This window comes from Ustilago hordei, assembly GCF_900519145.1.
Source record: "Ustilago hordei strain Uho2 genome assembly, contig: UHO2_contig_11, whole genome shotgun sequence".
Classification (NCBI taxonomy): Eukaryota; Fungi; Basidiomycota; class Ustilaginomycetes; order Ustilaginales; family Ustilaginaceae; genus Ustilago; species Ustilago hordei.
This window is the reverse complement of record NW_024545272.1, coordinates 460,243-730,890: the sequence shown is the minus strand read 5'-3', so window position 1 is coordinate 730,890 and position 270,648 is coordinate 460,243. Positions and strand designations below refer to the sequence as shown.

Sequence of the window (270,648 nt, the reverse complement as noted above, 5' to 3'; positions counted from 1 at the left end):
GGAGAAAGTACATGTGGGACGATGACGTGGATGATATCCGTGGCGTGTTCACGGCGGACGGACTGGACGACGTAGATAGCAGCGGGATCTCGTCGGAAGAAGAAGAGAAGATGATGTACTACTCAAGAACAGACTCGCTGTCTGACGAAGAGGATGGGATGCGAAGTCGTCTAGGTCAGAACTCGAACGACATGCAAAACGCTCCATCATCTTGTGCAACGACCGGAGTCAATGGCGATGCGAACATCCACGGCAATAATACGGCCGGTGGTGGATCCGGGAGTGCAGCACTTTCAACCAGCTTCGGAGCAGCCTCAGCCTCGAGTCCTGGTCCGGGCTCGCTCCCCAAGCGAAAGAACAACTCGCTCTGGATGGGCTTCCGAGACAAAGGCCATGCACACAAGTGGTCTCCTGGTGGCTCGGGCTCTGCTAGCGCTGCAGGGGCAGGTAGTGGAGTGTTCAGCGGTGAGCGAGTTGCGTGGCGACGAGTTGGAGGAACATCGGCAGGGATCGGAATGGACGTCGACACCTCCCCTCGTGTCCTTGGTGCTGCGGGAGCAGGCGTGCGTCTGTCGAAGCGAAAGACCATGGGAGACGACCGGTACGAACCATATAAACGTCGCGCGGTATCACCCATGAATCTTGGCTCATCACTGGGCACCACTCCCACGAATGCAAGCTTAGCTGCAGCTGCAGCCGCCGCTGTTGCAAATACACCCACCTTCAACGCAGCACACGCCTCATCAGCAGCCGTGGGCTCCAACTCACCGCTGATGATGCCCATTTCTTCTCCATCTGGTGGCATCCTCTACCGTGGTATCCATCATCATCATCACTACCATGCTGCCTATGCTTCTAGATACTCGACTAGTCCGACCATCTCTCGGCCTTGTACACCGGTCAATTCGACTTCAAACGCTGGTGTCGGTGCGGCCTTCTCTCCTGCAGGGACGGGAAGCGGACCAGGCTACGGTTCGGGGGCGCTGGGCTTGTCGATTTCAGCGAACAACCCGCAGAGTCTGGAGAGTAGGGTGCAGATGGAGCAGCAACAGGAGAATGAGGCGCTCATGGATCAACGCGTTGGGATGCTGGGTTTGTCGTAATGCTTTCGGAATGCAGACATTGTTATCGTTGTATTTGTATCCTTCAGTCTCATCATCGCACTTTTCTATCCTCATCACAATGTGGCTCAGGACGGCCATGCACATGCTGAGGCAAGGCAAGGAGGTGTGCCAGATGTTATCAAACTTGTTATGCGTAGTATGATTTGCTGTGGAAATGATGTTTGCGAAGACGCGCGAATCACTGCTTCGAGATAGCACCAGCTCCAGCAGCCACATCCTCTCTCCTGACCTTGAAGCCCTTCTCCAACAATGTTGCCTTGACCTCGTCGATGGAACATTCTTTCCTGTGGAAGATTCCTGCAGCCAGCGCAGCCTCCACTGTTCCTTCGCCACTCTTACCACCAGCTTCGAGATTCGTAAAGACATCGACAAAGTGCTGCGCAGTACCAGCGCCTGAGCTCGCGATTACAGGGATATCAACGCTTCCGCGAACGAGCTCGATGAGTTGCCTATCAAAGCCTTTGTTGGAACCATCACGATCGATTGAGTTCAAGAGCACTTCACCTGCGCCTAATCGCTGCACACCGCGAGCGAGTTGGATCACGTCGACGTCACGGTCCTCACGACCACCTTTGACGGTGCATCTGTACCACCATTTCTTGCCCTCGTCTTCAGAGCCAGCGGGTCCGGAGACAACGCAGGGTGCGTGAGCTGGGTCGACTTCTTCGATTGGAGAAAGGTAGACCCGACGCGGGTCGATGGAGACTACGACTGCCTGAGCACCGTAGCCTTTGCTGATTGTTTCGATACCTGTCTTACCTGTAAGGCAGGCATCACTGAACTTGAGGGGGTTGGTCTCGTTCGCCTGGCCGTTCTGTGCAGCCCGTGCATAGAGCTCTTCCACGGCAAAGACTGCTTCAGAGCCGATAGAGACTTTGTCTGCACCAGCGCGGAAGTATGCATTTGCGACCTCCTTGGCTGGTCTCGGAGTACCGTCTGGGTCAACAGAGTCCTTGATACCGCCACCAATGGTGAGTGGAACGAAAATCTTGGCTGCTGCGGCCTCAAGAAGGCTCAACATGGGTTGATCTTGCAACGCGCATGAGCGGAAAGAGGTGATGTTGAGGAAGGTGACCTCGTCAGCTCCTTCGAGATAGTATCGGAGGGCAAGGTCGACTGGTTTGCCAAGATTGCGGACTTTGCGTTTGGGTGAGTTTGTTGATGATGATGCTTTAGCGGTATCAGTGGTGGAAGAAGAAGGCTCGTCTGCCTTCTCGCGCACGTCGTAGGATTCGCCCTTGGTGACTACGAGATCACCGTCGTCGTTGCTTCGGACATCGAGGCAGGCTACGATACGCTTGGTGAGACCGTCTTGTGGGCTAGGAAGAGCAACTTGTTGGGGGTCAAGCAGAAGGCGCTCTTTGCTCGGGTCGATGGTGCCGGGCTGGTTGAGCCATGCACGGAGGAGCTCAAGACCTGCACGACCACTCTTCTCTGGATGGAACTGAGTAGCAAAGACGTTTCCCTTCTGGATGGAGGAAAGGAAGACTTCGGAGCCGTACTGAGTGGTGGTAAGGACCCAGTCAGCGTGCTTGTCGGGTTGGTATGCTGCGCGGTAGGAGTGGACGAAGTAGTAGTGACTCTTGTCACCTGAGGAAGGGTCAGGGAAACCATATTTGACTGCATCCTGATCACCGCCGTCGTTGCGCGCCTTGACGACCTGTGCCGTATTCCAGCCCATCTGAGGCACTGACTTTTTGACCTTGCCATCCTTCTCGTATGGTGAGAAGCACCCTACAATACCGGGTACGACACCTAGACCTGGCACACCAGGAGCCTCGTCGGACCCTTCAAACAAAGTCTGAAGACCGATGCAGATGCCCATGTAAGGCTTGCCCGATGCAATGTACTCCTTCAGTGGCTCAGCATATCCCTTGTCACGAATGGACTGCATGGCAGGACCGAAAGCTCCGACACCAGGAAAGAGAAGCTTGTCGGCCTTCTTGAGGTCTTGAGGTGATTGGACCCATTTGAATTCGAAGCCAAGTTTAGTGATCGAGTTTGCGAGACTGCGCACATTGCCTGCGCCGTAGTCGAGCAAGTACAGCATATTGGGTGGCGGTGGACGGATGTAGGGCGTGGTGAGGGAGGAGAGGGGAGCCATCCAAGATGAAGAAAGCGGGGGGTTGTCAAAAGCCTTCGAGATCTTCTTGAAATCATACAAAAAAAAGTTGGTCTGAGCTGGTTTGACTCGAGAGTGAGTCTTCTTGTAAGTTAGCCTTTTTCATCTCAAATTGATAGCCGCGATGCCGATGTGTTGCGGATCGGGCTCAAATCGGGCGATGTTCTCCAATTGAAGATAACAATTAATATACGGCGATATCGGGGTCACGATCAGACTCCCTTTGCCACAGCCGTATGTTCTATGTAATGCTTAGTTTTCGTTGTGTGAGACTAAATGACAAACACACATATATATACTCCATTCACCGCTCTGATCCCATCCGAGGCAGGGTGTGTTCCTTCATTTGTACCCCTGTGTTGCTATGATACCGGGTGCCACTGTGCTGTCACAATGACAACAATTGCGTACCTCATTGTGCTCCTCGCTTATGTGAGCCTCCCGTATCTCGATGTCTCGGCCGTAACACGTGCACATTGCTTGAGATGCCGACGCATCTTCAACTCCCCCCTTCGGCGGGATCTCCAGTCCTATCATCCTAGCCAATCATGAGGTGTTAAGGCCCTGTAAGGGTTTTGTCAAGACATCTGCAACGTTGTTTGCCGTTCCGACATATTTGATCTCCACATCGCCCTCTTGTACGTGATCGCGTACGAAATGATACCGTGTGTCGATGTGCTTTAACTTCCAATGTTTGGCTGGGTCTTTACTCACCTGTATGCACCCCTGGCTGTCTGTGTATAGTACGGGCCGAACGCCCGTGGCCTCCAAATCCCGGAGCAAATATGAGAAGAATAAGGTTTCTCGTACCGCTTCGGAAGCGGCGACAAACTCTGCTTCGACTGCCGACAGTGCTACACACTTCTGAACGTGTGATTTCCAACTCACCGGGCATCCATACACATACGTTATCGACCCCGAGGTACTTCTTCGTCCATTTGTGGGGTCGGATGCCCAGTTTGCGTCGGTATACGTCGTTACCGGTGTGCCCGAGTGCTCGTTTGTCTCTCCTCCTAGGTGCAACTGATATTCGTTCGTTTGGTTCAGGTACTTTACCACGTGGACAGCTGCCTTCCATGCACTGTCGATCGGGATCGACATGTATCGCGCCAATACGCCGACGGCAAAGGCAATATCTGGTCGGGCTGTGTTGGAGACCCATAATAGTTGGCCGACCAATTCTTGATACCTCTTTGCTCGCTTAGGTTCACATCGCTCGCCTCCGGCGGTGTTCGCTACACTTAGCATGGGTATCCAGGATTTCTCGTTTGCTCCTCCTAACCATTTGTTCACCATTTCCTTGATGTATGCCGTTAGACCCAGGGATATCCTCCTCCGTCTTCTATCACGTGTGATCTTGATACCCAGAAACTCTTTGACCCTTCCATTGTCTTGCGTCTCCCATTTGTCCATGATCTCTCGCTTCGCGCGATCTACTTCATCACGACTGGGTGATGTTATCAGCATGTCGTCCACGTATGCTGTGATGATCGTGATCTTGTCGCCTGTCCCTCTTGAGTATAGGCATGGTGCGCTCGGCATGCAATGGAATCCGATCGTCCGGAGATGTGAGTCTAACTCAATGTTCCATTCTCGGCCCGATTGTTTCAGACCGTACAGTCCTTTCACTACCTTCAACACTTTTCCGGGTGGCATTTCGATTCCTACTGGGGGCTTGAGGTATACATCATGGTGTATAGTGGAGTTCAGGTACGCTTGCTTTACGTCAATAGAATCCATTTCCCAATCTCGTACTGCTGCGACCGCGATCACCCCTCGAATGGATTGGATAGGTGCTACTGGTGCAAAGACCTCTGTATAGTCGATGCCCTCGCGTTGAGTGAAACCTCGTGCCACGAGCCGGGCTTTGAACTTTGTTGGCACGAGGTTTGCATCGGTTTTGATCTTGAGTACCCAACGTGTGTCGATGGTGTTTGCGCCCTTTGGAAGGTCAACTATCTCCCATGTGCCCATCGCCTCTAATCCATCCAGCTCCTTTCGCATGGCCTCCTCCCAGTGCTTTCTGTCCTCTCCATTCATTGCTTCATGTATGGTTGGGTCCAGGTTCTTTCTCCGTTCCGGTCGCGTCGCTACGAGTCCATAGAATTCGCTGTCAATTTGAGTTTCGGCGATTGGTCCTTGTTCCATCACCTCTGCTATTCCTTCGCGTAATCTTTCTTCCGAGTCTGACTCCATATCCATGTATTCTCGTAGTGGCTCTTCATCTGTTTCGTCGAATATATTTTCTTTGTTATATCCTAGATCTTCGAGATTTTCTTCTGTCATCGTCATTGGGGGTGCCTTTGTATCAACCGGTCGCCACTCTGTTCTGTCTGACCAGCACTTTGATTCCATGAATTTTGCTGAATTGCTCCAGAAGATGTTCGGATTGTAGTCCGGGCTGTAGAAAAGCCAGCCCTTCCTCTCTAGACTGTACCCTAAGAAAATGGATGCGACGGCTCGCTGATCCAGTTTCTTGTTGTCCCATTTAACTTTGGGTATGTTTACCCATGCCAGACAACCAAACACTCGTAGGAGCTTTAAAGCTCGTTCCGGCGACTTGCCAAACATCGCTTGGTAAGGGAATTCGTTATCAACGCTCGGAGTGAGGTTTATTTTGAACGCTGCAGCTCTGATCGCGTATGGCCAGAACTTCTTCGGTAGTCTCCTCTGCATTAGCAACGTTCTCATCTTCTCTCCAAGGGTCCTGTTCATTCTCTCTACCCGTCCATTTTGTTTGCTGTTGTACCCTACGGTGGTTTGCCACTCTATGCCTTTTTCTAGCGACCATTCTAATGCATCATTGCTTTTCCATTCTGTTCCTTGATCGGATCGGATCGCCTTTAGCTTCCGATCCGTCTGTGTCTCCAGGAACGAAACAATTCTTTTAAGTTGCATAAAGGCATGACTCTTTCGTGTCAATGGCTGTGCATACACATACTTGCTATGATCGTCGACCAGCACCAACGTGCATGTGTACTCCGTCACGTGGGACGAGTCTATTATTAGATCGACGTGGATAAGATCCAGGGGCCCTACGGCTCTCTCGCCGCTACCTTTCCCCATCCGAGCGCTTGTGCTCTTGGATCGTACGCATTGCTCACATGTCAGAGCGGTGTTTGGATCCAATTTCATGGTATGCTTATCCTTTAACTTGTTTGTGATCGCCTTTGCTTTATCTCTTCCTGGGTGCCCGAGACGCTCATGCCATAGTTGTTGCTTTGAAACTTTCGGCTCATTCTTAATATGCTCGAACTCCTCATCAACACCTTCAAACAATGGTGCTGATGTGGCCATCGCGCTTTCTTGCCATGTGTCGCCTCGGAACTCCAGAAGTCCTCGCTCGCGATTCTTTGCAATCTTAAGTGTCATGCCGTTTGTTAAGAAAATTTGGCCGCCGGTTGTGTCCAGTATCACTCGTGCTCCTTCATCCGTTAATGAATTTGTTGACAGAAGGTTAACATTAAGGTGCTTTACATACAATACATTTTGCAGAGAGATTTCCCCGTAATCTGTTGATATGCTCGCATCTCCTATAGCTGCCGCTTCCAAGACCTCGCTTCCGGCGGTAATTATCCGCTTTCGGCAAGTTCTCGGGTGAATGAGCATGCTGTAGTCTTTCACCATATGATAACTCGCCCCCGAGTCCAAGATCCAATGAGCTGTTTCTTTTGGGTTCGAGGGGTCCTGCCATTTCATTGGGAGGGTGAGGGAGCACCACGCTTCCTATTTGGGTTCAGCGAGAGGAGAGTCCTTGGGAATGGTAACCAAGGCGTCGCATTGGCTGATACCATGTCCCGGTCGCTTGCAGATCCAGCATCGGATTCGGCGTGGTTTGCTTGCGTTCCTCGGGCTCGCGTGGCTGTTGTCGGCTTCGGCTTCGGTCTCTCCGGCCCGTTCATTTTGATCGTCGTTTCCGGCGGTTCTAGCGCTGGCTTGTCGGGGGTCGATCCTTTGCGCGGGGACACTCTCGACAGCAGTCTGCCGGATGCTTAATGCGGTGGCAAGGGCGTTGAAGTCGATTTGATGGACGGTGGCAACCGTCTCCTTGTACACCGGATGCCGGATCGTGCATTTCTGCAGGGCCGAGAACAATGTATCATCGGCGAATGGTTTCCCGAGGAGACTGCTTTCAGTTTGTATGGACCGGATCTCTTGGATTAGCTTTCTGGCATCCGAGTGAAACATCTTTGCATCGTTGAGTTGCGAGATAAGCGCAAGTCTGTGGGACGTCTTGGTGGCTTCATTCGTGAGACCGTTTTCGATCTTTCTCCATACTTGGTTGAAAATAAGGTACTCCTTGATTACATCTAGGACGAGATAGTTTATATTGTGTTCTCCGGTAGTATCGATTGTTCCACGCAGGGCGTTAATTAAAGCATCGTCAAGGGAGCGGCTCCATTTCGGGTGTTTCTTGTCGTACGTTCCCTCGAGATGTTTCATCGCATGAGGCACGGATCGGAGGAAAGATTTCACGTGAGCGCTCCAGCTATGGTAGTTTCGTGACGTGAGCTTTGGCACGGGTTCAAGGAGCTTTGCTAGGGTGCGAAAGTTATATCGCTTGTCGCCATCATCAAAGTCGGAGTCCGAATCGGTGTCTCCGTCGGCTTCATCGTTGATGGCCTCCGGCTCGTTCTCGCTCGTGGCATTGTTGTCGACCCGAACCTGGGTGTTCTTGCCTTTTCTGCTTCCTTTAGTCCTCGTTTCGGTGTCTTCTACCATGGTTGTCGGCGAGTTTTCGGTTAGCTCGGTGATAGCTTCTTCAGACTCTTAATCAATTGAAGATAACAATTAATATACGGCGATATCGGGGTCACGATCAGACTCCCTTTGCCACAGCCGTATGTTCTATGTAATGCTTAGTTTTCGTTGTGTGAGACTAAATGACAAACACACATATATATACTCCATTCACCGCTCTGATCCCATCCGAGGCAGGGTGTGTTCCTTCATTTGTACCCCTGTGTTGCTATGATACCGGGTGCCACTGTGCTGTCACAATGACAACAATTGCGTACCTCATTGTGCTCCTCGCTTATGTGAGCCTCCCGTATCTCGATGTCTCGGCCGTAACACGTGCACATTGCTTGAGATGCCGACGCATCTTCAACTTCTCCGCGGCTCCCAATGCTTTGATTCGTCAGGTGCACATGTCCGCAACGTGACCCGTTCACACACACTTCAGCAACGTCGTTTGCGAACAGAGGAGAGAGGTTCCGCTCTGAATTTGGTCGGAAGGCTGTGTCAATGACTGAACTGTCTGCAGTGTCAATCACACACGAGATGAGAGAGCTTCATCGTGGCCTCAGAAACGCGAGATGAGAGCAGAGCCGGTACTACTGTATTCGTGAATAAGCATCTCAGCCGATTGGAGGAGAGCAGAGAGGAGCGGAGAGGAGCGGAGAGGAGCGGAGCTGTGGCTGTCACAGAGCGCGATGAAAGAAGAGAGAGAAGAACGTCAATCCATGACTTTTGCCGAGAACAGCTCTCCCTTGTGCACCCTCCTCCTCCACACGCCCTCAGTTCAAGTTGTGAGTTAACTTACACTACCCTGAGCAGCATTCCATCCATCTATCAATCACATCATCTCTTCCGCACCCGCATCATCTTTATCCTTCTTGGCCTACAGCTCGTGTAAGGCCAGCCCTTTAGCTACTTGAAACCATGCCGCACAAGCGAGAGCCTGGCGTGATGCCAGACGCCAATCCTCCACTCAAGGGTCGTCACAGCGATGACAGCCATGACCATTCCACCATTCTGCCGCTCACCTTTCGCAAGCCATCCGGTGGTCTATTGAGCATCGTACAAGCTCTTTCGTCCATCCTCTTCAAAGCAACCGTCTATATCTTCCTACGTTGGATCCCTACCTCGCTCGCGTACCCCGTTATTCCCACCTTGTACGCCGTGTATGTCGTCCTCTCTATCTATCGCGACCTTGTCATCCGTAACGCTATCGCCGATCATCTCTCCAAGCAGCAGGCAGCCGCTGCTCGAGATCTTCAACAGCTCGCCAACAATGTACAAGTCACCGACACCAAGATCCAGACAAAAGCCACGGCCAAAGCGGTCGAGAACAAGCCTTCTGGTCAAAATGGAGGCTCTCCTGCAAAAGCTCATTCCTCCTCCGCATCTTATGCCGACGTCGCTAAGGGCGTCAAGTCCGCTCCTGATAAACTTTCCTCTTCAACGTCCACTTCCACCTCCAGCAAGGAGACTGTACACTCAAAGTTGCCTCGCACTGGGCCTTTCGAGCTCCTCAAAGCCATCCTCCTCGGAACTTCGACTCGGTCCTCGCGTCTCAATTTAAATGTCATCTTGGCCCACACGCTCGTCTTCATTCTCTTCCTCGACAGCTTCTTATCTCCCTACCTATTCCCCTCACACTGGGATTACAACCTTGCCTTTGCCCGTACTGGCGCTGTTGGCCCGACCTATGCCAAGATCCACGTTCGTTACCCGCCACCTGAGCTTGCAGGGGGTCCCAACGCTTCGACTGTGCTGGCTTCACCCCTCGGTAACTCGCTCGACAGCCTTTCCATCGAGACTCCATTTGCCTCCTCCCCATCAGTTCAGCAACCGGCTCAACCTATCGAGCTGCTCGTCAAGTACCGACGCGCTCTCAACCTGACACAAGAGGACGACGCCTTCCGCAAGACCAGCCGGGCGTATGGCAAGCCGTACCTAGCCAATCACGAAAGCCTCTGGCTCAATGGTCCCCTCATCACTTTGCGTTCCGAAAATGACTGGACTACCACTGCTCTCATCGAAGATCTCTGGCCATCCACGACGTACGAGTGGGGTCTATCTCAGTTCCAACCTGAGCACCTTGACCAAACGTCTGACGAGGTCCGCGTCATTGAGAAGTTTGTTGCCAACGATGAGATCAGCCGTCGCAACTTCTTCACTACATGGCCTGACCCGAGGTTGAGCGCTTACATGCAATCCAAGAGCCTTGGCTCTCGACGCATCGACCTCTCCGAAGCTGCTCAGGAGCTAGTTGAAGAGACAAACCCGCTCGAGGACCCCAACCACTTCACATTCGCATCGACTTCGTGCGTCAAGCCAGACTTTCCTTACCATCCCGCACAGTTCTGGGGCTGGAACTGGCTCCTCAGGCTCGCTGGAATCGGTACTGAAGCTGGTGGCATCACGGAGCGCAATCGAATTCCTGGCTTCGACCTGCTCTACAAGAGGACTGTGGCTGGTCGAGAGTCTCACCCCTCAATCCGCTTCTTGCTGCAGCTCGGCGACCTCATCTATGCCGATGTGCCGCACTACGGTGGTGCCGACACGGGCGCTTACCGCAAACTCTACCGCAACCTGTTTGCGTCCAATAGCTTCCGTCGCTTCTTCAAGCACGTGCCTGTCGTTGGCATCTATGACGATCACGAGGTAGTCAACAACTGGTCTGGTAGGGATGAGAACGATGAAGAGATTGCTGCTTACTCTTCTGCTAGCACAGCATGGAAGGAGTACATTGGCGATGTCAACCCGGAGCCGCTTGAGCAGGGAGAGAACTACTATACCTTCCAGTATGGAGAGTCGGCCGCATTCTTTGTCATGGACACGCGCCGCCACCGTACACACCACACTGCCGATGACGATGAGGACAAGACGATGCTGGGCTACCGACAGAAGGAGGATCTGTACAAGTGGCTTGCGGCGGTCAACGAGACAGTCGCATTCAAGTTTGTTGTCAGCTCCGTCCCTTTTAACACTTTGTGGGGTGGCGAGCTCGACGTGGATGGACAAAAGGATAGCTGGGCAGCCTACAATGCCGAACGTCTCGAGATAGCCGAAATGCTTCGCTACGTGCCAAACGTCATCGTCCTCAGCGGTGACCGACACGAGTTTGCGGCCGTCAGCGTTCACGACACCATTACCGAATTCAGCACAAGTCCACTCAGCATGTTCTACCTTCCTGTCCGCACACTTTCTCAGGATCATGGCGACGGCAAGACAGGGGTCGACAAGCTGCTCAAGTATCTTCCTGATGGCAACTACAAATGGACCGAGTTCGAGGTGGATGCTCGCGACCCATACAAGCCTGTTGTTCGTGTCTCGGTGCAAATCGACGGAAAGGAAGCGTGGAAAACGACGTATGTCGGCAAGTCGTTGCGAAAGACACAGGGTGGTGTCGGTGGATTGGTCCGCAATTTGCTCGAGTCGCTTGGTTTCAGGTTCGACTTCTTCTACAAGGTGTGAGGAGAGAGCCACACTTTGTTTTCCTCCCTGTAGCCTCTGATCTGTGTACAGTACTGTACTGTACTTTACTGTGCTTGTATGCCCGCTTACCTGCCTAATGCTTTGAGAATGCTTCCTGGTCCGATCTGGAATGTGGTGCCGCTCATGTAGAGACGTGATGTTGAGGTCAGTGAAGGCGAAAGATGTGCAGAGTTGGAGGGGAGAACGTATTTTCCGGTTTTTGTTGGCGAGCTACGCCCTCACACTAAATCATCTGCGCGACAAATCAGCTCGAGGCGTGCGAAATTTGGATGTTAATAAAAGAACTTGGAATCTCTGGCTGAGCGGGCAAGCATTTCGGATCGGTAAGGGCGGATCGGGAGGAGGGGATCGGGAGACCGAATCGGGGAAAGCCAAAGCGAGAAAAGAGAGAGAGAGACGCCAGACAGAAGAGAGACAGACTGAGAAGCGAGCGAGAGGTGAAAGAAGAAGCGCCGCGTTCCCTTCTCCCTAGAATGACACGCCAAAAGCAACTCTCTCACTCAACTCGACGTGCACTCTGAGAGCCTCAACGCTCTGTGGGAAATTCCCCAACCTTCCATCCATCGACATCCTCATCAACATCCTCATCAACTGACTCTCCGCATTACCGTCCCTCATTTATCGTTCATCCGACGCAGCAACACAAAACCTTTCATCACCTATTGCGGCTCGACTTCAACGCCTCCCTGTGCATCCGACGCGTCGCCTGTTTGCAAAGGTGGTCTGGACCGCGTTGGCGCTTTAGCACATCCGGCTCTGCACAGCTCGAAAGAGACAATTGTTACAGGCTTGACGCCGTTTGGCTCCGCATATACACAGTATTGGTCATCCTGCACAGCCATGTCGACGCTCAATCTCACGGGTCACCCTGACCCCAAGCTGCGCTCTGATCCGGTTCTCCTTCAGGCACTCGAGTCGTATGTCGAACCCATCAAGAGCGCGCTTGCTCAGCAGAACATCGATGCCAGCGCCATTCCTTGCAAGACTGGCTCATTCTCGGCTTCCGACCTTGCAGCATTAGTGTACGACTTGCAAAACTTCCAAGAAGAATTGCTCGGCGTCAACGCTCCTCGTCCTGCCAACCCTTCCGCATCTACCCCACAGTCACGACACCCCGTCCGCATTCCTGCAGAGCTCTTCCTCTCCACATCTTCACAACAGAGCACATCCGTTGTCGCACCAGAATCCAGCCATCTCCGACTGCTCCTGCAAGAGGCGCTAGCTTATCTCGCTTTCAAGGGCAAGTCCACATGGAACTTCTCCGACCCTACCCAAAAGCCCGATAACGTTCAACTCATCGCACATGTCCGTCAACAACTCACAAAAGCTGGCGCGCTAGAGCACCCTACTATTGCCGTATCCCCTTCCATCACCGAAGCAGAGGCTGCCTCGCTCAAGCAGATGGCCGAGCAGCTCGAATGCAAGTGGTCCGACGATGCTACTAGCGCAACACACGTTCTATACCCATCCGATGTCACGCCGCCATCTTCGCCTAAGCTCGGCGAGTCATCTGCCTCGACCGAAACCAGCAACTCAGAAGAATACTTCAGAACCATCGCTTCCAGGTCCGGGCGCGCTCTCATCCACGTTTGGTACCGACCGGACTCCTACGACACCTGGTTGCCTGCTGCCGACTTTGCCGATCCGGATCCGGCTCCTGAGAAGCGTCTGCCATGGAAGGTCGGAGCTAAATGGCTCCGCGACAGTGTTCGATTCAACGAGCTCATGAACACAGAAGATTATGAACAGGAGGAGGCCCTCGAGTCTACTACTGACGCAGCTGACGCAACCGATGTTAGTGCCACTGCTGGCGATATCAAGAAGGGAAAAAAGCGTGGCCTCCCCGAAGAGATTACCGATGCTTCCTCCGCCTCGGCCGCCGCAGAGTCCAATGGCAAGCGTATCAAGCTGCTTGTCGCTGCTCGGCCTGTCGGCGCCATTCCTATTGACCTTTCTGGTTCGCAGCCCATTCCAGGCAAAAAGTATGAAAACGAGGCAGTCCCAAGCGGCGTCCTTGGCAACTTGCCATCCGAGTCAGCCGGTCCTACTAAGCTCGAAGGTGAACAGCCAGCTGTGCGAGCAGCTAATGATGCTGACGCGACCATGTCTGACGGCACTGCTGATAAGCCCAAGTCTGCAGATGTTGCGGTTGAAGAGCCCACCGAGGCTACTGCAGATGCCAACGCACCCGTCATCCAGCCTGATGCTGCCGCTGTTGAACAGCAACGCATCCGTGCTGAGGAGATCGCCAAGAAGTACCTCGCTTCGCAGACTCAGGAGGTCATCATCCCTTCCTACTCGACCTGGTTCGACATGTCGACCATCAACGCCATCGAAAAGCGATCTCTTCCTGAATTCTTCAACAACAAGAACCGTAGCAAGACACCCAGCATCTACAAGGACTATCGCGACTTCATGGTCAACACCTACCGCCTCAACCCGAGCGAGTATCTCACCTTCACTGCTTGCCGAAGAAACCTTGCTGGTGACGTCTGCGCCATCATGAGGGTTCATGCTTTCCTCGAGCAGTGGGGTCTCATCAACTATCAGATTGATCCCGAGACTCGACCTGCCACCCTCGGCCCTCCCTTCACCGGTCACTTCCGTGTTCTTGTCGACACGCCAAGAGGTTTGCAGCCCTTGCACCCCGGAACTAGGGTCAACTTGCCGACTTCGGCTTCTGCCTCGGCTGGTCCTGAAGGCGCTGCTGCCGCAGGCGGAGACAAGCCCAACATGAACCTCGAGCTGAGAAAGACCATCTTCCAGTCGACAATGAAGGGATCCAAGCCTGTCGACCTTGCGGAGGCCAACTCGCTTGCTGCTCAAGCCGATGCCACCATCGCCAGCGACGCTGGCGGAGCTCCTCGCTACACCTGCGACACCTGCGGTACCGACTGCACTCGTGTCCGATACCACAGCATCAAGGCCAAGAACTATTCGCTCTGCCCGTCATGCTACCTCGAAGGTCGATTCCCCAGCTCCATGTATTCGGGTGACTTTGTTCGCATGGAAGACATTGTTCTCAAGCAGACCGGTGGTGTCACTGGTGGAGCTTCTGGTGCACAAGATGACTGGACCGACGCTGAGACACTGCGTCTGCTTGAAGGTCTTGAGATGTTCGATGATGACTGGTCGGCTGTCAGCAACCACGTCGGCACAAGGAGCCGTGAGCAGTGTATCACCAAATTCATTCAGCTGCCTATCGAGGATGGATTCTTAGATGGTGCTTCGCAGGCTGATCTCGGACCTCTGCAGTACGCACGTCGCGATCAGGTCGACAAGCTGGGTAAGCCCATCGTGCCGTTCGCTCAGGTTGACAACCCTGTCATGAGCGTGATTGCCTTCTTAGCCAGTGCTGTCAACCCTGCTGTTGCCGCCGCTGCTGCGCAGAGTGCACTTGGTGAGTTGACGGACAACCTCCGCAAGCGAGCAAACCAGGAGAAGGCCGCATCGGGTGACAAGGATGCATCCACTACAGCCGACGCCGCCGATGCGGAGAAGACCAAGGAGAACGGCGCTAAGGGCGATGCTATGGACGTTGACGGTGATGCTGCTTCCGCTGCCGAGCCCAAGACTACCACTGCTGTTGGCGAGATCACTGACGATTCCGGCGCAGTTGCGAAGAAGGGCGCAGTGCCACGAAACGCAGTCGAGCGTGCCGCCGCCATTGCACTCGGTGCTGCTGCTGCCAAAGCTCACGTCCTCTCCTCGTTCGAAGAACGTGAATGCCAGCGTCTCGTCGGTCAAGTCATTGAGGCTCAACTTCGTAAACTCGAACTCAAGATGACCCAGTTCGAAGAACTCGAATCTCTTCTTGAAGCTGAAAGACGCTCTGTTGAGGCCGGCAGGAGACAGTTGTATGCCGACAGGTTAGCTGTGCAGAAGCAGTCGGCGTTGGTGAATGAACTGTTGGCAAAGGCGGCTAGAGAGCCTGAGAAGGTCTCGCGGGAAGAGCTGGTAAAGGCTTCAAGTGCGGCTAATGGATTGCCTCAGCAGGGACCTGTTGTGCGAGAGGCACAGGTTGGCGGAGAGGCGCCGACGGGTGGAAACGTTGGGCAGATCGGTTGAAGATCTCAGGTAAAGGTGTAGCTAGGATTCCCTTTTGGTTCGATCATGTACTCTCAATATGTGTTTTGGTTCTATGAATGAAACGTTTTATTTATTTTTTCTCAAATGTCGAAGCGAATTGGAAGTGAGTTGAGGCAAGGATGTAGCTTGAGGTGTGTGACAATGTCCATTGCTATCTCGCTCAAGAACTCACGCTCGAGGGGCGAAGTCACTGAGTGCCCTCCGAATGGTTTCGGCGCAATCGTGACATTTGCAAGCAAGCAATGACACCGATCTTGTTTCTAACCCTTCAACATAGATCCACGCGCATCCCTAAAACGTCTTCTACACCTCGAAGGTATTGACAATTCCGCTCCAGACAAGAGTTCTGTAGACTCAACTTCGGGTCCCATTGTGTATAGAAAGCAATTCTTCGTATTCTGATAGGATTGTAGTACAGATGGAACGGTTTAGTGGTGGCCCTCATCGTGGCCATCACCGTGGTGGTCGTGGTGTCCGTGACCGTCCCAAGGGTGTTTCAAGCCCTGTAGTGAGTCGGAAGAAAGTGCAATTGGCGGAATGGAAGTCAGGAAGTGCGATAGAGTCCAAGTAGCGGGAGTGTAGGAGGGGAAAGAAGAGGGTTGAGAGATAGTCAGTACATAGCTCTTCCAGATGCAGGTATACTTGAGCGAGGCAGCGGCCGATGGTGAGGCTATCCCTCCTGTTCAGCTTTCAGCTTTCCGCCGAAGCTCCTGTTGCATCCTCCGGCGAGGTTGATGTCTGCTTGATCGTCGCTTGTTTGTTGCAAAGTTGGTTGGAAAACTGTAGTTCAACATATTCTCGCGTCATCCTCTTTTCCTCGGTTGCCTATCTGCTTTTTCCGCCGAATCTGACCTGCCACTTGACCGGGCTGGATGAAGTGTTTATCGGCCATGATTCCACCCTATCAGTTGTCCAGCCTTCCGTTCGCATCTAGCTGTCTGAGTCGCGTGTTTAGGTACTTACAAGAAGAACAGCACCATCCTGCTTAGCTCTGTAGAAGATCCAGAACCACATGGTGGCACCTAGCAGCTTGGCGCCCCATCGGTGCTTAAATGCGGGTTGATGTGGGTGGAAGCCTGGCATTGGCTTATACCATCTTGAAGAGGTTGCTCCTGATGCTGAAGGGCCCGCCATTGTGTATGTGTGCTTTTTTGCCTGTTTTGCCTGTTTTGCGTCGAGTGCGAATGCTGTGTCAGCAGCTGTGCATGGGACTGGCGTGTCTTTATGGTCGATCTGAACTCACAGGGAGGTTGTGCGAAGAATGCGCGGTGGTGGAGACTATCAAGAAGATGCCAGGATTGAGGTGTGGTGGTGTAGTGATCCCCACGATGTGAGAAGTGCGAATTGGCTGCCAAACTGTCGGTTCCGATTTTGGACTCCACTCGGAGACGAATTTCAGGGATGTTGTAGCTTTCGATCAAACAAGCCAGCCAAATTAGAGCCACACGAGCACATCACATTGCTCTGTCGGACGTTGCTGGATCGTCAAATGCGAGTGTCTAAGCGGAGAGCGACAGCATGGATGTCGCATACACATGAGCACACAAGATTGAGAGAGCATGTAAACAAATTCGATTGCAAAAAACGAGCAGAAATCTCAAATAGAAGCACAGGCACATCTCACAGCTCCCAATCTCCCCCCACTCGTTGCAAGACGCATAGAGCAAGGTGCAGCGATAGCAATCGAGGAGTAGATCAAGCCGCCAAACAGCGCTCTCGAACGATCATAGACCTTTCGTCTACTCTCGTCTCGAGTCTATCGAGCAACTTGTCGAATGTTGAAATCTGACGGCAACGGAGCTGCTTGCTGATGCCACTTTGAGCTTGGCCTCTTGTTTGCATTTAGATCCTTTCCCAAGTGCTTGAATACGTTTGTAGGTGTCAGAGAGAAACAAAATAGGTTATCGCCAGATGATCGCTTCCACGTTGGGACCACGACCGGACCGTGCTTGACTCTATGTATTTGGTATTCATCATGTATAAACGCAGCAGCACTTGGAGAGAGAAGATCCGATGCAAGGAAGAAGTGGTTGCTCGTAAGGACTGCAACAGGGACAGTTTTGGTTGGAGTGCGATCGAACATTGATGTTGAAACTGTTATGGCTGCTTAGCTGTTGAGGAGGAGGTGGGGAGCAAGGCGGGTCAGTAGCACAGGCACAAGCCAGACGGGAAAGTGTTGCCAGAGTCGATCGTCTCGCTATTGCGTAGGTGTGGACATGGTCGACGACGAAAGATGTTGATGATGCTGGTTGAGAAAAAGGAAGCTGGGGCAGCCTGAGGAAGCTTCTTAACGTTTTGAGACCAAATTTTCTCCTTGGTAGCTCCAGCAATTTTGCTCCACCAGCACGAAAAAAGAAAAAAAAAAAAGAAAAAAAAAAAAAGAAGAAAAAAAGAAGAAAAAAAGAAGAAAAAAAAGGTGTGAGGCTGTTAGGTTGGCAAAAGTGATCGAAAGTGAGGACTCTAACAAACAGCTAAAATTGTGCTGTGCCGGGTCGAGTTGGGGCTCTCGCTCTGGATGTCGTGTTACACCTACTCCACTGACATCGACAACCAAGAGGCTCTCACCTGGCCACTTGACCACCATCAGCTCGCCATGAGCGCATTGCAGCATGACACAAGGTTACACACCTCGATCTGACCATGCAGAAGTGAGATTGTAGAATGTTGCCTGTGATGGATAGTGATCCGATATTAAGGCATTGAAGTGTGACCAATATCGATTGATTGCCAAGGAAGCGGATTGCCAAGGAAGCGGATTGACGCACAGACTGAGGGCTATCGACCAAGGAAGGACCTTTCCGCTTTCGAATTGCATACCACGGAAAAGGCGCAAACGGACAACGAACGACACTTTGCAAGCAAGGGCACGGATCGATACGATGATTAGAACTGGTAAGCACGCTCTCCAAGCCCGAATTTCCATCGGTCAAATGTCGGGCAGAAATCAGGGAAAAGACAGGGTCATAGAGGAAAAAGAAAAGAAAAGAAAAAAAAAAAAACAAAAAAAAACAAAAAAGGAAAGAAAAACAAAACAAAAGTTGGGAAACTCTTTCGAGACACGCGCGCTTCGACCACGCTGAGAAGAAAAGTTGAGACAACGGTCAAACTCAGAAGGCAGCACAGCCTGTCTCGTGGCCTTTTTGGTGGATTTTTTTCTGGCCTTAGAGATCTTCGGTGGAACTTATCCGACCGTCGATTGGACCTGTTGACGTTGCTGTTGCTCATCGCGGATTCTTCTTGACACCACCACCTCACACCTCCCTCATCTTCATCGGCGTCGTCATACTGGTGCGTACCGCTGTTTCCGACAAGAGACCCGTACGCTGATCTGCACAAGGTCATTGCGGTCGAAGAGTAACAGACCAGCCCCATACACCTGGATTGAGCAACCATACTGACGGATCACTTCTTTGTGTCGCCTTCCGCTACATTAACCCTCCGATCACCGCAACGCAACGGCCACTCGCATCGATACATTGCTCGCTCTCGCTTCGTCTCGTTCATTCACTAGGTCGCGATGTCTTCCTTCTCCCGCAACCTCCTCCGCACTGCCGGCAAGGCCAAGAGTCTTGTAGGTATCTTCCACAGCATTCTCGTTTCATTCCTCGCATCTGCTAAGGCCGCACGACGGTACGCAACCAACTACCCGACTGTCTCACTGACATCCCTATCACCCTCTCTATCTTGTTTCTCGTTGACAGCCCGCCTACTCGCGCAACGCCCTCCCCTCGTCCTCGCGTTTCGTTCAGCTCACCGCCGAGGCTTCCAGCCCTCAGCAGGAGCTTCCCGCTTCCAAGTCTGAGAAGTTCAAGGTCGACCTCAATCGAGACGCTTTCAAGGGCTACAACTTCGACGTCCCCAAGCTCGAGTGGGAGACTTCCAAGGATGAGCTCGTTGACCTCTACTCCGAGATGGTCAAGATGCGAAGGATGGAGATGGCTGCCGACCAGCTTTACAAGCAGAAGCTCATCCGTGGTTTCTGTCACTTGGCTATCGGTCAGGAGGCTGTCGCCGTCGGTATGGAGGCCGGTATGAAGCCCTCCGACAAGCTCATCACTGCTTACCGATGCCACCCCTTCACCGTCCAGAAGGGTGGTACCATCAAGTCGGTCATTGCCGAGCTTTTCGGTCGTGAGGCCGGTATCTCCAAGGGTAAGGGTGGTTCCATGCACATGTTCACCCCCACCTTCTTCGGTGGTAACGGTATTGTCGGTGCTCAGGTTCCCGTCGGTGCTGGTATCGCTTTCGCTCAGCAGTACATGAACACCAACGATGCCACTTTCGCCATGTACGGTGACGGTGCTTCCAACCAGGGTCAGGTCTTTGAGGCTTACAACATGGCCAAGCTCTGGAACTTGCCTTGCGTTTTCGTCTGCGAAAACAACAAGTACGGTATGGGTACCTCGGCAGAGCGATCTTCCATGAACACTCAGTACTACACCCGTGGTGACGTGATTCCCGGTCTCCAGGTCAATGCCATGGACGTTCTCGCCGTCGCTGCTGCCACCAAGCACGCTTCTAACTTCACTCTCGGCGGCAATGGTCCCTTGCTCATGGAGCTCGTCACTTATCGATACGGTGGTCACTCGCTCTCTGACCCTGGTACCACCTACCGAACTCGTGACGAGATCCAGACCATGCGTTCGTCCTCCGACCCCATCCAGGGTCTCAAGGCCCGCATGCTCCACTGGGGTGTCGTCGAGGAGGCCGAGCTCAAGAGGATCGACAAGGCTGCCAAGGAAGAGGTCGACCAGGCCGTTGAGGAGGCTAAGCAGTCCCCACAGCCCAAGGAGGAGACTCTCTGGACCGACATCTACTACCCTGGTACCGAGCCTGATTGGATGCGTGGTCGTGACCGCACCGAGATTCACCGATACCGCTAGATTCTTTTCACCTAGTTATGTAAGCTAGCCTCGCTTGACTTTGCATCTCTCACTTCACCTCTTGTAATATTTCTCCGCGTCCTTGTCGCTGTTGCAACTCACCTTTTCTCCTGCACTTGTTGTCGGTCTCGTGTGATCAGTCTGCTCTGCTCTCGCGTGCTCATATATGCAGTCGACAAACATGGAGTCATTTCAATGCGATCACACCAAATGGGCGTTGCATGAATTGCCATGGATCAGTTGTTTAATAGTAGAGTTTGAGAAGATCTACCGCCTTCCTTGCCACATCAGCGACCTGGGCCAAAGACGACGATTGCGAAGTCTTCAGTATCAGCGAGTTGAACAGCCCAAACAGCCTCTGCACCTGCGTTGGAGTGAGTGATCCAATATCACCTGCAAAGCCTGATACACCTAGTATACCTTTCCCGCCTGCAGCTACGATCGTACCGCTGCCACCACCGGAAGTAGTGGAGATCTCAACCCAAGTACGAGCGAACTCAACCAGCTCAGCTTGCAAGTACGCTTGCCCTGCCGGCGTATTCCACGGCTGAGGACTGGTAGCGAGAGCAGACTCCAGAATATCGAGAATAAGCTCGGCAGCTCCCGTAGCGCGAAGCATTGTTTGACTCGCCCATCCGTCTGGAATGTTGACTGGCTTGGCAAATCCATGTTCTTCGTCCGATCTTCGGGCGAAGCCAGCTGGGATGCTGTCTTCCCGCCCAGCACTGTTGGGTCGAGTCTGCTCGAAGCCGTACCTCAACAAGAGGTCAAAGACATTGTCGATCGGACAAGCAACTTCGCTCCTGTTCAATCTGGTGAACAGGTCTACAGTCAACGCCGAGATCGCCTTGTACGCCTCCTCCGCTCTCCCTTTTGCGTGCTGCTGGGAGATGAGTGCGATCCAGATCTCTGATACCAACCCAACATCGTTCAGCTCAGCCGAAGCAATCATGGCGAGCTGCTCCTCCAACAATTCGAATGGCTCAGCTAAGTTCTTGTATAGTGTCGACAAATCCAGCAGCTCCTCGTTGAGCCATTCCATCGAGTCAGCTAGCAATGCCGATCGTTCGTTGTCAAGCTCGTCCGGGTTGATCTGCTGCAGAGACTGCAAGACGCGTGCTTGGATCTGTGCTACTTCAAGCGAGTCTTCAGCTTGTGAGAGGAACGTCACCACGTCGTTTGCTTCAACGTGCGATGGTGAGATCGATTTGGCATTGCCCACCGCTAGCGCAAGGTACTCGATCCTTTCCCTCAAGTCGAGAGCGAACTCCTTCGAATGAGCAAGGGCGTCCAGCACTTGCGCCGCTGCAAAGTATTCGCCATGGCGAACATAGAACTGCCACAGCAGGTTGCGAAGAGTGTGTAAGAAGACCGCGTCGCTTCCTTTGGCACCAGCGGGTCGCTTGACAAGATACTGTTCGAGATAAGGTGTGCGCATAGAGAGGAGCTGATCGGTCATCTTGCGCTCGATCAGCCACTCGTACATGCTCTCGTGGAAAAGAACATCTTGAGAGGCCTCAGCACGGGCGTAGGCTTCGCTGCGGGCCTTGTCGCGCGTGCTGATGGCAAGTCGCACTTGCGCTTCGTCGGCTTCGATGTTGTAGGCGGCGTCGAGACGCTCGTCGAGCTGCTGCAAAGTTTCCAAAACGAGCTGATAGGCTTGCTTAAGTCGTTCAGCGACCTCACGTCGTGCTCGGTGCTCGGGGCCATCAGGACTGCCTTCAGCCAAGTACAATGCAGCAATTCCTGCTGGGTCCCATTCGGCAGCACATTGAAGAGCGAGCCCGATAGCTCCAGTAGCGTATCCGAGCGCATGGTAGTCCTCGCAGATACCGCGCAGCTTCTCCACTGTCAGCTGGCTGGCACCTTTCGCAAGTAGCTTTTGACTCATACGCAAATTGTCCATCTTGTCTTGCTCTGAGCCGGTCTCTTTTGCCCGTCGAATGCACTCGGTCGCCTTGTAGTGTCGTACATCGTCTGCAGAGCAGAAGCTACCGCATCGAGCCTGGAGAGCATCAGCTACGGCATCAATGCTGACCTGAGCACCAATACGTGCTTCGATCAGAGCGGTGACGAGCTCTCTGGATGCACGCTTGCCTTCTTCCGAAGAGATCAGCTGGCCAAAACGCAAGTTCGCAATGACGCCCTTGGCTTCAGCCGAGCATGCGTCGATCAGTGGCTTCAGACTATGGTCAATCAAGAAAAGCATGAAGTTGGTAGCCTCCATCGCTCGCGACACAAGGGCTTGAAGGCGGCCGAAACTCTCCTGATCGAGCTTGGCTGCACGCTCCTGGTCGTAGCCGACACCGTTGACGAAGCTCCGGCTCGCAGAAGAACCTCCGAGGCCGAAAAGCTTGCCGCTCTGCTGCATGAAGTTGTGAAGTGGGATGAGGTCTTGGAGAGTGTCTTCAAGGTCCTCTTTTCGGAGAGGTAGCTTGGCGCCTGTTGAGGCGGGAGCGGCAAGACCTCCCGGTCGGTACGTGGTGAGAGCACTGCTGGGCGCTGCGGCGGGCTTGGCGCCTGGCTTGGTAGGCTCAGGTGGCATGATGACGCGATCCCACACACGCTTGAGGATGCAGGCAATGTAGAGAGCAAGACCATCGTGACGCGATGTTCGAGGTGTTGAGAGTGCAGCTGAAACCGTTGTGTCTGCCGGCCAGGAGCCGTATTGGCTGAAGAAGACGCGAGATGCGAGAGCAATGACTTCTTCCGAGACGGTCTGAGCAAGTCCGGCGGGAACACCACCGGATGAGCCGATAGTAACCCGGGGAGCAGCAACCTGCGAGTTGTGAGCCGCGATAGCAAGTGCGGTCTCGCAAGCCTCGATAGACCCGAAGAGACCGAAAAACTGCATCATGGCGGCACTGTTAACCGCTGCTCCTGACTCGAGCAGGCCACGAAGAATGTCGACGGGACGACGCTCGACAAGCTCAGTCAAGCCATTGTTGTCTAGAACGAGAAAGCTTCGTGGTGGTCTGAGGTTCTGAGCATATGTCGCACGTACCAGCTCGCCATTGTCGGTGATGGGAGAGAGTGGCCGTGCTGGTGGCGCTTCGGCAAACACTGGGGTGCTTAATGCCAGGTCAAGATCGATGAAGGTTGCCTTCTCAACAGGACCGGTAGTGGTGGCATTGGCATTGAGTGCGGGAGTGACGCAGCAAATCTGGCAGGGGAGACTGTTGTAGTTGAAGCCCATCATGAAGACGTCGCCCGCATAGAAGACGGACGAGACGGCGCGAGTGATGGCCTGTTGCTGTATTACTACTTGCTGCTGTTGCTGCGGGTAGCCGGGTGTAGAGGGGGCGGCGACGCCGGGTGGTTGTTGAAGAGCGGGAGGAGCTCGGACAGTGATGGCAGGCTCAGAGCGGCCCTGGAAGTTGTCGAGGAAGATACGGTAGCCACGATCTGTAACGGCAAGCAAGACCACGTTGTAACGAGCCTCGCGCTCGACGGGTCCAATCCAAACGATAGTACCCACGTCGTGCCGCGCGTGCGGTGTACCCTGCTGTCCTGACGTGCCAATCGTCTGACCACGTCTTTCTGGCGCTGATGAGGGATCCTTGCTAGGAAGACTAAAAACCTCGATCAAGTCGCCTTGTCGAAGTGTATAGACAAGTTGACGAGCGTTGTCCACGGTGATGTAGAGCAGTTTCTTCTCTGCCTTGACAAAGTTTGGTATGAGGTTTATGAGGCGTGGGTTGGTGATGTTGCGCAGGTAGCACTTGCTGGAGAACCAGCCTTCGCCCCTCTGATACACGAGTTCGTACCAGCAGTTGTCGGAGCCGGTTGCAAAGACGCGACCTCCATCGGTACCAGTGATGTTGTCGAGAACGACGCCGTTGGTGTTAGCCTCCATTCCCGCCTCGAGGACTTCCACTTTGGAGTGGTCGCCATTCTGAGTATAGGAGAGACCGAGAATCTTGATGTACTTGCCTTCTCGAACGGACGCACCGACGCTGAGGACAAGAACATGGGTTACAATGTCGGCAAATACGCCAGGACGTACTGGCACGACACTGGCGGCAATGACGATCTGGTCCTCGGGGACACAGTAGAACTCGAAAGCGGCCTGGCCCTCTAGGTAGGACCAAAGGTAGACCTTGTTGTCGACAGTGATACACGCTCTGCGAATGGATGGAAAGAGGGATTGCGTCGCTGTGGGACTTGCGCTCTTGATGCCGGTGAAGACATCTGGTGGAATCGGGAGAGTGCGGGACTTGTCAAAGTCTACCCAGGGGTCGAGCCTGTGCTGTTGGTACGGAGCATCGCGTGTTGGTGTCCTTTGCTTGACTTCTGGCAGAGCAATACGACCCTGCTCGCATCGTCTGAAAGTCGACTCGGCCTCGCGCAGAGACTCTAGCGAGTATGGCTCAGTTGACATGATGTGATGGTTGGCCTTTGACCTTGTTTTCTGAGCTCGTGCGAGGCCCTGCTGTCGGATCGCAACGCACGGATCGACGCGCAGACGGAGCGCCGGGCTCGAACCAGGAAGCCTTGATGGAGCCTCTGTGTGGTGTCAATCAACCCCGAGCGACGTCGATGCCGTTGACGGGAGATAGATAGAGTAGGTAAGTGAAGATGGGTGTGGTGATGCAGTGTTGTGGAGCGAGACAGAGAAAAAAGAGGATGCGGATGATCAACAGCATCTATTGAAAATGTTCCTTTCCGTCTTCCGCTTCGCTTTTGCCTGGCACATGCGCTGGATCGGGCCGATCTTTTAACTGTGCTTACTTTGGATCTTCGATCTTCTCCCAACACGCTGCTTGTGGCGCTAATTGGGCGCGACGCGTTGCGTTGAGCTGCGCTGCAGAATTGGGAATTTTGGCAAGACCAACACCACACAAACTAAGGCCTCTCTCGCCTCTCCACACACAGAGCTGAGAGCAAGAGGCCGGCCTTGACAGAAGCTGTTCCTCTTCTCCTCGAGACATCAGTCCTTTTCCTTCACCATCATTCGCTCGAGCAACAACATCAGCTGGACAGCATGTTCCGAACAGCAGCACCGCCCTCGGTGCCATCAAGCTTCGGCAATGTCAGCGCCTCTGCTCATGCAAGTTCTTCGGCATCGGGCTCTGTAGCTCGACACCACACCGACAGGGCACTAGCAAGATACCCGCACCGTCTTAACTTCTACACTTTACCTCCCATTCACGAAGTCACCATAGAGCAATTCGAATCATGGGCGATTGACCGTCTCAAGGTGCTCGCAGAGATCGAGTCCTCCCAGGCACGCAACCGCACATATGCTGAGACCAAGGACGCCGTCAACGCGCTAGCCAAACGATTGCTGCCTCTCAATGCCAACACGGCAAACAAGACCACCGACTTGCTGGCCGAACGTGTCAAGGATCACGCTAGTCACTTTGTGCTCCGGTTGGCATTCTGTCGCAGCGAAGATCTGCGTAGACGCTTTGTCAAGGCCGAGTCGATCCTCTTCCGCTTGCGATTCGAGACAGACGATGCTACCGAGCGCGAAAGCTTTATGCGCTCACTCAATCTCGACTGGAAGCCCGTTTCGAACGAGGAGAAGCGAACGTACCGCGAACAGCTCGTGGCCACTCACCCCAAGATGGCATCGACCTTCGAGAGCGAGACCTTCTTCAAGGTAGACTGGACGCGAGTCACTGATCTTGTCGAGAAGCGCAGGGTCTTCATGCGTGCAGGTCAAGCGTGGGTTCCGATCAAGGAGCAGGCAAGCCTTGTCCTCGCCGAGTTCCAGTCAAGGTTGCTTCGCGATCTCGAAGTGACCGCCCGAGCGTTGCCGCGACTCGATGAGGACGACCGCCTTTTACCAGTGCTTTCGCATCTGAGCATGGGCTTCCTGGCTGGTATCTCTACCGACTACTCCGGTTCCAGCATCACAGCTGATGGCAGCACTATCGTCACCGCCGGTCTGGTGGACGCACTCGTCAAGACACATGCTCCTATGTGCATGAAGAACCTCCACACTACACTGACAGCAACCGGTCACCTCAAGCACTACGGCCGTTTGCAGTACAACCTCTTCCTCAAGGAACTCGGCTTGCCTGTCGAGGAAGCACTTGTCTTCTGGCGACGAAGCTTCAAGAACATGACCGACGACAAGTTCAACAAAGAGTACCGCTACAACATCCGTCACGGCTACGGTTTGGAAGGTCGACGAATGAACTATCCTGCCAAGAGCTGTGCCCGAATCCTCACGCAAGATCAGCCTGGTCCACAAGACTCGCACGGCTGTCCCTTCCGTCATTTCTCTACCACCAATCTGTCGGCGGCTATGGTGCAGCACTACGGTCTGAACCAGTCCGAGCAATCCGAGATTCTATCTTCTGTCAAGCAGGGCCACTACCACGTTGCTTGTACGCGTATCTTCGAAATCACGCATCAAAGACAGGGCGTCAAGAAGGGTCAGGGTCTTGATGGTCGAGGCGAGACGGTCACACATCCAAACAGGTACTTTGAGAGCAGTTGGAAGCTCTCCCAGACTGGGGGCAGCGGAGAAGGATCAGACGGTAGCCAGAGGGACTCGCCTGAGCAACCCGTCGACCTCGACTCGACCGACGCCATAGAGGAAAGATCAGCCGCACAACAACAGCCTTCAAGGACAGCGGCAACAGAAGCAGACGGAATGGACGAGTCTTGACCGAGCCCACGTTCCAGCTCAGCCTCTGTCCTCGGATCTTGTTCGCCTATACCAATGCATGTATGCATCCATGTTTCTCATCATTCCCACTGTCTTATTCCACTTGCAATCTATCTCATGTTTCAGCGTCTCAGTTCCTTGAAGGTGCACGTGAGACGAATAGAAAAGACGAATGGCAAAAAAAAAAAAAAAAAGAAAGGTTTGAGGTGATCCCAGATGCGCAGCTTTCAAGCAACTCCAAATGAAGTAGATGCTCCCTATCCGCCTTGGACCCCATCGGATACGTGCAGCTGAGGGTCAGTGTGTGAAGTGCTCGGGTAACCGACTCCTTCGAGCCCGGAGGCTATTGAATCCCAAATCAATGGGTCGCCACACTGGCTTACTTGCTGAGCAGACATCCACTGCTGGACGTGTGCTGGATCAGCAGCCCCTCAACCATCCGATGGAAAGGCTAACACTTTTGGGGCGCGCTTCGGCATAGACCTCATTCCAAGGTTACACCCATCACAGGTGAGAACCAGATCGGGCAGAGGTGGCAGTCGGAAGGAATGTTATGGTACACGGTCTACGCAGGTATGCAGTATTTTCATAGAACAATGACTCGGGTCCGTTCACCTCCAAACGTCGGTGTGGTGAATTTTGAGAAGAAATTTCATAATACAGAGAGACTCTGGCTCGCTCGCCCGCTTCTGTTGTGGGAGATGAGAACGACTTAATTTGGCAGGCAAAGAAGACTCGAAATCGGGTTAGACGGAGGAAAGACAGAGAGTAGGGTAGAGTGGGGACTGATGCAGCAGCAAGGTGGTCATTGTGTGCGCCTGCCTGTCTGTTGTGTGACTGTGCGTCCAAGAAGAAGGCACAGGGGACAGGGACAGGGTCAAGCGAACCGCAGATCGCTCAAAGTGTTGAACATCGTCGCGCATCTTCCTTTCCTTCCTGGGTTCATCTCTCGGCATCGATTGATCACCAAACGCTGTTTCCTTTCGGAAACGACCGTTTCCCAACCCTACTCCTCTACAACACAACACCATGGCTGCAATGCCAAAACCCTCCGACTCCAAGACGGGCGGCAAGGCCACCGTCTTGCTAGGGTCCCAATGGGGTGACGAGGGCAAGGGCAAGCTTGCCGATGTTCTCTCTGGTCAGATGGACGTTTGCGCACGATGCGCTGGTGGTAACAACGCCGGACACACCATTGTCGCCGACGTCAACGGCGTCAAGACCAAGTTCGACTTCCACCTCCTCCCCTCTGGTCTCGTCAACCCTCGCTGCGCTGGCTTCATCGGCTCCGGTGTCGTCGTTCACGTTCCTTCCTTCTTTGCCGAGCTGGACAACATCGAGAAGAAGGGTCTCAACTGCGATGGCCGTCTCTTCATTTCCGATCGTGCTCACCTTGTTTTCGACTTCCATCAGGTCGTTGATGGTCTCAAGGAGGTTGAGCTGGGCGGTAGCAGCATCGGCACCACCAAGAAGGGTATCGGACCGGCTTACTCCTCCAAGGCTTCGCGTTCGGGTCTTCGTGTACACCACCTCTACGACCCCGAGCTGTTTGCCTCCAAGTTCCGCAAACTTGTTGAGGGCCGTTTCAAGCGTTACGGTCACTTTGAGTACGACACCGAGGGTGAGATTGCCCGTTACCGTGCTTTTGCCGAACGTCTGCGACCGCACATTGTCGACGGTGTCACTTTCATCCACACCGCGCTCGCTCAGAACCGCAAGGTGTTGGTGGAGGGGGCCAACGCTCTCTTCCTCGACATCGATTTCGGAACGTATCCCTTCGTCACCAGTTCGTCCACTTCGATTGGTGGTGTGCTCACCGGTCTCGGCATCCCGCCCACTGCCATCGGCGATGTCATCGGTGTCATGAAGGCCTACACTACTCGTGTCGGTATGGGACCTTTCCCTACCGAGCTGCACGAGGAGATCGGTCACCACTTGCAAGAGGTTGGCGCCGAGTACGGTGTCACCACTGGCCGAAGACGTCGTTGCGGTTGGCTCGACTTGGTCATGATGCGATACTCGTGTCTGATCAACGGCTACACCAGCCTCAACTTGACCAAGCTCGACGTGTTGGACGAGCTCAAGGAGCTCAAGATTGCTATTGGCTATGTCGTTGATGGCAAGGAGCTGCCGAGCTTCCCCGCTGACCTTGAGGTGCTCGCCAAGGTCGAAGTACAGTACAAGACATTGCCAGGATGGCAGCAAGATATCTCGAAAGCTCAGACCTGGGAAGAGCTTCCCAAGAATTGCCGCAAGTATGTAGAATTCATCGAGCAGTTCCTCGGCGTCAAAATCGAATGGATCGGCGTCGGACCTGCTCGTGAGTCGATGATTCACCGAGCATGAGCACTTGACATTGCTTTGTTGTCATTCAGCCTTTCATGCCAGCTGAGTAGCTTGTGTACGCTAGAACTCAGCAACCTTCACCATACGCACTACTTTGCGTTGTTTCAATAGAATTAAACATGTCCCCATGACCCTGACCATGTGTTTGTGATGCTGATTTGAGAAGCGCTGTCTCGCGTTGGAGAGGAGACGCATCATCACATGAGCAGCAGCTTAGCTGATCAGCTCGATCAAGCCAAGACAAAAGATGGAATTAGGCTGTGTCCAGCAGGGTCTCATTATGTCTGCAGGAAAGAGTTACTCGGCTATGAAGGTGATGCCAGCATGTTGGGGATGCTCAGAAGGTCATGTCCCAAGTTTCTTTTCAGAAACAAAGCAAAAGAAGCAACACAAAATTGAGGCTTCGAAAATCGGAGAAATGTAAAAACACGCGAATTAACATTTCTGTCTCGCGCGATAGAAGAGCACGGGAAAGTCAGGCTTGATGGGGGAAAAAAAAATGAAAAAAAAAAAAAAAAAAAAAAAAAAAAAGGAAAAGGTTATCGATCGGTCAGAACCGGAATTGATGTCTTGGCCAGGCTGCCTGTGATGAAGACCGAGAATCTCACCGACGAGCCTGCAAGTCGTGGTTCTCCCCTTTTGTTTTGGACAGCAGCTCCGCAAATCCAAGTACAACGGCTTGTCATTGTGACCAAGCGGGAAGTCAAGTGATGCAGCGCAGATCTGTCTCGTAAATTTGTTTAATGGATAAAACCAATGCCTTTCGTTACAGACTGGTCTGCGATCGTGACATCTGCTGTCGATCAGAAGGAGAGAGCTGGGTCCGTCGTGAAGGCGGCAAGAGCGGCGGAACAGGACGGACGTCGGCGTGCAACACGGCGTATTGGAAGAGATGGGAAGCGGAATGACTCGATGACTTTCACACCTATGTGGACAGAGTGTCACCACTGGTCAGCTTTTCGTTTCCGTTTGCAAGCAGCTGCCGGTGAACTCGGTTCCCCTTGCTTCACTCACACACACACGGTGAACGCGCATTCTTATTTCTAAGAAGAAAGGAAGAATCTTGATGATCGGTCCTCTGATACAAAGCCGAGGCCCGAGGCTTCGGCCGAGTGCTGTCCAACTCTGCGAGCCTTGCAGAAGATTGATTGGACCTTGACGAGTTTTGACGAAAGGAGAGTTCTGATTGGTGCGATTAGAGATGTCCATGAACTTTTGATGAGCGAGCCAAAAAAAAAACAAAAAAACAAAAAAAGGAAAGAAAAAAAAAGGTCATCGCGTCGACTTTAAACTTTTCTTAAGTTTTCGCTGCTCACATGCTGCAGACGAGCAACGCGTTGAAAGCGGCTACTCTTTTTCTTGTTTTATATATATATATATATATATATATATATTATTTTAATTTTTTTCCCCTTTCATTAAGCCGTCTCCGCTTGATCTATCGGATGGAAATGGATTGGATCTGATTGGAGCCCTTACGTGAGTGGGGGAAGGCCTTTCTTATTATCTCCACGTCTTCCTTTTCTTCAGTTGTGACGGTGCTAAGCGTCATCCGCGACGTTCCGCAAGTCGTGCTGGCCAATCGTATCCGTGCTTGATCCTCTCTGAAGCTAGTGAGCGCTCTTCTGTTTGACTGCAGCTTTTGCTTGATCGCTTTGCGGAGTCACATTTCAGCAGCAGATGTGTTCAGTTGTTTGAGCTCAACTGGCTCTCTGCTGCCCAACTTGAGTTGCAAATACAGAGCAGTGGAAGAGAACAAGCGTCCCGAGAGCTGAGTCTAAGCGTGTCCCCGGTAACTCAGCCTGAGACTAACTTTTTTTTTTTCTTTTTTCTTTTTTTTTTTTTTTTTTCAGCCTCCCGGCCCCAGAAGATCTTCTCTTGGTCACTGTAGTCACCACGACACTTCTCCTTCCACCGTACTACACCACATACACCTCTTGCACTTTGTCACCGTCGCGACGACGACACACGCATCGGACACCTTCTTTACTCGCACTTTGACAAGCCATTGAAGTCAGGTCCTAAGCCAACCTGTCTTCTCTGAGACCTTCATCCTAGCGACCCTCAACCAACGAAAATTGCCTCAGTAGCAGGCATCTTGCGTCTTCCTACAGCCTGCTTCCTAACCACACGACTCAGGATCGCATCAAGCATGTAAGTTGTTTCTCTTCCGACTGCTCATTGACTTGGGTTCCCTTCCATCAGGCATGAGCGGCAGGCAAAGATCCAGGGTTTCTGGCACCGGGTTGCTCGCACTTGGGGCGTCGCACGACCTCCAGCTGGGATGGCGATGGCTCAAGCCCGATAGAGGCTGATGCTAGATGCAGCAGATTTTCGTGTTCGTTCACAAGCATCGAGACACAGGCCGGCAAGCTGAGGCAAGAGCTCCTGTTCAGATCAGATGCTTTCTGACCAGCATGCTATGTTGCTCGAAATGCTTCATTGCAAGCTGGCGAGCTGGTTGTGCTTGACCTGGAAGATTTGCTCCATCGTGGCATGGAGGAGCTGATTTCATTCAGGCAAGGGCAGGGCCAGTAGCTCAGCTCGAGTATGACGGCAATATGGGGCAAGTGCGGACCGGTCATGGTCCCAGCCAGGGGCTTCTTGATTGATTGATAGATTGATAGCGTGCCTCGCATGCGTCAACTTTAGATCCGACCCTGGCACCTCGTCTTTCGGCCGCGTCGATCCAACTTTCGAAGAGAGAGTTGCCGCATTGTTTCTGAAGGCAGCAGGAGGCGACGGCGGCGACCTTTGTCATTCTTCACGGCTGGAATTTTTTTTTCTTTTTTTTTTTTTCTTTTTTTTTTTCTTTTTTTTTTTCTTTTTCTTTTTCTTTTTTTTTTCTTTTTCTTTTTTTTTTTTTTTTTTTTCTTTTTTTTTCTTTTTCTTTTTCTTTTTCTTTTTCTTTTCTCTTCTTTTCTTTTCCCCTCGAATGGCTCGCATGCTTTGATAATAATCAGAAGTCTAATCTAGACTTGGACGCCAGACTGCCGAGCTACTGTAGCAGCTGCACCGGCAATTTCTTTGTCCATGCTCTCGTTTTGGTTGGTGGGGCTGTCCCACATTGTCTTGCAAGCTGGCGAGATCATAGCCTCGCGGGGAGCGCTGCTGAACCTTTTCTCTGCACTCGAAAGCGGGATTAGGCATGAGCGAGCTCTGTTTACCGCCAGATCTCGGCGAGCAGTTGCCGCTTTGCTTAGCCTCAGCAGCGCAGTGCGCCCATGCACCTCGCACAATGCAAACCGGCCAACCAGAATAGAAGCATCCTCTCCAACTGGCTACTGCAACTTTCTCTAATCGTGGCCAGATCCGAGATGCTGTCTCTGCGACCACGCAGGACGGCTTCTCCATCTCCACTCGACCCGGTTGAAAGCGGATTTAGCAAAAGAGAAGAAAATGGCGCGGATGGGATTGGCTCGTTAAGGGGGGTTTTTTTTTCTTTTCTTTTTTCTTTCTTTTTTTTTCTTGGCAGCGAAAATTGCCCGAGTCAGAACTGTCTCCCTTTTGTGCCTTGGATTTTGCCTCGTTCTAATTGGCTCTTCGCCGCACCCGCCTGTCGCCCTTTTCTTGCCGTTGCACACGCCTTTCTTCTCGCCATCTGTCTCTTCACCGCCAATCTACCTCGCCACACACCGCTGGAATACCCAACTGACACACATCTCATATGCTTCTGGACCTACCTCCTGGCCTTCCTCTTTGCACTACACACAAATCAAACACTATACCTTCCCTCGTAACCCTTCCATCTCTCCTCTGCTTCCCATATCAGATCCGCACTTCGAGTTTCGTTCAACGTCAAGCCTTAATTAGGATTCTGTACTCTCCTGACACTCTGTAGCAAGAGTCATCCTTGAATACCCCTTTCTTTCGTCTTTCATTCAGCATACCACTTCGGTCTAAAGCCAACATCGAAACAGCATCAGCAAAACGCACTAAGAAGGTGCCACCTAAGCCGCCGCAGTCTTCATCGCATTTCATAGACACACCTTCGTTCAATCGGAGCTTCAAGATCATCCCCAACTACTTCCACCCGACCAACGCAGTGCCTGTTATGGCTCCCGTCGCCACCAACACTGAAAACACCCGTCAGGTTCGCTTCGTTGACAAGCTCAATGCCGACACCGCTCCCGTCCACGAGGAATCCATCTCTTCCGACAACCTCGAGGCCAGCGGTTACGATGAGGTAGAGCGTTCCACCTCGCTCTGGGCCGGCTCCATGCCCGCTGCCCAGGGTCTCTACGACCCAGACAACGAGAAGGATGCCTGTGGTGTCGGTTTTATGTGCCAAATCAAGGGCAAGCCCGCTCACAAGATCGTCTCCGATGCTCGCTTCCTCCTCTGCAACATGACCCACCGTGGTGCCGTCGGTGCAGACGCTCGTGACGGCGACGGTGCTGGTGTCATGACTGGTATCCCGGACACCTTTTTCCGCCGTGAATCTGAGCGCGACCTTGGTGTCAAACTTCCTGCTCAGGGTCAGTACGCTGTCGGTAACCTGTTCTTCAACCCCAAGGACGACAAGGCCCGCGCCGAACACGTCAAGATCTTCACTGACATTGCAGACAAGCTCCACCTTCGTGTTCTCGGCTGGCGTGACGTCCCCGTCGACAACTCAATCCTCGGTCCTGCCTCCAAGAGCAAGGAGCCAAAGATCATGCAGCCCTTTGTCGTTCTCAAGGACCACTACGGTTCTGGCAGTGCCCCTGCTGAGACTAGCAAGCCCTTCGACCAGCAGTATTTCGGCCGTCAGCTCTACGTTCTCCGCAAGCACGCCACCCATACTATTGGCCTCCAGAACTGGTTCTACATCTGCTCGCTCAGCCCTACCAACATCATCTACAAGGGTCAGCTCAGCCCCGTCCAGGTCTACAACTACTACTACGATCTCAACAACGTCCACTACGCTTCCCACTTTGCTCTCGTCCACTCGCGTTTCTCCACCAACACTTTCCCCTCGTGGGACCGTGCTCAGCCCATGCGATGGGCTGCACACAACGGTGAGATTAACACCATCCGTGGTAACAAGAACTGGATGCGCGCTCGTGAGGGTCTCCTCAAATCCGAGACTTTCGGCGATGAGCTTGACATGCTCTACCCCATCATTGAGGGTGGTGGATCCGACTCGGCTGCTTTCGACAACGTGCTCGAACTCCTTGTCATCAATAACGTTCTCACCCTTCCTCAGGCTGTCATGATGATGATTCCAGAGGCATGGCAGGGCGCTTCCAGCCACATGGAGCCTGAAAAGGTCGCCTTCTACCGATGGGCTGCCTGTCTCATGGAGCCATGGGATGGTCCCGCTCTCTTCACCTTCGCCGACGGTCGATATTGCGGTGCTAACTTGGACCGAAACGGTCTTCGTCCTTGCCGATACTACATCACCGACGCCGACATCATGATCTGCGCTTCCGAGGTCGGCACTGTCACCATCGACCCTAAGACCGTCATTGCCAAGGGCCGTCTCCAGCCCGGCAAGATGCTTCTTGTCGACACCGTCGAAGGTCGTGTCGTGGAGGACCGTGAGCTCAAGATGTCGACTGCTCAGCGTGCTGACTTCGCCGCTTGGCTCGAGAACCAGATGCTTCGCTTGCCCGAGATTGTCGACACCGTTCGACGCAACACTGGCAACGCCATTGCTCCCGTTCTTGACGACGAGCGCCTCAGCACCGACCCTAAGCTCCTTGCTTTCGGTTACACTGCTGAACAGATCAACTTGCTCATGCTTCCCATGGTTGCTGACGGTAAGGAGGCTCTTGGTTCGATGGGTAACGATGCCCCTCTTGCCTGCATCTCCACCGCACCTCGTGTCATCTACGACTACTTCCGTCAGCTTTTCGCTCAGGTCACCAACCCTCCCATCGACCCTATCCGTGAGTCGGTTGTCATGTCACTCGAACAGTACGTTGGTCCTGAAGGCAATCTTCTCGAGATGAAGCCCGAGCAGTGCCACCGCTTGCTCCTCCCTTCGCCCATCCTCAGCATCGACGAGCTCAACGCTATCAAGCAGATTGACTCTGTCCACTCCGATTGGGCTGCCAAGACCATCGACATCACCTACGACAAGGGTGAGGGCATCATCGGCTACGAGCGCACTCTCGACCGCATCTGCACCGAGACTTCGCAGGCTATCCGCGACGGCTACCGTGTCGTCATCCTCTCCGACCGAGCTGTTGGTACTGACCGTGTCGCCATCTCGTCCCTCGTTGCTTGCGGTGGTGTCCACCACCACCTGATCCGCAACAAGGAGCGTAGCCGCATCGCCCTCATGATCGAGTCTGCCGAGGCTCGTGAGGTCCACCACATGTGTGTTCTTCTCGGTTACGGTGCCGACGCCATCTGCCCCTGGCTCGCTATGGAGGCCATCCTCAAGGTTTCGCGCGAGGGCCTCGTCAAGGCTGACCTCTCGGCTAACCAGCTCATCGACAACTGGAAGCACGCTGTCGACAATGGTATCCTCAAGGTCATGTCCAAGATGGGCATCTCAACACTTGCCTCGTACAAGGGTGCCCAGATTTTCGAGGCCCTCGGTCTTGCCAGCAGTGTGATTGACCGCTGCTTTGTCGGAACTGCCTCGCGTGTCTCGGGCTCCGACTTCACCCTTCTTGCCATGGATGCTCTCGAATTCCACGACCGTGGTTACCCTTCGCGTGACACCATCTCAGTCCCCGGTCTTCCCGAGTCGGGCGAGTACCACTACCGCGACGGTGGTGAGGCCCACATCAACGACCCCATGGCCATCGCCCACCTCCAGGACGCCGCTCGTGAGAGGAACCAGGCTGCCTACGATGCCTACTCCAAGGCCTCGCACAACGCCGTCAAGGCTACCTCGCTCCGTGGTATGCTCGACTTTGACTACACCAAGTCGCGTGCCATCCCAATCGACCAGGTTGAGCCCTGGACCGAGATCGTCCAGCGCTTCTGCACTGGTGCCATGTCGTACGGTTCCATCTCGATGGAGGCCCATTCGGCTCTCGCCATCGCCATGAACCGTCTCGGTGGTAAGTCCAACACTGGTGAGGGTGGTGAGGATGCCGAGCGTTCCATCCCTCTCCCCAATGGCGACTCGCTTCGATCTAAGATCAAGCAGATCGCCTCTGGTCGGTTTGGTGTCACCAGCAACTACCTTGCCGACTCGGACGAGCTCCAGATCAAGATGGCTCAGGGTGCCAAGCCTGGCGAGGGTGGTGAGTTGCCCGGTCACAAGGTCTCGCCTTCGATCGCCCGCACACGTCACTCGACTGCCGGTGTCGGTCTCATCTCACCTCCCCCTCACCACGACATTTACTCGATCGAGGACTTGAAGCAGCTCATCTATGATCTCAAGTGCGCCAACCCTCGCGCTCGTGTCTCTGTCAAGCTTGTTTCGGAAGTCGGAGTCGGTATTGTTGCTTCCGGTGTCGCCAAGGCCAAGGCCGACCACATCCTGATCTCTGGTCACGATGGTGGTACTGGTGCTTCTCGATGGACTGGTATCAAGTATGCTGGTCTTCCTTGGGAGCTTGGTCTCGCCGAGACCCACCAGACTTTGGTCCTCAACGACCTCCGTGGTCGTGTCACTGTCCAAACCGACGGTCAACTTCGTACCGGTCGCGATGTCGCCATCGCCTGTCTCCTCGGTGCTGAAGAGTGGGGTTTCGCCACTACCCCTTTGATCGCTCTAGGCTGCATCATGATGGTATGGACAAATTTCTTATACAATGTTCTCAAGATGTTCGATGCTAACACTCACAACTCTCTTGTCTCGTCTTCTTTTCAATTTTGTTTCGCACTCTCCAGAGGAAATGCCGTATGTGTCTCAACGTATCCTTTGTTTGCTCGTCGCCGCCAACATCCTTACTGACATCACCATTTTCTCCTCCTTCTTCTTTCGATCATCTCCGACTTTTCTCCCTTCTGAAACAATAGATCTCAATACGTGTCCTATTGGCGTATGTCTCAGAATCCGCTTCCTTTGACGCTTTTTGTCTTGATCTACATCATGCTGACATCATTTTGCCTCTGTTCTTATGGTTTTCCTTTAGATTGCTACTCAAGACCCCGAACTCCGTGAGAAATTCGCCGGTCAGCCTGAGGCTGTGATCAACTTCTTCTACTACCTTGCCGAGGAGCTTCGTTCTATCATGGCCAAGCTCGGTATCCGCACCATCAATGAGATGGTCGGTCGCTCCGACTTGCTCAAGGTCGACGACAGCCTTCGCACTCCCAAGACGGCCAACCTTGACCTTAGCGCTCTGCTCAAGCCTGCTCATGAGATGCGTCCTGGTGCTGCAACCTACAAGGTGCGCCAGCAGGATCACAAGCTCTATGTTCGTCTTGACAACAAGTTCATCGACGAGGCCGAGCCTGCTCTTACCCAGGGCTTGCCCGTCCAGATCGAGTGCGACGTTGTCAACACTGACCGAGCTCTTGGCACCACGCTCTCGTACAGAGTCTCGAAGTTGTACGGTGAGGAAGGTCTCCCGCGTGACACCATCCACATCAAAGCTAAGGGCTCGGCTGGTCAGTCTCTGGGAGCCTTCCTGGCTCCTGGTATCACCATTGAGCTCGAAGGAGATGCGAACGACTACTGCTCGAAAGGAATGAGTGGAGGACGTTTGATCGTCTATCCACCCAAGATATCGCCCTTCAAGGCCGAGGAGAACATCATCGTGGGCAACACATGTCTTTATGGATCATGCTCAGGTCATGCTTATTTCAGAGGCATTGCAGCCGAGCGTTTCGCTGTTCGTAACTCCGGAGCCCATGCCGTCGTCGAGGGTGTTGGCGACCACGCCTGCGAGTACATGACGGGAGGCCGCGTAGTGATTCTCGGTCCTACCGGTCGCAACTTTGCTGCCGGTATGTCCGGTGGTATCGCTTATGTTCTCGATATGAACCGAGACTTTGCCAGCAAGTGCAACACCGAGATGGTAGAACTCGGACCTGTTAAGGACCCCCAGGAGATCGCCGAGCTCCGCAACCTCATCGAGAACCACCGCCACTACACCGGATCAACCGTTGCCGACCATGTCCTCCATGACTTCCACCATCTCCTGCCTCGTTTTGTCCGAGTCATGCCATTCGACTACAAGCGTGTGCTCGAGGAGGAGGCTGCCAAGGCCGCCGTCGAGAAGAAGCGTTCGAGCCATGTCGACTTGCTCGGCACTCTTTCTCGCCACGGAAGCCAGGTTGATGTCTCTGTCTCCGAGGACAACCCCAAGGACAACACTGCCGACCGTGTTCGCGAGGTCCCAGCTGCCAAGCCTGCTGAGCCCGCTGTCGTCGATGTCGAGGACTCCATGGTTGACGACGAGACCGCCAAGGCTCGTCTCAACAAGCTCGACAAGACTCGTGGCTTCATGAAGTACAAGCGCCTCGGCGAGCACTACCGAACTCCAGCCAAGCGAGTCAAGGACTACAAGGAGCTTTCGACCCGTCTCAGTGAGGCCGAGCTCAAGTACCAGACCGCTCGTTGCATGGACTGCGGTGTTCCCTTCTGCCAGGCTGACACTGGTTGCCCCATCTCGAACATCATTCCCAAGTGGAACGACCTTGTCTTCAAGGGACAGTGGGAGGACGCTCTTAACCGTCTGCTCATGACCAACAACTTCCCCGAGTTCACTGGTCGTGTCTGCCCTGCTCCTTGCGAGGGTGCTTGTGTTCTTGGTATTACCGAGCAGCCTGTTGGTATTAAGTCCATCGAATGCGCTATCATCGACAAGGGTTTCGAGGAGGGCTGGATGGTCCCCCGACCTCCCAAGGTCCGCACCGGCAAGACCATTGCTGTTATCGGCTCCGGTCCGGCTGGTCTCGCCACTGCTGATCAGCTCAACAAGGCTGGTCACTCCGTCACCGTCTACGAGCGTGCCGACCGTATCGGTGGTCTGCTCATGTACGGTATCCCCAACATGAAGCTCGACAAGGGCGTCGTCCAGCGCCGTGTCGACCTCATGGCTGCTGAGGGTGTCAACTTCATCACCAGCACCTATGTTGGCCCTGACGTCGACCCAAAGCAGCTCCAGGCTCAGAACGATGCCATCGTCTACGCTGTCGGTGCCACTTGGCCTCGTGACCTCAAGGTTCCTGGCCGTGAGGCTGATGGTGTCCATTTCGCCATGGACTTCCTTGCCCCCAACACCAAGTCGCTCCTCGACTCTGGCCTCCAGGATGGTCACTACTTGAGTGCCAAGGGCAAGGACGTCATCGTCATCGGTGGTGGCGACACTGGTTGTGATGCTCAGGCTACCGCTCTTCGTCACGGAGCCAAGAGCATTGTCAACTTCGAGTTGCTTCCTCAGCCGCCCAACGAGCGAGCCAAGGGTAACCCATGGCCTCAGTTCCCTCGTGTCTTCAAGGTCGACTACGGTCACGCCGAAGTTGCGGCACAGTGGGGTTCTGACCCTCGTGAGTACTGCATCTCGACCACCTCGTTCGAGAAGAACGCTGAGGGCAAGCTCGTTGCTCTCAACACCATCAAGGTCAACTGGGAGCTTGACGCTTCCGGCAAGTGGCAGATGAACAAGATCCCTGGCTCCGAGAAGCGATGGCCATGTGATCTCTGCTTGCTTTCGCTCGGTTTCCTTGGTCCCGAGAACGACGCTATCTCTGCGCTCGGTCTCGAGCAAGACGGCCGCAGCAACATCAAGGCTGACGACCAAAAGGGCAAGTCGCCTTACAAGACCAACGTCGAAGGTGTCTACACCGCAGGTGACTGCCGACGTGGTCAGTCGCTCATCGTTTGGGGTATTCAGGAGGGTCGTGCCTGCGCTGCTCAGGTTGACCGAGACCTTATGGGTAACACTCGTCTCCCATGGGCCGGCTCGATCAAGAAGCGTGAGTTCTTGCCCATCACTGGCGCTGTCCTTGAGAAGGCTAAGGTCGCTGCTACCGCCTAAGTACCTTCTTATTGTACATATATAGTCTCTATCATCGGGTCGCCTATGCCGACAATTGACTCTATGGCTTTATGAGTCAGCTGTCAGTTAGCGCTTCCCTTGTTCTGCGTTCGGTTCAGTTCTGTTACGAAGTGTATTTCTTTCAATTTAAGGCTTGACTCCACTATACCACCTGTGATTCCGAGAAGCAATGTCTATACATACAATACATTGAATCTCACATGCCGTACTTGCCGGGAAGCAAGACAGCAAAGAAAGGCAGCACAGCACCAGCGTTGACCACACCAGCGATCCAGAACTTGGTTCCGAGCGTCTTCTGCCTTCTCACGCCTGGAACAGCCAAGAAGATAGCCAAGTAGAGCAGACCTCCTACGTTACCTGCAGCTCCGACAAGCCCAGAAACAGTACCAATGGCCGAGGGGCAAATGATAGCTGGGATACCGTAGTTCGCACCGTTGGCAAGGAAACCAGTGGTACCGATGAAGAAGATGAACGCGAGCACACCGCCAAGCGTTGGGTTGTCGTTGCAGTAGAAGCCGAGACCGATCATAGCAACACCCTGCGAGAAAGAAGTGGCAAGAAGCCAGATCACCCGTCCACGCAAACCGTACTTGGAGTAGAGGATGTCAGAGACAACACCGCCAAGTGGACGAGCGTACAAGTTGAGCAAGCCGTACATCGAAGCTGCGTAGGCTGCGTCAACAGCATTGAAGGTATTGGACGAGAAGAGAGTTGTGATGAGACCGGGAAGAGCTGCGTCCATGGCCGTTTCGAGACCAAAGGTGAGGAGGTAACACATGATACACATCCATACACGAGGGTCCTTGAGGATGATAAGGAGTCTTGCGAGAGTAAGGGGCTCCGACTGGGCAGTGTCGACAGTGGCGACACGCTTGTCAGCGTCGAGAGGGTTGGCTTCTCGGAAGTGAGCTGCCTTAGCTGGAGCCTTTTCGTTGGCAGTGGATTGGGTGCCTTCGTACTCGGCTCGCTCGGAGGAGTCAAGCTCGACCTTCTCTCCTTGAGCGATGGCGATGGCGGTACCGCTGAACTGATGACGCCGGCTCCACTTGCCTGCCGGATGGTCCTTACCGAAGAGAAGGATCATACCAGCAACCAGCAAAAGACAAGGCACGGGAAGTGTAGGGAAACATACACGCCAAGCGAGGTGTGATGACAAACCGGCGGCCCTGTACCTCTCGAACAATCCAATCATAGCAGCTGTGGTGACACCACCACCCATGTTACCCCAACCTCCCGAAAAGGCGTTGGCAGTACCAACAATAGACTTGTCGTAGAACGTCGACACCCATGCTTGACAGGTAACGAAGGTTGCACCCAAGATGCTGATGAAGAATCTCACAGCATACAGACCGCTCGCATTGCCAACAACAGCTGCCAACCCAGATGGAATAGCACCGAGGATGAGCAGTGTAGCCATGACCTTCCTAGGTCCGAACCTATCAGAAGCTGGACCAGCAATCAACCTAACAATAGCCGTACCACCCAACGAAGCCATGTTCGAATGTGTCACCTGAACACTTGAAAGATGCAAATCTTCCTTCACTGCCTCCGGAACCAAAGGACTGAAAGCAAACCAACTCAAGAAGGCCACAAAGAAGCCGAGCGTTGCGAGCCAGAACGATATCGAATAGGTATCCAAGATCCTGAAGATAGGGAAGGTGAAAGACTTGCCATTGAGCGAGTTGATTTCAGCAGGACGCCAGAGGGAGGACCAACGGAACTTGTGATAGCCAAAGTCTTTGAGCTCTTGCTTTTTTTTCTCGTCTTCGGTGAAGTACTCTTCAGAGGTGACGACACCACCTGTGCTGGTGCCCATACGGAGCATGGAAGCCATTCCAGGATGTTGGTCGAGAGGACTAGATATGCCTTCGGTGATCTCAAGGTCGACTTTGGAGCCATTGGAGGCGGTGAGACTAGGAGATTGCTTGCGCGAGGGCTGAGCGCCCAAGATTTTGGTTTCGGTCATGATGAAGGTATGGTGAAGTGAAGCGTTGATGCGGACGAGAGAGCTTCCAGGACGAGACGGTCGTAAGGGAGACGAATAGGGAGGAGCAAAGCTCAGGTAGCAACACCGGGCCTGGAAGGAAGTTTTGTTGGAACGAAGAAGAGTCGGAGACAATGAAGTTACGGCCGGATCGAGGGACTTCTTTATACTTCAAGTCTTTCTAAGAACGAAGTGATACAGAAAGATGTGAGGAAGCAAAAGTTAAGACGGATAGAGCGAAGTACGCGTGAGAAACGGAGTAACCCCCTGTTTGGCCTCGTGTGAGACAATGGACATGCCTTAGACCAAGGAGATAATCTACAGGGAGCCTCCTACAAGATCTTCTATCTTAGTATCCAGTACTGCCAAGACGAGATAAGATCGTTGAAAGGCGATCATCTTTCGGCCTTCCAATCGGAACTTGCAACTCAAACCGGCTGGATATGGCAAACTGAACCGAAACGGTCCAGACCGGATCGACAAGAGAGATAATCAGGCATGAGGTCTCCAGCAGGAAGACTGAAAACAAGTATGCAGACAGATAAGGAGGATACGGTCCGGGGCTGTCATCTTTGAAAACTGGGTCCAGTTGTGACAGCCACAGGGGTTTGGCAGAAGCTGTACGCTAAAGCCCTTCCCGTGCCTTTCGCTCGAGCCTTCCGAGGATGATCTCTATCCAGCTCATTGTCCTTCAGATGGTGTGAACGCCTCGATACGGCGATAAAGGGGATGGGAAGTTATTTGTATGAGTCTGGATTTGGTTGCTCACAGGTATAGGAAAAGCTGATAGCACACAGCACCACCAGAGCGAAACGCCGTTTGGCTGGCCAATCAGATGATGCAGGTTGCACCGCCTCTTCTGATCTTCGGAAGGCAACGAGAGCATCTGATCAGAGGTCTCGTCTAACGGGTAACAGCCATGGAGAACAACGTTAACTTGTTGACTCGTGCAGCGCAGGCAGCAATGCACTCCAGACGCCATGTAATATTCCTAAAGTATCGGTGTGCGCATAGAGGAGGCATTTGCTGAAACAGGAAGGCTCAGGAGCGGTCATCGAAGCATGTACAAATCCCGCCGAGGAAAGAGGGTTTAGGGTCGATTGACTGTCTCTCGTTGCATTGCAGAGCTTGTCATTGTCTGCAGAGGAAGCGGAGATGGCATCGCAATCGCACATGAAAGGAGCTTCGGGACCTCCAGTGCTAGTTCTGCATGACCAAGACAGATACAGCACGACGTTGAAATGGACGGCAAACTCCAGGTCACAGACTCGCCGCACGTGGCATTGTGGTGACCGGGGAAAGCGGAAGCTTATCTCCTGGGTGTCAACCATGGCAAAGCACGAAAGCACGGCGAACAGAGCGGGAACATGGAAGGCCAGGGCTGAATTGAACGAATCACAGGAGCCCTGTTGATTGATTCCTTATCACAAGAAGATCAAAGCCGTAGGCAGCGTTGAAAGGTGCTCTGCCTTATCTTGGTCGGGGTTGAAGGCACGCGTTCCTCATCTCTGTTGTCGGCTAGCGCTTCTTGACTTCTGGTCAACTGCCTAGTTACATCAAACTCGCCGCGGAAGCATGATATGGACTCCTCGCTTCGCTTCGTGCCTCTCTGCGTAAGGCTTCGAATGCAGACCCTGTCAAACCTGATAGCGCCGCTGCCAAGCTGTGCAATATGCCATACTGAGCGTTGCACCTCAGCAAAGCCTCAGCTTTCTCGAATAGAATCATCTTATCAGTTGCATCTTTCCGTCTATAGGATTTGCCCCGCCTTGCTGACCGGGCTGATTAGATCGAATTGAAGGTTATTCGTCCGCACTGTGGCCGAGAGGGTAGCAAGGAGCTTCTGCTGCTGGTGTCTGTCCTCCAGCTTTTAGTGTGGTCGCTGCTCGAGACCTTCGATTGTCTTTCACCACGACTTCCTCATATCCACTACCCTCTTCCCATTCTTCTTTGTTCTCACTTTTTCTCCTCCAACTAGTTCCAACGATCACGCCCATCCGGTCCTTCAGCTCCTAGCAAATAGACAGACATGGCACCAGTACCAGCAGAAACGGCGCATTGGGAGCCTTCCGAGGTCACCAGCTCAGTGTCTGGCTCCACCAGAGCCACAACGCCAGAGCTCGCTCTCACATCAAAGACAAGAAAGAAGGCCTGCATTGTTGGCCTCGGCATGGTCGGCATTGCTTTTATCGAAAAGCTTCTGAAGTATGACCTACAGGGAGGCCGAGACGAGTGGGAGATCACCGTCATCGGCGAAGAGCCTCACATCGCATATAACCGAGTCGGTCTCACGCAATACTTCTCGAACCGCTCTATCGAGTCGCTCTACCTCAACGAGCTTGAGTGGTACAGTTCGCATGCCAAGGGCAAGCTCACGTACCATACCTCAGATCTAGTCGTATCCATAGATTCGGACGGCAAGACTGTACGAACACAGAATGGTATTGAGTTCAAGTACGACGAACTCGTCCTCGCAACGGGCTCAGATGCTTCGCTGCCTCCTTACATCAGCCGAGATAAGTTTTTCTCGACAAAAGGCACCTTTGTGTACCGCACCATCAAGGACTTAGACGACATCATCGCATATGCTGCTGAAGCTCCAAAAACGATCGGCCGACGCATTCGCAAAGCAGGTGTGATTGGCGGCGGTCTCCTCGGTCTCGAAGCAGCGAAAGCACTGTTGGATCTTGAAGAGGTAGACCACGTCGTGCTTGTCGAGCGCAATCGCTGGGTCTTGTCACGACAGCTCGACCAAGAAGGCGGTACGCTCGTGCTACAGAAGGTCCGCGACCTTGGTGTCGAGGTGTTGCTTCAAGCTCGTGTTCGTGACCTCATCTGGAACGATGAGGGTCGCCTCACAGCCATGCTGATGCAGGGCACCGATGAAAAGCCAGATGAGCCCTTCGACATCGACATACTCGTCTTCGCAGTAGGTATCAAGCCAAGAGATGAACTATCGGAGGTCGTCCCCGGGCTGGCCACCCACAAGCGGAGCGGAGGCTTCACCGTCGACGATAAACTCCGCACAAGCATCCCCAATATCTATGCCATCGGCGAGTGTGCATCCTTCGAAGACCAAACGTACGGTCTCATTGCTCCAGGTATCGAAATGGCTGAAGTCCTTGCTTTCAATCTCACCGAGGGTCCTTACCACGCAATGCGAAAGATGAAGTCGCCTGACGTGTCCACCAAGTTGAAGCTCATGGGTGTCGATGTGGCTTCCTTTGGAGACTTCTTCGCAGATCAAGGCAAGATCAGCAAGCCCCTTCCCGGCAATAGAGCAGCTTCAAGACGAGGCAAGAAGGCAGACGAGTCCGCCGAGATGACGGTCGATGAAATCAAGAAGTCGGTCAAAGCTTTGACGTACCGTGATCCCTTCTCGGATGTCTACAAGAAGTACATCTTCACTGCTGACGGCAAGTACTTGCTTGGTGGTATGATGGTCGGCGACGTCAAGGACTACGTCAAGCTTGTGGCGCTGTGCAACAAAGGCGCTGCAATCGAAAAGCCCCCTGCTGAACTGATCATCGGTGCCAAGAAGGAAGGCGAGGAAGAAGGTGACGATCTTCCCGACGAAGCCCAAGTCTGCAGCTGTCACAATGTCACCAAGGGCGACCTGCTCCGCTGTGTCAAGGATGGCGGTGTACGTTCGATCGGCGAGATGAAGGCATCCACCAAATGCGGTACCGGCTGCGGAGGCTGTCTGCCTCTCAGCCAGAGCATCCTCAACAAAGCACTCAAGGAAGCCGGCGTCGAGATCTCTAATCATCTCTGTGGCCACTTTGCCTACACCCGACAGGAGCTGTACCAGATCATCAAGTTCAAGAAGCTCCGAGACTTCACCACCGTAATGAAAACTGTAGGCAAGAAGTCTGACAGTCTCGGATGCGAGGTCTGCCGTCCAGCTGTCGGCTCTATCTTGTCATCCCTCTACAATGACTGGATCATGAACCCGCAACTTCGACAGACACAAGATACCAACGATCGATACCTTGCCAACATGCAGCGCGATGGTACATACTCAGTCGTGCCACGTATGGCTGCTGGTGAGGTGACCCCTGCAGGGCTCAAGGTCATCGGCGGGGTCGCTGAGGAGTTCGGTCTCTACACCAAGATCACGGGTGGTCAGCGAATTGATATGTTCGGTGCCAAGAAGCAGGACTTGCCTGCCATTTGGGAGAAGCTTGTCGATGCTGGCTTTGAATCAGGACACGCTTACGGCAAAGCGCTTCGAACAATCAAGTCTTGTGTCGGCAGCACATGGTGTAGATACGGTGTCGGCGACTCGGTCGGTCTTGCTCATGAGCTCGAGACAAGATACAAGGGTCTTCGCGCTCCACACAAGTTCAAGGGAGGTGTTTCGGGATGTGTCCGAGAGTGTGCCGAGGCTCAAGGCAAGGACTTTGGTCTCATCGCCACCACCAAGGGCTGGAACGTCTATGTCGGTGGTAACGGAGGAGCCAAGCCTCGTCACGCCGAGCTCATCGCTGAAGACGTAACACGGCGCCAAGCCATCAAGATTCTCGACCGCTTCATCCTCTTTTACATTCGATCCGCTGACAAGCTCGAACGTACAGCCCGATGGATCGAAAAGTTCCCTGGCGGCCTCAAAGGTCTCAAGGAGGTCATTGTCGATGACAAGCTTGGTATCTGCGAAGACCTGGAGAAGGAGATGGAGGTACTCGTCGGTACTTACCATTGCGAATGGACCAAGGTGGTCCGGGACCCTGCCCGCAAGAAGGCCTTCAGACAGTTCGTCAACACCGACGAGACGCAGGTCGTGTCTGAAAAGCTATCAGAACGTGATCAGCAGCGACCTGCTGACTGGCCTGCCGAGTCTGGTCCGCTTCACTTTAGCATCCTCGACGTCGCCAAAGAGGCAGTCTGGGAATGGCGACCGGTCTGCAAGTACACCGATCTCGATCCACAAACAGACGCACCATCCTCAGCAACCATCAAGTACGGCGACACTCAGATCGCTGTCTGGAACATTCCTGGGCGTGGTATTCGAGCAGCCCAGAACATGTGCCCTCATCGACGCGCTTTTGTTCTCGCTGACGGTCTGGTTGGAGAAGACGACAAGGGTCGTGAATACGTTTCGTGTCCACTTCATAAGCGAAACTACATTCTCTCTGCCAACGCTGGCGAGGAAGGAGGCAAGTGTAACGATGGCGACTACTCAATCATGACCTTTGAGGCCAGAATGAATGAAGCCCAGGATCTTGTGTACCTCAAGCTTCCTCCCACTGAAGCACTCGATGCTGTCTTGTCGACATCAAAGTGGATGCTCCGACGAGCGACGGAGGAGTCGCATGCTCTGGCAGGTGGACAGTCTCATTCGGTCGAGATCACTGGACCATTGGACATGGATCAGCTCGAGCAAAAGGCTCATCCGTCGCCTAACAAGGCGGGCGCAGCACCAGCTCAGACTACTACAGCCTCCTGCGGTCATTCGTCTCTCGACTGGTGATCATTCTGTACATAACCCTCGTATATCATACATTTTGTTCAATGCCACGGCATACGTGTTGCTTTGCTACAATCTTGAGTGCCTGTGTTACGTTATTACGTGCGCAAGCTGTATGCGCGGTGTAATGGTGTAACTAGATGGATTGCAGGAAGGAAGGAGGAGATCTAAGGAGAAGCTAGTTTAAGTACTAGCTTCCGTACAAGCAAAGATTTGCACGATGATATCTTTCGTGCGGCTAGTATTCGCACGAGAGAATACCCAGGCGTGACAGCCTGTACCATGAGAGGAAGGCCCAAAATCATCTGAATCGGCTGAGAGCGGACATGGTTTTGACTTTGGTGGCGACTGAAGCGGTCGCTGGAGGAGGTCAATGCATAACAGGCTTGCCGCTAACAAGCAGCCATGCCTTTTTCAAGACACTATGAATGCAGGAGACAGGCAACTCGGCCGCTCCAGAGGCGTTGCAGTGACCAATGAGGATCGAGATATTGCAGCGGCCTCAAGATTTGATAGCGGAGAACAGGGGCTGCAGTAGGATGCAGCGGCAGCAACGATAAGAGGGTTGATTTTTCTGTCATGCCAAGGCATAGAGCAAGAGACGAGGTGTCGCTTGAAGAGCTTATCAGAAGGCCGCGAGCTCCGCTCAAATAATTTCTGGGTCTCTTCTCTCTTATCTTTGAACACGGGCCGACTGGCGCGCAGATCTGGACAGCGCCAACAAACAGGGCGTGGTTAAGCCTCACTCTGGAAGCCGAAGAGCCTGACAGCAGCTCTTCACACAGACCGGCTTCGTAGACTCAAGGCTTCACTTCTCTCAGCTTTCTATCCGTGTGCTCACTTTCCCGAGCAGCCAGGGAGTATCAACGGGAATGATAGCTGATCGTTGTCATCTTATCGCCTGAGGTCTCGCCCGCATGAGAGGAGATTCAGCCATGCCGATAAGGATTGCTCTTGGTCATGCGAAGAAGTCAACGCGCTTTGAGCCACTCTAAGATAAGGCTTCGGTGTGATTAGATCTGACGATGACAAGCCAGCCTTGAAGCCGCTCATTGGCCGTCCCAGCATGACACTATTCAGCGTCGATGGCTTGGGAAGCTTCCACTGAGATTTGGCATTCCTGAACACCAAGGTTTGCTCCTGTCCATACACACCACCTGTCTTCCTCCATCACCTCTTCCCATAGAGACTCACAAGTTCGATCCATAGACACGGTCAAGGCGATGGTCTCAACATCCTCAAGCTCTTCGTCTTCGAAGGCTCCTTCTGAGCGAGGCTTCGACGTTCATGGCTTCTCTTCAACTTCGCCCTCCTCATCAGGCAGCTCAAACGCAACCACACCGGAGCCTTCAAGCCCGGAATTCTTGGCAACCAAGAAAGCAACCGGATCAGACGCGGGTCCTGTCCAGCCGTTTGTCCCACAACAATGCTATGACGAATCGGTACTGCCTCCCATCCCAGCTTCGGAATCTGTGCAGCCGCTGGCCACCGACTCCAATACCCCAGACCACTGGATCGCTCGAGATGAGCGCTTGATTCGCCTCACAGGCAAGCATCCATGCAATGTCGAAGCACCCCTCTCTGAGCTCTTCGCTAAGGGCTTCCTCACTCCTCAGAACCTCTTCTACGTTCGATCACACGGTGACACTCCTAGAGTCACACGAGAGCAAGCCGAGTCATGGAAGCTGAAGGTGCACGGCCTCGTCGAGCGCGAGTTCGAGTTCAGCATCAAGGAGCTCAAAGAAAAGTTCCCCACCGTCACATTGCCCATCACAATGGTCTGCGCTGGCAACAGGCGTAAAGAGCAGAACATGGTAGCAAAAGGTCTCGGCTTTAATTGGGGCGCTGCTGGTGTCTCTACAGGTCTCTTCACTGGTGTCTACCTTGCAGACATCCTTGACTACTGCAAGCCGAAGAATCCCGTCTTGTCCTCCTTCCCTTCGTACGATGTTGCCATTCCTGGACGCGCGAGGCACGTCATTTTTGAAGGTGCGGATGAGCTGCTGAAAGGCAAGTACGGTACTTCGCAGCGTCTGAACTGGGCACTCGACCGCAACAAGGGCATGATCATCGTTTGGGGTCTGAACGGCGAAGACCTCTCTCCGGATCATGGCTATCCCTTGCGTCTCGTCGTGCCCGGTCAGATCGGAGGGAGGATGGTCAAGTGGCTCGAGCGTATCGAGGTATCTGACCGTGAGAGCCAACACCATCTTCACTTCCACGATAACAAGGTCCTCCCGACCGAAGTCACAGCTGACCAGGCTCGAAGCGAGATGCACTGGTGGTACGATCCCAAATATATCATTAACGATCTCAATGTCAATGCTGCCATCTGCTCTCCCGATCACGACGCCGTCATCGACGTCGCAGAGCCCAGCGCCTCAAGTTCACAGCTTCTCCCTATCGAGGGCTATGCATACACAGGAGGTGGAAGACGCATCCACCGAGTCGAAATCTCTCTCGACGATGGTCATAGCTGGAAGTGTGCTCAGATCCACTACCCCGAAGACCTCTACCGTAAGTACCCAATACAAGGCCACCCCTACTTTGGCACGCTCGACCTCAGCTCGACTGAGATGAGCTTCGCTTGGTGCTTCTGGCGTCTCGACGTAGATGTTCAGGCCGATATCATCGCCAAAGACGTCAAAGTCATCTCTGTGCGAGCTCTTGACGAAGGTTTGGCGACCATGCCTCGCGATATGTACTGGAATGCCACCTCAATGATGAATTCGTGGTGGTTCCGTGTTGCTATTCATCGTGAGGGTCCTGACGGCAGCAAGCTTCGATTCGAGCACCCAACGTTGGCAGGTAATATCCCCGGTGGATGGATGCAGAGAATGAACGAGGCTGGTCTCAACCCACGCTACCCGAAGTTCGGCGATGCTGGTCAGGCGATCGCTGAGGTCTCAAAGCAAAGTTTCGATAGTCAGAGCTCAGCGAACACCGTGGCTGAGGGCACGATGGCTGTCATGCTCGATCCATCGAAAGTAGGCCATGTCGTCACCGCCTCAGAGCTCGCTACTCATGCGGACGGCGAGGGTCCTGAGCCTTGGTTCATTGTCCATGGTCACGTCTATGATGGCACTGGCTTCCTCAAAGACCATCCTGGCGGTGACCAATCTATCCGCCTCGTTGCCGGAGAAGACGCCACAGAGGACTTCATGGCCATCCATTCGATGGTTGCCAAGAAGATGCTTCGTGACTACCATCTTGGCAAGCTCGACACCTCAGATGCTACATCGGTGCCACCTACATCGATGGCTGAGCCTGAAGCAATCGACCTCAGCAAGCCCTTCTTGGACCCGAAGAAGTGGCGGGCAACACGTCTAGTCAGCAAGAAGGTGATCTCACCTGACGCCAGGATCTTCCGTTTCGCTCTCACTGGTCCTGATCAGGAGCTGGGCTTGCCGGTCGGCCAGCATGTCTTCGTCCGTATCCGCCGCAAGGACCCAAAGAGTGGCATGGCTGAGACCGTTCAGAGAGCTTATACGCCATACAGTGGCAACACACAGCGTGGATTCCTTGACATTCTCATCAAGGTCTACTTCCCATCCCAAACTTCTTCACAGCCAGCTTTCGAGGGCGGAAAGATGACGATGCTGCTCGAAAACATCGATCCCTCACAGCCACTAGATGACAGCCTGAGTATAGAGCTCAAGGGTCCCCTTGGCTCCTTCACTTACCTCGGCGACAAGCAGATCCGTTGGAAACCAGCAAATGCTATCCGCCGGGTTCGCAAGCTTGCTATGATCGCAGGAGGTAGCGGCGTCACGCCGATTTGGTCGACGCTCAAGGCGATCGCTGACGAGGCTCTTTCCAATGATTCCGAGGATCAGGACCCGGTTCAGATCTGGGTCGTCTACGGCAACAGAACTGAACAAGACATCTTGGTTCGCGAAGAGCTCGAGCGGCTGTGTGTAGCACTGAAGGGTAACCTCCACGTTTGGCATGTACTCAGCAACATCGGCTCAGAAGCTTCGCAATGGACCATGGGACGCGGTCACATCAACACTGACATCCTGCAGAAGCACTTGCCACCACCACCAGCGGCACCTGCATCACCGGAGGACCTCGAGGATACGCTGGCCCTTGTATGTGGCCCGCCAGCCCTAGAGAAAGCTGTCTCTGCGGGGCTCAAGCAGCTCGGCTGGGTTCTAGAACGCACTGTAGTCTTTTTCTGATATCTTGCTTGCAATCTCAGCACCTTGAACAGGACGAACGTTCTTGTGTAACTTATGTGTAAGCTGCCGCTACATCTGAGAGGCAGGGTCGAGGGCAACATAGAGGCCCACATGTCCAGGATTGCAAAAACATTCTTTGTTACGTCCACAACTCTCACAGAGACCACAAGAAAAAAAGAAAAAAAAAAACCCCCTCGGGAAAAAGAAGTAACTGTAAAAATTCCCACGATCGATTGATATTTGGCGCGTGAACCTACCGAAAACTCAGGGCCAAAACTTCTGTCCAGCCGCCTTGCAAAACTGTACCTTGGAGCAGTGCTTGCAAAGAGGATGGCAAAATTTCGCCGTCTCATGTTGAGGGTGAGGATCAGGCTATGGGCCCTCTCCGTTGAGCGAGAGAGAGCTGCCGAGGCCAGAGGACCAAGTCAATTGTTTGTGCGAGAGCAGAGCGCTGTTAGTCGCGAATTCGAGGTCTTGAGAGTGTGAAGGTTTGCAGTTGGCAGTAAGGCTAGTGTTGAGCAAAGCGCGACTTCTTCTCTGTCTTATCCCCACGACATCCCCAAGGCACATAGTAAGTAGCAGCTATTAATGTGCTACAGGCATCACCCACGCAGAGCAGAGGTCAAAGAAAGAACAGCAGATCTGACCTGTATGCCTCTCCTTCTCTTCTCCCATTACTCGTTCATCATCATCAGGTCAAAATGTCTCACTGTAAGGTAAATATATCACCAACTTGAAGCCGCCCTTTGAGGGCTCAGCCCGGCTATGGCTCAGCATTGCAGCAACCCGACAACATACAGATGGAGGCATGGTCAGCAAGGAAGTTCAGTTTATCGCTGCACAAAGGTGGCAAGCACCGTCAGATCGACCAGAAAGAAGTACATCCGACACGACTAGAAGAAAGCATTGAAAGGAGGAAGGACCAGCGTATGCAATCGTAGCCGGGCACATACACAGCACTCACTCTTCCGACTGTCTCTTCGACATCCAGCAGCTTCTTTTAGTCTCGACATGTGAACGATCGTTTCTCTGCATCGACATATTACGCATTTTCGGTGGCTGGAGGATTTTGCACGGGTGGTCGCCCATGTGATGGGACGTGGATGATACAGGAGGCAGAAGCAGGATCATGGCCGAACTCATAGTAGGATTTGTTGTCACAGGAAGCGGTCCACACCGTCAAGTGCGGTCTGGCCACCAACTTCTCTGCATAGCAAGCAGCATCATCTTCCGCCTTCATAGCACAGATACCGTGGACATGCTTCTCGCCTTTCCATTCACATGCTCGCATGACATCCATCGCCCATTATCCCTCCAGCTATTACCACCGATACTGCAGTCTTGACGCAGCTTGCATCAAACGTTTACACAGTCAGGATTGAGGGTCAGCCGCCTGGATTGACTTGACGGAAACGAAGAGAAAAGAGGCTTCGGAATGCTTTTAGGTCGATGTACAGCTTTGCTGATGCAGCCTGGCGTTCGCCTGCTTTTCGCTTCTTTCCCGCTTTCTGTTTTCCTCTACAGTTCGAGCACCCACGACACGGTTCGTTGGGTTTCCTTCCCCGTAAGCGTGCCGCCCGTCACCGTGGAAAGGTCAAGGCGTAAGTATCACCTTCTCACCTACGATAGCCAAAGCCACCATTATTCAAATTGCTTACCATCCTCTTACTTCTCTTCACCCCGCGCAGCTTCCCCAAAGATGACCCCAAGAAGCCCGTCCACCTTACCGCCATGATCGGCTACAAGGCTGGTATGACCCACATTGTCCGTGACCTCGACCGTCCCGGTTCCAAGATGCACAAGAAGGAAATCGTCGAGGCCGTCACTGTCGTCGAGACTCCCCCCATGGTCGCTGTCGGTGTTGTCGGTTACGTCGAGACTCCCCGTGGTCTCCGCTCTCTCACCACCGTCTGGGCCGAGCACCTTTCGGACGAGGTCAAGCGTCGCTTCTACAAGAACTGGTACCGATCCAAGAAGAAGGCTTTCACCAAGTATGCCAAGAAGCACAGCGAGAACAACGGTGCCTCGATCTCTCGCGAGCTCGAGCGCATCAAGAAGTACTGCACTGTTGTCCGTCTCCTTGCCCACACCCAGGTTCGCAAGACCGGCCTCAAGCAGAAGAAGGCACATCTTATGGAGGTTCAGATCAACGGTGGTTCCGTCGCCGATAAGGTCGACTTCGCCAAGGAGCACTTCGAGAAGACCTTCGACGTCAAGTCAGTCTTTGAGCAGAACGAGATCGTCGATGTCATCGCTGTCACCAAGGGTCACGGTTACGAGGGTGTTACCGCTCGTTGGGGTACGAAGAAGCTTCCCCGTAAGACCCACCGTGGTCTCCGTAAGATCGCCTGTATCGGTGCCTGGCACCCGGCCAACGTCATGTTCACCGTGGCTCGTTCCGGTCAGGACGGTTACCACCACCGTACCGAGATCGGGAAGAAGATCTACCGCATCGCCAACGGCGATGACAAGACTTCGGGCTCCACCGACTTCGACACCACCGAGAAGAACATTACTCCCCTCGGTGGCTTCCCTCACTACGGTCAGGTCAAGAACGACTTTGTCATGATCAAGGGCTCGTGCCCCGGTGTCAAGAAGCGTGTTCTTACCCTCCGCAAGTCGCTCCAGGTGCACACATCGCGTCGTGCTCTTGAGACCGTTTCGCTCAAGTGGATCTCGACCTCGTCGACCATGGGTAAGGGTGTCTTCCAGACCCCTGCCGAGAAGGATGCCTTCCTCGGTCAGCGCAAGATCAAGGCCCCCGTTGCCTAAGCGTTTGCATCACCATTCGCTTCTGCATTCTAGGGTCTCGTTTCTTCGCTTCATTATACTCTTCTTTCACCTTGTATTTTCATCATCGCATACTTCCCCCCTTCCCGCCCACACATTACCACTGCATCTGTCATGAGTGCAAACCCCAAAAAATCTACATGATTACCTGGCTATTTTACCCTTCGTGCGCCGCTTGTCTGTTGTGCTCGTGTGCATAGTCGTGCTCATGTGAGGAACTTGAAGAGGAAAGAACTCACCTATGCCGATTCGAAGGCCTTCGAAGACAGCGAGGAGGTCAATCGAAAGTCCTCAATCCTCAACCCGTTTCATCACACATTCACTACACGAGGCGATCGGTTCTTAGACGTCAGCCTGTCATGAGTATCACTGGCGCACAAGCTAATCAAGAGAGATGAGATGCCAACAGCATGGGAGGAGCACTTCTTGAGGAGCGCAAGGTTCGGAAACGTGGGCTTTAAAATTGAAACTTGTTAGACCGCGTCAGTAGTTGGGCCCGAAAATTATGACGGAATTGGCCGGGCAAAAACGCTAGACCCGGCTCGCGCGCGCGTCCGCTTCTCTGTTGGTTGACTGGCTTGCCGATCGGATGAATCCAAGTTGGATCAAGCAGCAGCCCGCGACTTGAGTGGATTGATTACAAATGGCAGGGCTACGAGCTTGGCTCAAGCACAGAGCGAATTCAACTTTGTGTCCTGTTTGACTTGCCCCGCACGCACTCGTCGTCTCAATCATCGCAATTTCACGACCTTCTCCTACCATCACCTCTCCTAACCTCCTGATATCGACAAAGATGATGCGATCAATGCTCCCTACACTTCAACAGCCCTTGCGGCTCTCAATGGCTGCTCGCAACCCTCAGCTTCGCATGATCGCCGGCGGTACGCGTGCTTTCCAGACAACTCCCACTGGCAAGGCTGTTGCTGCTTCTAGGCAAGGACGTAAGTATCAACTAGCATACATCCGAAATGGACAAAGGCCATTTAGGCAGCGCATTCAGGATCGAATACGGCCGCGCACAACATCCATCAGCAACAAGTTCCCGCAAGGATGAAAAGACAAAGTCAGGATTTGTCAAACGCCAGAACACAGGACATGACAAGCAAACAGTGAAAGGCGAGCTTGGATCCAAGGACCGAGATTGAAGCTATCGCCAGCGGCTGCGCGACAAGCACAGCAAGGATGGAAAAAGAGCATTGTCGGACTGCTGAGACTCGGTCTCCAAAGGCAGGGCTTAGAGGATCGGGTGCTGCTGTGGAGTTGGACCCCGTTGGACGTGAAGGTGTACGCACTTGCAGAAGCAATTTTCCTAACATTCCTACATCATACCAACTCTTTTTGGTCGATCATACAGCCTACATCAAGGGTACCGTCAACGACCCAACCACCTATCCCGAGCCCAACCCCGCACATGGATCTAACCATTGGGCTTTCGAGCGTGCTCTCTCTGTCGCACTCGTACCCCTCGTCGCTGTTGGTTTCGCCAAGCACGGCTCCTCTGCCATTCTTGACGGCGCTCTCGCACTCACCCTCGTCGTTCACTCTCACATCGGCTTCGACTGCATTCTGGCCGACTACCTCCACAAGCGCAAGTTCCCCATTGCCGGTCCCCTTGGGGCTTGGAGTGTTCGTGCTCTCACCCTTACAACTCTGTACGGTTTGTACGAGTTTAACACCAGTAAGTATCCAAACACTAAATGAGTGACCGAGGAGTGGCAACAAGTGCTAACGATTATGTTGCTATGTTGGTGTTTGCTATGAACAGACGACGTCGGACTCTCTGAGTTGATTGCTAAGGTTTGGACTGCTTAAGCGGATCGAGCGTCTTGTAGTTCACTAGGTCTTGAGCAAGCGATTCAATCGATGATACAAACTGAATTGATGTCGAAGTCTGTTGCTGCGAGTGAATGAAGCTGTCAGATCAGCTGTCATGTTCTATTGTCAGCATTGACGGCGGAACGCTTTCATTCCGTTATCGGCAAGGATACAACAACGAAGGATGTGCTGTTGTTCGTGAGTGTAGGGACCGGGAAAGATGTGAGACCGAGTCTTCTCACAACAATATCACTCACGGACCCTGAACTCCACACGGAAGCTTGAAAAATTTCAGGAAGCGTTGAGTTTTCTTCTTGAGATTTTTGAGCGTTCAGTCCCTAGACCACCACCTCGACCACACCATCTCTAGCGGCTTCAAAGCAAGCAGGATTCAGAGCTTTGACAGTTTGGCGGCCAACGGAGCGAGCTTGATCCAATCCAGACACCGATACCCAACTTCCTCGCTTTCCACCAATCTTGCTCATCCTCACACCGGCAGCTTTCGAGCTCCCTGGTTTCTCGCCAACATGGTCAAGCGACGTAGGAAGACGCGCACCCATCTCAAAGGGCCCAACAACAGCGCTGCCACATCCACTAGCGCTCCCAAATCCTTCATCATCCGGACAGGCAAAGTCCCTCGCAGCGTCTCTACCTTAGTCCAGGACACACGTAAGGTCATGGAGCCGAACACAGCAACTCGTCTTCGCGAAAGGAACTCGAACAAGCTAAAAGATTTCATCTCTATGGCTGGTCCCATCGGCGTCACTCATCTTCTCATCTTTAGTCAGACCGACGCTGGCACCAATCTGCGAATCCTCCGTGCGCCAAGAGGACCAACATTAACGTTCAGAGTCAACAAGTATGCTTTGTCCAAAGATGTTCAGGCGTCAAGCAGACGACCAACCCCACCAGGAAGCGAATTTGCCACACCACCTCTTCTCGTCCTGAACAACTTTGGAGGCGAAGAGCGCCAAATCAAGCTCCTGGTCGCAACCTTCCAAAATCTCTTCCCACCAATCCAAGTACAAAGCATGAAACTCTCTCAAGCCCGGCGAATCGTCTTGCTGAATTACAACTCAGCAACCGGCACTATCGACTGGCGACACTACCTCATCTCCGTTCGTCCCGTTGGTGTCTCCAAGTCCGTCCGAAGAGTCATTGAAGGTACTCGATCTGGCACCTCTTCCCGCGGCACCCGCAGCAAACTTCCAGACCTCTCCTCCACCCAAGACATTTCCGACTACGTCCTGGGCCGCACGGCTGCCTCCACCAATGGCGAATTCGAAACAGACGCCTCCGAGGCAGAGTCAGAAGCAGAAGACGTAGCCGATCCACGCAACAAAGTCCACCTTCACGATCGTTACGTAGGTCGTGGTAACTCTGCCAACACTCAAAAAGCCATTCGTTTGCGAGAGATTGGTCCTCGAATGGAACTCAAACTCGTCAAAATTGAAGAAGGTTGCAATGAAGGAGCGGTACTGTTCCACGAGTATATCAAGAAGTCGGCACAGGAAGTCACACAACAGCATCGAGAGCTTGTGGTGAAGAAGAAGTTGCAAGAACAGAGAAGATTGGAACAGGAGGAGAATGTGCAGAGGAAGAAGGAGGAGAAGGGACAATTGAGGAAGGCAAGTAGGAGGAATGCTGGGCTGGCGTCGGAGAGTGAAGATGAGGCAGCGGCGGATAATGAAGGTGATGAAGAGGAGAAGGGAGAGGACGAGGACGAGGAGGACGAGTTTGCGTATGAGGATCAGTTTGGTGCAGGAGAGGGAGAGGAGGGGTTGGATAAGGATGAGGAGCTGTTCGATGATCATGAGGATCAAAGTGAGGATGGAGGCGGGGGCGAGGGAGAGGAAGAGGAAGAGGAAGAGGAAGAGGAAGAGGAAGAGGAAGAGGAAGAGGAAGAGGAAGAGGAAGAGGAAGAGGAAGAGGAGGAAGAGAGTGATGAGGAGGAGGATGGCGGAGCACCATGGAATCCCAAGCGTGGTGCTTCGGATGGATACGATAACCCTCCTGGCGTGGATCCTCATTCGGACGGGTCTGATTTGGAACCTATTCCGCTCGGTGATCTGCAGCATGAATATGGATCCGGTGATGAGTGGCCGGAGTATTCGGATGAGGAGGATGAGGAGCCAACACCGAAGAGGAAGGCTGCTCCTGCGAAGGGCAAGCCTGCAGCCAAGGGTAAGGGCGCCAAGAAAGGCGGTCGTCGTTGATCTCCCTTTGTCTCACTTGCATTGTTGTTCTTGATGTCACTATACAATCTAACCTTTTCACTGCACTGACTGCATCGAAGACTGAGTTGCGGCTATTATTGTGCTTATTGACAGCTGAAGTGGATGTCGACCGTGAAAGGATGGTCACGCTGCATCCTCCAAACCTTCAAGTGTCTTCAACAGCTCCCCAAGCTGTTTATACAGCTTGAAGATCACCAACTGATCGATCGGGTTCATGCCCTGTTGCCCTTGACCTTGTCCCTGTCCTTTCTCCGTCTCCCGCTTGTGTCCAGTCTTCGTGTCCTCTATCTCACTTCCACTCGCAACCTCCTTCTCATCCTTCTCCTCCCTTCCCATATCACAAGAACTGCTGCTAGTGGAGCCAAAATTCTGTGCCATCCTCGAAATCTTCCCTAGCGCCCTCCTGAGATCCTTCAACTCCAATTTGATCGCATACAGTGCAATCTTCTTCGCATTCGCAGCACTCGGCTTGTACGTACCAATCGTGACATCCAGTCCGCCAAAGAAACTCCCTGCTGCTCCACCCACTGTTTCCTTCCCGCTCGCGGCAGTTGCTGCGAAACCCTCCCTCAAGATCCTAACCGCGCGAGCATAGATTTGCAACGCAGTAGAGACCAGGAGTGAAGCAGAGATCTCGGTGGAAGGGTCAGATTGACAAGTAGGGCAATCGGCGGAGCAAGCGCATTGAGCTGTGATGGCTTGAGATGCGGTCAGAGTGAGTTGAATTGTGTCTGTTGCAAAGCTGTTCTTCTTTCCTTCTGGAGCTGAGGTAGAAGAGGAAGATTGCTTATGCGGATCTGTTTCGCGAAGAACTTGTTTCACGGAGAGAAGGGCAACGCTCATATCGCATAGACAGGTGCAACCTTTGCCAGAGGGGTTGGGGACACAGTGAACCTTGCCGGGATGATGAGAATGTAGCGCTGCGTGGCGTCTGCGTTCGCAGTCGAGTGTATAATTGGTGGACCCAGTGACTGCGGCTGAAGTGGAAAGTGGATCCATTTCGATCTGATTCTCAGTTGTCATGTCTGGCTTTGGTGCTGTGCCATCGCTGTGACCTGAGCAGCAGCTCTTGACCTCTGATTTGGGCGCAGAAGGTGCTATCTTGCGCGCGCAGCAAGATGCTGGTTCCGCTTTTTCCTCCGACGATGCCTTTGGGTTAGGCTTGGACGAGCAGCAAGGTGCCTTTGCAGGTGGCGAAAGAGGCTCGGGCTTGGTTGCCTTTGATGAGCAGCAATTCTTCTGTTCCTCGCTTTGCTGGGAATGAGACTCGACTGGACTCGACAGCGTATCAGAGAATTGACTTGGGCCGGGAAGCGTCGACCAGCCCAATCCAGTCTCGCTGGCTGCAACGGTGTGCTGGATCTGACCCTGTCCCATTCCGGCATCTGCGCCTCGGGGCCACATCTGATCAGCACTGAATTTTGGTCGTCTCGGTTGACCTTTTCCTGCTGGGGACGAAGAGTGCGATGCCATGTGAGATCCCAGGTTAGTCGAATGCGATAGAGATTGTGACATCTGCTGCTGCGCCGGTCGCATGGTCGAGAATGCCATCGAAGTCAACTCTGTCGACGGCGTAGCAGATACGCTTGGTGCACCGGATCCAAAGTCTGCCCCATTGATACCTAGGTCCCACCAGCTAAAGTCTGCTGGCACAGCAAAGCTCAAGCCAGGTTGCAGGATTGCACTGCTCGTTGCCCATTCTTCGACGGAGGACGCCGTGAACCCGATGCCGTTCGAAGCCATGCCTGACGACTGAAACGGAGCCCCAAGTCCGCCGAAGTTGGCATTCGCTGGTGTGTTCGAGCTGGAAGATCCACTCGAGAATAGGAGCTGCTGTTGCTGCTGTTGCTGCTGTTGGAAGAGTTCGGCGGGAGAGATCTCAAGCGTGTCCAGTGACTGTAAGAACGCGGCAACTGAAAGGTCATCAAGAGATGGTAATTTTGCTGCGGAAGAGTTGGTTGGCTGCTCTATTGATCGCAATGTTTGTCCATCCGTGTTCGAGGTCGATGCTGAGGAAGGCGGAATGACAGAATGCGGCGTCACTGTGTCCGAAGGTGTCATCACGAAAGGCATATGATTCTGCGTCCAGACTGTCGACGTGGCAGCTAGCTTGGTGCTTGGGACACTCGGGGTATTCAGCGTGCCTTCGAGGTAGCCGCAACTGTGCGGAATATTAAATGGAGTGTGATATCCATCTTGCGGAGTGTGACGTGGAGCATCGCTTCGTACTGGAGAGGCGGGAACATGCGCTTGCCCTGGGTAATAGGAAGATTGGACGGCAGAGGATGAGGAGCTTCGTGAAGAGTCGACAAAGGCCCCGCCTTCTGTCTTGACACGGACTGACGAATTGCTACGAGCATGGCCTGAGCCATCCTTACACTTCGACTTAGTCTTGCTCATACCTTTGGCCTTGGGCGAGCTCGAAGCGGGAGCTGGAGTTGCAGTGGTGTCCTCTTCTTTTTCTGCTTTTCGCTTCTTGGGTCGTCCTATGGGTGCTCGTGCTGAGTAGATGCACTGAATGCCATCGCTATTGCACCTGGCGCAGCCGCCATTCTCTGAAAGCGTACCACTGCATTTGAGCTTACGATTACGGCACGCCTCGCAGGCGGTTCTGATAGTGAAGCCTAGACGAGCAGCCTCACCATGGGTGTAGATTTGTCCATCGGGACCAAGGATACGGTTCGACTTGCTTCCACTGGCTGCGTTTGCACTAACGCTATCTGGGAGCAAAGCAAAGTCGTCAGGATCCATCTTTGTCTTTGCTTTCGTGGCAGCTGAAGGGCGCCCACGAGACCCTACAGGTGTTACTTTGTCATTCGAGTTCGCCTGCGTAGGTTTCTGGTCAGGACTGCTGCCCGTTGATGGCACACTTGACGTCAGAGGCGTGCTGATATTGTCGCAACTCGAGGAGCCTGACGATATGCGGCTCGACTTGTCGGAAGAAGAGGAGCTGGAGGATGATGCTGAGAGGGAAGGGCGGCTCACTTGAACCGAGTCATGACCCTTAACTTCGGGGCCTAGTCTAGAGGTCGGGAAGGTGCTTGACGAAGGGCAAGGAACCTGCGAGTGCTGAGCAGGATGTGAAGGTTTGGCAAAAAGAAACGGAGCCGGAGGAGCAGACGACACAGCAGGTTTGTCGTAAGATCGGGAGCCTTCCGAAGCCGGCATCGGATGCGATCTGACAGAGTTCGGCATTGTTCTTCTGTTATGATGTCGACACTTGCACACTGTTTCCTGCAGTCGGGACCTACGAACTCGTAGCAATGCTGCAGAGGATTCAGGTACGGACGGAAAGACGTTCCTGAGATAGCCGGCTTGTCTCTGAATTGACCGCCGCGGACGACTGGTGATGCTCTTGGCGCCAGATGCTCGGCAGTCAACGGTGAGATTGAAGGCAAAAGAGCGGCTTCATGTGTTGCCCGCCTGCTCGCAAGAGAAAGAAAGTGGACGTCGCTGGAGTGATAACAATAGGATCTCGGAGCCTTTTGCAGAGCAAAGCGCGTGCTCCGTGCTTCCTTCTTCCACTCCCTCCTCGACTGCTGGTAAGGCTTCTTTGAGAGCGCCAGATCTGCCCTGAGCTTTGCCTTTCGTGTGTCCTGTTCAGCAGCTTGAGGCGGTGTCTTATCTGATGATAGTATCGGACGATAGTATCGGATGATCAACCTTGAGAGTGAGAGGTGGTGTCGTGGGTGGAGTTGCGTGGCAGACTTCCCACACTCGGAGCCTTTTTGGTTGGTCACTCTTCAGGGTCTTGCGTTGATTGGACCGCCCGATTTCAGGCAGATCTCAAGATGCGATCGCGATAGGGGTTTTTTTTTTTTTTTTTTTTTTTTTTTTTTTTTTTTTTTTTTTTTTTTTTTTTTTTTTTTTGGGAGCTCTATCACGTGACGCGAGAGCCTCGAGACAAGAAGTTCGCGAATCGGAAGTGCATGATGATGGTTCATGTTGGCGGCAGCACATCAATCGAGCTGTTTCCCACACCAATCATAGGACTCTTAGGCCAGGGCTGCACCGACGTTGTCTTCACGCAGGTAAAATCTAGCCAGTGTCGAAGCAGAGGTCATCAGGAACGGGCCAGCCCAACTCCGCAATGTCTCCGAAGAGGCGGTCAGCAAGATCGTCCGCAGCATCCCACAATGTCGCGGATTCAGTTCAGGCTCCACCGGTGTCCCCTGTCAATGAGACTGTGACTGCATTGACAGCCCTCTTCCCCATCACCTCGCCATTTCCGGATCCAACGGCCGATGATACACTAATCCCGCCTTCCGACGTGATGCTGGAGCAAGAGCTGCTTCGAAACCCGGACAACTTTCGCTCTTGGACCTCGTATATCGACCACATCATCGACACCAACGTCGTCAAGCGTCCGCCGCCAGATGTCTCCTTCACCAAATATAAAGCTTCCTTGCTTGGACCACTTGCTAGTAGCTCCCAGCGCATAGCATTACGGCGAATCACCAGCATCTACGAACGTGCACTAGCTCAGTTCCCAACACGCTACTCGCTCTGGCGTGACTACCTGCAAAACCGGTCTCGTTTTGTCCTGGGTGAGCCAAAAGGCGGATTCGAAGCCAAACGTAAGCGCGACCTGCAAGCTGCTCGCGAGAAGATCGACTTCGGCTCCACCCTGGTGGACTCGCAGGAGGAAGATGACGACTTTGGTCCCGCCTACCGTGGAGGTCTCGACGGTGTGGTCGGGTGGCAGGAATGGAAGAGCTTGGCTGCGCTGTACGAGAGAGCGCTAATGTGGCTTCCAACAATGCCTCGTATTTGGCTCAACTACCTTGCTATGTTCTTGCATCCGCAATGCCCTCCCACGCTATCATATTCGCACGCCCGCCGCACCTTTGACCGAGCATTACGGACATTACCAGGATCGCTGCATCTTCGCATTTGGAAGCTCTACCTGCGATGGGCAGAACGTCGAGGCGGGGAGACATGCCTACGAGTCTGGCGACGATACTTGCGTGTCGACCCTTCGTTGACGGAAAGATACGTTTCGATACTGCTCGCACAGACGGAGGATGAACAACACACCGAAGAGGCGGAAGATGAAGAGGAGGCGGAAGAAGAAGGCCAAGGCCAAGGCAGGCGTACAGGTTCAAAGGCTCTCGAAGCGTCCAAGCTGCTTTTGGGACTCGCTCGAAGTGCCATGGATGGGTCGTACATCAGCCCAGAAGGCAAAAGCCCGTATCAACTCTTTATCGAATGGTTAGAGCTGACAGAGAGATACCCTGAAGAAATCGGTCTCGATCCAGCAGAAGAGAAGGAGTCTCTACATGACAAGATCAAATCAGCGGTAGCGACCACATCAGCAAATGGCAAGACCACCCAGCCGCAGAATCGCCGCGGCAAAGGCAAAGCGACAGCAGCAGAATCATCAAAGAAGCAGCCTACGTCCAACGAGACCGAGACAGATCCTCGCGATCACACCCGCCTTAACGTGACAGCCATCATTCAGAGTGACGGCTTGGACCGATTTGCGGACCAATCGGGTCGGCTGTGGACAGGCTTGGCGACCTACTGGATCAAGCGAGGAGAGTTTCAGGTCGCACGCGACACATTCGAAGCCGGTATGAAGGCAGTCAAGACTGTCCGCGACTTCACACAGATCTTCGACGCCTATGCAGAGACAAGCGAGAACGTGATCGCATTCATGATGGACGAGCTTGCCGATGAAGGGGGAGACGAGGATGCTGATGAGGATGACGATGAACAAACGAGGGAAGAGAAAGAAGCGGAATTGGATCGTCGCATGCAAGAGTTTGAGGAGCTGATGGAACGCAGGCCTTTCTTGGTCAATGATGTCTTGCTGCGTCGCAACCCAGATGATGTGCAAGAGTGGGAAAAGCGTGTCATGTTGTATGGTGACAACGATGAGAAGATCATCGAGACTTACCAAGAAGCGATACAGAAGATCAACCCACGCAAAGCCACGGCCAACTTCCATCAACTCTTCCTCAACTTTGCTCAATTTTACGAGTACGGGGGATCCGCTGGTCTCGCGAAGTTGTCAGCAAACGGAGAGGAAGAGGATGCAGCAGCAGCAGAGGAAGAGGTCGAAGGCGATCTCGAATCGGCACGCAAAATCTTCGAGAAAGCAGTCACCATTCCCTTCCGCCGCGTGGACGACCTCGCCGAAATCTGGTGCGAATGGGCCGAGATGGAGCTGAGAGACTCTAATTACGACGATGCGATCCGCATCATGGCACGCAGCGTGGCACCACCTCGCAACACGAAAGGCGTTCAGTATCACGATGAGACGCTTCCACCACAGACTCGGTTGTTCAAGTCGCTCAAGCTGTGGAGCTTCTACGTCGACCTGGAAGAGTCGCTGGGGGATGTCGAGAGTACCAAACGCGTCTATGAAAAGATGCTGGAACTCAAGATTGCCAATGCGCAAATCATCATCAACTACGCAGCGTTTCTGGAGGACAACAAATACTTTGAAGAGAGCTTCAAGGTGTACGAGCGCGGTGTCGAGCTGTTCATGTATCCTGTCGCTTTCGAGATCTGGAACGTCTACCTCAGCAAGTTTGTCAAGCGATATGGCGGTGCCAAGCTGGAACGCGCACGAGACCTGTTCGAGCAAGCCTTGGACAAGTGCCCCGCACGCTTCTGCAAGCCACTCATGCTTATGTACGGCAAGCTGGAAGAGGAGCACGGTTTGGCGAAGCGCGCGATGAAGATCTACGATCGAGCAACACAAGCCGTCTCTACCGACGACCGTTTCGAAATGTTTGTCTTCTACATCGCCAAAGCAGCGGCCAACTTTGGCCTGGCCGCGACGAGACCGATCTACGAACGCGCCATCGAATCACTGCCGGATCGACAGACAGCCGACATCTGTTTGCGTTTCGCAGATCTGGAGCGGAAGCTGGGCGAGATCGACCGGGCGCGTGCCATCTATGCACATGCATCACAGTTCTGCGATCCACGCACTCACACCGAGTTCTGGAAGCAGTGGAACCAGTTCGAGATCGAGACAGGATCAGAGGATACATTCCGCGAGATGCTGCGGATCAAGCGATCGGTGCAGGCGCAGTTCAACACGGACGTGTCGTACATTGCTGCTTCAGCTGTCACCTCTGCTCAACACAATCAGGCACAGCAGCAACAACAAGCACAGAGCAACGGCGCGTCAGATGATGTCGATATCAACGATCCCATGGCAAAGGTGGAAGCAGCCTCGAGATCAGCAACACGCCAAGCTGCGTTCGTTGCTGCTAGCAGTACTGCGAGCGGTGCTCGAACAGCCAATGCGGACAACGGCGATGGAAGCGAGAACAAGAACGAGGAGGTGGTTGGTGGCGATGACCAAGACGACGATGATCTGCTGTAGTGGCGAGACTATCACTTGTACGCATGCTTGCCTCTTTGTGGGCCGTTATGGCAATGTGACAATATGGGGCCTCTTCTGCCTCAGTCTGCCGCTTCTTTGATGATGCTGTGTTATTCTGAATGCTGTGATATTCATTGAGCTCTCAGCGTGAAAGATGATGGTCCACGGAAGTGTGATATCTGTCTGACGTGTCCTCTATGCGCTTCTTTCTGCTTCTTCTCTCCACAGCCTCTCTTGACACTTGGAGCTTGCCGCCCTGTGGCCGTGTGAAGGAAGGTTGCTCGGGACAGCCAAAGTGCGACTCGGGAAGGCCGAGTCAAATTTCCAGCCAAAAAAGGGTCTACATCGAGCATTCTTACCGCTTCAGGCTTTTTGGAGGCTTGGATGGCTCGAACGCAAGGCGCTCTCTGCAGCCACATCGCTGCCTCCAAAGCCACTTGACCAACTCGCAACACGTCCAATCCGAAGGTTTGGTTGGCTATCACAAGAGCACCTCACTACCATCACATCAACGCCGCTCTCTAACAATCATTTCTTCCCACGCTTGTACCGGCACATCCGAATCGTCTCGTCTCACCTGGGCTGCTTTCCCCACGATCTCTTGATACAAGGCCCACCGCTCCTTGGCTGCAGCAGGCGAAACACGGACCTTGATTTTGGTACACTTCATTTGACTGCGGTCCTTCCATTTGGATTGCTCCCTCTTTTCTGCATTGCTCCCTCTTTTCTGCATTGCTCCCTCTTTTCTGCATTGCTCCCTCTTCTCTGCATTGCGGTGATTCGCTCGATCAACTCTCAGTATCTTTCGGATCATCCGAATCATCATTGGGATACACTCTGACACGCCCTTAACAGCACGACTCATCACCGCTACTGTATCAGTACATTTCAGAACTCGCACAACGCCTGGGACCATCGGAGACGCCGCAACGGCCTCGATTTCGCATCTCTGGCAACCTCTGTATCCTTTCGGCTGAACAGACGGCAAGCTCGGACTTGATGCACATGGTGACAGTCCACTCAACTTGTCACCTCTAAGCAGTCACATCGCCGCAACTGCCCGACCCAAATTTACCGCTGCTGAGCGCCTCTTAATTGAACGGCCTTGGCGCCGACAGCCACCATGAAGCTTCCGGACTTACCAAGGTCGCGACAGCGTCCTCGGAAGCATCACTTATCACGACTTTCTTCGACTTCACCACGACCCACTGCTATCACAGATCGCAATGTCTTCTTCTTCCAAGTCGTTATTTGCACCCTCGTTGCCATCATCTTTGACGCATTCTCAGGCGCATCAGCTGCCACTTCGCCATCGCCGCTCACTACAGCAGAAGGCCGCGTCGATGACCCAAATATCAGCACCGCCACCTCACTCCACCCTCGAGATCTCATTCGACCCAGTCGAAACCACCAGCTTACATCTCCCGGATCCAGATTCCGTAGCATCCCATCGACACGGCCAACCTCTGTGTCTGATCTTGTTCTTGCCAGTACCGTCGTCCTCACAACAGTTGAAGGTGGTCTTTACGCATTAGACAGAGAGTCAGGCACGCAGCTCTGGTCACTCTCACCACATGCCAGCCACGAATCGGACTCGCTTCTCAGACCTCTGGTCACCGCACTCTACGGCAAAGAGCAGAAGTCCTTTGCCGAGATTGCGCAGGGTGGTCGCGCTTTCAGCTCTCCACTCACTGGCTCCTCGCCCTGGCTGGAGACCGGCGGCATCTATATTGTTGAACCATCATCAGCAGGCGACATCTACTTGCTCTCCACAGCGAATGGCAAAGGTGGTTCTCCCTCTCCAGCCAACGGCGAGCCAGGCAGCGTGCAGCTTGACAAGTTGCCATTGACGCTACCGCAACTTGTCGAGCTGAGTCCATTCTCGTTTGCCGGAGACGACACTCGCGTATTTGTCGGGCAAAAGCAGACCACTCTAGTTGAACTCAACATTCAGACTGGCGAGCTCGGTGCTGTCTTTGGTGGACGCCAGGCTGGTGTCTGGTGTGGTGCTCAAGCACACGACATGAACCCTCTGCCCGCATCTGACAAGACCGGCAGCTTTGCTGATCCAGAGTCGTGCATCGATGATGAGCCGACTTTGTCAGGCTCTTCCTCCAAATCCACCTCGCAGCTTGCTTACATCGGCAGAACCGACTATACCCTCAACATCCATTCGCGCAGCTCACCAGAAGCTCTGCAGACGCTCCATTTCAGCACCTTTACACCCAACGCAGGCGACCGCGACGTACAGATCTTGTGGACACAAACCGACCATCCCGACCATCGCGCCATTCTCGGCATGCCCGAGGAAGGCAGTGTTGTCTGCTTCAATCTGACCGAAGCTGATCGTCAATCCCGCCATGGCGCATCAGGTGAACGAGACACGCGAGCGCTATGGTCGACCGAGCTTCATGCCAGTGTCGCTGGTGTCTTTGACGTCGTCTACCCAGCACCGCATCTGCAGAACACCAAGTCGCTAAGTCGACCCATCTTGGTGCCACATCCTCCCATCCTCCTGCACCGTATCTTCCCGCAGATCAGCGATCATCAAGAGTCGGCGTTTGACAACGACTACGATACATCTGCATATGGCTCCGCACCAGCGCCTCGGCGTCGATCAGCATATCTTGGCATTGCCGGTGACAGCCTTTACGCAATGAGCTCGCATCGATTCCCACTGGTCGCATTCACATCAAAGGCTACTGCCGGGCTCAGTGACGGTTCGAGCTCTCATTCCGCAGATGCTTGGTCATCCAGTCTGCCATCCTCGCAACGAGACTGGGCACACGAGGGTCAGCGCAAGTGCGCTTCCTTTGGCTGCTGGCTCGGCAGCTACACGTTACAGGTAGACCCAACAGCCGAAGGAAGGCTGCGCGATTCGCTTCTCGGCTCCCATCCGACACTCGAGATTGATGGCAGCGGTCCACGTCTCAGCATCGGTGATCGACCCGCTTTCCTATCGAGCAACGACTCCAAAGGTGTACCAGGAGACGGTTCCTCCTCCGCCTCGTCGCAACCCTCGCGCGCTTCACCAAGCTCAAAAAAGGATTCTCCGCGATCCCGGAGGCCAGGCAGTCGAGACACTCCCAGTGATTCGTCGGATGACCCTGACGACACCTTCAGTGGATCAGCGCGGAAGCCAAAGCAGCAAGCAGCCACGCCTCCTCAAAGCTGGAAAGCACGTCTCTCACTTATCCTACTCCAGGTCGTCGGCGTTCTCGTCATTTCTGTGCTGGCGGGTGCCACCTACCTTGGCTTGCAGGAGCAAAGGGAAAGAGCAGAGAAACAAGCATCAGAGATCGCCAAGGGCGTGGTGTGGATCCCAGTTCTCAAAGAAGATGAGGCTGGATTCGGAGGCGAAGCGCACGCAGAGAAAGTACGCGTCGAAGAGGAACGCCAGCTGCAACAAGTTATCAACCTCTCCAAGAAAGACGCTGCTGCCGCTACAAGCACTTCTGCCTCCGCATCAACTTCAGCCGCCCGGCCTCGCACCGCTAGCGCAGATGCCAATGAAGATGATGACGATGATGCCGAAGATGGTGCGGACGGATCTAACTCCAACGCCAAGAAGAAGAACAATAACAAGCGAAGACGTCGTGGCAAGCGCGGAGGCGCTGCTGTTGCTGCAAAGGCAGCCAAAGCCAACGGCAAAGAGGCAAGTCCCGAAGCAGCGGAGAACGGTAAAGACAAGGACGATGACGACGACGAAGCCGAGGATGAAGCAAAGGCCAAGATTGAGAAGACATTGTCTCAGAACGGCGAAGCTGACGTCCTCGCTACACCGTCCCGACTTGCGAATGGCGTCAACGGCCACAAGTCAACCAACGGATCAGCAGAACCAAATGGATCCGATAGTGGATCGTCAAACGAGAACGAGCCTGTCACACCACGCAAACGCAGTCAGCACGTTGAAAGCAAGCCGAGCAAAGTAAACGGCCTTCGTACCTCTGTTTCAGCTCTTGGCGCCAGCGACAGCCTGCAGCGTGCGCAACAGCTCATGTCTCCTCAGCTCCAATCGCCTTTCCTCAACACGGGCTGGGGCGGCTTCGAGGAAGAAGATGCTGCCTCAGTGGGCAGGGCGGCCGCACAGATTGCTGCTACTGGATTTAGCCACTTTGCAGGCAACACATCCAGCAATGGCGTCAGCACGTCCTCGCTCACTATTTCAGACGAAGTGCTTGGCTACGGCTCTTCTGGTACCGTCGTCTTCCGTGGCACGTTCCAAGGTCGTGCTGTGGCGGTCAAGCGTCTACTGCGCGACTTTGTCCATGTGGCATCCAAAGAAGTTTCGCTGCTCGAATCGGCGGACAGTCACCCGAACGTCATCCGCTACTTCTACAAGGAGCTCACACCGAGCTTCTTGTTCATCGCGCTCGAGCTGTGTCCAGCCAGTCTGGCAGAGGTGGTGGAAAGGCCAGCGGATTACAGAGACTTGAGCAACTTGCTCGACCCCAAACGTGCACTGCATCAGATCACGTCAGGTCTGCGACATCTTCATTCGCTCTCTATCGTGCATCGTGACATCAAGCCTCAAAACATCCTAGTGGCCACCTCGGCGAACGGCAAGCATCTCAAGATGCTCCTTTCGGACTTTGGTCTCTCCAAGCGACTCGACGGTATGGCGCAGACGAGCTTCTCCCAGACAGTCAACAATCCTGGAGGCACTGTCGGCTGGCGTGCACCCGAAATCTTGCGCGGTGATATCAATCTCGATGCTGGTTCCGAGTCGGAATCGTCGATGGGCAACAACCCGAGGCCGGGCGCTAGTCGCGAAGAGAAGTCTCGTCTCACACGAGCCGTCGACATCTTCGCTCTGGGTTGTCTTGCTTACTATGTGCTGTCGAATGGTGATCATCCCTTCGGATCACGATTTGAACGAGAGATGAACATCATCCGCAAGCGTGTCGATCTTTCTCGACTCGATGGTCTTGGTGAAGAAGGTCACGAAGCGCAAGACTTGGTGCTCAAGATGGTCTCGCACGATCCACGTCAACGACCCTCTGCCGCTGAGGTTCTCACCCACCCTTACTTCTGGGATCCGAATAAGCGCCTTAACTTCCTTCAAGACGCTTCGGATCGGTTCGAGATTATGGAGAAAGATCCCCCCATGCCAGCACTCGTCTTGCTCGAGTCGAGAGCTCGCAATGTGTTGGGAACGGATTGGCACCGAAGATGCGACAAAATATTCTTGGAGAACTTGGGCAAGTTCCGAAAGTACGATCCTTCCTCGGTGCAGGATCTGCTGCGTGCTATGCGCAACAAGAAGCATCATTATCAGGATCTGCCACCGACGCTGAAGAAGATTTTGGGACCGCTGCCGGATGGGTATCTGATTTACTTTACAAGGAGGTTCCCGGAACTGTTCTTGCACGTTTATAACACGATCGTGGAGCAGCCTCTGATCAGGACCGAGCCGGTGTTTAGGGAGTACTTCCACTGCGCGGAGCCTGATCACTAGCGCCGCTCCAACTCTTCACAAGCTTTTGTCTTTGATTCGACTTCTCGGTACAAGACTCGTCTGCAAAGGTCTTCACTCCCGCTTCACGCCTCGATCATTATCACCATACAACCCAAACCCTCACGGCCCGCTCAAGGCTCGTCAAACTGTATTTGTATCTTTTATTGTTGCTGTCACCTGCATCTATGTATTCTCGTCATCAGGCCATCGATCCGTGCTCCATACGATGATGATCAGTTTTTCTACAGGGCCTCTAGCAAGTAGTCATACCGCTTCAAACTAGCCATCAGCTCGAGACGCTACGGATTGGTCTTTTTCTACCGCAACGACATTGTTTGCCCTTTCCATTTGCGTCATGGGACGTATCGCTCTACCTACCGTCTGATACGCTGGGACAGTAGCCAGCAACACTTCACTACGACGCGTCGCCGGTCCGTCTCATGTCCGACGTTCATGTAGCGGGAGCATACTGGTTTGCCGCGGACTGTCTGGTCCAGATCAGCGCTTTCGCTCTCCTTGCGATTCAAAGCAAGCTTAGGACACCGCATGCGCACACCGTATTGGAAGTGGTTAAAGTGAGGCGGAACTGCAGCGCATTGGCTGTACAGTACATGTTCTTATGCCTAGCAAACAACTTGATTGCGACCATTCAACATTACCAGAGAACAGCAAAGATACCGGGCGCCCTCGGCGTCGACGAGACTTTGTCTCTCCCCGGCCACGACGCAGGGTCGTTCCCTCTCGGCTCATCTGTGAGGATACACCCGCCATTGTCATTCGGCCACCTGCGGATTTCGTCCGTAGGTTATCCTACTAAAGTGTGGGGATTAAAGAATCTAACAAGAGTAAGCCTTATCGAGCATTGTCGAGACCTGACCAGTGAATGGGGCGGAAGTGGAAAGCATGTCGCCCAGGAAAAGAAAAATCGGAACTCGGCATCCGACTTCCGTCCGGTCGTTGAGATTTTTTGAAGAAACGCGAAGTTTTTTGGAAAACGTGAACGCAAGTCCAATTCGGTTGAACCCTCACACTCGTTAGCATCATCCTCTTGCTACTCGACCATCACCGCCACACTTCTTTCGTCTGGCCTTCGAACTTCTCGCATCGACGACACCTAAGTCGAAGCTCGAAGGAAAGTTCACACGACTTTTTCGATCTCGCTGGACAAAGAGAACCAACACACTGATCTGCCAGACCCCGACTGAAGGCCGGGACTCAACTTGAACCAGCTGCTGTCACAATGGCACCCTCAGCATCATCATCATCAATAACGCCCAACGCAGCGGAGCAAAAGTCTCGTCTGCTACGCTTCACAGGACATCGCAACTTCCGTCAACGACTCATTCTCGCCCTCGTCTCGCAGCGCCCCGTCCGCATCGACTCGATCCGACCTGATTCTTCTAGCCCCGGTATTCGTGATTTCGAAGCCAACTTCCTCCGTCTCATCGAAAAGGTCACCAATGGAACCCATGTTGAAATTTCATACACTGGTACTTCGGTCCTACTCAAGCCAGGCGTTATTGCTGGCGGGAAAGTTGTCCATGACTGCTCCCTGACAAGAGGTATTGGATACTGGCTTGAATGGATGGTCGTCCTTGCACCTTTTGCAAAGAAAGAGTTCAACCTCACACTGCGAGGAGTGACCAACATAGACGGCGATCTCGGTGTAGACACTATCCGAACTGTCACCCTCCCTCACCTCTCCCTCTTCCTTCCACTCGATTCGCTGTCGACACTGGCAAGCTCGCTCGAGCTCCGCATCGCAAAACGTGGCTCAGCCCCTTTGGGTGGAGGAGAAGTCCAATTCCGATGTCCTATCATCAAACATCTCACCACACTCAATTTTACCGCCCCTGGTCGAATTAAAAAGATTAGAGGCATTGCAATTTCCACTCGTGTCAGCCCGCAGATGGCCAACCGTCTGATTGATGCTGCAAGAGGTGTTCTCGGACGCTACATCCCCGATCTCTACCTCTTTGCCGATGTGTATCGCGGTGAAGATTCCGGCAAGTCTCCCGGTTTCGCCATCACTCTCCTCGCAACTTCAACGACGGGTGCAATCTACTCTGCTGAAGCAGCGTCTAAAACCCAAGACCCCGGTTTGCCAGAAGACCTTGCCCAATCAGCCGCAAGACTGTTGCTTACGGAAATCGCACAGAGGGGTTGTGTGGATAGAAGCCATCAACCGCTAGTGTTGTTGCTGATGGCTTTGAGTCCACAAGATGTAGCAAAGTGTACGATGGCCGCTCCTACGGCGAATGCGGTGCAGATGATGAGGGACATTAAAGAAGCGTTAGGGGTGAGCTTTAAGATTTCCCCCGCGGACAATGGCGCAGTTGGTACGGCAAGCAATATTGTTGATGCAGAGGAAAGCGAAGACGATGATGAGGATGAAGAGGAGCATGAGGAGGTAAAGAGGAAGAAAGAGGTGTTGCAGAAGATCACCAATCCTGATCAATTCGCTGTAAGCTGTGTCGGCATCAACTTTGGCGGATTCAAGAAGGTCGGTTAAGTGGAGACCAGTAGGTGCGACCACTGACAGCACTGTCAGAACGTCAACTTGTTCGTGTTGTCGTTCTTATACCCTCGCTTTCACAGATCGCGATCCAATGCAGTGCCTTTCCACATTCTAAGCTTGTGCGAGCGTGTCTGTTGATCTAGCCTATGAGCACCGTAATGAGGTCCAACATCACGTTGTCCACGACCGCAAAAGCGTTTTCCCGGTCGCTTTTTCTCTGCTACTCTCGCAAGATTGTCTGTTGGTAACCCAGTAATCAAGCGTCCCCAGAGGAAAGAGATGCAAAAAGCGAGCCAAGAACAACACGACAAGCAGCAATGACGGAAAAAGGCAAAAAAAAATTCTCCCAACGTGGGGCTCGAACCCACGACATTCAGATTAACTCCGAGACATACTCGGAAACCCTTGATTAAGAGTCTGACGCTCTACCGACTGAGCTAGCCGGGATGGAGTTGTTCACTAGGTTTAGAGGTGCATATAATTACCCATATATTGAGCTTAGTCCGATGTTATCGGTTGGATCGAAGATTCGGTTAAACCGGCTGTCAAACTCAAAACTGGCCTTGCAGCAAGAAGAAACAACACTTTTGCCGAGTTGCTTCTCCAACCTTTCTTCAACATCACCACAACAACGACACCAAGCAACAGAGCAAGCATACCCAACACGCTCTGAAACATTTGAACTTCATAGGGTCTCCTGGCCAAAACGACGTTGCATCTCTTCCACTCAACTTCGGTCGCGACGTTTGCGGTGCGTCGAGGGTTCACAGTCCGCAGCGAATACTACAGCAGCAGCTTTAAGCTGACAAAGCACTCAGCATCGTACTTCACTACTAGCCACTCGCTCCATCGTTGTGCCTTCACAAACATGTCTGACGTACTCGTATACTCCGGACCAGGGGTCTCCACCTCGGCCCTCCACCACACGCTCAGAACCCTCCGCACCCTTCTCTCCACCTACGACGTCAAAACAGTCGATGCCCGAACCCTCGCCCTCGACCCGTGGCAGAACGGCACAGCCCTCGTAGTCCTCCCTGGCGGCCGAGACCTCCCTTATGTCTCTGAATTAGCTCGACCGTACACTCGCTCCACTGAAGGCGCATCGTCTTCGTCCTCCATAGGCTCGGAACGCACAGCCTGCCGCGAGATCAGATCGTTCGTCGAGTCGGGTGGAAACTTCCTGGGCATCTGTGCAGGCGCATACTATGCTTCGAGCCACTGTGCGTTCGAAAAGGGCACAGGAATGGAGGTGGATGGCGAAAGACCGTTTCTGAAGTTCTTCCCGGGTACGTGCCAGGGTACGGTCTATCCTGGATTTGTGTATGAATCGGACAAGGGCGCAAGGATTGTTGATATCGAACGCACGATCGGGTCTGGCGGGGAAAAGGATCAGTGGAGATGTCACTACAATGGAGGTGGAGCATTCATAGATGCTGACAGATATCAGGGCCAAGGAGTGGAGGTGCTTGCTCGATATGTTGCTATTCAACCAGACGAACTGCATCTGGATATCGACCTCAACGCTTCGAGCAGGGCTCAGCGTCGAACAGACTATTCGGGACAGGCGGCTGTAGTGATGTTAAGTGTTGGATTGGGCAAGGCACTGTTGTTCGGAACACATCCCGAGTTTCCTCTTGTGCTAACGTCCACTCCAGTATTGCAGGCGGAGAACAGCCAAGAACAGAATAACAAGGAGGAGCGAGACCAACAGCTGCGGGTCCACGAACAGCGAAGGCTGCAGTGGATGCACGAGCTCTTCACTCATCGACTTGGACTGCGGTCGGAGCTTCCGCTGTGGGCGCTGCCTTCCGCCAGCGCTGCTGCTGCAACAGCAATCAATTTAAGTGCGATAGGTACGGCTATCGAAACTGAAGAGCCTAAGCTGCTGCCCATCTACCTCGCCTCCTTCGGCGATGATAACGATTCGAACAAGATCGTCGACGAGATCCTGCAAAAGCTTGCGGCAGACAAGTCGTCTGGATCTGTCTCGCATCTGCAAGGCTTTGAGAACTGCGATGCTCTCCAGACTGCAAACATCGCCAGCATCAAAGATTCAAACGACGCGATGCATTTCTCCATCGCCGACGCGAAAAGCACCCGCGAAGCACAAGCGCTTTGCACTTCAGCAGACTACGACGCATTCTCAAAACCCATCATTCCGACTACCACCGATGCAGCACCAGAAGAATCAACCCCTGACAAAGAGGTAGACCTAGACTCAGTCCCCAAATACATCCTCGCCTGCAAAAAGACGCGCCCAACCACCGACATCTTGCCCTATTGGAACATCGACGAGTACGAAAAGCATCTCACTCACTTCCGCAATATCAACCTTCAAAACGAGCAGAACAAAGTTCCTGGCCACTGGTCTACCTGGCGTCCACCATATGACCCTTTCAACCCGTTCGGCTCTTCCTCTTCCACCACTGGGTCTAGTGCAGCAGTGAGGTTCGGTACGCCAATGCTGTACACCCAAATGGTAACCTCAACCCAGACAATGCTGGATAAGAACTTCAGATTGCTTTCAGCTTTGCCGGTGGGAACAACTTTCTTCGCGACGCAACAGATGAGTGGTCGTGGACGTGGTGGTAATCGCTGGATTTCTCCTAAGGGATGCTTGCAATTTTCAGCGGTGTTCAGAGTACCTGTTTCGATGGCTAGCAAGACTGTTTTCCTCCAATACCTCTCCGGGTTGGCGGTGGTGGAAGGTATCAGGCTCGCTCTCGGAGACTCTGATGCAGGGAAGAGGGTGGCAGGTAAAGTCCGAATCAAGTGGCCGAACGATATCTATGCCGAGATCCCAACCGTCGGCTCCACGGCAGGAGGGGAACGAGCCAAAACGGCCACTTTCGAACTGGACGGCAAACGCTACGCCAAGCTCGGCGGCATCCTCGTCAACTCTCAATTCAGCGGTGGCAACGAATTGGTTCTGATCTCTGGTTGCGGTGTGAATTGTCTCAACCCTCGCCCAAGCACTTCGGTCTCTGATCTCATCTCCATTCACAACACTGCTCACCCAGAAGCAGCACTGGAACCGATCACGCAGGAGAAGCTAGCTGGTGCGATACTGTCCACCTTTGACTCGATCTGGAAAACCTTGATGGAGCACAGTGGAGACTTTAGGCCTTTTGTTGAGCGGTATAGGGAGATCTGGCTGCATAGCGATCAGGAAACGACTCTCACTCAGGATGCGATTAGAACTACAGGGAGCGGGGAGGAGAGCGTGAGGATTGTGGGTATTTCTTCGGACTATGGATTGTTGCAGGCTGTGCCTAGGACGTCTAGTGTAAGGTCGAGTGATGGGAAGGCTTGGGGAGGGTCCGAGGATGCAAAGAGGAATGGGATTATTCAATTGCAACCTGATGGAAACTCGTTTGATATGCTGCAGAATCTGGTTAAGAGAAAGGTCTGACGCACGCTCACGGAGCAATTCTCTAGATCTCCCATGGAAGCATTGCAATGGCATTCATCAAAGATATGCAGTCTAGTGAGTGTATGTCTGGACTGAAAAGTGAACAGTGCCAAGTTCAAGGGTCGCGGATAGCAGCAGACACTCACACTTGAACGATATGGCGGCGAGTGAGGGGTTGGGAGCCTAGGATGGCCTGGAAGGCAAGAGTATGCGGTGGAAGCTTAACTTAGCCAGCCAGCAGAGAGAGACAGGCGACGTGGAATTCTGACTGTGGAGGAAAACATGCCTTTTTGAGGGCGTCTGTGCGTGAAAATCCTCAAATTCAAGCTGTGAGCTGCGCCTGATTCGAGGCGAGATGCGTGGCTGTTGATCCTCTCCGATCCTTCTTGCAGCTGACAAAAAGCCAAGACCGCTCACGACATCCTTGTCTTCCATCATCATCATCGCCACACGTATACCCCATCTCGACACGCTCGCTTCGGACATACGCATACACACTGGCATCAGCATGTCGGCGGCCGTGGTAGAAGATGCTCTTGCACCCACACTTGAAAACATTCTCGATCAAAAGACACTGAAATGGCTCTTTGTCGGAGGCAAAGGTGGAGTAGGCAAGACCACCACCTCTTGCTCTCTCGCCATTCAACTTTCCAAAGTTCGCGAGTCGGTCCTTCTCATCTCGACCGATCCTGCGCACAACCTTTCCGATGCCTTCGGGCAGAAGTTCGGCAAAGAAGCAACCAAAGTCAACGGCTTTGACAACCTCTCTGCGATGGAGATTGACCCAAACTCTAGCATCCAAGAAATGATCGAACAATCAGACAGCTCCGGTGGTGCGATGGGATCTATGATGCAAGATCTCGCATTTGCCATCCCTGGTGTCGACGAAGCGATGGGGTTTGCTGAAATCATGAAACACGTCAAATCGATGGAATACAGCGTTATCGTCTTCGACACCGCCCCTACCGGTCACACTTTGCGTTTCCTCTCCTTCCCTTCGGTCCTCGAAAAAGCGCTCGCTAAATTCTCCACTCTCGGTCGATCGCTCGGTCCGATGCTAGGCCAATTCCAATCCATGCTCGGAGGAGGCGCCAACAACCAAGAAGACATGTTTGCCAAACTGGAAAGCATGCGTGAAGTCATCACTGAAGTCAACACGCAATTCAAGGACCCCGAAAAGACAACGTTTGTCTGCGTCTGCATCGCAGAGTTCCTTTCACTCTACGAAACGGAAAGGTTGATCCAGGAGTTGACGCAGTACGAGATCGATACACACGCGATTGTGTGTAACCAGCTACTGTATCCGAAGAAGGATAGCAACTGTCAACATTGCAGAGTGAGGAAACAGATGCAGGATAAGTACGTGGGAGAGATGATGGAGCTGTATGCGGACGATTTCCATATTGTCAAGATGCCACTGTTGACGGAAGAGGTGAGAGGGACGGAGAAGTTGAAGTCTTTTAGCCAGTTTTTGATCGAGCCTTATACACCTCCATCCGAGTAGAAAGTATGGGGTTTGGAGATGCAATGTAGCTTGTTCGCTTTTGGTATCTCGACACGTTACAGAGCTCTTGGCTGTAGCCTGTGTGACGGAGTGTTGCGTTTGCAGTATGCTGTAGTGGTTGCTGCTCAGCGAGAAGCTGTCAGAGAATGATGGAGCGACTTGAGCAATGTTACAGCTAGGTAGCAAACATACACGACGAAAGGCGAGATGCACGCTTCCATCTGATGGCACGAGATCTCAGTTGTAACTCAGTCAGGGCCCTGTCCTCGCCTCTGCTGGATCGGAGAATTTCGAGCTCGCATTTTTTCCCGGCTCAGCTGTCCTTTGTCTCAGAGTTGAATTTAGATGCGCCGATTCAGAGGCCACAAGCAGGCACTCTCACAGTCAGGTGATCTAAGTAAAAAGGCTTAAATTTTTTGAGGTGCAGGATGCTACTAAACATAATGTATATATACCTTAACAGATGACATGTTTACTCCTCAAGTCACACCTTGTACCACCATATGTGGGTTGCCTTCATGATTGTTGTCATGTCAACACTTCATAACTAGATGTCATACCCACATACCTGCTGTGTGTCCTGGCGTCAGGCCTCATGTGTAAGCTGCATGTGCTATCTCATGCTTCACATCCACCTCATCTTTACTTGCATTTTGGGTCACCCTGGCCTTCCAGCATTCAATGCTCCAATCTGACATGTGGCTCTCCAGAAATGTCATAGTTTCTTCAACTCCCCCTCTCAACGACATTTTCAATCCTATCCTTCTTGATACTTTTGTAGTGTCAAGTCCTTTCAGGGGTTTCATGAGGATGTCCACAACATTGTTGGCCATCCCAACATATTTGATTGATAGGTCACCTTCTTGAATGTGGTCCCTAACAAAGTGGTATTGGGTGTCAATATGTTTTAGCTTCCAATGTTTAGCCAGGTCCTTGCTGACCTGTATACATCCCTGACTGTCAGTGCATAACACTGGCTTGACTCCTGCTATTCCTAGATCTCTGAGTAGGTACAAGAAGAAGAGTGCCTCTCTTGCTGCTTCTGATGTGGTGACCAGTTCTGCCTCCACTGCCAACAATGCCACACATTTCTGTATGTGTGATTTCCAGCTGACTGGACATCCATACACATATGTAACTGCTCCAGATGTACTCCTTCATCCATTCATGGGGTCTGAGGCCCAATTTGCATCAGTATATGTAACTACTGGTTGTTCTGCATGCCTCCTGTGTGTTCCTCTGAGCTCTAGGCAATATTCACTCATTTGATTTAAGTACTTTAGTAAGTGCACTGCTGCTCCCCATGCACTGTTGATCAGTTCCAACATATATCATGCTAAGACCCCAACTGCAAAAGAAATGTCTGGTCACACTGTATTGGATACCCACAGTAGCTGCCCTACCAGCTCCTGATATTGCTTAGCTCATTCTGGGGTGCACTTGTTTCCTCTGGCAATACCTGCAATGCTCTGCATTGGTATCCATGACTTTTCACTTGGCCTCTCCAACCATTTGTTCACCATACCTTTGATGTATGCCATTAGATCGAGTGAAATCTTACTTTGTTCCCTCTCTCAAGTGATCTTGATGCCTAAAAATTCCTTAACTGGTCCATTGTCCTCCATCCCCCACTTGTCCATGTTCTCTGCCTTGGTGCAATCAACTTCCTTCCTGCTCAGTGATGTGATGAGCATGTCATCCACATATGCAGTTAGTATTGTGAGTCTGTTGCCTGTTCCTCTTGAATACAGGCATGGTGCACTTGACATACAATGAAAGCCAATCTTTCAGAGGTGTGAGTCCAGCTCTATGTTCCACTTGTGACCTGATTGTTTTAGCCCATAGAGTCCTTTCATGAGCCTTAGCACCTTTCCCAGTGGCACCTTGGTTCCAACAGGCAGTTTAAGGTAAACATCATGGTGTAGGTTCAAATTTAAGTAGGCCTGCTTGACATCAATCAAATTGACCTCCCAACCCCATACAGCTATGATTGCTAGCACTCCTCTAATAGATTGGATGGGTGCCATGGGCACAAAGATCTCTGTGTAGTCTATGCCCTCCCTCTGTGTGAACCCTTGTGCTACTAGCCTTGCCTTGTACTTCGTGGGGACCATGTTGTCAGAGGTCGCGTGCCTGAAACCTGAGGTCTGTGGTAGTATTGATACTATTACCGATTCTGTCAAGTTATGTGACAGTGCTAATGGTATTTTGATTCCTAGTGAAATATGTGACAGAGTCATCTCTGTCACTGTTCTCGTTGGAATCTGTAGTTGTATTGATGTTATGACAGATTTTGACTGACCACTGTGGACACTCCATCCAGAGGTAGCTCGGCACAATCAAAATATGATATGACTCTAAGTGAACTTGATGTTGACACCAATGGTCTGGTGTGAGTATGGATTGATGACATCAACATGAGTGTCCAGTGTGTTGACTAACACTTGAGGTGATCCCCAGACTGCAGTGGATGACTGCCTTTGGTTCTATCATTATCTGGACTGCTGGTTTGCTAAGAACCACCTTCAGATGTCAGGGAGTGGTGATACAACACACATGCTTCGATGAGGAGCAATCTATTGATTACTACTATGCTGACTATGAACTAATGATACTTATTTGTTTGAAGTAATACTAGTTGTTATGGTGTGTAGAGTGGATGGGGATCCACTTGACCATTTGTGATGAGAAGGTATGACTATATATCTCTTCACAGCATCACCAATGACACTGCTCCTGCTCTCTCTCTCCAGAGAGTACCCTCTTCGTCGAGTACTGTACAGGGATCTCCAAGGAGGCTCCTCCTCCATATCAAGCCTTGTCCCTCCTGTCTTTCCTGAGCTGTGTCGACTTCATTGACACTGCTCCTCCTCTTCATGTCCCTCTCGCTGGTGTCCTTTACACAGCTCTCCTTCCTTTGGCTGGTGACAGTTCTCCTTTACTCCTGTCCTGTGGGCCCCTGAGTGGTAACCAACTGTGTGTCACTGAGCTCGGTCCCTCTCGCATGTGAATTGTCATATGGACATCCTTACTACCAATCTCTGCAGAATCTGCCACATGATCTTGCTTGCTGCAGATTCTGGTGGGATTTGTGATATTGATGATGCTTGTGCTGATTTTGCTGTGATCTGCCATAGAGCTGATTCTACTGCTGATCTCAGTGAACTCTGTTGCAGCTCCTACAATCTACCCGATCCCATGATTCCTGCGCTACCTTCATATGAACTTCGGTCTTTCCTCGTTCTGCGCACCCAGGCCCATGACACATGTTTGCATCCGTTTTGATTTTGAGTACCCAATGCATGTCGACTGTGTTCATGCCGCATGGTAAGTCAGTGGTTTCCCATGTGCCCATCGCTTCTAGCCCCTCCAATTCTTTGCACATCGCTTCCTCCCAGAAGCTCCTGTCCTCTCCAGTCAATGCCTCATGAATGGTTGGGTTGAGGTTCTTCTCCTTCTTCTGAAGCCCTGCTGTTACTAACCCAAAAGAGGTTTGTGCTTCATGTTTCAGCTCTTTGGACTCTTCCTCTCCCAGGATTGTCTCCATATTCATGTGTTCGTCCAGGGGCTCTTGCTCATTCTCATCAAAGAGGTCCTTCTCTGTGTACCCCAGGTCGGCAAGATCCTCCTCACTGGTCAGGATTGGGGGTGATTGGATGTCCACTGGTTTCCATTTGGTTCAGTCCGACCAACATTGAGTTTCCATGAACTTTGCCAAGTTGCTCCAGAAGACATTCAGACTATAGTCAGGGCTGTAGAACAGCCACCCCTTTCTCTCCAAGCTGTACCCTATGAATATAGCCAGGACTGCTCTCTGATCCAGTTTCTTGTTGTGTCTCTTGGCTTTCGGGACATTCACCCATGCCAAACACCTGAATACACACATGAGACATATGAAATGTTCCAGCAACTTTCTGAACATCAGCTGATAGGGGAACTCTCCATCAACATTGGGAGTTAGATTTACCTTGAATGCTGCTGCCCAGATCACATATGGCCAAAAACCCTTTGGTAGGTTCCTCTGTATCAATAATGTCTGCATCTTCTCACCTAAGCTCCTGTTCATTCATTCCACTTGCCCATTTTGCCTGCTATTGTATCCCACAGTAGTCTGCCATTCTATGCCCTTCCTGAGCATCCATTCCAGTGCCTCATTGCTCTTCCATTCAGTTCCTTGATTGGATCAAATTGCCTTCAGTGTCCTATCCATCTGTGTTTCTAGGAATGAAACAATTCTCTTGAGCTGTACAAATGCATGACTCTTTTGCAACAATGGTTGTATGTGCACATACTTGCTATGGTCATTGACCAGCACTAATATGCATGTGTACTCTGTCACATGGGATGAATCAATGATTAGATTGATGTGAATGAGATCCAGGGGCCCTGTGGCTCTTTTGCCGCTACCTTGCCCCATTCAGGTGACCATACTCTTGGATTGTATACATGGCTCACATGTCAAAGCTGTGTTTGGGTCCAATGCTACTACAGGTTCACCTCTCAATTTGTCAATGATTGCCTTGGACTTGTCTCGACCTGGGTGTCCCAGTCACTCATGCCAGAGCTGTTTTGTGGAGACTTTTGGTCTCCATTCAGCTAGCTTGAACTCTTCATCAACCCCTTCAAACAGCAGTGTTGATGCAGCCATCATGCTTTGTCACCATGTATCGCCTCATATCTCTAGTAATCCACACTCACAATTCTTTGCTATCTTTAACAGCATGCCATTTGCTAAATGTATTTGTCCCCCTTTAGGGTCTAGGGTCACACATGCTCCTTCATCCATCAATGAGTTGGTTGACAATAGATTGATATTGAGGTTGTGAACATAAAGAACATTTTGGAGTAGTATCTCTCCATACTCTGTTGATATGCTAATGTCCCCTACAGCAGTCACTTCTAAGATTTCGCTTCCAGTGGTGTATACATGCTTTCTGCACTTTCTTGGATGGATCAGCATGCTGTAGTCATTAATCATATGGAAACTTGCTCCCAAATCCAGGACCCAATGGGTCGATTGGTCCAATTTGGGGAGCCTTGGCCAACTTGGGGTGAATGAGCACCAGACTTCCTATTTAGTCTTGGCAAGGGGGGAGTTCTCAGGAATGGTGACAGAGGCATCGCACCTTCTGGTGCCATGTCCATAGTGTCTGCACACCCAGCAGTGGATCCTCCTCAGTTTAGTCATAGCCTTTGGACTGTCACCATCCTGCTTGTTGCTGCCAGCTGTTTGAGCATTTGCTTGTTGGGGATCCACCTTTTGGGTGGAATGCTCTCAATTGCAGACTGGTGCATGGTCAAGGCAGTGGTGAGAGCATTGAAACTGACCTGGTGAATGGTGGCAACCATCTCCTTGTAAATGGGATGTTGGATTGTGCACCTTTGGAGTGCTGCATATATGGCATCATCACCAAAAGGTGCTCCCAGGAGGCTTGTCTCCATCTGCATGACTCTAATCTCTTGGATTAGCTTTTGTGTGTCAGCATTAAACATCTTGACTTCATTGAGTTGGGCAAGGAGTGTGATTCATTGTGAGGTCCTAGTGGCTTCACTGGTCAGACCCTTTTCAATCTTCTTCCAGGTTTGGTGGAAGGTCAAGTATGTCTTGCTAATGTTGAGCAGTAAATAGAGGATGTTATGCTCTCCTTTGGTATCTAAGGTGCTATGTAGGACACCTGCCAGAGCATCAACAAAGGTTCTATTCCATTTTGCATGATTACTGTCATACATGCCTTCCAAGTGTCATATGGCATGAGGGACAACTCTAAGGGTGGCTTTGATAAGGGTGCTCCAACTATAATAGTTTTGCAATGTGAGTTTGGGAACTGCCTCCATGATCTTGGCTAAGGTATGGTAGTCATACCACTCATTGTCATTGTTGGAGTCTGACCCTTCTTCGACTTCATTGGTCTCAGTCTTGTTGCTGTCAGTGGCCTTGTCATTGATCTGTACTTGTTGGGCTGCCTTTCCCTTTCTTCCTCCTTTTGTCCTCTTAGTCGCTTCACTGGCTTGGTGATCTCCTTCCCCTGCCATGGTCTGAATGTTGTGGGTTCGAGCCCCACATTGGGAGCCAGTTGAATTTAGATGTGCCAATTCAGAGGCCACAAGCAGGCACTCTCACAGTCAGGTGATCTAAGTAAAAAGGCTTAAATTTTTTGAGGTGCAGGATGCTACTAAACATAATGTATATATACCTTAACAGATGACATGTTTACTCCTTGAGTCACACCTTGTACCACCATATGTGGGTTGCCTTCATGATTGTTGTCATGTCAACACTTCATAACTAGATGTCATACCCACATACCTGCTGTGTGTCCTGGTGTCAGGCCTCATGTGTAAGCTGCATGTGCTATCTCATGCTTTGCATCCACCTTGTCTTTACTTGCATTTTGGGTCACCCTGGCCTTCCAGCATTCAATGCTCCGATCTGACATGCGGCTCTCCGGAAATGTCGTAGTTTCTTCAACTCTCAGTTATGGGACAGAGGGCACTTGCCCTTACGCGTCCTAGTCTCCTATCCCCTGCATCGATAACTGGCGCTGTGCAAGAATCCTTTTCGAGGTTGTGGACCAGGCATCGTGTGTGAGATCAGTGTTGAAGAAGATGGTGCACTCTGCCGTGATGTGAAGAGAGAGTATCGCAGGCATCGCAGGAGGTGCTTGGTCACCCTCTTACACTGCCTTCTGACTGGCTTGCAAAGGGGGAAATGGAAAATGAGATGTGAAGCAAGTGCGTTAACTGCTGCTTCTCATCGGAAACGCCGAAGGGGAGGTCAAGGGACTATGACAGCAAGTTCCTTTCATGCACCGACCCTATACTACTCAGCCTCCGGATGGCCCGATGAAAGCAAGGGTCTAGAATCTTGCCTTGCACAGCCTTACGAGGCAGCCAGTTGGCCACCAAGCAGCGAAAACGGCTTGTGCTCAAGCCAACTCTAAGTCCAGAGTGTAATGCGACGACCGTGTGAACTTGCGAGCTCTCTCACTTGCAGCAAACTCTAAATTTAACACGTCTCTCTCTCTCTCTCTCTCTCTCTCTCTCTCTGAGCTTAGGTATACTTCTCTGTTGGCGCCAGGGTTGCTTTTTTTTTTTTTTTTTTTTTTTTTTTTTTTTTTTTTTTTTTTTTTTTTTTTTTCCCAGCCGTTTCGAGCTTTGGCCAATGAGGTCAAGGACACCGTGTCTGAAGTCACAGTATCAGAAAGAGAGGAGAAAAGGAAAGAAAAATCCGCTCACGCTCCACAAGAACCACAGCCAGCAATTTCGACTTTTTTTTTCTTTTTTTTTTTTTTTTTTTTTTTTTTTTTTTTTTTTTTTTTTTTGGGCTACTCTTCTTGGTCTGCCCTTTTTCACCCTCCGATCACCGCAACACTGCGCTCCTGAATTTGCTTCTCGCTGCTCCACCTCTCCAACGCTTGCTCCTTACCAACACCACCTCAATACCTCTTCGATATCTCAGCTTGATACCGTCTCTGGTCCAGGCTGATAGCATCGACCATACCTGTGCATATCCCTTTCCTTGTCGTCGTCGACGCTCTGCATCCTATCCTTTCCTTCCTGCCCTCTCCCTTCGCTCCTTCTCATCTCGTTTCTGCTCTGGCTTTCCTCCCGCATCTATCTATACTACCTCTTCGTCTCCAATCAGGCCGTAGTTGATTCCTGTTCCGCTGGATAAGCTTGTGCATTCGGCATTCGGCATTGTTTGAACTGGTCTCGAACAATTAGCTAGGTTGCTTCGCATAGGTTCAGTCACCTTTTTCGAGTCCTGCCTCCTTCCCTCCATCTTCAATCCCTTTCGCCTTTATCTCACCCGCTTTCGCCGTCCTCGAACAACACAGTAGCCAGAAGCTTCCACTTTTTCGAAGCTGAGGATACTGTTCGACCGAAGACAAGTTCTACTGAGGCCTTCCTTACACGACATCTCGACCCTCGCTACCCAGTACAGCGTCTAGCCCAACGCAACCGACCGCAATTTCGCCAGACACAGCTTTCCATGCTTCCGACCAATCGCCCTTGATTTGCATCGACATCTGTATTCCCCATTCAAAAAGATACCTCGAGTTGCAACTTTCCCCTCGTATACCCCCCTACTCACGATCGACCATATCGGCAGGACACCTCCACTTCAGATCAGACTTGCACATCTCATCTGTTCTTCTCCTCTTCCGTCGTCTATCTAGCCTTTTTCGGCTCTCGTTTGCAACCACTCGAGCTCGACATCCGTCAGGGCCTTCTTGCTTCCCTTGCAGCTCGGCTTCCGCCATCGAAGCGGCCCAGGTCTTCACATACCGTCCTCAACTCGCCAAGATGGATCTTTACTCGACTTCCTTCGCCCTTCCTCGCTCCATCGGTTCAGGCAGCTTCGTCTCCGACCCTGCCACTGCCAACGACAATGCTACTCGCTCCTCCTCCACAGGCTTTGGCGCTGGCATCCATGCTTTGAGGTCCAGCTCCAATGTTGGTGCGCGGCCCGCAGCTCCAGCCGCATCAGCTGCTCCTGAGCCTCCTGCCTCTTCGCTTCCAGGTCGATTCACATCCATGCGCTCGCGCTTCCCTCCTAGCGTCAAGGCTTTCATGCCCAGCGCCTTTGGCGGCAAGCGCACCAACGACAGAATCGTCGAAGCGGTCGGTGCCGAAAAGGCCGACGCCGACACCGCTGCCGCAGCATCTGCGAGCAACACACAGTCTCGCCCCAGCAACGACATTGATCCTTCTGCGCCGCTCGCTCCCATCGGTGAAAGAGGCAATCTACGTCCATCGAAGCTTGCCAACTTGGATGACCCCCTCGCCAGCAGTCAGCATCGAGATAGCAGATCCACCGTGGGCACTCGTTCCAGCTTTGACATTTCCTCCTCAGCAGCCTCGTTCACTGCTGACAGCACCGCGCCCAGTAGCGCCATCGGTGGCAACCCTTCAAGCGCAACGCATTCCGCATCCAACTCCATCTCGGCCGCTAACCAGCAAGAACGTGGCATGACACAGTCGCAGAGCAGCAAGGATCTTCAAGAGGCCATTCACAAACTCAGCTCGGATGTCATGGCCAACCATCAATGCCTTGTTTCATTCGCTCCTGTGCCGCAGCCAGACGAGTCTCGCATGCCACCCACACCGCTCTCGCATCCTTTCCCTCGTCAGAGCTCCTTCTCATCCTTGCAAAGCTTGGACCAGCTTCCCTTCCCTAACCCTAACAACTCGAGTGGCAATTACCAGCAATACCACCCTCAGCCCATCGGCACTCCCGACTCGCACTCGTCAGCGTTCTTTTCAGGACGCAGTGGCAGCGAAGCACTTGGCTCGGGCTTCCCCGGTCTTAACGGCAGCTCGATCTCGCTTTCCTCGCTCAACCCACAGTCTGGTAGTCACATCGCTCAAGAGGTCGGCCTTTCTTCCGCGCATCCCCTTCGATCGCCCAACCCGAGCACCATCGGCGCACCACGAGCCAGCCTCAGCGGTGTCAGCAAGCCACCGCAGTACAACTTCCACCTCAGCGGTGGCTACCAACAGGTCATGAACGCTCGAGGAACCATCTTGCGTGAGAACCCGTTCAAGTCGACTTCTTCCATCAAAGTGCCCCGTGCCGACGTCTTTGACGTGGCTCCTGGCACGTCGCCTCCGGGCAAGGAGACCGTCAAGCCTGATGTTTGTCGCAAGCTTGACGAGGTGCAGACTGCAACCGGCGCCACCATCACTCTCAAGAGCAGTGAGGTTCGTGGTGCTGATCTCGGCTACGGGCTCGAGACGGAGCGCATCGTGGAAGTGCTCGTTTCCGGTCCCTTTGAGAGCGTAGAGCTCGCCCGAGTCAAGGTGCTCGTCATCTTTGACGAGATCACTGGTCTGCGATCTGAGCTTTGCGAGATCGACTACAAGCTTCACAACATTATTGGCGGTCGCAAACGATGCGTTGTTCAGAAGATCGAGGAAGAGACTGGCACCAACATCTATCTGCCCAGCTCTTTCCTCGGTACTTTTGGTTCGAGCGTTGCAAGCCGAGGTGCAGGTGTCGCAGCTCACCAGAACCAGATCCACATCACCGGCGAGTTCTTTGGCGTCCAGCGTGCTCGCGACATGCTCTTCCAGGTTTCCATGCACAAGAGCAAGGGTATCATCTCTAGGGATGCAGCCATCTTGCCACGCAAGCTCGATTGGATGCTTACCGAGCGTCTCGAGGAACTGCGATCGATTATGATCGACAACGGCACCTTTGTTGCGTTCCCTCTGCTTGGCAGCCAGGCAAGCTTGATCTCGGTGTTTGGTGACCATCGCGTCAACATCGAGCGCACCATTCGATCGATCATGCAACTCGCGTGCCAGTTCTACGTCGCTTCGCTCTGGCTCTTGCCCGTCGGCTTTGACGTCTATATGCCCTCGCAGGCCAACCTCAACCCGACTCAGGTTGCGCCTGTCCTCAAGCACGTTAGCAATGCTTCCGGTGCCGAGGTTGTCTTCAAGAGCAACTGCTTCGAGATTCATGGTCTCGAGAGTGAGGTCCGCACTGCGGTGTCGGCGTTGCTCGATCTGGATCTGATCAAGAACTTCAACTTTGAAGTGCGCTTCCAGATCGAGCTGGCGAACGAGCATCGCGAGTTCATCTCTGGTAAGAAGAATGGCAAGGTGAACAAGGTCATGAAGCAGTGCGGCGTTCGCATCAAGTTCGAGACCTTCAACGACTACAACTTCTTGATCGATGTTTCCGGCAACGATCGCAACGGAGTGTTGCAAGGTCTCGGGCTCTTGCAAGAGGAGCTGCCGGCAGAGATGTCGTTCCACGTGCCCGAGGCGTACCACAAGCGCATCATCGGTGTGGGAGGTAAGAACATTCAGCGCATCATGAAGAAGTTTGGTGTCTACGTCAAGTTTAGCAATGCTGAAGAGTTCGCCGCATTGGGAGGCTATTTAGATAACGAGGACAACGTCATTGCAAGGACGCCAGCCAAGAACGCTGCCAATCTCGAGAACCTCAAGCTCTCGGTCATGGAGCTGGTCAATCCCAAGGACAAGGACTACATCAGCGAGACGGCCACCATCTCGCGACGATACCACCGCACCTTGCTCGGCGAGAAGGCCATCTTCATTCACGACATCGAGAGCAAGACGAGTTCGAGCGTGCGTTTCCCTGCGCGCGAGTCGGCTTCGGATCTGGTCACCATTTTCGGGCCTGAATCGCAGATTCATATTGCTGCACAGATGTTGCTGGATCATGTGCCCTTTGAGGCCGAGTTTAGAGCGCCTAACTCGACCGAGTTGGCTCAAGCGATCCAATCTGCCGAGTTTTCCGCGTTGACCGAGCAGCTGAAGCGCGATCTCAGCATTGCTGTGTCGCCCGTGATTGAACAACGAAGGCCTGGAGGTGAAGCGGTCTTCAAGTTGAGACTCTACAGAAGCAACACCGACTTCTTGCCAACGGCCAAGGACGCCATCGAGGACTTCTTGATCAACCGCAACGCCAACATTTATGCTGCTCCTTCGAGGACTCGTTCGGATTCGTTTGCATCGGCGTTCCCTCATTTTGCTAACAAGCTTATCTCGACTGCAGCGGCTGCCGAGTCGAACGAGTCGTTCCACACTGCTGCTGCTGCTGAGCAAGCACGTGTCAACGAACGTCGCTTGCGAGCAGCTGCTTCGACCCCAGACATAAAAGCTTTGTTCGACTCCCCCGCACAGCACCTTCACGGCGGACCTGGTTTCCCTTCGAGCAACGGTGCAGGTGCTGCTACGGCCGCCAACTCGCCCATGATCACCTCTTCTTTGTATGCTTCGCCGTACGGCAACGGACGTGGTTTTGGCAGCGACGTTTGGGGTGCTCCTACGCGGGCGTTCACCACGAGCACTACGAGCAGCATCACTCCGAGTTTGATCGGGTTGCCACCTCCTGCTGTTGGCACGCCGGGTGCCGGTATGCCAAGTCCTGCAGGACCCGGTGCGATTGGTGCGAACGTGCCTGCTGCTAGCGGTGGCATTCAGTTCCCATCGCAGCCACTGCATCATCAGCAGGCTGGTCCATGTCTGTCGGACGAGCTTCACATGAATCGTGGTTTGGAGGGAATGTCGATGGACGACCGTGTCAAAGCACTTCGCAAGCCGAGATCGTTTGCACACCGCGCTCAGAGCCTCGACATTGGTGCTATGGCTGCTCAACAAGCTTCGCAGCATGCTAGCGGCAGTCTCAGTGTTGGGCCCTCGACGCCGTATGGACTGGGACCAATCGGTACCGGCGCGCCTGGCATATCATCCAACCACTTCCCTGGTATGGGAGGTTCGCAATCGAGCTTCAACGCTGGTGTACCTCACCATCTCTACCATCCACCCACACCTGGGCAACAGCAGCCTCAGCAACAGCAACAGTCAGGAGGCGGGGCGCCGTTTGGACACCAGCATCTGCACGCTTCCTCAGCCAGCATCTCTCGTCTTCCACCCGGTCGCAACGGCCAGAACCCAGATCCAACCACAATGGATGAAGTGAGCCGTGTGCTTGCACAGCTTGCTTTTGATCGCGCCTAAACCTCTCTTCTTTACTCTCTTCTTTTCTTTACTCTTCTGATTCTTGACATTGTCTCCTTTGTCACCGTCTCCCGGAACACTTGTATATGACCCTCCATCCCGAACTGACACGATACAACCCACAACAAACATTCATACCTAGGTCTCGCATCTCATACACATTCTCATAACACAAAGACTACCCGCTCTTCCGAAGCTATCACCCCAACCAAATTTTTACCCCTTTTGGTCGAGCACCTTTTGCATTTTGCTGCGTTTTTTAACCCCCATCTCGACGTCAAGGAGGGATGGGGTTTAAGGCCCTTGCGTTCCCCTAGCATCAACTTCAATTGTAACAAATACACAAAGCTTCTTTTGATCTTATGTGACGGGTTCGAATTAATCTATTGGCATATTCTTATCGGAACTTTGATATGCTTGGGCCTGATTGTGATTGTGAAGGTATGCAAGAGGGAGGTCGATGTGAGTGTGCAAAAGTGTCAGGTTGTTAGACCGTGTCTTGGTTTTGACTAAAAAAAAAAAAAAAAAAAAAAATGTGGTTAGAGGTCGGCTCCGAAAAGTTTTGAGGCAGGGTCGCGGATTGGCAAGAAGTCCCAGAAAATTTCCATTCCACCGCATGTTGAGGCTCATTTGGCGCAGCATCCAACGCTTCTAACCTCCACCATCTCACTCGCTCTTCTCTGCATTGCCCATGTTGTTCTAGCAGATTCTTCCACTCCTACGACAATCTGAGCGGTACTGTTCAATCGTTCATTTGCATCCACCAAAAAAAAAGAAAGAAAAAACACTTCCAGCAGCATTGACTAGAACAGTCTCCAACTCGACTGCAACTCCTTCGCGCACTCTTCGAGAGATCGCTGGTCGCATTGCCTGACGCTTAGCGCGCTTCATACCTCTGCCAGCTGTCCGAGTTACACTTGGACACAAGCGCTTTAGAGCAACCCAACACCCACCTCGCCTCGTCCCACACCTCAGCACCCAGCACAAGTCTCCTCCAATCAAAATGGAAGACGACCGAGAAACAGTCCGTCTGTGGCGCGTTAACCGTACGATCCACGAACTAGTCCGAGACCGCGGATATCAAGTTGCTGATGACGAAATCAACATTGATCTCGAAACCTTTAAATCGGAATATGCCCCCACTGGTGGCTCTGTCGACCGCACAAAACTCAACTTCTTCACCGAGCATTCCGAGCACGAAAACCAGCGCCTCTTTGTCTTTTATTCCATGGAACGCAATGTTGGAGTCAAGACAATGCGTCAATTCATCTCGATCATGGAAGAACGCGATATTCAAAGAGGAATCATCATTTGGCCTGAAAAAATGACCTCGGCGGCAAGAAAGGTTATTGATGCAATGAGGGGGACGTTCCACTTGGAGGACTTTGAGGAGGCATTCTTGTTGGTCAATATTACCCATCATCATTTGGTACCAAAACATGAACCATTGTATCCACAGGAGAAGAAGGAGTTGCTGGCAAGGTATAGGTTGAAGGAAACTCAGTTGCCGAGAATTCAACAGGCTGATCCCGTGGCGAGGTACTTTGGTTTGCAGAGAGGACAGGTTGTGAAGATTATTAGATCGTCAGAGACGTCTGGCAGGTACTGCTCTTATAGGATTTGTATGTAAAGACGATCAGAGGCCGAGGTTGGCTTTTCGCATTGCGGCATCAATTAGGTACGAAACGACAGCTCAGTAAGTCGTTTGGGAGCGTCAATGCCTCGACAAGCGCCTCTTTGCGCCACGTACTAGAGCCTAGACAGAGTCTGCAAACTTACTCTTTGCTGTCGAATGTGGAACACTTTCTTCTCGTCCAATCCTTTTCTCTGTCGTCTACTTTCTACTTGTAATACTACCCAGGTCCCGTTTCCCGTTTCCATGACTTTTTGAATGCTGTTGGTTGTGTGAATCACGCCGTCTTGACCATGCCTGGTAGCGCCAAGTGTCTATGAGTTGAGCCATTCGTACAATCCCCTGATGGTCGACAAGAGCGCTGGTTGGAGTTGAGAAGAAAGCGCGAACCTGGCGTTGCGTCTTCTCTTTCACGCGCCTGTGAAGTGTGTTGATTGAGCTCTAATTTGTTGTCTTGTGCACGACCTTTCTGCCTTGCTTTCTCTGCGCTGCTTCTTGTCAACCTTGGACCACTGCCATCGCATCATCACCAGTTCAACACAGCAAGACCCTTCTTCGTAGCTCCGACGCTATTTCCCGCAAGTCATCTCTACCGCTCAAGTCCCTCTTTCGCACCAAGACAACCCTTTTCTCTGCAAGCAAAAATGGTCGACGTCGAGAAACCAACAACGACCACCACTCCAACCCCAATCTCTCCACCAAAAGATTCTGACGCATTCTACGCTCCACCAACATCATCATACTACTTTGGCCCACCAACATCAACTTCAGCATTTGGAGAACCTGTGACGGGAACTCCAACAATACATTTGCCGAAAGAGATCGTACGGTGCGTACACCCCCCACTCCGCCTCGCTTTTCTCAATCTTTGCAGGGCAATCTTTACTGATATTTGAACTGCTGTGTATATGCATGGGCTTGGTGGTGGGGACAGGGTGGAAAGAGATTATAGCGCAGGAGAGTTGCCACAGTTTCATTCTAGTTTTCCGCTTGAGTTGGAGGGTAGAGTAAGTTTTCAACAACAACCCCCCTACCCGGCCTTTTATGCTAAGACAAGGGAAGAGATGGAACTGATACGGATTTCTCCCTTGGCTTCTCTCTGCTGCGTCTCGCTATCCCTCGATCCAGATAAGCCCAACAGCATTCGGCGAAATCATCAACGACCTAAACTCAGCACTCATCTCAGCTCATAACCCAACAAAAACTTGGATCGATAATTCGGCCGCCATCCTGAGTTTCTACCTCACCAGCTTGGTCTTTGGGACTCATTACCAACGTGTAAGTGCCAGCCACTGCTCCTTCTCTGCTGTGGTGGAAGAGGATAGTAAACTGACTCAGCATAAATTCTGGTAATGGGACCGGACGGGTTAGGAAATGAAAGAGCTAGAAGAATGGATAGGAAAGACGAACAAGGAGCAGTTGGAAAAGGTAGGGTTAAGGATGAAAAATCCGAAAGCTTGTGGATGGCAGTTTGTTGAGATTGAGTACTTTTAAGTGACCCTTCTTCCTTGCTGCCTATTCGAGAGCTGAGGAGAGGTTGAGAGAAGGTCACATCGACGACAGGAAGTACTACTGTTGAAGCTACTGTGGCACAAATCTGTAGCACAAATATACCCCACTTCTCTAAGGATTCTCTCTCACCCTTGACGCAGGTGTGGTTTTTGTGAGCTTGACGCTTGAGCTGATGGTGTGCAACTGTGAATGAATGTTGTTCGCTTCTCTCGAAGGAAAGAGGTGAAGCAGTATACACGAAAGACTCAGAAGCGACTGTAGTGAGAGCAGGCCGGCGAATTCCGCCAACTGTCCTGGAAGTGATGGTTGAATAGGACCCTGAAAGCGAATCCACTTTCTTGGCACTTTTCTTCTTTCTTTCTTCTCAACACCTACATCTCCACCCTCCGGTTGGCTTGATCGCTCCTTTCCCCCTTTCCAAAGCTGCAGCTGCACAATCATCCGACCGTAGCACCAGCACACGATGTCCGACCGGGCGGAGGAAGAAGAGGCGCCATTCGTCCTAGTCAAACCAAAACGACGCCAATTTCGCCCAACACAACCCGCAAACCCAGCCGCTTGCGGTTCAAGAAGCTGCTCATCAAGCAACGGATCCATCTCAACCACTTGCTCTAGTAGTGGGTTTAGCTACTCTCGTCATCCCCAAAGGTCTGCTCGACGAAATCGCACCGCCGCTTGTGCATCTCACAGAGTCAATGACGTTGAGCAGGAGGAGAGGACGATAAAGAGGGCTTTTGAGGTGATAGATGTATTTGTTGCTTATCTTTCTTCTGCTCTCTCAGAGGAGCGCAGTGATGCAGATAGGCAAGGGAGGAGGAGTTATGCTCAGCTATTAGCTTCGACTTTCGCCTCTGTCTGGTCTGACCATAAGGCGGAAGGAAAAGCTGAGGTGCCGAAGAAGATTGTGTGTTTGGGATTGGGTTCTCCGACAAGTTCACGGAGCGCACAAGTTCAGTTGGCGTTACTGGTTGTGGTTCGAACCTACATCTCTCTTCTCCCGTCTTCTGAGAGAGATGGAGATACTGAAGCCGTAACTTTGACCTCGGACCCGGACAACAAGGCATCAGTGAAGGGGGAGAGGAAGCAAACTCAGACATCCAATGGAGCCGCGGTGTTGAACGGGGAAAGGCGGGAAAGGCTGCATGGTGAAAAGGGGGCAGTAGTGGATTGTGTAGCATACGACCCAGTCTTTACCTCTGCCGATATCAAATTGCTGGCTAGGTACGGCGTTCGAGCACTTGCACCCTACTCTACACCACCATCGGATTCGAGATCGGACCCTACCACATCGAATCCGAGTGTAACACCAGCAACAAACGCCTCAGCCTCCTCCATCCCCTCACAGGCAGAAAAGACTGTCAATCAAGGCACAGCGGTGGAGGAAGAGACAATCGATTGGCACTACACCAGAATCCGAACGCCAACCCTTGTTTATATGCCTCACTGCGATAGAGAGCTATACGAACATATCCTCTCTCTAAACTACCCCCCCTCCTCCACCGCCATCGCTGCTGCATCACCAACAGTGCTGCTGTCAAACATTCTGAAGAACTATACCACTTTCAACAGCCACCTCGGAGAAACTTGGCCAACTTTGCATCGGTTGATACCGCAATTACGGATCGTCGAGGTTCCGAATTGGCAGTCTGGGAAACCAAGTGCGTTGATTCCACAAGAAGCACAAGAGCAAGGAGGGGGAAAGGATGAGAGGAGAAGAGAAAGGGGTTTGGAGGTGGTCGGGGAATTCGTCAAGATGTGGGACAAGAATGCGTTACGAGATCTTGGCTTTCATTGGCTCTAGACTTTCTGTACCGCAGAATCCAAGGCAATGCGTAAGTGTTTCGCTTGGCATTGCACACACTCATTGATGAGAAAGCCGTCGCATCGCCTTGACATTGCCTCTGTGTGCGAAACTGTGAGATGAATTGCTATCAAAGGCTGTCACGCTGAGCACAAGAACATCGTCTGGTGCTATCATCCCTGCGACCCCCTAGCCCTGTGCAAAGCCTCTCTCCCCCCCAGACCATCCACCCTGTTCGCTCTGGTCGGAATAACACTCTCCCTGATCCGATAAAGTTCAATAGTCTCCAAATAAGTCTGATAATCAATCTCCATTATAAACTGCTTACTTCTTCCCTCGCCTTCCTCCTCGCCTTCCTCCTCGCCTTCCTGCCCCCCTTCCTCCCCTTCCGCCACCGGAGGCTGCGCAATACTCAACACCGCATTCCCTTCTGCATCCGTCCTCAATCTAGCCTTATTCTCTTTAATCAAAAAACTAACATGAAAAAAGTTCTCCACGGTATTGACAAAACTCTCTGGATCGACTGCAAACTTGAACAGACAGATGCCGTGGGGGCCTTGTTGTGTGAGGAGTTTGGCTACCTGGAGGATTTGATGGGTGCTTTCTCTGCCTGCTGTGTTTTGAAGGTCTTGCTGTTGGAGTGCGCGAGGCGCGGTTCGTTCGGTGGGGGCTTCTTCTTGGCGTCGTTGGATCACTCGTCGCTGCTTGGTTTGGATCTTGAGCGGTCCGAGAAGGAAGTCGATGGTTATGGCTCGACGGGAGAGGGATGATGATAGTTGACTTAGTTTTTGCCATTCCCATCGGTCCACTTGAGCCTGTTGTTCGTCGTCACTGTCGTCTCTCGCCACGGGTCCTCTCAGCGGAGCTGCTTCTCCGCCAAGAAACCTTGCTAGACGGGTGATAAATTCTTGAGTATCAAACGCATCCTGGTTCAACTTGATCTTCTTGGCCATCCTAGCTCCCATTTCCGACATGGAACTGAGTGTCTTCGTATCCAAAATACTCTCACTTGGAGCTACTACCCTTTCGTGCAATTCATCTGCTTTACGAATGAGGGAAAGAAGGTCGGCAGGTTTTAGGGAAGAATCGCGTTTCGATTCTTCCGCTTGGGCTATGAGTTGACGGTAGTCGGAACGAACTTTTCGTCTGTCGGAGTCTGTTTGTCGTGGGTTGTAGACGAAAGCGTCGGTGGAGGGACGGTTTGTGGCGGCATTGGAGGAGGAAGGTCCTGGTTGGGAGTTGACCTCTTGGGTTTGGGTGATGCGCGGCATTATTGCAAAGGCCTTGCGTAGGGGGTGGATATGCAGTTGAGGAGATCAGGATCGGGAGGCTCGAGGCAAAGATGAAGTATCGCCTGGATATGGGTGTTCTGACAGACTGTCGATGCTGGTAGTAGTTGAGAAGGGCTATGATGCGAGAGATGGTAGTGGCAGAAAAGGGTTTGGATTAGGATTCTGAAAGCGTCCCAACTGCAAAACTCAGCGCGTGTGATGTGGAGAGTGTCGCTCTTCTGAGACCGCGCTCTGCTTACCTTGGAATAAAAGTTGAAGGGCGCGTTACGAGAACACGCTTGCTTGCAGACCGACACTTTGCTGTCGCGCAAATTGCATTCGCTCTCACAGTCACTGCTTGACTTGCTATGATGCTGTCTCTGTCAGACTCTCGCAAGGCTCGACATGGCTCCTTTCAGAGCATCAAGATGCCCCATCACAGCAGAACACGCACAATCGTGTGTCCAGGCTGAAGAGTGATCTGTACAAGTATCGTAACATTGCGTCAAAAGGGCCCTTCTTTCCTCAAAGCTCAATCAGCCAGAAACCGATGCTGATGACCAACCGATGCTGATGACCAACCGACTTACTCAGTGTAGGTAAAGAATCGCATCAACTTGGCACTTGTGCACGCCCCTTCCCCCCCTCCTTTCAACAGCACCCACCGTTAGACTGCTGAGACACATTCTGTCCTGCACCAACCTTCAAGGTACTCTTGCCACCAGCTTGGTTGTTAACCGTGCTGGAACCCATACGATCCTTGATCTGCTTTGCCATGGTCAAGAAAGCCTGTTCGACGTTGGTTGCCGACTTGGCGGAAGTTTCGAGGAAAGGAATCTGAAGCTGATCGGCAAACTCCTTTGCGGTGGCGTATTCGACGACCTTTTTGTTGGTCAAATCGGATTTGTTACCGACAAGCAACTTGTTGACTCCTTCGCAAGCGTATCGGTCAATTTCTTGGAGCCACTGCTTGACGTTGCTGAATGTGTCGTTGTCGGTGACGTCGTAGACGACAATGATACCGTGTGCACCGCGGTAGTATGACGAGGTGATGGTTCGGAAACGTTCCTGTCCGGCAGTGTCCCACTGTTCAAGTGGCAAGGTTGTATCGAAGAGGATCAAGCGAGGTTCCGGGTCAGTACATCCGATCCACATCTAGCCTACCGTCGCTGTTGCAAGTGACTATGTCCTGTCTTGCCTGTCACTTGGCGATTGCACCATGTTCCTGACAAGCGAGTCGGGCGTATTGACTCTTGCGGTTCCAACTTTGAACGTGCGAGCGGACTGCTTTCCTGCTTCCAGAGTGCGTATCCTGTTGCTCCCCCTTCCACCTGTGCTGAATGGATAACAAACTCTTTCGTGACCACGAGACTACTTTGCGGTAAGAGTGATTAGGTATACTCACGATCTGAAGCTTGACAGTCTTGCCCTCGAGCTCGATAGTGCGGATCTTGAAGTCAACGCCGATGGCTGCAAGCAGAAGGTAGATAAGAGATGATGAAATGATGACAATGTTAGCAAAGACTTGCAGGAAGATGCGCATCAAGTGCTGATGGAGATGCTCACTGGAAATATACGACTCAGTATAAGTGTCGTCGGCGAATCGAAGGAGAAGACATGACTTTCCGACACCAGAGTCACCGATAAGCAAAAGCTTGAAGAGGTAGTCGTAGTCGGCAGAAAGACCGGCCATGTTGAGATACGAAGCGAAGCGAAGCTAGGACGAGGACCAGGTGTGTAGGTGTGTGTGTGTGTGTTTAGGCAAGAATCAGAGGTGTGATCCCGGTGTTTGGTGTGGTGAAATGAACGAGGGTATCGGGTTGCAGCAGCGAAAGGCGACCCGAAGTGTGCGGTATTGTCGATTGAATGCGTAGGTTGCGAGGAAGGTGAAAAGATGATGATGATGATGATGGTAGTGGAGTCTGAAGGTGTGGAAAGTGTTGATCGGGGAGCTGAGCCCGAGAGAGAGATTCACGCGCACACACACACACACACACACACACACACACACACACACACAACTTGGCGGCAGTGCAGTAACAGCAAGCAAGACCGCGATCCCTGGGCATCCGCAACTGCCAACGAACCACTCCCAACTGCGCGTGTGCGCCCTTTCGCTTTCGACTTACGCACGACACACACACACGCACACGCACGCAATAATATTTCGAGAAAAAAAGGGAAAAGAAAAAGAAAAAAAGGGAAAAGAAAAAGAAAAAGAAAAAGAAAAAGAAAAAGAAAAAGAAAAAGAAAAAGAAAAAGAAAAAGGGCTCAGCGAGTTGTCGTCGATCCCGAATCGAATCGAATCGAATCGAAAGTGGATCGGGCAGTGGTTGACGCCGATGAATGGAGATTACGATATGACGGGCAAAACGCGGTCCGATGGTCGAGGTGTGTTCTGGAACCGGAGAGTTTTCATCATAATAAGCAAATCGATCATATTGAAATCAATTTGTGCGAATCGGTTGCGAAATCGCACGGCTCGAATTTTGGCTTTTTGACTCGAAAATGATGGGAGAAGATCGCATTCTTCGGCAACTGCCGCTTAATCTCGGACAAGACTCAGCTTCGACATTATCATCATCATCATCATCAGCAGCAGCAGCAACACTCTCCTGCTCACTGGAGTGCGGTAACACTTGCTCACACCCGGGCACGAGTCCCGTTCTCGCCTCAAGTTCCGTTGGTTCGGTGACACCTTGTCACGCCCTGTCATTCCTTTCGGCACGCCACGACCCCCCAATCCTTGCAGCCCTGCTCCTGGCCTCCTTCTTTTGGCTCAAGCTAGTCCTGTATCCTTGCATCCCTCTCGACCACCACACTTTCCAGGCAGTCAATTCCGAGGTCCTCATCCGCCCACCCGATCCTCCCTCCCACGCTGCCAAGCTTCGACTCGTGACGGTCTCGGCAATTCGCCTCCCGCTTTCCTCAACCACACAAGCTTGGCCTCCATCGGTTGTCTTCACTGCGACAGTCCCAACTCTATTTAGTGTCGAACCTCATCGACACATCCCCCAACCCTACTCGACATCCCTCCCGACAACCAGCCCTGTCCGTCCAATCGCCTTGGGCCCCTCTGCCACCATGACAGCCACATCCGACGCTAGCGCAGGCCCCGGCCGCCTCCCATCATCCTCTCCATCATCTTCCGGCAACAAGACCTTCTATCCCCTCTGGCCAGAGTCGCATGACCAAGCCGAATACTTCCAAGTCCCGCCAGACCACTTCTTGGCACAGCAACGAGGCCCTAACAAAGCTAGTCAGCCATCTACATCAACGTCAGACCACCATCATCTCGTTCGACGCTCCTCTGCCTCTTCATCCTCCTCCGTCGTCATCAGCGATGCTTCCATGCCTGTCGCTGGTCTTTCTTTCGCTTCAGATCCTGCTGCACTTTCACCACTATTACTACCAACACCACAGCCATTGTCAGAGCTAGCAACTGCAGTTCCTTCCCGCATTCCAGCAATCCCGACACCACTTGCACCCGCTTTCAATCCTCTTGACCGCCTTGCAGATGCAGTCCCACGCCCAGCTGGCTTTTCTACGGTCAGCGAACAGATCCCCGATACTTCCACCCTCGCTGCTGCCGATTTCGACGTCGACGTTCGTTCCGGTTTCTTGCCACCAGAAGCACCCATCCAGCGTCTCACAGACCTCCACGAACAACACTGGGAGCATGCACTCGACCAAGCCAAGCAGATCCCTCTCATGCAAGGTGGAGGTGGCGTCAACATCACCCAACACCAGCGCATCCTTGCTCGTCGTTGGCGTCGCTCCATCCGCCAAATGCCAGTCTTGCCTCTTTCTGACCAGCTCGCCAACGACATTCGCTATGCTCGTCGAGGTCACCTCGTCCTCTCCTTCCTTGCTCACTTCTACATTCACAGTCAGCCTCGCAAATCCCAAGACGCTGCTCTTGTCGTCGCACCACAACAACCTAGCTGGCTCAACCTCTTCTCTCGCAACAAATCACCAGAAGAGCTTCAAGATGACCAAGACCTCGCTGATGAGCTTGCAGGCAAACACATGCGTCGCCTTCCTGCCGCTATCTCAGTCCCATGGGTTCAGCTATCCCAGAAACTCGACTTGCCTCCTATCCTCACCTATGCCACTACTGTCCTTTGGAACTGGAACTACCTCGACCCATCCCGCGGTTTGCAACCGGACAATCTTCGAATAGTCGAAACCTTCACTGGCACTCCTTCCGAACACCATTTCTTCTTTACCTCACTGTTGATCGAAGCGAGAGGCGTGGAGGCACTTGAGCTCATGCGTGTCAGTTTGGACGAAGCCTTCGTTGCTGATCGTGTTGCTCGTCGTCGTATCGCTGGCTATCTCAATCGATTGGCCGAGGTGATCAAGGATCTGACCAAGTTGTTGCATGATGTCAGGAAGGGTTGTGATCCCAAGATTTTCTACTGGGGGATCCGACCTTGGTTTGTCGGCAGTGATACCGTGGATAAGGGTGAGCAAGTGGGGTGGCATTTCGAGCAAGTGGATCCGGAAGGGGTCAAGAGGGTCTTTTCCGGTCCTTCTGCTGGTCAGAGTTCGATGATTCACGCGATAGATGTGTTCTTGGATGTGGACCACACCAGGAGGAAGGAGAGGTTGAATCGTCCCGCCGCCACTGCCAATGGTGGAGGTGGCGATGCTCGCGGAGCAGATGGCACGTTTATGGAGAGAATGTCGCTCTACATGCCTGGTCATCATCGAGCGTTCCTCTCGCACTTGCGAAATATCTCTTTCGACGACGGTGAAGATGACGAGGAAGACCAGGAAGGCCAGGATCATGGGGTAGCAACCATGTCGAACTCGGTTGCAACTCTTTCTGCCAGTCGCATCTCCACTCCCGCCACCACCACCATCGACGCCGAATCTGATTCCGAGGATGAAGCTCCACGAGAACTGCCCCACCCAATCCGCAGCCTCGCCCTCGCAGCCAAAACCGAGGAACACGACGAAGGACTCCCCGCTGCCTACGATAACGCCCTCCAACAGCTCAAAAGTCTTCGCGATGAGCACATGAAGATTGCCTATCTCTACATCGTTGCTCAAGCCCGCGGGTCTCCACCTGACGCCTATGCACCTTTGCCAAAAGGTTTCACTGGCGAACCTGCTGTTGATCGTCGTCTTGCCGCAAAAGCCAAAGCAGCACATGCAGATGCGGAGGCGGAGGCGGAGGCGGATGCAGCTCTCGATACCAACTCGGAGGACAACGGCGGAGGTGCAAAAGGTACCGGAGGCACGGATCTGGTTACCTTTCTGCGCGATTGCAGAGTCAACACGATCGATGCGCTGATCATGGCAAAGGATGCGGTGGTCGCTTCTTCAGCCATCTTGAAGCCTGCAAGCGATGCGGATGCGGAAAATGAGTCGTCAGGTCAGTCTACTTCCCCCACCTCCTCTCAATCAAACATTTTGCGGAAAAGTATGACTGACCAACGCAACCCCCTCACCTCCATCTCTTCTTCCCCGACTCTGCCACCGATTTGGGATTCAAAACTGCAGATATGGGCCGTTGACATTTCCTCCCAATCCGACATGGCTGTTTATCAATTTCGCAGCCTTGTCAACACTCTGCTCCCTGGCCAAGCTAATACTGGGGACAGGGAGAAAGTCATGCGATACTATCGACAGGCGGATCGTGTTCGTTCGCTCACTGCCCGTCTTCTGCCACGCTTGCTCATCTCTGCCCAGTTCGGCATACCATGGAATACGATTCAGTTCAAGTCCACCCTCGAAGGTCGACCTTACTACGCGGGGAGTGAAGGGTTGGGGTTGGATTTCAACATCTCGCATGACTCAGATTGGGTTGTACTCGCCTTCCACACCTCCCCGGGAGTGAGGGTGGGGGTTGATGTTATGTCTCTTACCCTCCCCCGATACGAATCCTCGATCCGGTCCTTCGTAGAGACGATGGACATGGCTTTGACTCCTGCCGAAACCCGATGGGTGCTTGCTTCTCTTCCTTCAAACCAAACAGAGGCTCTACGGAGATTGTTTACGCTGTGGACGTACAAAGAAGCGTACACAAAGAACCTAGGTAAAGGGTTAGGATTCGATTTTTCTCTTATCGAATTCACTTTTCCCTCCCCTACCTCTACAGACGAGATGCCGAAGATGGTTGCGATCGATCAAGAAGTAAGGCAGTATGGATTTGTCGATGTATTGCTACCTGCTGTTGGAGGTGGAGCTGAGAGTCAAGTCGTAGTTTGCCATGGACCCCACCCTGATCTTGCGCCGGAAGATCGATTTGGAGAGCAACTCTCAGCACAGAAAGCAGAGCAAGAGGGCTTGTTGCACAGCTTCACACTTGAACAGCTGCTAGAGTTGGCAAACAGCTGTGTTCGTTCTTTATAGCTACGCATTTGCAAATAGACGTATTCAAGCTCAAAAAGAGATCGTTGTGCGTGAATGGTGTGTGATTGCAGAGAAAGAGTGGTGTGATCAATATGGAGGGAGAACAGCTTCTGCAAACACTGGAAGCTCGAGTAATATCTTTGCGCATTCCCTCTCTTGCTCACCACCACCTTGTTCCTTGTAGCCCAACAATAGCACTCGTAACGCACCGAATCTCACAACCCTTCCCATTTCCTCTTCGTCAACGTTATCAGCAACAGCGAATTTGAGCTTTCCTTCCACTTCCCCTTCTGCCCCCTCTCCATCCTGTTCTGTGCGATAGAGCAGCCCATTACTCCTACTTCTCAAAACCTTGATCTCGACTCCAATCTCCGGAAGCTTAACCAACGAACCGCCCTCAAACCTCACCAGATGCGGCGTGGGTAAAAAGCGGTCCGGTACACTCACCGGCCCTGCAGGACGAGTTATCGCTTGTGCATTCCCTTGCAGCCATTCCAAATAGAGCTCTTGTACTCTACTCCAGCTTAAAGTCGGTTCTGGATACTCGACCCTCTCCTTCTCTTGCTGCGGCTCTGCGATGATTGCTGCTGGAGCGAGAGTTTTAGGCGGTACTGCTGGAGGCTGTGGTGTTCCACCTCTACTAATCCCTGTTCCGCTGCTAGCGTCGTCAGAAGCGATGTCCATACTTCCTCGACCGCGCAGTGAGAGGGAAGATCCGCGGACGAGGTTGGAAAGATTGGCTTGAAGACGAGATTTGGCTTTGTCTATGGCCGCGGGTGTTGCAGTTGAGGTTCGGGATGCGGATCCTGCGCGGAGAGGGAGCTTGCGTGGTGTTGATGCGCCCCCAACATCCTGTTCGATTGAGGGAAAGGAATTAGGAGGGGGAGGAGGAAGGATCGAACAGTGTTGTAAAGCCACTTTTAGCGTGCGTCGTATTGTGATCGGTTCTAGATCCTCATTGTTCGAGCTCGCAGCAAGGCAGGTTGAAATGTTGCGTCGAGAAGCACGAGGAGAAGAAGCAGCGATTTGAGACAGCGGTGTATCATCGTCATCTTCATCGACCTCATCCCCATCCACTTTCGTCTCTCCTTCAATCTCCCCCCTCTCCCCTTCCGACCCCTTTTGTGGTGGAGGTGGAAGGTCGGACCCACAGACATCACTCAACCTCACCTTTACTCCCAATTCCACTTGCCCTCCTGGAGTTATCTTTCGCAGCGCTTCGAGTGCGTCTGGAAGAACCATCAGCTCAGTCTTTAGCTTCGCTCCAGGTGATGAGGATGTACCAGAGGGTAGGACGACAGGAAGCGGTACGACCCGACGTCGTACTAATTGGCTCGTTTGAAGTCGTCCAGGTTCACCCAAACTCATCCTCCAACCAATATCCAAGTTCCCCAAAGCATCACCTCTGATCAGATATCCTTCTACTGATTTACCCAAATCGACTCCCCCACCCAACTTCACACCCGGTTTGGGATGGAGAGTGAACAGGTACTGTCGGATATCGCCATCTGCCAAAGCCTCATGTCCTCCGTTGTTCGGCTTTAGCCACATATCCCTTGCCTCCTCCACACTTTCCCCTTTGGTGGAGTTGGGGGTTAAGGAGGGTCTATCAACACTATCCCAACGCCACCCGTCCGCCGGCCTCAGACTCAACCCCTCAAACACCAACCTCATCCCATTGGCACTAGCATTCTGAACCTGAACCTCCAACTCCACCCTCTTCCTCACACCCTCATCCGCATGATACAAACTGGCCACATTTCTCGGCTGGTGAACTTTCGTCCTAACACTAATCGGGCTTCTATCCACACTAAATTTATAAAACTTTCTAAAACTTCTCTCTACCCACCCACCTTCTGCCGATAGAGCTTTATACCCGACTGTACAGACTAACACGTGCGGCCCCAAGTCTTTTATATCGTAACCTAGCGAGGTTTCGAGAGGCGCAGAGGGAGGGAGCTCCCACACCGGCTCTCCAGATTTGGAGGTTGAAGTGGGTGAGGGGAGGATTATATGCGCAAGCTGGTGCCAGCGACCTTCAGTTTCGGAGGATCCAACTTGCATTTCTGCTCGAAGGGAGGGTTCGCGGACTGGGGAGGTGGGGGATTCGTTGCGGACGCAAAGGTATGTGCGGAAGGTTTCGCCCAGGTAGAGGGTTCCAAATGACGACGGAAGGGTGAGTAGGTTGGAGATGGGGAAGTTTGAGGAGGGGGCGTCGGGGTAATGGTTGGATAAGGGGTCAGAAGAGAGAGATTCGGAGATTCCCTTTCCAACAGCAGCTATTAGAGGGGAAGAGGAGGGAAGGTGGGAGTCGTAATAAGGTTTTTCGGAGACGGCAAGGGAAGGTGCGGACGCACGCATGACCTTTAGTGATAGGAGATGTGGACCTGCATTCTGCGATTGTGTTGGTGGTCGGAGAGGGGGTTGCGTGGTGGTGGTGGAGGAGGAGGGGTTGGGCGCGAGGGGTGCACTGCTTCCACCAGCGACTGGGGGAGGTGGTGGTGGTTGAGTTGCCATCTTTGCTAATCACCTCCAGGTTCGCTTCCGTTGATGGTGTTGAGGTGGTGTTACGAGGAGTAAAGTGTTGGTTGATGGCGAAGAAGGAAAACAAGTCAGGGTCCGGAAGGTCACCAGAAGGAGGGGAGCGTGAACCGTGCGGACCCTGAACTGTCGTTTTTTTCACGACTTCCAGCGATGTAAGTTACCGGGATCTCACAAATCTGACTCGAAGCTTCTGTGCTCACCACTCCGTATCCTCACTCTTTCTCCCTCGCTACAACGATGCACAACCACAACACTACAACTAAACCCTTGACACTTGACATTGCTAATGCATGGTCGCCATCTATACACTCTAGCATACTCTACGCTCTACAACTCCCCCTTCCTCCCCTCCATTACCCCCCTCATTCCCCAATCAACCAACCACACCCCCACAACAACGACCAACCCCACAATCATCATACTCCTCACCTGTCCCGCACTCAACCCATCCCACCAAACCTCCATCCCCTCGCTCACCACCGCTCTCCCCATCCTACCCATCACACCTTCCGGCTTTACCAATTCCCTCCTTTGCCTAATCCTTTCCCGTCTATGCTGCTGCGGATCATCAAGCTCGATCTTAAGCTTATGTACCGCCCCAGCTCTCGTATCGCTGTGTTTAACGAAAAGAGTTTGGAGTTCGGCATTGAACTTTGTCTCGCAGTCGGTGGTAGTAATGCTGAATCGTTTGTGGCGGTAGTGATAGGATGGGATGAAGATTTCCGTTATCTTACTCTTTTCGTCTTTGCCTTCCTCGCCGTCGGGTTGGGGCAGGTTGCGCCAGTGCACTTCGAAGAACAACGTCTTGACATCGAAATGCGTATACTCCTGCACTCCCGCCACTTTAACCGCATAAGGGCGAATGATGATTTCCAACCCCCTCCCTCCTCTGTACAGCTCATCATCCTCATGCTGCGCATTCCTAAAATCCGGCTTCAACTCAACCACACCCGCCGCTTTATCATCCTCATGAGTATGATCCCCATTGATAAAACTAAAATCTTCATAATTCCACCCGTCGCCATAAGCAACCCTATTGTCCGGATTGTAATTCCACAGCGTAAACCCCAATCCTAACTTTTCCATCCCACTGATCAAGGCATCCAATATCTCGTGCTGTTTGCTGTAGTCTCCCGTCTTATACGCATGGCGGGCATTAATATCAAACGGCAGGCCGACTTCACCGATAAAGATCGGCACGTTACCCAACGAAGCATACGCAAGATCTTTCATCTTGCCCAATTGCTCCAGATAGTTCCTCTTCAACCCTTCCGCTCCAAAGTATAGCGCTTTAGGTAAAAACATCCCCCTGCTGAGCCCTTGTACATTTACACTCATAAACGAGTGTATCTTTCCGAAGAGTATGTTCAGATCGTAAAAGTGCGGAGCGTAGACAAAGCCTGCCTCTCCGCCCGGCCGAGGGGTGTCGATTAGGGTGCGGGTGGAGTACTTCTGCGATAGTGCTGCGGATTTATACTCGGAGGCTAGAGTTGCATCTTCCATGAGTTTCGTGGGGATCCAGGGCGGGATGAACTCGTTCGGTATCGGTTCGACAAATGTAAACAGGTTGCAGTTAGAGCGGTTCCATCGATCCGAAGCCCGCCGGAGGAAAGGCGCAAAACAATCACGATACCACTCAATCCTGCTCCCCTCCCTCCCCAACCGATGATCTTTTTCAAAGTAATCATACTGAAGCACAACAGGTACCGACTTTGTTTCGTCCCATTCCCACACCCCATGCTTTCTCCAGATACATCCTTGAGGGTCAAGCCAGCATGATTTCCCCTTTGGATCCACCTGCGTCTTGTGCGAAACTCGAGTTGGGAACGGCCATGATTTGACATAGTACTTGACCTCTTGCTTGTACCCGCTACCCAGCGCCAAAGCTTGGATGAAAGAGGGGTAGTGGCCGATGTGTAGATCCGTATCATAGTTCCAAGAATGGAAATCGTGCAGGTTGATCAGGCCTCGATGGGGCTCATTCATCGGTTCGAAGCCGAGACAGGCTTCTAGTTTGCCTAGTCTATCGGCAAGCACCCCAAATGCATCGATGTAGGAGGATTGGAGGAAGGTCTGAATGCCTACTTCCTCGCCATCGGTGTTCTTGACTTTGAGTCTCGGGGCGAGTGCATCACCCGCCCAGAACAGAGTGGCCATGGTGGATGCGGCGAGTTTCTGGTAGCCTGAGGGCCATAGGAATGCTCCGCTCTCCTCTTTCTTCCCCTTCCCCACCCCAAGAGTCCCTTCGGATTCTCGCTTGCCTTTTTCGTCAACACAATGCACATAAGCAGCTCCAGTCTCACTAAAACTTTCCATCCTCAGCCCTGCAACTTCAAACGTCCACCCGGGAGCACCACTTCCGCCGCTAAACCTACTCCACACATCTTGATGTGCACATACAAAGCATTGTAACCCGTATTCCGCCATGGTCTCTAACAGCTTCTCCAAATACTCCACATATCCCATATCTACATCTTCCTTCCTCGGTCCGGCGTGTGAAATAGATTCCCAAGTAACGAGCAACCGGATCAGTGGGAGACCCCAGGCACGGAGACGAGCAAAGTGTAGAGGTGCTTCAGAGAGGGCGAAGGGTCTACCAATGAAGGATACCGAGCGATGGGTTTCGTAGAATCCCTCATGAAGGTGAGAGAGGCCATTGGGAGAGGTGGGTAGTTTCGAGGATCCTGCTATGTTGACTCCGTGGAGATTGAGGGTTCGGTTGTGGGAATCGATGAATTGGCCGTTAGATATGCGGATGCCAAGGGGGCCGAGAGAGGTTGAGGAGAGATCGTGTGCTGCGTGTTCGGCCTCCATTCTATACTGTATTGCTCTGTGAAGGAGGAGAGGGGGGGGGGGGGAAGGTGAAGGGAAGAGAGGTGTTTGGGAGGAAAAGAAGAGGAAGAAGGAAAGGGGAAGATGTGATGAAAGGTGGGATGAGGAGCGCACAAGCCACTTTCTGTCGCCCTGAAGTTACTTATTTTTGGTGCGATTTATTTCACCGATTTAATCGGCCATTTTTTCCCGACTGCTTTCTCCGCTCACAGCGAAAAATGTCGCTGTGTAACCTCCACATTCCCGAATGCCGCTTCTTCTCATCCTTACCCTCCTCCGCCTCCCATCCATCTTCTCTCTTCACCTACACACTATAGAATACCTCATGGACTACAATCCCAATGGTACCTCCCGCAGTATCAAAATGGCTACCGCTAGCATCAGACCCATTCCCACCAACCCACAAAGCAGGTTCGGAATTTGAAGGCTTTTTCATCCGGTTACAATCGCATTCTGGTCGTTCCCACATCCCCCAGCCCCCCTCCAATCCCTCTCAACAGCAGCAGAGGAGGCCTTCGGCGGAAAGCTCGCCATCACGTATTACACGCCTTACCAAATCATCCCCACACGCACCAGGTCTTCGAAAAGGAAATCGCTCCTCCTCCCCCTCTTCTAGCTTCTCAAGTTCATCCAACGCAGAAACCCCTTCTCCAACCCCACCCTCGCCTAGAACCTCACAACAGCTTTCCTCAGGAACCATCTCACCAAAGGCGAGAGCGTCGCTGTCGATGTTGACGGATATAGATCCTGTTTTTGCTAGTCCTGAATCCCTCCTTCCCCCCTCATCCACCACCGTTGCAGGGCCAAGTGTCATCCCAAACCCATTCACCAACAAAGCAAAATCAACAGGCGATAAGGCCGGCCTGTTACCTACCTCATCACCAGGTGATTTGATTCTGGTAGTGTGCGAGTTGCAGTCTGCACCAATAGATCAGAGGATATGTATTTATCTGAGGTGGATTGTGCATGGTGAAGAACCTGCCCTCTACCAGAATTTACATAATGAGGAAGGGTGTGGGAAGAAGGGGGAAAGGTTACCGACCAACGCGGAAGGGAAGCGAGAAAGTTTTGAACTGGCCAAATACATTCCTTCCTGGCAGCTAAAGTTGGGGGAGAAGGTGAAGGTTGGTGCTGTTCAGCCGTTTCGTATCGACCTCGCCTCTACCTTGGATGACGGGATGGACTTGGAGGGTGGGTTGGGGTTTATGCAGGTTACTGAGGAGGGAAATGTTATCGTCGATCTTACACTTCCGAATCCAGCGAAGGCAGGTGGGGGGACTAGGGTGAGGGTGAGAAGTACGAAGCATTCCCCCTGGCACCCGAGCCAGACCAAACAAAGGGGTGCGATGGGTGGAAGCGGCCCGGAAGGATGGATCCAACACCTCGGCCTCCTCCTTCCATTACACTGGTATGTTCACTCGACCTCTGCTCCAGCGTTGTTCTCTATCGAACATATTTCCCTTTCACAGGGGCAAAGAGGAGAGAACGAAGCGGGGGAGCTGGAAAAGGCAGTAGCAGCAGGACGAGCCTCGCTTCATATAGAGAAGAATTGGGGACAAGCATTTCCATCCGGTTGGATGTGGTGTCATGGTTCAACACCCCTCCTAGACCCCTCCCTCTCTCCCACTACTACAGCCGTAGAACCTCAAGCAAGAGTCTCGCTTGCGGGGGGCAGCATCCTCGGCCTCACCGCTTTCCTTGCCGGTATTTATATCCGTAAAGAAGGGGCAGGGGAGTGGGATTGGAACTTTACCCCTCCTTTCGCTCTCGGCCCCCAATTCTCCCTTGCGTCTCGCGCGGGGAGGGTGCATACTGGCCCAGGTCTTAAAATGACCCGCAATTTTCCCAAAAAGTCGTTTAAGCTCGAAGTATGGGATTTGACAAGATACGCATCGATCGAGGTGAGGGGAGATGAAGAAACGTTTGCGACCCAAATTCCAGGGCCTTGTAAATGTGGTTGGACTCCCGCGTATTGTCATCATAGCTATAGGTGCCGGGCGAAGGTGGTGCTTTATGAGAGAAAGAAGAGGGCATTCTTGGGGTTGCTGGTGAAGGTGGTTTGGTGTCCAATGAAGACGGTGAAGGCGGTGAAGGAGTTCTGGAGAGGAGGAGGCGAAGAAGGGTGGAAAGGGTTGGGATGGGAGAAGGTGGTTGAGGTCGAGTTGGCGGATAGAGTTGCGTTGGAATTCGGGGGCGATTTTGCTTACTGAGATTCACACAGGAATGTTGGGAGGGGTAGGGATGGTGTAAAGACTGGCTTGGGATTGTTCTAAAATGAATGAATGACTGTATTGTATGCTAATCTTGGAGCTGTGGAACCTACATGTATACTAATCTACCGAGAAAGCAAAACACATTGAAGGTGAAACGCATCGTGAAGCTAAGAGATGGTAAAAGGCTGGAAAGACCTAGGCGAAGTTGCAGCCTGACCCGTGGATGGGCGATGAGGAGACTTCGGAGGCCTTCTCGGTGGAACATTGGTAGAGTTTCTTCTTCGTTTACCACCGAACTCGGTAAGGGTCTTTCTCTTGCTCACCCACATCTCGGCTTCGCTGTCAGTTGTCTTTTGCTCTTCAGCAGCTTTGGGTAGGTCAAGGAGGCTTTTCGATAGACGCTTAGCCTGCACATGTAGCTGAGATTGCTCTTGCTTATCCTCGTTCCGCGTGACATGTGGTTCGGAGGACTCGTTAACCGAAGCACGAGACCAACGCGTGTCGATGGAGGAGCTTGAGTTGCGTCTGAATCTTTGCCACTGACCGTTGGACTGGGCTTGAGCAGTCGCAAGATGTTGTTGATGGTGGCGGCATGGCATCTCTGAGCTGGTCGCGGGTCGAGAGCGATCGAAAGGAGAGAGAGTGCGGGGAACGTCGAGTTGGCGCGCGTCGCTGCGCAGACGGTCGACAGCTGAGGCTGTGCATGGACGTCGTGGCGATGTACGACTAGCTTTTTGTGCTCGGAGCGAGCCTCCTCGACCAAACGAGTCAGGCGTAGTGGCGTTTATATCCTCCCTGGGCATTCTTTGCAGCGCATGCCCTCCCACAAGGCCAGGCGATCCACGATTGGGAGAGACACGAAGATGAGGCGTGCCAGAAAGTGTTCTGGCTTTTTCGTAGTGCAGTCTTGACATGCTGTTGCGGATCTGTCGATGCGCGCCAGGGTTGGGATCGTGCGGGAGATCGAGCAGCGCCTGACCGATCCCGAATCCTGCATCATCACCTGTGACCATATGGTTGTCAGGCGATACGGGCATCAAGGGGAACGTGGCGTTAGCTGAGGGACTGTCGGTTACATCGTTTCGTGTGTCGGAATGAATGGTGCTGAATGACCCGTCGTGGTTAAGAGCGTGGATGCCTCGAGGCCGGAAGACAGCCTCGGGCTGGAGGACAGGGCGAGCACTGTTCTGCGACATGGTGAGGGTCATGTTGAGCGTCTCATCTCTCCTCTGAGCGCGTTTCGGTCTGTATACGCGATCCGGCTGGTCAGCAGCAGGGGCTTGATGACGCTTCTGACGGCGTCGAAGCATTACAACTACAAGAGCGGCGATGAAGCCTAGGAGGGCAACACCTACGCCAATGCCGGCATACTTGGTAGTGTGGTCGTGCACAGCGGATTGAGCCTGCGAAGAGGGCGTAGACATGAAACTAGTGCCTGCAGCAGAAAGCAAAGTAGACGGCTTGCACGTCGCCGGATTGCCAGGCGTTGGAAAGCTGAACCAGTCAAAATACATCAGAGGCTGACCTGCGGGGATGGCACTCTCACCGGCTACAGGAGTGAGAGTGGCGGTGTGGTTAGCACAGGTGAGGCCATCGAGGTGGAAAGCCTTCTTCTGCAGTGCCTCTTTGTCTCGGTTGGGTGCCGATGCGGTTGCCTCATCAGAGCTGACCGAAAAGGGGTAAGAGGTGCCGTTCTTGAGTGTGAGCTTCAGACTGGTTCCAGTAGCCTTGTATAGCATGCCAAGGGTCAGCGAGTCGCCCGAAAAGCGGAATGTAATGTAGGTATCAGTGCTGTTACTAGAGATGGCTGAGCCCTTGTAAGCGAGGGCATCCTTGACGACGACCCATGGCGATCCGGGTTTCAGGAAAGGCTTGATAGAAGGCGAGAAGGTGATATCAGGGTCGGTATCGTCGACACGCGTTCGCCCTTGAGCTCCTTCAACATTTTCGAGGTCAACAGCTGCTGCTCTAGCGAATAGTGTAGGAGCCATCGCGAAGAGGGGCAGGCGAAGAGCCTCGTCACCAACAACGACGAAGAAAGAGAGAAAGGATGGAAGGGGAAGGAGAAGAAGAGGAGAGAATCAAGATTTCAAGGGGACAATGAACGGAAACTTGAAATCGACAAGCGACTGGATTATATACAGTCTGCTCGCCCCACCATGAGCTGAGCACGCAAGCACTTTGCCTATAAGGCTGGGGGCAAGTTTGCCGCTGGGGGGGGGGCTACGAGAGTCGTCCCACACTGTTGGCGAGTGCCGCTGAGTATCGGATGTTTGGTGGGAGAGAGCAAAGATCGAGGATGACTTCATTTCAGCTCGGCCTTTTGTCTGTCTCGCTGTGGCTTTCGGTGACTTTCCGATGCTCACACAACCACGAGTGGGAGCAGGTCGGAACGACCGATGTACAAAGCTGGTGCAATCTCCACACAAGTCCCACCATCTTGACTGCCTATCTGCAGCCAACGGTGGCGTAGCGGCACAGCCGAACACAAGCTGGTGCACCTTTGCACTCTCTCACACACACACGCTCTGCTGCATCGTCGGCGTAACCGAAAGCGTCACTCAGGCGAACAAGACCTATAAGAGTCGGCGTTTCCTACGCTTTCCATTCAGCCATTCGGAAGGAGCCGGTAGAATCGAGGGTAGACGTGGGCCAGAAGGAACTGAGAACGTTGTTCGCTCCCACGATCTTTATCGTACGATTCAACTTGTGAATCCGAAGGTTCTCGTTGTAAGCAAGCTCGTAGACGTTTCCACACCACAAAGCGTATTCGCAGGCCCATTCTCTCAGACTTGGTCTGCAGTAACCAAGGCAAAACATTTCATGCCGTTGTTCGAGGTATTTTCATAACATGGGCGAATACTGTTGGCTTGGCATGTTTAGCTGTGATATGAAGAGCCACACACAACGGCGGCAATTCTTGAATCTTTGTTACAACAATTGTCAAAATTCGCCGCCTTGCTGGTTCGGCCAAATGCGACTTCCGAACTCTAAAAATTTGCAAGATTTCGTTGTGCAGGCGGAAAAAAAAAAAAAAAAAAAAAAAAAAAAAAAAAAAAAAAAAAAAAAAGTTCAACCAACAAGACCCTTGCTCACCTCTCTACATCCCACACCGCCGCTGTTTCAACACCAATCCTCCTTCTAGCCACCCAACCACCTCGATCATCCCAAATTCACCTCCCTTTTAACCCGTCTCCTCACCCATCTCACCTCTCAAGCCAGAGCCACAGCCAATAAAATACATTTATATATATAAAAATGCGTCAACGAAGAGCAAAACTGTACCGCAAAATGCTCCACCAATATCACCTCCAGTTCGGTTTTCGCGAACCATATCAACTTGTCATCGACGACACCTTCTCTCTTGCCCTTTCCCGCTACAAGATCTCTGACCCGGTCCATCAATTTGGCAACGTTCTCGTTTCTAAAAAGATCAAACCTCTAATCACCCAATGTTCGATGCAAGCTCTCTACGCCCTGGGCAAACAACACCAATCCACCATCGACATGGCTAAACAGTGGGAACGAAGGATGTGCAACCATCGAGAGGCACTGCCCACCGCTGAATGCATCAAGCAATGTGTTGGGCCCGAGAACAAGCACAGGTATATTGTTGCAAGCGAACAGGGCGAGTTGAGGAGAGATTTAAGGCTCAACGTGCCCGGATTGCCTATGATGCATTTCACCCAGGCAGTGATCGTTTTAGAGCCCATGTCTGCGTTGACGAGGAGTAAGATTGAGGAGAAGGAGGATACCAAGTTGAGTTTGCCGGCTAGTGAGGCTGGCTTATTCAAGAATCAGCCGAAAGTTGACGTTGATATCGTGGATGGCGAGGCAGAAGCGAAGGAAGCGGAGGCAGAGGGGGAGACCGCAGAGGCAGCGAAGCAAGGTGAGAGTACACGGAGAAGGAAACGAAGAGCACCTAACCCCTTGTCTATGCGTAAACCCAAGAGCCCTCGCTTGACAATGGAGGAGAAGTTGAAGCGAGAACAGGAGCTCAAGAAGCAAAAACAGAGAGCTGCGGCACGGGCCAGGATGGAAGCTGGTAAACTTGGATCTGCTGATTCGACTGCCGATGGTAAGGCTGGTGCTGCTGGTGGAGCAGAGGGCGCAAGGAGGAAACGTAAACGTTCCAACAAGTCTAGCTCCACCGCTACTTCTGCTCACAAGGTGAGTCAAGGGGAGAAGAAGGAAAACACACAAACATTAAAGTCTGCCAAGCCTAAGGCAGATGCCAACGGCGCAGCAACAGCGCCCACTCCAACGGCTGAAGGTGCTCCGCCGAAGAAGAGAAGATCTCGAGGGAAGGGCAACTCTTCCACCAACGCTTCTCCTGCGACGCTCGCATCAGCGGCTGCCCCTGCTGCCGAGAGCTCTTCCTGAGCTTCTCGACCTCGACCTCGACCTCGACCTCGACCTCGACCTCGACACTGTCCTTCAAATGCGCTCCAATGTAGCTTTGTTCTCATCATTCTGTACCATCATACGCACATTCAGCCATTCTTGCATTCAAGCAATCCAATTATATTGCTTTTCTATCCCAGCTTTGCTATCATGCCTTGACACTCCGCAATCCTATCCCAGGTGCTACAGACCCCAACCGATCCGACAAAGCCGACAATTGTCTTAAAAGCTTCACCCTTGTCTGCGTCTGCAAGTGTAACTGAACCTCCGGTTGTTTATGGTAGGGTATCCAAGGTCTTCCAATTCCCCTCTTCACCCCATCCTCCTTCTCTTCACCCTGTCCACCTTTCTCCGCTTTACTGACCGGCATCAAATCAACCACACTTGACATGGCCAGCGTCGTTAGTGCGTTTGTGTAGATCTTCTTCGCTTCGCTCCTCATCCCGCCTCCACCAACGGCAGCAGCAGTAGTAGTACTGGTGCGAAGAGAAGCACGCTTGACAGGCTCGCCAATCTTCTTTGTATCGCTTTCATCACCGCTCTTCCCACTCACCTCCTTCTCCGCCACTGTTGCGCGTTTTCGGCGTGTGAGACAAGGTAACGCTTCAATGCTCTGCAACAAGGTGTTACCCTTCAACACAGCATTCTCATTCCTAAGATGCTTCAGTGCTCCTTTCAACGCTTCCAGCTGATCCACCAAATAGCTTGTCTCCAGACTGCTATACCCTGCCCCAACATCCACTCCTCCATCCTGTACTCCTTTCCCACCAACACCAACCACTCTTTTCTCCACATCACCCATCATCTCCCCACCCTCGGCCGGAACAGCAACAACCTTTGCCTTCAACAAATCGTTCTCCTTCTGCAAAGCCTCGATCTCAGTCTGCAAAGCGTCATTCGCCTCTTGATATGCTTTCGCTTGCTTTTGCGTCTCTGCTAGCGTCATACGAATATCAGAATGCTGATCAACCTGCGCTTTCGACTTTTCGAGTTGCTTTTGTAAACGCTCAATCTTAATCGAGCTTTCTTGCAGCGCTTGATCGCGAGCTTTGACCTGGCGGAGGAGATCACGGGCGTCTTCGCTGAGTTTAGCGACTTGTCGTTCAAGTTCAGGGTTTTGGGCGCTTTGGGTTTTGATCTCTTCTGAACGTGCGAGCCATGGTCCGGGACCGTCGATTCGGATGACATTTCCTTGCTCCACGATGGCGCTGAGCACGGTCTGGATGGTGGTCGAGAGATGAGAGGTGCAGGAGAGGGGACCCGACCACAGATTGACGTCGGCTTTACCGAGTCCTTCTTCAGTCGCTTCAGAGACTATGTCGATGACTTTGTTGATCTCCAGCGTAGTTTTGGAAGTGCGCACTTCGCTGACGTAGGTTGAAACTGACTTGCAGAGTTGGGTGGCGAATGTGACTAGTTGCGAAGTAAGTCTGCCGAGCGGCGGGAGATGCATGATAGCTTCCATTCGCACTGCTTCGTCATTCTCAGCGAGACTGAGTAGTCTGCGTAGCACTTTGCGAGTAAGCACCTTGGTGTTGCGAATGCGATTGATGAGTTCTTGCAGCGGGTCGAAGAGGTCATCTTCGATATTCTTCCCGCCCATCTCCCACTCGACGTCGTCATCGGCGTACAGCTGAGCCAGCTGCTGTTTAGCATATCCAAGTGCTGCGATGAGTGTATCGAGATCGTGGTCAATAAGATTCGCAGATCCCACCTCCTTCGCCGCCAGATCACTATCATTCTCATCCCCACCCAAAGCCATCGTAAAGTCTTCAAACTGCTTCACAAAGCGACCGAACTCCAAACCAGCTTCCAACTCCTTCAGCTCCTCCCGTCTTAGCGCGACAATAAACGAATCAATCTTGCGCTCAATCGCCATGTTCTCCTTGTACATTCTTCCTCCACGCAAAAACACCTCCGTCGGCGCCAATTTCAACACCGCAGCAATCTGTCTCGAAAGCGCACTAAAGTGAGCAATCGAATGACGCATCTGACAAACACTGACCATGGTCTCTGGCACCACCCCCGACAAACTCTCCTGGATATCATGGTTGGTCTCCACAATCGACTTGATCAACTCCGATTTCACCGCCATACGACGGAAGAACAGCAAGCAATGAACCGCATCCGCATCCGTCGCAAAGTAAGCACTCGGCAAGTATGAACGTGCCATCTCCAAGTGCGAAGTGGCCTGCGAAGCCTGCAGGCGTCCAAGCTCCAAATCGATCGTCTTAGCCTGACTCTTCAGCGCACTTGACTGAAGCTTCAGGTTGAGATTGAGCATCGCTTGATCCGCCAGATCTTGGCGTCCTGGTCCGCCTTCTCCCCCATACTGGGCTTGTTCGGCTTTAGCTGCTTCCAGCTCGTTCTGCAGGTTCGAGACCAGCTCGCGGAATTGAGCAAATGTGTTCTGATAATCGACCGCGTTGTTTTCGAGTCCCTCGTTGCGCGCTTGCAGATCACGAATGCGTGATTCGCAAAGGTCGACTTCTTCACGGAGTTCCTTTTCGTTGATCGTGTGCTGCTCTTCGAGTTCGTTGTTGATCTCGGCGATGGTTTCGTGCTCTTCGATCTCGTCTCGAAGCTTCTTGACAAGGTCGCTCAGCTGAAGGTTGCGTTCTGTGAGTTGCTCCACCAGATCCTGCGCTCCAAGAGCATCGTCCAGCTGAAGCTTAAGGTCTTCAATCATCGACTCTGCATTCTCCAACTCGGGGAGAAGGGAGTCATTTGTCGAGTTGAGCTCGATCAATTCGGCATTCTCGCGTTCGAGTTCGATGATCTTGCGTCTTTGCTCGCCTTCAATTTCGTTGGAACGGTCTCGCAAGTCACGCAGAACGCGGCGCAGCTGGTCATTCTCGCGTTGCAACAGATCCGAAGCGGCAGAGTACTCGGCGTCCGCATCATCGTCTCCTTCCTCTGCTTCTTCGTCACGCTCGCCGTCATCTGCTCCATCTTCATCCACCTTGGCAGCGCGCTTTCGCAGAAGATGCGGATTCAGATGCTTCTCCAGCGCTTGAATTTTCGCATTAGCAGCTTCGAGCGACAGAAGATGTTCCTCAGCTTCCAATGCAGCTGTCTCAGCCTTCTCCTCTGCCATCTCACGATCGAGCGTCAGTGACTCCAGCTCATCGTTGAGCCGCGAAAGCTGGCGCTCAAAGTCATCTTTCTGCATGGCCCAATCCTTTTCGAGTTTCTTCTGATCCTTGAGCTCCGCTTGCAAATCTTGTACTTTGGCTGTAAGCTTGGGTGCAGCAGCAATTGACATTTCGGCCTCCTCCTTGAGCTTCTCAAGCTCCGCGATGCGGTTTCGCTCGTCATCGCGCTTCTTTTCGAGTACGCGCACTTTGGCACGCAGTTCTTCGACTTGCTTCTGAAGAGCGCCGAATTCTGCTGAAGACCGAACGGCTGCGGTGGAAGATGATGGTTCTACTAAGCTCATGAAGTCGCGTGTCGACTTGTTGAGCAGCTTGGTGGATCGTAGTGTGGAGTCTGCAACCGTGTCGTCGCCTGTGTCGGGACCATCGGGAGATATCGTCAGATCAGCTTCATCTGTATCACCAACATCTTCATGCGCACGACGGGAGCCGGGGGTGAGGTGAGCGGCAGACGGCGAATCAGTCGCAAGAAGGTCCTCGTCATCCTCTTCCTCGTTGTAGTCGTAGGCACTGTTGTCGTCCTCAAGATCCATGAGTCGCTGTGAGGCGCTTGTACGTCCCGAGCTGATAGCGCTTTCCGCTGAGCTCCTCGGTCCCAGGCGTGATGGTGCAAGCGAGCTGCCAGATCGAGAAGCAGGGCCAGTCGCGCTACCTGTGCGTGAGATAGGAGCAGAGGCTGCTGCGGCACGAGACGCTGAGGCAACACTTGGACTCGACGTAGCTGTTCGAGCGCCGCCTGCCAGCATAGAAGGGCGGCTGGCGGGGACCGGCCGGAGACCTGCTCTCGCAGCTGATGGTGTCTGTGGTTTCGCCGATGAAGAGGTAGCAGCCAGGGGCCGAGGGGCTGTACGTGCTGCGCTGGACCCGACTGCCGGCGTCCTAGTGCTTGGAGTGACGCCAGGTCTGACAGTTCGTGTCGTCGCTGCTGGTGTGCTTGGCGAACCCGTGCGACTCGCGAGGGAGCTGGCTGCGGCTGAACGTGCAGAGGCAGAGGAGACGGATGTTCGGCCTGTGACAGACGGTTTGACCGGAGAGCGGACTCCTGTCGCTGGCTTGACTGGAGAGGCAGTAGGTGCAGATATACTTGCTGCTGTTGGCGGTCGTGATACTGATGCTGAGGAAGTAGCACTGGCGACGCTGGCTGTGCTGGTGCGTCGAACTGTAGATGGCCGGGCAGAGGGGGCTAGACTGGTACGTGGGACTGGTGCTCTGGCTGGTGTAGCTGCCACACTTTTGCGTGGGCTGAGTCGTGCTGCTGCCGAGGCCGACGGTGTAGATGTAGCGGCAGGCGCTTGTCGTGCTGGAGGCTCGTCATCGAAACTGTGCATCTCCTCTTCCGGTGACAGAAGATGGACCTGACTGGAGCGAACAAAGACTCCGTGACCATCTTCGCACTCAAAGTATCGTTTGCCCTGCACTGACCCATTGTTTTTGCCGTTGGGATTGTCGAGCTCAATTCCGACCCATACGCCCGCGGCGAAAGAAGTCTGACCAACAAAGAGCACTTCACCATGACCGAGGTTGGAGACCTTGACACGTGAATGCAGATGCAACGGCTGCGATGCAGCGGAGGGTGTCCTTGGTGTAGCCATGATTACAATGCGAGCTGAGCCGAGTGGTGATCAGCCAATGAAAGTTGGAAGGATGCCTAGGACGAGTTGATCAGGGCGTGCTGCATCGCTGAACTATGAGCTGTGTCTCCAGAAGACAGAGCATTAAGGACTTGCTCAGTGGGTCATCCGTGGAAATGCAAAGCTGGCTACTGTTCCTTGAGGTCTTGCTGGAAGGTATGGTGTAGCAGACGATATGATGGTTGCAATGCAAGCTCGGACAACAAAGCGAATGGCCTCGACTGAGCAAAAGTGACTGGAAGCGAGAGGAAGCGCGTTGCCTGTGTTGGTCTGTGTGCGTTCAGTCGAATTTCAGTGGGGAAAAAAAGGTGGCAGCAGAGCAGCAGTGCCACGCTCACACGCGTTCAAAGAACAGGTCAGACACCCATTTCACCCTTCTCAATAGCTATGCTGATCTTCAGGGTCGAGCCTTAGCTCCTTGCAGTTTCCTTCACCAAGTCTCTCGAGCATGTCTTTCGACGATCATCAGGGCTCATCTCGCCTTACAGCGCTCAGCTCAAAAGAAAGTGTGCTCAAAGCGTCCAAACCGCTTCAAAGGGAAAGGCTTGCGCAATGAGACATGTGATTGCAGTGCTTGTATGTTCAGATCTATAACATCACAAGCTAGAACAGGTAGCGACACTCCTCGCTGCAAGTATCCGAGGAGCTCAAAAGGTGAAAGCAAAAAGGGAATGTATTTGCAGCCAAATTTAACCGATGATCAGCTTGTTCTCGCCGTCGTTGAAGTCATATTCGGGCACCTCAAGGTTGAGAGGAGCAGGACCCTTACGGGCACGTCCCGAAATGTCGTAGTGTGAACCGTGGCAAGGGCAGTACCAGCCACCATAGTCACCAGCCTCACCGATGGGTACACAACCCAAGTGGGTGCAGACACCAAGCATGACGAGCCATTCTGGTCGCTTTGTTCGGTCCGAGTCCTTCTCAGGGTCACGGAGCTTGGAGACATCGACGGCGTTGGCCTCGTCAATCTCGGACTTGGTGCGGTGACGCACAAAGACGGGCTTACCACGCCACTTGATGATGGCGTTCTTGCCCTCGGGGATCGAGTTCATGTCGACCTCGACCTTGGCGAGCGCAAGCACATCTGACGAAGCACCCATAGATGACAGGAAGTCCGAAACGGTGGCTTTGGCACCGGAAGCGGCGATCAAACCCATGGAGCCGACCATGAAGTAGGAAAAGGCCTTGTTGCTTTCAGGGGTCTTGGTGCGGTAGCCGGAGAAGTCGGGAACCTGATCAGGCTGGGTAGCCTGGAGGCATCGCGACGAGGACGAGAAGTAGCGGGGCTGGCCAACGGTGGGGAGAGCTGTTGGTCGTGATAATGAGCGAGGGTGGCATCAAGGTAAGAAACAAGAGGATCAGAAAGTCAGCGATCCAGGTTATTTACACCAGTATTGAGAGAGCCGAATGCCTGCTAGATTGTCACTGCCAAAGTTTTGCTTGTTGATCAGAACCCGGAGTGTCATTGGGTCTACCATTAGAGTGGTCGATCATTAGAGTGGTCGAGAGACGAATAACAAGATCGAAAGGACTAGTCCAGCAGGCGTTCTTAGTGTCCTAAGCTGGAAGAAGGCAGAAGGCAGGCTAGTGATGGGTGCGAGATGATACTTACCATTGACGCCAGATCGTGCGCTAAGGACGCCGTTCGAGTTGCGGAGGTTGGATGCCCATCGGGGAACCTGGTGGGGGTCAGATCGAAGGGAAGGGCCATGTCCGTGAGCGTGGGGGCCGGCAGGAGCACGGGCGGCAAAGTTGATGCCAGCAGCGACCGGGGTGCCGTTGTAGGCGGTAGCCGCGGTAGGACTGCAAGCGGCAGAGAAAGCGTTGGACGGATACGCACAAGTAGGATAAGATCAAGTGAAACAAGGAGAGATGTTCGAGGCGGAGGACGTAGGAGGTGTGCGATAGTGATGTCGGGAACCGTCGGTGATGTGAGAAAAAGAAGATGTAGTATGCGGCGGATGGGAAGGTAGACCAAGTCGAGAATGCATGTTCAGCGTGAGTTCGAACGGCAGAAGGTGCGACCAATAACGATATGAAGTTCGAAGCGATTGTAAGGTTGTTGAGCAAGATGTATGGGCAAAGGAAGATTAAAGAGTCAGTAATGCTATTGATGTATATCATGTATCGACATTGTTGCAGCAAAGACGGAGCCAAGAAGGCGACTTTGGCGAGAAAGACCATCCAGATCCGAGCTTATCGTAGCTGTTTGATGTTTGTACATCAAGCATGCCCTACTAAAGTCGAACTTAGGGGCGCGGATCGCAGGACAGTCTTTGCGACATCTTCACTGCTGCTAGGAGATGGTTCGGATGCCTGGAAAGATGCGTTTTGTATCGAGTGCTGGTGCAAATTGTCGATGTTGGATGCAGAGCGTTAGCTACGTACGGAAGGTTGACGGCCTTGCGAAAGACGCCGCGAGCGATAGGAGCAACCATGATGATGAAGATTGATGAAAAGATGACGATCCCGACGAGTGGTGATGAGGAGGTGGAGATCAAGAAGCAGCAAGTGATGGCATCAGCAACCGACTCAATGACCCAAACCGCTGATGGCGATCACACTCACACCACTTGCAACTCTAACGCCTGTGTGGAAATTCCAACTTGGGCTGCTGAGTAGAAATCGAACCCAGAATCAATTCTCTGTCTCTGTCTCTGTCTCTCTGTCGCGCCTCTTTTGGCAGGCTGATCGCTCCGTTCAAATTGGCGACCAGCCAAGAAGAGCGCGGAGAGAGAGCCCAATTTGCTGACTGACTAATACCATTTGTCTCTTTTGACACGCAAAGGTCGCTTTTATCGCACGAGACATTTGGCCTGCATTCAAAATTGCAAGCGTCGAGCTAAAGAGCGCGAATACAAATCCAAACCTTTTGCTCGAATCCGACTTTCGCCTTGCACACAGCGAGGCCCGGTAAAGACCGGGACTGCTGGAAGAAATGACAATGTGATGGATACTGGAGTAGGTCATGCTGACAAATCCAAAAACAGGTTCCAGGTCTGAGAGCAATGGTGGCTTCTGATTTGACGCTAGTTAGCCGGCCAGACACAGGCAGCCTTGTTGGTGCATTCGTGGTTGTTTCTCTTACCCCAGCAGGCATAGAAACAGAACAGAACAGAGCACGCAAGGTGAACAGAGCGGGGTTGAGATGCAGCTAAGCTCTCTCTTCACTGTTTGTGTGTGTATGTGTGTGTATGTGTGTGTATGTGTGTGTATGTGTGTGTGTGTGTGTGTTCCGGTGCGCATGAATGGTATTACATGAAAGAAAACTGACCCGCTTCTGCGTCGCCCGAGCCACGCTAGAAGATCTTGCGTTGACTGACAGTCAGACAGTCAGTGTGAAGATTTGGCCCAAGAAACAAAGGGTGGCGCAAGCTCGGGCCCTGTCCTCGACTGACTCGCCCTCGTTGTCGGCTATTGGCGACTCGACCAAGCCCAGCTGAACCCACTTTCCCTGCTCGACAAAGTCAATCCTCATAAGCTCTCTTGTTCACAGTCCTACTCCTTCACCGCCACATCCTATCCATCACCCTCCCCATCGATACCCTTTCACACCTTGAAACATGTCCGCCGAGAACCCAACCATTCTTCCCGCCTCTAACGGCAACGGCAACGGCAACGGCGCCGCTGCCCCCGCCCGCGTCAACAGCTCTGCTCCCAAGAGCGATGCCAACCTTGGTACCTTCGGTGTCAAGTCCGGTCTCGCACAGATGCTCAAGGGTGGTGTTATCATGGACGTCGTCAACGCCGAGCAGGCTCGTATTGCTGAGGATGCCGGTGCCTGTGCCGTCATGGCCCTCGAGAAGATCCCTGCCGACATCCGTGTCGAGGGTGGCGTCGCGCGTATGTCCGACCCTGCCATGATCAAGGAGATCCAAGAAACCACCACTGTTCCATGCATGGCCAAGGTCCGAATCGGCCACTTTGTCGAGGCTCAGATTCTTCAGGCCATCGGTGTCGACTACATTGACGAGTCCGAAGTGCTCACCCCCGCCGACGAGGCCCATCACATCAACAAGCACAACTTCAAGATCCCCTTCGTTTGCGGTGCCAAAAACCTCGGCGAGGCTCTCCGTCGTATTTCGGAGGGTGCCGCCATGATCCGAACCAAGGGTGAGGCCGGTACTGGGAACGTCGTCGAGGCTGTTCGTCACCAGCGCACCATTCAGGGCGAGATCAAGCGTGTCTCGTCCATGAGCGACGAGGAGCTCTACGTCTACGCCAAGGACATCCAGGCTCCCTTCCACCTTCTCAAGGAGACTGCTCGCTTGAAGCGATTGCCAGTTGTTAACTTTGCTGCCGGTGGTATCGCTACCCCTGCCGATGCTGCTCTCATGATGCAGCTCGGCAGTGACGGTGTCTTTGTCGGCTCTGGCATCTTCAAGGGCAACAACCCTGAGCAGCGTGCTCGTGCCATCGTCGAAGCCGTTACCCACTACAACGACCCTGCCAAGCTTGCCGCTGTTTCCGAGAACCTTGGCGAGGCCATGGTCGGTCTCAACATCACCAAGGACTTGAAGGGTGGCCGCCTTGCTGACCGCGGCTGGTAAATGCATCGCCATTCGTCATCATAGTAAGCAACAGTAGCAATCGCTCTGATGGAAGCCTTTGTTTCAGCTCCCTTGGGCTCATAGCCCAGCGTTGACCACGCATCCATTCCGCTTTGCACTTACTCCCCTTTCAACGCTGCTCCGCGTTCTCAAAATTAGCCCTAGTCTTGTTCACTCTTCCCTTCAACGGTCTTTCTTGTAGTTCTAGCAAGTGTCTCTCTCTCGTTCGTAATCATGCATCCATACACCACCAAGTATTTGACAAGTGTGCTACTGCTACATGAGAAGAATGAAGCCTTGATGTGACCCTGGCGGCCCATTACTCTCCAGGGCTGCTCCTTCAGGTTTGCGAGTAGGGGTGCAGTGAGAGATGGAAGCGGATTTTACAGGCTTCAACTGTTACGCCCTTGTCAGACACATTGGCACAGATTCCTTGCGATCGGGGCGACTTTGTCCGATCTGCACACGCTGAAAGATCTTCTGTTAGGGTTGGTGCTTGCGATGCTTGAAATCTTCGGAGCTAGGAGTCTCAGAACCGAAGACGAGGCAAAGAGCAATCTGCTGACACTTACGACCCACTGCACCTATCAGCACACAGCACATGGCGGTTAGCTGGAGAGATAGCATGCTACGGTTCAGTATTGCAGCTGTCTGCCGAGTTAGCCTGTGCTGTGCAAATTTCAAACCCTCGCCTGCAACCACACGAACTTTTGCAGACGAGCTGATCATCACTCTCACTCCGGGCCGGGCGAGGAAGCAGAATCAAAGATAGTTAGTCAGTCTGCCGCCGATCTTTAGAGAGTTAGACATGAAGTTGCTGTTGATCATAGTATCAAGTGATAGCGGCCCAAATCATGAAGAGGGTGTCTCTATCTTTGCTGGCACAGCAATGTAAGGGCCAGTTGGAATCAGTGGGATGTCTTCAAGACAGCAGATCACACGGGTCCTAGGGTCAAATGGAAGGCTTCAGGCACAGAACCAAGCTTGCCTTCTTCTCTCTTGTTTCCCAGAAGGCCTGCAGGCAAGATGAGCGAATGGCATCGGCATCTGCGTCTCTGACGGAGAGAGTCTTCTCTGCAAGAATTTCCGTTCGATTTTTCGATTTCAGGCAAAATACCTTGCGCGCGCGCTCCCTCTCTCTCTCTCTCTCTCTCTCTCTCTCTGCCTGTGCTGCAATCCTGCAGTGATCCACAAACTCTCATCGGCACATCCTGTCTCGCCTTTGCCGCCTGCTCACTGCTCTGGAGTCATGTTGTGCATTCTCATCAACCATCTGCTGCCTTGTTGTTGTCGTTGGGGTTGTTTGTCCGTGCCCAAATGTGTCGAAGCGTCACAGTGCCTTTGCCGCTCCATTTTCCTGGCTGGCTGATCTCCGTGCTTCCGCCCAAAACATCGATTTTCCTTTGCCAACTCGGTCGAGTGTCCAAGATATCCTTGCCGCCGCTTCCCCTCATTCTTGCGCTCTTGGCTCTGCCGATTGAACCTCCCTGAACTCTGGCTCGCCTGCCCCTGCGCTTCCTCAGAATCTACAGCCTTGTCCTGAGTTGGTGTTCTTGCTTCCTGTTCTCGTCGCCCCCTTCTACCACCGTCATCCTCGTCCTCATCATTTCGTTGTCGTCGTCGCCCCCTAACCCGCCGTCATTACCTCAAGATGAAGTTCAGCCTTATTCCCGTCGTCCTTGTCGCTGCTTTCACCGCCAGCGGCGCTGTTGCTCAAGACAGCGCTGCCCCTTCCAGCTCCGTGTCCAGCTCCATGTCCAGCTCCATGTCCAGCTCCATGTCGTCTTCGGCTAGCGGCTCCGTGCCCACTTCGATGTCCTCCAGCGCCATGAGCGGCGGATCCGGTGGCGAAGGAGGAGCTACGGTCTGCACTGTTCTTGGCGGTGACCCCCGTGCCCAGCCCGCTGGATGCCCTTACAGCTCCACCACTACTCCCTCTTACGACCGTGAGTATTTGACTATGCCTACAACACAATACATCCGACGACACTTTACGTAGACTTGCACAAGCAGTAGGCAGGCAGGGACCTGCGCAGAAGCTGACTCATATCCTCTTCCCTCTCTGCCCCACGACGCCTCGTACTCGATCAATCACTCATCTCATCATACGACAAACGTACCAATCTCTCGGTTCCATGCAACTCGTCTTGGCGCCATTGCGTTTTGCAGTCAGCTCGCTGATCTCGTACTTCATTGGCGGCTACACCCGTGGTCCTGAAGGCAAGTCCCCCGATGAGGTCGCCAACGAGATGGCTGGCTCTGTCCTCAAATACTATCCTACCCTCACCACGCCCAAGTCTGACTTGCAAAAGTCGTTCGCCGAGGCCATCTCTGCCACCATCAACGCCATCGCTGACGGCAAGCTCCAGGCTTCGGATCTCGCACCTGCTTCGCGAGCCGTTCCTGAGCACCTTCTCCAGTACGGTGTTGCTGCTGCCGCCATTGTTGCTGCCGGTGCCTTTGCTCTCTAATCGTCTCGACCTTTTTCGCCAATCGTAGCAGCGCTCCCTAGTTCATGCAGTCATCGGTTTCAGTTTGGGTTTCAGTTTGGGTTTCAGTTTGGGTTTGGATTTCAGCTGTTTTGCAGTTGAGATACACTCTACTTTACGTTGAAGACTGCGAGGGCTGGGTCGAGTCCGCTTTTACTGTAACTAACGCGATGCGTCCATCCGAAGAGGCGCACGTTTTGCATAATCTTTACCATATAATACCAACATGACGCTCCTTTTTGCTTTCACGCCGTGCTGCTTACCTTTCTCTCCGTTTGGAGTCGGCTTGTTCTCCATATTGGCTTCTGCAATTCGTTCATTAGAAATGATTGATGTGATTCGGCTTGCTGTGCCGCTTTGAAACCTCCGTAGATCGGCTCTTCCGACTGTCCAAGGCTCGGTGACGAGGCAGAATCGGCGCGGGCCATCCGAGCAAAGGCGAGCAAGGAGATTCAAGCGCGCTCCGAAGCTTCTTCCTCGACACAATCACAGCCAAATACTGTGTAGCATGTGTGATTTCGAGCTTGTCGTTTTGGCGACACGCATTCTCACCACTCAACGTTGGCTCCCTCTCAGCCATTCATCCTCCTCAGCTCCGTTTCGATGCGGCGTAGCCAGACCCTACTCGCGCTTTGCACTTTCTCACAGTTCCTCTTCGCTTTGACGGTATCTTTGCGCCACGGAGCTCTTTGTCGTCTTCCGTCAACATATCTCCGCCTGCACACGTAGCACCCACTGCTTCTTCCTCCCTTGCCTTTGATGAGCAGACACTGCCGCCAACGCAGCTGCACTCAACACACAGCTAGAAAGTCACTGCAGTTTGTTCTGCAGACGAGTCAATTCTCCTTGTCGAAAAGAGCATAGCGCAACGCGACATGAACTCATCCCTCAATGCGGCGCATCCGACAAATGAAGTCCGAGCGCAATTGATCATCACAAACCTTTGCGGATCATCCGACAACTCTTTTCATTAAAGGCAAAGAAGCCCACGCGGAAGAGCCGATGGACGGGTGTGTCGAGGACCGTGCACTTGTTTTGCTTGAGCTTTGGCTTTGACAGAGCAGTTGGCTGAGTTAATGCGTCCTTCTGAACGGCTGAACTCTTCATCTTCCTCCTCTTCATAAGTAGAGCTTGCTGATCCCCTTTCTCGCTAACGTCTTCCTCCCGCTCCTGCTCCCGCTCCCGCTCAATGCTTCCCAATTCTGTCCCAATCGCGCCGACACCTTCTGACACTTCTCTCACCTCCTCGTCCCATCAAGCTATCACAGCACCTCTGTCTCTCTTCACTGCAACACCCAGCGGAGACGACATCGAGGGGCAATGTCTGAGATGCTACCGATAGCCCCCCCACCGTCAGCCTCATTACCTTGCCCTCCTCCTCAGACCGGCTGCTTTCCAACTTCTTCGCGGACAGCGCCCATCAACTGGATGACATCCTCGCTCCTCAACCATTCACCCACTTCCACCGAGGACCTCTTTCAACGTCACTTGGGAATGCTCCCAACGGGCGAAACTGACACTTTGTCCCTCCCGCTAGCTTTGGCTCGCATCATCTGGTCCCCCACATGCGATCTGCACAATCCACGCCTACAATCCCAAGATAGGTCCAAGACCGGTGCCCATCATCACCATCAGCACAGTCATCATCAGCACCGCTCGTCTTCCTGCTGCTCGCATTCTCACAGTGACGATGACCTGGGCCTCTCGCGTTCGCAATTTCACAAGATCGGTACCGCGTTCGAAAAGTGTTGTCACGAGTTGCGACACTTCATCCGTTGGGACCGAGACACCTGCCCCTGGTGCGTTGTCGTCAACGATGAGGTGCACGACAATGTGGCTCGTAAGCTCAGGGAGTTTGGCTTTTTCGAAGATGCCACAGGCCAGCATCAGGACTGTCTCTCTCGCAAGGCTAATCCCAAGTCAAAGTGTAGAAGTGGAGTGCTTAGAGCATCGCAGCCGGTCAAGACAAACAGCTCTACCACAGCTCCCACCAACTCTGCCGTAGGCACTCCTGCTGCAAAGTTCTCCCAATCTCCCGCCAAACCTCCTTCCACGGCTGCCCTTGCTTCGCAGCCCGCATCAAAGTCCAGCACGGCTACTCCTAGCGCAACTTCATCGAAGGCACCTTCCTCCTCCTCCTCCCCATCTGCGCCGGTTACCAAAAGCACGACCAATTCTGTTGGCGAGCCTGCAGTCGCCTCTGCCAATGTCACACCAACTAAAGCGCCTATCGCTAATTCGACTAGCAAGAACACGACGACGTTGACGCCTGCATCGACGGCAAGAAAGCCCGCTTCTAGTAGAGAGCAGCAAAAGAAGCCCGAGCCAACCATCTCGCTTTCTCTGCTGGCAGACTGTCGCAAATTCGAGTCTTGTGCAGAATCCAACGGCGAAAAGCGCACACACATATCCAACAACGCTTCGCTGAAAGAGGTCATGCGTTCGCTCAATCGTGCAGTGCTCATCTTCTGTACATCACATCGCTACAATCTCATCTATGCTGAGCTTGCCAGCCTGATAGCTCTACTCAACTATGCAGCTGCCTTTTACTATGTCTATGCAGACAGCATGGAGGTGTACATGGGAAAGTACTTTGAGAAAGAGGACATACAGCACCTTTTCGGAGCCATCTACCGGAATCGGGCTGACTACATCGAGACAGAGGAATATTGCACCTCTGGCTCTTCCTCTAACGTCAACGCTGGCTATCCGAAGGAAAGGGCTGCACGGAGGACGGTCATCCAGAACGAGTTCAACAAAATGGTGCCGGACGTGACCGACCTACGAGATGGAGCGCAGACGATCCTGTTCACCTTTACCTGGATCCACTACACGGCTTTTGCAGGTATAGATAAGGCTGTTGCGTCGACATTGCATACGCTCATGCCGCTAATGCAGACTATCATCATCCGAACGACGCGCCAAGCCTACCACTTGCGTGGCTCTCTCATTGCCGCAACGGCCAAAGGTGCCCTAAACGAATCGACCCCTCCCAAAGGCTTAGATCTGCAGTGGGATCTGGTTGAACTCAGTAATGCACTCCAGAACCTCTCTGGATGTGATGCTGCGCTGTTCGCACCGACTGCCTTCAGTGAGGATCACAAGAAGAGTAAGAAGAATGGCAGCAAAAAGCAGAAGAAGGGGACCGTCGGTTGGCCCGAAACTGTCGTCAGCGCGCCCTACACCGCATCACTCTACACCGCAGCAGCTGCGGATATCACTTATCGCTTCCTCAACAAGACAGTCGCAGCGGAGAAGTCGGGTCTTATCCTGAAGCAGCCCGAGAAGGAAGTTTTCAAGAAGTGTAGTCCTTCCTGTAAATGTCCAGCCCCCGATGAAGAGCAAAAGCCGATCGTTGAAGAGCTGGACCAAAGAACGACGCTAATCGAACGCAAGCAGCGTGGTTGGAAGCCGCTGATGGTCGCCGAGCAGACGACCACGGGAAAGAAAAAGAAGAACAAGAGCAAGAAGAAGAAAAAAAAGCAGAAGGAGCCCGAGACGCCACTCCAGAGCCTGGTTAAGGCTGGCAGCGGATACAGGTCCAAGCTTGGTCTGGAAGCATGGGACGAAGAGGATGAGTGTGAAAGTGATGAATTTTTGGAAGATGGGGTCAGCGAAATCCTAATGGGTCGAATCGATGATGTCGCTTCATACAACATTCGAAATAGTGCAAAGACGGAGATCGAAACAGCGGTGCAGGGTAACAAGCAGGCCAAAGTTACGGCTACGACTTCTTTGCAAGTGGAACCTCCTGCTACAGCCGGGAACGGAGCGAAACCAAGCTTGGACGACTCCTTTGAGTACTGGCGATCTTTGCTCACTTCAGATACGTCGAGCAAGTCTGTCCACGCACCATCAACAATGTCGTCTGCTCCAATCGACTCTTCTACTCCTGCCGGGAATGCAGCGACACCAAGTAGGGGTGGCACGCATGCATATCTGCGAACTTTGCTTACTTCCGCTCTCACAGATCCGAATGCCGCTCAGAAGATGTATGAGTCGATTCTTCCCGTAGCAGAAGAGATGGCATCCCGCGTTTCCGCTTCCGGCATCTTGACTGGGTCAAATCCAGCAACCTCAACGCTCCCGCCATTCGATTTCCCTGAGCTCGACTCCGAATCTCCCTTGACCAGTCTTCCCTCGTCCTACTCGCCATCTCCCACTTTCCAACTCGGTTGGCAAGCGCCTGATTCCAGCCCATCTCAAGTTCTTCCCGCATCTTCAGTCGATGAAGCATCAACAGAGATACCAACCATGCCTTCGGGGCTCAAAGAGTACATGTACCTCGTGCATGGCGACGTACTACATGTGGGCGAGATGTTCCCAGAGTGGGCTCGCTTCGCTTGCAACACAAAAGCACAAACGATTAGAGAAGCCGGGCTTCTGGAAAGCGAGGAATTCCTTCATGCTGAGTGGAAGAGGCTATACAAGTCGAGTAGGAGGACAGCGCCAAGAGGGTCAAGTTCTCACTCTTTCGGCTTCGGCTTTGGCCCCACGAGACATCCTGCAGGGTCTTTGCAGCTAGGCTCTGCTTCAGCAAAGTCTTCTTCGTCTTCCGAACTGCCGAACCTTTGGCTGAATCTTGAGGAATTCAAGCCGATTCCTCCTGCTCCTACAGGAGTTAAAGGCATCCTTCTCGAGCTACTCGGTGACCGCGCTATTCCCTCATTCCTGGCTCACTTTGCCAGTAATCCATTCGCAGAGAGTCTACGGCAATCAGGGCTCCTTGACAGAAAGGAGGAGGTTGTGTTCTACTGGTCCACCATATATACAAGAGTGAGGACTGAGACTCCGTCTGCGGGAGAAAAAGGCCTTGGCCCCTTCACCCCCTCCGAATATGTTTCTTTGGCGACTGCTGCACCTCCAGAAGACTCTACATCAAACGAAACGACTTGGGGACCAGGATACCGGCTGATTCCTTGCAAATTCAAAGAAATAGTCGATGAGCTAATCGGTAACGATCTTCTTGGAGCCATCTCCACCGCGCTTCTACCTCCGGAGCTTGAAGCAAGATCGCTCAATCCTTCGACCTTGAACGAATCCGGTTTCCTCGGCAGCAAAGTCTATCTTGAGCTGTTATGGCGCGGCTGGAACGATTTCAGGAGGAAACGACTAAAAGAGGAAGGTCGACCAACACCAGACCCAGCATATGGGATCGACATTGATGAGCTCAAGGAGGAATTGATGCATGTGATAAAATCGACGTGGAACGCGGCCAAGGTGCTGACCGAAGAACAGTTTGCGAAGGATGCTGTTTTACAGCAAGGACAGATCGTCGAGCCTTATTCGATCTGATGCCTTCCTCAAGGCGCTTTGGCCGCAAAATCTCGAAGACGTTGAACACATGAAACGAAGCTGAGTTGCGAAAGTGTGCGATGCGACGCAATACAGACTCGAGGACGACTCCCGAACCTAATGAGCCGCGAAACAAGAATGAGGGTATAAATAACTGCTTTGAGAAGTCGAATCGATCTTGTGTTAGAACGCTAGCATCAAACCCAAGTAGAAGGAGGCCACAGTTCGGCAACTTCCAATTCATCGTGCCAATCCCACATCAGTTGGGTCAGATGGTGGATCCAATCTCGCTCTTGCCTTCCTTTCGATTTGCGCTCCACCTTGTCTGCTCCGCCGACCATTGGGAAGTTTTCTCCCTGCGAAGCTTTCTCGTTTGTGGTAGTGGTGAATTCGAGCTCGGTGAAGGTGGAAGCGGTGGATGGGGATGGGGTGGTGGTACAGTGGGGTTGGTCGAACTCGCTCGCGAGCACAACAGCCATTGGCACCTGTAAGACGCTGAATGCGAACCCGATTATATTTAAGCCTAAGGCCCACAAAGTATCGACTATTGGTGCTCCGAGTAACGCGATCAAGATTGATGCTGTGTAACTGAGCAGCTTTCCACCAAAGCTTTCATCCTGTCTTGGCGGAGCTGCGTTTGTAGAGGCGGAAAGCTTGAGGGCTGGCAAAGAGGCTGGTGTTGAAGAAAGTGTCTGAAGGGTAGACAAGATAGGTGCTAGGATCGGAGATGAGTTATACGAAGGTAATGGAGTCGAATGCGCACTATCATTCGGTTCAGCTTCGGTGGGAGAAGGCGAGGAAGAAGGAAAGGAAAGTGCCGGGTCGGGGAGGATATATGGTGGTGGAGGAACCACTAGGACCATGTTTTCGACTGTTGAAGACATGTTTGATTGAGATAGAAGACGTGGTGATGTGTTCTTGATTGAGGTTTGGTCGATGGCTTAGCCGAGCGTTTGATGTTGAACCTGTGCTGAGCTGGAGCGTAAACCTGCACGGTGTAGTGCAGCTGGAAAGGGATTGCGGCAGAGTCTGACGGCTAATTGATCATAGTGTAAAGGAAGCGGCGAATGTTCTCGACAACAGGTGATGTGTGTTGCGGTGATGGTGATGGTGGAGGTGCGGAAGCAAACACAACCTCCTGGTGGCAGGGTCGAATGTATGACAGAGGAGGGGCGAAGGCTCTTATCTTTACACCTTCTTTCTCTTTTCTGCCGCCGTACTTAACTCACATTCCTCCCTTTAACTCATCCTTACATTCCCCCTCTTAGTCCCCCTCTTAGTTCCCCTCTCTATCCCTGCTCAAGGCGACGGACGGCAGGGCCACAAGACTCAACAACCTCGGTGTGGCAAAACTTAGGAGGCCCAAGCACCTCGCTCGGTCGATCGAAAATCCGAGTATAAAATTTCTCTCCCATTGCCTCCAAGTTAAAATATATATAAAAGTCGCGCAATTGAACGTGGTGCATTCTGACAGTGACAGGGTCTTGCATGACACATGCATGCAGCCTGCATCCTTGCCGCGGGTCAACTCTCCCCTTTCACCACCACCACGCGTCGACATTATCACCCTCACACACACACCGACACTAGTATCTCGGAAGGTGATCTCAGGTTCCAGTATTCTTGTGTGAAGACTGGTGTCCTCAGAGAAGTTGAGCAGCAGCAGCACCCGCCATCACAGGTTGAGCAAACAAGCTAGCCAATTCTGCAAATCCATCAACCATCCTTTCCCCTCCTCCTCCTCCTGCCCTCGCCGCCCTGGACACAACCCCTACCAGTCCCCCCTCTCCCTCTCCCTCCCTCGCTTTCGCAACAACATCCCTTACTACCTCCGCCTGCCTCCGTCTTGCATCCCTAACCCTACCCTGATGTTCCGCACACATCCCACACTCAACCTCATCCTCCCCCAAACATCGCTGATGATAACTATGCTTACACATGAAATGGACGCTCGGTAAATCCAACTGCCCCGCACAAGCAGAGCATCTTGTCATTTGGAATACTCTTGCTCCACCTGCATCGGTTAATTCCGCAATCTCTTGGAGCGTTTGGTCCGTGGAAGATTTGTAATCCGAAATAAGTTTTTCGTCAGAGGCGGTAGAATTGAGAGTGGAAGAGATTGAGGTGGTGATGAAATCGCGGATAATTCCAACCTGGGTATGGGGGGTGGAAGAGAGCAGTTGGACTATTTCCAAGGTCGACATAAGCGAGGTATCCCTGATTGTCGACAGGATTTCAAGTAGGTCGTTGGTATGGCGAGAGAGAAGAGTGGATGAGGACACGAGGAACCGCAAAACTAGGTCGTAGAGTTCCGGTTTGAACGGTCCATACCTGTACAATGCCTCAATGACCTTCTTGCTACTTTCACCACCTTCCGAAGGTTGGGAAGCGGAGTCCATATAAAGTCGGATCACATCCTCAAACATTCCCATTCTCTCATAAAGCAAGATGAGGCCATCGGTGAAATCTTCCATCGCACAAAGCATTACTGCGTGACTGATGTCGTATGGTAGCGTTGCGTGCTGTTGTAGTAACCTTAGCGCTTTCTTTCTCCCTTCCGCACTACCGCTGGTGGGCGGAGGAGAGGTGAGATAGAGTTCGAGTAAAGTATTCCAAATGGATTTCTGATCGAGAAGTTCTTGATCTTCGTACTCGTCCGAGGCTGGGGAGGAGCTTGTGTTGAGGCCTAAATTGCGTAGTGCTGCGTCTATTTCGTCCATTTGCTCACCAACGTCTGCGGAGTATGGTGGGACGTCGTCCGAGTCTTGCTTGAAGGTTGTCGGAAAGAGTTTGGTGGTGGTGGAGGGTGGTTGGGAATCCATGTCCACAACTTGACCCCATCTGGCTAACGCGACCGTTTCGAGGAATCTTGCGAAATGTGTGGGATGCTGGATGAAGTGCGCAAAGTACGTCCTGGGAGATGGGATAGCATAGATCCCTCCATCTGTCTCTACCCCATCAGCACCGCTCGCATCAGCATCAACAACTGTAGTACCTGCATCCTTATCCTTGACCGTACTAGTCGGCCTCGTCCCCGAACCGCCATCCTGAATCCCATACGGTTCCACCGCCGCCGAGTTACGTTGTGCAACAGTATTATTCGCTGTCCCACCCCCACTTCCATAGCCTCCTACCTGCAGATAGCTAAGATAAGCAGCAGCAGCCGACTTCTGCTTCTCCCCACTCCCCCTCCCCACCTCCTTCCCTACTCTCACCCCCTTCTCCCAGGCATTCGGATCAGCTCTAAATGCTCCACTACAAATCTCAATCAGCAACTCCGTCGTTTCATCCGGCAACTCGTCCAACAGCGTCTTTGCATACAACCCCATACTCTGTATCGCATCTTCCACCTCCAACCCTCTCACGTACATCAACGCATCTTTATAATCCTTCGCATCCTCGATCTGAATCCTAAGATACTCCCTGTGCTCCCCGTACCTCTGCGCTAAGTACGCCGCATGGCTGAAATATCCTGCTTGCCGACAAACTCTTATGGCCGTTTCAAGATCGAATGGCAACTCATCCTTGCCCCCCGTTTCCCCTTCCGCACCTTCCTCCCCGTCTTCAGCAGGCGAGGTCCGGTTGTGAGGCCGTTTAATAAACCGATCCAAACTAACTACATCCTTTAACTTGGTGTAACAGTTCAATAACAACGTCGTGTGGTCTGAACTTGCTAGTCCTCTTCCATGCAGTTCTTGCAAGTAGGTGGTTAGATTGCCGATTCGCTGCGCATCTAAGTATCTCCTAATCACAAAGGAAGGCTGGGTGTGGCCGACGGTTTTAACGTATTGTGACATCGCTCCGTCGTAGTCTCCCTTGTTGTAGAGATGGTCGCCATAGCGTTGGTAGATTTCACCCATGAGGGATTCTGTTCGGGCAAGAACGTCGGTGGTTGGTGCTCGTGCCATGTGGGATTTTGCGAGATTCACAGCCAGCAAGAAGAGACTTTTGCGGTATAACACTTCCAGCTTAGCACGCAATGGCTTTTCGTCGAGCCGAGTAAGCTCACCAGAATCGGATAGGATAAAGATCTCACCAGACTGCCCGACCCAAGCGGAACGGATTCCAGACTCGAAAGTGCCGGTGAAGGCTACTAGCTTGTTGTCCAGATCGAAAATGGTGATCTTCGCGATCTCCTGGGGCAACATTGACCCTTTGCGTGAGGTGGGGGTGGGGAGCGGCGAATCCCTCCCGACAAATCGGTTCCCCGCAGAAGAGGAAGAGGAGGGGGTGAAAGGCGGCGAGACGATCACCACTTGAGAAGACGAGAGGTGGATGGAAGATTTCGGATCTTCATATGCAAAGCATGCCTCTCTCCCTTCTTGACCGATAACATAGATGGCTTCGTCTCGAGCGATGACCATCTTCCCTGCTGAGCTCGGAGCTGCGGTTGCAGAACCTAGTCCTGTCGAGGAAGTACTGCAAGGTTGGATAACAGCAGCACAACCCAACGCAGATCCAACATCATCTAACACTGCAGGACTACCACCTGCACCCTTACCCACCACAATATACCGCAGAACACGGGAGAGAGTGACGATGAAGAGATGGACTGCTGACGGTGTTGCTACTCCTCCACCTGCAGTCTGATCTTGCGTCGAAGTTGTATAGTTAGCGTTGCGCGGGTCCCGCGATCGGGCTAGGGCAGCTTTACGTCCTTTGGAACCGTGCATTACTCTCGGCTCGTAGGCAGTCGGTGCAGTTGTCGATGTTGTCCCAGCTTTCTCCTTCCCAGCCTTTGGTGTGGTAGAGTTGGGCGCCGCAGCCTCCGAGAATCCCAACGCAGTGACAGCCTCCCCGGAAACCCCGCTCTCACCGCTCGTCGGCTGAAACACGACCTTAAACTTGGGCAACGCAATCGCAGGCGCCGGTCTCCCACTCGACCCAGTACTCGCAATCCCCGCACTACCCACTGCAGCCATCAACGCACTCTCCAACCCTCTTAACAACAACACCGTTCCATCCGCCAACGCAGCCGACAAATACGACAACGATGGAGTATGCGATAACGCTGCAATTGGATGCGGTCGACTTCCGTGCTGTACTTTGCCCTCCGCAAGTAGCCTCGGCATCCATTTGACTTCGCAGTCCTTAGCACTGCGCCCAGTCCGCAAATCCCAAATCCTCAAGACCGGGAACCGAGAACTATCTTCTTCTCCGAACGATACCACTCTTCCCCTCGCATCACAAGACAGGTGCGTTACTCGACCAACAACGCCAGCGGAAGAGAATGCATCCCAAGCTGCAAGTTCCTGAAAGGTTTCAGGATCGAGCACTTTAATCGTTCCTTGTATTGTTCCGACTAGTGTACACGGTTGTTTGCGCGCCGCCTTTGCTGCTCGTGTGGGTTTGGTGGATGAGGTGGATGGGTCGGTGTCGAATGCGACTACTGCAGAAGAAGTATTTGGATCGCTGGAGGTGGGGGAGAGGGCAGAAGGTGGAGGTCGAACAGGACACTGACATACAGCAGCCACCTCGGTCGGACTTCGTAAGGCAACAGGGGACTTGGCAAAGTCATCGATATCGCGAACGGGTGATGATTCGAAGAACGAGAACTGACGCCATGCTGGACCGGCAGCAGCAGCAGCTGCTGTGCCGACCTCTGGCTCTGGCGGGGCGGTTTTGGATTGCATAACGGACACCACAAAGAGCTAGACGACGAAAAAGAGCGTTGTCTTCGTTGAATAGCGGAAAGTAAGTTGGTAGAGTGCTGTTGGAAGTGGATGAAAGATGTCGAGTTGGAAAGAGGAAGGCTTTGAAACACGCAGCTTCGCATTGAGGAGAGCGTTGATCTGTGCATCTCCGCGATCCGTGTCAATTTTCGCGATTTTGTCACTCTTACGCGACGTAACAATTTCACTCTCTTTTTGACCTTGGTCAACCTCTTCACCATCATATCTCTCGCTCAGCAAACGAGCGTTTTACGGATGTAATGTATGCATGCAAACTAGTTTAGATCTCCTCCTAACCATGCAAACACCAGGAAAGCGATACCATAAGGTGTACAAAGACGTTTGATAGCCCACATGGTTCTCCCACTGGCCCAGTACCTAGTCCCCTTCTGCAGCGTCTTCTGATCACTTGCTCCAAAGCCTCCTGCTTTCTTCCCTATCACTGCTCCCCCCGCACTAATGTTACCTCCTGGAGCCTTGTTCGACGCCAAGCTAAAGTTGACAGGATTATTCCGAATCCAATTTCTCTTCAGCTTAGCCTCCGGAGAATCAGCCGACCTCCTCCTCGAAGCGAGCGACATCAATAGCGTCCGTTGAGCTACTGTACTGACCCTACTCCTGATCTCCTCTACTTTTGATCTCTCATCTCGAGAGACAGAGGCAAAGGAAGAGTCGGAGGAAGATTGTAGATGCTTATCAACCCCAGCAGCAGTACGGGTGATTTCGTTGTCTAGTATCGGTTTAGGGATCTCAGGGAGAAAGGGAGCGATAAAGTAGGTGTGTAGGAGCAGCAGAGGGATATATGTTTTAGATGGGTCTGGGCCGCCAGCGTGGAGTCGGTCGAATTTTACGGTTGTTTGAGCGTGCTCGATGAGGAGTGTGAGGAAGCCGGGACGAGTCGCGAGTGTTGGTGTTGGTCGTCTGCTTCGGTCGCTCCTCTTCTCTGATGGTGCCGGTTTCGTGTTCTCTGTTCCGCTTTGAGACGGAGACGCACTGTAAGGTGACATGTGCTGAGCTTTGCGTCGTTGCAAAGCAATCGAGCTAGTAAGCATTGGACATGCCGTACCATGGACACTATTGGAGTTCAATGCGTGCCTCGAAGCCGCAACCAGCCGCAATGGGTGTGGAGCACGAGGAATCTTAGCCCTCTCATAAATCCTCGACACATTCGTCCCCGACGTATTTTGCGTCCTTAACACCATGAAGTCAGGTCTTCTTCTAAACGCTCTCGGACCCATCGCCTCCGCTCTTGCCACTGCGTTCGCTCTCGCCCCCTTGATCGTGGATCTCCCCACCGTACTGAGCCCTGTAGCTCCTGCCTCGTCTGTGTTCTCTGCGTTCGCAGTTGTACTTCTATTCCGAGCCTTCGCTGCAGAAGGAGAGGGGGACCGATACCCAGGCTCCCGCTTCCCCTGTTCCCACTGCTTCCTCCCCTCCCAGATTACCACACGCATCAACTCAAACGGTCTTCCCACCAACTCGTAACTAAACGCACCTACAGCCCCTCCCACAAGCAGTATGATCACCGCTACCACTCTACCCTGTACCGTTCTCGACTGGTTATAACTCACATCTGCATCGGTTACATTCCTCTGCCCTTCTCTTATCCAGTGCGATACTCGAGAGTCTTCGATGTATACATCCCCATCCCCTTGTGTATCGCTTTTTCGTCGACCGACTACGTTGCTCCCCTCCCGCTCCCCCCCTTCTCCGCGCCTACGAACAATTCCCAGACCTCTTGCATTGAACCAAGCACTAACTCCATCCACTCCTGTAGACGCAAAGTACGCACACCTCCTCGAAACTTCAAAAATGAAAAAGAAGCTTCCAAACCCAACACTATCCCTAATCAACGACAGTGCTAATCCAGATCCATGTACTCCTCCTCTCCATCTCTTCAGTCTTTTCTCCCACTCTTTCCGCTTCTCCGGACTCATACTGAACCTCTCTCCAACACTAGCTGCGGAGTTGAGGGAGGAAGTAGCTGGTTCGATCAGAGCCATTACCCGAGTTCGAAGGGTCGGTTTGGGAGCGCGTTTAGACCGTTCGATGGTTTCATTTTGGACCGATTGAACCAGTTTGTCTCGAGCGATTGCGGGTGCAAAGGGTAGAATTGCTGCTCGTAGTGTAGCTCGCCATGAGATGGTGGTAATGGGGCGGACTGGTGAGGAGTGTCGATGATGCGCATCTGGACCAGAGACATTCCGTTGGATAATGTAGCGAACATTATCGAGTGGAGCAGAGAGAAAACACTGTGCTGCACCAGCAACTGCTCCGCTTGCGGTGACGATCCATAGTGGCGTCCATTTCGGCTTATTCTCCACCTTCCCTTCCTTTCCCTCCTCGCCACTCTCTACCTTTCGTCTAGACTTAGCAAGTAGCCGACTCTCGGTAATGCTGTATGCCTCAAAAAGGGTAAACCCAATCGCAGTATTGAACAGTAACGGCGGCAAGAGTAGATGCGGGAGAAAGTTGGAGTTTTCTCGCCGGAGCAAAGTGCGAAGGTAGCGGAGGGAAAGGGTGCGACCTTCTCGTTTGGCCATCGCTTCTAGGATTGTCCATGATGAAAGTTTGACTGGGCGGAATAAGCGGACTGGACGTTTGAAGAGGAATGCGAGAGTACCGAATAGAGCTCGGATGATTGCACCTCCGAATGACTCGGATTTGGTTGGTTGGTCTCGGGTACGCCCGGTGACAGAGGATCGACGACGTTTCTTTGCTACCTGCTTCTCGGCAGAAGAGGAGGAGGAGGGATGGTCGGCGATGTTGATGTCGGGAGTTGTGGTGGCCGACATGTCTGCGTTGAATTCGCTCTAACGCGGTCGCTGCTCAAGCTTGGAATCCTCTTGCCTGTTGCTGTCGGGGTTATGGTTGAGACATGGCTGCAGATGTAAAGATGTGGCAGTTCCGTGTTGTTACGGAGTGCAAGTTGTTGGACAGAAGTCGAGGGTGGTGTGAGGTGAAGGAGGGTCATTCGGCAGCACACGCACGAGCCGTCCAAAACGGCGAATTTAACGCCGTCTTCCGAAAATCACCAACTCACCACCTCTTCCACTTTTGGACCCTAATCCTCACTCTACCACCTTCCCCACCACCACCACCATCTCTCTCTCACACACACACACGCTCGCTATGCCTCGTTCCAATCACCACAAACGCAGTCGGCGACCACGACCCTCCAAACTAGCCCTCACTTTGTCCTTTTTCTTCCTCTCCACTCTCCCCTCCGCTTCCTCCACCACCGCAGTGCAAAGGCGAGACGGTTGGAGACCAGACACAGAACTTCCCGGTGCACCATTCATTATTGGAGATGGCAAGAATGAAGGGTCCAAGGTAAAAGGTTACGATGGAGAGTGGCCTTTATGGTCTTCCCTGCGCACCGACTCCGCCTCCCCCAACCCAACATCGAATCAAGGAAAAGGAGGATTAGAAGCTATCGACGCAACTTCACCCATATCCGGCACTCCAGCGGGGAACGCGACGAAATACGTCTGTGCACCGATCTCCGACTGCAACAGCTGTTCCAAAGACGTCATTCATCTGCCTTATTGCAGACCATACAATAACCGTCGTCGAACAGCCTGCGTTCCCATCTCCCAACCCTCCTCTCCCGAATCGATCAAAGCTGCGCTTTCACTCGCTTCTTCAGCCAAAGATGAAGACGAGGCTGGGGGTAAGAAAGGTGCAATGTTAGGGTGGGAAGCTTGTGGGAAATCAGCTAGGCAAGAGGGAAGGGATTACTTTGAAATGATCGCTGTAGTGGCAAGTATAGCGCTGTTTAGCATTTGGGCTTTTGTTCAGAGGCAGAAGTTGCTTTTTAGGAGACAGAATCAGATGTTGCAGAGTAGAGTTACAGGTCAGAGACGGTTACCTGGGGTAACGGTTCGGTTGGGGCAGGGCGGGCAGAGAGGGATACGGAAGAAGAGAAGTGCGAGGTTGGGGAGTCGCATTTGATATCACGCACACAAAGTAATCAAACAACAATGGAAAGATGAAGGAATGGATTGGTGTGTGATTAACAGTGAACGATATACATTGAAGCTTAAGTGCGTGATTAGGCGGTGGCAGTAGCATCTCGTCCAACCTCGATCTCACCAGTACCGTTACCAGCAGCACCCGTACCACTTTCAGTACCAGTACTTCTACTTGCCGTCTCCAACAACTCATCAGGGTTTCTGCTTCCACTGCTCCTGTACTGTTCCTCATCGGCACCCTGAGTGGTGTTGCTTGCACTACCAGCGCTGTTAGCAGCGAGCTTCCTCAAATCTGGCTGAGCTTTGTTGAACTCTGCATTGCGTTCGGTTTGCATCTGATCTCTCTTCTCTTGACCAGGAGTGGAGATACCTTGATCAGCGCCATTGAGCTGACCGAATCCTAGAGTAGCAGCGGATGTGGAAGAAGGGTTGGAGTCGGCGAGACCAGGAATGTCTTCTCCATCGCGACGTGCGGCGGCTAGTTCACGACGAGCATCACGTTCAGCGCCGATTTCAGTGCCGAGGATGGCAGCGCCGGAGGGAGCAGAGTTGCCAGCTTTGTTAGGACCGGAGGAGGAACCGGGGAGCGAGTGCGAGTGCTTGTCTTTTTGCAGCTCGGCCTGCGGGAAGAAGGAGGGTAGGAGAGGGAGGGGGGAAAGGTTAGTTACTGGCTAGAAGCGAAAAGTAGAGTAGAGGGGTATGAGGTTCGGAGAGACTTACAACAGAGTGAGGGGCAGCATCGGTACGAGTCATTTTGGATGCGTTGTGGCTGTTAGTGTTGAAGATGGGATGTCTTGCGATCGAGGTTGCTTTGGTCTCGACAAAGATGTGATGAAGGGAACAAATCTGATCAGGTCTGCTACTTATACTCCCTCCGCTCCCAGACAGCAGAGGCAATAGAGCTCACACCAGCCTTCTTCTAGCAACAGCCATTCTATGGTACTTGACGTCTCAACTGATTCTCCGAGAGGCAAGACGAACACTTTTAGTCTGCGCGCTGACAAACGCAGTCTCCTTTGACTCAGACAGGGACTTGACGAAGCAGTGCTGTCGATCCCCAAGTCTCGTCAAACACACGCTTCCATCTTACAGCGCAGTGCTTAAGTGTCAAGAAGCAAGGTGAGCATCGTGTGACTTCATACACAGTCTTCTCCACCTGCTGTCGAGGTCACTGATGAATCATCTCGGCAAAAAGCTTGATTATATGCTGTTTTATTCTTCTTTTTCTTCTTCTTCTTCTTCTTCTTCTTCTTGTGGTTCAGTGTTAGATGCGCAGGCTATATGCGCGTTGTAACGGTGTAACTAAGTGGATTGCAGGAAGGAAGGAGGAGATCTAAGGAGAGGCTAGTTTAAGTACTAGCTTCCGTACAAGGCAAGATAGGTATCGGATTTTGTGTGTGACGTGTATCGCGCGAGAAGATGTTGATTGTATGTTCTCATGCGGCATGCATTCGCACGAGAGAGCATCCAGGCGTGACAGTTCAGGGTCTTGAGTGATGTTGTTCTTCCAGCTTCCTGCCGTCTTTGACAACATTTCGCCGGCATCAAGTATGACACCCTTGTGGAGGCAAAGTGAGAACAAAGGCGTTTGACGTCAAACCACGCAACCTCGTCTGCGACATCAGTCGCTCAAACACATCCTTTCTTCCCAACGGTTCGTTGGACAGCATCTCATCTGCGCACGTGATGCTTGCCACGCGAGCAAACACATCTGCTCAAAACCACACGAACAGTGTGAGAAGTGATGTTCCTTTCACATATGGTACAAAGCAACAAAGCGATGTCACTATACATGAAGCATGATACTCCTCTGATGATGGAGGTCTCAATCGATATGGCTAGCCAACCTAGCCTTAATAGCAGTATTCTGTGCGTCCAACTTACTGATCTTGGTCTGCAATTCTGCCATCTTTGACATCAAAAACTCAGTCCTTGCCTTCGCTGCCTCACTCGTACTGATCGCCGGCGCACTGTGACTGCCCCCACTACCACCCAAGAAGCCCAGCAGTCCACCGTTGTTCTCCTTTTTCTCCTCTGGCGCAGGCAGCACAGCCCCCATCGTCGCCCCAGCTCCAGACGCAACCTTGAAAGGCGAACCTTGAATCATCGCACTAATATCCCCAATCTCCTTTTCAATCCCTTGCAGACTCTTCTCCGCACTTTCAATCGCCCCTGCATTCGCCATCAATGTCTGCGTGTCGTTAAACACCTTATCAGACACAAGGAGCTTGATCGCTTCCTGCATCACTGGTCTACCAGCACGAATTGCAGATGGTCTACCATCGTGATGTCTCACTGAGATGATCTCGGCCTGTTCCAAGGCTTTAATCGCTCCTTCGTTTCCTTTGAACTCGTTATGGAGTAGACCATAGTACGAGACTTCGCCAGATTTGGCTAGCTTTTGAACGATGGTCCATGCTTGAGAGCGCGTCCAGGGGAGAGAGGAGGCTTCCGAGGAGTCATCGCCGAATGCGTTTTTGCGGAGTTCGACGACGGAGCGTGAGATGATGTCTTGTACTGCAGACTCGACAGTTTGGCCCAAAGAGACTTTTTGGACAAGGGTTTCGAGGTCGGTGAGTCGGCCACCGAGTTTGTCGACCCATGAGGCTGTGTTGTTGTCCAGTGTGGGAGCGTATTGGGGTTCGGTGGCGGTGGTAGGGTTTGGGGTGCTGGAGGTGGTGAAGCTAGCTGGTCTGCTTTGAATTTGGGTGGCAGTGGAACCGTAGACGGGTGGCTGTGAGGCACCTATGGTGGAGGAGGAAGTGGGTGTGGGCAGACGGCCCATCTCCTTAAGCTTGTTATACACATAACTCCTCGCCTTGTCCTCCTCTGCATCAGCCAATGCAATACCCTGGAAAGGAACATTCGGCAGCGCCTTCGCCAATTCCTTACCCATCCCAACCGGATTATCCGATACAAAGATAACATGCGCGATTCCATTTGTCACCAACTCAGCCGCCCACTCCGCCAACACCGGATGCAGGATCGCCTGCTTGATCCCCTTGTGATGGAACTGCTTGATCACCACCACCGGTGAATCGAACGTCTTACCCTTCTTCCCCTCCTTCTCCGACTCGCGGTCGGATACAAGATGCTGAATCGAATCGATTGCGTTGTGTGTCAATGTAGAAGCTTTAGCCTCGAGCGACTGTTTCTCGTCCCTCACCTCAGTCGAGGCTGACAAGCCAGGGGTGGGTGTGGGAGCGGATATTTTGACGAGCTTTTTCTCTTCAGCGAGCCTTGCTTTCTCGGCTTTGGCGAGCCGCTTTTGCGTCTGCTCATTGATGCTGTTGAGTGCATTTGTGACTACACCCAGGATCTGTTTCAGCTGGGCATCTGTGGGAGTAGCAAACCCAGCTTTGGAACCAATAAGACCGACAGCAGCGAGATCAATCATACTGTTGATGCTGCTCAACCAGCTGAACACTGGCCAGTAACCCGTTTCGTTCGCCAACGACGTAATCAGCAGCGAGTCGTTCTTCGCTGTCTTTGCAATCGCATCGCAATCGATGACAAGATGCTGAACATCGCGAGTAATGGCTTTGCTCACGAGACCGCTCTTACCGGATCCACGGGGTCCAGAGATGGTGACAAATGTCGAAGGCTTTTCGCGGATCCATTCTTGGATGGTTTCGACGGATTGACGACGCTCCCACCAATCATCGACGCTTCCTTTTGCATCACCAGTACTGTCCTGGAACAAACCGACGGTGTTCTGCTTGATCCAAGTGTAGACGCGATACTCGTCAAGTGAAAAGGTATTGTGCACCTTGCTCTCGACCATAAACTCTCGTACAGGATCGAAAACCATGTATGAGATACCACCGATGAGGAACGCTACAAGCGGGAAGACCAGTCGAGGATGACTCGAGAACCAGTCCCAAGCTTGTTTGCTGCGGAGCATGCTCCTGAACGTGATCACGAAACGGGCACCATTTGGCAGTTCTAACCCGTGTGCACAGTTACGAGCACTAGTAGCACCGCGGATACGCGAGAAAGTGACAAGTGCCTCGGAAGGCTTTTCTTTGGTAATGGAAACGATGCGACCGTAGGGCCTCAAAGTCTGCCAAAGCTGCTCTTCGCTGGCATCCCCACCTTCAAGCTTAACAAAGATGCGTGTGGCGGGGAAGATGTTCATATCCTCCCTAAACGGCTTACCACGCACGACATGCACACCTGGAGTACCGAGGAAGAAGAGAAGCGGATTGAAGACACGACGAACGCCAGACTTGAGACGCATTTCGATCGTATTGAGCGACTCTTCGCTCTTTTCGTTCGGATCCTCGCGATATGAAAAAGTGACGAATGCACCACCGTCCTTCATCCTCTCTTCGGCACCGATAACCTTGAAGCCATAGCCAACACTCTGATCGGGAGGCAAGCTGGCTTTGACTCTGTCGAGAACGGACCGTTTCTCGAGCGAAGCAAGCATGTAGCGAATGTCCCAGAAGCCAAGTCGAATGGGGAACACGGTGTCAAAGTAAAGATAGCCGATCTTGCGGAAAGGATCGTTTTCAGTTTCGCTCTCGGCGTCTTCGGCGACTTTGGCCGCTTCGGGTGAGGTGGAAGCTAGTGCTGCTGATGATGACCATCGTAGGGTTGCGAGGCTGGTCGTTGCTGCTCTTGGCGAGAGGTGCTGCTTGTCGGTACGAGTGCACAGTACGCTAGAGCGTCGTGCGGAGAGGAGTGTTGAAGCACTTGCTGTTCTAACGAAGGCTGCATTGCGTGTACGGAGTGGAAGGATAGCGGTTTGGGCGAGGCTCATCCGGCCTGAGGCTCGTGAGAGATACATGGTGGCCACTGACGTGCACAAGGAAGCATGCGTTCCGGGGAGGTATACAGGGATGGGCCCGGAACGGATGTGGGATCGCTCTCCGTATGACTTGCTGATGGAGTGATAAGAATGAGTGAGAAGGCTGTCCAAAAACAGCTCAGGGTCCATTCCCTGATCTGAAAGGCTCTTTTGTCTCAGTAGCTCTTGACGTCATCTGGCGCGCTTTCCCTTTTTGGCTCGTGCGCTTTCTGCTACGCTGTTTGTGAACACCACTTAACATTGTCGAAAAATTGCAGGACCCTTCTTTTCTTGACCTCTATTAGTTGAAGATACATCGGCATTTTCAAAGGTCAACGTGTTAGACCAGAGTACGCAAAATCGGGAGATCGGGAAGACACTAAGCGCCAAAAAAGATGTGATAGGTGCAATGCTCGTGAGAACATATGCAGCCTATGCTCGTGGATTGATACCATGGTATGCAGGGGATATGTTGACATGACAACGGCTATAAAAGGAGACATACGGCCCATGGACATGTCTCGAAGAGCAAACGTGGTCGGGCATTAGCGTTAGAGTATACATACATATGAGAAGTTCTAGGTCCCGATACTGGTGATTGAGGAGAGTCTAAGTACGATGTCACTGCTACTTTATAGACAGAAACATATATACTCAATTGACTGAAGGAATGTGGCAAGAGCCTAGTGCTCTCTGTGAGATATACAGCACATGCATAAACTGTCCCATAATTTTACATGTCACCATACATCACTCTAATGCTCAATAGCTATAAGTTGTATTGCCACACTGTCTGATATCGTCTGAAAGCCCTGCTTCTTCTCTCCAAGTCTGTGTAATTGATATTGACATTGACTAAAAAAAATTGTGCTATGAAGAAGAGCTGAATTTTTTATTATTGTGGGACAGTTTATGGAGCATGCTCCCAAATAGCAACACTGCTCCATTCCTGACCTTGTGGGCTGTTGACTACAATGAAACTTGCAATGTAACTTGGTGGGAGCCTTCATATATATCAAAAGTAGTGATGTGGAAAGTTTCAGCTCAATCAGATGACTGCAAGTGATCTGGTGGCACTTCCAGTCTGACACCATCATATCTATACCATCATGCCAAAAACCACCCCAGAGAGGTGCCAATTGGCACTCTTTCACATCCAAAATGGGGAATCTATCTGTTCAGTTGCAGAACAACTTGGTATGAGCAAGTTTACAGTGAATCACATCAGCAAAAGCACCTCTGCTGATGTTCCAAAGTCAAAGGGGGGCCAGCTGAGAAAACTCCAGCCTCATCATGTTCACTTCCTGGATCACTATTTTGAGCTCAATTCAACCTCCATGGTCAGGAAAGCATGTCATGCACTGCAGGAGACATTTCAAATCAAAGCATGCCCAACCACAGTAAGAAAAGCACTTCATTACTGTCATTACAAAGCATGAAGGTTAGTGAAAAAACCGAAGCTACTCAAGAGACATTGCAAAGCCCATTTCAAATTTGCTAATGAGCACAAGGACATGTCCCACAATAAAAAAAAATTCTGCTCTTCTTCATAGCACAATTTTTTTTTTTAGTCAATGTCAATATCAATTACACAGACTTGGAGAGAAGAAGCAGGGCTTTCAGATGATATCAGACAGTGTGGCAATACAACTTATAGCTATTGAGCATTAGAGTGATGTATGGTGACATGTAAAATTATGGGACAGTTTACACATGTGCTGTATATACATGTGAGCAGCACAAGCCGAAGGTGGGAGTACTCCTACTTAATGATCTACCATGACAACGAGCAGGACTGTGTTGCACCCGATCTCTGCTGAGATCGGTTATCTAACCAGATCGGCTCCACCTGATCTCCGATCAGATCGCCCCGCGACATCCTTTGGCGTCGCACTGGATCGCAATCTCCAGCAACATACTCCTGTTCAGTAGCCACCCTGTGATTATAATAAAAAGCCTTTTTATTTAGTTCCACCTGACTGAAAGGAGTGCCTTACTGTGGCCTCCAGAGCGGTGTATCTAATTTCTACTCAATTTCACCAAAAGCCGAGTTAACATGACTTTTTAGACGTTTCTTGCAATCCCGTCTGGACTCAATCGCACCAAAAACGTTACTAAATTGTATATACATAACATGAAGAAACTAAGTGGATTGCAGGCAAGTCCAGTAGAGGTCCAGGCTGCTAATAGTACGCCTGGCTTTGGTGAAGATGGTGTTTGTGAAGAGAGGAGCGGAGAAGCGGAACAATTCGATTGTTAAGTCCGACGATTACGTGATGCATTCTCAGCAGTGACCTCTGACATTGACCGAAGCTTACCGCTATCTACCACCATCATCAACAGCGCCAGAGCTACCCAGCAATGACTGGTAACGGAGCTAGGATGCTCGCCCGAACAATGCTGCGCAGCGCTGGCACAAGCAGCAGTACTCGTCCTGTCGCTGCCCCCTCCACCTCTCTCCGTGGCCTCAACGCAACACAAGCCAGCCGCACCGCCTCAAGCTCTTCAGAAGCCTCGGCCGCAGGCGCAACCCCTACACCAATACCAAGTCCAGCAGATGCAACCGTCAGCACAAACCCAACCGACCATCGATCAATAGGAAAAACACAATCGCTCTTCCTCACGCACGACTCTTCACCTGGAACCCCCTTCATCCTCCCGCACGGCATGCGTTTAGCCCGAAAAGTCGAACGAGTAGTCCGTGACCTCTACGACGTCTATGGCTATGACGAAGTGCAGTCTCCTCAACTCTACAAAACGTCTCTCTGGAAACGGTCTGGTCATTGGGACAACTATCGCGATGATATGTTTGCTACTGAAGGGTATAAAGAGCGCCTTGCTCGCACACAATCCACCTCCACTCCGATCCCGCTGGAAACCGAGCCGAGCAGTATAGATCAAGGTCGAACGGCTTGCTGCTCCATCCACCCAGATCCGGGGGCTGTGGCAGAAGAGGAAAGATTCGGATTGAAACCGATGAACTGTCCCGGACATTGCTTGATATTTGCTTCTCAAGAAAGATCCTACCGTGATCTGCCCATCCGTTATGCCGAGTTCTCCCCGCTCCATCGCAACGAAGCTTCCGGAGCACTAACCGGCTTGACCCGCGTTAGGAGATTCCATCAAGACGACGCCCACGTATTCTGCCGCCCTGATCAAGTAGCAACCGAAATCAACTCAATGCTCGCCATGCTCACTTCCGCATACGATACGTTCGGATTCTCTTCTTTCGAACTCGTCCTTTCCACCCGACCGCACGACTCCTACATTGGAACACTGGAAGAGTGGGATAAAGCTGAATCAGGTCTTCGCTCTGCCCTCAATTCCTCCGGACGCCCATGGCAGTTGAATGAGGGGGACGGTGCATTCTACGGTCCCAAAATCGACATCCGTCTCGTCGATGGTCAAGGTCGTCGTCACCAAACAGCCACGATCCAACTCGATTTTCAACTTCCACGCCGATTCGAGCTCTCTTACGCCGACCCCAACGCTGCAACTACCAATGAACGAAGTACACCCGTAATGATCCACCGCGCTATCCTCGGCAGCGTAGAACGATTTATGGCCATCCTAATCGAACAAACGTGCGGTTGGTGGCCGTTTTGGCTGTCACCCCGCCAAGCCATCATCTTATCCGCAAGGACAGATTCTCCAGCACTAAACGAGTACGTGGCGAAAGTGGCAAAGTATCTCTCGCTCGGGATAGAACCAAGTGCAGAACCAGCAAAAAGCACAGAAAGACATTTGCAGAGGTTCTTTGTCGACATAGAGTCAAATCCGCAGGGAGAGAAGTTGGGCAAGTTGGTAAGGAAAGCTCAGTTGGCGAGATATAACTACATCCTGGTGGTGGGAGAGAGAGAGATGGAAACACAAACGGTGAATGTTAGGAAGAGGGATGATAGGAGTGCGCCAGCGAGACTGAGGGAGTTGTCTGAGAAGGATATGTTGAGGTGGGGAGAGGAGGGAAAGGAGGGACGGTATGAGGTGAGGGGGTTGAGGAAGCTGTTTTGTCGCTTGGACTCACATCATACTTGGTAGAAACCCCCCCAGCTGTCAATGCAGGTAATATACAGATACATACACAAAGAACGACTGGACTGCAGCAGAGAGAGAAGTACGATGTAGTATTGACAAAGTCTAGACGGAGCAAGATTTTATATGCTAAAGTAGAAGGGAGGTTAAACGCTCTTCCGATGCTCAAACGCATGTTCCACCTCATGATCAACATGAATGAAAGCCCTTTCCACCATCGGCAGACTCTCCAGATTGTCCTGTAGAGCCTGACTCAAATCATGACTCTTCCACAAGGGTGTCTCGGGATGCATGACGATGTCGATCTCCACAATGTACCTCGGACCTGAACTATACGCCCTGACACTTTCGATCGCCCGAATTTCGTCACTGAACAGCGCAGCATTGTACGTTACCAGCTGCAAGAAGTCCGTTGGAGCTGCCACCCCTGCCAGAGTCTTGAACTCTCCAAATGCCGTCCGTGTCCAACTTGTGATGATAGCGAGAGAGATAATAAGGGCACCAGCGGGATCGATCCAACCAGCAACAGTTGCGCCTGCAGCCGAAGTGAAGATACCAAGCCCGTTAATAAAGAGATCGTTCCTGTGGTCTTGATACAACACTTCTACCTGCGAACTGTACTTGCGTAGCCCGAAACAGTACAACGCCAAGATAGCCTTGGTGACAAAAGCGATTCCGACTGCGATGAGGGAGGCTAGGTGAAGCTCCTTATCTTGATCACCTGTTGCTAGTTCCTTGATCGATTCCACCACTAGAATGGCGGAAACCATCCCCATGAGTGCAGCATAGGTAATGTTTCCGATCGGCTCGAACCTTGATCCTCCAATAGGCCATTTCCGTTCGTCAACCTTCTCGCTCTTACGATGCAACCAGTTCAGCACGAGGTTTGCGAAAGGGTCGAAAACCGAATCGGCAGCAGTGGCGAAGAGGGAGAGCGAGAGAGAGCTGACAGCTGCGTACATCTGAAGGGCAGCAAGGGCAAAGTTGGCACTGATGGAAGCATAGACTGCAATCTTGACTTTGAGTGCAGATGACTCGCGGCCTTGTTTATCTTCGTCTGCGTGTTTGGAGATGGGTTTGAGCAGACGTTCGATGTGTTCGTTCTGGGCTTCGTAAAAGTCACGGATCTGACGCTCGTTGCGCTTGTTTCGACCTTTGCCAGAGTGTCGACGACGGATCTCGGATTCTTCGACAAGTCGAGAGCGGAGGAGCAAAGGGTCGGTGTCTTCTGTGCCCGGTGTCATGGGACCGAGACCGCCGTAACCGATGGAGCTGGCACGGGAACGAGAAGAACCTGGTGTCACGGCACTGTCCCCTGTAGGCGCGCCAAGTTTGCCATCAGCGGCCCCATGTTGAGGAGCAAGTGTAGCGTGCACAGGAGCAGGCGAAGGCGAAGAAGAGTGAGTATGGTGTCTGTGGGCGTGGTGGAAAGCTGCACTGCCCTGAGCACGAGCATAGGTGGAAGAAGTGCTGGGGCCGATGTTGACATCGATTGTGATATCGTTGCCAAGGTTGTTCTGGTAGCTTCGGAGATGCGCAGGCATAGTGGGTGTAGTAGCTGTGGCTGGAAGGCGAGTGGCTCGAGCAGCGGCAGGAGTAGGTGCTGTTAGCTCGATATCTTGGTCGTCTACGGGAGAGAGTGGGGGAGAGAGACCGGGTTGGTGGTCAGCAGCAGCAGCATCGTTGGAGGAGGAGCCCAACTTTTGCTGTGCCGCTGACATGGCAGACGAGATGATGTGCGACATCCCTCCTTCCTTTGCGTGCTTGTCGTCAAAGGGGATGGGAGATGGTGGCAGCGAAGAGGAAAAGGGAGGAGAGAGGCTGAAGCTGAGTTATCAAAAAAAGTGGGTGCGAGCAAGACAAAAAAAAATAAAAATAAAAAAGGTTGACCGTCTGTGCGTTGGACAGGGTCACCGTGCGCTGCGCTGCACAGCCGCACTTTTTTGGCGTCGCCACCACACAAATAGAAGACCCGTGGGATCTGTATCCGTTGGCTCTCTGAAAGTTTGCCTGCCCTAGACACACTCTTTCTTCTTGTCTCTTCTTGGGTCACACAACGTCGTCCCTCAGTAACACACAGGAAGCTACGCTATGACAGAAGTCTTGTAAACAGCTTGTCAGATTTTGTCGTGCTTTACATCAATCAGTGGATCTGTGGTGTGAACATCAGAAGCGGAGAGAGAGTTAGGGAATGGTCAGTACAACGATCAACCTAGAACAGATAGAGGTTATTGCGGAAATCAACTCACGAAAACATCCAACCTCGCTAGCTGGCTATACGTCTCGCTGCTCATTCTAAACCTCAACATGCCCGCCCACATCATCAACGCTCTCGCCTGTGCTCTGTACTCGTCCATCGCACTCGTTCCACTCCTATGAATACTCTCCTTCAGCTCCTGATGCAGCTTGTACAAGATCGTCATGGTCATCAGTACGATCTCGGAAAAGTTGCGTGCAATGTTCTCATCCACTTCCTTGAACTCCTCCGCTTTGCGTGTGATCGCAACCACGTCCTTCCTCGACTCTGCGTCAAGGGGCAAAATTCGCAGCGCCTCGATGGTCTGCAAGGCTTGGAGGTTTTGACCATCGCTGTGGAGTCCGACGGCTTTCTTGAGCTCCAGGAGTCGTCGACAGGTGTCGCGGTTCTTGCCTGAGTAGCCAAACTGCTTTTCGTAGGTGTCGAGGATGGCAGTGGCGAGGGTGACGAGGTTGCTAGCGGCAGAGAAGGATGCGCCGGAAGAAAGACCTGTCGACTTGTACTCAGCTGCACTGCTCGGGTCGGTCAGCCGTGCACCAAGCTCCTTGTTCAGCACAGCAACCACTGTGTCGTGCTGCCCAGCAAGGTTGTAGAGTAAGATGGCCGACTCGGTGCGGTGAGCCATGTCGCATTGTGTAGCAGCCACTTGCACGATGGTCGAGAGAAATTCGCGTTCGTTCTTGATTTTGATCAAAGGCAAGTTCCTCTCGATCAGACCAGGAGTCTTGGCGCCATTAGTGCGAACATCTCCAAGCAACTCCTGGAACTCGGTAGGGTGCGCTTCGAGCACCAAAGCTCGGATCAGATCGTGGCAGCGTCGGACCTGTTCCGATCCAACAGGCTCGGCCACATCGGCGTGCAAACAGATGAGGTAGAGGTACTGCAAAGCATCACGACGCGATGACTGGGAGAAGGTGCGCACGTATCGCTGTACAAGCTTGGCAAAGTCGATCGAAGCAATGTTGCCTCCCTGACCATCCGCCTCCACGAGCAAATACTCGACTTGCGAAGAAGCAGCTTGCAATGGAACACGCAGCAGACCGTAATATGCAAGCACGACGGCAAAGTGGATCGCGTCGACCTGGTGTGCTGAGCGAGAGAACAAGAAGCCAACGGCCCTCTCGAATTGGCCACAAAGTAACAGCAATCGGAAGTAGAACAACGGTCGATTGCCTTTAGGATCAAAGTAAGACTCGCCAAACTTCTCCACTTTGTGTCCCAGGTCATCGAGCGTGAAACGGTCACGGACCGAATCTTGAGCATCCGCATCCTCGTCGTATGTTTCGCGCACCATGCTGAGTTGCAGCCAGAGCCAGTTCTGGATGCTTGATGTGAGCAAAGTGGGGAACTTCTTCGAGACGTCAATTCTGCCAATGAGCTTGTACAGGCCAAGCTTGTACGGGTCGTGCACCTCGGGCAGGGTACGGAAACGCGAGTTGTATTCAGCGATGAAGCGATCTTTCAGGAGACGAGGGAGACGACGGTCAGGCGAGTCGACCCACGCCTTGAGGTACGCGAGGAATGAAGGGTCGGTAGAACGAATGCGGTTCTCGTTCTCGGAAGCACATTCCAGGGCTTCTTTGGTCTTGCCAATACGAAGGAGCAAGTAGAGTTCGGCCCAAATGGGAACATTGGTAGAAGCGTCGAGCTCCTTGGCCAAATCGGATCTCCACTGGTGTTGCGAGCTGAGATGCTGAACACGCAAGAAGGCGGCAACAGTGGAACGCACGGTGGGTGCACCTCCTCGCTGAGCGAGCACGGGGTTGGCTGCAATCACCTGCTCCATATGCTCCTCGAACTCTTTCATTAAGAAGGCTTTCGAGCCTTGGATGAGCTCCTTGCGCAGGTTGATGCCGTCGACGCCGTGCCATCCTTTCAAGTCGAGGTAAGCGGAAGCATATTGACGCTCCTTGATGGGCTTGGTGCTGAACTCTCCGTTGCGCACATCCTGCTCACGCACCAGAGAGGCCAGCGCCTTCCAGCTCTCGTGCAGCTCCTTGTTCTTTGCACCCTCGCCCAGACCAGAGATGGCATCGATGAAAGCGTGTGCTAGCGCAAGGCTGTATCCTTCGAGACGTGACGAATTGAGTCGCGAGACGACCATCTGGTATCGTGCCATCTTTCCGTGCATTTGCGAAGTGGCAGTGGAGCCGAACATAGCGCTCGAACTCGATGGCAAAGTGTGAGCCGAGGTGGAGGCGCCGCCAAAGGCAGAGCGCGAAGCATCGAGATCAGCATCGCGACCCGCTGTGGAAGCGTTGGTAGGCTGGTGCTGGCCTAGCTCTTCAAGGATCTTGCGCTTCTGTCTCTCCCAGTCGCGGTGCATGGTGCGGTCAAGATTGCGGTGAAAGTCTTGCAAAGTCTCGCGCCTGCCTTGTTCGATTGCACTGATGACCACCTGCTGGTGCTCGTGGGTGAGGTAGCTCTCGACATCGGTATCGTAGATGGGCTGTAGGGGTTCGAAAGTGCCGGCGATGTTGGCCGCGTTGATGGTGTCGGCGAGCTGGGCTGCGTCGATACCACCGTTGGCGAGAAAGTAGTGAGCTCGAGCATCGCCGGGTTGTGCGGAACCAGAGCGGAGACTCTTGGACACGAGTTTGCGACTCTGGTTTTCGATCTGGTCGAGACCGAGCTGAATCTGAGGCAAGTCAGAGCGACCGAGATGGTTTGTGAGCTTCCTAGATTGCTGAAGAAGCTCGGAGAGCGACTGCGGCGCTGCGTCCATGGGGTAGTCGTTCATCTTGAGCCGCGCTCAGAAGAGTTTGCCGTGATGTTGTGAGCGGATCGAAGGAGCGCGTTTAGGGTAAAGTCGTCGAAGGAAGGCGTCCTTATAATCTATGAGTACCAGGTGACGAAGATGAGACACCGATGTGCAACTGGATGCGATGATGGCAAGACGATGCGGAAGAAGGATGGCTCGTGAGTTGATTTGGAGAAGATACGTTGGCTTGTGTTGAACCACAAACACACTTCTTTCTCTTTCCCTCGTTCAGATTTTGCTTTTTCGCGGCAGTCGGGAGACAAACAGCAACATCATCTCGGACTCTTTTGCCAGATTCGATCCCGACTTGGCTTCCGTCCTTCCTCTCGCTGTTCCCTACCTTTCGACCCGTTGGCCTGGATGAAGTGACAGTAAGGCCCTATCTCAGCTTAAAACCACAACCATCCATGACCGCACTTTAGGATTCCTGCACCAAGTCAGGGCCCCCCCTTGATAAAATTTGATAAAATGTTACATCGTCATATCAGACAAAGTTGCTGGAAATCACTTGGTCGTCTCGCTCGGGTGCACGCACGGATCGCCTGGAGAAGCAGCAAAATTGTTAAAGTAGGTACGTCAAACATCGATGATCACAAGTATCGATTGTGATAATGATTGTGAACCAAGTGTCATGGGACCGGATGAATGCGCAGGAAGAACCGAACTCATATGAAGAGATCTGTGCAAACATTGTGGATTGGGCGAAAGTAGAGTTCCAACAGAGTTCAGTGTGATCAGTAGGATCAATGGCTCTATGACATAACTTGTTGCAATTGGTAGGAACATGGATCTTGTTACAAGAGTCAGTAGTCAGTAGAATCAGTGGGAAAGTAGAGTCTGACAGGGATCAGTGAGATTGGTAGGATCAACAGCTCTATGACATAACTTGTCATGATCAGTAGGAACATGGGCCTTGTTACAGAAGTCAGTAGAATCAGCAGGACCATGCTTGCTACAACAGGCCTCACAAGAATTGGTTTGAGAGGTGCCTCTATTGCCAATATGGCAAGAGGAGGATACCAAACAAGGGAGAGGTCACCACTGGATGAAGTAGGGGGCCTTGCATGACAATGGAGCCAGTGCCAGCAGGTGGGCGCCAATGACAGGAGGGTGGAAAGGGTGTGAGTCACCACTCAGATGAAGTGGGACTGACCCCTGACAGAGATGAGGCTGCAAGAGGACCATCCACCCACAGGAGGCAAGGGAGGCAGTGCCAACAAGTGGCATCACAAGGTGGATGGGGAGGATAAGAGGGACAAGGAGGTGGAGCAGTGTCACAGGCAATGCTGCAAGAATGGTATATAACCATGTTCCTTGTCATAGCAAGTGAGTGGATCACCATCCACTCTACACCATATTTTACTAGTTATAGCTTTCACATAAGTATATTTAGTAGTCTGTCAACAGTAGCAATTGTAAGACATTGCTCCTATCATAGCATGTGTGTTGTATCACCACTCATTGACATCGATTGACATCCCAAAGGTGGTTCATCCAGTGGTCCAGCTCTCTCAATCATTAGAACCAAAGGCAGTCATCCACTGTGGTCCAGGGATCACTTCAAGCACTCAGTCAACACACTGGACACTTGTGTCAGTGCCAACAACATCATTCACACCAGACCTTGGTGTCATCATAATACATTCATTGTTATTGATTGTGCCAAGCTACCTCTGGATGGAGTGTCCACAGCAGTTAGTCGAAACCTGCAATAGCAATCAATCTATCACATATTTGAGTGAGAAAAGTCATAGAGGCCTTCTACAACAGATCTTGACCAAAATAATCATACACAGTATCTTATCACATATCTCAACAGGGTCTGTAATAGAAGCAGTTCTACTACAGATATCAGGTTTCAGGCACAAGACCTCTGACACTAAGTACATGGTGTTTTGTGTGTATATATACAGCTCGCGCATAAACTGTCCCATGATTTTAGATGTCACCACACATCACTCCAATGCTCAATAGCCATATGTCTTATTGCCACACTGTCTTATATTGTCTGAAAGCCCTTGAGAATACCTATTCAACCATACCAGCTTGATGTATCAAAAAGTGCAGTCAAAGAAAATAAAAGGTGTGTGATTTTTCCCCCTTCTGGGACAGTAAATGGAGCATGCTGCCAAATAGCAACACCACTCCATTCCTGACCTTGTGGGCTTTTGATTACAATGAAACTTGCAATGAAACTTGGTGGGCACTCTCATAGAACCAGATGCACAGGAGGAACTGGAATCATATGAAGAGTGGCGCAGGAATTGCAGGATTGGGCAAAACAAGGGTTTACAGCAGAGTCCATCAAGATTGGTAGTAAAGAGGCTCTATGACAGGTCTCACTCAAATCAGTACAAGCAGGATCTTATAGCAAAGCCCACTGGAATCAGTAGTATTGTGATTGTACAACAGATCTCGCAGAAACCAGTGAGAGGATGCTGATATCATGGATAGATGGTAATGACATTTGGGTCTGCCACTCCAATGAAGCAGGGGCCTGCTTGGTGATGAACTCAGGGCAGGAGGATGGGTGAGATGAAGAAGTGGGTGAGTAGCCACTCAGATGAAGTGGGAGTGGCCCCTATCAATGATAAAGCAACATGAGGACCTCCCATTTTCAGGAGGGAAAGGAAGCAGTGTGAATGAGTGACTTCACAGGGTAGGCAGGGCAAGAGAGGAGGAGCAGTATTTGAGGAGATCTCCTAGAATAGAAGCAGTGTTGCAGGAGACATTGTGAGGACATCTATATAACCATGCTTTCTTGCCACAGTAGTTGAGTGGAGCCTAATCCACTCTGCACCTTACATTACTAGTTATAACTTCACATAAGTATACTTAGTATTCCATCAACAGTTGCAATTGCAGAGCATTGCTTCTATTGTAGCACAAGTGTTGTATCACTGCTCATTGACATCATCCAAAGGCAGTGCTAACTGCAGTCTGGATATCAATTGATACTGAAGGCAGTTACATACTGCAGTCCAGCTCTCTGAATCATAGAACTGAAGGCAGTCGTCCACTGCAGTCCAGGGATCAACAATCATTCAGTCAACACACTAGACACTTGTGTTGATGCAAGCACATTTGCACCAGACCTTGGTGTCACCTCAAGGAGTGCCCACAGCAGTTAATCAGAATCCTTAATAACTCTCAGTCTACAAGCTATTTGAGTGAGAACAAGTATAGAAGGCTTCTATAGCAGATTCTGGCAGAAACAGTAATAGAAGGCTTCTACAACAGATTTCGCCGAGATTGGATTTAGGTGACCTCTATCACAAATTTCGGGTTCTAGGCGCACGACCTCTGACAGGCACCTTCATATACATCGAAATTAGTGTTGTGGAAAGTTTCAGCTCAATCAGATGACTGTGAGCAATCCAGCAGCACTTCCAGTCTGACACCATCATTTCTATACTATCATGCCTAAAATTACCCCAGAGAAGTGCAGATCTGCACTCTTTCACCTCCACAATGGGGAATCTATCTGTTCAGTTGCTGAGCAACTTGGTTTGAGAAAGTCTACTGTGAATTGCATCAGCAAAAGCATCTTAACTGATGTACCAAAGTCAAAGGGGGGCTGCCCAAAAAAACTCCAGCCCTGTCATGTTTGCTTCCTGGACCACTAATTTGAGCTCAATTCTACCTCCACTGTCAGGAAAGCATGTCAAGCACTACAGGAAACATTCCAAGTCAAAGCTTGCCCAACCACAGTAAGAAAAGCACTTCAATATTGTCACTACAAAGCAAGGAGGTTGGTGAAAAAACCCAAGCTACTCAAGAGACATGTCATGGGTCTGGATGCACAGGAAGTAGGAAGACCCGTAGTTCATATGAAGGGAGCACAGGAATCAAGGAATCGGGCAGATCAAGGGAATTACAGAAGAATTCAGTGAGATTGGTAGTAGACACAGTTCTATGACAGATCTCATCAAGATCTGCATGAATGATGTTGATATCACAAATCCTGCCAGAATCTGTAGTAAGCATGATCTTATGGTAGATTCCATGGGGATCAGTGACAAGGATGGGCATATGACGAATTCACATGCAAGGAGGATTGGGCTCACCTGCGAGGAGGACCAAGCCCTGCCAAGATGGGGACCAAGCTCAGGAACAGGCAGCTGGTTACCACTCAGGGGAGCTCGCAAGATAGGGGTCAGGAGAACCGTCGCCGGTGAGGAGGAGGAGGAGCAGTGTCGAAGGAGTCGACACAGCTCAAGGAGGACAGGAGCGACAGAAGACACAGATCAAGGAGGACAGGAGCAACAGAACAAGCAGGGCTTGAGGAGAAGGAGGCGCCTCATCAGGGACCCCTGCATAGGACTTGATGAAGAAGGTACTCCCTGGAGAGGGAGCTGGAGCAGTGTTGCAGGCGACACTGCAAAAGATGTATAAAAGCATGCCTCCTCGTCATTGGTGGACAAGTGGATTCTCATCCACTCTACACACCATAACTAGTATTACTTCAGAAGCATAAGTACTCATTAGTTCAGTCAGCATAGTAGTAATCGATAGATTGCTCCTCATTGTAGCACATATGTCATATCACTGCTCACTGACATCTGAAGGCAGTTCATAGCAAACCAGTGGTCCAGATTAAGATAGAACTGAAGGCAGTCATCCACTGCAGTCCAGGGATCACCTCAAGTGATAGTCGACACACTGGACACTCATGTCAACACCACCAACCTCATCATCAACAATATACTCACACCAGACCTTGGTGTCATCACAAGTTCACATTGTTATTGATCATGCCGAGCTACCTCTGGATGGAGTGTCCACAGCGGTTAGTCGAGACCTGCAATAGCAAAGCCTGTACTACAGTTCCAAGCAAGAAAGTGATAGAGATGACTCTATTACATATTTCACTGAGAATAGTAATACTACTAGTATTGTCGCATAACTCGACAGAATCGGTAATAGTATCGACACTACTACCAATCTCAGGTTTCAGGCACACGACCGCTGACAAGACACTACATAGCCTGTCATAAATTTGCCAATGAGCACAAGGATATGACTGTTGATGCTTGGAAAAAGGTTGTATGGTCGGACAAGACAAAGATCAACTTTTTTGGACCAGATGGTAAGCAGTTCTGTTGGGTTAAGAATGCTAGCTTCAACAGTAAGCTTGTCAGGCCTGTCACAGAAGCTGCGCAGGAAGATCCGAAATGAGGTATGAGGAGCCTTTTGTGCACAAAATTGTGAAATTAACTGGATCATGGGTTTCCAGTTGATTTCACCTGACAATAACCATATCACATCTGTCTGGTTGATTTTGCTGAAATCAATCAGAATACAACTATCTGGTTGATTTCACCAAACACACCACAAGAAGCTTCCATCAGTACAGAATGAGCTGATGGACTACAAGGAAACAATGGGAGGCTTGGTAGGGAGGACCTTCATGGTCAAGGGGGAGGCCAGGATGGTGGGAAAGGTTTCACATGTGAGGAGAAGGTCCAAGCTCAGCCAAGAAGAGGACCAAGCTCAAGAGTGAGTGGCAGGTTACCACACAAGGGGGACATGCTCTTGATCACATAAGAACCAGTCACAAGGTAGACTGCATGGATGGAAGTGGGACAATATGGATGGTCACATGGTCAGGGAGAGCCATCAGATAGGGGCCAAGGGAATGGCCACAGATTGGGAGGGGAGGGGGAAGAGCTGAAAGGACCAACATTGGTACCATGAGGAGGACAGGCAGTGTCAAGAAGATTAACACACAAGGAGAGGAGGAGTAGGAGGAGGATGGGGACACTCCTCCAAGAGGAGCAGGATGTCATGGGCCTGGATGCGCAAGAAGAAAGAAGATCTGTCAACTCATATGAAGGGGGCACAGGAATCAGGGAATTGGGCAGATCGTGGAATTTGCAGCAGAATTCATCAAGATCTGTAGTAGGAATGGTTCTATGACAGATCCCATTGAGAGCTGCATGAACAAGGATGATATCATGAATCCCACCGAGATCAGTAGTAGGAGAGGTCATATAGCAGATTCTGTGGAGATCAGTGACAAGGATGTTCATATGACAAATTTACATGCAAGGAGGACCAAGCTCTGCCAAGACAGGGACCAAGCTCAGAAACATGCAGCTGGTTACCATTCAGGGGTCACAAGATAGGAGTCAGGAGAACAGTCACTGGTTAGGAGGAAGGAGAGCTGTGTCGCTAATACCAGCATACAGGTCATGAGGAGGAAGAGCTGTGTCGAAGAGGTTGACATTCAGCTCAGGTAAGAAAGGAGGGGATGCTACAGGGAATCCTGCATAGTACTCAATGAAGAAGGTACCCTCTGGAGAGAGGGTCTGAGCAGTGTCACCAGCAACACTGAGAAGAGGTATATAACCATACTTTCTCATCATAGGTGAATGAGTGGATCCTCATCCACTCTACACCATATAAACTAGTTATCACTTCAGCATAAGTATATATTAGTTTCAGTCAGCATAGTCACAATCAAGTAGATTGCTTCCATTGTAGCACATGTGTTGTATCACCACTCACTGATGTCCGAAGGCAGTTCATAGCAAACCAGTGGTCTGGATAAAGATAGAACTGAAGGCAGTTGTCCACTGCAGTCTGGGGATCACCTCAAGCACTTAGTCAACACACTGGACACTTGTGTCAACACCACCAGCAATCATATTCACACCAGACCTTGGTGTCAGTACAAGTTCACAATGTTATTGATCATGCTGAGCTACCTCTGGACAGAGTGTCCACAGTGGTCAGTTGAAACCTGCAATAGCAAAACCCTTACTGCAGTTCCGAGTGAGAAAAGTGATAGAGATGGCTCTATTGCATATTTTGCCAAAAATCGCAATACCACAAGTGTTGTTACATAACTTGACAGGATTCATAATAGACACGACTCTATTACCGATCTCAGGTTTTGGGCATGTGACGGCTGACACAGGAGTGGTGCCGTGGACAACACCCTATGGACACATAAATACTACCACTTCACCATAGCATATGAGTGAATCCTCATCCACTCTACTCTTTACTTTACTTACTCTTACTTAGTTATGTATCATTGCAATAGCAAGAAGCTGTTGCAATGACATCTTGAATGTGTGTGTGTATCACTGTCAGATGTCAAAACTGTAGGCAGTGTTCCTCTCAACACCTGTGGTCCAGTTTCATCACTGTAGGTGGTGTTGCTCAACACCTGCAGTCCAGTCAGTTATTGTAGGCAGTGTCCAACACCTGTGGTCCAGTAACTCCCATCATCTGTAGGTGATAGGCATATTGTGGTCCAGGCAACATCAAAGAGCATTAAACAGCAGTACTACAAACACTCATGCTGTGTAGGAGAGTGTAACACTCTCACCACAGGAAGTAACAGACATGCTGCACAACCTCTGAATGGAGTGTTCAAGGCAGTCAGCCGAAACCTACCAGAACAAAGCTGTCTGGTTACTTTCAGTTGAAACATACTGAGTAGATCTTACTCAATTGATCTCACCGAAATCAATTGGAAACACCCAACCTGGTTTCAGGCATGCGACTGCTTACAAGGCCTACAGTCAAGTTTGGCAGCGGCTCCATCATGATCTGTATCTCTCAGCATTCTATGTAAGCATGTATGATACAAGGACGATGAGGCTGAAATGTAATGGGGAAGCTATGTTGGCTATCTGTTAACTGGTATACCAATGCCAGTTGCAATAGTTGAGCCAGGTAATGTGGAGTATACCTGTGTGAGTGAGGTTGGCATTAATGTGAGCTTGGAGTAGAAGTTGCATGCTCGAAGTAGAAATTACGTATATGCTTTCACTAAATCGATTTTGACAGCTCGCCGCGGCCGGCAGTTGCAGAAGAAAACCGTCGACCTTATTTCAAGGGTCCTCATCCATCATGCCCACACAATCTTGGTCACATCCATCACCATCGATCGCAAACACTTTTCTTGGTCCTTTTCGCCCTACGTGGCTTCTATGGCCAGGATCTTTGATTGACACTCTGCCTTCTCCATCTAGCGCAGCATATCAAGCAGCACGAGGTCTAGGTTCATCGAGAGCCCAAGATGGTAGACAAGATGCTGTTCAGAGCCTTGACGCTGCTGGCAACAACAGCCATCTCTGTCGTCACAGCGGCAGCTGATTCCAGCGTCACCTCAGCATCATCTCTCACAGCCACAACAACCCTCAAACCAACGCTCCCCGTCCCCGATGCAGAGCAACAAGAACGATTCTCCTCCCTCGCACTCTTCCTCGTCCTCTCCCTCCTCATTCTTTCCTTCTGGACCTCGTATTACCTCAAAGTCAAACACATCACCGCAGTGCACGAAACCATCGTCGGTCTCTTCGCAGGCATGTTCGTCGGTGTCTGTCTCCGTATCGGTCCCGGAGAACAAGTTCAGAACATGCTCAGCTTCAGTAACACTATCATGCTCAACGTTCTCCTTCCCCCAATCATTCTTGCTTCGGGATACGACCTTCGACAGGAAAACTTTTTCCGGAACTTCGGTACTATCTTGATCTTTGCTTTTGCAGGGACGTTCATTAGTGCCATCGTTGTTGGCGTGATCGTTTATCTCTGGTCTTTACTGCGTTTGGAGAGTATCTCGTTGACGCTACTGGAGTGTCTGATCTTTGGATCTACACTGAGTGCGACGGATCCTGTGACGATTTTGGCCATCTTCAACACGTACAAGGTGGACCCTAAGCTGTACTCGGTCATTTTCGGAGAGAGTATCTTGAACGATGCCGTGTCGATTGTCATGTTCGACACTCTCTCCACTTTCAGGGGCAAGGAGATCTACATTTCCTCCATCTTCCATGGTATTGGACTCTTCTTGGTCATTTTTACGCTTTCCATGTTACTCGGGGTTTGTTTCGGACTAGGTTGCTCGCTTTTGCTCAAGCATTCGAGGCTCAGTTCGTATCCTCAGTTGGAAAGCTGTTTGGTGGCACTGATCGCGTACACGAGCTACTTCTTCAGTAACGGCGTCACCATGAGCGGTATCGTATCACTTCTGTTCTGCGGTATCACACTCAAGCACTACGCATATCATAACATGTCAAGACGCACGCAACGGACTACACGATACACCTTCCAAACGCTCGCCAACCTCTCCGAGAACTTCATCTTCATCTACCTTGGCCTTAGTCTGTTCACTCAGGAGATCTTGGTGTATAAGCCGCTGTTCATCATCGTCACTGCCTTTGCCGTGGTAGCATCACGATACTGTGCAGTCTTCCCGATTGCTAGCGTCGTCAATGCAGTTAAGCGGGCACGTAACAATCGTCGAGCTAGAGCGACAGGTGGAGGCGGTGTCCCGCGTGGAGCTGTGGAGGAAGAGTTGCCGAGGCAGTACCAAATCATGCTGTTCTGGGCAGGTTTGCGCGGTGCCGTTGGGTTTGCACTCTCGGCGGGGATCGAAGGGCAGAATGCGATCGCCTTGCAGACTACGGTGTTGGTGACGGTGGTGTTGACCGTGATTGTGTTTGGTGGTACGACAGCGCAGATGTTGGAGATTTTGGGCATTCGAACGGGTGTACAGGATGATGAGGGCGATTCGGATGACGAAGAGGATGAAAATGATGCAATGCGTCTGGGAGGTATGCAAAGAAGAACCTACCTCGCCTCGAGCAACTACCGTGATGCATCAGAGCGAGCAGGCCTGACACGGTCTGGCAACCGTCATGCATCCAGCGGCAAAGGAGGCTATCGCGATGCAAGTGCAAGCTCTAGCCCACGTGCGTCTTTGAGTCACAGCAGTTCAGCGTATGCCCGAGACAATGGTAGCAGCGGCAAACCCGGCCGTGGAGGATTCGCTGATGACTTGGAGGAAGACGACGAAGCATCTTCCTTTTCCTCCGAAATCTTACCCTCCGGATCCTCCACCTCCGGCCTGGGCTCCGGTCTGCACCCACTCACAACCACCGGTGCCAGCATCGGCCGATCCAACACACCAGGTCTCTCCAGCACCCGTTCCCCCACCTCCACCAACACCGGCGCCCTCCCAAGCCTAAGCGAAATCCGCCGCGCAGTCATCGAAGCCTCCTCTTCGGACGGCAGCACTTCTTCCCCCGCCAAACAACTCCTCGATCGAGCCGGACTCGTAATGAAGGATGGCCAATGGTTCCAGGCTATCGACCAGAAGTACCTCTTACCGCTCTTCAGTAACTCTGTAGCATCGCGGAAACATGAAGAGAGGAAAAGCGCACGTCTAGCAGCGAGAGATGCTGCAACGAGAAGCGAGCTCGATCTCAGCGGTGCTGCTGGGGATAGCAACGTTGCGAGCAGTGGTGTGAGAAGAAACTTCTTTTCGGTGGAGGAAGATGGAGATCCTGACTTGTACCCGGCGGAGAGGGACGCTGTGGTGGTGGATGAGGATGAGGAGGAGGAGGAGGAGGAGGATGATGGAGCAACGGCAGTGTTCGATGGGACTTCGTTTGCGAGTGCGACAAGGTCAACGAGCGGAGCAAATACGCCGACTAGGAGGACGTTTAGCCATGATAATGGTAGTCCACTCTAGTCCTGGGCCGTATCGATATGAGCTTGTCTTTGCCAATGATTATCATCGGTACTGCAATCCTGACCCAGCTTGATGTTGTGACCTTGAAACATGAGGCTGAAGAATGGTTGAGTGCAGACACATGACAAGGAGCGAGCTCAGTTTGAGGATGTGAGATCGTCGGAATCTTGCAGTGGATGAACGCGCGAAGAAGGAGACCCGTTCTCAGCCCAATTGAAGTCACTCCATCCGAGGTCAGGACCATTCTCGATGCTTGGCAGCTGCTGCCTAGCTTCTTTGTTCTTCTTAGTTCTTCGCCTCTCTCTTCGATACTACTCGCCGTATCGATTGTTGCTATCAGAGAAGCACTGAGCAGCCTCCTCTATGGTCGAAGATCACGCTCAAGTAGTCTGACAGATGCGAGACAGTGCGAACAGTAGTCAGGTTGCAGGATGAAGGCGGCGAAAGCACAGGCCAAGCAGAAGTGGCAAATTGAAAATGCCTAGAGGGAAATTGTATTCGATTACGACTTGACGAATAGAAATCCCACTCAGCAATGGTTGTTATCGGTGTCTATCATTTTTAGACACCGTACAAGGCAGCCCGTCCTTGGGCGTTTGTGTCGTCCTCGCCATCAACACTACTTTCTTTAATGTGGAGCAGGTTTAGAGGACGATCCCCAGGAGTGTCATGAGCGAAAGATGGAAGGAGCAAGAGGAAGTGATTTAGTCAGGAGAGGAGAAAGGAAATCGATGGCGGGGATGAAATTGATTGATGCGTCATCTGCTTTTCTCCACTTTGAGAGATCTGCTGCTGTATTTGGCCGTCAGTGCGCAGCAGCAACAGCAGCAGCAGCCAAGCACGCCCTGAATGTCGTCTCTCGAACGTCACTTCGTTTCCATCCTCATCCTTTCTTCTTCCAACCGACACCCTCTACCACTGCAACTCACAACCTTCCACCCATTGCAGACACCGACTACCATCTTGCTCACCCACACATATACACACACTACCCGCAAAACCATCCATCCCTTTCAGGGGTCTAATTGCAACCATGCCACCCGTCGACGCCCAAGCTCCGTCCCAAAAACCCGCCGAACCCATCCTCTTCTCCTTCTCGGATTCCGACCAACTTTCTCGCAACCTTGCCGATTTCGTCATCAAAGCCCAGAACGATGCTATTCAACGACGAAACAAGTTCACCCTTGCCACTTCCGGTGGTTCGCTCCCTAAAATGCTCGCAAAGTATTTGGTGAACCGGGACGATAATGCATTGCGGTGGGATAAGTGGGAAATCTTCTTCTGTGATGAAAGACTCGTTCCTCTGGATCACGAAGACTCCAACTACTACCTTTGCCATCAGGAATTCTTCAGCAAGGTTCCGGAATTGAAGAGAAGTCAAATCCACACCATCGACGAATCGCTGCTTAACGATCCCGAGGAACTTTCTGACGCCTACGAAAAACAGCTAGTTCAGGCATTCGCCGGGAAGGAAGCCGTACGCAACCCAGTGTTTGACCTGATTTTGCTCGGAATGGGTCCAGATGGTCACACTTGCTCTCTCTTCCCTGGACATGAGCTGTTGACGGAACAAGACAGATGGGTTGCCCCCATCGAAGATAGCCCCAAACCGCCCGCAAAGCGAATCACTTTCACCTACCCCGTACTGAACCACGCTCATAGGCTAGCATTCGTCTTGGCAGGTGAAGGAAAACAGGAAATGTTGAGTAAGGTCTTGGATCAGCCAGAATTGGGTTTGCCAGCTAGCAGAGTCAGACCTAGTCCACCAGGCGATATTTACTTCTTCACCGATAACGCCGCTAGTAAGACTACTAAGTACCAGAGGAGCGATTTTAAGCTCTAACCTTCCTACCTACTCAAACTCGAAACACACACACACATGTAGGCCAAGTGCAAGCCAGCTTATCTGTTGATGTTCAATGCAAATTGTAATTCCCCTCTCGAGTCTGTGAAGACGTGATGCAAGAGAATGCGAATGCGAATGCGGAATGAGAAGGGTTTGGCGATTCAGCAGCACCCCAACCAACCACGATCGGGATTCTTCCCACTAGCCAACCTAATCGTCCTCCGCATCAGTTCTTGCTCTTTTCGTTCTCGTTCTTCTCTTTCACCTTGATCTTCGGCTGTGCGTCGAGCTGCGTCCTCGTACGCCTGCAGTGTTGTTACTCGATGTACGATGTGTGAGAAGAGTCGATCAACGTTGTGTCCTGTTTTGGCCGAGGTGTAGAATAGGGTGAAACCTTCTTCTATCTCCCCTACCTCGGCGGTGTTGGGGTTGATAGGTGGAGGGAGGGGTGTGGGTGGGAGTGAGATCGTGGATGGTGTGCCTGGTGGATCTGGCGAAGGTAGTGGTGGTGAGCGAGGCGAACTTTGTGTTTGCAATTGCGGTTCGAGTTGGAAGAGGTCATTGATACTCTTCGGAGCACGTAATGCAGGGTGTTGGGTAGAACTGCTACGGTGAGCGATGAGAGGGGGAGGTTTGAGCGTGGCAACGCTACCAGCTGATGATGAAGCTAAGCATGGTTTATGTTTTAGTCCTTTTCCACTTTCTCCTCCTTCTGACGGCGAAAGTGCGGAGGAGGAGGAAGGTGGTAGACCATCAACCCTCAAACTGCTTGCACCAGATTGATCCTTTCCATGTCTCAAACTCCTATCATCTCTCCCACTCGCACTCGGCAATCCCAAGGTGATGCGTGGAGTAGGACTAGAGCTCAAGATAGTACTACTTCTAGGAGTGTGGTATACACTAGGAGCGCCTAGACTCAGCGTTGAATCCACTCTCTCCCTCTCGCCCCCCTTTCCTCCGAAGCTGCTCTTGAGGCTTTTTGGTGGAGGTGTTCGTGCGGCGGAGGAGGGGAAGGCGAACTTTCTATCCCCCCCTGCTTCGGTTTCTGAAGACGATTCGTGATCTGAAAGATGAAACACTTCGATGCTCTTAATCGATTGTCTTTTCGCATGCCCCTTCTTTCCCGCTCCTGGCTGAAGGGAAAAGGAAGACGCTTTACTTCGCCTCCAACTTGGAAAGAAGCCACTGCTGGCTCCACCGCCTGCGTTACTGCTGCTAGCGGTTGAACCTGTCGCACCATCCTGCTTAGATGTATTGAGATCCAACTTGGCGGTCGGTGAAGAGCTAAGTTGCGGAAGGTTAGAAATCGTGTTGTAAGGGGTGCCATACATTGTGTTGACTGTCCCATTGCCGTTCGCTTGCGTGTCGCTGTTTTTCTTCGCAGCAGCAGCTATCGAGGAAAGAGACTTACGAGAGAGTTTGTAGTCTTTCGAAGAATTCTTTCTCGCTGGTGTAGGGGAAGTGATTCCATTGATCGATGTCGAAGGTTTCATTGGAGTGCCCTCCTCTTCCGGAGGTATAGCATATGGATTAGGTCTACTTAGCACCTCACTTGGATCCGCTGGTTCTTCATCTCCACTTGGTCTCTCGCCCATCTGACCCGGGTCTATCCCCCAATCTACCTGTCCCTCTCTCCTAGTCACTAACCCATCCAACGCCCCCCTCACAACCGCCCTCTGTAACCCCATCCCCCCATCCACATCCTCCAGCAAATCAGATTTATTCGCAACACATATCCAACAAAACCTCCTCCTATCCCCCTCCTCTTCCGGCCCTGGACCTTTTTGCATAAACGCCTCGTACCACCCTTTCACCTTCTTCACCTCTTCCAAGCCTTTACTTACATCTATCGCAATCACTACCGCATCCGCACCTCTATAAAACGCTGATCCTAAACTTTGAAATCTCTCCTGTCCTGCTGTGTCCCATATTTGCAACGTCGCTTTCTCTCCTTCCGGATTCAAAGGGTCGAGAGGAAGAGATTTTGTGATGAAATCAGCACCGATGGTTGCGCGGTAAGAAGGGTAGAACGTGTTGGTGAGAAATCGATTGCGGAGTGAAGTTTTGCCTGTACCTCCGTCGCCGATTAGAACTACTTTGATGGCGCGTCGCGGAGTGGGGATGGCATGAAGGGAGGTGGCGGCGGAAGAGATGGACGCGAGTGTGCGAATGGAGCCGATGGTAGCGACGGCGGAGGATTGAAGGGTGGATGCTGCTTCAGAGGTGGGTAGGCGGGAGAGGATTGGGGATTGGGGTTTACGACGTGGAGTGGTGGAGGTTGAGGGACCGTCTCGGCGGTTGGGTAGGATGGTGGTTGTTTTGATTGGCATCGTTGCAAGTTTGAGCTCTAAAGCTGTTCGTGATTGGCTTTTGGGCTGGTATCGTGGTATCTATGTCCTCTTCGTTCATGTGCGATGAGATTGTCCGTGCGAGCCGAATCCTATAAGGGTTCTTTCTGTGTCAAGTCCGATCGAAACGCTGTATGGACTGGTTGATGGAGCGCTTGAGCAGCGCATCATATCCGCAGCATGATGTCCGAATCCCTTGTGATGATGGCAGAAAAGGTAGTTGGAGGAGCGAGCGAACAAAAGTTACATGCAGCCCTGATCTCGGGTTCGTCGAGTCCAAGACCCTCTCTCTCGCTCTCATTCAAAAGGTGGAGTAGAACTCACTTTCTTGGATCGAGCAGCTGTTGCCAAAAATACAGCCCTGTCGACTTCCCTGACGCGTTAGAGCCTTCACCCGACCTTGCTTTCCCCACCCTCATCATCTTACACCACAGAACAACGAGCAAAGTGCGGATACGATATCACAACGAAGATGATATTCCTAGAATAAGAACCCCATGAACAATAAATGCGAATGCAAAAGAGTGTGTGTTTGTGCGTGAGAAGAGCATGCAGAAGCGACTTCCGGACTGCTCAAGGGCAGCTGGAAAGCCACCAGTAGTAGAACGAGTGTGAGGAGAGAGACTAGAAAGAGCTTGTCATGTACCTGAGCGCAGCAGAGGCCCGTTACTTAAGAGTGTGAGGAGAGAGCATTAGGTTCTACTGCTGCTTCTGAACCGTCTTCTCAATCTGAAGATCTTTGCCCTTGTTGCCCTTAGCTTTGGTCGCATCTTCGCCTGTAAAGCCCCACATCTTGGGCCTACGACTCTTGTCACCACCCGTAATGACACTGCAGAGGAAGTCAAAGAAGCGCTGACCGTACTCTTTGGGAGGCACTGAACTGATCATGTGTCGGTTCTGAGTCAGGCCCTTCCAGATCGTCTCGCCGCGCTTGACTGATGTGTAGGGCGTGAAGAGGTCAATGACACCAAGATAGTAGATCATATGCCCAGGCTGGTTGTGTTCGTCCGTCGATCGGAATCCACCTTCGTCCTGGTAGAACAAGAAGTGACGACGTTCGCTCACATCGCGATCGGGCAGCTTGGTCACCTGCTGTGCGTTGAGCGCCTTCGGATCAGACCGACGAACGGCTTGACGCAAGGCAGAAGCATCTTGCTCGCTTCCGGTACCAGTCGGACGCTTGACCTGAGTAGGCTGACGCTTCAACTCCTTGGTCTCGGGCTGAAAGACACGCAAGTTGTCCTGTCGCAGATTGTCCTTGTTTCCCCTACGCATGTCATGCAATCCAATCAGCAGCGAATAGTCCATAATGTTGAGTCGCTGCAATAGCGCCACATCGCTTTGCAACTGTGCTTCGAGCAAAGCTCGCTTCTCAGGACCCAACTCGATCGAGCGCCCGCGCTTGAGCCAGTTGAGATCCTTGAGCACTGCACCGGACTTGGCGGCCGCCTTGTCCTCGGGAAATTCTCTTCCGATCGAAGACCCCTTCAGATCATACGTCTCGTGAACGTCACGATGAGGTGGGAAGAGGTTGTTCATGATGACAAAGTGAATCTTGCGGCCACCTGGTAGCTTGACACGGTGCAAGCCGTAGAAGCGGCTCAACAGTGTATGCGGGTTGGCTTTGACATGTTCGTGGTAGTCCTTGAGGATGCGCAGCAAGAACTTGTGCTCATTGTGTCGGATCGTTTTGATGATGAAGCGGTAGTCGCGCGAGAAGTAAAAGAAGGATCCACTCTTACCTGGCGAGCCCAGCTCGCTCAAGATGTACTTAGACGTGAGCGACAACAGATAGTCCGCCGCGTCAAGGTGGAAGTGCTCGCGCAGTTCACGGAAGACCCAAGGTGCGTAGTCCTTGAACTTGAAGTCGTACTTGGCTGTGGGCGTCAACTCTCGACCGATGATATCGAAGGTGAACTTGTGTTTGGCAGTGAAGTCAGCATCGCACAATGGACGCTTCATCTTGGCCTGACACCTCGAAACACCAATACGAATACCGGTGAGCATGTTGTACATGAGCACGTAGTTGGCGTGACCTTCGCCGATGAGGTTGCCGACGAGCACTTTGGGTTCGGCGTCTTCCTCACGCTCGCGATCGGCACGCTCTTTATCCTTGTTCAGCCAGTCTCGGCCGGTCTTGGAGCGGGTCAAAGCACCAACGACGCCGCCAGTACCAACAGCTCCTACATCTTTGTCTCCCGCAGATCCTTCGGCTGCGGCATCTCGTGCCTTTTGCTCCTTGTACCGACGATCTCTTCGGAGCTGTTCTGCATGCTTGGCTGCTTCTTCGTCGAAAGCAGCATCTCCTGTTCGCAGAGCATGTGCTGGACCGTCAGCGGTGGTGAGCGAATTGAGAGAGTCAGAGAGCCATGGCTGCCCTGCAGATTGCGAGTTGGGATCGCGATCTCGGCTGGATCGGCGCACGGAATGCGTGAGACTGCCTCCTGACTGAGAACGACGAGCTTGCAAGGACGAGCCTGTGGTATTGCGGCGGGCTATTTGCTGACGTGGTGGGATGCCGTTGGGTGGTCCTGACAGGTCGCCATTCGTGGGCAATTGCGACGGACCTGCCTCGGTACCTTGCTGTGGGTGGTGAAAGTAAGGTGAGGCATCGTGCGTGAGTCGGATGGCAGGAGCTGGGACAACACCATTGGTGCCATTAGCCAAGTGCGAGGAAGCAGAACCGTACAAAGGGAAGCGTCGTTGGGTGAAGGAAGCTTCGTCGTCCTCGTCAGATGCGCCGCCATGGGAGGAGGCAGTACGGTATGCGGTGCTGGCAGTGGATGCGTTGGATGCATTGCGGCGCTCCTTGAGCTTAATGGGCGAACGGTATGCGCCGGTACCGGGCTGAGACTGCTGTTGTGATGTAGATACTCCATCCAACTGTGCGGGCTCGTCGACAAGAGTAGGTACGGCCGTGACCTTGGGAGCTGAGGTGGACGCTGAGCCGAGAATCTGTGTCGAGTCGGCAGTGTAAGCTCGCCGCGCAACGGGAGCTTTTGTCAGAAGCGGCGCAGCAGGGACAGAAGCTCCATCGGCACGATCATCCATATAGGTGTTGGAAGAAGAAGAAGAAGAAGAAGAAGCATTGCCGGGATAGGCGGGAATCTGAGACGAACCATTGGCGACAGTGCTCATAAGGCCATTGCGAGAGTCGTGACCGGCAATGTAGTCGGCCTCAAGAGGAGGCGATGGTGGAAGTTCGCTGAGGAATGGATGATGGCGTGTTGGTGCGGTAAAGCTGGACTGTGACTTTTGTGCTGCATCCTGACGACCTATTGACCCTGCTCCGGGACTTGACGAGGCACCGTTGGCACCATTAGAGCCGTTAAGCGAGGCTGTGTTTTGCTGACGTGTGCGACCTTGACCAAGCTCAGCGACATCTGGCAAAGGTCTGTCGGTTTGTGTTGGAGACTCTATGATGGCAGGCTGCTGGACGGCATGGTGATTGCCATGTGCACGCTTGCTTACGAGCTGAGGTAGCCGAAGGATGCGATGCCCTGCCGAAGTGGTAGAAGTGAGTCCATTCACGCCAGAGAAGGCGGCATCATTGGTGTTGCTAGGTGTGACGGAGCGAGAGACGACGGGAGAGGCGTATGGCGCGGATCTGGAGATGGTAATGTCGTAGACCTCGCCTGTGCTGTCGTTGACACGAATCTGCTGCTCTTCACGCTCGAGGGCTAAGCGAATGGAGTTGAGCGTTTCTGCTTCAGATGCGTGTATCAACATGGTCTAGCATATCTTGCTTGGCAGCTGTGAGGTGGGACTGTGATATGTATTGAGATTTGTGGCAATGAATGCGGTGGAAGCTCAATTGCTGCTGTGTGGAGATAGCCGAGTGAGGGTATGTGCGAGGATGATGGTTTCGCAGTTGGCGTTATGCGCTGGTTGTCGCTTTGAAGTAGGAAATGATTGATCAAGACCGAACCAGCAAGACTGCAGATAAGAAAGCTGAAAGGTGGACCAAGAAGCAACAAAGTCGATGAAGCCTGTGCAGAGTGGGCTGTGTTGATAGTGAGTCGAGATGAATGCCAGCAACGATACGGGAATGACGACGATGACGGCGAGGAGTCGGCCAGGCGTTATCGAGATTGATGGTAGATGATGATGACGCTGGCAATGGCGATGGTGTGAGTGGAAAGAGCGGGGACGGATGCAAAGGCTCGGTAGCCATGAAAGAATCGTCTTTGGAGACAGACACGGAGGCAGCCAATTTGCGGTTGAAGGTGAACAGCAATTTGGCAGTGTGACAAGTCAGAATCGCAGGCCTTGTGAATTGTGTCTGTGTGTGTCTGTGTGTGCGTCAGAAATACCGAAAGCCAAGCAAACAGAGCCAAGAGAAATAAATTGAACGCATTTTCAAAAGAAAAGGGGAAAGAGGTCGAAATTCGGGGGGGGCAGTGCTCTCACTGACTTTGTGCTATTGTGCTGTTGCGTCGGTGGGGCATTCAACTAAGCGTCAAATTCACACACTTTCCCTCTCTGTTCTCATCTATTCACAGGGCAGCAGCCTGGATCTTTCTCTGTGTCGCGCGGATCGATCGACAGAAGCAGCGTGGAATTAAAGCTCGTCTTTGTTCTTTCAACCTGACGCAGCTCTTTTGGGACCATCATTGCCCACATCTGATGGCATGACACCGATCGTAAATAACTTAGTCAAAGAGAAGGCGTCGGCCAAGCCTCACACTTGTGCAGCAGTCACATCAACTTGAAAGCGTCTTGGGTGTTCTGAACCCTTTACCTCGTTTGGCAGTGCAGCGGCTAACTGTCAACTCTCGGGCCGCTTTCGCTTCTTCCACGGACAACCGTGACCGGCCCTTCACCCTCATTTGCCCGTCGTTGGTGTCACAGACCGGCATTGTCTGGTATAATGTGTGAATGCAAGCCTATTCGTCTTGCAAGTGTTCAACTTCGTCATCTTCGTCGATCTCCTCATCTTCCTCGTCGTCATCGCCTTCTTCCCTTTCCTCCTCGTCCTCGCCGAACGCATCATCGGAGGCATCATCCTCATCGGCCAGCGACAGCATCAACCCTCTTGTCGCTGTGCTCTTGGTCCAGTCCCGTCCCGATTCCAGAATCAATCCCTGTGGTCTCATCATCAACAAAACCCGTCAAGGGGAGTCAGTATCCGTCAAGTTCAAAGCTGAGGTTGAGGGCAAGCGTCACTTACACGTAGAATACCCTTTACAAGCTCCTTCTTGGATCTTGCTTCGTTGATCTCCCTTTGCATCTGTTGAACCTTTTGCACAATCGCGATGTCTTGTGATCCATCCGAATCCTGCTGCCTTCCACCTGACGAAGGATGCAGTTGACGATTGCGAATGTCCGCTTTGATTCCTTTGATCGTTTCCAAGAGCTTCAGTGTCTCCAGTCGTTGTTCTCTGATTCGTGCCTTCACCGTCACTCTCTCCTTCTTAACCTCCCTGATCTCATTGAAGATCTTCAAGAACTCCAGAGCCTGGTCATCTCTCACCTCCAACAAGTTTCTTGTTGATGCATACCTCTTGCTTTCCTCGGTCTCCTCTTCTCCGCTGTCCCCTTTCTTCCCTTTTGCTGTCGGTGATGTGGTAGAAAGAAGCTTTTGAATCACCGCACTAGACTCTAACGCTCTCGCCGTCTCCACTCTCAACCTGCTTTGCCCTTGCAGCTCTCTCAGCCTCTGTTTCTTGTCCGCTATCTGTCGCTCCAATGCCGCTATGCTCGTAGGCATCTTCATTGGTGTATCCGCAAGCTCATTCTCGTACGTTTCCCAGAAGTCGAGCTCCTTTTGCTTGCGGTCAAGGGCATGTCGGCGATTTTCGACTTGGTAGTGTATCGCTCGCTCAAGAGGTGACAGCTGAGGTTGTACGGAAGAAGTACTGGGAATGGCGGAGGAGCCATTGATCAGGTTGCGGAGATCATTGCGTCTAAGATTACGTGAGGATGGACCGGCAACAGCCAAGGAAGCGGCGGACGAGCGCGAGTCGATGTGACGATCGAATGTCGCTAGAAGCCCATCTAGGGGTGATACTGCCATGATGGCGAGCGAGCGGTGATACAGCTTTTGTCTTGGCGTCAAGAGTTGTGGATGAGATGGCCGGCGCAATGAGATGGATCCAGCACGCTTCTCGTCGGTACACGCAGCGTAGGACGGCTGGTGCTGGACGGACTCGGACGAGTTGATGGATCGATGCGGATGCGGGATTGGTAGTGAAGGATACGGTGGTGCCTGCCTCTTGCACATTTTTTGACGCGTCTCGCGGTGTCGTGTCGCCTTGCAGCCCATTTTCTGCAGCTGTTAGTAGGCTCGCGCTCACAGCCGAAGAAAATTCTGTTTCTCACGTGGATGAAGCCGTCTTGCGGCTTCTCTCGTTGGACAATTTTGCGTCGAGCATATATATGGCAAGTCCTTTGTAGCGTGTTCCAGATAAGAGCAAGTTAATCATAACGTAGTTCATCAGTCCAAAGCTAGACTGTGTCACGTCAACACCCTTTAGCTCAATAGGTGTCACTTGATACGGATAGGCAACAGCTCACTTGCGGATCCGTCGGACGATCATCCGACTTGGCTTCTGTTCAGAGCCTGTGTATGTCGGTCGTTGCACGGTCTAACCCTAATCAAGTAGTGTAATCAAGTAGTGTAGCCTTTGATGAGGCTAAAGCTTCATCCGGAGCTCACCAAATCCTAACAACTCTGAAATCAGCTGTCGGTATAGTCTCTCGACGTTAGCTTGTCAGCAGGAGCGTTTGCTTGACGAGTGAGCCAGAGAAGATGGCTTGGTTATACTCGACGCGAAACGCGACCGCTTTTTTTTTTTGCTCCTACGCCAGGCGCGTTCTGTCCGAATGCAGTCAGGAAAAATCCCTAGGCTACAGAGCGGCACAACCGAGAGAAAGGGAAGCTCGCTTCTGTACAATTTTTTGACGTCCGACTGCATGATTTTCGGGTAAAAAGTGAGTCGCTCACTTCTCTTTCTCACTGTTTCCGGTGCCTTTTCCGTGACGTAGAGACACAGAAGCTTCGGCGTTGCGGCAGGGACTTGACCGAGAGAGGATGAGCATGTGTCTGAAGAACGATGCAAGCTACAGTCAGAGGTGTGCACAAATGCATCCAGCTCCGAGCCCACAACTGATATATACGCCCTTCCTTATTGAATGGGTCGGATCGGGTAACCTCTGCTCACCCATCCACGACCCTCTCCTACGCTCAACCATCAACCCATCCTCTTCACATCTTCCATCCACCATCACCCTTTCAACTCGAGCGCAACAATGGTCGCCATCATCCGCACCCTCCTCACCATCGGCACTTTCGTCGCCGCCGCTGCTGCTGCCTCGGTCCCACCCGCGCCCCGCAGCTCCAAAATCACCTTCACCGTGTACAACAAGTGCAAGCACAAGTTTGCTCCCATCTTCTCCCCCGCCCTTCCTGGCAAAGCCTCATGGCCTGTCCTCAAATCCGGCAAGTCTGCTTCGTTCTCTTTTTACTCGGACGACTACCGGGGTAAGATCTTCTCCCCTCTTCGCAAAGCCAACGTGACGACAGGCAAGGGAGCTACACAGGCTGAAGTAGATCTCGCTTCAGGAGACTACAACCTTTCGGTAGCAAACGGATACAATGTGGCAATGTACATTCAGTTGTTGGGTAAACAGTATCAAGGGTATTGCACCGCCGCTTCTTGCTACAGTGCAAACTGCAAAGATGCCTACAAGACGCCAAGTGGATTGTTGGAGACACAGAGGACTGGAAGCGATACCGTCATGCCTAACCACAACTGCCCTCCCTCTTTTACCAACTGGGTCGTTCAGTTCTGCTAAGAGTGTAAGCCCAACCCGAAATCAGCCAGCTCACCCAAGTCAGAATGACTCGCGCTTGAGCTCATCCTTTCATCTCTCACACACCGCTTTGACCCCTCATATTCTTTGCATGCTGCGGATTTGTCCGAACAGCGCCCTTTGTCAATCTGACTTTGTCATAAATAGGATGCTAGTGTGTCGAGCCGCGCGTCGTGTCGTTGGCCTAGGGTCTGTGTCTCAGGATCAGTTGGTGCCCGGGTCACGAAAGTCTTCTTCTTCGGGATCCCATGCTAGCGTCGACTTATCAGCACCCAGCATATCCAGCATACTGCCGATGTTCCACTTGCGTTCGATAGCCATACTACCAGCAGGGACTGCTGCTGCTGGGGATGGTTCCGACTCTTGGAGCTGCGTTCCTAATAAGCTCTGTTGCTGTCGCGGGGTGGATGAGGAACCGACAAGCGATTGAGATCGACGCAGAAGCTCAGAGACATCTGGAAGCGAGGTCTCGGACAGCGCTCCCTGGCTATTTTCACCTTGGGCTCGTCGTAATGGGTCGATGCTGCGACCGGCAGACTCTTGGGTGGAACGCAGCGCTGCAGATTCCTCTTCTGCTCCTGGTGAGCTCATCCGAGATCGCCGCAAGAGCAAAGGTGGCTCCGGTGACTCCTGGGAATCTTGCGCCTTGCATTTGTGAGACTGGGTGGAAGGAGGTGATTCGAGGCCATAGTCTTCTCGAGTGGAAGCACCAGCGGCAGTGGACCAGTCTCCTCCTTGTGCTCCTGTCATCCTCCATAAGTCTTGTGCTGCAAGTTGACCTGCTTCGCGCCATCTTGCAGTCTCTTTTGGGAGTTCGTTGAGTGCGTCTTCTCTGAGGCACTTGCTTGCCTGTCGTAGCATGACCAGCCGAGTTTCGAGTGGCTCGCGCTGCTTTCTGACAGAGAGTGGTCCAGCAGGAGGGCGAGGGCTCGATGCACCTGTACCAGCCCTTGATACTGAGAAAGTGCTTTGGTCCATGTTGTGCGGCGACGATTGTGTCCGCTGAAGAGGAGAGCGAAATGGTTTGGAAAGCCCTACACGGCGTGTAGCAGAGAATGACGATACGTCCGAGGTAGTGCTGGGAGTCTCGGATTGAGGAGCCTCATCTGGCCAGGCCGATGATGTGGTCGAGGAGGAACATCTGGATGATGACGGTGTCGAATCCATGCTTGATATGTTCCAGACGGCGAATGCTAACGGCTGAGTCACGGACGGCAAGGCGTAGTGATGGTAAAATGTCAAGGTCTATCGGACTTCACGTCGCTACCGATGGCAAGGCCGCGTCCTATCTTGCGCGTGAGCCACTCTTTCTTGAGCGCCACCGCTGAGCAGCGAGTCCGAGCGAAGGAGCAAAGATACTTGAGCTGAGTCGGAAGAGCCGAACATCGGTTCCGACCGGTTCACTGTAGCATCAAAAGTTCGGCAGTTCCGATGCTTCGATGCCGAGTCCCTTGCTGGCTGCCGGATCGACGATAGGCGACACTGCGACAGTCCTTGCTACCTTCCAGGGCACAATTCACCGTCCTCGCCGCTGCTTCGTTCGTGCTGTGGTATGGCAGTGAGGAGAGTGTCGGAAAGTGTTGTGATCCAGTCCGTGCATTCATTTGCAAGGTGGAGGTTCGCAGCGTCTCAAAAATCCGGCCTTGCTCTTCTTCCTGCTCCCTTGCTGCCGCCGCATACAGCCGTTAACTGAGAAAAAGTGGATCGCACGGGTCCCGATGACTGGCGATCGGTAAGAGTCGGAGCACAATGTCACTGCTGTTATAGGACAGAAACGTGTATACTCAAAAGAGAAAGAATGTGGCGGGAGCCTCCCCGCTTGATATATACAAGTGAGTGGCACTTGCCGAACGTGGGTAGATCCTACTTAATGACGAGCTATGACGACGAGCGGGACCTACCCGATCATCGATCGCCGATCAGAATGCTCTTTACCCGATCCCTTTTGTATCTGCTTACGTCAACCAACATCATCATATTGGATCGTCATTCTCAATATTAACAAGCCAAAAAAAAAAAAAAAAAAAAAAAAAAAAAAAAAAAAAAAAAAAAAAAAAAAGGCTCCCCATTCAGTGTCGATCACGTGACGCAACACCCTACGGATCCTGTCTCCTTTCTCGTGTCTTGAGCGCGACCCTGAAGTCGCGTAGAGAGAAGAGCTCAAAACGTGACGTTGAGTGTTGTGCAAGCTTGGCAGTTCCTAGTTACTGCTGTAGCTTTCCTCACACCAACACGCACACTTGACTTGATTGCAACAACCGCCCATCACCTCCTCACCCACCATTCATCAAAGCAAACATTCCCAACACGCCCATGGCTTTCTTCTCCATCCTGGTCACCTCCAATTGCTTTGAATCGCGGACTGGACATGAACACGGATGGACTCTACGGGAACCTCTTCACCAACAACACAATCAGCTGTCAAGATGAGCTCAGGAAGCGAGCAACCGATCGTCGAAAAGGCGGCGGCAGTAGATGCCTCAGGCTCAGCACCTACTGCAGGGACAACACAGAACACAGCAATCTCAGTGCCCCAAGTAGAACACACAACCGAAGCCGTAGAGGGGGCAACCAAGGAGGATAAAGATCTCGTGTCCATGACGATTGACTTGACAGACAGCGCAGCTAAGGAGACAGTAGAAGGCACAACGACTCAATATGACTCACTTCTAGAGGCAACAGAAGCAACAGCGATCACCTCGGACAACCAAGCACCAGCCGAAGAAGTGCCTCCAAGTCCAGCATCGCCCTCGACGCTACCGCCTTCCATGTCGATCCCAGAGATCAAGGCAGCATTGGCTTCAGAGCGTGATCAGGCCAAGGCGGCTGCATCTGCACAACCCGAAGGACGCAAAGGACCCTCATCGACAGATAGTACTCACCCTGTCATCCTCGGTATCGCCGTCGTCGACTTCAATCATCTCGTCGGTCCGCAAGTCGAATACACATATCCCAAGGAGCTTCAAGAAGATCAAGATCTTGTCAAAGCTCTCCCTTTCCTCGCACTTCCAGACGGCAGTCACCTTTCAGACGAAGACTTCTGCTACTTCCATTTGCACTGCCCTAAGCTTTCCCATTCGACCATCTTCGGTATCTCGTGTAATCGTCAAATCGCCGCAGATGCCTTGCTCAAAAAGGGCTCAGAGGTGACGCGAAGCACAGTGCAGAAGGCCATCGTTGTTCTAGCCAAGGAGCCCGTCTTTGGGCCAATACGGGAGAAGCTCGGCATCGTCACTCGCGCTTTCTTCGCTCAGGGCGACCTGGCCGATGTAGACATTTTGATCGACTTCCACTCTACGCTCGAGATCGGATTGCAAAGCGGTGGCATGTCCGAGGACCGCGAAGCAGTCATGTACATGGGCACTTCTCTGCGCGAGCTAGTCCACAAGTGGCGCTTCAAGACCTTGATGCTCGTCAAGCTTGTGCTGCTACAACGCCGCGTCATGTTCTTCGGCTACCCCGTCGAACAGCTCTGCAACTACCAGTACTCGCTCGTCTCGCTCATACCTGGTTTGCTCCTCAGCTTACAAGATGCCGGTGATCCCAGATTGCATCGACGTGCAGCTCATGTCGAGAAAGCCGATAGTTTGCGCTCATCTGACCGCAAGAGTCTGCTCAAGTTCCTAGGCATGCCGCTGGAAATCTTTGGCGAAGACGCCTTCTTCCAGCCTTACTGCCCATTGCAGCAGATCGACTTGCTCAAGTCACGAACATGGCTTGTAGGTACCAGCAATAGCATCTTCAAGCAGCAACGCGACTGCAAGATCGACGTCGTTGTCGATCTCGAACATGCCCATCTCGAGTTCCAGGATGCTAAGCTGCATCAGATTGTCAACTTGACACCTGAAGATCGCAAATGGATGGACGAGGTCATCTCCGCCGTGACCGAGACGTGGAACCCAGCCGACCCTACGCGACCAACATCAATGGGTTTCCACGGTAGTGACGACTACCTACGCATTCGCTTCGAGGACTACATCTGCGCCATGCTATCTTCGACCAAGTACGCAGACTTCTTGGCCAAGAGCGATGCTGAACAGGTGGCTATCCAGGCGCCAGATGCTTCGACTACAAGCAGCTTTGGTGCTGAGTTCCTCGTTGCACTTCGATCTACTGAGGCTTTCTCGCTGTGGAATTCTGTCACCGACTCGATGCTGTTCGATATTGTCGACCACAAGCATCCATGCCAAGGCAAGACATCGGCGATAGAGGATGTTGGGTTGCGTCTGTCAGCGGGCCTCCATGATTTGCATTTGGAAGAGAATCTTGCGCCGACCCGCGAAGCTATCGGCAGCGCTTTGCAAGCTGGTGGTGCCAACTTCTACCGCTTAGCAAGCAACTTGGGCAAGGACATCGCCAAGTTCCGCGCCAACCATGCCGCTGCTACTCAGTCTGTCGGCAGTGAGGGCTCCGCAGCGAACAGTAATAATGCTGGCGGTCTTGGAGGACTCACTTCCGGCTTTGGCTTTTTTGGGCAGAACAACTCAACGGGACCATCAAGTGGGCCAGGGACGACGTCGTCATCTGCGGCGCCTACAAGAGCATCAGGCTCAATAACGGGTGAAGCGATAGACGCTGATGGACAACATTCAACACGATCTGGTAGAACGACAACAATCGATGCACAGGGCAATGCTGCCGGCTTCAACGCCAATGAAGCACTCAATGCAGCAGGTCAAGCTGCTGCTCAAGCGGGCACGCAAGTCCGCGCCGCTTTGGGCAACTTCGGCTCCTTCCTCTCGGCGAGACAGAAGTCATGGGCTGCAGGCCGCGGCCAGCAATAGCAATAGCAACTCTTTGCATCATACACATTCTATACTAAACGATCGGCAGATCTCTATTAAAGCCGTCAGGGACAGTAATGGGAAGCAAATCACACACCTGACGATCAGCTTGTCTGAGCCTGACAAAGCAAAGAGAAGAATGCAAAATGAGAAACATGTTGAAAGAAACGAGGCTAGATATAACTACAGAAGCAGAACCAGAATGAAAGGGAAACGAAAGACTAGCAAATTACCAAAGGGCAGCCAAGGAGCAAAGCGAGACGCAACTAGCTACGTCTATGCCTTGTGGCGCTGATACTGAGCGACAAGCATGGCGTGGTCACGCTCGTATGGCTCCAAGGTAAGCTGCTCTCTGGGCTTGAACTTCATGCCTTTCAACTTGTTGACCTCGGCGGCGAAAACGGCCTCGGCTGGTGCTGTCGAGTCGATACAGCTGGCCTTGATCGAGATAAGTGCGTGACCCTCGTTCTTGAGGAACGACTCGGCGTTGTGTGCTACGATACGAGCCTGGTCTGGCTGGGCAACGTCGGCAAAGATGACATCGACGGTGCCGACGAGCATGCGGTACTTGTGAGGGTGTCGGGCGTCCTCGACAATGGGGATAACGTTGGTACGCTTCTTGGCCATGTTGATAAGATCACGTCCGGATCGGTGCGAGAACTCGACGGCGTAGACGATACCTTCGGGACCTACCAAATCGGCAACGTGCGAAACCGAGGTACCGCTGGCAGCGCCGAGGTAGAGAACCTTCTTGCCTGGTGCAATGTGAATGTTGTCGAGACCGCCGAGAACACCAGCAGCAAGCTTTGAACGGAAAGGGTTCCAGACACGGTATTCGGTCTTGGCAGTGGTGCCGTCAGCACCAGCACCGGGTGTCTCGACAGAAATGCGCTTCTCGCCGTAGACAGACTCTCCAGGGGCGATGTTCTTGGTGACGAGGAGCATCTCCTTGCCCTCGGCGACGAAGATACCAGCGTGACGGTGGGGCTTGACAATGACGTTGGAACCACCACGAGCACCGGGCTTTCCTCCACCGCGACCGCCTCGGCCACCGGGAGCGCCACGGCCGCGAGGAGCACCTCGTCCACCACCACGTCCACCGCCGAACCCACCACCACGTCCACCAGGAGCACCTCGTCCACCACCGAAGCCACCTCGTCCGCCACCAGCAGCACCACCGCGACCACCGCCGAAGCCGCCACGTCCACCACCGGGGGCGCCACCACGTCCGCCGCCGAAACCGCCACGTCCGCCTCCACGGGCACCGCCGCCACGACCTCCGCGATCACCTATTTGAATTGAAGGACAAGTGCAAAGCAGGGCAAAAGCAATGAGAGGGAGACGAAAAGATTAGTAATTGCTTCGCATATAATCGTAAAGGCTGCGCGGATGCTAGTAGCATTGCTGGTCGCATCGACACTTACCGAAAGCCATGTTGTGAGATGTAAGTTGTTGGTCTTAGTCTATTGCAGACTGAATGGAAAATGAGCAGATGTATAGATGATCTGCTATAAGGTACGAATGGGCTTCTCCTTCGATGCAGAATACGTCGTTAAATTTGTTGCAAGCGTTGACGACGAAAAGGTGAAGAGAACCAAAAGGGTCAAGATGTGTTAACAAGGTAGGATGGCGAAGATGAACCTCGAACGAAGACTTGCAGCCTCAGCAGCAGCTAGCACAACTGTCAGTCCTTTTTTTTTTTCTTTTTTCTTTTTTCTTTTTTTTTTTTTTTTTTTTTTTTTTTTTTTTTTTTTTTTTTTTTTGTCCTCCCTCTCCATCTGAAGCTTAAGCTCAGTTCCAACGCGGCAGAAAAAAATTCTCGGATTTCGAATTATTTTTTTTTCTCGTGCGTCTGTGTGTCGAAGAAGCTGAGAAATTTCAACTCTGCCGTCTGCTACCACGATCGCTAGTTGTGCTTCAGGGCTGTCTCAAATTTGCTCTCACCTGTTCGGAGCCGTACATCGAGTTAATCGGGTGAAATGCCTCACGCATTATCGGCGATGGCTTTCGTGCGCCGCGCGACGCGTGAAGTAACACTCTGCTGCTGAAGTTTAGGAGAGAGGCCCAAGGGCAAGCTCGAAAAATGTGGTGGGACCAACACTGCGGATTGATCATGATCATGCCCACTTGACTCGATAGCACCGTACCATCACACCAGCATTTGCAATTCTTGCTCGTATTTCCGACCCTGTCCTAGACCATCAGCAGCTCATCAATCCGCTAAATACGCATCTTACGAAAGATTCAAGCACTATTGCTGTGTTCGCTGGTGTGATTCCTTCCGCTCACACACCACTGGCTGCCTCTTCCTCAGCAAACACGCAGACTCATCAACATAAACTCGCTGCGCTTGGCACAAGTAGCGCGATTCGGCATACTTCAACATGCCTCGAGAGCTCATTACACTTCAAGTCGGCCAGTGCGGGTGAGTACACCCTTCACGCTTTGACCAATCTTCGCGGTCTGGGCCATTCGCAAAGCTGACCTTTTCTGTCCTTTATCTCGCAACAGTAACCAAATCGGATCGCATTTCTGGGAGCATCTGTGTCGTGAACATGGAATTGCAAAGGATGGTACATTGGAGGAATACGCAGCTGAGGAACAAGGTGGAGACCGCAAAGATGTCTTCTTCTACCAAGCAGATGACGAGCACTACATCCCACGAGCGATCCTCGTAGATCTCGAGCCAAGAGTAGGTAGTATTCGCCTGTCCATCACAATCTCGATCAGAGACAGCCGCTGATTCGGCATTCAATTCTCTACTATGCTTACAGGTTATCAACAACATCCTTTCAGGTCCATACAAGAACCTGTACAACCCAGAAAACATCTATAGCAGCAAGACCGGAGGTGGTGCTGGTAACAATTGGGCACAAGGTTACGCAGCAGGAGAGAAGATTGCCGACGAGCTCATCGAGATGGTCGATCGAGAAGCGGATGGCAGTGACAGTCTGGAGGTGAGTTAATTGATCAATGTCACACGTGTGCCAAAGCGATACCTTAGCGACTCAGATACCGACCAGCGAGCTTTTTCTCTCATTCCACCACGGCAGGGCTTCATGCTGATGCACTCGATCGCTGGTGGTACAGGTTCCGGTCTAGGCTCCTTCCTTCTCGAAAGGCTCAACGACGCCTACCCCAAAAAGCTCATTCAAACATACAGTGTCTTCCCCAACTCAGAAGAGACATCCGATGTCGTCGTTCAGCCATACAATTCGCTTCTCTCAATGAAGCGTCTCACCAACAACGCCGACAGCGTCATCGTCCTCGATAACGCAGCACTCAGCAGAATCGCAGCAGACCGACTTCACCTCCAGAACCCGAGTTACAGCCAGACCAACCAGCTTGTGGCCACTGTCATGGGCGCATCCACCACCACCCTCCGCTTCCCCGGATACATGAACAACGATCTTGTCGGCATCATCGCATCCTTGATCCCTACACCGAGAGCGCACTTCCTCATGACTTCATACACTCCTTTCACTTCCGACAACGTCTCGAGCGGCAAAGCGACCATGAAAACCACCGTTCTGGATGTCATGCGTCGTCTGCTCCAGCCCAAGAACCGCATGGTCAGCACCCTTGGCGCCTCCAAATCCAGCTGCTACGTCTCCATCCTCAACATCATCCAAGGCGAGGTCGACCCACGAGATGTGCACAAGTCATTGCTGCGTATTCGCGAACGACACCTCGCCAGCTTCATCCCATGGGGTCCCGCCTCGATTCAGGTTGCACTGTCAAAGCGAAGTCCGTACGTGCCAAGCTCGCATCGCGTCAGCGGTCTCATGCTGGCAAATCATACCGGTATCGCCAGTCTGTTCAGAAGGATGGTGGATCAGTACGACAGGCTCAGGAAGAGGAGCGCTTTCTTGGAGATGTACAAGCGCGAGCCTATGTTCGCGAATGACCTTTCAGAGTTCGATGAGGCAAGAGAGACTGTTGCGGAGCTCATGGCCGAGTACAAGGCGGCAGAGAGCCCAGATTACATCACTGGCCAGCCAGACGACCTTTGATGTCACAGCACAGCAGCCTGCTCAACATACCCCGCTTCTGGCTCGCAAGGGCGCTAGTTTGCGTGGCGTCCGTTTGCTGCACAGAAGCCATCTCTGCAAGGCGGTGTCGCGTTGTTTTCTCACGATCCTGTCACCTTGACCTTTTTCTTCCTTCTTTGTATTTGTACCCCAACTATGATCCCGTCTGCAATCAACCGAACGTCTGTGCCGTGCGAGCATGAAGATGTTGAGTGAACACTGTGTATCCGTTCGACCGATCTGTGTTCAGCATAGAGAGCCGTTTGCAACAGCTGAGGTGTTTGTGGCAGCAACGCGCGACTGCTGAGCCACGCGCCAAAAATGCACAACCGAGTGTGAGTTGCGGATCTTCCAGATGACCGAGATCCGAATGCATCCGCGCTTCTTGTCTTGCGACTTCTCTCCAACACCTCTACCTCACCGTCTCCTGACCTCGTACCTTCGCTAGCTGCCGTCTTCATCCTCCAATCGCATCCGATCACGGCCAGTGCCTCCATCGTGTGGTCCGAAAAGACGCCGTTCAAGCTTCACGTAGAATCAGGCAGCTTACGACGAGTCTCAACAGCAACACATATCACGGAAACGCGATGGCGCCCTCAGCAAAGAGCGGCAATGCTGCAGGCAGCAGCTCAAACAATGCTGCATCCATCGGAATCGGCCTCTCCTCATCATCCTCTGGAGGAGCAGGTGGAGGCATTGGACTCGGATCCTTGGCTGGCGTGCCAGCATCTGTCTACCCGACCGACACAATCCGAGACGTGGCCGAGTCAGTGGGTATCATGGGCATGAAGGAGAGCATTGCCGCCGCACTTGCAGCCGACGTAGAGTATCGTATCCGTGAGATCGTCCAAGATGCCACCAAGTATATGCGACACTCGAAACGAGACCAACTGAAAACAACCGACATTGATGCTGCTCTCCGCGCTCGCAACATCGAACCCATCTACGGCTTCCTTCCATCATCATCAGGGCGATCAAGTACTAACATTGCTTCAAAATACACTGCAGGTCCCACTTTCAGGCGTGTACAGACATCGTCAGGCGTACCGTTGCACTATGTAGAGGATGAGGAGATCGACTTCGACAAGATCCTGGAAGCAGGGCCGAAGATCGGTATTGGACGTGGAGTTGGATGGGGAGCTCATTGGCTTGCGATCGAAGGTGTCCAGCCTGCTGTGCCGCAGAACCCATCACCGATCGCCATTGCAGAAGCGAAAGGAGCTACGGGCTTCATGGGTTCGACAACGACACAACCAGGTGCAGCAGCGCCAGCAGCTAAAGCCGTCACTGTGGCTGGTGGAGAGGGCCAGGCTATTGCCAAGCCATTGGTCAAGCACATTCTCTCACGCGAGCTTCAGCTCTACTATGAGAGGCTCACAAAGTCGATTGTCAGCCCACCACCAGAAGCAGACGAAGACCTCGACGACGAAGTCGAAGAGCCAGCACCTGCTCCTGCGCCCGCAGCAACCGCACAGGACCAAGACGTTCAGATGGACAGTGTCGGCTCACCTAAAGATCAGATCGTTACTCCACCACGTCCCAAGCCACTCAAGACGTTCGCGCAGAAGGGCTCTGGCAACCACGTTCGCGATGCAGCGCTTGCGAGTTTGCGTGGCGATCCTGGTCTGCACCAGCTCGTGCCCTACCTCATCCAGTTTGTTGGGAGCAAAGTCATCGAGATTCTTCGCTCGCCTTCAGAGGAGAACGAAGCAGACGGCGAGTCGGTATCTACAGCGGTGCGCGAGAGCCGACAAATCAGCACAGCCGACAATCACATGCTCGGTGTCCTTCTCAGCACAATTCACGCTATCCTTGTCAATCCGCACATCTTCATCGAGCCATACCTGCACCAGATGATGCCGTCGATTCTGTCAGTCTTGCTGACATCCTCACTGGCAGAGCCAGAGCTCCATCGTCAGCTGCACTCCTCAGATGATATTCAAATGCCGCTGGTCACCGCTGGCCCTTCATCGTATTCGCTACGAGCGCATGCATCGGCACTGCTTACACATGTGGTCGATACCTTTGGCTCTTCGTATCCGACACTCAAGCCACGCGTTGTCGCAACGTTGCTCAAAGCGCTCATGACCGGCGTTATCCCAGGAAACAACAATCAAGACTCTGCCTCTCGACGCGAGGCTGCAGTACGAGAACCCCGTGCTAGCCCCGGAACCAAGCTCGGTGCACTTATGGCACTGCGTCGTCTCGGTAAAGCCAGTTTCCGTATGCTTCTCTCGCACTCTGCTCAACTCAATGCTAGACTCGGCGAGGGTTCGGAGTCCACCGAACAGACCGCTACTTCTGTGTGCCCACTTCGATCGTTAGGCGAATGGATGCAGTCATGGGAGTCCGGTGCGCTGCACGCAAATGAACGCTCGACGCAACTGCAAGCGGCTGAACTGCGAGTGATTCAGATGAAGCCAATCGTCAATGAAGTCGCGGGTGCTTTGCATGCGTTGTTGCCGCCGTTTGTTGCGCCGAATGCCGAGTTGACGGGTACCGCAGAAGAGAGGAACGAGACGCTGAAGAAGACCTTCGGAGAGTATTGGATGCAAAAGGTCGTGAATGTGGATGCTAGAGCAAAGGCGGCGTTGGAGACTGAGCTGGGTATGCGAAGTAGCAATAGCGGCGGTGCGCAGAGAGCGGTGGAGAACGGAGCTCGGTTGAAGCAGGAGAGTGAAAGTATGTAACTTAGTTGAAGATGCGTCGGCATCTCAAGTAAGATGCACATGTTACGGCCGAGACATTGAGACACGGGAGGCTCACGTAAGCGAGAAGTACAATGAGGTACGTAATTGTTGTCATGGTGACAGCACAGTGGCACCCGGTATCATAGCAACACAGGAGTACAAATGAAGAGACACATCCTGCCTCAAATAGGACCAGAGCAGTGAATGGAGTATATATATGTGTTTGTCATTCAGTCTCACACCATGAAAACCAAGCATTACATAGAACATACGGCTGTGGTAAAGGGAGTCTGATCATGACCCCGATAACGCCGTATATTAATTGTTATCTTCATTTGATTAAGAGTCTGAAGAAGCTATCACCGAGCTAACCGAAACTTGCCGACAACCATGGTAGAAGACACCGAAACGAGGACCAAAGGAAGCAGAAAAGGCAAGAACACCCAGGTTCGGGTCGACAATAATGCCACGAGCGAGAACGAGCCGGAGGCCATCAATGATGAAGCCGACAAAGACACCGATTCCGACTCTGACTTTGATGATGGCGACAAGCGATATAACTTTCGCACCCTAGCAAAGCTCCTCGAACCCGTGCCAAAGCTCATGTCACGAAACTATCATAGCTGGAGCGCTCATGTGAAATCTTTCCTCCGATCCATGCCTCATGCGATGAAACATCTCGAGGGAACGTACGACAAGAAACACCCGAAATGGAGCCGCTCCCTCGACGATGCTTTAATCAACGCCCTGCGTGGAACAATCGACACTACCGGAGAACACAATGTAAATTACCTCGTTCTAGATGTAATCAAGGAGTACCTTACTTTCAACCAAGTGTGGAGAAAGATTGAAAACGGTCTCACGAATGAAGCCACCAAGACGTCTCACAGACTTGCGCTTATCTCGCAACTCAACGATACAAAGATGTTTAACTCGGACACCAGAAAGCTAATTCAAGAGATCCGGTCCATACAAACCGAAAGCAGCCTCCTCGGCAAACCATTCGCCGATGATACATTGTTCTCGGCTCTGCAGAAATGCACGATCCGGCATCCGGTGTACAAGGAGACAGTTGCCACCGTCCATCAAATCGATTTCAATGCCCTTGCCACCGCACTAAGCATCCAGCAGACCACTGTCGAGAGCGTCCCCGCACAAAGGATCGACCCTCGACAAGCCAGTGCTAGAACCGCCGGCAACGACGATCAAAACGAACGGGCCAGAGAGACCGAAGCTGAAGCCGACAACAGCCACGCGAGCTCGAGGAACGCAAGCAAATCACGCCGAATCCGATGCTGGGTCTGCAAGCGACCGGGACATGGTATCAGTCAATGCGACGCCTTGGTTACCATTCCCAAGGACTCCCCCCTCGCTGAACCTAAATAGGAAGCGTGGTGCTCCCTCACCCTCCCAATGAAATGGCAGGACCCCTCGAACACAAAAGAAACAGCTCATTGGATCTTGGACTCGGGGGCGAGTTACCATATGGTGAACAACTACAGCATGCTCATCCACCCGAGAACTTGCTGAAAGCGGATAATTACCGCCGGAAGCGAGGTCTTGGAAGCGGCAGCTATAGGAGATGCAAGCATATCAACAGATTACAGGGAAATCTCTCTGCAAAATGTATTGTATGTAAAGCACCTTAATGTTAACCTTCTGTCAACAAATTCATTAATGGATGAAGGAGCACGAGTGATATTGGACACAACCGGCGGCCAAATTTTTCTAACAAACGGCATGACACTTAAGATTGCAAAGAATCGCGAGCAAGGACTTCTGGAGTTCCAAGGCGACACATGGCAAGAAAGCGCGATGGCCACATCAGCACCATTGTTTGAAGGTGTTGATGAGGAGTTCGAGCATATTGAGAATGAGCCGAAAGTTTCAAAGCAACAACTATGGCATGAGCGTCTCGGGCACCCAGGAAGAGATAAAGCTAAGGCGATCACAACCAAGTTAAAGGATAAGCATACCATGAAATTGGATCCAAACACCGCTCTGACATGTGAGCAGTGCGTACGATCCAAGAGCACAAGCGCTCGGATGGGGAAAGGTAGCGGCGAAAGAGCCATAGGGCCCCTGGATCTTATCCACGTCGATCTAATAATAGACTCGTCCCACGTGACGGAGTACACATGCACGTTGGTGCTGGTCGACGATCATAGCAAGTATGTGTATGCACAGCCATTGACACGAAAGAGTCATGCCTTTATGCAACTTAAAAGGATTGTTTTGTTCCTGGAGACACAGATGGATTGGAAGCTAAAAGCGATCCGATCCGATCAAGGAATGGAATGGAAAAGCAATGATGCATTAGAATGGTCGTTAGAAAAGGGCATAGAGTGGCAAACCACCGTAGGGTACAACAGCAAACAAAATGGATGGGTAGAAAGAATGAACAGGACCCTTGGAGAGAAGATGAGAACGTTGCTAATGCAGAGGAGACTACTGAAGAAGTTCTGGCCATACGCGATCAGAGCTGTGGCGTTCAAAATAAACCTCACTCCGAGTGTTGATAATGAATTCCCTTATCAAGCAATGTTTGGCAAGTCGCCGGAACGAGCTTTAAAGCTCCTACGAGTGTTTGGTTGTCTGGCATGGGTAAACGTACCCAAAGTTAAATGGGACAACAAGAAACTGGACCAGCGAGCCGTCGCATCCATTTTCTTAGGGTACAGTCTAGAAAGGAAGGGCTGGCTCTTCTACAGCCCGGACTACAATCCGAACATCTTCTGGAGCAACTCAGCAAAATTCATGGAATCAAAGTGCTGGTCAGACAGAACAGAGTGGCGACCAGTTGACACAAAGGCACCCCCAATGATGATGACAGAGGAAAATTTCGAAGATCTAGGATACAATAAAGAAAATATATTTGACGAAACAGATGAAGAGCCACTACGAGAATACATGGATATGGAGACAGACTCGGAAGAAAGATTAAGCGAAGGAACAGCAGAGGTGATGGAACAAGGACCAATCGCCGAAACTCAAATTGACAGCGAATTCTATGGACTCGTAGCGACGCGACCGGAATGGAGAAAGAACCTGGACCCAACCATACATGAAGCAATGAGTGGAAAGGACAGAAAGCACTGGGAGGAGGCCATGCGAAAGGAGCTGGATGGATTGGAGGCGATGGGCACATGGGAGATAGTCGACCTCCCAAAGGGTGCAAATACTGTCGACACACGTTGGGTACTCAAGATCAAAACCGATGCAAACCTCGTGCCGACAAAGTTCAAAGCCCGGCTCGTGGCACAAGGTTTCACTCAACGCGAGGGCATCGACTATACAGAGGTCTTCGCACCAGTAGCACCCATCCAATCCATTCGAGGGGTGATCGCTGTCGCAGCAGTACGAGATTGGGAAATGGATTCTATTGACATAAAGCAAGCGTACCTGAACTCCACTATACACCATGATGTATACCTCAAGCCCCCAGTAGGAATCGAAATACCACCTGGAAAAGTGTTGAAGGTAGTGAAAGGACTGTACGGTCTGAAACAATCGGGCCGAGAATGGAACATTGAGTTAGACTCACATCTCCGGACGATCGGATTCCATTGCATGCCGAGCGCACCATGCCTATACTCAAGAGGGACAGGCGACAAGATCACGATCATCACAGCATACGTGGACGACATGCTAATAACATCACCCAGTCGTGATGAAGTAGATTGCGCAAAGCGAGAGATCATGGACAAATGGGAGACGCAAGACAATGGAAGGGTCAAAGAATTTCTGGGTATCAAGATCACACGTGATAGAAGACGGAGGAGGATATCTCTGGGTCTAACGGCATACATCAAGGAAATGGTGAACAAATGGTTAGGAGGAGCAAACGAGAAATCTTGGGTACCCATGCTGAGTGTAGCGAACATTGCCAGAGGCGAGCGATGTGAACCTCAGCGAGCAAAGAAGTATCAAGAATTGGTCGGCCAACTATTATGGGTCTCCAACACAGCCCAACCAGATATTGCCTTTGCTGTCGGCGTATTGGCGCGATATATGTCGATCCCGATTGACAGTGCATGGAAGGCAGCCATCCATGTGGTAAAGTACCTGAACCAAATGAACGAATATCAGTTGCACCTAGGAGGGGAGACAAACGAGCACTCGGATACACTGGTAACGACGTATACCGACGCAAACTGGGCATCCGACCCCACAAATGGACGAAGAAGCACCTTGGGGTCGATAACATATGTATATGGGTGTCCAGTGAGTTGGAAATCACATGTTCAGAAGTGTGTGGCATTGTCGGCAGTCGAAGCAGAGTTTGTCGCCGCTTCCGAAGCGGTGCAAGAAACCTTATTCTTCTCATATTTGCTCCAGGATTTGGAGACCACGGACGTTCGGCCCGTACTATACACAGATAGCCAGGGGTGCATACAGGTGAGTAAAGATCCAGCCAAACATTGGAAGTTAAAGCACATCGACACACGGTATCATTTCGTTCGCGATCACGTGCAAGAGGGCGATGTGGAAATCAAATATGTCGGAACGGCAAACAACGTTGCAGATGTCTTGACAAAACCCTTACAGGGTCTTAACACCTCACGATTGGCTAGGATGATAGGACTGGAGATCCCGCTGAAGGGGGGAGTTGAAGATGCGTCAGCATCTCAAGTAAGATGCACATGTTACGGCCGAGACATTGAGACACGGGAGGCTCACGTAAGCGAGAAGTACAATGAGGTACGTAATTGTTGTCATGGTGACAGCACAGTGGCACCCGGTATCATAGCAACACAGGAGTACAAATGAAGAGACACATCCTGCCTCGAATAGGACCAGAGCAGTGAATGGAGTATATATATGTGTTTGTCATTCAGTCTCACACCATGAAAACCAAGCATTACATAGAACATACGGCTGTGGTAAAGGGAGTCTGATCGTGACCCCGATAATGCCGTATATTAATTGTTATCTTCATTTAACTTCTACTCCGATCTCACACTAACGCCAACTTCGCTTACTTGGGTATATATCACATCACCCGGATCGACTATCGCGACTGGCCTCAGCATGCCAGTTAACAGATAGCCGACATAGTTTCCCCGTAGTTCCCCCGTAGTTCCCCCGTAGTTCCCCCGTTACGTTTCAGTTTGGTATCATATACATATACATAGGATGCTGGAAGACATACATATACACTCGAATCATCTTGTACTTAGCTTATGATTATCATCGCAATCGATACTTGTGATCAACGCTGTTTGTCGCACGCCCGCACGCCCTACAACAAGGAGTCGTGAAGCAATCCATGCTTCTCGTTCGAGATCTGTACTTTTATCCATCATCTTCTTGTAGTCGTATCACGTCAAAAGCAGGCCTGTGTCTCCTTCATGTCATTGAATGATCACATTGTGGGCAGAAGCAAAGTTCGAGACACAGCCAAGCTTCATCTTGCTGCAGGCCAAGTCGTGCTCAAGCGTCAAAAAGTCACACGCTGTGCAGAGTTGGACAAAGGGAACCCGGCGAAGCTCAGTCTCACTGTGTGGGTTGCGTGTCTGCTTGGTCCGTGCGCTTACGTGGTCCAAGGCTTCAAATTTTGAACTGCTCTCCTACCCTTTTCCTCTTGGGCTGTGCGCGCGTGAGGATTTGGCGCAGCATCGGAAAACACATAAAACCCAAGCCAAGCCACGAACCTTTCCCCCTTTTCCTCTCTTTCCTCATCCTCCTCGAGATACGCCGCCTCAAGCGCTGAAAGGGCTCCACTCAGGGAATGCCAACCGTCAGGGAGGCGAGGCGAGAGGAGGGGGGTCCGGCGAAGACACACGGTCTTGCGTCGTTAGTAGACAAGCATCGTCTGCGGGGTTAAGGGTGACGTCTCTCTGGAAGCCCCAAACGAAAGTCCCTGTCATGGGCAAACGAAAGTCCCTGTCATGGGCAAGCGAACGAAGTCCCTGTCATGGGCAAGTGCAAGTCCCTGTCATGGCCAAGCGAAAGTCGTTGGCCTGACGAGGGTCGTTAAATGTAAAGTGGTCGGGCTCGTGCCTTTCCACAGAATTGAAGCTCAGCTCCTGAGACCAGAGCGAACAGAACCTGGTCCTAGCGCGCTGGAGAAACGCGACGTGCTTGGTATTATTGCGTATGCCTTGCTCGGCGATGAAAGAGATGAGCAGAATGTCGACAACCGTCGAGTTCCTTCTCGTGTCATAGGTGCCCTTGTGGGTGTCCTCGAAATACAACAGCCCCGAATGCCAAGCGTTCGTAGGTGAGGCGACGTTTCCCCCCTTCGCAAGTCCCACAATCATCATCAAGAACTCTTTCTTTGCGATTCTCCCTCTTCGTTGGATCAAGGCAGCTGGTCGGTTCGATGCGCGGTACTTCCGTTCACGTTGCGAATCTGGTCTGATACGAAGTCGGGCGAATGCCCACATGCAGAGAATCTGTCCCCCTCTCTTGTTCTTGATGAAGATGCTCAAGATTTGCAGCAGGTACAGCTTACTTGACAGAGCCGAATCCTGTGTTATGGTGAGAAGGCGAACGATGCTCCTCTGCGCCAGTCTTTTGACTGATGGAGCTTTTTTTGGTCCCCTTTTCGACGTTGCCGAATGTCATGAAAATCAAAAATATCTTTGCCGTCCGTGGTTGTCTGTGTGTTCCGTGCTTGAGTCGAAGCTTTCTGAGATCTTCTCATCGTCGACTTGCTCAAGCGCCCTGCGCACCGTTGCTCTGATCAGGCGCTGCTGAGCGGATGCAAGATGCACCGACCTTGCCGTCCCTTGTCAACAGTATTGCTCACGATGACCATTCTCCAGCATGCTACGGAACTGTTGCTCGATGCAAAGATGACAAATGATGTATGCCATGATGATGAAGAGTAATGTACAAGAGCTGACTGTTGCAGCGTTGGAATTCTGGTTGAGATGCTTAGCGTTTGGCCTGCGACGCGGCCTCTGTTCGAATGGTTCATCATGTCGAAGTAAAGACAGGTTAGTCAGTAGAGATGGTCAAAAGAGACAGCATGCAGAGTAGAACGGAGAACTTACCTCTCCTTGTTGCGTCTTCGAGCAGTTGTGTGTCGACGGCAGCAGCTGGGATGTGGACGTATCGAACGACTGAGCCTCGAATGAATGCTGACTTGACGGCCATCTGTGCGAGTGACAGCATTGAGAGTTGACAGTCGGAATGATGTGTGTCAGTGTGGTCGGTTGCAGATTGAGAGCGATGCGTCTACAGTGCGTGTGAGGGATAGATGCTAACCATGTGAGGGTGTTTCGCTTCATTAAGAACGCGGATATTGTCGACCTTGAAGTTCAAGAACCTATCAGGGCCGCGATCGAGAGGTAAATGAGTTGATCATTCAGGGTAGGGTGGCGCGAAGATCGAGGGCGATCAGCGAGATGGTCTGGTTAGGATCTTCGAGCACCAGATGCTTGCGGATAGACTTACTGATCAACACTTTTAAGTGTGCCCTGAATGGCGAGGTCGTTCTTGAGTTCAATGGTGACCTGCTGCCCTGTGAGGGTCTTGAAAGCCGAGAATATAAGCTGCAAGTGGCATTGTCGATGAGGAGAAGAGAATGATGTTCCGAGCAGTTGGTTCGTGTCAGTCGCCTACGTGTCCGAGTTGACTGCTTCGCAGCACCACCTGGAAGCGCTTATGAGACCTATGCTGCTGTACCTACCATCTGTGCTGACGATTGTCTGTGGTGAAGAGAGCTTGTGGAAGGAAAGATGATCCCGAAGCAAGGAAGTGTGAATTGGCATATGCGCTGCTCCACTCTCTCGAGTCTGAGAAGCGAGCTCACGTGACGCGAAGGTGGGATTTTAGGACTCAAGAGCTTAGACCCTCTTTGCGCAGTTCTCCTTGACTCGACATTTCTCTTCGCCCTCAGCCTGATCATCTACGCTCAGGCAGCTCGAACCATGTCTGCCCAACGGATCACAGAAAGCGTTGGTAACGCCTCGCTCGAGGCCTCCGTCGCCGCTGCCACCGAACAAAAGGTCACACCCTGGGACGTCGAAGGAGCCACCGTCGACGGTCAACAAGTCGCTATTGACTATGACAAGCTTGTCAAAGAGTTCGGTACACGCAAGATCGACCCTGAGCTCCTCGCCCGATTCGAAAAGCTCACTGGCTGGAAGGCACACCCTTTGCTCCGACGAGGAAGCTTCTTCTCCCACCGTGAGCTCGACAAGATCCTCGACCGCTACGAACAAGGCAAGCCCTTCTACCTCTACACAGGCCGAGGACCAAGTTCGGACTCTATGCACTTGGGACACTTGATCCCCTTCCTCTTCACCAAATGGCTCCAAGACGTTTTCGATTGCCCCTTGGTGATCCAACTCACCGACGACGAAAAGTTCCTCTTCAAACCCGCGCTCAAAATCGAACAAGTGAAAGATTTCGCCTTCAAAAACGCCCGCGACATCATCGCATGCGGCTTCAAACTCGACAAAACCTTCATCTTCTCCAATCTCGATTACGTGGGTGGTGCATTCTACGCCAACATCGTTCGCATCTCCCGAATGATCACCATCAACCAATCCAAAGGAACCTTTGGTTTCACCGATAGCGACAGTGTCGGTAAAGCACACTTTGTTTCGATTCAAGCGGCACCTTCGTTCTCCAACTCTTTCCCGCAGATCTTTGGCGAGAAGCACGACATTCCTTGTTTGATCCCATGCGCTATTGATCAGGATCCATACTTCCGTCAGACTCGAGATGTCGCTTCGCGTTTGAAGTATCCTAAACCTTGCTTGATCCATAGCAAGTTCTTCCCTGCGCTGCAGGGTAGTCAGACAAAGATGTCAGCATCGAACGAGAACAGCAGTATCTTTATGCACGATACGCCGAACCAGATTAAGAACAAGATCAACAAACATGCTTTCTCGGGCGGACAGGAGACTGCGGAAGAACAGCGTAGATTGGGTGGTAACCCTGATGTCGATGTCGCCTATCAGTATCTGACGTTCTTTTTGGATGACGATGCGGAAGTGGAACAGATCGCAAAGGATTACAGGTCCGGTGCGTTGTTGACGGGAGAACTGAAGAAGAAGTGCATCACGATGCTGCAGAAGGTGGTAAGCAATTTCCAGGAAAAGAAGGCTGCGGTTACGGATGAGAAGATCAGAGAGTTCATGAACAAGGATAGAAGGATCGACCCTATTATGCCACCAGCTGGATCGACGGCAAAGTTACAAGCTGAGCTGTCGAAGGATACTGTTGTTGCTAGTACTAAGGCATAGAGATGTAGGTTGGCTTTGTTTGGCAGTGCCTAGATCAAGGGTCGCACGTTGTTCTAATTGCAGTAGTCACTATTTCATACCACGTAATGCTGTGTGTCTTCGTTCTGACTGTGTTTCCTTGACCGCTCGGCTGTGTGGGTTCCATTTGCCAAATCACTTTAATTCTCGCATGTGCTTTGAGATTGACCTCAACTTGATGACTTGAACGTTGTTTGAGGTTTCGCAAACGAAAGACCAAAATTCGACGCCAAAAAGATGGCACAACAATGGGAGCTCGAGTTGGATGTAAGGTCGACATTTTGCACAAGTTTTTCTGGTTCGCACGGACAGCCTGCTAATCTGAGCTATTTCATGGCGTTGTCACAAGCCCAGGGAGAGGGAGATGAAAGGTGTCTTGGAGGCGTGGAAGCCTGGCGGCCAAAAGCTCGCTTGCTCGACCTTGTGAACCTTCAACACCCTGTCCGCTCGGGTTAATCATGTTGGCCGTGGCATGGGCCGTCCCTTTGTTTCAAGTAAGTATCACCAACGACCCTTCTGAGTACCGACTGCTGACAAGGGCGACAGCTTGTGGTAGCGCTGCATTATCATTTTCATTCTCTGTTCGGGAAGACATGCGCTTGTTATCATCGTCGTGTTTGCCGAGCGTGGGTCACAGAGAAAGTATCGGATGTTGCGGTGGAGCGGTCCGGGGGCGCAAAAGCGCAAAAGCGCAAAAGTGAAATGGCGATCAAAACGGAGGAGGAGGATTGGATCAGAGATAAGGGATATCAGCAGTCAGAGTTCGGCAATCCCCAGTCGCGAGGGAGAGGAGAAGGAAATCGTGTGAAAAATCCTATCCTCCCCTCCTTGGAATCATGCCGACTGAGGGAGCAGCGGAGCTTCACACGTGAGGCACCGAGAAAGCCTCGGCCCAACTCGAGCGAGCTGAGAGCTTCAAACCTGTCAAGTGGGATGGCTACACTCCCTTCAAGCTTGTGTCGGGCACAGCAAGCTGAAGGACTAGACTGATCTCTTCGGCATCTAAGTAGTGGCCGATGGCTCGTTAGAATTAGAGAAGCACGAAGGGAAGCGGTAGGATATACAAACAGCATCAAAAGAAGGCGTGTGTGCAGCAGCGGGCATCAGCGGGCATCAGCTTACTCGGTAGGGCTTTGCTTGTGTGACGCTTTGTCTGTTTTCGCCGAGGCAACAAGAAGCAGTAGAGTAGTAGCTGCAGCAGCAGTTGCAGGAGCAGAAGCACCAGGTGAAACATGCATGCTCAAAATCAAGCAACACAGCCGCAAATCTGCCTATTGAAAAACAGACACAGTGCTGTCGATGGCGTGTTGTTGCCACAAGAACAAGGACAGTGGGATCGTAAAGATGTCAGCTTGACCGTGAGCTTTATCGTGTGTCTGCCGGACATGGAAGGGCGTGTGGGGGACACTAGCTTTGTCCATTATGAAAACAGGTCACAAGGTTCAACAACAGGTTGGGTGTCGGGAGAACTTGGAATGAAAGCTTGTTGATCTGTCTGTCAAGTCACAAGGCAGTCCCGAAGCAAAGGGTCAGTCAGAGCTGCAGAGGCGAGAATGCAGAGAGAAATGCAGAGAGAAATGCAATGATGATGGGATGCAAGCTTGGTCGTGTGTCACTCGGTCGGATCTTTTTCGGTTGCTCATGCTCAGATCTGCCGCTCCATTTTGCAAAAAGGAGAGAGAGAGAGAGAGAGAGAGAGAGAGAGAGCGCGCGCAAAAAACAAAAACAAAAAACAAAAGGCATGGCTAGTGAAAATAGATGAAGCTGCAATTTCTCTATGCTTTGATCCTCATCCAAAGTACCGTTTCTCTCCTTGATCACTTTTTTATTTTTTATTTTATTTTATTCTATTTTATTCTATTTTATTTTATTTTATTTTATTTTATTTTATTGTTTTGCTTTCCATCGGTGCCACATTGTGGGTCAATTGACACCAAGAGAACACTTCCGAGAAAAGAGTGTATTGATGCATTGTGCACCAACGCACCACTGACTCGCAGATGAGTGAGCGAGTAAAAGAGCCATCAGTTCCGAGGGTCCACCCTACCGTTATGAATCTCACTTGCGCGTTGCCCACCACACAAACACAGATAGGATTGCCAATGCAGTGGATCAGCAGTGATGCCAAGACGATGAGCGAGCACAAAAGAGCTCTTGTCTCCACAATTAACACAGTACTGTAACCATGCAAGAAAGCAGCGCATTGAAAAATGAAGATTCTTGGCCGTGGGCCCAAGGGTTTTCTGCTCAGAGCAGCATCATCGCTTTGTGGGAGGCGACACTGTCTCGGCTTACACTATTGTTTGGTAATCACGTGACAATAAGTCATGTGATGTGATCCGTAGTCAGAGATTCTGCCAAGTGATCGCGCAGCTACTGAATGCTCTCTCCAATCACCACCATTCTCGCAGCTGCTCGCATAGCAGAACCTCGCCGTTTCTTCAAGTGGTTTTCCCACCCTGTATTCCCCGGCCCCGCCCCCTTGTCTTCACGCTCATCCCGCAATCTTAACCTTGCTTTATGCTCTCGTATTTTCTATGCTATGGTATGAATTGATGGTCCGGACGTTCAAACAGGCTCCGCCCGCGTCGAAAAGAAAGAGACAGAGAGAGGCGCAGAGCTGCTGATCTTGATCTCTGTCTGACCGATTGCTGTGGACTGACTGTGATGTTATTTTCACTCTCTTTGTTTTTTTTTGTTTTTGTTTTTGTTTTTGTTTTTTTTTTCCCCTTTTGATTCCCGCTATGATACGGGCCTCTTCTTTCTGTGCTTCTGCTGCTCCTTTGCCTCGCCTCGACTCAGCGTGGGATCCATGATGGCAAAACCGCTGTCGCTGATTCGACTCGCTCTATCGTCCGCTTTGCATTGGCATCGCATCGCCCGACCAGTGACCCTTTTTCAAATCGCGGCTCTCTCCCTCTCCGCGGTTGCTGCTACGTCTAAATCCTCTTTTTCTCTCGCTACATTCACAAGAAGTGACAGGGCAGCTTGACACTCTCTTTTACCTCTTTTATATATATTAATATATATCTATCTATATATAAATATATATTTATATTCTTTTGGCCCATCGTATCTGGCCAACTAACCGCGGCTTTCTTATTTGGCGCCTCGCCTCTGTTCTCTGCATCACTTACAGCAACTGAGCTCTGTTACTCTGCCTTCGATATCCGTTCCGTTCCGCTGGCCTCCGACCCATCCGCTGGTTCGTTGATCGATTGCGTCCGGTTCCTTGTGCACCTCTGCACCCGCCTTTCACCATCATCTCTCACACACTCTCTTCATCCTTGTCGTCGCCGTCGCCGTCGCCGTCACCGTTCCGGTCACCATCCATCCTTGTTCATCATCCATTACACATCTCATCGGCATCGTCACCCAACGTCGCCATTATCAACATCTTGCGGTCGTCGCTACGTTCCGGTTACTGCGCTTGACTTCGCTTGTTCGGCACATCAACAACCTAGCAACAAAGATCGCTTTGCCCATTTGTCACGAAGAGATCCTCTACATTTTGTTGCCGTGTCAAGCCTTTCACGATTAGTATCCTAATCAGGATCTGCTTTCTGAAGGCGTCTCGCGATCAAGTCACCACTGTCGCCACCCGTACAAGTCAAGAGACTAGATACTTCTCCACCGTCACTGATCTCAACATTACCTTCTACGTAACGCCTGGAAAGATCACGTCACCATCTCAACGTTGAGCTCTCGTCTTTCTCTCTCAACGCCCGACGGTCTTCGCTCAGGCTTGGCGCGAGCTTATTTGATCACCACCACTCTTTCCATCTGCAAAGGCAACGGATCCAGACGAGTCGCCTATAAGGGTTCAGCATATACGGACGATCTTGTACGCTCCTCTTGAGTCCCGCTAGCCAGCTCGACACCCGTGAGCAGCTGATCCATCATATCGACCTCCACGCCAGTCAGTATTGCTGGCATACGTTTGCATCGCTCTTCGCCACCACATCGTCATCTGCTACGTCACGCGACCAGCATCTACACAAAGGGCGAGATCCTTTGACAACCACAACTATGTCGTCTGCAGGGTAAGTTGATTTACACCGGACCGTAGTCCTCCGTCGCCCCACCAGAGCTTCTTTCATCCTTGTTCCAGTCAATTCCGCGGTTTTGAAGCGATTCATATGGCTTTTCGGCATAGGGCTGTCTCTCGGAGATGAAGCACACACACGCTCTGGAGCTAGATCCTATTCGAGATGTTGCAGGGGCTGGAGCGGAAGCAGAACGAAGCGGAAGCAAAAGACAAGGGCCCTTTTTCACGAACCAGCAGCAAAAGTGTAACCGGTCCCGAATCAGCTCCGAGATCGCACTCCTTTCCTGCCACACAGTCAGCAGAACGTTTGTTTCGTCGATTCGACGCGCTTGTTTTAAGCTTCTGCAGTGTCATAACAGGCTCTTGGCGCTTGGAAACACACCTATCCCGGCCGTTGTGCTCGTTTCAGTAGCGCGCGATTCGCCGAAAACCGTAGCACAGCATTGTCGCACAGCAGTGTCGCACAGTGTCGCACAGCGCAGCTCGGCGCTCGTCGGTGTCAAAGTCGTAGGCTGAGCATCTCCGCATTCCGCATGGAAACGGAGCGAGCAAAGCAAGTTCACGAGGGCCTGCAGTCTTCTTTTTCGTCCAACATTTGCCAGCTCGCTTCGTCTCTCAATCGATTCTTGCCAACTTTGACACTTCTTGCGCTCCGTTCCGTCTCTGTCGTCGTTGCTCCACTTGCGCAGAATCGCTTACTGACACACTATCCTTGCCTTTTCAATCATTACATTCGAACAACCACAGTCCTTCGCACGACCACGGCGATAAAAGCTACAGCAACGTAATCACCTCCACCTGCACACCCGGCCCATCTCCCGTCAATACACCAGGCGCTATCTCCGCATTGCCAGTTCCAATGTCTGGAGGGTCACATCACCACCCTCCCGCCATGCCTTCCAACTCCATCTCGATAGCCGGCGCATCCCAAGAACAACATACACCTGGAAGTTATGCGCCGTCATCCATCAACGCATCGTCAGATATGGGCTCCGTCATGACAGAAGACGAGGAAGATCTTGAAGATTACGGCAAGGGAGGCTACCACCCCGTTCACGTAGGCGACACTTTCTCCGACGGACGATATCTCATCGTCCGCAAGCTTGGCTGGGGTCATTTCTCCACCGTCTGGCTCGCAAAAGACAACAAGATGAAGAGGCACGTTGCCTTGAAGGTCGTCAAATCCGCACCACACTACACAGAGACCGCATTAGACGAGATCAAGTTGCTCCAGCGACTCGTTTCCACCAACCCTAATCACCCGGGAAGGCGGCATTGCGTTTCGCTCCTCGATCATTTCCGACACAAAGGCCCCAACGGCTCGCACGTATGCATGGTCTTTGAGGTGCTCGGCGAGAACTTGCTTGGTCTTATCAAGCGCTATCAACATCGAGGTGTGCCTCTACACATTGTCAAGCAGATTGCCAAACAGGTCTTGCTCGGTCTCGACTACATGCACCAGGAGTGCGGTATCATTCACACCGATCTCAAGCCCGAAAACGTGCTCATTTGCATCGATGATGTCGAGGCGGTCGTTGAAGCCGAGTTGCGGTCCAACCCTGCTGCAGTACCCACAAAGCTCGTTGGCGTTCCACCAAGTCAAGGCCGAGGAGGTACGCAAACACCAAAACGAGACGGTATCTTCATCACTGGTTCGCAGCCATTGCCAAGTCCAAGTAGCAGTCTCAGCTCGAGTCCCATGTTCGACAAGTGGGCATTTGGCATGTCCAAGATTGACAAACCAAGTGTGAGCGACAGCGAGAACGGGTTCCGAGGTGGTGCAAGCAGCGAGGCAGCCGGCTCGAAAGGTGCTTCCTTGGCGACTAGCAGCAGGGATCCGGAGAGGTCAACAGAGATGCTTGGTCAAGGTATTTCGCAGCTCAGCACACAAGGGTCCAGCAGCTTGCCTGCTGACTCGTTCGGTAGCAGGATGACAACAGGTGCACCTCAGCAGAAGGGTCCCTCGTTGCTCTCTCTCGGTGCTCCACGTGTCCCGCAAGCATCCGAATCTTCAGCAGCAGCAGCATCAAACTCGACCGCACAACCTCCTGCGGAAGCAGCAGCGGCAGAGCCTCAAGACTCGCCTTCCCCCATGTCGGTCGACTCGCCGAATTCCACCAATCACGCAGAACCAACGCCGATGGACGAGAGCACGCATCAACCCGCACCAGCAGCTGGCGATCCCAACATGCTCCCACCTCCACCACCGTACGATCCTAGCTCACTTGAACGAATCACAGTCAAGATTGCCGACCTGGGTAACGCATGTTGGGTTGACCACCATTTCACCAACGACATTCAGACACGGCAGTATCGATGTCCTGAGGTTATCTTGGGTGCCAAATGGGGTCCAAGTGCCGATATGTGGTCTGTCAGTTGCATGTTCTTTGAGCTGCTCACGGGAGATTACCTCTTCGACCCTGCCGCAGGCACCAAGTACAACAAGGACGACGATCACGTAGCTCAAATCATCGAGCTGTTGGGCGACTTCCCAAAGAGTCTTGCTTTTGCAGGCAAGTACAGTGCCGACATGTTCAATCGACGAGGAGAGCTACGTCACATTCACAAGCTTCGGTTCTGGCCGTTGATCTCGGTGCTTCAGGAGAAGTATCTGATGCCGTATGCTGAGGCAAATGAGCTTTCCTCGTTCCTGTTGCCGATGCTGCGGTTGCATCCCGAGAAACGAGCTGGTGCGAGGGAGCTATTGGATCACCCATGGATCGAAGGAATTGTGGTGCAGGGAGAGATCGAGCAAGCGATGCGACAAGCAGGGATTGACGTCGATGCGCTAACAGCTGGGACGAGTCCAGGTGGGAGGGCATTGCCTCCTGGTTTGACGCCTAGTGAAGCGGATGCATTGAAGCCTGTCGGTTCGGTTTCCAGCAGCCCAGCACCGATGTCGCTTGGCATGCAAGGATTGGAAGTTGCAAAGAGACGAGCGGCACAACATCAGGAAGAGGCAGCTGCGGCGTCTGGTCAGACTAGTGCTACTTCTTCCGCTCTTCCCACGCCGAATATCGGTGGAGGACCAGTGCAGGCTTTGCAGGCTGAAGCGCTAGAGAAATCAAGTTCGAGCGATGGAGCTAATGAGTCTCACATGACAGTTAAGGGGTTAGCTCAGGAAGTTTCCACTCCGAAGTTGAACACTCAGCAGCAAGGACAGCAGGGAGGGGGTAATGGTGGATCGAGTAACAGAGAACCAGGTTCTCCTTCTCCTCAGGGGTTGCCTCGTCCTGTTGCAACCATAGTGTAGTAGTACACACGCAGTAGCATCCATAGACATTCTCTCTTCCATTCCAGACTTGGGCTTCGCTCTTCAGATACCAGTCCGCATTCTAGTCCCGATTTTCGGTTCGTCTCTTGTTGTTTTCTTTTTGCCATTGATCACTGTTTTGTTTGACATCCATCATCGAGCTTGTGTGATTTGACTGAGAGCATCGTTTGAGACTCACACTCTGTCTGGAGCTCTAAGGATGAGATCGTGTTCCGGTCTCTCTTTTGAGTGAGCTGTGTGCGGGGCAGGGCGTACATCGCCACACCTGGATCTAGGTTAAAAAAGAAAAAAAAAAAAAAAAAAAAAAAAAACAGCTTTCCCTCACGCAGGTTCCTCACCCCAAACACACTGGAACAAGAAGCAGACAGTACAGCAGCCTTGAAAAATAGTCAGCATCAGCTGTTGAAAAGTGAAGGAGTTTGGTCCCGATAACTGGCGCTCGGGGAGAGTCTAAGTACGATGTCACTGCTGGTTTAGACAGAAACATATATACTCAATTGACTAAGTGAACGTGGTGAGAACCTAGTGTTCTCAGCTTGATATATATATATCTATGAGGCTCATACCGAACATGGGAGTATGCTACTTCATGACCTAGCTTGACAACGAGCGGGACTGTGTTGTACCCGATCTCTGATCAGATCTACTTCGCCCGATCCCTCTCGCATCGTCTCATGTCAGCTTACATCAACATATTGGATTGTTTACTTTCAGCATCAGCAAGAGTGAAGGGCACAAGTACGAAGCTCATCATGCACACCTCTTGGGAGAACACTACACAACACGCAAACCAGAACGACGTTTTAAACGATTGAGTATATTGCTCTGAAGTACAGAAGCATAGATAGAGGTGGCAGAATAAGGATAGAAGTACAGAAAGGGTACAAATACAACGACTTGGAGGAGGAGGGGCTGATAACGACCTGCGTCTCAGCCACTTAGCCTGCTTTCAGTAGTGATCGGGAAAACTATCGCCCCAACAATTAGACATTTTTGCTGTGTGGTTTTCAAAGTTCCACCCAGCCGAAAAGTCCACATCTCCACCTCTCCTGAACAATGGCGATGCTGAAGACCTTCTTCCCAACGACCCAGTATTCTCTGCAGAGGGAGAAGCGATATGTGGAGGAGGTGGACGGAAAATGCTTCCCCCAACTTTCGACTGGTTATATCCGCTTCTCGAACTTGATCTTGGCAATGTTGCTGATCGGAACGGTGTGGATGCTGAGGACGAGGCGAATGGAGAAGTGGTGAGATCATGAATGATGGATGTGTAGGCAGAAGGGGTGCTTTGTCTACGAGAATCTCTATGCGAGTCTGGGATGAGGGTCGAGGTTGCTCGATTGTTTTTCGAGAACTCGAGTGACTTCTTGCTTTTCACTCGAGCTGTTGGTAGTGATTGCGAAGGTGATGAGGAGGAAGCTGATGATGAAGGAAGGGTGCCGAGTGAAATCCATGACGTCTTGGTTGCCTCGTTTCCAGATGATGGTGCGGGGAGATCAGACAACTTCTTTCTGAGAGTCTCGGATTGGAAATCTTCGTCGACGCCCATGGGAGGAGACATGATACCAGGGGATGTGCAGACACTTTGCTCGTCATCCGACTCTGCCTCATTCCTTGACCATAACGAGCTCGAGTCATCACAAAACGATGCCGAGTCTTCGGTCTCAGTGACCGATAGTGTTGGGCTTGAAGGGCTGGGCATGTCTTGATTCTCGTCGTCCTCAACTTGCAACTCTGCAAGCTTCTCCTTTTCAAGGTTCCGCTCCTCTTCGATCGAGCGGTTGAGCTTGTCGTTCCTCTCTTCTATCCTAGCAGGTGCAGGAGCTGGCTCGTCCAGTCTGACGACGGCTTCCTCGACCTCCATCTCATCGGAGGCGGAAGTCTGCTGCGAGGATGAGGAACGACGAGGCTTCTTATCCTCGTAGTACTCCTCAAAGCGGTAGCCTTGAGGACCCTTGCGTCGACGACCGATGGGCTGACCTTCACGGTCGTAGATCTGGTGCACTGGGTAGGCATAGGTGCCGTTCCAGTATAGACCATGCTCCTCCCATCCAAGCTCTTCGGTCTTGACGGGAACGAAGAGGACGGCCTTTTCGAATCGCTGTTCTGGGAGAGGGCTCGAGTAGCGAGCGGGCTCGTCAGGAGGAGTTATGACAATCTTGGGGATGTTGAAGTTGGGTGTGGTTGGCTTTGAAAGGTTGGTTGCGTTGATGGTCAAGACCGGCTTCTTAGTTTTGGGTGCCTGTTGAGGCATGGCGGCTGCAACTGCGGACGGCATGGTGCAAAGCCAAAGGAGAGTTGAATGTAGGAAAACGAAGGTGAAAGAAGAGATTGGTGCGAAAGCAAGAAGAGGTCTCGAATGGACTGGCGAGCGAGACACTCGGCCAGAATCCTATATGTACCTCGACTTGCTGGTGTCTAACCTCACTGCATGTGATGTGAGCACGGAGAAGGCAAAAACTACAAAGCAGGAATTTGTGCGATGACAGCCAATCTGTTTGTTTACAAAGGGTTAAGCGCTAGCAGTTGTGGCGCAAGCCAAGTAATGTCAAGAGCTAGCAGTTGTGGCGCAAGCCAAGCAATGTTAAGAGCTTCTGAATTCAGGGGCGAGGAGCCGTAGGTGGGTGAAGATGCGGCTGATTAGTAGCTGAGTGGGTCAGCTCTGAGTTGGTAGGAATATCGATTGAAGAAGCTTTGTTGGCGGTGCAAGGGTGAAGAAGATAAGATGCAGGAGTGAGCCGAGTGAGATGAAGCTAAGGCAGGACGTGAAATGAAGACAAGTTTCGGAAGCAAAGCGTTGTTGACAAGGGAAGGTCGGATACTTTATTGTTGTTGGAGAGACAAAGATATCGAGAGTTATGAGATGCAGCGTTGACTGTGTTATGGTGGTGGTGGTGTCGTTGGTGGTGGTGTCGTTGGTGGTGGTGGTACTAGGTGATGAGCTGGTAAAAGGCTGAGATAGACTAACAGGGCGGAAGAGGCTAGAAGGAGGAAGGGCGAGAAGGAAAGATTGGGGAGCCTATCAATATACTGCTGGAGGAACAGTGGCGGAACAATGCTACCGCATTACACGTCTTTCTGCTGGTGGAGTTGCTGCTGCGCCTGTCAAGTTGCTGGCAAGGTGTATGGGTGAGTGCGGTCAAAGTGTCGGTCGGTTGATTCGCGCTGTCCAACAAGGGATGAGATGCAATGCAATAGCTTTAGCATCTACAGCCAAGCGCCTCACACATACATGTGCTAAAGAGGGCGGACCCCCAAATTTTGGGCACTTTGGTTCAAGATTAGTTGATTTGGTAACGGTCAGAACCTCACGCAGTCGGTCTCAGCGATCTTGTCAGTGGAAGAGCATGATGCTCGAGCAGCCGTCGGAATCACAAGCTAACCTGATTAGGTTTGTGTCAATAAGAACGATGACGATGACGACTTGCTCTGCTTAGTAGTGTGTGCTAGAGTGGCGAATACTGTTGTAAGTTGCGATGCTATCATCGAGAGGTCAAGATCCGTTTGCGAACTGTGATAGCTGCCATACCGCGGTGCGCAAGCCCTTTACCCTTGATCCTCCACCCTTGACCCTTGACAGGGTGCTTGGTATCGTAATGAGCAAACAAGAGAATCTCGGTTGACCGAATCGAAGATGCAATGGATCGTCGTCGCAAGCGGGACAAGTTATTGCTTGTCAAAGCATCATATCAGCCTCACTTGTGCGACTAAGTTCGCAAAAAGAAGGTTTTGTTTGAGCAAGATGAGGAGCAGCAGTACAGTAGCAGCGAGGAAGAAATGATTTTGCTTTTAAAAAAAAAAAAAAAAAAAAAAAAAAAAAAAAAGAAAAAAAAAACCCCATTTGCTCAGCTATCTCTGCCTCGATGGCCTCTGCTAAAGTGCCCTCACTTGGCAAAACGCTGCGGGTAGAGATTCGATGATGTTTTTGTGCTTTTCGTCACCAGATCATTGAAAACGGCCAGACTTCCTCTGTGTTACTTTTCACGTTTGTCCGCATTACAACGTCGGCTTCGGACCCCCTGCGACTTTTGACATGCTGGTCTTCCTGCCTCCTGGGAACCAGGCAAGCCACAATTCTTTGCTATCATCGCTATCTCAAGTCTACCGGGCTGTCGGCGTAGCGTAGTGCAGCAGCATCGACGCATAGAACACACTCTTTCCCGTCTGCAAGCCGCGAGACCTTAGAAGTTTGGCTGCGGCTTTGGCTTGGGGCGCGACCCTTGCCGCAGCTTTGGCAACAGAGACATAGCTTCCAACGAGGTTTCAGCGGTGCATGGCTGCATGTTGCCCCCTTCCTTATGGTGTGCGCTAGTCACACGGCCCTTCCGATAAGCGCTTTGCTGGCTCCTCTTCGGGAACGATCCGACAGCAGGCCAGAAAGACAGCTCAAGTAGCTGATCGGCCAGCAAGTGACCCCCGCAACTTTGAAATGTGCTGCACGAACGGACGCAGACTAGAAACTAGATCTCTCGATGGTCGCTACAGAGGGCAAGAGGTCAACAGCCTAATTCGAGGGTCACACCGTGAAAATCAAAGAGAAACAAATACAGCACACAAAACCACCACACCAACCAAAAGAAAAAATAAATAAATAAATAAATATATATATATATATATTTTTAAATTAAATAATTCTCCGCACAGCCCAAGGTCGGAGTATCAAATCTCGACGCAATTCAAGCTTCATTGAGTGGCGCCTACCCTGCAAACAGCCTTATCAACTTTCTGCAGCCCCATGCGCCCGCTCAATACCCTCGTCATTGGGATATTACAAAGCTTTTTTTTCCCCGGCTGCATCCGACCGGAAAAAGGAGCGCTTGAGCCATCTGTTTTACTGTAGTTGTCGGTTGATCCGATCTGCAACACTTTTTGATGCAGAGGTCATCACTTGCTTTGATTCGTGCGAGATCGCGATCCTTCGACCCGATCCAGCGTATCCAGAGCAAGGCTGCCATGCTATGTCAGATCTGAAGAAGAAATCACTCAGACAGAGTGTAGCTCGACGGACAACTGCACACGACATGGTAGTGATGCTATTCCTGACACCGCCTCGACCAATCCGCGCTTCCGGTTTGCAGCGATCAATCGTCGAATCCATTTGATTGGCTCGCTTCTGCTCATTGCAATGAGGATACAACGGTTCGACAATGCTGACTTGCGCGCATCTAGAACCAGCTTTCTCCAACAACCATCTCTGCCGATGGAGCAAGTCATTGTCCTATTCGTCAGCCTCTTCCGCTGTAGGCACCGACAAAGCTTCATTTACTTCTTCGTGTGCGATCCAGAGCAACGGCGGCTCCCGTGAAAACCAGCGCGGACAAGCGAATCAAGTTGAAGCGGCTTTTGATTTCCTCACTAGAGCACACACACGACGACGTCAGAAGTTTGACTTCCCTGCGTCACGAGCCTCGACTGAGAGACAAAGTTCAACTTGAGCTTTTCACTTTTGGTACCTGAAACCGTAACAGAGAGCCAAGCCAAACTCTCTCTCCGGGGTCATCAGCTGAGCATCCCTTGTAACGGGGGAAAGCTTCACATGATGAGCCTATACCACAAAAAACGATGGCCTCGCCTAACGTCGCGATCTGCTGTTGTTGTATTTTCGCTGACGATCTCAACGTCAAATTTTCCCTCCCGTCTTCCAGCTCTCGCCGACGTTTGAAATCTGCACCGATCCGTCATCTCATCGCCGACGCGGCGGAAAATTCAATCTTCCTCCACACTCTGACAACAACCACCAACTCTTCCGCAGGAATAACAAGAAAGATTCAGGCCAAACCCTCCATCCGCAGGCCGACAGTGACGACAAACTGGCTTGCCATCGTTCGCTGTAGACCGCAGCGAACAGTGAAAGATGCAGCGAAGAGTGAAAGATATGCTCGGCTTGAACTGTGAGGTGTCCCGGCAGGTTGACCTAAAAAAGCCTTGTCATTCGCATCAACACATTTGACCATCTCGCAGATGGTCAAGGTCTCGCATGGCATCGCAAAGCTTAGCTGAAGGAACCAGTCGCCGAGTCAAACTGAAGTTCGCTCGACTCGATTCAGCTTGTTCGTCTGTGCTGAGCTTCCTTGATTCAAGACGTTAAAAGCGACTGCCTGTACCCGCAGTGCTTGTTCTACAACCCCGGTCGTCTAGAGTCGTTGTGTGCGTTGCTGACCTTGAACTTCACAGTATCATCAACTTCACTTGGCTGAGCTCATGACAAGCACAAAGGACAAGATTTGAAGAGGCTGCTGAAAGCGGACCCCACCTGACGCCTGTCTTCAAAAGCGTTTCTTCTCATCGATCGAGCAAGTAGGTTAGTCGAGATTTCAGACTTCGCCCGCTATCTCTATGCACCAGCTGCTATCACTGCCAATCTGTGTCCTGCGCCAGATGCAATTTGGTATCTTGATCGGCTGAGTCTCTACATCGAGTGTGGTTTTGGTGCAGCTTTACGCAGCAGGCCGTGTCAAAACAGACCTGACGCGCGCGCGGTAAGCAGCCAACCTTGCCGCCTCATCGTAATCATCATTATTCGCATCATTCCCCATGCACTGATCTGCTGTGCTCTGTGAAGTGGCTTCAGTGGTGGCATCTGGCTCGGAAAGCAACGAAGCAGCTGCAAGTCGAGAGGCTAATATCGTACGAGAGCTGACTCTTCGCCTGAGCGGGCTAGGGACCGCAGGGGCATGTGCAAGGAGCTTCTTTTTGGCTTGTTCCACTGTTATCAATGTAAACCCCAATCAAGAATGCGAAGCAGTCAGCATGATCGATCCACAACACAGATCAGATCGAGAACAGAGATAAGAACGGTTGCAGGGCTTGTAGGCTCACAGGAATGGCAAAGCTAAAAGGGATGGCTCCCCTATGCTCGTCGTTATATTGTTGGGTGGGTGTGCTCTTACTCACGCTCCCGGATCGTCGTTGCAGAAGTAGGCACTTGTTTTGGCGCCATCGAAGATCGTCGTAGCTACGAATCGTCAAAGCAAACGCAATCCAAATGTTAGCGACATCATTCTCTATCTCCTCTTTCTATGGTCCCCTTTGTCTACTTACGTTTGTGAAAATTGCCTGCTTGGCAACTTCAACGAGGTACGGCTCCTCATCAGCCTTCTTTCCTTGCTCCAAGCAAGCCACCACCCAGCTGATCCCCACAACATGAGGCTTGGGATCATCCAAGGCTCTGTACGAGTGCAGCGTACTCGGTCTACCACTCTTGTACACGATATGAGTCAACTTTCTTTCTCCGAAGCGGAGCATAACTTTTGCGCCTGCATTCTTCAGTCTCTCCACCCAGCAAGCAGATGCATCTTCTCCATCTTGATCCCGTACATCGACCAGAACTGTTAGGCCACGTAGGAAACGTTTGGGCTTTGAAGCGTTGGTCGATGTATCGCCCTCAGAGAGTGTGCCGATGAGGTTGCTGGAAAGATTACCGATGGAAGTGTCTGCATCGTCGCGTCTAGTGGGGATGTAGGTGTAGAGGGATCGACGATGTGCTGCTTTGGCTACCTTTTTGGCTTCAAGAGACTCTGCTGCGCTGGGTTCTGCTGGCGTGGAGGATGCAGCAGAGCTTTTACTGTTGCTAGCTCCAGAGGAGCTTCGAGATGGCGCATCAGGTTCCTTCCTCTGCAGCATAGGAGGAGGCATACGGCTCGAGAGGACTGAAGACATGCTCTTACGCTTTGCTGTCTTGAGCTCAGCTTGTCTCTTCGCTTCTGCTACTCTGGCTTCTTCTTCTGCCTGAGCCGCCTCCTCTTCGGCTTTCGAAAGATTGCTTGTTGAAGCCAACTCGAGGCTCAAAGTGCGTGAGCTAGAGAACATTGGCTTCAATGGCCGGGCGCCAACGTCGCTGTACCCAGGCAAGCGTGGTGCGCCAAAGGACATGATCGACTTTGAAGAGGCAAGCGAAGAGCTCAGCGAAGAATGCGGATCCGACGAACTCGAGACTCTTGACTTGGCCAGTGCTGAGACGCGGCCAGAAGGACGCTTAAACACGGCACTACTGTCCATGCTTTGATCAGCCGTGGATGGATTGCTGAAGCTGGACTCGCCGGCGTTGCTGATAGGGGTTTTAGTGTTGAAGGCTTGTGTCTTACCGCTCGTCATACCCGACGGTCGAGCAGCTCCGAGTTCGCGTCTGAGTGTGGAGTCGCCACTGTCTTCCTTCTTCTTACTCGCGCCTGTGCTGGGAGGGCTGCGGGTTTTTGCCTTGAGCTTGGCAAGTGACGCCTCGAGGCTCGCCAGTGCATCCGAAGTCTCAGATGACAAGGTATGCTTGACGTCCAAGGTAGAAGTGGCTCGCGGCATCGAGCTCTTTCGCGTGCTGCTCGAAGTGCTGCCTCGCCGAACAATGAAGTCTTCTGAGGATGGTTCCTGTTCCTTCCCACTTACTTCCCGCTCCTTCTTTACTGCCGGACCTTTGACCAACTTGATCTCATCGAGAGTGTTGCTGCCCGAGTCATCCCAGCCATCATCGTCGTCCTGTTTGTCATCCTGTGCAGAGTTGTGTCGGAAGATGCCGCGCTGAGCTTTACCTGGTGAGGGCTTTAGCTCGAGAAGGTTGATGGGTTTACGATCGGGTCTATCGGGAGATCTGATCACGTATTCGGACTTGACGTTGAGCCTCTTGACGGGCGAGTGACGAGGTTCACCTAGCGCGGCAAGGCTGTTGGTGTCTGAGGAGATGAGGAAGGGGTTGGGTTTGGAAGATGCGGCGGTGTCGGATAGGCCAAAAAGGAGGCGGTGATTAGAATCTCGGCCTGTTCCGATCAGTTCTCTGGTCGGGGCAGTTCCGACACTTGACGATGGCTTCTGCCTTGCTCGCGGGCCTGACTCGGCTTCATGTGACGAAGTGCGAAGGGAAGGCGTCGGAGGGTGCAATCTCGAGACGCGAGGTGGCGCGACAGAAGGCTTGGTCGGACCGGAACCTGCCCTAGCTTCCTCTTTCTGCTGAGGCCGAGCCGGCACAGCCGAAGATGAATTCTCCTTCCGACTCGCCAAGAGCGCGTTACTGGCATTGCTGCTACTCGGCTGAGCCGACGTCTTCGAGCCTGGCAGACCGACATCTGCTGATGGTGAGGTAGAGATTTGTCTCAAAGCCGCAATCCTCCGCCTCCGAGTCGGGACTTGTTGCGTGCTGTTCTCGAGCTCAAACTCAAAGTCATCGAATCTCCCCTTTTTTGGACTTTCCATACACGGTGCCATGCTAACGTCCGGTGTGGAGGTGTCGAATGAGTCTACTTGGGCTGCTTGACTTGCTCGATCTTTACGAGGTGACGCCGAGCGAGGCTGCTGTGACGAGGAAGCGGATAAACGATGATGGTGTTCGGGAAAGTCCGTGGCGTCTGAGACGCGGGCCATGGAACGGGTCTGTCGCATGGGCTGTTCGAGGAGACTAGACCGCGATGAGGTCGCTCGACGCTTTTGTGGTGAAGTCGTTGACATGATGAGCGTTGTTGTGGCGAACAAAGGCAGTTGGGATGGTATATCAGATCAATGCTGGAATCATGGTATAATGGTTGTGGCACCGATGATCACAGCAAATTCTCTGCTAGTTGCTTGCACTTCACCAAAGATGAGGCATCTGTCTGCGGTGGTAGTGAGACTTGCTGCTGTGAGCGCCACCACAAAGGTCTGAGTGAATGGTGACGACGGATGATGAGATGAAGGTTGCAACTCTTACTTGAGTCTGTCCATCTATGTGGGGATCGACGTTGCCTGCGTGCGCAAAAGCGTGTGGTTTGAGAGCTGAAATCCAGGATGAGGTAAATAACACGCACAGAGTCGCACTGAGCTGCCGTTCAAGTCAAATTTGGACAGTTTACGCGTGAGGTCCCTCAGCAAAAGTCAAGAAAAAGAGTGTTGTTCTTTTGCGAGAGTTGCTTGAAGCGCGAATAGCGTCACGTGATTTGCTATTCGTTTGCTTTTTTACTATTACACTATCTTCTTGACCATGCTCAGGCCCCTCCTCAACCTCCAGAACCCTAGTTCAGCCATGGTATTCCTCTGAATGTGACTTAGAGGAACTTTGCCATCTTTGCTGGTGCGAGAGGGGACACCAAGGTTGCGGATGATCAACCCTGTGGACAGAATCTGGCATTTTCGTATTGGGAGATGTGTTAGACCGACCTTGACCCGATCCGAGATCCGGGACCTTGGGGCGAATTTGGCCACGCGATGTGCATACCCGAGTCCGGGATGCGATCCTCCTTAGTCGACACTCGTCATACTCTGAGCTCGTGTAACCAGGAAGGTCTACCTTCTGGCCTTGATAAGGCTTGGATTGAATGTATGCGAAGCAGTAGCAGCCACAGCGTGTCGCTGTCTCACTTCGATGAAGATGATTAACTGGGAGCCAAAGTTGGGAATCGCATGACCAACAGGTTCTCGTACGTGACTGGCTTGGTCTCGGTAAAACATCACGTTCTGCACATTGAGGTCGACGGTGGTGAGAGATCTTCATTGTGCTTGTGGAGTGGCTACATTGCGGAAACCAAGTCTAAGAAGATCCGACAGTTTCAGCATTTCAGATGACGCGCAAAGGGAGTTGCGAAATCTGAGGCCGAGTCTTAACTTATTTCGGCCGCAACGGGATGCCATCACACTCCCCAAGAAAAAAGTCACGAGCAAGAGCAACTCGACCTTTTGGAGAAATAATTATGACACTTGGCTGCTGTCTGAGGAGGTCTATGACCCACCGGCCGAATGACACCTGGACGGATGGATGATGATTGCTTCGCTTGTGTCTTAAATTTGGGCTTAGGCGCCTTTTGGAGCGGGAGTTGAGTTGGTTCATATCCGCTAGAGTTACACACCAAAGCCAGGGACAGAGTGTGAGCGGAGACGCAAGTTGCGTATGCAGGCCGGATGGATTCATGGCCACAGTTGACTTCGAATGCTTGCTCTTTGGATGGAGGCACCTTGCTTCTCGTCCACGCCAAGTCGACATCATCAACGACGACGACGAGCTCGCAACTCATACCTTCACTTTTCGCTTCCCAAGCCACAACGTCGAGTGCTGTTGCGGTCACCCATCCGGCTTTCGTGTTTCTCTCAGTCCCTGCTCTGACATCGACCACGACGCATCCGCACCTAACTACATCCATCTCCTAGACAAGGTCCTGTTGTATCAACCCCATTCCCATCTGAACGTCTTACATCACCTGTGTATCCAGCAGAATACGATAGCTTGCTTCATCTGAACGATTCGCCACGACTTCCGACTCCATCCGCCTCCATCCTCTCTGGTCGAAATCTTATTTCCGAGACCCTGGCAAGTCCTTGATTTCAGCATCGTAATCTTCCATTCGTTGTGGTAGTGTCTTTAAGATCACTGTGATACACAGTATTAACTCCATCCGGGAAGCATCCGCCATTTTGTGCTTCTTTCAGCCTCCCAGCATCTGCCCTTGCAGTCTGCCATCCACAAGCTACAATCAAGCCCGACCTTAGCATCCGCCCCACGTCCTTCGTCCGCATCGCAGCATCAGCCACATCCGCAGCTTACCATAGCGGATCAAGGCTTGAGCGCCACAACCAACTCAAGCGCGCCATCATGGTTTACATCACCCGAGAATTGAGCTCGGCCACCAGTGCCAATGCTCCACCACATCGACCCATCCGCGCAGACACGCTCGACCTCAAGCAGAAGCTTGCCGTTGCTCTTGGTCAGAATGGTGCCCGTTATTGGCAAACCCTTGTTCAGTTCCTCAAGGGTGCCATCGACCGTTCCGAGTTCGAGGCGCTGGCCCACAAGGCGCTCAAAGCTGAGCACGGTACATGCACACTACCCATCTCCCTACAGTTCTGCTCTGTCCTCATGAATGCAGCTACTGACCTTTCCACTTCACTTGCCTTTTCCATATCAACTTTGTCTCTAAACGCGCTCATACGTCGGCTCCTCCCATCCGCATTCTTTGCTCTACCCATCCACAGTCCACCTACATAACGCATTGATCCTCGGCATCCTCTACAATGCCAGCACCGACGTTCCAGGTCCATCCAGCCGTACCGTCAGGCGCATCACCCGCATCCTGCCAGACGGCTCCACCATCACCGAAGAGGAAGAAGAAGAGCCAAGTCGCAAGCGTCTTCGCAACCTCGTTGCTGGTCTCCCTCGCAAGGAGCGCTTGCGTCTCAAGAAACTCGAAAAGGTCGGCAAGCTTGGCGCCAACGCCATCGGTGGAGCTGCAAGCCTCGGGTGGGCAGGATCGGCCGCCGACATGCTCGAAAAGAAACGCAAGGACGAAGAAAAGCGCAAGGTCGCCGAAGACCGTCGCAAGGTAAGACACTACAAGAGCGCCATCGGTGCCAAAGACTGGAAAGGTCAGGCTGTTCAAGCTACCCAGCAGATTGCCGCTGTGCGCGGCAAGCTTTCTTTCTGTAAGTGTTCGCATCCCTTTCTGTTCTGCTGCTTGCCAGAACCCGTGCATCGTTTGTTGCGAACCGCGTTCCTGAGCATTTCTTCTTGCCCATCGTAGCTGCCCAACAAGCTGTTGCGCGTGCACTTCAAGCGCCACTCTGCGTCGAATCCAAGCATTTGCCCGATTTGGACAGTATCAAAGATCGAATGACGCTACTTGCTGTCGAGAACGGCATGCCGGGAGGTGTGCAACATCAAGCTGCTGCTATGGTGTTGTCCGCACTTCAAAGTCACCTTCAGAACGTAGCAAGCAGTATCATCACCAAGATCCGCGCCAACCGCACCGATGGGATCAAGACCAACGAGCCCCTCCGCCCAGCTTCGGAGTATAGCAACATCAGTCTCGACCCTGCTTCCTACATGCCAGACCCTATGCGTGGCTCGCCAGCGCTCGATGCAATGGACTTGGACGACAGCTCGCCCAACTCTGTGCAGGGCAGCCCAGCACGCCTCCTACGCTCGATTCAGTCCGACATGTCGTCACGCACCAGCACTTCAGGCATCGGCACTTCCTTCGCAGACTCTTCTATGCTTTCCCTCGCCAGTACAGCTGCCACCAGCCTCGCGGGACCTTCTTCACCCTCCATCCGCGACGGTGACAGCAGCGGTCAGTTTCAAGACACTTCTTTCGGCAACAGTAGCACCGCTGCTGATGGAGAGAACTCCGCTGTCAACGGTGGGAACAGACTTAAACGTTCACGCGACACCATGCAAGGCACCGACCGCTCTGGTGCAGCGAGTACACGTCTCACCGTCTCCGACGTTGCGTTCCTGCTCGAAGTGGCACCGCACACCGTCGTCGAGCCAATGGGTCAAGGCACGCAGGAACGCATGCTCGCCCCTGAGTGGAGCGACGACTCCGTCTTTGGTGCCGAAGACAAGACTGGTCGACTATGCCCTTATTCTTCGCCAGAGAGACAGCTTGCACGTTCAGCTCGTCTTGCCGCCACCACTCATCTCAGCGAGACCAGCGGTGCAGGAGCAGATGTGCCGGTCAGAAATCGCTTCGTTATCGACCAGTCAGCTCCACTGCGACTACTTGACCGCCGAACGCTGGCTGAGAACGAAGGTAGAGCAAGACCAACAAAAGGTGGGTTGTCAGTACCGGAGTACAAAGATCCTCAAGCAGTGTTGACAGACGTCAATGGGAGGAAGAAGGATGGTCTGTTGCATGGAAGTGGTGCAGCGGCGGTGCACCAACACAGACACAAGGATGACATTTGGGATGTCGTGGATCCAGTTGCCTTGTTTGGACAGCTTTGTGAGTAAGCCCCATACTTTGAGCTTTCCCAATCACGTCCCGCAACATTTGCATTGCTGTATTACTAGCGATAAAGACGCAATGAAGACGATTATATTCGCAGCACATCGCCACAGATTGTGGCACTCGTTCGTGAGTATCAACGAGATCACACGCAGACGGAGGAGGTTTCAAAAGATCTGAGATTGAGCAAAGTCGAACGAGCGCCAAGCTATTATACATGCATAGGGTAAAAGCAGAAACGAAACATAGAACGGATTGCATCTGTGTTGATCACACGTGTATAGTAGCATTCGGCACAACCGAAGACTCCATATCTATTGAGTCCATCGTCTCAGCCGCATCAGGCCTCATCGTTTCGGGCAGCGCATCGCCATTGATTGGATCTGCCGCTCGCGCATTTGCCCTAGCAGCGCGCTCTAGCGTCAACTGCAGAGATTCCTCCCTCGCTGCCTCGTCCTCTCCATCCTGATACTGTGTCTCGCCGAAGTCTGCCGACCTTGCAGCCTGGTCCTTACGCACGAAGCCTGTGAGTAAGCTTTGTTTTGACGGACCATTCATATTGAGAGACTCCTTTTCATATGGTTCGATGCGCTCAAAGAAGGAGGTTGACTTGTGCATCTGCTTGTCCTTGTTCGCGTGGGTGACGTTGGATGAGGTGCGAGCGAAGGGGTTGAGTGACTTGGCTGCTTTGGGCATCACGAGGGTTCGAGCGGGGGGCTCAGAGAAGTCTTCGCGCGATTTGCGCTTCTCAGAGCTACGCTGGTAGAGGTTCTCCTTGCCGATGCCGGACGGGTCTCGGTCGTCTAGAACCATGCTGTACGAGTCATCCTCGTTGGCCGAAGGAGCACAAAGGGATCCTGTGGATCCGTTGTAGGCACCGTTGATCGAAGACGAAGAAGGCGCAGATGGGAGAGTGTCGTATCGATCAGATGCAGCTGAGTGTCCACGCAAGACAGCGGATGCAGAGCGGGACGAGAATGGCAAGAAGTCTTCGCCCAAGGCTGCGGAAGCACGTTTACGGATAGAAGCGCCATCATGACCACGGTCACTCGCCCGTGTCATGATATCGATCAGCGCCGGGTTCGAGTAGCTCGGCCCACCACGCACGGATGGGTCACACCATCTTCGACTCTCTTCCTCAACTCGCTCTGGTCGTCCCTCCAAACCCTCTTTCAATGCCACCATGCGCTCTGCCAAGCTCGAAAGATGGAAGAACGCTGCGATCTTGAGTGCAGCTTCCAACGTCTTGGTCGAGTGCAAAGCACGCGCAGCATCGAGCGCACGGCCGTGCTTGTCAGCTTTGCACGCAAGTTGGATAAGTTGAAGAAGGGCCTTGTCCGAGTTGATCTCGAGCAAGCCTGCGTCGAGCTGAGGGTCGTCTTCGCTGAGGTCAATACCGGCATTCTTGACGTCGCGAGCAGTCATGGCGAGCAAACTGTCGCGCAGGCTCTTCTCTTCAAGAGGTCCAGTGCCGCCCTCACGGTGAATGAGAGGGATTTGAAGCTCGAGTTCTTGGATCATGTGGCGTGTGCCATCGACTTCGGGATGAGTGCGACCACCTTTCAGCAACAACACCATCAGCTTTGAAGATTTTAGGGCAATAGGCCAGTAGCCGAGGGTGGAAGCAGCACGGACTGCGGCCTCGGTAGCATCAGCGGAAGCACTGTCACGGATGCGCTTGGTGTCGAGACTGGGAATCCATCTACCTTGACGCGATCGGTGCGCTCGGTCCAGTACGAAGAGGGTCCCGTTTGTGTCGTAGAAAGCTGGCTGATGTTGATCGTTGAATCCGGCCCATCGGATGTGTGCATCCTTGGAGAGTGGGAGTACATCGTCCTGAATCACATCAAAGTTAGCCAAGTCAACCACCTTGTAACCGAGGTCCTGGTAGCCTCCGGACGGAAGACCTGTCTTGCGGTGGATGACGAGAAGAGTCTTGGCTCCAACTGCGAGTGTGACGACGGGGTGCCCGAGAGCCCACAAGTAGAGCTGCATGCCGCTAGCCGAAAGGAAACGCAGGTATCCCTTTGAGGTGGCTACCACGGCAATGCCAACTCCGGACCTGCCGACGTCCTGGTCCTCCCATCCATCCTCCGAGACCACACGCAAGCCACTTCCTCCCAAACCAACCGCCTCGACATCTTCTCCTTGATCTAGGTTGAAGGTCCACTCTGAGGATAAATTGTTGCTTGCTGCGACGAAAGGCTTGAAGAAGACGCTGCTGGATTGCTCACCAACCTGTTTGGCAGCGAAGAGGATACCTTGCTTGGCGAGGGACGCCATGCTGATGCTGTTCATGTCGGAGAAACGGAAGTTACGACGAGCTGATGTGTCGAAGGATTCGAACGAGATGGTCTGATGTGATTCTTGCTCTACAGCAACTACTGAGCCTAGGAGGTTGTAGGCTAGGTATCGGCGCTGGCCACGCATTGGCGTCGAGGTGGGCTGGAAAGCAGGCTGCGGTCGGGTGGCAGCAATCATCATCCCGCTCCCGCCAGCGGCATGGATACCGGAACCACCTCGGGGGTAGGTCCTCGAGGAGCTCCCTTGGCGGCCATGTCTGCGGGAATGCGACTCATCATCGACGACAAAGTCGTCAAGATCGTCAGCGTCGCCGCGGTTGGATCCGGGTGCTACGTCGTCCTCTTCGTCATCAGACAAGCCTGTGCCGGCAAAGATGTTTTCAATCTGGCCACGAGATCCACGAGCCGCTTTAGATACATCAAAGGTGACCTCCTCGAACGGGTTCGGGCGAGTTGGGCCTACCACATCAGACCATCGCGCGAGAGTGCCCTCGTTGTCGGTCCATGCGAGAGCGTCCTTGGTGGGGTGCCAGCTGATGGCGTTGACGAGGGCATCGGCGAGCTTGTAACGGATGGCTTGCCGGCTGTCGGCATCCCACACAGTTACTTGACCGTTCATTGTGGCCGAAGCGAGGTAGCGGCCGTTTGGAGAGAAAGCAAGCGCTGTGATGTTACCGCTGGGTGCAGGTACTGGTCCCGATGCGCTGGCGTAGAAGCTGCCGGTCCTTGTCCAAGCCGATGAATCGTTGGCAGCACTGACAATCACCAATTCGTGAGCCTTAGAGGGCATGACAAGGTAGGTTCCCGATGGATGCCAACAAGCGCAAGATGCCTCATCGCTCTCGGCTCGTGTGATCGGCAAGATGCCTTCGATCGACTTGACAAACTTGGGCTCGACATCGCTCAGGTCGGTAACTCGTGCAACACCGTCAGTGGAGCAACTGACGAGCAGAGGCGCGACAGGACTCCAAGACGCCCATCGAAGACCCCTGTTGTGGCCATCGAGAAGCTGAATGCGTCTGGGATCTCCGACATCGATAATCTTGATGATCATTTCATCGGAGCAAACAGCGACTCTGGGTGACTTGCCACTATTTACTGAGCGTTCCAACGCTACGCATCGTAATGGCAAGTCTTCGCGGCGCAAGAGAGATTGCAGAGTAGTGATAGACACAGGGTGGCCTTCGGCATCTGTCGGGTGGTGTCGGTAGAGGCGAACTGATCCGTCCTCGGAGGCGGTCACAAGGTAGCGGCTGTCGGTGTCGAGGCAAGTCACGGGCTCGGTGGCGTCTTCAATAAGATGAGGCTCGACACCGGGAAGCGGCAATGTTGGCAGAATGCGAACGAGAAAGTCATCACCACCTGTAAATAGTCGGCTGCAAAATCAGAAGGGAAAAGAGTGTTCAAAGTTTCTGAGTCAGCTTGTCCAGATCATGAGTGGGGATGAAGGATGAAGCATCATGCAATGCGAGGTTCGCTACGTACTCGACGTTTGCCGACTTGGGAGCATGGATACATCTTGTGGGTCCAGAATGGACGATCTGGACGTGCAAGTCCTCCGACTGCGTAGACTGCATGTTGATCTGCACTGCTGGAGGCAGTATAGCTCGGAAAGCTTTGCCTTGTTGCCGCAGAAATCGATGGTATTGAGCTTGACGTGCGGTTGCCTTTGTAGTATGTGTCCGGGACAAGTTTGTGATTGTCGTAGTTTACGAGTGGTGAAGAGAAGTGGAAGGAGGAGCAAAGGTGTTGCAACGACCTGGAAGCAAGTCTCAACTGTGCTCAAGCAGCCTCACAGACGCCAACGGAAGTGTTGTTCTACTGAAATTGGGCTGGATTATCCAAAAGAACGCGTCGCGCCCTTTCGCACCAAAGCATTCGCGGAGAGAGGTTTCGGGCGAAATCGGGTATCGGGAGCACTAAAAAAATTACAATGGACAGATCGATTTGTCGCGTGAGGAAGCTTGGACAGCTGCCTGATCCAAGGCTCAATTTAGACATGACTCTGGGCTATGTGGGCCTATGTGGCCACGCACACACGATACAGCACATCGAAGGAAGGTTTCGAAACAATGCAAAGAGTCGAATCAGATTGAACGGAACACTACGAGTACATGCTGATGGAGGGGGAATTAAGAGAAAGTGAAAACCACCAGCGGGGTTGACAATGCGAGAGAAGGAACTTTTGGGATTGACTAGATTAAGCTGAAGCGCGAAACATTTAGTCGAGCTCCTCGACGGTGGGGCCGTCGTCGCCGCCAGGGGCAGCACCGGGAGCGGCACCAGGAGCACCACCAGGCATGCCACCAGGGGCACCGCCAGCAGCCGAGTAGATCTTGGTCATGATGGGGTTGACCTGCTCCTCGATCTCCTTCTGCTTGTCCTTGAGCTCGTCGGTGGAAGCAGTTGTGTTGCTGTCGAGCCACTCGATACCCTCCTTGACAATCTTCTCGAGAGCCTCCTTGTCGGCGGCCTCGAGCTTGTCCTTGAGCTGGGGCTCGTTGGTGGTGTTGCGGATGTTGTAGATGTACGACTCGAGACCGTTCTTGGCCTGAGTGCGCTCGAGAGCCTGCTTGTCCTCCTCGGCGAACTGTTCAGCCTGCTTGAGCATTTCCTCGATCTGCTCCGACGAAAGACGACCCTTGTCGTTGCGGATGGTGATCTTCTCGGACTTGCCGGTACCCTTCTCAGCGGCAGAGACATTAAGAATGGCGTTGGCGTCAACATCGAAGGTGACCTCGATCTGAGGAACACCACGAGGAGCAGGGGGGATACCAGAGAGCTCGAACTTGCCGAGCAAGTTGTTGTCCTTGGTGCGAGCACGCTCACCCTCGAAGACCTGGATCAACACACCGGGCTGGTTGTCAGCGTAGGTAGAGAAGATCTCGGACTTCTTGGTGGGAACAGTGGTGTTCCTCTTGATGAGAGGAGTGAAGACACCACCGGCGGTCTCGATACCCATGGAGAGAGGAGCGACATCGAGGAGGAGGAGGTCCTGGGTCTTCTCGGAGGTGTCACCGGAAAGAATGGCGGCCTGGACGGCGGCACCATAGGCAACGGCCTCATCAGGGTTGATCGACTTGTTGAGCTCACGACCGTTGAAGAAGTCGGTGAGGAGCTTCTGGACCTTGGGGATACGAGTGGAACCACCGACGAGGACAATCTCGTGGACGGAACCCTTGTCGATCTTGGAGTCACGGAGAACCTTCTCGACGGGCTCGATGGTGTGCGAGAAGAGGTCACCGCAGAGCTCCTCGAAACGGGCACGGGTGATGGAAGTGTAGAAGTCGATACCCTCGAAGAGCGAGTCGATTTCGATGGTGGTCTGGGCAGCCGACGAGAGAGTGCGCTTAGCACGCTCACATGCAGTGCGGAGACGTCGAAGAGCACGAGCGTTGGTGGTCAAGTCCTTCTTGTTCTTGCGCTTGAACTCCTGGACGAAGTGGTTGACGAGACGGTTGTCGAAGTCCTCACCACCAAGGTGAGTGTCACCAGCGGTGGCCTTGACCTCAAAGATACCCTCCTCAATTGTAAGGAGCGAAACATCGAAGGTACCTCCTCCGAGATCGAAGATGAGAACGTTCTTCTCACCTTCGGTCTTCTTGTCGAGACCGTAAGCGATGGCGGCAGCAGTAGGCTCATTAATAATACGCATAACGTTGAGACCCGAAATGATACCGGCATCCTTGGTAGCCTGACGCTGAGAGTCGTTGAAGTAAGCGGGGACAGTGACGACGGCATCCTTGACGGTTCCACCGAGGTAGGCCTCGGCGGTCTCACGCATCTTGAGGAGAACCATGGAGGAGACTTCTTCGGGAGTGAAGACCTTCTTCTCACCCTTGTACTCGATGCGGATCTGGGGCTTGCCGCCGGTGTTGACAACCTCGAAAGGCCAGTGCTTCATGTCGGACTGAACCTCGGCATCGTCAAACTTGCGGCCAATAAGACGCTTGGCATCGAAGACGGTGTTGTGGGGGTTCATAGCGACCTGGTTCTTGGCGGCATCTCCGATGAGACGTTCCGAGTCGGTGAAGGCGACGTATGAGGGGGTAGTGCGGTTACCCTGGTCGTTGGCAATGACCTCGACACGGTCATTCTGCCAGACGGCAACACAGGAGTAGGTAGTACCGAGATCGATACCGATGGCCTTGGTCATGATGATGAGTCTAAGCCTTTTGGGGTGAGGGGGTGGGAAAGTGTTATGGAAGTGAGATAGAGAGGCCGAAGCTTAATGTCTGTAGAAGTCGTAGCTGTGTTGCGGAAAGGCGTATGCGCAACGTCGAGATCTCTTTGTTTCAGACGAGAATGTTGGTAGGTAGCGAAGAGGGAAGGAGAGAGCTCGGCTCGACCTTATGTACCATGCCACAGTTGAGCCTTCGAGCCAACACATTTCTGGTTCTTCTCAATCCGCAATCGCAGAGTCTGTGCAGGAGCAGCGACCACAAAGAGCGCCCATTTGTGCGTCGACTCAGCCATGCTGAAACTTTTCCTTCTTCTTGCAGTGGCGGAAAGACTTGCTTGCTTGCTGGCTTGCTGGCTTGCTGACTTGCTTGCTTTGCGCTGTGGAAGCCTAGCCTGATTGGGCTACAGCTATGTTCGTCGTCGATCCACTTGCTTCTCTGCAGATAGAGAAGGTTGTGTGACGTTATGTCACAGTTGAGGTACAAAACATACGCGAGGAAGGCCAGGGAACGAGTTGGAAGGGCCTTCTTCTCGCGGATTGGTACTGATCTAGTGCCTTGTGGAAGAACTCAGATTCAGTTTTCCGAACAACCTGTGTGAACGCGTGCTCAAATTGACGCACAAAAATCCGCGTCGAGGTAAGAGCGAAATGAACTTCCAAATAGCAATTCGCGTCTCTTCTCCAAGCTTGTGGAAGTCGCTGGACGTTCTTCTTTCACTTTCGACGTTTGCGTCAACGATCGAGCGAGCTGAGTCCCGATCGAAGAGATTCAAAGACGCTGTCTTCGGGAAGAAGCCTCGAACGTTGTTAGAACCAATCCGATGTAACATTAAAATATCTTTGTTTTCTACACTTCTCCTTCACACGCACAGTCCCTTGAACTCGCCACACTCTGTGACTGTGACGACTTCACGCCTGCCACTGTGTCATCCGAATTGACCGACATCCGAAAAAATGTTCAAACTTTCGTTGCTTGGAAACAACTGACTGAGCCATGGTATGACTCGTCTTCTAGCTCTCCGTCCTGGCATCGACGTCGTTCCGTAGCTTTTGCAATCCGCAACATCTAAGTCTCGCGCTATTTAGAGGACAATCTAAGAGTTCCTACCGGCAGAGAGTTTTACACCACCAAGTGCAATCCGGATCCTCAGCGTCAATGCCTGAAGCTACAGCAGCTGCTGCACAGCTCTCCCTACCAGCGATCGAAAACCTTCGTCTGCGTTCAGATCCATCGTCATCATCAAGCGCGACACCATCATCGCAGTCCGGTCGCGGTCGCAACAGAGGCAACGGACGCGGACGTGTGCGAGGTAAGAACGCCCAAGGCACCTCTACGTCCAGTGCGCAGGCAGCTGCAGGCGACCACAACAGCAACACTGCATCAACAACCGAACCCAGCTCCTCAAATGCAGCAGCGAATTTATCACAAGCCCCCTCCACGAGCAATCCAAGGAGGAAGAATCGACGAGGCGGTGGAAGTGGCGACAAGCCTAAGAAGGCGAATGAAGCAACTTCATCGGCAAACGCTACCGACATCGATGTTCAACCTGCAGTTGCACCGGCGCGCCTCGCAGCTCGCCGTCAACAGTTTGGCGGCAAGCTGACAGGTGGTGCAAACGATGCCAGCAATTCGAAACCGGCGCAGAACGGCCGACCCAGGAAGCCTGCTGTCAAAGTGCCAGCCGTTTCTGAACCCGTCGAGTACGCCGATTTGCGCTCTCGTCTCCTCGCCGAACTCTCGTCTGGCGAGTACGACTGCGTGATCTGCTACAGCACCGTCACAACACGCCAAGCGACATGGTCATGCTCTCAGTGCTACTCTGTGCTACATCTACCATGCGTGCGCAAGTGGGCCGAAAGCAGTGTCAAGAAAGCCGAAGAGCACAACGCAACGCAGGAAGATCCCGAGATTCGCAATCGTCGCGGCACATGGCGATGCCCCGGCTGTCAATATGCCAGGGAGGACGTTCCCAAGATCTATTGGTGTTGGTGTGGTCGCGTGCAAGACCCTCCTGGTGGACGAGGAGCAAACTCTCACGGTTGCGGCCAACGTTGTAGCCGCGGCAAGTGTACCCATGGCTGTGCAGATTCATGCCACCCAGGCCCGTGTCCACCATGCGCAGTGACGGTCTCACTGCAATGCTTCTGCGGCTCCAAGACGATTCCAATGCGCTGCTCGCAAACCTCAGCAAAGGAGGCCCGCCTCTCGTCCCTCCACCAGCACGGCACTTCTTGTGGTGACGCTTGCCGCAAGAAGCTCGACTGCGGCGTGCACACTTGTCAAGACACCTGTCACCCTGGCAATTGTCAGCCCTGCTCCGTACAGCTTGAAGCACGATGCTACTGTGGCAAGCACACCAAATCCATGCGCTGCGGAGACGGCACCATACGCATCAGCTTTGACGACCAAAGCGACACGACCTTTGAAGGTCGCTATGCTTGCGAGGACGAGTGCGAACGCACCTTTGACTGCGGTGTCCATTCGTGTGCCAAGCCCTGTCATGCTAGAGATGTTCAGCGTCCCAAGTGTCCTTCCTCGCCGCAACTGGTCAAGACATGTCCATGTGGCGCGCAGCCCGTCACATCACGCAGTACATGTCAGGATCCGATCCCGACATGTGGCAACATTTGCTCCAAGATGTCGAATTGCGGTCACCCTTGCCCGTCCAAGTGTCATGTCGGTCCCTGTGCTCCATGCCAGGTTCTCGTATCGACGCCGTGCCGATGCGGTGAAACCAAGCAGAGCCGTACGTGTCATCAACGTCGGCAAGAGGAGCTGGAAGGACGTCAAGAAGTGCTTTGCCACACTGTCTGCCAGTCACTGCGTCATTGCGGCAAGCACCAATGCAACCGACAATGCTGCCCACTCTACTTCCAGGCCAAGAGCAAGTCAAAGAAACGCCCCACCTTGGCAGAACTTCAAGCCATGGACCCAGCTGGTCTGCACGAGTGCTCCATTCCATGCTCCAAGCCGCTTGCTTGCGGGCTTCACGATTGCCCTATGACCTGCCATCGAGGCGCATGTCCTCCTTGTTTACAGGCTAGCTTTGAGGAGCTCATTTGCCACTGCGGTCGCACAGTGCTGGAGCCACCTGTCCCTTGCGGTACTCAGGTGCGTTGCAACTTCCCATGCGTCCGCCCACCGCCCAGCTGTGGTCATCCAAAGATGCCTCACGACTGTCACGAGGAGGAGCCTTGCCCTCCATGCGTCTATCTAACCGACAAGGTCTGCCACTGTCAGAAGCACATTGTCAAGAACGTACCATGCAGCCGATCCCGAGTCTCGTGCGGTCAACCTTGCGATGCACTCCTCAATTGCGGCTTCCATCGTTGTCAGGGTATCTGCCACATTGCTGGTCAAGAATGCGCTCCCTGCGCCCAGATCTGCGGCAAACCGCGACGATTGTGTCAGCACCCATGTCAGGAGAAGTGTCACGCGCCGTCGTCATGCACCGAAGTCGAGCCATGCCAAGCCGTCATCACTCTTCAGTGTGCATGTGGCAACCTGCAGTCGCGCACCAAGTGCGGCGTATCTATCCACGCGCCCAACAAGGAGAAGTCTCTCAGGTGCAACGACTCGTGCATGATTGCCCAACGTAACGCTAAGCTTGCTGAAGCTCTTGGTCTCAACCCGTCCGAGAAGGCAGCACCTGCTGCCTACGAGCATGAGACGCTTGCGTATTACGCCGTGCCAAGCAACCGCAAGTTCTGCGACGAGGTGGAAGCAACGCTCAACGACTTTATCCGATCGCCTCGTGCCGGCATGATCCTGCCAGCGGCCAACAAGTTCCAGCGCAAGTTTACTCACGAGCTTGCATCCGTCTACAAGCTCGCCAGCGAGAGCGTGGATCAAGAGCCACGACGCAGTGTCAGCATTCGACGTAAGCAGGACAGTCGCATCCCCAAACCACTCCTAACGGAAGCATTCGCGGCGGCTCGAGCTTCGCTCATGTCGTCTCAGCAGCAGCAACAGTCACAAAGCGGATCGGGCAAGTCAGTCGGACTCGCACAATTGCAGCGACACAGCGCTGAAGCTCCAAAGCCGCTCAACGCCATCTTCTTGCCGGGTGTGTTTGGTCACGATCAAAACTCACTGCGAATGCTTTTGCAACCTGTCCTCAAGACCATCAACTTTGCAATCACGTGGAAGGGCGATAAAGATGTGCTGGTCACTTCAACTGACTCGCCCACGCGCCTTATCATGATGAAGACGGAACTCAAGACGCTCGTTCGCAGGGAGCAGTTTGCTCGCGATGTGATCTTGTGCACCGTTGACGCAAACAAGAATGTGGTGCGAAGAGAAGACGAACCAATCCTCAGCGGCACTGGCCGCTCAGGTACAGGCTCGGCATGGGGCTCTTCTGCAATGAAGCGAGGGGGTACAGCAGCCAGCGGTGGTGGAGCAACGAGCACAGCCAAGCCGAGCTCGACCCTTGTTGGCGATCGAGGATGGGCTGCTGTTGCTTCGGGATCAGGTCGCAACTCGCCTGCACCTGTCAGCGAACCCATCTGGGGTCGACCAACCATTTCAGCTCAGCCGAATGGAGTGAAAACGACAGCTCCTATCGCCGGTATCATTCCCAACCCGAATGCGCCAAGACAACCTGTCGCACCAGCGCCTGCTGCCGTAGCTCCTGAAGCTGACGGCACTGTGTCCGCTGCGAATGTGACAGAACCAGAAGAACCCGTGCCGGAGAGCTGGGAAGACGAAAACTAATTGAGCACCACGCAATTGATCACTGCATTCATTAAGACAATCCGTCGTCTACTTCGACCTTGCCTATCAACATGCTGTCAAGAGCGAGCTGTGGTAAGTGGTGTGTGTTTACTGTGCTCTTCCGGTTGAGAAATCCATTTTACGCTCTGCATCACGTGATTAATCATAATGGCGTGCGCGTCTGGACTGGACTCAAAACAATCGAAGAATTTTTTTGTTCCCTTTGTGAAGAGCTCGCTCTCTTCACTACCATCACCTCCTACCATCTCCACCTAAGCCAGGCACACTGTTAGCAGCCTGGTTTGTCGTTTTAAATTGCCCTCCCTGTACACCCTCCCTTGCCGCTCGTTCTGCGCTCGACGGGCCCCTGTTACGGCGGGCCGGGAGCCTGGTTGTCGAGCTTCGAGGACCTTACGGGTCTTTGCTGCAATCCATCTTAGTTTTTGTTTTTGCTCGTCTCCTCTTTCTTTCGTGCGGTTGAGTTCAGACGGGATTTTTTTCAGTTGCGGTGGACAGAAGCTGAGAAGCTGTACCGTGCGACATCGCGCGTCTCAAAGCTGTTGAACGTGACAAGAGGCGAAACCGAATCCGAGTGTTTGGAAGCTGCGGGGACCCTGAGGTTCTGTGTAACGCTATCTGCTTGCTATCTGCAATCAGCAGCTTTAGCAACATCAGAGAAGTCAGTTGAAAGCGCGCAGAGCCAAAGCGAGTCTTCTTTTCTGTTGGTCTCGCATCACTGGTCTCGCTTCTTCTGCTTCTTGCACATCCTCTATACCATCTATCTTACTATCGTCAAGGCTGCCGTTGGCATATGTGACGCTACAATGGCGCAGCACGAGCGTCCATCTGCTTCGACGTCGCAAGCACGGCCGTCAATCCACCGCCGTCGTCTGTCCACGATCGAGTTTCAATCGCCTCCGCCGTCACCGACATATTACCCGGAGTACGAGCCACAACCTCCTGTCTTGCCCAAACGATCACAGCGATACATTGCATTGATACTTAAGCCGATCGTTCTGCCTGCACTCGCCATCGCAATGCCAGCATGGCCACTCCTCGCCGCAGCTTGTGCAATTCCTGTCATTGGTGTGATGGCCATTCCCATCCTTCTTCTGATTTCCGTGCTGTTGCTTTACGTCGTTGCGTGGATCTGCTACCTCTTTTTAGCGCAAAAGGACCTTCCTGCAACCTGGACCAATACGCATCGATGGTCTCCTCGTAATTTTTGCCCCTTCTTGCCCATCAATCCAATTCGGTGTGCCAAAGTTGATCTTGCTGCCTTCCGATACACAGTCACCGCGTTCCGTATCATCTTCCCAGCTATATTCGATTGGAGCTATCGCAGAATCATGGTCATCGGTACCACCAAAGGCTCACGTGTTGTCAAGGAAGGCATCCTGTATGGCAGTCCTTCGCGAGGCAAAAGGCTTGATGTCTACCTTCCTGCCGATGCGCCTGCATCTTCTCACCAACATGCAGGTGCAGGTGCAGACGCATATCGTTCTGGACAGTCTGCTGCTTCCTCATTCTCCAATGGTGTGCCCGTCATCGTTGTGATCCCATCGATGCTCGGCCCGCTCGCAGTCACCTCCAAGCGCAAACTGTACCTCCAACTGGCCCTGCGCTTACGCCGAATGGGCTACTGCGTCGTCGTAGCCGACATCACTTACTACCCTGAATCTCGCATCAAGTCAAGCGTCATCGACCTGCGCCTAGTACTCCGCTGGACAGCCAAGAATTGCCAACGCTACGGAGGCGACCCTTCCAAAATTTACGTGATGGGCCACGGTCTCAGTGCGCATCTCATCATGCTGACCATCTCGCAAGAAGCTGTTGTTCTCAGTAGGGAGGGTCATCTCGACCGCGCCTACGAGCGAGAGAGGCACATGCTTCGCGCCAAGCACAGTGGAGCAGATGCTTCTTCATCCTCTCACTACCGACGAGGGCAAGGTGGTGAGGGTGAAGAAGATGAGGAATGTTTGAAGAGTGGAGAGGTGCGCACCAGTGGGGCTGTTCGACGACACATGCCATCGAGCGACATTCACTCGGATGCGTTAGATGAAGGAAATGACGAGCCAGTCAGGCTTGATTGCCGCACAGCTGAACGTAGAGGCAGCGGCGACAGACAACAAGACGACACCAACCCTGCTGCCGAATACAGCGCGGTCTCCGAAGGATGGGTCGATGAAGGCGAGGACTCTACCTCCGCACCACCCGGTCTCGTCATGGGGGCAACCACTCGTTTCGACCACCAACACCAACACCACCGTCACCAGCCACCCGTTTTCACTCGCCACCTCAGCACCTCCTCAACCTCGCGCAAAGTAGAAGAAGCAGAATCCATCCTTAGCTCAGACGCCTATCGCAAAGCCGAAGAGGAAGTCGGCAATGGCTTGCGTCGCGTCGAGATCTACGAACCTGAAGTCGAACTTCCTGCCATTGCGGGTGTGATCTTGCTTTCAGGGATCAGCGATGTGATCAAAGGTTTCAGATCAGAGTCTGAACGAGGGTTGGAACATCTCAGCTACCTGAGGAGAGCAACGGGTCCTTCACACTTCAATTGCCTCATTCACTCACCCGCGCACTTGCTATATGCGGCAAAGAACATCATTGACACGAGGTTGTTGCCGCCCAAGTTCTTGCTCGTCCATGGGGGCAAAGATTCCTGTTCGCAGATTGAGCAGTCGACGCTACTAAAGACACTGCTCGTAGGAATCGGCTTGCCAGACGTAAGGCTTCGAGCCTACCGCAATCTTTCGCACAGCGAGTCGATCACCTGCCTCTTTCTTGGTATCTCAAGATCGTATACGAGATACACACGCCAGATCTCGGAGGATATATCGTCATTTGTCGGTCAATAATCGTAGCCTCGAACTCAAACACACTTCTTTGCGATTCACGCACACATGCTTGGAGGACTCCTGTCAATCTACCTCACTCTCTATATCTATCTTGCACATGTATTCTCTTATGTCAGACCTGGACCTTTTCGTGGTGCATGACGTATGATGTGACCTCTGCTGGACCGCGCTCTATGGCAGCAATCACAGGCTGCGCCGAGCGTCAAGCTCCTTTCGCCGCCAGAATACACCAAAGCTTTTCTCGAGAAACTATTGGTCTGCCTTTCTCCGCCCGATAGTGCCGAGCTCGTGGTGTGAGTCTCCACTCGCATCCGTCAGGAAAGGCGACGGAAAAGGCCAGGCTGAGAAGGCTTTATGGATGACCTCCGGATGTCTCGTCTTTCCTGGCTTGTCTGCTTTCGCATCCAGCGTCCCAAAGTCACAATTTCCTACGGTACTTGCCATCGCACACAGCCTCTCGAAAGGCTTCGTACTGTGCAAACCCAAGGTCTTTGGAGGAAACGCCCTGAGGTCCACGCCCTTCTCTTTCCTACCTTCGACTGCGAGACAAGCGCGCAGGTTTGATCCCTTTGAACTAAATTCGAGTTTTAGTTTGTCTTGCTCTTCCCTTCCCAGAATCATGCCGTCCCTCATGAAAGATCTCGGAACGGCCAGGAACGGCGTTTTCGCAGTCCTGAAGCAAGATGTCTTGTCGTCGGAAAGCTTAGGTGACCCACTCATGTTGTAGAACCAGGTGATGCCAGTCGAAACCCATCGGCTCGGCTCCCTGAACTGTGTTCTGCCTCTGATCTGGATTCTGTCGGATCGAGTGACAGACTTGATTGGCAGGACGCGGTTTATTACGTATGACGATGAACGGTGTGTACAGACAACAAATTTGGATGGATGCTAATGGAGAACGAACTACCTGAGTCTGGCGCTTTTATACATCTTACCCTGTGAACGGTGCAGTAACATGTTGGAGGATGTGTGCTGCCGTGGTCTCGAAATCAGAGGTTGCAGCACTTTCCTTGAGTCTTCGTTCGGATTCGGGTGCCTTGTTGTGCGAGGGTGTGTGGTGAGCTCCACGACGATCATCTGTCTGCATCGTGCTTGCTTTGGTCGTCGACGATCGGGTGGCTAAAAGTGTGGACTCGTTCGTTGTGTTTGCAAGTGGTTCTCGGCCAGCCAACGAGTGCTCGTAACGAAGCCGTCCGTGCTGTGTATCGGTCGGCGAAGCAATGCCGTCTTTGGATGAAAGGGGACGCTTGCAATTTGTCGGGCGTTTCTGCTTGCCGTCAAGCTCCAAGGCCCTCGATTTGTCGCTACGCGTAGCTCGACTCACACTCGCATTAATTTCGCAATGCTGCTTTGGCGAGTCTGCTGTGGAAAGAGCTGGCGAGATGAGAACCTTGCAGGCAGAGGGAGATGTTCCGGTCGTGGTCTGAGTGCAGCCTTGACCATTGGTGGAATCCAACGGTCGCTGGGGCATCGAGTCAATCTGTTGACGGCGATGGGTGTGCCGGCTGGCCTCGGAGTCAGAAGAAGTGAAGTGATCGTCGACTGAACAAACGGGAATGTGAGATGAGTGCGACAGGGAAGCAATGATACTGTCTTCGAAGCTGTTGATTTGTGCAGCATGCTGATCGAATATATGCTTCAGCTTCTGTTCCAGCTGCGCATGAGGATGCGGAAACCTTGCGTTGACTGGTGAATCCCCGTCTGTTGAAGTCGTCTGACGCTCATTGTTGTCCTGAACACTCGTTTGGAGCTCAGAAATGATGGGAGAGCTGGGCTTGGATGGTCGAGTGGATGGTCTCCAGCTTCTGGATTCGCTTCTCTAGCTCACTGCTCATGGTAGAACACTTTGCTACTTCGCGCCGCATGGCGCCAACGTCCTTTTCTATTGCGGCTGCCGAACGCGTGAGGATTGCAAGAGCGTCAAGGTGAAGCTTGCGGAAGTTCTCGAGCTCTTCGATTGTTTCTTCCAGCCTGTCGACTTGGCACTTCCAAGCAGGGTCATGCGAGCAGCTCGTAGAGCCGTTCCGCTGGCCTCCCTGGACGTCCGACCCAGTCGAGTTGTCGGTAGGAAATTACCTCATCACAGGCATGATGATGATGTGAATCTGGACAGAACGCCAAGCTGAGTAGGATATGTAAAGGAAGGACAGAGATGGAGTCGAAGGACGTCAAGACCCAAAGAGATTGAAAGAGGAATCTTTGGATACTGGGAAGTCGATGGTGGCCTTCAAGTTTGGGATGAGCGATGCAGGCTACCTTTTATGCTCCTGAACACCGGTGAGAGAAGCAACACTTCGCTCCGTAGCGCTCGACTGGAGCTTCCAAAGTAAGGTGCCGTTATGCGGTCCCAGCAAAGGCTCAGTCTAAGGTCGGTCAGAGAGTCCTGGTCTGTGCATCGAGCCTGGGCTGGAGTGGCGCTGCGCTTCGCTTTCCCTTTTCATCGTTGATTGCTTGCCAGGATGCCCGACGGTGCATTCTGGTTGTGATGACAGGAAGTCAGGCTCGAAGGTGCTGCCCGCTCCGAAGAAAAGGACTGTTGGTCTTGCCTTGCTTAGACCAACACCGCTCTTGTTCCTTGAAAACAGAAAGGGCGGATAAATAGGATGATAAAAGAAAACCTCCACTTAAGCCGCCTTCATGCTTTCACTCGCTCGCTGTGAAGTGAAATCAGTTGGTTGGCTGCCGCACCAAGCGTTCTTCCTGCTCACCATCGGACTTGCCGACAACACTCGCGGAAAGTCCTCAACGTACAAAAACTTCGGAGAAACCGATCTTCCCACGATCGCAGCTTCAGTCCTGTTCTCACGCCCGCCCTTGCCAGTGAGAAACTCTCCCACGCCCGTTTTCAAGCCCATCGGATCACCGGCGCGCAGCCCATCATGTCATCACAACGTTCCAAAGACGAGCTCGACCCGGAGCATCCGAATCCATGCTATCCACGAGCATGTGCAATCCAATCATGTCTTCAGAGGTCAGGCTTCGACCAGTCACGCTGCGAACACTTGATCGATGACCTGTATCGTTGCTGTGCCAAGTTCTACCAACAGCGCGGGAAGGGCGCTGAAGCAGATAGTTGTCCCATTGCGTCTCTTGTCGATAGAAGGATACGGAAGATGGAGGAGGAGGGCAAGGGAGGTGCCGGAGGATCGCTGCTTGAGACCAAGAAGAGGTGAACCGTAGCGGAGTGCAAGGCAGGGTAGTCTTCTGGAACGTCGAGGCGCAACAGCTTCATTTGTACTTGTATCCTTGCATTCAATCCATACACGCGCCACATCTGCATTGGTGTGATGGTGTTTTGCTGCGGCACGGTCCGACGCTGCCAGCTACGATGAAGAGCATCAGCGAGCGAAGCACATGGCTAGAGACGGCGACACAATCGGGCCACTTCGGACAGCTACGTTCCGCACAGCATCCGGCGCTGGGCGTGTACTCAGCAGTCAAGGGGAGGCACCCTTATTTAGCCGTCCAACGGACAGGAAGCCGCTGAGGACAGCATGTTTTCAAGCTTGGTCTTGCAGTCTTCGGTGGGAGATGTAGGTGCGAAGATCTTCTGGTATTTCTTCTTCGCGCACATGGATGCTGATGCGTCATGGCGGTATTCTTGGCGTCCCTGTGAACATGTACATTCTATATACACTCATTAGTAGCAGCAGCCTCCCGGGAGAGTATGTCAAGCGGCAAACAGAAAATGGAGAAAGAGGACGAGGTAGTGGAGTGGCAAGTGCGTGCGCGGGAAGAAGGGTCCAAACGAAGCGGAGCTGTTCACAGCGAGCTGTGAATTTCTTTAAATGTTTCATCGAAATCGGAAACAAATCTGACACTACGTCTGCTGAGCCTCACGTGCGTTGCGTCCTCAACGGCACCCTGAACGAAATGCGCATCCTTTCTTTTCTCCACCCATCTCTTCCCCTATCACTTCTACCATCAACAACATATCCGCGAAGATGGCAGATGAAGAGCAGCAGCAGCCACCGCAGAAGCTGCCACTGCGGTCTCCCACCAAAGAACAACAACCTGAATTAGAACAGTCCAAACTATCCAACATAGCCCCCGAGGCAGCAGAGGCTGAAGCAGAACAACAAGCAGAGGACAATGCCGCTCCCGCAGACGAAGCGGAGGGTACCATCGATGCAGCACCAGCTACCGACCAAGACAACTTAACCACCGTCGTGCGCGGTGAGAACACCGAAGCCGCCGCACGCACTGCAGCTATCTTTGACGAGGATGATGAAGATCAAGACCAAAGCGACCTGCCTAGCTTCCGTAGACACGATGCAAGGGATGCTAGCGACCCAGATGATCCAGATGCAGCAATCATTCGAAAGAAGAAGAAGAAGCGTCATCATAGTCCTGACGCACCAGCTGCAGCAAGGCATGCTAGCGGAGAGCGAGAGATGGAGCCAGAGCAAGAGGACGGCCCTTATGCGAACATGACTGAAGCAGAGAGTAAGTTCAATACTACACAGGAACAAGGCTGGGGTATTGATCGATGTACTGACGCCTTGGCCTTGGCGATGCCTTTGCTGTGCAGTCCGACGAGCAAGAACGGACAGGATGATCGACGAAGCTTTGCGTGCTGGAAAGAAGAAGGCGCCACGCAAGCGTGCAGGTGAAGACGACCTCGACATGCTTGCTGACGAAGAAGTTGCACAGCTTCGAAGGGAAATGATCAATGCAGCAGACGATGATGAAGAGGCGAACCGACTCAAGAAGCCTGGTACGAACAAGCTCAAGCTTTTGCCCAAGGTCGTTGCTACACTTCAGAAGTAAGTCACTTCCTCCGCTACTCCTATATGCAGCCATCAGACCTTCCATTGACACTCACGACAACCTCTGTGCACCCTTTCACCATCACAGAAATCACCTCCAGCAGTCGATTCTTGACAACAATCTTCTCGAAGGAGTCAAACGCTGGCTTGAACCTCTTCCTGACAAATCCCTCCCTGCACTCAACATCCAACACCAATTCTTCCAGATCCTTGAACGAATGACCATCGACACCATCTCTCTCAAAATGTCGGGTCTTGGTAAAGTCGTCGTCTTCTACTCGTTGTGTTCTCGCGTCGAACCCAAGATCAAGCGTTCTGCCGAACACCTTATCGAGATCTGGTCGCGGCCAGTCCTCAAGCGTTCTTCATCCTATCGTGATCGACACATTGCCAGTGCAGAGTGGAATCCCGATGCGTTCGGACAAAGGTTTGCAAACACTGGTGCAGCACAAGTCAAGGATAACGGAAGGAGGAATGTTGGGATTCCTCAGGCGGTCACGGCTGGATTTAGGGTGGCTCCACAGAGTACGGCTGGTATGAGAAGCGATTCAAGCCACGAGGCTAGGATGGCGAATCATAAGAGATTGAATCAGTTCAAGAGTCGGTTGAAGGAGGCCAAGCGCTGAGCGTCACTCTCAGCAGTTTTGATTCCGGTTGTCCGCACTCGCACTTCTCACTCGAATGCAATATCTGTTTCAGCATGCTTGCCTCACTTCATCTGGACTGCGTTTTGCACCATCACACTTCTGTCACAGTACCGAAAGGTTGGTCGTTAGCCATTGAAAACATGAACATTCATTACAACCACAACAATCATGACTATCATTTTTCACCCTCCCTTCGTTCCCCTTAGCTGAGGCGGGAAACCAAATAACTCATCAAACTCTCCTGTTCATCCCCTGCCACCCTCAGCAATATCTCCACGAAAGTCTGATAGGCCGCCGGAATCTCCTTGTGCATCTTTTCCAATGCTTCCTGATCCAATTTCCACAGTTTTACATCTGTATCTGCAAACGCCGTCGTATTTCTTTCTTCCTTCGAGAGGAAGGTTAGCTCGCCAGCAATGGTGCCTGCGAGCATAGCTTCGTTGATTTCGTACTGTTCTTGTGGGAAATTATAGCGGGCTTTAATGATTCCGTTCTCGATAAGGTAGACTGCGTCTGCTGGGTCACCGCGAGACCAGAGGATGTCGCCTTTAGCTTTGCGGATAGAGCGGAAGTAGGGGACGAGTTGGGAAAAGAATTCCTCTTCGCTTGTGCGGTGGTTGAGGTAGGCACGGAAGGTTATGGCGAGTAGAGGAAGGGGTTGGACGTGAGGTGCTGGTTTGGGCGTTCCCACGTTCTCATCTTCCTCCTCGTTAGCAGTGGTGAATTTGGTATCGGAACGAGGGAAGGATGGAAGCATCTCGGAAATGGGAGTTGTGCGCTCGGACTGGACTGCAGTCTTGGCTGCTTCGTGCAGATGATGTCTTCTGGGCGAGTTTTCGAACGAGTGATCCAGGACGAAAGCAGGCTTTCGTTTCTGGTCGGGGACTGTCAATCCACCTTCCGCCGCCAAAGATGCTTGACCGAACGCCTTGGCTGCCATCAAACTTGAAGCATACATTCCGCGCAGATACTCGTTCTCCGTCCACTCCAACGCTTCGTTAAGGTTGGCGAAAACTTCCAAATTCTCGCTTCGATCGGCCCAAAGATCGACACTGCGCAGAGCCACGCCGACGTCGCTGTCAGGGTTGAGACCGCAGAACACCAGGAGCACTCCTTTGGCCATGAGAAGGCGGTTGATACGCAAGAAAGCCTCCGCAGCCGAGAAGTCGACTCCGCTGACCAGTGTATAATCAACGATTAGGAATCGAATAGGGTTCTGGTTCCAAGCAGCAATATCCAGCGCCCTCCTAATCAAATTCTCGACTGAATTGATCGTACCGAAGAACAGGAAGCCTTGCAACTTGATAATCTGCGTCTGCGTTCCCACTTCGTGCAAGAAATGACGCTGAGTCATGTGTCTCCTCACCGTACTCCTCGCCACACTACCATCAAAGATCGCCCTCACCGTCTTCCTTCTCGAGGTCTGAACGACAAAGAAGCAGCATGCAATGATGATACCTGCAAGAATGCCAATGACGAAATCCCAGTAGGTCATCACAATGACAATCACCCAGATCGTCATGTACTCCCATCCATTCACTCGTCCAACAGTATCATAGAGCGCTTCTTTCGCAAGATCGATACCAAGAACAAAGATAAGAGCACCGACGATCATGATCGGCAAATAGCTGATCGTGCCTGGCCCAGCAACCATGATGATCGTTGTTCCTCCAGCGAGCATGAGTCCACTGAGACGTGAGCCTCCACCAACACGGTAGAAGAGGACACTGTTGACGTAGCACAGATAGTTTGGAACAGTACCGATGAGACCTGCGAGCATGTTGGAGATCCCGTGTGCGACCAATTCCCGATCAGTGTCTACGTTGTCTTCGTTGATGCTGACACCGAGGGCGGGGACGTTCAGTGGGACGTGGAGGACACCAAAGAATATCAGAGCTAGCTGGGTGGGCATGGTGGACCATAGAGCGCGCCAGCTTGTCTGGCTGAAGTCGAAATAAGTGTAGAAGCGATAGAAAGCGGCTTTGCTTGCGGTCTCGCCGATGTCGAAGACCCATCCGTCGTTGCGGAGGTCTTGAATTGGGATGCGAAGAATCCCGGAAGCGACGGTGTAGAAGATCACGGGAATCATGAGGAAGTAGCCGGGGAAGATGAGCGGATGGTGAAACCTGTGAGTGATCACCCGCAGCAGTACGGCGAGAAGCAGTGGCGGTAACCACAGCGCAACCATGTGCCCTGACTGGAAGAAGTATCTGAGCGTCTCCAAGTTGTACTGGAATCCATCTCCCGACTGCAATCGACTGCAAACTTCCAACCCAGTCTCGATCAAGAAGATGCCCACACCTCCGATGCATCCCACTAGAATGTGGCGCGGGAAGAACCCGATCAGCACACCCAACCTCAGCGCTCCTAACAGCAAGAACGCCAATCCTGTCAGAATCGACGATAGCGCGAAAGCAACCATGGTCGTAGCAATCACCGCCTTGGGGTTCTCATCCCCCAATTCATCGATGATGATCTTGACCAGGATATGGAAGAAGGGCACAACTTCGATCATCATACTTCCGTTTCCACCTTTGAAGATCGACCCACCAAGCGTGTAGACCAGCTGGGAAAGGATGCAGGTGACAAAGAACATAGACACTCCATCCCCACCGAAGTTGGCGAAAATGGGATAGGCAGCTGGGAACATGATCATACCATACGACACGCCGTCCAGCACATTCATGAGCATACCGAGGATAACAGCGGGGATGAGGCGGATAGGCTCGATACCAGCTTCTGCTGCAGATTTCCAAGTGATGCTGCGAGCGGAGTTGACAAGGTTTTGAGCGTGTCCGAGCGGATCGAAGGGTCGTATGGGATGATCGCCTTGGCCCGGCCTCAGACTTGAAGGGAGGAACGACCAGAAGGGCGAGAGTGTCTTGACTGATTCTGGCGGATGGTGGGATGCACGACGATGTTGATGGGATTTGCGGCCTACATGCTCTGCTTCGAGCACCGATTGCTCAGCTTGAGCCAAGGCTCCGTATCCAATACCAGCTCGCTGTTGTTCCCCACCGGCACTGACTTGGCTAAAGGAAGAAGCGGATTCCTGTCGACCAGGCGACTGCGAACGATCCATGGCTTCAGACTGGTGCCTCGACGGACGTCGGGCAGAAGACCTCAATCGACTGTGTGAAGATCGTCGCTGCTGTTCGGGAGACTTTGCTAAGTCAGCCACGGCAGCACCAAGACACTTGTCTTTCTGTTCCTCATCTTGGTCCAAGACTTGGGGCGTTGCAACTGCTTGTGTGAGACCAAGGACGGAAGTGACGCGGGGAGTAGCTTGGCTGCTTCCGTCATCTTCGGAGAGGATGGTGGTCTTGCCGCTCTGGGGGCTAGCTTGAGCCATAGCTCTAGTGAGATTGGAAGGTCCAGCTTGGTTGACGCCGTAGGATGCAATGGGTGATGTAGTTGGACTGAAGTCGGGACCGGTCTTTGCGCCGGGTGGAGGGAAGAGCTGTGAGGAAGGAGAGGAAGACTCTTCTTCACCCTCGCCAATGTCGTAGATGTGCGAGCCATTTGTACTGCCGGCGCCTTCGTCGTCTGACATGATCATCCCGGCTAGTTGAGCTGTCTCATCGCGGATGGAAGATGATGTGGCAGTATACGAACCGGGCACCAAGGATGTAGCCAAGTTGCCGGAATCTTGCGACTGCTGGAAACGGTAGCTCCGACCTTCGAGATGACTGAAAGCAGAAGAGTTGATACTGCGACGGTTCCACGCCGAGCCCTGACGTTCGATATCGTAGCCCGAATCGTACTCGTCGTCCATGTTCGAGTTGCGGTTGTTGCTGCCAGGTGGATGGTAGCTGGCCACTCTCGAGTTATCTTGTTTGGGACCAGGAGGGAAAGAAGAATTGGGAGGATCGAAAGTGACAGATCGAGGGAACTTGTTTCCGCGTTTACGTGATGCAGCAGCTAGTGCAGACTCGGAGCTGGTGGGATCCAAAGCATTGCTAGGTCGGCGTGTATCGTATTGATGGTGTTGATGGGGAGCAACGCCTTGGGCAGAGCCAGCATCGTTGGAGCGTTGGCTGGCTTGACTAGCTCGGAAAGGGTTGATGAGACGACCGATACTGAAAGATTCGCGTCGACCCGCGGATGAGGTGGATGATGTCCTGTTGCTAAGAAGGGCGGATCCTTCATCAGACTCGGCCTCGTTGTTGCGGTGAGCGCGGTTGGAAGGCATGGTTGCAGTCAAACGATATATACGGTTTGTACCCAAGGGACGGGTGAGGCAGGCTCTACCGCAGATGAGTCAGTCTGCGCGCAACCGGGAAGGTAGACGGCACCTTTTCGGGGGATACGATGCTGATCCCGAAGCCAAATTTCCCTGACTTTGGCTGTGGATGGGGTGGCTACAGTTAGAGGAGGTGAGGTGCTAATTGAGGACACTCACGCAATCAGATGATCACCTCAAAGCCAGTCCAAAAGCCGGAAAGAGGGCCAGATGACGTGCTGAAAGCCTAACCTTGTCGGATTCTTCCAATAGTCTTTTCCGTGCCTTCTTGCAGTGGGGATAGTGGGGATGGTGGGGATGGTGGGGGATAGTGGAGACGATCCAATCCATACAACAGCCAATCGTTGAGGCTCTCACTCAAAGACCCTGAAATTCGGGCTCGAGTCTTGTAGGTTGTTGAAGCAGGGATGGTGCTGCTGATAGAGGGAAAGACGTTACACAGCAAAACATTCTCAGAGCGAGGTCGCGGTTGCCCATCGAATTGTGCTTGGAAGGATTCCATTTCTCAGATGCAGCTGACGCGAAATTCCGAAACTTACCTTTTTCTGGCAACAACACGGCAGCACATCACTTTGTAGTCCGAATTTGCAATTTCTCTCCTTCTGCCAAGGCTCAAGCAGAAGAGAGCTACAAAATTCAAACCCGAAATCAACGAGGTGCGCGTAGCCCGTGTAGTATCCGAGCCAGTCATGTTGCGACTTGCCAAGCGATTGCTTCCACCATATCCGCTTGTCCGTTCTCCCTGGTGCAGAAGATTGCATTGTTCGTCTCAGCGCCATCAAGATCATTCAGCGTCCCGAAGGATCAGGTGCCGCTGCAATTGGGGACTGCTCTTGTACACTTTGTCGAAGAGGCCCTCAAGACAATAGAGGCGAAACATTGTGTCAAGTGACGAGACATTGCGTGAAGTAAGAAACTTATGATTGCTACAATGCGACAGGGTTGCTTATGCGGATACTATCAACCGTAGATGCGGACAACAGCATCAGCACCAGCCGAAGCGAACAAGGGAAGTGTTCGGCTATATGCAACGGCGAGGACACCTTCTCCTGCCTTCTTCCTATGTGAACTGATTTCTTGCCTGCAAACAGCTGTTGACTGTTCTCCCTCGCCACTTACTCCTCCACCCACAGGACCTTCCTTGCCAACCAACGATCCACCAGCGATGTCCCAGAATCGTACACTGCAATCGTGTCCACCCGAAACAAGCGTCAATCCACTCGCATCGATGTCCAACGACGTCACTGCATCCAGATGCGCCACCATCGACAACGTACATGCTCCCGAATCAAGGTCGAACATTCGGATGTAGCCGTCCTCGTGCGCCGTGATAAGCATGGGCAGTGTAGGGTGCGTGACGAGCTTGTTGATCTGAGTCTCGGCCGTACCATCATATGTCTCGTCGGACTTGAGCTGGCGCACTTGGCGACCAGTGTCGAGGTCGAACAGCTTGACCACCGAGTTCGAGTACGAGACAGCGACAAGGCGCAGGTCTGAGTGAACTGCTTCCACACAAGTGGGAACGGGGAGCCTACCGCTTTTTTCGAGGTTCCCACGTTCCTTGGCCGTATCGGGGGTCGGGTCGCTGCCAAAGTAGTCCCAGCTGAGTTGAAGAACTGCAGGTGCTGAAGCGTTTGAGTTGGTTTCGCCGTTGGTGCTGAAGTTGGAGGATGCGCTGCGCACGCTCCAAACCTTGACTGTCGCGTCGGCAGATACACTTGCCAGTCGTCCTTCTTCGTCGGAGCGATCTGGCAGCAGCGCAACATCCCAGACAGCTTGTGTGTGACCAACGAGACATCCTAGCTCAATCGATTTCTCAAAAGGTGGATAAGCCTCGACGTTTCGATCAGGCAATTGCCAGACACGAATGGACGAATCCAGACTACCACTGTAGAAGCGGCGCTTGTTGGGTGAAACTGCCAAAGATGTCACTGCAGCTGAGTGCCCGCGGAAGGTGACCAGAGGCTGACTGTCAGTACCGGTCTTGGAAGCGGGCTGATTGAGTGTGCCTACATCCAGGTTCCAGAACTTGATCGTATTGTCATCCGAAGCCGAGAGCAGAGTCATCTCGTTCGGAAGAAAAGCAACGGCTCGCACCGCGTCCAGGTGGCTGCGCAGAACCTTCTTCGACTTCCAGAGCAGGCTGTCTGCCGCTGCATCAGCTGCCTCCTTAGCCGCTTCTTCCTCTTCCGTACCAAGGCTGAGGTTGGCAAGATCATCCTCTTCCTTGCGTTCCGGTCCAGGTGCTCGACCGCTGCGGTTCATGAGCTGGTTGACTTTCTCGGATGTGATAGCAAGCTGCTGTTGCGCTTCAGAAATGATCGAGGCTTCTTCGGCGGCTTGTCCCTGTCGCTCGCTTTCGCGACGCTCGCGGTTCTTGATGCCAGCCTCCTTGAGCTTCTGCCAGTCTCGTCCACCGGGCTTGAAGATGGCTGTGACTTGCTCTTGATCGTCAAGCTCTTGGTCAGTCAGGCTGCCTCCGGAAGTGCCGCGCGAGTTGGTGGATTGCGAAGAACGCGAAGAGTCGGAAGAGTTAGAGCTGCCAGGTGCTTCGTTCTGCTCTCCGGCGTCAGAGGCTTCATTGGAGCTGGACTGACTCGGAGGCTCTGGCTCAGCAAAAGTGGCACTCAGTGGGTTGACCAGTGGTACACCTCGGGAAGCATTGGCACCGCCCTGGTGCTGCTGGTGGTGCTGCTGTTCCTCTCCAGCATCTTCCTCTCTCAGTCCTTGCGCAGGCTGAGATTGGCCATCGGCACCCTCCTCGTTCTCATTCGCTTCCTCGAGCACAGGCTCTGAGGCGAAAAGCGGCGATCGGCCGGGTCGACCACCCTTGGCATTTGGAACACCGAGCGCGGTAGCAGCCGACACGCGGCTGATGGATCCTGCCAGAGTGGCATGCGACTCTGTAGACCCCTGCAATGTTGGTGGCACGCTATCGAGCATCGTCTTTCGCGGGCGCAGAGAACTCTGCATCGAGTTCCCGTTCACGGAGGAGCCTGAAGCAATGCCTCGATCAGGAAGTGGATTCAAGGTAGTAGCAGAAGTGAGATACGAGATCTCCTGCAGGCACTGTTTGAGATACTCGCGGCTCTTTGCACGCGACTTGGAGTCCTTAGCGCTCGAGGTAGATCGCGAGAGAAGACCACTGGCGAGAGCACCAGCGTTGATTGATCCGCCGGCAGTTGTGATGGCGGATGCTGTGATGGCGGATGCTGTGAGAGCCGAGTCTGCAAAGAGAGCGGGCGAGCTGCGTCCGCTGCTGGATGTGCCTTTCTCCAACCCTTGCAACAGCGGGTTCTTGATCGAAGGAGCAGTCGCCGAAGAGGGTGAAGAGGCAGACTGAGTGTGGTTTGAGGTGCCGCTCGACGAGAGATACTTGCTTCGTTCTTGACGCAAAGCGTACTCGAGCATCTTGACTCGTCGCATTAGATCTGTCTTGAGGTTCTCGACGCCTCTGCGTTCACCTTCGAGCAGGGCGATACGAGCACGCATCTCGGCCCGCTCGATCTCCCACTCATTGCGGTCCTTCTCATACCGACGCCATTCGCTTTGCAAGTGATGGAGAATACCGGCGAGCGAGTATTCTGAAGTTGGTTGCGAGTTGCCCGTCTCCTGGGATTGCACACCATTGGCCATGTTGGCGTGCATCTGGTTGGCGTTGTTGTTCATGCCGAACCCAAGGCCAGCGCCCATGTTACTGCCATTGTTCTGATTCCCACCGCCCATCGACATGTTGCCGGCGTTACTGTGAAACATGTCAAAGCTTTTGCTTTCGGTTACGATACACTTGTGGACAGCAATCGACCTGTATGATCATGGAATAGCCGCTGGAACTGAGATTGTGGAAAGAGGTTGTTGGCAGACGTTGATGTCGCTAACACAATAAGTTCGTGAGCAGGTCAATCGGGTTGTTGACAGGTCGGCTTGCAGCTGGAGCAAGAACAAAGATGCTTCAGATGGATATGATTGGGTTGTAGCCGATGCCAGGATGTTGAAAGGAGGGAAGAAGGGATTCGTAAAGGTCGTAGAGTGAAGATTGATGGAGATGACACCTGTCTCTGGCCGTCCCAGAAGATAAGCAAAGCGTCTGTGGATGGATGCAAGCCGAGCCAGCTGCTACCAATGTCACAGAGACGCTACTGGACGATAGCAGAGGGATGGATGAGAAGGAAAGAAAGATGGTATGCTGAGGAAGAATGACAATGGAAACGAGTGGACGAGGCTTCTTGCCCGTGTCTTGTGCGTGAGTGTGACAACAGCGTGTGTCGCTGCCGTGATGCGCTGTGATGGAATGTCAACAGCGACAGGCCGAGCCAGAGCGGAACCGGAAATTCAAACACACACACACTCGCAATCGTCACAGCAAGCCAAGGCGAAGGCGAAGGGCGTTGGAGACCAAAAAAAAAAAAAAAAAAAAAAAAAAAAAAAAAAAAAAAAAAAAGAAAAGAAAAAAAAAAAAAAGAAAAAAAAAAAAAAAAAAAAAAGAAAGAAGGAAAAAGGTGGCACGGGCGCGTGAGACTTGGCTGACCTTCTTTGAGCCTCTTGTGAGAAGAGCCCCTCTTCGTGCAGCTCTTCCTATTTTCGACGCTTTTCTAAAATACAAAACCGCTACCTCTTGATGTAATCTTGTACCCTCAGGTCAATTGAACACGCATGCAATCGAGAAAAGAACCAAATACAAAGCCCGATCTGACAACAGCTCTGACAGATCGGAAAAAAAGGAAGACCTCCCTCTACTGTACCTATCGGCCTCACCTCTTCGCAGATCTGCGCTAAGGAGTAAGAACTCTCTGCGTCGTCGTGTGACAGATGTCAGAGGCTGCCCCTTTAGCCCATCCTCGACAATGTCTGTTGAGATGGGTCTGAAGCCACGAGCTCGGCAGCCGCCGTAATGTGGTTCACATGAACATTTGCTTGAGCAGACAAACATGAAATGGTATGGCGTACGTACAAAATGCAGGTGAACTCGAAAGATCTCGGTGCCTCCAACTCTAGGCATCTTTCTCCCCCCCACTCCCGCTCCCACCAGCACTACCACCACCCCTAAACTCCAACTGACTCAACAACAATGGCCAAACATCTGCCAAACCCGGATGAGCCGCAGGCCTCGAAAAGATACTCTTCATGACATCGGTCCCCTTCACCTCTCCCCAATGCTTCAACAGGAAATCCGTCTCCATCTTCCTGATAGCCGGGAACTGAGCATTAAATCCTGAGAACACTTCCCAAACGATGTTGTCCACCGTCAGATTGTTCGCCAGCTCTTCCTGTGCCCGAGCCTTGAGTTCGGGGATCTGAAGCTTGTCTGCGAGACGATACATTGATTTAGCCGAGCAAGGGGAGGGGATGCTGGTGTTGGAAGAGCAGTATTCGTCGATGACATGTTGTCGCTGGAGGTGCGCTCGACGTCGATCTTTTGCAAAGCTGCCAGTGGGGTTGGTGGTGGAAGTGCACCGGGATGAGTGGAGACCGGACTCTGAGCCAGCATAGGTCGCAGAAGCTGTACTTGAATCGCTAGGCTTGGTCTCTGACAAGTCAAGGTTCTCCTGAACGGTGGCCGAGTTGTCGGGGGTTGTGGTTTGCGAGTAGAAGTGGGAATGCAAAGGTGCAAAGGCAACCGTGTCGGTGTACAAATAGTAGAGAAGCGCTTTGTAAGTGGCATAGGCAGCGTCATGGACGATCACTTTGCGTCGTTTTTTGCTGGTGTGAGCGCTTGTGCCGGGAGCTTCGTCCGACTTGCGACGCTGCGGCAAGGTCTTAGCGTTTGAGCCTTGCTCCTTGGCCACTTGAGTTTTACTCGATCGCGTCTGCCTTTTAGAAAGAGGAGCACTGGCGCCCTTCGTGGGTGATGTAAACCTTGCGCCTTCGCTCCTGAGCTCCCGTGGAGAGTGCTGAGGTGTCTTAAAGGCCGACATGCCCTGCGCTCGGGCTGCATCGTCGCCACTATCTGTACCTGCATCGAGCTCGTTGCTCTGACGAGTGCGCGACTGTGGTGGAGTATATTGCTGCGACTTGCCGTACTGCACCGAGTCGGACGGCTGCGATGCAGTTGCAGATGTGAAGCTTTGAAGCTGAGGCACGTCGGAACTGGTTTCGCGCATCCTTCGCGATGCAGACTGCTCTGCACCACCATTTGGACTCAATGCAAGACCTGGCTGCGAAGCTCGAGCCAGCGACCCCTCACTACCGCGATATTGATCTTGGAAGTTGGATCTACCCAATTCATATACCTCATCGACATCCATCTCCTCATCCGAGTCCTCCAGTCCTAGATCATCATCCTCGTCCTCACCAGACGACAAGAAAGCACTTCCCATCAGCCCCAGCTGATCTTGACCAACACCTCGGGATGAAGCTGGAACAACGGCAAGATCGTCGTCGCCTTCATCATCGGAGCTTGTGGTGGCATCAGCCTCGAGAAAGCCGCTCTCAAACATGTCTCGGAAGTACTCGCAACGCGAAGCGAGAATCTTCTTGATCGCATAGATGCGACGCTCGCGTGTCACGATAGCGCCGCTAGTAGGATGCCGACGTTTTCGACGGATGACAAACACAACATCGCTATGATCTGGGTCATCCAGCAGAGATCCCATCGCCTCGATCAGAGCCGGCGGGATAGTGACGCCAACAGACAACGGTCGCGGTGTTTCGGGGCTAGCAGTGATCGTGACTGAGATAAGGAATCCATTCGTCTGCTGCACTTCACTGTTGCCGTAAAAGACAGTGTCGCGCGATGCAAACTGCGCCCAGCCCCAGTTCGAGGTTTTATGACTGAAAGCATGATTGCAAGCCTCTTTCGACGCGAGGATAAAACCCTTGTTGAGGGTGATGATCTTGAATGTGAAGCGGAAGAGACCTTGGCGTGTCCAAGCATCTTCGCTCGCGTTGCCATTTTTGTCAGAGATGGACGCCTGAGAGCGATTGAGACTGCTGTTGTTGATATAGTTCTCCCAAGAGGGTTTGCTTTGGCTTTTCTCTTCTGGTGTAGGCTCTGCGTTCAGATAGAGCGAGCAGAACGACTGCATGCCTGATTGAGCGTAGAAGAGAACCGTCCATCTTCCTTCGCCAAAGGGAACTGACTTGATCACTTTTGATTTGGCATCATTGTTGGAAGAGTCGAAGTGCTGTTTCAGATCGTGCAGAGGCCATTCGAAGGTGATGCTGTGTGTTTCGGAAGGACTGACCTTGTCGACAGGAGGCGAGAGGTCGCTAGAGCGCGGCCTGTTGGGCGATCGACTCATTGTTGATGGTTGAACCGATGTCGTCGCTGATCAGTGGATGTGGTGACTAACGTAGATGTCGGCGTGAAGTTGTAGTCCAACGATGCTCGTTTCGAGCTGAGTCGCGATTCTTCAGCTGCGTGACTTCATAGTATGGTTGAAGGGGTGGACGTGTTGAGCTGGCGTAAGCGCTGAACGTGCAGCAAATGAGCGACAATCGACTGCTTGATACGTCCCACTTTCCAACTTGCGCTGTTGCAAAATAGCGAAGCTAATGAGAAGATTTTGAACGCTGAGGGAGAACATAGGAAACTTGAAGTACGGAACAAAGTGAAGTGTGAGTCAATGGCGCACAAAGGGGTCAGTGCACAGCCAACAGACCCCCCAAAAAAAAAAAAAAAAAAAAAAAAAAAAAAAAAAAAAAAGAAAAGTGGGCAGCACGCTTCGCTAAAGTGACACACACACACAGCGTCACTTCACAGTCACACGCGGAATGCGGGGCTGACAGGGTCCATATCTACCGATCGTCCGTTTCCAGCGCTGAATCGGGAGATACGTGTCTTTTGGCAGCGCGCGTCGACTCGAGGTCAGATGCAACATCTGCTGCATCATGAAGCGTTCTTCGCATTCTTCTCTACTAGCCCCCTCTACCACCACTGCTCCTGGGACCATCTTCAAGGACAACAGTGGCAACCATGGCGGACATACCCCTCGACTATGGCTCGGCAGAGGCCGACCTATCTGCCCCTACTGTTCCTATGCAGGACGATACCATGGATGACGGATCTCAAGCAGCTCCACCCCAAGGCTCACGCTTCTACGCCTTGCCCACGGACCAAGCCGTTGAAGCAGGTGCACAACGAGGCCCTGCTCCACTCACAGGTAGCGAGACGCAATCTCTTGATGGCGCTGCATTGATGGGTAATGAAGAGCCCTCCTCACCTCCCGACCCGCCGGCAGTAGAAAGCGGCAGCGACATCCGACTAGATACCCTCCTCATCGAAGGACTCCCCATCACCCAACTCTCCACTTCCCGTCTTTTTGCATATCTCACACACTACGGTGCTCAACCTCTGGGTCTGGAATGGATTGACGATATGCGCTGCAAAATAGTGTTCACTGATGAAAGGTCTGCTCGTCTTGCGCTAGAATACCTCTGCCCCTCACCTTCCTCCACCACCGACACCGCTGCTGAGAACACCGATATGCAGGACGCAGGAGAAACCGACACCATCCCACTCCCCAACATCGACACACTGATCGAATACGATCCCGACTCATGGCATTCTGAGTTCATCACCTCCCTCGTTACTCCTCGCAAAGCCCACCGCATTCCCGTAAAACTCTACACTCATGTCGAACGACAAGCTGCACTCACAGAACTCGAAGAACGTGAACGCACCGCCGAAGCCGTCTCCTCCCTCCCAGATGATGTACCGGAAATCTACAGAGAGATGGAAGAAGCAGATCGCAAAGCAGCTTTGCAGACACGCGAAGTTCGCGATCTACAGAAACTTCGCTCCACGCTCTGGTTTAGACATGCAGTCACTGATGTTGATCGAAAAGAGTCTCGCGCATCCACCAAATCACAATGGTACAAGAGGCACGGATATGAAGCGGGTAGAGAAATCGTACCGAAATTGTTGCAGGTGGGAGAAGTTAGGGAGAGTGTGGAGCTGTTCCCTGATTACAAGCCGTCTGAGTCTCGGGGTGATGGAAGGAGAAGACATAGGGATGACAAGCGATCGATAATGGATCAGCTCGACTCCGAACTGGACAATCATATTGCGAGGAGAGATGAGGAGGAGGAACCAGAGAGACGATCAGGAGAGATGATGGCCGATGCCGTTCAAGCTCGTCAATCCAGCCGAAGATCTAGACGTGATGAAGACCGTGATCTCATGGACAGGCTCGGATCACGCAGCAGCCGTCGACGACATGGCGAGACATCAACATCAGAAGGTAGATGGGCTCATGACGCATACGATGAGCTCGAATCCGGTTCTCGCAGATCACAGGGTCGTGGCCGTCGTTCCCGTGGCCACCGCAACGAAGTGGACGCAATGGATGAAGAATTGGAAGACATTCGTCGTCAACGTTCTCACCAGCATCAACGCGAACTTTCGCCCGGCCGTGGCGGCTCTAGGTCAGAAGAGGGTCGAGTAAAAGTGAAAGGAAGGGGAAGGATGAAAGCTCCCGGCCTTTCTAGCTTCGACGATGAGGGTAAAGGAAGCTTGGCTTCGCGTATGAACGGCGGCAATTTGCTAGGGAGGATGGGTGGACGTGATTTAGCTGATCGCTTCTCCTAATCTTTTCACCACACACACACACACACACACACACACACACACACACACACACACAGTCGTCCGTACTGCGGTGGCAGACACCCAAAAGCATACTCATTTCTCGCCACCCGATCGTTCTGAAGACTTTGCATTGATGAATTGCCGAAAACCAGTGTATCTGTGTGAGCACCGAGTGCGAATAGATATGCTTGATAAAACCAATAAGAAATGCTATGAATCAAATCCCCAAATCCTTAAACCAAATCAGAATTCAAGAGGATCATGAGTAGTAGCCTCGACAAGAGAATTTGGGTATGCATCGTTGGTCTTTGTTGGGCTACCATTGATCTGAAGCTGGAATCCGTTGGTTGGTGCGTTGGGTGGAGAACCTCTGGCGTTACCGCTGCTGCTACCCGAGGAGGTGGTGGTAGGGACACGCGATCGAACAGCAAAGTTGCGGAGATCGGATGAGCCAGGTGTGGGCGGTCCGCGGGGTTGACGAATCAAGTTCGGGTGAGTGGGTGAGGAGTTGTGGCTGGATGGTTCCCCACTGTTCTGGTTGGGGAGTGAGGGGGCTGGAGGAGCATCAAAGGGCGAAGCAAAGAGGTTCTGTAGTCCCGCTACCCCGCCTGTACCGCCGCTGCCGTTGGCTCGACGACCCATGGTCGACGAGTAACCATCTCGAAGATTCGAGTTGGATTTGCGTGCAGCAAGGCTTCCCGAGCCAATGCCAAGGTAGCCGTTGCTGCCACTGTAGGCTCCAGATCCGTCGCCTCGCTTCATGTCAGGAGCCGACTTCTTCATTCGCAGGCCGGCTCGACCTGTGGTAGCGGCACTGCCAGGACCCAGGAAACCACCAGCAGAACCAACGTCGAGACCTGTGGATCGATGGGTTCGACCAATGGTGGAGGCTTGTGAGCGAAGAGGACGAGGGCCAGTGTTGACCTCGTTCTTGGTCACGATGACGTATCGCTCACCACCCTCGCCCATTGAGTAGTGAAAGAGACCAAGTCTCTGTGCGACGAGATGAACAGTTCTGCGCTCGAGAGGAGTAAGGCTGCGAGAGAAGGAGAGCTCGTCACGCATACGGTCATCCTTGAAAAGGAGCACGCGCGAGTAGATCTCGAGCGTAGCTGCATCGTTGAGGTCGAGCTCCTCCTTCTTGCCTGCAGCACCTGCGCCGTTGGCAGCACCACCGCTGCTTGCGCCGACACCGGGGTTGCTGGTGGAAGATGAAGGTCCTGTAGGTCTCTCGACAGCAGCTGCAAGACGTTGCGACGATGGCATCTTCCTGAGTGAGTCTGCAGTGAGAGGAGCACGAACGCCTGCCTCAAAGCCTTGCTGCAGACCAGCATTTGGGTCGGCAAGGTAAGCGTCGGAGGCGCCAAGATGAGCATTGCTACCATTGTAGCCTGGCATGAGGTAGGCGTTGGCAGCATACTCGTCGTGCTGACGACGCAATTCGCGTTCCCTCTCCTTTTCGAGTTGCATACTCTGCATGCGTTTGATGGCCTTTTCCTTCTCGATGCGTTCCTTCTCGCCAGCCTGAAGCACCTTCTTGTACTCAACACGGAGCTTTCGTCCGCTGACATCGAATCCGTTGAGGGCAGCGACGACAGCGTCAGCCTCCTCAGCGCTGCGGAAGTTGGCAAAAGCAAGACCGCGGAAGACGCCTTGGTCCATGTGATAGTTGAATGCGTATGGCATGGGGATGCCGAGGTCCTCGATGATCTGAAGAAGTTGTTCCCTCGTGACGCTGAAGGGGATGTTCTTAAGAACGATGGCGGTCGGAATCACATCGTCGTCACCGCCGCTGGCTACACCGGGAGCCATACCGTCGAGCTGTTGGTAGTTCTGAAGCGGGCCACCCATGCCTTTGGGTGGTGAGGCACCAGCGGGAGGACCAAGGGAATCAGGGTCTTGAGTGCTCCACTGGGATGGGATAGCAGCACGGCTGGAGGCCTTGCGAACAGCGTTGTTGTTGTGAGAGCCAAAGTGGCTGGAGCTGATGCTAGAACCACCCATGCTGCCTGGAGCGAGGCTGTGTCCAAAGCTGCCAAAGGCACTGTTAGCAGCAAGACCAGCAGCAGAGCCGACGGAGCTGGTGAAGGTCTGACCAGCTGAGGAGGGGTTCGAGCTGGTGGTGTTGGGAGAAGAAGGGAAGAAGCGTTCAAAACGAGCAGCAGCACTTTGACCAAGAGAGCCGGGCGATTGAGCGTTGTTCAAGTAGCTAGGCTGGCCAGGCAAGTCGGAAGTGAGAATGGTGGGCGAACGAAGCGAGCCAGTGTTGGTCTGTCGAGGAGGAGTGGTATATGGCTGCTGCTGCTTCTGTTGTTGTTGCTGTTGCTTCGTGGGATCGTGCTGGGGATCGGTGAGGTTGAGACCTCGGAAGGCATGGTGGATCGAAGACTCGGTCGACATCATGGTCTTGATTTAAGCAGGGCAGGGTTCGCAGTCGGCGCTGTAGGAGTTAAGAGGTGAAAGGGTGGGTGGTATGCTAGCAAGTCCGTGTAGCACGTGAGAGAGGCTTGAGCAGCAAGTGAACCTCTTGCATGAAAGACCTAGCTTTGATAGGTCAGGAATGTAAAGCGTTTACTCGTGCGAGAGGTGTCCTGGATCGATCGAGAGCTGAAGGCGGGAAGGCCAAGATGAAAGCTGGCCGCAATTAGTCCTTTGCGAGTAGACAGGGGACTTGTATGAAGCTTGATGTAATCGTTAGAGGGTCCCAGATGTGTTGAGCGGGTGCTGATGTTGCATGTGCGTTGCGTGTCGTTACAGAGTCTTGAGGTAAGGAAAGAGCAAAAAGACGAAGTGCGAGTGTGGTGGGACGAAGAGACTACGTGGAAGAAGCGATGCAAGAAGTGGAAAGGGAAGAAGAAGAATGGGGTATGGTGGCGACGATGACAAAAGGGGCAAGAGGAGAAGATGAAGCAGGGATCTGTGATGTTCAGGGTCGTGCACAGTCAGGGGCAGGCCAAGTCATACACTCACACAGAGCAGAGCAGAAAGATGGAAGTCAGGTCTCAGGCGGAGAAAGAAGTTGAAAAATTGAAACAGAAAAATGAAGATAATAATAAAAAATAATAATAAAATAAAAAATAATAATATGTAATAATGATAATAATAATAATAACAATAAATGGACAGTCAGCGAGCGGAAAACGGCGTTCAGGGGTCCTCTACTGTAAAAAGGGGTCAAAGCTGGCGAAAGCGCTTGCAACAAGCGGTCCTTGCGTTGTGAAACAGCGAGTGTTGCTGCCAGCAAGCTGTTCAGGGCGCCGTCGCTGGTGTGACCAAGGAGTTGCCCGTTCCTGTGCCCCTTGCTCGTGCTATCGGTGACAAGGACATCTTGGCCAATGGTTTGCTCAACAACAGCGGCTCCGTCTCTGGTGTCCCCATCAGACGTGGTCAGGACCCTCTTACCTCGACTGTCCTTGACATGAGCAATGTCGTCCGTGACGACATCCTTGACCTCAAGACCCAGGCTGACAACGCTGCCGGTTCTTTCGTCAAGAACATGTACAGCAAACACGGTCAGATCGAGACCAAGCGTGCCTTGAACTTGCCCAGCTCGGGTCCCAATCCAAGGAGGCTATCGAAGATGCCAACGATGTGGTGCACTTTGTCGGCTTGCCTGTTCATGTTCCTGGCCTCAAGAGGATGGCAAACATCGTCAAGGACAGTGCTTAAGTCTCCTGTTAGCCCTCACTGACCATCATCGTCCTCTTGCCTGGCTCGTCATCAACAGCGCCCTTTTGGTGTCGAAGACGAGAGTTAAGTCTTGCCTGAAATGACCTGCTAGTCCACTTCACTAATCTCATCTAGACTCTGCCACGGTTTTCTGTGAGCATTCGAGTCGCCTCCCTCTTGGCTACATCAACTGTTGTGTTTCCGGTCTATCGTCACACCATGTCAGCGCCTCGTTGCTGCACCCACATTCCTTTCTGCTTCGCTAAATCTTGATCACTTTGCCTTGTCACTCTGTCTGCGAAGTTTTGTGCACAAACTATGACTGTGATTGTTGGAGTGGCCGAGCTCCTTCAACATCAGGACGTATCGAGGCGGAATGGAAGGAACCAAATCGCTGCTTGATAAGGTGTTCCTTCGAGAGATCCGAACAAGAAGCTGAAGCCCCTTCTCAAGCCATACTTCTGTTCCTCTTCAAGATCACGAACAGCTATCGGCTCTCCCGCATGCTGTTCATGCTGCTGGTTGTCACAGGGCCTGCGCAGAAGACCCTGGACAGGCAGTCTCAACAGTTGCAATTGCAGGGCATTGCAACTATCTCACATGTGTATGTTGTATCACTGCTAACAGACGCAATTGACACCTCCATCAATGCTATAGAACCTCAACCATAGGCAGCACCTCCACTGTGGTTCTGGCACCACAACCAGTACCATCATACAACTGTCAAAGCAGTGTGAACACTTGTGCCAAGACAGGCATTATCATACTGTCTTACCATACCTTGGTATAGCTGTATCATCACTCAATCCAAGTATTCAAGAACACCAAACATACCACATGTCAGAGGTCGCGCACCAGAAACCTGAAATCTGTAGTAGAAATACAACTACTACTGATCCTATCAAGATCTGTGGTAAAAGGCCGTTATTATTATTCTTGCTGAGATCTGCCTTAGAAGCCTTCTATGACTTTTTCTTGCTCAAATATGTGATAGATGTCATAGGGCCAGCACAGAGATCATAAGCAGCCATGCTGCGCAGCCACCGAAATGAGCTCGGTGCACCAAAAGTGGAACTGGTCTAGACCCAGGGGCTCCGACCAATCTCACCAAGAATGGTCAGACAGTGAGCTAGAGGGGGTATCAAAGTTTTTGCGTTTTTAAAAACCCGGGTTTTTTCAAGAGCGCATTTTTCAAAAAAACGCAAAAGCTTACATAAGCTCCGCAAAGGGAAAAAAAAAAAAAAAAAAAAAAAAAAAAAAAAAACTGTGTTTTCAAAAATGCAGCTCAGGAGGCATGTTTGTGAAAATGCGGTTTTTTTATCACTCCACATCTTCTCTCCTTTCCTCACTCTCATCACACTTTTGCTCACTCCCTCTTCCTTGTGCTCATTCAACATGACCTCCTCCACTGATGATTCTCGTGACATCTCTGCAGAGTTATTATGCCAGTCCACTACACAATCTGACAGGCACTCTCTCTTCTGCTGTTCAATACAACTCTTCTCACCACCATATGAAACATTACATTGAGTGCATTGTGTGAAGAGGAAAGCAAGATATAAGCAAGCAATGGGTGATAGTGACGAGAGCAGGACAAGTATCATATGCTCACTGTTAGGTTACATCTCTTATTGGCCGTATAATTTATGTTTCATATGATTACTGTTAGGTTACACCTCCTTTCGGCTGTATGATTCATGCTTCCTATGCTTACTTTTAGGTTACGTATTTTATCGGCCGTATTATTTCATTGCATTTTTGGAAACCTGCTTTTCCTTGGGGGGGGGTTCAAATTCCCTCCAAAAACACGCTCTCGAAAAAACCCGTGTTTTTAAAATCGCAAAAACTTTGATACCCCCTATTGAGAATGGTCGAGATGGTGGGTGTCATGGGCCTGAATGCTCAAGAAGCAGGAGGGTCACTGGTTCATATGGAAGGAGCACAGGTATTGGAGATCTAGTCGATACCAGTAGAGAGCATGGTCATAGTGCAGTCTCCATGGAGACCATGGACTCCTATGGACTCACATGCAAAGGAGGACCAGGCCCATGTGTGAGGAGGGCCAGGCACAGCCACGAAGAGGACCAAGCTCAAGGAGCATGCAGATGGTTACCACTCAGGGGCTTGAGAGGCAAGAGTCAAAGGAACCATCACCGGTCAAAGGAGAAGGAGCAGTGTATAGGGAACTGGCAAGTGTCATGGGCCTAGATGCTCAAGAAGCAGGTGGGCCACTGGTTCATATGGAAGGAGCACAGGTATCGAAGATCTAGTCGATACCAGTAGAGAGCATGGTCGTAGTGCAGTCTCCATGGAGACCATGGACTCCTATGGACTCACATGCAAAGGAGGACTGAGCCATATGCGAGGAGGGCCAGGCACAGCCACAAGGAGGACCAAGCTCAAGGAGCAGGCACAGCCACGAAGAGGACCAAGCTCAGATGGTTACCACTCAGGGGCTCGAGAGACAAGAGTCAAAGGAACTGTCACTGGTCAAAGGAGAAGAAGCAGTGTCGAAGGAGTTGACACCACTCAAGAGGCACAGGGGTGCCAAGCAGGAGAGGCCCCTGAGCAGTACTCGATGAAGAAGGTACTCTCTGGAGAGAGAGCAGGAGCAGCATCACTGGCGATGCTGTGAAGAGGTATATAACCATGCTTTCTCATCGTCATAGGCTGAGTGGATCCTCATCCACTCTACTCACCATACAACTAGTCAATACTTTAGAAACATAAGTACTCATTAGTTACAGTCAGCATAGCAGCAATCTATCAAGGTTGCTCCTCATTGTAGTGTGTGTGTTGTATCACCACTACCTGATGTCCGTAGGTGCCCCATAGCAGGTTAGCAGTCTGGATATAGATAGAACCGAAGGCAGTAGTCCACTGTGGTCTGGGGATCACTTCAAGCATCAAAGTCAACACACTGGACACTCGTGTTGATGCCACCAACCTTATCACCAACACCATCAACCTCATCATCATCAACACTCACACCAGACCTTGGTGTCATCATAACCGAAGCGTTGATATTGATCATGCCGAGCTACCCCTGAACGGAGTGTCCACAGAGGTCAGCCGAAACCTACGATAGTATATACAACGAATGCCACCTGCTGTCACTGCGCAACTTGATAGTCACCGATACCGAGACAATAGCTGTCGCACAGTTTGATAGTCACCGAGTATCTCGACAGACCGACCTGGGTTTCAGGCGCGAGACCCCTGACAGCAAGCAGGTCCTGAGGAGGAGGAGCAGTGTCAAAGGAGTTGTCACCACTCAGGAGGCACAGGGGTGCCAAACAAGCAGGATAGCAAGGAGGAGGAGCAGTGTCGAAGGAGTCGACACAGCTCAAGAGGCACAGGGGTGCCAAGCAAGCAGGAGAGGCCCCCTGAACAGTACTCGATGAAGAAGGTACCCTCTGGAGAGAAAGCAAGAGCAGCGTTGCTGGCGATGCTGTGAAGAGGTATATAACCATACTTTCTCATCATCAAAGGTCAAGTGGATCCTCATCCACTCTACACACATCATAACTAGTTATCACTTCAGCATAAGTATATATTAGTTTCAGTCAGCATAGCAGCAATCTATCAAGGTTGCTCCTCATTGTAGTGCATGTGTTGTATCTCCACTACCTGACATCCAAAGGTGACCCATAGCAGGTTAGCAGTCCAGATACAGATAGAACTGAAGGCAGTAGTCCACTGCAGTCCGGGGATCACCTCAAGCATCAGTCAACACACTGGACACTCGTGTTGACGCCACCAACCTTATCACCAACACCACCAACCTTATCACCAACACCACCAACCTTATCACCAACACCATCAACCTCATTATCATCGACATTCACCAACCTTATCACCAACACCATCAACCTCATCATCATCAACACTCACACTGTCATGGGCCTGGATGCTCAAGAAGCAGGAGGGTCACTGGTTCATATGGAAGGAGCACAGGTATCGAAGATCTAGTCGATACCAGTAGAGAGCATGGTCGTAGTGCAGTCTCCATGGAGACCATGGACTCCTATGGACTCACATGCAAAGGAGGACCGAGCCATATGCGAGGAGGGCCAAGCACAGCCACGAGGAGGACCAAGCTCAAGGAGCAGGCACAGCCACAAAGAGGACCAAGCTCAAGGAGCATGCAGATGGTTACCACTCAGGGGCTCGAGAAGAGCAGGGTCGACAGGTCCTGAGGAGGAGGAGCAGTGTCGAAGGAGTCAACATCACTCAGGAGGCACAAGGGTGCCAAACAAGCAGGGTAGCAAGGAGGAGGAGCAGTGTCGAAGGAGTTGACACAGTTCAAGAGGCACAGGGGTGCCAAGCAAGCAGGAGAGGCCCCCTGAACAGTACTCGATGAAGAAGGTACCCTCTGGAGAGAAAGCAAGAGCAGCGTTGCTGGCAATGCTGTGAAGAGGTATATAACCATGCTTTCTCATCATCATAGGTCGAGTGGATCCTCATCCACTCTACTCACCATACAACTAGTCAATACTTTAGAAACATAAGTACTCATTAGTTACAGTCAGCATAGCAGCAATCTATCAAGGTTGCTCCTCATTGTAGTGTGTGTGTTGTATCACCACTACCTGACGTCTGTAGGCGCCCCATAGCAGGTTAGCGGTCCGGATTGTCAGGGGTCACGCGCCTGAAACCTGAGATCGGTAGTTGTATCAATACTATTACTGATTCTGTCGAGTTATGCGACAGCGCTTGTGGTATTGCGATTCTTCATGAGATATGTAGTAGAGCCGTCTCTATTACTTCCCTCGCTCGAATCTGTAGTTGTGATGAGGCTATTGCAGATTTCGACTGACCACTGTTGGACACTCTGTTCAGAGGTAGCTCGGCACGATCAATAACTTATGCGAACTCACTGATGACACCAAAGGTCTGGTGTGAATATGGATTGGTGGTGTCAACACAAGTGTCCAGTGTGTCGACTATGCTTGAGGCGATCCCCGGACCGCAGTGGACGACTGCCTTCAGTTCTATTGTTATCTGGACTGCTGGTTGTTACAAACCGCCTTCGGACGTCAGGAAATGGTGATACAACACACGTGCTTTGGTGAGGAGCAATCTATTGATTGCAATTTATGCTGACTTGAAAACTAATGAGTACTTATGTTTCTAAAGTATTGACTAGTTGTATGGTGAGTAGAGTGGATGAGAATCCACTCGACCATTAGCAACGAGAAGGTGTGGCTTTTATACCTCTTCGCAGTGTCGCCTGCATCACTGCTTCTGCTCTCTCTCCAGAGAGTACCTTCTGCATTGAGTACCTCACAGGAGTCTCCAATGAGGCTCCTCCTCCTCGTTGCGCTGTCCATCTGTCTTTCCTGAGCTGTGCCGACTCCATCGACACTGCTTCTCCTCTTTATGTCTTCCTCACCGGTTTCTCTTACACTGCTCTCCTCCCTGGGACCAGCGACGGACCCCCTTTATTCCTATCTTGTGTGCCCCCGAGTGGTAACCAGCTGCATGCTCCTGAGCTAGGTCCCCTCTTGGCAGCGCTTGGTCCCACTACTTGCATGTGAAGCTTCACTGCACTATCATCCTTACCACTGATCTCCATGGAATCTGTGATAGGATCTTTCCTACTACTGATCCTGGCAGGATCTGCCATACCCTTTCTTCTATCACTGATCTCGGTGTAATCCATAGTACCATCATCTCTCATGCCAATCTTGTCATTGTAGTACTATCCTTCCTTTTGCCGATCTCAGTGAGATCTGTCATAGGACTGGCACTACTACCAATCTCAGTGAAGTCTGTCTCAAATCCCACGATCTGCCCAATCCCTTGATCCCTGTGCTCCCTTCATATGAATTTGACGGATCTTCTGGCCTCTGCACATCCATTCCCATGACATTACCCCCCTTATAAGAGCTGAGCTCCGTTGAGGCTAGCCTGTGTCATGTCTGTGTTCTGTTCTCCCCCCCCAAACACCCATCTTGGTCATTGCCATACACCTCTTTCGACAGCATGACCAATCTCCCATACCAAACCTGTTCGCGAGCAGCTGCGAACGCTCCTCCCCCTCCTCCTCGTCATCGTCAGATCATTGTCTGACTACGTCCTTGCGAGGACTCGGCTCCTGCAGCCAAGCCTCCTGCTTTGCACATGCCAGCCTGCCTGGTCAATCCTCTCGCTTCCCCAGCGGTTCCTGCTTCTCCACTGGAGCTGCTTTTCTTGGGGATGGATGATGACACTGTCGTCTCCGGACATTCAGGGTCCCCCCCCCCCTGCTCTCACTGTGCCTGCCCAGGCAGGCGAAGATTATTCCCCAGCATCACCTCCTCGTCCCAACCTTTATGAGGTGGATGCCCACGGGCCTCCTCGGGAGCTGACAACTCCCGAGCGCCAGGCACTCTGGGAGGCCGAGTTGGCACGAACACCAACTCCTCCTCCGATGGCTGACAAGGTCGTCGACTCGATCCTGGATGCCCCTCGACAGGGCACTCCCGTTTATCGGCTGGAGGTTCAGCCATTGACGCCCCCTCCTTGGTGGAGGAACTGTCAAACTCCTCCACCCCCTCCTCCCGATCACCACCTTCCAACAAATGGTGAGATCGCTGGTTGGGCCGAGAGATTCATCGTTGCCAACGTTGTGGCCCAGATCGCGGCCCAGCACTACCCCTTGGATTGGGATGTGCCTCATGGTTCGATCCCCGAGTGCTGCTTGCATTGCCTGGCCATGTTGCGCCTGACTGAAGGCTGCATGCCATGGCCTAGTTGGCAATGCCATCAGTGCTTCAACTTGGGTATTCCATGAGTTCCTCCCTTCCTCCCCATGTTTACCCTGGTCCAACTGATACTGACCCTCTTTTACTTTACTTCCTACAGTTGCTTTGCTTCCATGTTCACCAACCCATTTGGTGAGTGCAACTGAATTCCCTGTGCTTGTACGCACTGTTACCTCGCTGGGTTGGGTCACTGTGAGCGTGATATTCCTGCCCATCTGGGTATGGAATATCCTGGCGATGGGACCCCCAGCCTGCAGCCACGGGGCTCGCATCAGGCAGAGCAGGCCCACTTGACCATGGTGGGTGGAGATGGTCCAGGTCTTATTCGTTTGGAAGAGCGAACTTTCGACCCTGTCATGACTGGTGGTTGGGTGACCACAATGCGGGTGGTCTTCCATCTTTGCCGGCCAGGATTGGTAAGTTCTATTCTCTGGGTGCTCCAACTCTTTGTTGAGCATCATGACCAATTGTACTCTGAGCGCCAGCCTCATGAGTCAGTCACCGAGTCTGGCAGTCCTCCGGACCCTATTGATGAGTGGGTGGCCCCCACCGAGGAGGAGCTGGTGATTCATTCGTCTCTTGCTCCTCCTCCTCCTCCTTCCTCCTATGTCAACATGTAGCGACATGTCACATTCTGCAATATCAATGCCTCTTGTCCCTGAATGAGTCTGTGTCCTGACCCCTGTGGTGTCACTTATGAGCCTGGCTGTTGATTACCATGCTCTTGAACCCCTCCTCGTATGTTGAGAGTAGTATTTCAGATCCACTTCCTGAAATCTGCCATACCACTAGTACTGTGACAGATTTCCGCGTAGTCTGTAATAGCACCTCTACTCTCGCATTTTCCACTCAAATCTGCTCCAATTTCCTTCTTACCATGTAGTCTGTAATAGCGCCTATTCTGTCACAGATTTCGCTCAAATTGGTTCTAGCTCCCTTCTTACCGATTTCTCCTTTTCCTCATGCTTGCTAGTCTCGTCCCCCCGCCGATGCCTCATACTCCTGGATGAGGTCAGGGCAATTGAGATTCGACACTGGTTCCCAAGAGGCAGCCTCTTCTGGGTACCCTCTCCAGAGCACCTTATATTCGGTTGTCCTGTTGCATGAATGTTTGCCAATGAGTGCTTCGACTTCAAAATCGAGATCCTCCTCTGGTAGCAGTGGTATGATTGGTTGTTCCGACCGTTGAGCTAGGGAGCTCATTCTTGCTGGTTCAAGCAAGGACACATGAAACACATCATGTACTCTGAGGCTGGCTGGCAATGTGATCCTATATGCTCGTCAGCCCACCCTTTCCTGAACTGGGTAAGGTCCTGCAAACCTAGTGTCAAGTTTTGGCATTGGTTGTCTGGTTTTCCAGTTTTGGCAATTGATGTAAACCATATCGCCCACCTTAAACTCGATGTCTTTGTGTTTCCGGTTGTACTGTTCCACTGTGTGACATTGTGCTTCCCTAATCTGGTCCTGGAGGTACTTGCAGTGCTCTTTTCCATTGACTAAGAACTCGGAACGATCTGGGTCATTGACTCCCAGCCACTGAGGAATGTCAGGGTGAGCCTTCGGGTTCCAACCATAACAAGCGAAGAACGGTGAGACACTGATACTATTGTGGACTGTGTTGTTATACACAAACACTGCTGTCTTGAGCAGATCAGCCCAATCGTTCTGCTCATAGTTGCAATACATTCTCAAGTACTGCTCTACCACCTGGCTGACCCTCTCAGTTTGTCTGTCAGTCTGTGGGTGATAAGCTGTGCTGAGGGAGTGCTTAGCACCTATACCCTTAGTGAACACTTTCCATGCCTTTGAAATGAACTGTCTTCCTTGGTCGGAGACCATATGGTCTGGGTAACCAAAGTGTCAAACCATGTACCTCCAAAGTAGTACAGCAGTTTGTGTCACTGTGACTGTCTTATGAGTTGGTGCCAAGATGGCATACTTGGTCAGTCTATCGACAATGACCAGGATGGAATCAAACCCCTTTGACACTGGAAGGCCCTCAATGAAGTCCAATGATACTGAACCCCATGGTCTGTCTGGTGTGGCGAGCAGTTGGAGCAAGCCATATGGACGATGGCGAGGGGCTTTGTACCTAGCACATATGGGGCAGCTTGCAACATAGTCAGCAATCCAAGCTGTCATGTTGGGCCACCAATAGTGCCTCTGGGCCACTTTGATGGTGGCGTCTCGTCCCACATGACTGGCGGTGATACCATCGTGGCATTGGGTCATGACCATGAACTGTAGATGTTCAACAGAGAGGGATTGGCCATCCACTTCCTGAGCACTTCGTGACCAGTGGTCATTGGTTCATCCAGGCATTGTTACCTTCGGTATAACCAATCTTCCCCCACTATGCCATAAGCCATCTTTGGTCTCGAATGGCTTCTTGGCATGTATCTCCTGTAGCTCTGGATCCAAAGGCTGAAAGATCTTGGTCAGGTCCCTGAGTCCTTTTGTTGCTATGGTATCCATCGTGAGCATGGGAGCTGCCAATACAGACTCATTCTCTAAGTCTGTTGGTAAGACCGATTCTGCCGAAATCGGTAGTATTGTGCTTGTTATTACATTTTCTGCTGGAATCTGTCGTAACCCACTTCCTATTTCAATGCCAGATTCCACCTTTTCGAACACCCAAGAAGGCAGCAGTTGCCACACATTGTGTTCCTGTTCTTCACCGATTGGTTGCATGTCAATTCGTCTAGTGAGGGCATCAGGTTCGCCTCCCTTGTCTCCTGGGTGATACTGCAATATGAAGTCAAAATCTGCTAGTAGTACAGCCCATCAAGCTTGTCGTCCCATGATATGATGCTGTGACTTGAAGTATTTGAGCGCTTCATGATCTGTAAGGATGACCAACTGGCTCAGCAATCCTGCTAACATGTGTTGCCATTGAGTGAGACAAGCTACCACTGCTAGAAGTTCTTTATCATGAATTTCATAGTTCTTTTCAGCCGAGGACATCTTCCTGGAGTAGAATGCTACCGGATGCCAACATCCCTCGTGCTCTTGTTTGAGCACCCCAGCGATGGCGAAATCACTCGCATCTGTCTCCAGCCTCATGGGAAGGTGGTAATTAAAATGCCAAAGCACTCCAGCCATTGTGAACACTTGTATGAGCTTGTGAAAGGCTTGTTGAGCCTCTTCTGGTAGCTCAAACTTCTTGAAGCATTCCGTTGGTTTCACCAGTGATGTTAATGGCTTGGTGATTCATGCGAAGTGAGCTATGAATTGCTGGTAGAAGTTGGTGAAGCCAAGAAACCATTGGATGTCATGGATTGTCTCTGGCATTGGCCATTCCTTCACAGTTCGCACCTTCTCCAGGTCCATCTCAATCCCAGTGGGGTTGATGATGTACCCCAGGAATTCCACTGTGGTGATGTGGAATTCACATTTGGACAGCTTGGCAAAAAGTCAATTGCTCCATAATCACATGAGGACTTCTGTGACATGCTGTACATGTTCTTCCTCCATACTGCTGAAGATGAGGAAGTCATCTAAGTATACAACCACATAGACTCCAATGATGTCCCAAAAGATGTGATTGATGAAGGACTGGAAATGAGCTGGCGCATTCGCCAGGCTGAAAGGCATTACCAGGTACTCATAAAGTCCCAATTGTGTGCCAAATGCAGTCTTCCATTCATCTCCTTTTGCTATGTGAATGAGATTGTAAGCTGCTCGCAAGTCTAGTTTCATATAGACCTTTGCCTTCCGAAGTAGGAAAAGCTGCTCCTCGATGAGGGGCAACGGCGCCCGATTCTTGAGGGTGATCTCATTCAAGCTGCGATAGTCCATGCACAGTCTGAGACCTCCATCCTTCTTGGGTACAAAGAGCACTGGTGATCTCGCTGGGGTCTTTGAGGGCCGTATGAACCCCTTCGCTAGGTTCTCATCCAGGTACTTCCATAACTCAGCCATCTCCTTGGGTCCCTTGAGGTACAGCGGACCCTGGGGTGGCCTACTGTCCTCCATTAACTCAAGATGGAGGTCATGTTCAGTATGGTGGGGCAGCTTATTTGCTTCCACCTCATCAAACACATCCCGAAGATGTTGATATGGCACAGGTATCTCTTCCACCAATACCTCCTTATCAATCTCGACTTCCATTTCTATTCCCTTGTCGTCGCCGGTGGGTACAAAACCAAAAGCCAGGAGCGACAATGGTGGGAGGTCCAAGAGTATGACCTCGATGGGTCCATCTTCAAGAGCTGCCTGTATCAGACTTGCCACTGAAACGAATTCATTACCATGTATGGTTGGACATGTCGTTCCCTTGTCATAGGGGCCCGTTACTACCGAATTTGGCGAAATCGGTAATAAGTTGTCTTCTGTAGTGAGCTCCTTTTTTTGCTCGCTTGTTACAGCAGTTTTTGTCGAATTCTGTGATAGTTCTGCCACTATGATTGATTTCGTCGATTTCGTGTGTAAACTCTCAGCTACCACTTTCTCAGGGGGCCGCTTCGGGGGTCGCTCCTGTCCTTGGGGCCTGAACTCTAGTTGCCCCGTATCCCATCATATGGTTGGTTTGAGCCTTCTAAGTTCAGTGAACCCCAATATGAGGTCATAGTTGGCCATATCGGCTACCAATACATCGACTACACCTAAACTGTGGTCACCAATAGCAACCTGTATGCTTGCAGTGCTATTGATGATGAGTTGGTGTCCAGTGACACCATGGATCGATCTTGTTTTTGAGGGTTTTGTGGGTATTTGGTGCCTGCTAATGAAAGAGTCTGAAACTATGGACAAACTGGCACTGGTGTCAGCGAGTATATGAGCTGGGTGGTCTTGGACCATCCCAGAGAGCTCCAATACCACTTTTCCTCCACTGGTAGAGAAACATACCTTACAATCTTGATATATACATAGCGATGGCGAGGAGGTTTGTAGAGCCATGCATGCCATCAGTGCATCGCCCCACTGTCGTTTCCCTCATTGACATCATCTTTGGCCTCCTCATTGTCAGTGTCCATGGGTGGCTGGTACAGACTGAAATCTAGGTCTTTGGACTCGCCTGTCTTGGGACTACCCATTTGTCCATCTCCTGAGTCAGTGGCTCCTTCCCCGAAGAGGTCTTTGGTGGTTATCATGACCTTTGGGCCCGTGGTTCGTGGGCCCAGGGAGTCTGCCTTCTGTCAGCGGTCGCATGCCTAAAACCTGATATCAGTAGTAGTATCTGTACTATCACCGATTCTGTCGAATTATGCGACAGCGCTAATGGTATTTCGATTCTTAGTGAGATATGTGACAGAGCCTTCTCTGTCACCTTTCTCGTTAGAATCTGTAGCTGTATTATCGTTATGACAGATTTCGACTAACCGCTGTGGACACTCCATCCAGAGGTAGCTCGGCATGATCAAACTATAATATGACTCTAAGTGAGCTTGATACTGATACCAATGGTCTGGTGTGGGTATGGAATGTTGACACCGACATGAGTGTCCAGTGTGTCAACTAAATGCTTGAAGTGATCCCCAGGCCGCAGTGGACATCTGCCTTCGGTTCTATGATTATCTGGACCGCTGGTTGCTACGAACCACCTTCAGACATCAGGAAACAGTGATACAACACATGCACTTCGATGAGGAGCAATCTGTTGATTACTACTTATGCTGACTGTGAACTAACGTTACTTATTGCTTTGAAGTAATACTAGTTGCTTGATGAGTGTAGAGTGGATGGATCCACTTGACCATTCATGACAAGAAGGTATGCCTATATATCTTTTCACAGCATCGCCAGTGACACTGCTCCTGCTCTCTCTCTCCAGAGAGTACCCTCTTCATCAAGTATTGTACAGGTGTCTCCAAGGAGGCACCTCCTCCATATCAGACCTTGTCCCTCCTGTCTTACCTGAGCTGTGTCAACTTCATTGACACTGCTCCTCCTCTTCATGTCCCTTTCGCCGGTGTCCTTTACACAGCTCTCCTTCCTCTGACCGGTGACAGTTCTCTTTTACTCCTGTCTTGTGGGCCCCTGAGTGGTAACCGTCCACGTATCACTTGAGCTTGGTCCCTCTCCTGTGTGAATTGTCGTACAGACAACCTTGCTACCGA

General features: G+C 52.3%; 83 protein-coding genes and 1 non-coding gene across 84 annotated transcripts in view; 45 read left to right on the top strand and 39 right to left on the bottom strand.

Moving 5' to 3' along the window:
• The window catches only part of UHO2_05059 (uncharacterized protein), a gene marked incomplete at both ends in the record, with an annotated part of 2,454 nt that extends 1,351 nt beyond the window's left edge, over positions 1–1,103 (top strand). Inside the window, one exon of the mRNA XM_041557590.1 lies at positions 1–1,103. This exon is cut by the window's left edge and continues 1,351 nt beyond it. Coding sequence (XP_041413524.1) covers positions 1–1,103 — 1,103 coding nt within the window.
• A 199-nt stretch (positions 1,104–1,302) lies between these two features.
• UHO2_05058 (putative HIS7 - glutamine amidotransferase/cyclase) lies at positions 1,303–3,174 on the bottom strand (the record flags this gene model as incomplete). Its single annotated transcript, XM_041557589.1, has 1 exon — positions 1,303–3,174. The coding sequence occupies one exon, from the start codon at positions 3,172–3,174 to the stop codon at positions 1,303–1,305; it is 1,872 nt and encodes a 623-aa protein (XP_041413523.1).
• Positions 3,175–3,792: 618 nt separating this feature from the next.
• UHO2_05057 (uncharacterized protein) lies at positions 3,793–6,618 on the bottom strand (the record flags this gene model as incomplete). Its single annotated transcript, XM_041557588.1, has 1 exon — positions 3,793–6,618. The coding sequence occupies one exon, from the start codon at positions 6,616–6,618 to the stop codon at positions 3,793–3,795; it is 2,826 nt and encodes a 941-aa protein (XP_041413522.1).
• Positions 6,619–6,972: 354 nt separating this feature from the next.
• UHO2_05056 (uncharacterized protein) lies at positions 6,973–7,968 on the bottom strand (the record flags this gene model as incomplete). The annotated part of the gene is made up of 1 exon (XM_041557587.1): positions 6,973–7,968. One exon carries the CDS (start codon positions 7,966–7,968, stop codon positions 6,973–6,975), a length of 996 nt encoding a protein of 331 aa, XP_041413521.1.
• Positions 7,969–8,910: 942 nt separating this feature from the next.
• UHO2_05055 (uncharacterized protein) lies at positions 8,911–11,451 on the top strand (the record flags this gene model as incomplete). The annotated part of the gene is made up of 1 exon (XM_041557586.1): positions 8,911–11,451. The coding sequence occupies one exon, from the start codon at positions 8,911–8,913 to the stop codon at positions 11,449–11,451; it is 2,541 nt and encodes an 846-aa protein (XP_041413520.1).
• An 861-nt stretch (positions 11,452–12,312) lies between these two features.
• Positions 12,313–15,540, top strand: UHO2_05054 (uncharacterized protein; the record flags this gene model as incomplete). Its single annotated transcript, XM_041557585.1, has 1 exon — positions 12,313–15,540. The coding sequence occupies one exon, from the start codon at positions 12,313–12,315 to the stop codon at positions 15,538–15,540; it is 3,228 nt and encodes a 1,075-aa protein (XP_041413519.1).
• A 449-nt stretch (positions 15,541–15,989) lies between these two features.
• Positions 15,990–16,695, bottom strand: UHO2_05053 (uncharacterized protein; the record flags this gene model as incomplete). The annotated part of the gene is made up of 2 exons (XM_041557584.1): positions 15,990–16,064; positions 16,525–16,695. 2 exons carry the CDS (start codon positions 16,693–16,695, stop codon positions 15,990–15,992), a joined length of 246 nt encoding a protein of 81 aa, XP_041413518.1.
• Positions 16,696–19,078: 2,383 nt separating this feature from the next.
• On the top strand, positions 19,079–20,444 carry UHO2_05052 (putative PDA1 - pyruvate dehydrogenase (lipoamide) alpha chain precursor; the record flags this gene model as incomplete). Its single annotated transcript, XM_041557583.1, has 2 exons — positions 19,079–19,132; positions 19,263–20,444. The coding sequence occupies 2 exons, from the start codon at positions 19,079–19,081 to the stop codon at positions 20,442–20,444; spliced, it is 1,236 nt and encodes a 411-aa protein (XP_041413517.1).
• Positions 20,445–20,688: 244 nt separating this feature from the next.
• UHO2_05051 (related to NUP170 - nuclear pore protein) lies at positions 20,689–24,825 on the bottom strand (the record flags this gene model as incomplete). The annotated part of the gene is made up of 1 exon (XM_041557582.1): positions 20,689–24,825. The coding sequence occupies one exon, from the start codon at positions 24,823–24,825 to the stop codon at positions 20,689–20,691; it is 4,137 nt and encodes a 1,378-aa protein (XP_041413516.1).
• A 603-nt stretch (positions 24,826–25,428) lies between these two features.
• Positions 25,429–27,066, top strand: UHO2_05050 (uncharacterized protein; the record flags this gene model as incomplete). The annotated part of the gene is made up of 1 exon (XM_041557581.1): positions 25,429–27,066. One exon carries the CDS (start codon positions 25,429–25,431, stop codon positions 27,064–27,066), a length of 1,638 nt encoding a protein of 545 aa, XP_041413515.1.
• Positions 27,067–28,095: 1,029 nt separating this feature from the next.
• Positions 28,096–29,412, top strand: UHO2_05049 (putative ADE12 - adenylosuccinate synthetase; the record flags this gene model as incomplete). Its single annotated transcript, XM_041557580.1, has 1 exon — positions 28,096–29,412. One exon carries the CDS (start codon positions 28,096–28,098, stop codon positions 29,410–29,412), a length of 1,317 nt encoding a protein of 438 aa, XP_041413514.1.
• A 4,054-nt stretch (positions 29,413–33,466) lies between these two features.
• UHO2_05048 (putative glutamate synthase (NADPH)) lies at positions 33,467–40,289 on the top strand (the record flags this gene model as incomplete). The annotated part of the gene is made up of 3 exons (XM_041557579.1): positions 33,467–37,090; positions 37,311–37,343; positions 37,437–40,289. 3 exons carry the CDS (start codon positions 33,467–33,469, stop codon positions 40,287–40,289), a joined length of 6,510 nt encoding a protein of 2,169 aa, XP_041413513.1.
• A 217-nt stretch (positions 40,290–40,506) lies between these two features.
• Positions 40,507–42,276, bottom strand: UHO2_05047 (uncharacterized protein; the record flags this gene model as incomplete). Its single annotated transcript, XM_041557578.1, has 1 exon — positions 40,507–42,276. The coding sequence occupies one exon, from the start codon at positions 42,274–42,276 to the stop codon at positions 40,507–40,509; it is 1,770 nt and encodes a 589-aa protein (XP_041413512.1).
• A 2,047-nt stretch (positions 42,277–44,323) lies between these two features.
• UHO2_05046 (uncharacterized protein) lies at positions 44,324–47,764 on the top strand (the record flags this gene model as incomplete). Its single annotated transcript, XM_041557577.1, has 1 exon — positions 44,324–47,764. The coding sequence occupies one exon, from the start codon at positions 44,324–44,326 to the stop codon at positions 47,762–47,764; it is 3,441 nt and encodes a 1,146-aa protein (XP_041413511.1).
• A 1,220-nt stretch (positions 47,765–48,984) lies between these two features.
• UHO2_05045 (putative nitrate reductase) lies at positions 48,985–51,942 on the top strand (the record flags this gene model as incomplete). The annotated part of the gene is made up of 1 exon (XM_041557576.1): positions 48,985–51,942. One exon carries the CDS (start codon positions 48,985–48,987, stop codon positions 51,940–51,942), a length of 2,958 nt encoding a protein of 985 aa, XP_041413510.1.
• A 701-nt stretch (positions 51,943–52,643) lies between these two features.
• On the top strand, positions 52,644–54,714 carry UHO2_05044 (putative RPL3 - 60s ribosomal protein l3; the record flags this gene model as incomplete). Its single annotated transcript, XM_041557575.1, has 4 exons — positions 52,644–52,658; positions 52,682–52,753; positions 53,467–53,543; positions 53,631–54,714. The coding sequence occupies 4 exons, from the start codon at positions 52,644–52,646 to the stop codon at positions 54,712–54,714; spliced, it is 1,248 nt and encodes a 415-aa protein (XP_041413509.1).
• Positions 54,715–55,528: 814 nt separating this feature from the next.
• Positions 55,529–56,544, top strand: UHO2_05043 (uncharacterized protein; the record flags this gene model as incomplete). Its single annotated transcript, XM_041557574.1, has 3 exons — positions 55,529–55,673; positions 56,087–56,410; positions 56,498–56,544. 3 exons carry the CDS (start codon positions 55,529–55,531, stop codon positions 56,542–56,544), a joined length of 516 nt encoding a protein of 171 aa, XP_041413508.1.
• Positions 56,545–57,074: 530 nt separating this feature from the next.
• Positions 57,075–58,763, top strand: UHO2_05042 (uncharacterized protein; the record flags this gene model as incomplete). Its single annotated transcript, XM_041557573.1, has 1 exon — positions 57,075–58,763. One exon carries the CDS (start codon positions 57,075–57,077, stop codon positions 58,761–58,763), a length of 1,689 nt encoding a protein of 562 aa, XP_041413507.1.
• Positions 58,764–58,907: 144 nt separating this feature from the next.
• UHO2_05041 (uncharacterized protein) lies at positions 58,908–61,979 on the bottom strand (the record flags this gene model as incomplete). Its single annotated transcript, XM_041557572.1, has 1 exon — positions 58,908–61,979. One exon carries the CDS (start codon positions 61,977–61,979, stop codon positions 58,908–58,910), a length of 3,072 nt encoding a protein of 1,023 aa, XP_041413506.1.
• Positions 61,980–62,874: 895 nt separating this feature from the next.
• On the top strand, positions 62,875–66,126 carry UHO2_05040 (uncharacterized protein; the record flags this gene model as incomplete). The annotated part of the gene is made up of 1 exon (XM_041557571.1): positions 62,875–66,126. The coding sequence occupies one exon, from the start codon at positions 62,875–62,877 to the stop codon at positions 66,124–66,126; it is 3,252 nt and encodes a 1,083-aa protein (XP_041413505.1).
• A 1,123-nt stretch (positions 66,127–67,249) lies between these two features.
• Positions 67,250–71,584, top strand: UHO2_05039 (uncharacterized protein; the record flags this gene model as incomplete). The annotated part of the gene is made up of 1 exon (XM_041557570.1): positions 67,250–71,584. The coding sequence occupies one exon, from the start codon at positions 67,250–67,252 to the stop codon at positions 71,582–71,584; it is 4,335 nt and encodes a 1,444-aa protein (XP_041413504.1).
• Positions 71,585–72,824: 1,240 nt separating this feature from the next.
• UHO2_05038 (uncharacterized protein) lies at positions 72,825–74,096 on the top strand (the record flags this gene model as incomplete). The annotated part of the gene is made up of 1 exon (XM_041557569.1): positions 72,825–74,096. The coding sequence occupies one exon, from the start codon at positions 72,825–72,827 to the stop codon at positions 74,094–74,096; it is 1,272 nt and encodes a 423-aa protein (XP_041413503.1).
• Positions 74,097–74,445: 349 nt separating this feature from the next.
• Positions 74,446–74,549, bottom strand: tRNA-Lys(CTT). The gene has a single exon. It is a non-coding gene; the product is annotated as a tRNA-Lys (tRNA).
• Positions 74,550–74,970: 421 nt separating this feature from the next.
• Positions 74,971–77,514, top strand: UHO2_05037 (uncharacterized protein; the record flags this gene model as incomplete). Its single annotated transcript, XM_041557568.1, has 1 exon — positions 74,971–77,514. The coding sequence occupies one exon, from the start codon at positions 74,971–74,973 to the stop codon at positions 77,512–77,514; it is 2,544 nt and encodes an 847-aa protein (XP_041413502.1).
• Positions 77,515–78,022: 508 nt separating this feature from the next.
• Positions 78,023–79,018, top strand: UHO2_05036 (putative arsenite translocating ATPase (ASNA1); the record flags this gene model as incomplete). The annotated part of the gene is made up of 1 exon (XM_041557567.1): positions 78,023–79,018. The coding sequence occupies one exon, from the start codon at positions 78,023–78,025 to the stop codon at positions 79,016–79,018; it is 996 nt and encodes a 331-aa protein (XP_041413501.1).
• Positions 79,019–87,325: 8,307 nt separating this feature from the next.
• Positions 87,326–91,516, top strand: UHO2_05035 (KH domain protein; the record flags this gene model as incomplete). Its single annotated transcript, XM_041557566.1, has 1 exon — positions 87,326–91,516. The coding sequence occupies one exon, from the start codon at positions 87,326–87,328 to the stop codon at positions 91,514–91,516; it is 4,191 nt and encodes a 1,396-aa protein (XP_041413500.1).
• Positions 91,517–92,519: 1,003 nt separating this feature from the next.
• UHO2_05034 (putative 25 kD subunit of DNA-directed RNA polymerases I, II and III) lies at positions 92,520–93,469 on the top strand (the record flags this gene model as incomplete). The annotated part of the gene is made up of 2 exons (XM_041557565.1): positions 92,520–93,138; positions 93,378–93,469. 2 exons carry the CDS (start codon positions 92,520–92,522, stop codon positions 93,467–93,469), a joined length of 711 nt encoding a protein of 236 aa, XP_041413499.1.
• A 324-nt stretch (positions 93,470–93,793) lies between these two features.
• UHO2_05033 (uncharacterized protein) lies at positions 93,794–94,643 on the top strand (the record flags this gene model as incomplete). The annotated part of the gene is made up of 4 exons (XM_041557564.1): positions 93,794–93,978; positions 94,084–94,156; positions 94,278–94,427; positions 94,521–94,643. The coding sequence occupies 4 exons, from the start codon at positions 93,794–93,796 to the stop codon at positions 94,641–94,643; spliced, it is 531 nt and encodes a 176-aa protein (XP_041413498.1).
• A 481-nt stretch (positions 94,644–95,124) lies between these two features.
• On the top strand, positions 95,125–96,462 carry UHO2_05032 (uncharacterized protein; the record flags this gene model as incomplete). Its single annotated transcript, XM_041557563.1, has 1 exon — positions 95,125–96,462. The coding sequence occupies one exon, from the start codon at positions 95,125–95,127 to the stop codon at positions 96,460–96,462; it is 1,338 nt and encodes a 445-aa protein (XP_041413497.1).
• Positions 96,463–96,635: 173 nt separating this feature from the next.
• UHO2_05031 (uncharacterized protein) lies at positions 96,636–97,733 on the bottom strand (the record flags this gene model as incomplete). Its single annotated transcript, XM_041557562.1, has 1 exon — positions 96,636–97,733. The coding sequence occupies one exon, from the start codon at positions 97,731–97,733 to the stop codon at positions 96,636–96,638; it is 1,098 nt and encodes a 365-aa protein (XP_041413496.1).
• Positions 97,734–98,384: 651 nt separating this feature from the next.
• UHO2_05030 (putative GTP-binding protein ypt1) lies at positions 98,385–99,426 on the bottom strand (the record flags this gene model as incomplete). Its single annotated transcript, XM_041557561.1, has 3 exons — positions 98,385–98,819; positions 99,139–99,203; positions 99,300–99,426. The coding sequence occupies 3 exons, from the start codon at positions 99,424–99,426 to the stop codon at positions 98,385–98,387; spliced, it is 627 nt and encodes a 208-aa protein (XP_041413495.1).
• Positions 99,427–100,817: 1,391 nt separating this feature from the next.
• UHO2_05029 (uncharacterized protein) lies at positions 100,818–104,096 on the top strand (the record flags this gene model as incomplete). The annotated part of the gene is made up of 1 exon (XM_041557560.1): positions 100,818–104,096. One exon carries the CDS (start codon positions 100,818–100,820, stop codon positions 104,094–104,096), a length of 3,279 nt encoding a protein of 1,092 aa, XP_041413494.1.
• Positions 104,097–104,183: 87 nt separating this feature from the next.
• Positions 104,184–106,613, bottom strand: UHO2_05028 (uncharacterized protein; the record flags this gene model as incomplete). The annotated part of the gene is made up of 1 exon (XM_041557559.1): positions 104,184–106,613. One exon carries the CDS (start codon positions 106,611–106,613, stop codon positions 104,184–104,186), a length of 2,430 nt encoding a protein of 809 aa, XP_041413493.1.
• A 354-nt stretch (positions 106,614–106,967) lies between these two features.
• On the bottom strand, positions 106,968–109,454 carry UHO2_05027 (uncharacterized protein; the record flags this gene model as incomplete). The annotated part of the gene is made up of 1 exon (XM_041557558.1): positions 106,968–109,454. One exon carries the CDS (start codon positions 109,452–109,454, stop codon positions 106,968–106,970), a length of 2,487 nt encoding a protein of 828 aa, XP_041413492.1.
• Positions 109,455–109,813: 359 nt separating this feature from the next.
• On the top strand, positions 109,814–111,682 carry UHO2_05026 (uncharacterized protein; the record flags this gene model as incomplete). The annotated part of the gene is made up of 1 exon (XM_041557557.1): positions 109,814–111,682. The coding sequence occupies one exon, from the start codon at positions 109,814–109,816 to the stop codon at positions 111,680–111,682; it is 1,869 nt and encodes a 622-aa protein (XP_041413491.1).
• Positions 111,683–111,852: 170 nt separating this feature from the next.
• On the bottom strand, positions 111,853–113,676 carry UHO2_05025 (uncharacterized protein; the record flags this gene model as incomplete). Its single annotated transcript, XM_041557556.1, has 1 exon — positions 111,853–113,676. One exon carries the CDS (start codon positions 113,674–113,676, stop codon positions 111,853–111,855), a length of 1,824 nt encoding a protein of 607 aa, XP_041413490.1.
• Positions 113,677–114,943: 1,267 nt separating this feature from the next.
• Positions 114,944–116,068, top strand: UHO2_05024 (uncharacterized protein; the record flags this gene model as incomplete). Its single annotated transcript, XM_041557555.1, has 1 exon — positions 114,944–116,068. One exon carries the CDS (start codon positions 114,944–114,946, stop codon positions 116,066–116,068), a length of 1,125 nt encoding a protein of 374 aa, XP_041413489.1.
• A 169-nt stretch (positions 116,069–116,237) lies between these two features.
• On the bottom strand, positions 116,238–120,836 carry UHO2_05023 (uncharacterized protein; the record flags this gene model as incomplete). The annotated part of the gene is made up of 1 exon (XM_041557554.1): positions 116,238–120,836. The coding sequence occupies one exon, from the start codon at positions 120,834–120,836 to the stop codon at positions 116,238–116,240; it is 4,599 nt and encodes a 1,532-aa protein (XP_041413488.1).
• A 728-nt stretch (positions 120,837–121,564) lies between these two features.
• Positions 121,565–123,313, bottom strand: UHO2_05022 (putative ubiquinol-cytochrome-c reductase Rieske iron-sulfur protein; the record flags this gene model as incomplete). The annotated part of the gene is made up of 3 exons (XM_041557553.1): positions 121,565–122,181; positions 122,488–122,678; positions 123,264–123,313. The coding sequence occupies 3 exons, from the start codon at positions 123,311–123,313 to the stop codon at positions 121,565–121,567; spliced, it is 858 nt and encodes a 285-aa protein (XP_041413487.1).
• A 1,125-nt stretch (positions 123,314–124,438) lies between these two features.
• On the top strand, positions 124,439–125,425 carry UHO2_05021 (putative Pyridoxine biosynthesis protein PDX1; the record flags this gene model as incomplete). The annotated part of the gene is made up of 1 exon (XM_041557552.1): positions 124,439–125,425. The coding sequence occupies one exon, from the start codon at positions 124,439–124,441 to the stop codon at positions 125,423–125,425; it is 987 nt and encodes a 328-aa protein (XP_041413486.1).
• Positions 125,426–127,076: 1,651 nt separating this feature from the next.
• Positions 127,077–127,896, top strand: UHO2_05020 (uncharacterized protein; the record flags this gene model as incomplete). Its single annotated transcript, XM_041557551.1, has 2 exons — positions 127,077–127,371; positions 127,595–127,896. 2 exons carry the CDS (start codon positions 127,077–127,079, stop codon positions 127,894–127,896), a joined length of 597 nt encoding a protein of 198 aa, XP_041413485.1.
• Positions 127,897–129,342: 1,446 nt separating this feature from the next.
• UHO2_05019 (uncharacterized protein) lies at positions 129,343–133,209 on the top strand (the record flags this gene model as incomplete). The annotated part of the gene is made up of 1 exon (XM_041557550.1): positions 129,343–133,209. The coding sequence occupies one exon, from the start codon at positions 129,343–129,345 to the stop codon at positions 133,207–133,209; it is 3,867 nt and encodes a 1,288-aa protein (XP_041413484.1).
• Positions 133,210–133,406: 197 nt separating this feature from the next.
• UHO2_05018 (uncharacterized protein) lies at positions 133,407–134,093 on the bottom strand (the record flags this gene model as incomplete). Its single annotated transcript, XM_041557549.1, has 1 exon — positions 133,407–134,093. The coding sequence occupies one exon, from the start codon at positions 134,091–134,093 to the stop codon at positions 133,407–133,409; it is 687 nt and encodes a 228-aa protein (XP_041413483.1).
• Positions 134,094–134,852: 759 nt separating this feature from the next.
• Positions 134,853–138,842, bottom strand: UHO2_05017 (uncharacterized protein; the record flags this gene model as incomplete). Its single annotated transcript, XM_041557548.1, has 1 exon — positions 134,853–138,842. One exon carries the CDS (start codon positions 138,840–138,842, stop codon positions 134,853–134,855), a length of 3,990 nt encoding a protein of 1,329 aa, XP_041413482.1.
• Positions 138,843–139,156: 314 nt separating this feature from the next.
• On the bottom strand, positions 139,157–141,676 carry UHO2_05016 (uncharacterized protein; the record flags this gene model as incomplete). The annotated part of the gene is made up of 1 exon (XM_041557547.1): positions 139,157–141,676. One exon carries the CDS (start codon positions 141,674–141,676, stop codon positions 139,157–139,159), a length of 2,520 nt encoding a protein of 839 aa, XP_041413481.1.
• A 337-nt stretch (positions 141,677–142,013) lies between these two features.
• Positions 142,014–142,835, top strand: UHO2_05015 (uncharacterized protein; the record flags this gene model as incomplete). The annotated part of the gene is made up of 1 exon (XM_041557546.1): positions 142,014–142,835. The coding sequence occupies one exon, from the start codon at positions 142,014–142,016 to the stop codon at positions 142,833–142,835; it is 822 nt and encodes a 273-aa protein (XP_041413480.1).
• Positions 142,836–142,935: 100 nt separating this feature from the next.
• Positions 142,936–143,608, bottom strand: UHO2_05014 (uncharacterized protein; the record flags this gene model as incomplete). The annotated part of the gene is made up of 2 exons (XM_041557545.1): positions 142,936–143,475; positions 143,576–143,608. The coding sequence occupies 2 exons, from the start codon at positions 143,606–143,608 to the stop codon at positions 142,936–142,938; spliced, it is 573 nt and encodes a 190-aa protein (XP_041413479.1).
• Positions 143,609–144,680: 1,072 nt separating this feature from the next.
• On the bottom strand, positions 144,681–147,647 carry UHO2_05013 (uncharacterized protein; the record flags this gene model as incomplete). Its single annotated transcript, XM_041557544.1, has 1 exon — positions 144,681–147,647. The coding sequence occupies one exon, from the start codon at positions 147,645–147,647 to the stop codon at positions 144,681–144,683; it is 2,967 nt and encodes a 988-aa protein (XP_041413478.1).
• A 2,361-nt stretch (positions 147,648–150,008) lies between these two features.
• On the top strand, positions 150,009–151,685 carry UHO2_05012 (putative MST1 - threonine--tRNA ligase, mitochondrial; the record flags this gene model as incomplete). The annotated part of the gene is made up of 1 exon (XM_041557543.1): positions 150,009–151,685. One exon carries the CDS (start codon positions 150,009–150,011, stop codon positions 151,683–151,685), a length of 1,677 nt encoding a protein of 558 aa, XP_041413477.1.
• Positions 151,686–151,825: 140 nt separating this feature from the next.
• UHO2_05011 (uncharacterized protein) lies at positions 151,826–153,424 on the bottom strand (the record flags this gene model as incomplete). The annotated part of the gene is made up of 1 exon (XM_041557542.1): positions 151,826–153,424. The coding sequence occupies one exon, from the start codon at positions 153,422–153,424 to the stop codon at positions 151,826–151,828; it is 1,599 nt and encodes a 532-aa protein (XP_041413476.1).
• A 495-nt stretch (positions 153,425–153,919) lies between these two features.
• Positions 153,920–156,676, bottom strand: UHO2_05010 (uncharacterized protein; the record flags this gene model as incomplete). The annotated part of the gene is made up of 1 exon (XM_041557541.1): positions 153,920–156,676. The coding sequence occupies one exon, from the start codon at positions 156,674–156,676 to the stop codon at positions 153,920–153,922; it is 2,757 nt and encodes a 918-aa protein (XP_041413475.1).
• Positions 156,677–164,744: 8,068 nt separating this feature from the next.
• On the top strand, positions 164,745–167,189 carry UHO2_05009 (putative NHX1 - Na+/H+ exchanger of the prevacuolar compartment - involved in salt tolerance; the record flags this gene model as incomplete). The annotated part of the gene is made up of 1 exon (XM_041557540.1): positions 164,745–167,189. One exon carries the CDS (start codon positions 164,745–164,747, stop codon positions 167,187–167,189), a length of 2,445 nt encoding a protein of 814 aa, XP_041413474.1.
• A 1,033-nt stretch (positions 167,190–168,222) lies between these two features.
• Positions 168,223–169,032, top strand: UHO2_05008 (putative SOL1 - Protein with a possible role in tRNA export; the record flags this gene model as incomplete). The annotated part of the gene is made up of 1 exon (XM_041557539.1): positions 168,223–169,032. One exon carries the CDS (start codon positions 168,223–168,225, stop codon positions 169,030–169,032), a length of 810 nt encoding a protein of 269 aa, XP_041413473.1.
• A 164-nt stretch (positions 169,033–169,196) lies between these two features.
• On the bottom strand, positions 169,197–171,365 carry UHO2_05007 (uncharacterized protein; the record flags this gene model as incomplete). Its single annotated transcript, XM_041557538.1, has 1 exon — positions 169,197–171,365. One exon carries the CDS (start codon positions 171,363–171,365, stop codon positions 169,197–169,199), a length of 2,169 nt encoding a protein of 722 aa, XP_041413472.1.
• Positions 171,366–172,082: 717 nt separating this feature from the next.
• On the bottom strand, positions 172,083–175,112 carry UHO2_05006 (uncharacterized protein; the record flags this gene model as incomplete). Its single annotated transcript, XM_041557537.1, has 1 exon — positions 172,083–175,112. The coding sequence occupies one exon, from the start codon at positions 175,110–175,112 to the stop codon at positions 172,083–172,085; it is 3,030 nt and encodes a 1,009-aa protein (XP_041413471.1).
• Positions 175,113–176,269: 1,157 nt separating this feature from the next.
• Positions 176,270–177,399, bottom strand: UHO2_05005 (uncharacterized protein; the record flags this gene model as incomplete). The annotated part of the gene is made up of 2 exons (XM_041557536.1): positions 176,270–176,467; positions 176,554–177,399. The coding sequence occupies 2 exons, from the start codon at positions 177,397–177,399 to the stop codon at positions 176,270–176,272; spliced, it is 1,044 nt and encodes a 347-aa protein (XP_041413470.1).
• Positions 177,400–178,634: 1,235 nt separating this feature from the next.
• Positions 178,635–179,180, top strand: UHO2_05004 (uncharacterized protein; the record flags this gene model as incomplete). Its single annotated transcript, XM_041557535.1, has 1 exon — positions 178,635–179,180. One exon carries the CDS (start codon positions 178,635–178,637, stop codon positions 179,178–179,180), a length of 546 nt encoding a protein of 181 aa, XP_041413469.1.
• Positions 179,181–179,402: 222 nt separating this feature from the next.
• On the bottom strand, positions 179,403–180,365 carry UHO2_05003 (uncharacterized protein; the record flags this gene model as incomplete). Its single annotated transcript, XM_041557534.1, has 1 exon — positions 179,403–180,365. The coding sequence occupies one exon, from the start codon at positions 180,363–180,365 to the stop codon at positions 179,403–179,405; it is 963 nt and encodes a 320-aa protein (XP_041413468.1).
• A 1,259-nt stretch (positions 180,366–181,624) lies between these two features.
• Positions 181,625–183,982, top strand: UHO2_05002 (uncharacterized protein; the record flags this gene model as incomplete). The annotated part of the gene is made up of 1 exon (XM_041557533.1): positions 181,625–183,982. One exon carries the CDS (start codon positions 181,625–181,627, stop codon positions 183,980–183,982), a length of 2,358 nt encoding a protein of 785 aa, XP_041413467.1.
• A 276-nt stretch (positions 183,983–184,258) lies between these two features.
• On the bottom strand, positions 184,259–185,416 carry UHO2_05001 (putative NOP1 - fibrillarin; the record flags this gene model as incomplete). The annotated part of the gene is made up of 2 exons (XM_041557532.1): positions 184,259–185,271; positions 185,407–185,416. 2 exons carry the CDS (start codon positions 185,414–185,416, stop codon positions 184,259–184,261), a joined length of 1,023 nt encoding a protein of 340 aa, XP_041413466.1.
• A 950-nt stretch (positions 185,417–186,366) lies between these two features.
• Positions 186,367–187,995, top strand: UHO2_05000 (putative gamma-tubulin; the record flags this gene model as incomplete). Its single annotated transcript, XM_041557531.1, has 4 exons — positions 186,367–186,407; positions 186,494–186,674; positions 186,757–186,939; positions 187,036–187,995. 4 exons carry the CDS (start codon positions 186,367–186,369, stop codon positions 187,993–187,995), a joined length of 1,365 nt encoding a protein of 454 aa, XP_041413465.1.
• A 605-nt stretch (positions 187,996–188,600) lies between these two features.
• UHO2_04999 (related to TAF6 - Subunit (60 kDa) of TFIID and SAGA complexes) lies at positions 188,601–190,703 on the top strand (the record flags this gene model as incomplete). The annotated part of the gene is made up of 1 exon (XM_041557530.1): positions 188,601–190,703. One exon carries the CDS (start codon positions 188,601–188,603, stop codon positions 190,701–190,703), a length of 2,103 nt encoding a protein of 700 aa, XP_041413464.1.
• A 390-nt stretch (positions 190,704–191,093) lies between these two features.
• Positions 191,094–192,089, top strand: UHO2_04998 (uncharacterized protein; the record flags this gene model as incomplete). The annotated part of the gene is made up of 1 exon (XM_041557529.1): positions 191,094–192,089. The coding sequence occupies one exon, from the start codon at positions 191,094–191,096 to the stop codon at positions 192,087–192,089; it is 996 nt and encodes a 331-aa protein (XP_041413463.1).
• Positions 192,090–197,585: 5,496 nt separating this feature from the next.
• Positions 197,586–198,345, bottom strand: UHO2_04997 (uncharacterized protein; the record flags this gene model as incomplete). Its single annotated transcript, XM_041557528.1, has 5 exons — positions 197,586–197,611; positions 197,705–197,807; positions 197,919–197,979; positions 198,108–198,205; positions 198,343–198,345. The coding sequence occupies 5 exons, from the start codon at positions 198,343–198,345 to the stop codon at positions 197,586–197,588; spliced, it is 291 nt and encodes a 96-aa protein (XP_041413462.1).
• A 238-nt stretch (positions 198,346–198,583) lies between these two features.
• On the top strand, positions 198,584–199,906 carry UHO2_04996 (putative tryptophan--tRNA ligase; the record flags this gene model as incomplete). The annotated part of the gene is made up of 1 exon (XM_041557527.1): positions 198,584–199,906. The coding sequence occupies one exon, from the start codon at positions 198,584–198,586 to the stop codon at positions 199,904–199,906; it is 1,323 nt and encodes a 440-aa protein (XP_041413461.1).
• Positions 199,907–204,831: 4,925 nt separating this feature from the next.
• On the top strand, positions 204,832–207,225 carry UHO2_04995 (uncharacterized protein; the record flags this gene model as incomplete). Its single annotated transcript, XM_041557526.1, has 1 exon — positions 204,832–207,225. The coding sequence occupies one exon, from the start codon at positions 204,832–204,834 to the stop codon at positions 207,223–207,225; it is 2,394 nt and encodes a 797-aa protein (XP_041413460.1).
• Positions 207,226–208,195: 970 nt separating this feature from the next.
• On the bottom strand, positions 208,196–209,524 carry UHO2_04994 (uncharacterized protein; the record flags this gene model as incomplete). The annotated part of the gene is made up of 1 exon (XM_041557525.1): positions 208,196–209,524. The coding sequence occupies one exon, from the start codon at positions 209,522–209,524 to the stop codon at positions 208,196–208,198; it is 1,329 nt and encodes a 442-aa protein (XP_041413459.1).
• A 4,159-nt stretch (positions 209,525–213,683) lies between these two features.
• On the bottom strand, positions 213,684–216,678 carry UHO2_04993 (uncharacterized protein; the record flags this gene model as incomplete). Its single annotated transcript, XM_041557524.1, has 3 exons — positions 213,684–213,952; positions 214,141–214,201; positions 214,288–216,678. The coding sequence occupies 3 exons, from the start codon at positions 216,676–216,678 to the stop codon at positions 213,684–213,686; spliced, it is 2,721 nt and encodes a 906-aa protein (XP_041413458.1).
• A 1,175-nt stretch (positions 216,679–217,853) lies between these two features.
• UHO2_04992 (uncharacterized protein) lies at positions 217,854–218,339 on the bottom strand (the record flags this gene model as incomplete). The annotated part of the gene is made up of 1 exon (XM_041557523.1): positions 217,854–218,339. One exon carries the CDS (start codon positions 218,337–218,339, stop codon positions 217,854–217,856), a length of 486 nt encoding a protein of 161 aa, XP_041413457.1.
• Positions 218,340–218,788: 449 nt separating this feature from the next.
• Positions 218,789–220,924, top strand: UHO2_04991 (uncharacterized protein; the record flags this gene model as incomplete). Its single annotated transcript, XM_041557522.1, has 3 exons — positions 218,789–219,008; positions 219,169–219,615; positions 219,714–220,924. The coding sequence occupies 3 exons, from the start codon at positions 218,789–218,791 to the stop codon at positions 220,922–220,924; spliced, it is 1,878 nt and encodes a 625-aa protein (XP_041413456.1).
• A 265-nt stretch (positions 220,925–221,189) lies between these two features.
• On the bottom strand, positions 221,190–224,799 carry UHO2_04990 (uncharacterized protein; the record flags this gene model as incomplete). Its single annotated transcript, XM_041557521.1, has 2 exons — positions 221,190–224,598; positions 224,708–224,799. The coding sequence occupies 2 exons, from the start codon at positions 224,797–224,799 to the stop codon at positions 221,190–221,192; spliced, it is 3,501 nt and encodes a 1,166-aa protein (XP_041413455.1).
• A 644-nt stretch (positions 224,800–225,443) lies between these two features.
• On the bottom strand, positions 225,444–227,378 carry UHO2_04989 (putative heat shock 70 kd protein 2; the record flags this gene model as incomplete). The annotated part of the gene is made up of 1 exon (XM_041557520.1): positions 225,444–227,378. The coding sequence occupies one exon, from the start codon at positions 227,376–227,378 to the stop codon at positions 225,444–225,446; it is 1,935 nt and encodes a 644-aa protein (XP_041413454.1).
• Positions 227,379–228,561: 1,183 nt separating this feature from the next.
• Positions 228,562–232,122, top strand: UHO2_04988 (uncharacterized protein; the record flags this gene model as incomplete). Its single annotated transcript, XM_041557519.1, has 1 exon — positions 228,562–232,122. The coding sequence occupies one exon, from the start codon at positions 228,562–228,564 to the stop codon at positions 232,120–232,122; it is 3,561 nt and encodes a 1,186-aa protein (XP_041413453.1).
• An 824-nt stretch (positions 232,123–232,946) lies between these two features.
• UHO2_04987 (uncharacterized protein) lies at positions 232,947–234,983 on the top strand (the record flags this gene model as incomplete). Its single annotated transcript, XM_041557518.1, has 1 exon — positions 232,947–234,983. One exon carries the CDS (start codon positions 232,947–232,949, stop codon positions 234,981–234,983), a length of 2,037 nt encoding a protein of 678 aa, XP_041413452.1.
• A 249-nt stretch (positions 234,984–235,232) lies between these two features.
• On the bottom strand, positions 235,233–237,073 carry UHO2_04986 (uncharacterized protein; the record flags this gene model as incomplete). The annotated part of the gene is made up of 4 exons (XM_041557517.1): positions 235,233–235,779; positions 235,919–236,684; positions 236,812–236,954; positions 237,060–237,073. 4 exons carry the CDS (start codon positions 237,071–237,073, stop codon positions 235,233–235,235), a joined length of 1,470 nt encoding a protein of 489 aa, XP_041413451.1.
• A 789-nt stretch (positions 237,074–237,862) lies between these two features.
• Positions 237,863–238,156, top strand: UHO2_04985 (uncharacterized protein; the record flags this gene model as incomplete). Its single annotated transcript, XM_041557516.1, has 1 exon — positions 237,863–238,156. One exon carries the CDS (start codon positions 237,863–237,865, stop codon positions 238,154–238,156), a length of 294 nt encoding a protein of 97 aa, XP_041413450.1.
• A 771-nt stretch (positions 238,157–238,927) lies between these two features.
• Positions 238,928–240,378, top strand: UHO2_04984 (uncharacterized protein; the record flags this gene model as incomplete). Its single annotated transcript, XM_041557515.1, has 3 exons — positions 238,928–239,429; positions 239,515–239,749; positions 239,841–240,378. The coding sequence occupies 3 exons, from the start codon at positions 238,928–238,930 to the stop codon at positions 240,376–240,378; spliced, it is 1,275 nt and encodes a 424-aa protein (XP_041413449.1).
• Positions 240,379–240,601: 223 nt separating this feature from the next.
• On the bottom strand, positions 240,602–244,591 carry UHO2_04983 (uncharacterized protein; the record flags this gene model as incomplete). The annotated part of the gene is made up of 1 exon (XM_041557514.1): positions 240,602–244,591. One exon carries the CDS (start codon positions 244,589–244,591, stop codon positions 240,602–240,604), a length of 3,990 nt encoding a protein of 1,329 aa, XP_041413448.1.
• Positions 244,592–245,602: 1,011 nt separating this feature from the next.
• Positions 245,603–248,374, bottom strand: UHO2_04982 (uncharacterized protein; the record flags this gene model as incomplete). Its single annotated transcript, XM_041557513.1, has 1 exon — positions 245,603–248,374. One exon carries the CDS (start codon positions 248,372–248,374, stop codon positions 245,603–245,605), a length of 2,772 nt encoding a protein of 923 aa, XP_041413447.1.
• Positions 248,375–249,633: 1,259 nt separating this feature from the next.
• On the bottom strand, positions 249,634–251,883 carry UHO2_04981 (uncharacterized protein; the record flags this gene model as incomplete). The annotated part of the gene is made up of 1 exon (XM_041557512.1): positions 249,634–251,883. The coding sequence occupies one exon, from the start codon at positions 251,881–251,883 to the stop codon at positions 249,634–249,636; it is 2,250 nt and encodes a 749-aa protein (XP_041413446.1).
• A 674-nt stretch (positions 251,884–252,557) lies between these two features.
• UHO2_04980 (uncharacterized protein) lies at positions 252,558–254,171 on the top strand (the record flags this gene model as incomplete). Its single annotated transcript, XM_041557511.1, has 1 exon — positions 252,558–254,171. One exon carries the CDS (start codon positions 252,558–252,560, stop codon positions 254,169–254,171), a length of 1,614 nt encoding a protein of 537 aa, XP_041413445.1.
• Positions 254,172–254,414: 243 nt separating this feature from the next.
• UHO2_04979 (uncharacterized protein) lies at positions 254,415–256,571 on the bottom strand (the record flags this gene model as incomplete). The annotated part of the gene is made up of 1 exon (XM_041557510.1): positions 254,415–256,571. The coding sequence occupies one exon, from the start codon at positions 256,569–256,571 to the stop codon at positions 254,415–254,417; it is 2,157 nt and encodes a 718-aa protein (XP_041413444.1).
• Positions 256,572–264,048: 7,477 nt separating this feature from the next.
• On the top strand, positions 264,049–265,209 carry UHO2_04978 (uncharacterized protein; the record flags this gene model as incomplete). The annotated part of the gene is made up of 4 exons (XM_041557509.1): positions 264,049–264,607; positions 264,690–264,808; positions 264,847–265,005; positions 265,075–265,209. 4 exons carry the CDS (start codon positions 264,049–264,051, stop codon positions 265,207–265,209), a joined length of 972 nt encoding a protein of 323 aa, XP_041413443.1.
• A 349-nt stretch (positions 265,210–265,558) lies between these two features.
• UHO2_04977 (uncharacterized protein) lies at positions 265,559–267,691 on the bottom strand (the record flags this gene model as incomplete). Its single annotated transcript, XM_041557508.1, has 6 exons — positions 265,559–265,740; positions 265,835–265,859; positions 265,970–266,404; positions 266,609–266,830; positions 266,918–267,357; positions 267,493–267,691. The coding sequence occupies 6 exons, from the start codon at positions 267,689–267,691 to the stop codon at positions 265,559–265,561; spliced, it is 1,503 nt and encodes a 500-aa protein (XP_041413442.1).
• Between the last annotated feature and the right edge of the window lie 2,957 nt (positions 267,692–270,648).